We start from the raw sequence: 288,358 nt of genomic DNA on the forward strand, positions 1-288,358 counted from the left end.
GAACATAGGGGGAAACCAAGCCAGTGTGGCTTTCTTTAGAAAGATTCCATTCCCAAATTGCCACGTCCACATGAGGTCCCTAAGGTATCTGATGAGAATATAAGCTGCCTCCTCTTTTGAACGTATGATGAAATATATTCCTTTGAGGGAAAAAAATCTAATCACTGTGTCTGCACAAAATGGGCAGTTGGGTGGAAGGCAGGAGGGGAGCAGAGAGGGGAGGGTACTGTGTAGGGTGGAGGAAGATCAGAGCAGGGGAAGAGGGTAATAAATAGAGGAAGTGAAGCTAATTCTCCCTGAAGAGGAACAGGGCAGAGTGTGTGTCGATTATTCTGCCAGGGAGAATGAGCAGTTCGTCTTAGCTCAAAAAAAAATCTCATGTCAACGTCTTGCCCCCCCCAAAAGCCTGGAGGGGTTCCCCACAAGGGAGAGGAAGCAGCTTTGAGGGTTTCACCACTGATTCTTCGGCAACTGGCTAGCAAGATTCAAAATAACAAAACAAAACAAAACAAAACTCATGTGTTACATTTACACCTCGTCCCCCTTTTAAGTTGGAGTCTTTATTACCACTGGCATTTGGGGTGGCATTTTAATACCCATGTCAAAAAAGTTGAAAGCAGTTTGCACGGGGGCTGTTCTCTAAGGATTTCCCTCTGTTTTTATCGGCCTGAAGAGCAGAAAAGTGCAAAGTTACTTCTTCCATCCCCGTCAATGCCAGTAACTAAGATGCCAAAAGTCCCGATATTAAATGAAGGCTAAATGTTTTCAGCAGGAGATCTGTCTAATGAGTCTGCTCGTTTTCAGAAACTCTGTCCCCTCCTTTGGACCATTTTTAATTCAGGCTTTCACATTTGCCAGTTAATTGATACCTAAAAGGCAGATACAAGGCAAAGAACAAACTTGGGAAAATATTTTCCACAAATATGAGTCAAAGGGCATTGCTATGGAGAACTCATACAGATAAGAAAAAACAGAGGCTTGCCACTGGGGAGATGCACAAGGCATGAATAAACAGCTCACAAAAGAAGTCCAAGCAGCTGACAAACATAGAAGAAAATGTTCATCTCACTAGTAATCAAAGACATGCAAATGGCACACCAAGGCGAGGCCGTTTTTCACCTCTCAAACTGGCAAAGTTGGCAAGAGGGTGAGGAAATGGTCCCCCCCACACCCTGCTTGTGGGAGGGTAAACTGGTTAGTTTTTTAAATATTTTAAACCTCGAAAATGCGTTTTAGATTTAAAAGTATCTCTGACACATAAACTTTCTTCTATAGAACTGAACAAAGCTGCAGTCAAATATTTATGAGCAAGAATATTCATCATAGTATTATGATAGTATAATAGTAAAAAACAAAGCAACAGCCTCAATATCTCACAACAAAGGAGTGATGACACAAATTATGTCCTTTCTGTATGATAGAATATACCCCGGTGGATTAAAATCGTATTTATGAAGAACACATAATATAGAAGATATAATTTAATATCAGGATTTTTAAACAGGATATATGAAATTAATGCTCTGATCCAGTTACATTTTTTTAAATAGAGAAATGACTAAGTAAGACTGGTTATTTCTGGTGATAGGAACTGAAGGTAACTTTTCTTCATTCACCTTCCTTTCTTCTTGAGGAAGAGTCTAGTGACACAGCTAAAAGCACAGAGTCTGCCGCCAGGGAACCCAGGACCAAACTTGGACTTGTCTACTTCTGTAACTACACAGTCCTAAGCGGGTAACTGAATCCCTCTGTCTCAGTCTCTCTAACTGTAATATGGGATTTATGACAGTACGCGCTTCACAGCCTTGTTGTGAGGATTGATACCTGTAAAGAAATGTCATTATATCTGGCCTCAGATCCAGTCCACATTCAGTGATTGGTAGCTGCTATTATATTTTATAGTTGTCGGTATTTTCTAAATTTTCAAGTTATTAATTTAAAAATTAGAATTTTCAAAGCAGTGACTAGGCAAGGCTGGCCTGCGCTGGTCCATGTCTAGAGGACAAAGATGCAGGAATCACAGCTGCCGTCAAGTTGAATTGAAGCATCCGGGTAGTACACTTATTTAAAGAGAAAGAAAGGAAAGACAAAGACAAGAGGAAGAAAAGAAGGGAGAAAGGGAGAAAGGACGGGAGGGAAGAAGGGAGGGAGGGAGGGGATTAGGGAGATGCGCTCTGGAAAGACGATGGAGCATCGACAAATAGGCTGCATCAGGTCGCTGAGTCCTTGCTGGAGCTCCATGTTCAGCATGCATGGTGCACAGCTCACACACACACCATGTCGACAAGAATCACTTGGGGAGAGCAGAAGAATTATTTTCAAAAGAAAGATTCCCAGGCCCTCTCTTGAAGCCGTTGATTTGATAAGTCAAGGCTGGAAACCAGGTATTCTCTGTTCTTAATAAGCAAGAAAGCTGGGAATCACTGACCTAGCCAGTTAGAAGCACTTCAGAGGTCGACGAGCTACTGAGCCCCACGCCAGGAAGCCAAGAGGATGTCCAGGGCAAGTCCTTCTGCCTAGATTGTTAAATAGAGACAAACCCCAGGAGGCAGGGAGCAGGACTGGGGACCTCCAGGGCTTTATAACTCCTTGACTGTTTCATGCCATTAAAAATCACTTCTCGTCCTGTCATTTAAGGGCCATCCACGGTCTGGCCCATCCTGACCCTTCCAGCTTTACATCCCCCTTGTCCTCAGGCACATTCTCTATCCCCAGGATGGCCCTACACTGTTTCTAGATCACATTTTCTTCTCTCAGCCTTTGCCTGGGCTGTGCCCCTCACCCAAATCTCTCTCTCTGCCTTAACCTCTCAGATTCTACCAGGTCCTCTAAGCCAGGGCCAAGTGTCTTCTCCAGAAACCTGAGTCCCGTCCACTCCTTAGTGACCATTTATATGGATAGCCCAGTTCAGAAGTTTGTTGTACTGACTGGTATTGTTTAATGATTCTTTCACTTGTTAAAAAGCTTCAATAATACCTAGTATAAGAATATTGCCTTATAGGGGAACCCTCCTACACTGCTGGTGGGAATGCAGTTTGGTGTAGCCACTATGGAAAACAGTGTGGAGATTCCTCAAAAGACTAGGAATAGACTTACCATATGACCCAGGAATCCCACTCCTGGGCTTGTACCCAGAAGGAAATCTACTTCAGGATGACACTTGCACCCCAATGTTCATAGCAGCACTATTTACAATAGCCAAAACATGGAAACAGCCTAAATGTCCATCAACAGGTGACTGGATAAAGAAGATGTGGTATATTTATACAATGGAATACTATTCAGCCATAAAAACCGACAACATAACGCCATTTGCAGCAACATGGATGCTCCTAGAGAATGTCATTCTAAGTGAAGTAAGCCAGAAAGAGAAAGAAAAATACCATATGAGATCACTCATATGTGGAATCTAAAAAACAAAAACAAACAAACAAACAAAAACAAAGCATAAATACAGGACAGAAATAGACTCATGGACAGAGAATACAGACTTGTGGTTACCAGGGGGGTAGAGGGTGGGAAGGGATAGACTGGGATTTCAAAATTGTAGAATAGATAAACAAGATTACACTGTATAGCACAGGGAAATATACACAAAATGTTATGATAACTCAGAGAGAAAAAAATGTGACAATGAGTGTATATATGTCCATGAATGACTGAAAAATTGTGCTGAACACTGGAATTTGACACAGCACAACACTGGAATTTGACACAACACTGTAAAATGATTATGAATCAATAAAAAATGTAAAAAAAAAAAAAAAGGAGCCTGAATTTTGACTTGAGTAAGATGGTTCTCCAAGACATTAGTCTGCCATCCTCTCGGTCTGCTGGCTTTCTGAATAAAGTCACTATTCCTTGCCCCCCCCCAAAAAAAGAATATTGCCTTATAATATGTAAAAGATTTTCATCTCTATTACATCTTTGGAGCTTCACCACAACCCCCCCATCAGAGAGTTGAGGAAACTGAAGTTTAGAGAGGCTTTTTGTGCTTGCCTACCTTACAACTACCAGTTAGTGGCAGAATTAAGAGACTGCACCAGTGGTCGAAGGAACAGGGGATCCCCAGCTGAAAATGTGAAATGTAGGGGGTTAATGAGTGGCTCTGTTTGTTGCCCAGACCTGGGGGAGGGCTGAGACATCAGGCTCTAAAGAACAGCTGCATCTCTGGGCTGAGCCTATGTCATCTGCAGGCTCAAAGGGTGGGCTCATTACTGCAGCTGTTGCTGGCTTTAGGGAGCCAGCCAGCTGTTCCCGGGAGAGGGAATCAAAGGGAACAGAGGAAATGGAATCCTGCGAAAATAACCGTGCCTGTATGTTCTCCCTCCTCGTAGCTCAAAACAGTTCTAAATATGTAATCTAATTACTCTTTGTAGGAAGACCGGGTTGGGCAAGTCCAAGTGAGGAAGCCAGGCAGAGAGAAGGTAAGTGTCTTAAAACTGGCTTTTCCTGGACATTCTTAAGAATGGAAAGCAGAGTCTTTGAGGGTTGCACAACCTTCTCAATCATTTATGATCAGCTCTACAGAAGAGTGTTCTTGGGAGAGCTGGGGAGCCCTGGGAGTGCCGGGTGGCGCTAAGGAACGGACAATGGGGCTGGAGATACAATTCCCCCCACCCCCATCCCTGACCCACAACGCAAGCTGTTGCCCTCTTACGGATCTTAACAACTTTTTCCAACACTTTGGGTACTGTGCCTGGTGATGAACCCCTGGTCTGTTTTCTCAATATTCTTATTTCCCATCTCACTTGTCATGAAGGCTCCCTGTTCCCTCCTCACCTCTCCCTTTCCTTCAGCCTGGACTTCCTCTTCTCCTTCTCCTTAGAAGACAGGCTGCTCATCCCATTGCTCTATCTTGGCCAGTATAGGTTTCCTGCCCAGGGTGAGAGGGGCCACCCCATTGCCTCTCCAAATCCTAATCGTTTTTGCTGGTCTACTCTGACTACTGGTCAACCCCGCGGTCATGGCTTCTATTGTGTTTATAGTGGGTGCTACACAGGCTAACGCAAGGTTTTCCCCCTGCGATGTGGTCCACTCCACTGGATGATAAGCTGAGGACTAAGAGGAGAGGTTGCCTTTCTTCTAATTACCCTCCACTGCCCATCACTCACTGTGTAAAGATATGTATTCAGTGCCCACTTTCTTGAAAACATCTTTACTCTTTTAAACTCATTTTGCTACTTTAAACAATCCTGTTTTCTACTGGGTTGAACTTTCAAATCATTATGAATTTTTATGGAGAACTTTCCATGCATTTTGATTAGCCCTTTAGGTAGAGACTATTAGTACCCATATTTCACAGTGAAAACTCTGTGGCTCAAAGAGGTAAAAATAACTTGCTCGAGGTCACATGCTAGTGGTCCAAGATCTTAACCATTTGTTACAGTGCTTTGCACAGAACACTGAAAAGACCTTTTGGAAGTGTACAAATAAAGAGTTCTGATATAATAGACGTTCCAAATACATGGATGGGCTGGCATTTGGAGCATGGGGCATTCCTCTCCAAAGGCTGGGCTCTTGCTACCATATCCTGAGCCTCATCTAGGAACAATATGGTCCAGTCAAGGGTTGGTCCTCTTTAGATACTTATTTGAAACTTATTACATGGCTAGTGACAACCAGCTTGGGGAAGGGGTGGCGGGAGGGGGTTCAAACTCCAGTCACTGTACCTCTGTACATTGATTATTTGACCTCAGAAGACCTAGGGAAAGGGGCTTGAACTCTGATCTCTGTTTCCTGGAAAGCTATGACCCTGTATCTGTGGGCACTGCCTTGGAGACAATTCCTTTTTGACAAAAGTGATAGCCCTTTCTCTTAACTGAACCAACAATGGGTGAATTATGAGGTAAGCCAGCGAACTTTCTTGGGAAGCCTGAGCCCAAGGCATAAACGGGCTCAACTCGTTTTTGGGAGTAATCTTTGCTGAGAACACATTCTTGCTGAAGCTCTTTTTTAGAGACTGAACTGATCATATTACACCTCAGCCAAACCCTTTGGCAGGTTGTACGCTTCAGCTCAAGGTTACCTGCACAAAGGAGATGGAACATGCAGGTCAGAGCCACCATTACCTGATGTCTGCTAGGCTGGATCCCACAGTGCAGGATGGAGAAGTTATCCTGGTAGCCCCGTGGGCTCCACTGCCTTTGTCTGCTCCCTTTAATGAATGCTCTGTGCCCCCCGGGTTTCTTCCAACACCTACTCTTCTCACATGAGCCTGCTCTGGAGGGCTTTCCCCTTCCCTAAAACTGACGTACGCCTTGTCCACCCTCATCCACAGAGATGCTGTGCCTTACAACAAACAAAAAGCCAAAGGATGTTCTCCAGGAGGAACTGGCATTTGAATTGACTCAAATACTTTCTAAGCTTCTTTTCTGGGTCCAGGGAGGGGTTCTGATTCTGAAGACCCAGAGGCAAAAGTCACAGACTTGCCCCCAAAGAACCAGGACTAGGCAACTCGATATGGCCTCAACCGCCACATGTGGCCCTTGAAATGTAGCTGAAGCTGAAATGAGCTCTAAGTGTAAACTATGTACCAGATTTCAAATACTCAGTGTGATTTTTTAAAATCTCACTGATTATTTTTATATTATTACCTGTTGAAATAACATTTTGGATATATTGAGTTAAATCAAACATGTTATTAAGATTAATTTTATCTATTTATTTCCCTTAAACAAAATGTGGCCAGTAGAAAATTAAAGATTACTGGCATTATATTTCCTTTGCACAGTTCTGGTGTACGAATGTCATAAGAGGAGGTGGATCATGCTATGAAGCATTGTAAAGACGCTGGAAATGTGCTGTGGGAGGAGAGAGAAGGGGGAAATAAATTTCAGCTGGACAACCCAGGAAGGCTTCCTGAACAAAGTGACATCAGAACTGCGTCTTGAAATAGGATTAGAGGGAAAAGGCTTGGAGGCAGCCACACCCAGATCTAAGATGGGAACTTTGGACCTTAGCTGGTTGGAGGACCAAAACAGACTTTGTGGTGCTAGGGTCCTCTGAGTGTTTCCAAATCTGTATCAGAATGTCCTGGTAGTTTTAAAAGAGCACAGGTTCCTGGGATCACCCCAAACCCTCTGAGCCAGAGTTCATGGGTGTGAGGCCCAGACATCCGTGTTTCACAAAACTCCATAGGCGGTCCTCCCACAGCTTGCCGATCCCAGTCTGGGAACCTGTGTTTGAAAGTACCTCTGAGACGCCAGCCATGGCTAGAAGCATTCTTGGCATCTCTGTTCTTTTTTACATCCTTTGAGGAGAAGCACCTGAAATACAGAGCTCGATAAAACAGCTCACATCCTGGGCCAGTCTCGCAGATTCTCCCACCATGGGAGCCCAAGGGGAGGGCTCGTGGGCTGTGCTCATCTCCTTGTTACCACCTAAGGTACCTGTTGAGTGGCTCTTGCCTGCTCAGTGACCAGCCCCTGCCAGAGCACTGATTCCAGCCAAAAAAAAAAAAAAAAAAATCCCTGCAGGCTAATATTTGATCACTCTGAACAGTGTGTTATATACTTTCAAAAGCTCTTTATGGCTGCAGTGGATTAAAACAAGGAGGTAGAAAGAGAGAGAGAGACAGAGAGAGAAAAAGGGAAGGAGGGAGAGAGAGAGAGATTCGTTATTCTGACTGTACTATGGTGAATGGATCTGTGCCCCCAAACAACATTATTTTCCTTCTCTACTTTCTTCACCCCCTACATTCCTCTCTGATGTATAGCAGTGTGTCTCTAAGTGTGACCCAAAGAGCCCCTGACTTGGAAGCTATGGCAGTGGGGGCCAACAATTTGTCTAACAGACTCTTCAGACAAGTCCTACAAAGTCTGAATTTGAGAACAGTTGGTCTAGAGGTTTGCAGTCCCCAAGGCACTCATCTGGCACCGGATCCAGCAGTTTCCCCTGTCAATGTTGGGCAGCCTCATGCGTCCTACCCTCTCTCATTTCCATTGGCTCCCTTTGAGCTGTGCACAGTCACTTAATGTCACCCTTACTGGGTTGAAAAAGCAATGGTCTCCTCCATGGGGTATCACCAAGCCAGCTTTGCTCTCACAAACTCACTTTCAGATAAGCTAATTCATTCAACTGGCAACACACATTTCCCAGGAACTGTATCTATTATGCAGCAGAAACCCCACTATGTTCTGGAGATGTACAAGGAACCAGTCGAGGTCTCCGGACCAGGGTGCTCACTCTCTAGATCAGAGGTTAGCAGTGTGACAGAGGTCAGAAGTGGGCTTCGGACATCAGATACAGCACACAGCAATCATCGCGTACATTCCCATGTAAACTTTACTGGTAACTAAAAGATTATCAAAAGTTTTAAAGGTTTTGTGTAACTGAAAAAGGGCTACCAGCTACTGGATGGATTGATAACAATGTTGAGCACTTTCTAGAAAGAGAAAACGTCATCGCTGGAGATCTAGCAAAGCGATGCCAAGGCAGGATCATTGTGCTGCTGTCACTAGCAGGTGAACTGTTTGCTCCAGGATGGGTGACATCAAGATGCAGAGAAGTTTCCTTATGTACTGAGATCCAAAGGGTCCCTTGAGGCACAATTGAGTGCCACCGATGACAGCCTGTCTTCCTGATGGTGTACCTCATTTCTGAGAATTGAGGTTAGGTCGGAGGGATGGATGGCCAGAAAGAGTGTTTTTGTAGAAATGAATTGGGAGCCATAACGTAGGAGCAACTGGGGCTGTGCAGAGAGGGCTTGCTGGGTGAGATTTAAAGCCGTTGGACCAGCATCATCTCCTACTCATGTCGTTCTGAGCACGGGGCCCCACAGCTGCACAGCTGACCAGAATCATTTAGGAGAGACCTTTCCAAGGAGCAGCACAATCGCCACCAGAATCCACCCTGGTGGTTAGAGGGGAGATTTCTGCTTCTGCAGCCATTCTTCCTGGAGAGGAAGCTTCCCCGGGGCCTCTGCTGTGAGGCTGGTATCTGGGGAGAGCAGAGAGGATGCCTGAAACTCCCCGTCTGACCCCCAGCTCAGCCACCCCAAGGCGTTTGCAGGAATGCCCCAGGGCAGAGGAAAGAGAAGCCCCTCTCTGGACTGGAGCGGGGTGGGGAGTGAAGGTGAGGAAGCTGCAGCTCAAGCTTTGAACCTGATCTCTCACCCTCAACAGGAAGACTCAGCCCCAGCAACGACTTTCTGATGACTCCCAGTTTGGCACTTCAAGGCCTCGTCTTTGAGGATGGGGATGGGATTTTCCAAGGAGGAAGGGAACTTGCCTAATCTTCTGACTTGTAAAAGCCAGTCTCAGAAAGTTTGGGGAGAGGCTGCAGGTAGGTGAGTAATCCTTGTTTCCAGGGGAGGCCTTCTTGGTCCAAATGCCAACCCAGGTGGTTGGTGAATGCCGGCTGATCTTCGAATACAGACTGGCCCTCTCAAGAAATCCACAGAAGGATTGCGTCCAGCTCTTTGTTCTGCTGGCTCTTTGCTCTTCAGCCCAGGAGCATGTTTCACAGGCCGGTCACCTCTGCCAGGAACCTGTGCCCTTCAGCGCACCCCACCACCTTCCCTGGGAAAGGATGGTTTGTGTTAGTCTCCTGAGTTCAGATCCTGGTTCCACCAGCCACTCACTGCAGAACCTTCGATCAGTTTTCCCTCTGAGCCAGGGCTCAGCTGTAACACGAGGGTAGTTATGAACTGTATCTCGCTGGGTTGTGATGAAGATTAAATAAGACAAAGCACCGAGCCCACGGAGGTGCCTGTGGGATTCGTCTCTTTCATCTTTCACGTTTAGCACAGCAAACACACAGCATGTCTTCTCATAAACCTGACACCGGCTACTTTGCATGAGTCATTCTCCGAACCTCTGTTTCCTAGATGGTTTCTAGGATCCCTTCCAGCAGCAAAAATGTAAGGGTCTGAGACTCTGAGCTTGTTTCCAACAGGCTTTCTCTGGGTCAGAAAGCAGCTCTGTTCAGCAAATCCTACAGGGCTGCAGAGGATGGGTCCAAACCAAGCCGTGCAGCTGTTGGGCCGCAGACGTCTGTGTGAAAGACGAGTAGAAAGAAAGGAAACCTCCAAGAGGAGCTGCAAAGGAAGACAGCTGCAAGTCTGTCCTGAGTAAATCAAATTGTGACGTTTATTGGGCTATTTCCAGAATAACACCAGCAAGAAAACCGCAGTGGAGGGTAATCTTGTCCAAGAAGGAGCTTAGCTAAGTAGCCTGCAACAGCCACCGGAGTCAGGCTGGCTGAATGAAAAGGCCGTAGGTTTGGAGATACACAGACTTGGGTTTTAATTCTGTCCCCATTACTTCTTAATAGTGACTTGGGGCAGGATATTGAACCTCTTTGAGCCTCATTTTTCTCCTCCCTTAACAACCACAAAAAAAGGTAAATAACAAAACTTGCAGGGAGGTTATGGGGGTGAGAAATTAACAAAAGTACTTGATATACAGTTGGTATTCAATAAATAGGAGCTATATGACTATGAGCATAGCACCCAGGGCACATAGGCTGGAAACCTCTGCACCTGGAGCCATCATTTCTCAAATCTGTACCTGGTACAGCGTAGAGAAATGGGGGGGGGCGGCGAAGGAGGAGGCAGGCAAGCCTTGGGCGGGGGAATGGGTAGAGGGGAGAAAGGAGATCAAAAGGCCTATAAATATCTGTCAAACTTTAAAATGCAAATCCCTTGTCTACAGCCCTGTTGGGACCAAATCTTCGTTTATCACCTTTCCAGGAAGAGCTTGAGAGAGGAAAAGGTTAAGCATAGTCTCTCCCTTCATGGAGCCTTTTGGTTTGGTTTGGTGTGCTTTTGTGGACAAGCTTGGATTTCATTCAGCTCAGACCTGGAAGCACCAGCAGAGGGTTAAGACACTAACTGCATAAGGTTTTCTTTGTGAATAGACGATGAGTTGGTCCAGGAAACTGTCTAACCCTTACCATAGCCCCTGCAATTTGCATGATACTTGGCTTAGAGCACCTGCCTGTTGAATGAATGAGTGGATGGACGGATGGACGGATGGATGGATGGATGGACATGAATTCTGAGCATAGTAAGTCATCTTCACCAGCTGATGACCTAGTCCTCAGGGATCTCCTTATCAACACTTCACCAGGAGCCACAGTTAGAGGTCGGGGAGTTCCTTCTGAGGGGCAGTCCTCATGAGGGGCAGCTGTGGCCCTCTAAGAAACTCTTGGATGGCCTCTGTCAGTGGCCAGGGCTCTGTGCAGCCCCTCCCTGGGCAGACATGATGCTGCAGGGCAGCTCTGCCCCTCACCTGCCCCAAAGAGGTAGCTTCATCGTATGAGTCCTGTTGGAGATTTATTTCTCAAGAAAGTATGGAATTCCAGGTTAATCCTACATAGGAGACCTTCAAGGGTAAGAGAGCCAATAATTATGTGACACTCTGTGCCGGGTCCTGGTGCATCTCCCCCCACCCAGCCACCATCATAAATAGGAAACCCAGAACCTCACTCCCTTTCCCCCTCGCCTCTTCCCTTGCTGGTCTTGCTTTCTCATGAAATCGTATTTATACATAATGGATGAGTGGGCTTATTTTTTGTTTTTTGTTTTTAAGACAAAAGGATCTAACAAATGTGCCCAGACTGGAATGCCCTAAAGCACATGTCATTTACAAGACTCTCCTGGATAAACTCACCTGACTTTGGCTTATGCAAGAAGCCGATAGTCCTTTTTCCCCATCTCTAAACTGCCTCCACCATTCAAGCCTCCTATCAAGTTCCTCACCCCTAGGGAGCCTCTGGGGATCGCCTGGGTCCTCACTGACTGACCACTCTTGTACATTCTGATGCCCTCTGCTGCCACCTTTTCACCCAGGACTTATTTGTAGTATCTGTTATTTCAAGAACAGAAGAGTCTGGTATCACAACTAAGTTATAAACATCTGAAAGAGAGGGACCAGGCATTACCCCTGTGTACTCTTCACCAAGTCTCACCAGAACTGAATCCATCTCAAGAATTCAATCAAAAATTGCGTGTTGGTGGTCAAAGCTCAGGCTTTGGCTTCAGGAAGGTTTGGGTTCAAACGTTAACTTCATCCACTCCTTCATTCAACAAGGATGTATTAAACGCCTGCTACATAGTAGGCACCGCTGCCAGCTCTGGGGAAATAACGAAAAACAAGGCAAAATTTCTTCTTTATGTTGTTACTCTAATGACATGAGACAAGCAAACAAAATCTAATAATCTATGAAGAAGATAGCGGGGTGGGAGTGAGGAGGCAGCTGCTCAGCGAGCGTGCTCACAGAAGTCCTAGCTGAAAGGTGTAAAGGAGCGTACCACCCAGAGGTCTGCCAGAAGTCCAGGCAGAGGGAGCACCAAGCTCAAGAGCCAGAATGTGGAACGAGCTCTGCTCGGGGGTTAAGGAGACAAAAGAAAGCCGGTGCCCCTGGAGCCAGGTGAGCGAGAGGGAAGAGGCGGGAGAGAAGGTTAGGCAGACAGGCAGGGGTCAGCCGCAGAGGACTTCACAGGCTCTGTCAAGGACTTTGGAATTTAGACTGAGTGAGATGGGAAGCTTTTGCAGGGGGGCTGTTTGAAAATGATTTGTGTTTTATTTGTCTGGCTGATGTGTGCCTGTCAAAGGTCATGAGTGTTTTGAAGCAAATAGATCAGTTAGAAGGCGCTTTTTGTAGTTCCTTTAAGAGATGATGGAACCTGCACTTTGGAGGTAGTAAACCAGCTGGGAGGAGGAGTATGCGCTAATGGTGTGACCACAGCCTTGTTGCTTTCCTTCCTTGGGTTGCTTTCAAGATGAATAAAAATGTACTTAACAGATTCAATTATAATGGGGCCTCTGGCCCATTGTTGGCACTGTGCAAAGGTGATTCAAGTCCGAAATGAATGCTAAAAAGGAGACACTTTTAACTAATGCTCTGCTGAGAACTTGCAACCTTGTCTTGAGGACATCTGGCCCTGGTGGTTAGAGCTTTGAAGGAAGGGGACGAATCTTCTGGGATATTTGGTATCCTGCCAGTATTTCAGGGGTGTGTTTTATTATTTTTGAATATTTTTTAATTTAAATTGAAGTATAGTCAGTTACAATGTGTCAATTTCTGGGACATTTTGCCATACACCCGAAATTAACACATTGTGGTCATTTCTTTTTTTTTTTTTAACTTTTTATTAAGTTATAGTCATTTTACAATGTTGTGTCAAATTCCAGTGCAGAGCACAATTTTCCAGTTATACATGAACATACATATATTCATTGTCACATTTTTTTGTCTCCATGAGCTACCACAAGATCTTGTATATATTTCCCTGTACTATACAGTATAATCTTGTTTATTCTACATATGCCTATCAGTATCTACAAATTTTGAACTCCCAGTCTATCCCTTCCCACCCATCCTCTCCCTTGGCAACCACAAGTTTGTATTCTATGTCTATGAGTCTGTTTCTGTTTTATATTTGTTCTTTTTTTTTAGATTCCACATATGAGTGATCTCATATGGTATTTTTCTTTCTCTTTCTGGCTTACTTCACTTAGAATGACATTCTCCAGGGACATCCACTTTGCTGCAAATGGCATTATGTTGTCAGTTTTTGTGGCTGAATAGTATTCCACTGTATAAATATACATTGTGGTCATTTCTTGAATGTTCACAATAGTGCTTTTCTGAGACTCTAAACTGCTCTGACTCAGTGGCCAGTTTCCTATAAATAAGATTAGTAGAGGTCATTGCATTTCTCTGATGAGTGGTTTCTTTAAAAGGGCCACAGACTTGGATAAATGTGGAGTATATAGAAGCCTTAATTCTTGCCAAAGGAGCCTTGGAGTCAGACTAGCTCTAGGTTCAAATCCTGGTCCTGCATCTTACTAGATGTTGAACTTGAATAAATTCCTTAGCTTCTCTTAGCCTCATGTATAAATAGAGGATAAAAGAGCCTGCCTTTCAGAGTTCTTGTGGGGCACGTATGAGGAATTTGAAGAATCAGTGAGGTGGGTGGACATAGTAGTAAACAATCGATATGTGTCATTTCTCTTCTCCCAAAATTCATTAAAGTTTTGCATAACTGTGTGAATGCAAAAGGGTATGCATTCACTCATACCCTTTAGTGCCCAGTATGCCTTGTTTTCTTCACATGTAGACTGGAGACAACTGTCTTCTCAAAAAAAATTATACAGGTTACAGTGGAATACATTTTAATGACATCATTTGTGGTTCATCAATGGATTTAGCATATCGAAATCAGTAATGCCAAATTTATACATGTACATGTCTCTCAAAAGCTGTCCTTGGCACATAAACGAGAGGAGAGAGGGGCAGAAGCGTCATTCCCACTTATGAGAAGGAAAAGCAAGCTGAAGGCGGCTTGTTCAAGGCAGCTAGTCTCCTTCAGAACTAGGACAATTACTCAGACCACTGCCTGCCTCCCAGGTTATAGAAAGTGTCCTTTGGTCTGTTTCACAGGATGTAGACCTGGTTGTACTGAGTCCTTTGACACCTCCCATTGAACTATCCCAGCTGTGAAGTCGTGGGGCCTTCACAAGGTCTGGACGAGAGACGTCTGTGTTTGGACAACCCTGTGAAATAAGCCTTCTGGCATCTGGCAGCCACAGACTCACCATTCTCAGTTTAATAAAAGTGTACATGATTTTAGCGATAATAATTTCTCTGGAGCAGTTACTGCAACCAGTGTTGGTTTAAAACAAAACAAGACAAAAAGGCAAAGGATTTGTAGTCTACCTTCCCATGGATGGTGAATAAATCACTCATTCTCATTTTCAGAGTCAAAGGACAGCCTTTTCAGACTTCACTCACAGCTAAAAGGCAGGTCTCTGTTGGGTGGTAAATGAAGAGATTTAAGTTATGATGATACAAACACTACAGAATTCTTTCATTAGGCCTTGGACCAGAGCATTCAAAACACACAGGCACCTTTTCCCATTTGGGAGGTCAACAGCTTCCTTTTCAGGTCTTGGCACAGAAAAATGCTGCGGAAGCCCAGACACTTAATCCTTATTAAAGAAAAGTTCTACTTTGGTGCTTACGGAAAGATTTCTTCTAAATATTAGCAAAATAGTCAAAGTCATTCTGCCCACAGAAGGGTCAGCCGACTTTGCTGATGGCTCCCCCTCCATTGCCAAACAGGCAGTTTATTGAATTTATCTGGCCTGGGGCTCAATAAGCTATCTATTCTGACAGTCATCAGAAACGTTTCCACATTTTTTGACTATTATTGGGGCTGACTCAACGGCATCTCAGTTTAAAGGCAATGTGGCAAGTCCTTGCAAGAGGCTAATGCAAGCTGTTAGATGAGCCCGATAAAAGCTTTTCCTGGCTCAGAAGGTGATAAACATTGCCACGTTAATCTGCAGATGAAAGGAGGCTGACTTCAGTAATATTATTTAAGCTGTTTTACCCTAAGTGCTACCAGCACCACAGGAACAGTCAGCATGTGATTTAGCCCCTTTCCCCTCAGAAAGCAAGGCATAGCACCATGGCACCTTAAAATGACTTAAAGGGGACTAGCGATCAGGCTGACGGAAGGAACCATCCAACTGGATTTGATCTTTCTCCCCAGAGGATGGAAGAACTAAGCTCCTGACTTCATCAGCAGGCCATCAGCACCCATTCACTGAATGCTTTCCGTGCCAGCCCCTCTGCTATGTCCTACAGATTCAGAAATGCAAGATGCTCACAGCCTGGTACCTGAGACAAACATGTGAATCAGTCGACACAAAACTACTTATAGGTGGTATCTAAGAAATCTATAGGAATTTGTAGCAACCCATTAGAAGCTACATAAACCTTTTTTAGAGAAGACCATGTTCACCCTGAGTCTTGATCAGGAAATAAGAGTTGGTGAATTAGAGAATCAAACTGTGCAACATTCTGGCAGGGTACAAAATACTGCAAAACAGTCCTTACAGATTTGTTGAGAGGATTAAAAAGGCTAGTGAAGAGCCTTAGTTCACACAGAGTAGGCAATCAGGAAATGCTAGTTTTCCCCCTTGCCCGGTAATTTAAAAAATTTCTTCTCTTCTCTTCTCTGGCCAGGTAGGGTGCACCTTTTGTACTTAATATGTGTGAATTGATGAACCCACATATAAAGCTTTATATGTGGTTCATATGCTCAGAATCCTTTAGCATCCTGGTCAGTTTCTTTGCCACAGTTCTTTTCCCTTTGTCCTAAGATACCCTAGCTTGCTTTCTGCTCCTGATTCCTTATTACTTCTCCTCAATCCCTGGAGATTCCTTCACCTGCATAGCAGTTTGTTCTCTGGAGAGACTAGAGAGCCAAGTAAGCCTCCACAATTGAAGCAGACTGTTCACCATTGCCAAAGCATGCCAACTCTCATTCTTTATTCTATGTCGAGGTTACTTCAAACTCGTCATTCAGCCATTGAAATGTCCCCTGCATGTAGTGCTCCCATTCTGCTAATCATATCGCTGCCTAGACTTCAAAGCATTGTCAAATTCTTTTGGTTTGCTGAAAGAATCTTCCCTCCTCTGAAAGACTCGTGTAGTGTTGATTGCCTATTCCATTCATTTAACAATTCTGTGCTAGCTAATCCAATTCATTCTTGGATGTAAATATGCCACATTGCCCTACCTTGCTCCAGATTGTCATTTCATGAAAGTAAAAATTGGGTTTTACCCCACTTTGTCTTTCCAGGAAGCCCTTAGCATTTGACATGCATAATGCTTATTCAGTTGACCCTGAATACATGTGTCTGGCTTGAATGAATGTGCACTATCCAAACGACTTCACTTGGAACCAGGAACCAGTTCCAGCAAGGCTCGGAACTGCATCCAGAGTTAGAAGTGTCAGACACCTCGGGGTCTCTACCATCTCTATCACCATACTCATTCCCAGTGATGTCAGAAATTGTTTAAGTAAGCAGATCTATAGATGAGGAGAGAAGCTTTGGCTAAAGAACCACATCTGAGTCTTAAGCACAAAAGCAGCTGAAGTCTTGAGAGTAGAAAATATCTAGAGTGAACAGAGAAAGAGAACTGAAGGAACACAAGTATTTAATGAGAGTGAATATTTAAGCCTTTGAGAAGTTTAAAACAAAAGGCAAGGAGTTAGGAGATAAAGCAAGAGGAAGTGTTGACATGAAAAGACAACAGAAGTTTCCAAGAAAGAGGGAATTTCAGTAGTCCTAAATTCTGCATAAAAGTAAATTTAAGACTGTAAATTGTTTATTAGCTTTAGTAACATGTAGGTCAATTGGTGACCTGGCAAGAAAATAGAGGCAATGAACAAAAATAAACTACTTGATTTCCAGACTTACTATAACTACTACAGTGATCAAGACAGGGTGGTACTGGAGTGATGATAGACAGACAGATCGGTGAAAAGAACAGTGCAGCAACAGACCCACACTTACAAAGTCCATCAATTTTCAACAAAGGAGCCAAGGAAATTCAATGAGGAAAAAGATTCGTCTTTTCAACAAATCGTGATGGCATAACTGGATTTCTGTATGGGAAAAAAATGTTCCTTAATCCTGATCTTACACTGTACACAAAAATTAACTTGAAACGAATTGCCAATCCAAATATAAGAGGTAAAGACCGTTCAACTTGTAGAAGAAAACATAGAAAAAATAGTTGGGACACAAAGATATCTTAAATAAGCCACTGGAAACAAAAATTAATTATAAAGTAGATATTACAATTTTAAATATTCTGTTCTTTGAAAGAAATACTTAAAATGAAAAAATAAGCCAGACTCAGGGATGTAATATTTGCAAAATATACCTAACAAAAAGCTTGTATCCATGAAAAAAAAAAAAGGAACACTTATAATTTGATAACAAGACAAACTGCCCAATTTAAAAATTGGCAAAAAAAAAATAGAATTTCACAAAAGATATATGAATGGCCAATATGTACATAATACTTAATCCACCAGTTATCAGAAAAATGCAAAGAAAATCACACTGGGATGCCCTATACATCGATTAGAATGATTAAAATGAAAAAGATTGATAACATTAGGTTTTGGTGATGATGTAGCATAATTGAAACCCCCATATATTGCTGGTGGGAACACAAAACAGTTCTATCCCTTTGGAAAAGAGTGTAGTAGTGTCTTAAAAAATTAAACATATGCTGATCATATCAACCAACAATCTCACTTAGATATTTATCCAAAAGAAATGAAAATGTGTGTCTACTTAAAGACCTATATTTGAATATTCATGGCTACACTATCCATAATAACCAAAATGTGAAAATAACCTTATTTTCCATCAACTGGTGAATAAATAAAAAATTATTAATAATAAAAATACTGTCATATCACTCTACAATGAAAAGGAACAAGATACTAATACACACAACATAGATAATTCTTAAAAACATGCTAAGTAGAAAGTCAAATACAAAGATTATAAACTGCATGATCCCATTTACAGAAATTCTAGAAAAGGCAAACATAGTGAGGAAAGCATATCAGTTGTTGTCTGGGATCAAGGTTTAGGAGAGAGAATTAACTGCAAAGGAGCATATGGAAACTTCAGGGCGATGGAACTTTTCCTTACCTCAATTGTGGTGGAAGTTATACAACTATATACGATTACCAAAATTCATCAGACTTTACACTTAAAATGAGTCTATTTAATTGCATGTAAATTATACCTCAATAAAGAAAAAAGCCAGTGAAAAAGGAATCAAGTCTTTAGATATTTTTCTGAGAACATAAATCAAGACTGAGTGTGGGATCAGGTGAGCAGTTCAAAACAAAATTAATTACTTCAAAGCAAAACTTCATCCCTTTCAATATATAATACTGGGTTTTTGTGCACCTCTAACCTCAGAATTTAGAAAGAGCTGTACACATATCTATGCAGTAATGTACAACTAATGTCAAAACAATAATTCCTCGAAAAAATAAAATTTACATTACACAGACATTTAGAATTGAGATTTCTAAAAATATGTGGCACTAGTTCAAAACTGGACAAACTTTTCAAAAATGTGGTGATTTTAACAAGGAAATAACACTCTGGGTAGCCATACTGTCACCTTTTCCTATGTCAGGTCTTCAAGGTAAACCTACTAATTTCACAGGTAAATTCATGTCATTTATAATTATTCTAAGCTATTTAAGGGCATTTGGGAAATTTTTAAAAGAAGCAGCTCACAGAAAAGTCCAAGTAAGAGTGTTAAGAGGCATTCAAATGATTTAGTTCACACATCTGACTTTCAACTTTCAGATTACTTGGCTTTAGAGAATCAAAAATGCTCCAATTGTACATTTATCAACAGTTACAAATCAAGCATGACATTCACATCTACTATGTATCTCTAGACTTCTGCTCAAAGATACACATGTAGAGACACTGATGCCATTAAATAGTGAGACATCATAGTTATTGGTATGGAACGTTTCTAAGATACATTAACATGTTGGTACAGAATACTTCTGGAAGGATCAAGAAATTAGAAGCCATGTTTGCCTCTAGTTAAAAGAACTGGAGTCTGGTCATTAAGGACAGAAAGGAGATTGACTTTTTCACTCTATTTTTTTTTGTTCCGTTTCACCTTTTTAATTAACCACATTAAAGTATTACCTTAAAAAGTATATACAGTTGACCCTTGAACAACACAGGTTTGAACTGCATGGGTCCACTTTTATGCAGATTTTTTTAATAAATAAGTACTACAGTAGCACATGGTCTGCAGTTGGTTGAATCTGAGGATGTGGACCTGTAATTACAGAGGGATCGACTATAAAGTTTTATGAGGATTTTCAACTGTGCTGGGAGGAAGGAGGGGTCTGTACTCCTAAACACCCTTGAACTGTTCAAAGGTCACCTGTAATACTTATGCAAATAATCACTGATTTAAAAAATACATCAGTTCAATTAGGAAAGGTGGGTTTCTCGAGAGCAGCGACTGACTGCCTAAATTTAGTACTCTCCTCGTCCAGGAGATTTTATGTATATTAAGTGCTTCGTAAAAACAGCACTTTTCTATAACAACATTAAACTCGACTCAGAGCATCTTCTATATTTTAGTGGAATTTTCAATAAACCAAAATCATAACTTCAGAGAAAGCACAAAAATTCAACAGTACTCCAAATTTGAACCTAATTTTTACAATGTGGCATAATGTAATAAATACTAAACAAAACTTCCATCCCTGGTCTCGGGAAAATAAATCTCTTCACTTCTCTGGACTTATTTTCAAGTCTAGAAAGTAATGATGGCTGTGCATATATGAGTGAGGTTAGACTATATACATTTTGGATATTAAAGTCTGAATGAGTAAAATTCTCTTTGCTTTTAAAACAGCTTTACTGTGATATAATTCACACACTATAGAATCTATCTATTTAAATTGCACAATTCAATGGTTTTAGTATATTCAAACTTTTGCAATAATCGTCACAATCAATTATAGAACATCTTCATCATCCACCCACTCCTCCCAAAACCCATCTTACTAGCAGTCTTTTCCCTTCTCCGTCCTCAACACTCCCTTCCTGCCAGGCCTTGGCAACCATGAATCTTACCTTCTGTTTCTTCTATATATTCTAGATTTGCCTATTTGGAACATTTTGTATGAATTTAATCATATATGGTCTTTTGTTACTGGCCTTTTTCATGTAGCATGTTTTCAAAATTCATCATACTACAGTATTTATCAGTTACTTTTTTTTTTATTGCCAGTATTTCGTTGTATGGAAGCACCACATTTGGTTTATCCACTCATCACTTGATGGGCATTTGGGTTGTTTCCACTTTCAGGCTGTTGTGAATAACGCCATTACAGACATTTGTATACAAGCTTTTGTGTGGAAGTTGTCTTCATTTCTCTTGGGTATACACCCCAAAAAGATTTGCCGTGTTTCATGGTAACTATATTTAGCCATCCGAGGAACCACCAGCCTTTTTGGAAAAATTTTACACTCCTACCAGCAGGATATGAAGGTTCCATTTTCTCCATATCCTCAGACTTGTTTTCATCTTTTTAAATTCTAGCCATCCTATTAGGTGTGAAGTGGTATCTCTTTGTGGTTGATTGGCAACTTTCTGATGACTAATGAAGTTGAGAATTTTTTCATCTGCTTATTGGCTATTTGGATATCTTATTTGAAGAAATGTCTATTCAGATATTTTACCTACTTTTAAGTTCTCTTTTAAAAAAACCCTTAGTTAACTAATTTAAAAAATTTTGTTGGAGGGGGAGGTAATTAGGTTTATTTGTTTATTTTTTAATGGAGGTACTGGGGACTGAACCCAGAACCTTGTGCATGCTAGGCATGTACTCTGCTGAGCTACACTCTCCTTAAGTTCTTTTTATTGAGTTGTGTTCTTTATACAAGTCCCTCTAGATACAAGCCTCTTTATTACTTTTATGATTCCCAAATATTTTCTCCCATTGTAATGTGTCTTCTTTTTCTTAACGATGTCCTCTAAAACACGAAAGGTTTTAGTTCTGATGAAGTCCGATTTATTTTTTCTTGTCTGAGCTTTGATGTCATACCTAAGAAACCCTTGTCTAATTCAAAGTTACAAAGATTAATGTCTATGTTTTCTTCTAAGAATTTTATAGTTTTAGCTCTTACCTTTAAGTCTCTAATCCATTTTTTGTGTTAATTTTTATATATTGTATGAGGTCGAGACCAAACTTTATTTTGCATGTGGATAGCCAGTTGTTAACAGTGGCGTTTGCTCGGACTACTGTTTCCCCATTAAATTGTCTTGGCAGTCTGGTTGAAAATCAACTGAGCATAAATGGGAGGACGTATTTCTGGATCTTCAGCACTATCCCACTGACCTCCATGTCTACCTTTATGCCACTCAATACTTTCTCATTACTATAGCTTTGTGGTCATCAAGTTTTGAAATCAGAATCAGGAAAGGCAAGTCCTCTCCTACCTTTTGTTTTTGTTTTTTTTTTAAGATTTTTTTCGCCTATTCTGTGTCCCTTAAATTTCCATATATATTTTAGAATTAGCTTATCAATTTCTAGAAAGAAATCAGCTGGGATTGATGGGGATTGCACTGAATCTGTTGGAGGATATTGCCATCTTAATATCAAGTTTTCTGATCCATGAACATGAACATGGGATTTTTTTTATTTATTTAGGTTTTCTTTAATTACTTTCAATGATTTTTGTACTTTTCAGAGTATAAATTTTGTATTTCTATTAAATTTATTCCGAAGTATTTTATTCTTTTTGATATTGCTGCAAAAAGAATTTTCTTAACTTCATTTAGTATTATTCATCGTGGGGGCACAGATATACAATTGATGCTTATGTACTGACCTTGTATCCTGCAACATTGTTGAACTCATTTATCAATTCAAATAGTTTTTAATGGATTCTTTAGAATTTTGTAAATACATGATTTTGTCATCTGCAAGTAGCAACCGTTTTATTTTTTCCTTTCCAATCTGGCTCCTTCTAGACTTTTTTGAGTGCTAAATAGATTAATGTACAACTTAATATTTGGAAGTACTGAAGTCAATATTGTATAGATTCATCTTAAAACAAAAAGGAAAGAAAAAAGTGCTATAAAAGAAAAAGAACACAGGAAAAACCAATGAATTGAGAGGCAAGAAATCTGGATTCCCCACCACTATTTAATTAGCTGTGTGATCCTGAGCAAGTTTCTAACCCTCTCTGGTTATACAATCTATTTTCCAAATCTTCTTCCACTTGGCAGACCTGTGAACTTGGGATATTTAAGAAGTAGCTTTCCTCAGTTTATTCTGCTACAATAACCATAATTTTTACTACATATAGTGATCATCTTCCACTTTTTCCTTTTTTTTTTTTTTTTTGTCCCTCACAAAAGAGAATAAGATTACTGAAGCTGGGAAGGCAACTGGAAGTATCTTCACATTGAGAGAAAATGTCACTCTCAGGAAGGTATAATAGAAGACAATCTGAGAATGTAGGCAATTATGAAGAGCTATCCTCTTGGGAACAAGCTGGAATGTCAAAAAATGCTTTAGAGGCCTGTGGAAGCAATGAGCGAAAAAGAGGAAATGGAGGGAGCATTTATTCTGTCTAGTACTGCACTAACTTTTTAAGAATATAACAAAGGAATAATAAAGATTATTTTTTAAAATGGCAAAAGTATGTTATAAAAATATACATCACCTGAAGTTTTCACTACAGAGGACTGTTTTTTAAAATCAAAGTTTTAGGTAACAATTTTTCTTATCACAGTTTTGATTGCAAGGGACTCACAACATATAAAACCACATTAAATTTTTCTGCTATAAACTAGATACCTTCCCTCTGCTTCTGCTAATGCCACTAGAATGCTGATTTATATCTGAATATTCGAAATTTCATTTCAAGTGTTTTGAAACCTTAGTTTTAATCTCTGACTTAAAGGAAGAGGACTATCCAAGTAAGTGCCAGAGTCGTCTTTTTCTTTGTGACACTGCAGAAAACTCAGAGAAACTTTTGGTGCATCTGGGAAGGAGTTTTCCTCATTTCCAGCTGTTTTAGAAACCTGGACACACTGTTCAGTTTCTCTACTACGTGCCTTAGGGTTATTCAATTTGTTGCCATCATTTTTCTTGAATCGAGCTGGGCTATACTGCTGAGAACTCTGTTTCATTTTTCGAGTTGTGGACTTAGGTTTCCCAAACTCTGGGACACTTTCTTCCTCAGAGGAAGGTCTATCAAGGCAAACACTCTTCTTCATTACAATTTTCTCAGTGATTTGTGCATCCACTTTTCTGCTACGATGGAAAGCAGTATTTGATGGTTCAGTTCTAACATTGGAGGTCCCTGCTACTGGGTTATTGAGAGAATAAGGTACAGAAGTATTCACTTTATAGTTTTCTTGAAACAGCTGGTCTCCTTTTAGAACTTTACAGTTTCTAGATTCATTTGGCAAATGAATTCCTAGAAGGTCCTTTGAAAGATGTGATAGGCCATCGGAACTACTGTTAGCAACACAGCGCTCTTTTACAGTAAGGAGTGACAAAGTTTTTAGGCCAACATCTGGTCGCACATTATTCTGAGGGTATGATGATTTTATACGTATTCGTTCCTTTAAAGGCAAATCCTGAAGATGCAAACCAGTAATGCCAGAAAGCAGGGGCTCTTCTGGAGCAGTCTTTTGAAGATTCCAATTCAACAATTTATCAGTGCTTGTGGTGTACCATTCTGATTCACGTGACAACTGCTCTGGGATATTTTTAAAGCTATCAGGGATAGCCATCTCAAGCTCTGATTTTGGACCATGAGAGAAAGTATTCTTTGGGATCGCTGGAGAATCACTAAAAGAAGTACCTTCCCAGTCAATGGTGCTCAAGTGCAGATCAGCAATTGTGGATATACTACGGGATGAGGTACTGGGTTGACTAGATTCTGCAGTTACAGCTTTAATTTGCTGTGTAGCTGAAGGTCTCAGAGAAGATACGAACTGTTCCTGTCTATCCAGACAGGGAGCCTCTTCAGGTAAAAGCAAGGTATCCAATGACGCAGAAATAGATTCCTGGGGTAACGTAGAATCGGGGGAAATTCCCAAATTTAACTTGGAACTCCGTTTAGAGAAGATTTCACATGTGGGCTTGAAAGTTGTGTGTGACTGAAAACCCATCATAGTATCTGATTCTGGCAAACTGCTTCCTTTGGACTTAATTTTCATGCCTGAAAAGAAAAAAAAAAGTATAACATAATTAAAATCTATTTTATTTTCCTTAATGTGGGTAAATAAACTAGAGCTGAGGTCAGAAATCTATATAAGCAATTTTTGCCTTCTTCGTCTTAGCCCATTCCTGAAAACTGCTGTATATAATTATTATAAAAGTATTAATAATATTATAATTGAGTGTTATACTATAAAATAATGTTCTAATTTCCTGAGTTCTCAAAAATAAAGAAAATGTATTTATAATCCAAAATATGTTACACATACTAGTTGCTCAATAAAAGGTTAGTATAATTACTATTATTAACAGTTGGTTAAGTTAGCAGACACCAAGTAGAATGGTTTATTCTTAGATTATTTTAGATTTTAATGCCAAGTTTGTCAAGACAGAGAAACAGGACAGCATAGATTCAAACAGGACAGGTAGCTCTTCTGTAAAATTTGTGAGTGGCATAAACAGTTGTCAAATGTGACACTTACCTTTTTGTTTCTTCCCTTTAATTTCTGACTTTTGTTTTTGATAAATAGCAACAATCTCAGGATAAGCTGCTTCAAACAATGATTCTTCTTCTATCGTTTGCAGAACCAGTTCTCCATGTTCATCTTCCATAGCATAATGTTCTAAGGGAGTAAAAATACAATAAAAATAACTTAATTACAGGTTTGAAATATTCCATTTTTCCAGGTAACTCAGTTTACCAAGTAAACTAGGTCATTTGCAAATGAATAATTCATTGTAACTCTTGCTTTACAACATCTCTATTCTAATAATCTGTTGATGCTAGTACAGAAGTGATTTTCTTCCACCCGGGAAGAGCTGGAAGGAGGTTCCTTTTAAATTAGAACTTGAAACTTCTCTTGCTTCAGAGATTGTAGGAGCAGTTTAGAGAACATAGAGCTTTGTTTAGGTAAGATTCGTTGGTTTTAATTTAGTATGTTAAGTGTAAAATTCCAGATAAAGAATGGAAATAAACAATTTCCTAAAACTTCAACATTGCCTTTCTGTAGCGGTAACTTCTGAAAAGAACAGAATTGAAATGGTCATCAAGATCTTCATTCCAGGTGAAATAAGCCAGAAAGAGAAAGAAAAATACCCTATGATACCACTCATATGTGGATTCCAGAAAAAAAGAGGACACTAATGAACTCATCTACAAAACAGTAACAGACTTGCAGACTTAGTAAACAACCTTATGGTTACCAGGAGAAAGGAGCTGGAAAGGGATAAATTTGGGAGTTTGAGATTTGCAAATGTTAGCCACTATGTAATAAAAATAGATTAAAAAAACAAGTTTCTTCTGCCTAGCACAGGGAACTATATTCAGTATCTTGTAATAACTTTTAATGAAAAAGAATATGAAAACGAATATATGTATGTATATGCATGACTGCGACATTGTGCTGTACACCAGAAATTGACACACTGTGTAACTGACTGTACTTCAACTTAAAAAGATACAGATATATATTACTGTCTTCCAGATTATTGTTTCAAAGGTTATCAATCTCTTGAGGATATACCCAGGCTTACTGGACTCACAAGCACCTCATAAATGAAAATGAGAATGCTTATATGTAAATCTACAGTAAGATATGTAAACAGCAGACTAGATTCTTGTGTTTATCCTATATGAGGGTGAAGTTGCATAAGAAGCCAAACTATAACAAAACTATTCGTTGATGAGTTTAAAGTAGAAACAATGGCAATAGGTGAACTTACGGTTTTTCTTGGTTAAACTAGCCTGGGGCACATTTTCTCCTTTAAGGAGTAACTCTCACAAGGATAAGAGAAAGGAGGAACCTAATCCTCAGTTCTAGACAGAGGAGATGCGCTGCCAGCCTGGGTTAATGGCACTGTCTTTCCTGAAAATCTACTATGGTTGGTGGAACTGTTCCTAAACAGTTTTCAAAATTCTTCAGCTTGCTATTTTCCTATTATTGCTTAGAATGGCTGAGCTAATTCTTATCATTTAATTCTTCAAAGTTACCTACAACTTAAACTTTCACTGACAAAGCTGTTCTCTCATTCATTCACATATAATTACACAATCTAATTTCAAAGCCAAGTAGAAATGAATTTGGGATTATTTTTCATTTTAAATGATTTGTGCTTTCCTTGCCCTCAGACCTGGAGCTAATTTACAGTTCACTGTATTTCTATCTGTAGAAAATAAGAGTAATTTCACTACTAAATATTCCCATGAAAACTAGACAGAGTAAAGAAAGACGAGGAAAAGTACCTTAAATACTATTCAGCAAACTTGATTTCTTTAGGCCCAGCTGTACAATGAAATCAATGACCAGACCATTTGTAGCAGCATTTTCTTGAGAAATATAAATTAAAACCATTGCCATATTGTTTTTATAAACATTAATTACAAAAGAAATATCAATTTAAGGCACTAAAAAATGGTTAAAGTTTTTCATATTTACTATCAGCTCAGGCTATTTACATAGTAAGGCAAACTATGAAATTAATCCTTGGTGTATGCCATACATTTCTTTTTCATTTTTTTATATACATACATAATTTTCACATATATATATGATATTTGCTAAACATACATGGTCAAATGTTATAAATTTTCCTAAAGTGCATACATACCAGGCTTTTCCCATTCTATTTCAAAGCAATGAACTCCATTTCTAATTCGAGTTTTAATGATTCTGAAAAAAAAAAAAACTTAATGAAGTCCCATTGCTATAGTTATTCAGAAATTTTCAATATGTAAATTGAAGACTCAGTTTCCATTAATTTTTATTCTGTTTTTACAATATTCTAAAATATTATAAGGAATTATTGTATAGTTATTCCTTTGACTAGTTTATTTAAAAGATAAAGTTTATAACTGTTAGATCTTATCAGTAGATTTTTCCTTTCATTATTATTCAGTATTCCTCTTTTCCATAATAATGATTTTTACTTTAAAGTCTATTTTGCTTCTGTTAATTTTGCTACATCACTTTGGTAAATATTTGCCTCGTAAATCTTTTAAATCTTTTTATTTTCAAACTTAGCATAATTTTATTCTGCACATGCCCTGTAAGCAGTATATTGCTGAATTTTGTTTACTAATTCAGTATAATGTTTTTTAATAGATGAGTTTAATCCACCTACATTTATTGTGATTACTGCTATCGCTGGACTCAGTCCTTTATCTTATTTTGTTTTCGGGTACCAAGCTTTTTCTCTGCTATTTCCCCCTGTAACCTTCCTGCCTTCAGTTTGATAGTTTCACTTTCCTATTTTATGTATTGGTTTTAAACCTAGAGACTGTATTTCTAATTGTTTTAATGGTTACCCTTAAATGTTTACATGCATACTTCGGGAGTTTTAGTTTATTATCATCATCATATACTGACTATCAAGCGTTATGAAGATATTTATATACTTATTTTTTCCAGTTTATTAAATTAGCTAAATATGTTTTATCAATTTCCATGCCAACCACTGTTTGTTGGAATCCACATCTTCCCTGAGTTCATTTTTTTTCTTGCTGAAATCTTCTTTTAATAGTGCTTTTAATGAGGGTTTGTGAGTGGCAGACTCTTGGTCTTCATACGTCTGAAAATGCCTTACTAACCAGCAAATAATTTTAATAATGTCTATCTATGCTGCCCATTTTTTTTACTCAAAGCTTTGAAATATTACTCCATCATCTTCTCAAATCTACCACGGTCATAAAAAATGTACGTTATCAGATTGTCATTCCTTTGTAGCTTAATTTTTCTCTTTAATGTTTCTTCCCACCAAATTTTTATTCTGAAAGTTTTCAAACCTTAAGAAAAGTTGCAAGAATACTACAATGAATAATCACATACCCTTCACTGAGAGTCACCAATTTGCAGTTTCAATTCCTCCATTCATTTTACATTTTTGTTCCCTTTCTGGTCCATTGAAATAATTATCTAGTTAAGCCTGGCTATAGCTTTTTATATTTATTTCTTTTAATACTCTATAATTATTATGTGTTTAAAGCAAAAAGGTGTGTCAAAGCATGAACTTACTATGTTATCCTGAATGTAAGCCCTGAATAGGTTTTTAATATTCCAGTAGACCTTTCCTTCATCTTTATAAAACAAGGAGATATATATCCCACTATTAAAGATACTAATAAGAATATTTTAGATCGTAAGATATTCCAATGAAAATACAGGGACTCATTCATACAATTCTTTATGTTACCGGATTGGCCGTAGTTGGTTAGAGTTCCTTCTCCCAAGCTTCCTTTCTATCATGTCATAGTGGGTTAACAGCACCAACAATTTCTCACATGCATAGTGATTGGGCCATTCCATTTTTTCAAGCGTAAATCTCTGTAAATATAAAAATATGACAAGATTTTGTGACCTCTTGGAGGCAAACAGCAGTCTCCAGTGATATTATCTTTTCCTTCAGAGTTAACGTTAGTTAAAGTCCTATCAACAAACATATTCCCAGAAAGAACAGTGAGCTTCTGAAGGAGGCAATATTGCATAATGATTAAGTGTGGGGGTCTGGGTTGGAGTGGCAGTGGATCTCCCAGATGTTGGGTAAATTACTTCATCTCTTTCAACTTACGTTTTCTCTCTGTAAAATAAATCCAGCACACAAATTCTGAAGTTAAGTGAGATTACATGTAATGTGTTATATATAATAGCAAATTTTAAATGTTCAATAAATGTTGGTTGCCATTATTATCACTGCTGTTGGTAGGGACAAGCAACAAGTTAGTGAGCCACTCTGTTTCTCTAGCTACTATACCAGGGGTTAATATAAATAATCTCATTTAAACCTCATGGTGATTTCATGAGATAGGAAAACATATAACCAGGGTCACACGGTGACGGACTGTCCAAATTTAAATTTAGGTCACTGATTTCAAATCCCAGGGCCCTTGTAAACTGTACTGTCTTCCGTAACAATATACTTGATCTTTACATTCTCTGGTTATTAGCCTCTCTCTCCCAGTAGATTCCAGAATACAATATATCAGTACATGGTATTTAAGGTGTTTAGTAAAGAACAGCATAATTGTGATTCGTCTTATGGTCTGCAAAGTATAGTTACTGTGTGGCAAAGGAGTGAAAATTAGAAAGAAAAATATATGTGCATTCAACTAGCTAGCTATTTCAACCTTTCAGACCAATCAAAGTGATTATCCCTTCTCATCTTCCTCCTATCCAACTTTACACTGTAAAGAAGGAATTTATTTTCAGATACCTGAAACAATAATAAATCAGGTCTTTGGTACCTGATTTCCTTCACCAATTTATCCTGATTCAAAAGGAATTCTTGAATAACCTAGCAAGAGAACAGAAAATAGCAATTGAGACTTTAAACTTCTTAAAAGCTTCTGAGATTAAACACATAGTTGAATTATCATTCATTACCTCTTGGAATGGGAATCCCTCACAACTGCAAGCTTTCCTGAAAATAAATTATACACATATTATTAATACAATTGGGCAATTTTAGACAGACTCTAAATTCATCTCATCTAACCTCTAATTTCATGAAAAATGTCCTTGTATAGTGCCCCAGTCATCAAACTTCTCATTGAAATATTATGAAATTACTATCTTCTAAGGTAGCCTAATTTTTGAACAGAATTAAGAAAAGGATTTTGTGGAACATTACTAACCTACACGAGGGAAAGTTAAGTGGAAACAATGACCACAGGTGTACAAATAGGTCACGTCAGAAAACAATCAGTACAAAAAACAAACAAACTTACTTCTTAATACTGCTCTCTACTGCGTTTAGTTGCCTATCATGTTCTGCAAGGTGCCACTCACAAGGACAACGGTATTCATAATCATGTGGTTCACAATACCGATTAGTTTTACATAATTTGCATCCATTATGTTCATGATCCTTAGGTGAACCTTTATGGAGACATAAAAAGTATGATTCTCACTGCTTTTAAGAATTAGCCTCTGCATACATTTTTTTTAACCCTTATGCAACCAAATTCAAAAACAAATACTGCCTAGCACAACGCCTAGCATATAGAAGGGTTGTGATACATTTAGGTTGAATAGAGTAATGAACACAATAGTAATTCTTAGGATAAAGTAGGTGTCAAGCTATTACTACCACATGACACTTTTTTTTTTGTAAATGACTCTTCTATCTGAAAGTGTTAATTTATAATATGATATTATGCATTTATAATAATCAACAATGGAAAATTTTGTGGTATTTGTGTAGTTACAGACAAGAAAAGTAGGATATTGTTAGCATAACAAAAGATTAGTTAGTAGAATAATTCATGAAATGGTTTCTTTAATAAGAATTTTAAAATAATACAGCAGTTAATTACTTCTGCTTGTGATGAGCTCTCAGTTACTTATGTAGCTATTTTCAAATTATACTTGGAATATGAATAAGTTATGATTGTGGTCTGGGTGTGGGGCCCTGGTGCCCATTAAAAGGAAAGCGTGAGTACCTTCAACACTGTTTTCAAAATACAGAAGAGTCTAAAATCATCATTTATAATGTATACAAAAACTTGAATGGCATTTTATCCATAAAAGCATTTTTTCTCCTATGATGTCACCTATAATCCTAAAATGTTAATGAAACATATTAAGACAGATAGATACAGCAGAATTTCTTTTAAAAGATGAGCTAACATGATCTCCTAACCTCTTCTGGGAGCAAAAGGCCTTTCTGACTCAGTACATGTCAGAGACCTCATTTTTTTTAATCAAGACTAATGAAGAGGATCCAAGCCATTTTCGGTAACAGCGAACATGTATGAGAAATTAGTTTAAGTTATTATTTTCACATACAACAAAAATATACTGTAGGACAATTAAGAATTCTTTAAAGATACAAATGTAAATCACTGATATAAAAACAGATGGTTTCACTTCCATTTTTCCCTAAGATTTACCAGTACAGTATTTTTCTTCTTAAAATGAATATCTATATTGAAAATGTAATTTTAAGATTAAAGCAATTTGATAACATAGTTTAAAACTGTACTTATATTTAACATTTACATCACATCATTTCACTTAATAAATGTATATCAAGTGCCCACTGTGTGTATGTGACACAACTTCTGACTCTGAGGAGTCCCAGCCTGGTGAGGAAGGTAGGGATGTAAAAGGTAGTATAAAAACAGAGATGAAATCATAGGTATCAGACACTAATATTCTAGAGATATCATGCCCTACATCTGCTTACCTGGATGGGAACACACAGAGCAATGAGCGAGTTTGTTAACAACTGGTGGTTGTGAATTAGAGTAACAAGATTTTTCATTCCACTGATTAAACCTTTAAAAGAAAATGGTTTTAAAAAGAGAAAAATAATAATAAGGTCACCAAGATACCATGTTCTCAAATGTCAGGCTATTCTGTCCCCTTCCACCTGCCTACTTATTCTCCTTTAGCAGTAACATTGCTGGCCCAGACTGAGAACATAAAAACATGAAAAAATAAAAAATAACTAGGGTGAAGGTTAGTCTAAATTAATAAAAATTAGAATGACAGATAATTACAACAAAGTGTAATTTCATTATTTTCAAGTGTGAAGACAAACATTTTATAAAATGTTGCCAAAAATATACATTTGCTGTAACTGTTTCAGTAAGAATTATTTATAGTTAGCCATTATTGTTTGCTTTTCCTTTTTTATTTTATTCTTTACAATTCCTAAATGACTCCTTAACTCACCCCCATGCCAAAGTATACCTTTTCCTTCCTGCTTTGGAAAACACTAATTGCTGATATTAATAATGAATAAAGTCTTAGATCTTTCAACAGCTATACAGCTGAAAGAGAAGCATTATAGGAAAGAACACGGCCATGTGAAATCTTTTTTGTGGTCATCGCTTCTTCAGTTCTACCACTTAATATTTCCTTTCACGCACTCACCATCTCATACCTACTGAAGGCCGAGGCTGTTTTAAGTCTCCCAGTGTCTCAGTTCCTTTCCTTCTTATTCATTCTATACTTTATCATCAGTAATATTAATTTTTATAAAACACTGCTCTCATCAAATACATATAATTGACATGCTTTTAAAACTAAACAGCATAGTTTGTAAACTTTAGTATACTTTGTACCTTAATTGTCTTGAATCCTCAAACTGTATTAATCTGTCACTAAATTTGTGGCTATACAACTAAAAACAGTCAAGTAAAATTTTTGGTCAAGTGTTACTTATCAAATATTTGCAACATCTCAGGTATTTCATTTATAGAAAAAATATAATATCAAAGTACATATCAAAAATAATTTAAAACATAAAATTAATTTAATGTTAGTTTATCTTTACTTGTCGGTAAATAGCCTAAAATAGTCTGTGCCAAATATTCATGGTTATAAATATACGCATTTGACATCTTATAACTTGTGTACGTAGTGAGCTGATGATGAAAAAACAAAGTATGGCTTAGGACATATACTCCCATGCTTCTTTTAGGAAACTTAAGAATAAATAAAAATAAGTGATTTTAAATGAATATATAGATCAGCTTAAAAACAAAAAAAAAAAACCTTTTTGGAAAGCATAATACTTTTTGTAATATTCACTATCAAGTTCAACAAGAATAAAAAAATGGTATCACAAGAGAACATAATTTTTAGTTACCTCTGAAGTAAACTTTGCCCATTCAAAATCTTTATAAGTTTTAGTGCTTGTTCTTTTCCAACTCCAGGGACACCCTTTCAGAAAGTGGAAAAAGAAATTTAAATGTTAATCACTAGGGAACAGATATATGAAGTAAGATATGTCCATTCAATGTAATATTGTGCAGCTCAAAAAGAATGAGATATCACAATGCGACAGGAAAACATGTGCAAGATATATTATTATATAAAATGAAAATTGCAGAATAGCATACAGTATGATTTAGATTTGTAAGTTAAATAACAATTACATTATTAACTTATGCAAAGAAAAGTCAGAGGGTTACATACCAAGCCACTGACTGTTTTTTTAGGAGAGGGAAGAACAGAATTTTAGAGGGTTTCATTTGCTATGTTACTTATTTTGATAATATTTTAATTTGACCCAACTTTATGTTATACTTGTAATCAAGCAAAAGCATGTTCATGTGGTCATACAAACATTTACTATTTAAAGACACCAAAAGTAACGAAGGAGAATTCCAAGCTAGCTCTTGAAATTAATAACTTAAGAAAATTAAAACAAGCAGTAAGTTTCTAATACACAAAAATATATAAATAAATGTCTATTTACAAGACAATTTACAGTTTAAATTGAGTCTTCCAGTTCCTCTAAAAGGTTATTAATATATCTCTGTAAGCAAGGCTGCTCTTTAGCTGATATGCACCTGGACAGACATACTAGTGTTAAAACACTTCCAAACTGGTTAGCAAATAGACATTGCCCAAATATCCTGAGTGCCTGTTCGCAAAGGGGTCTCCCTCCTAACCTGAATTCCCTTCCCAACCCACCTACACCCAGGATTCAGCTACTAAGAGGGTAGCACATGGCACAACCAAAGGTATCCGGAAGAGTGTTCCATCTCTGCAGCCTATGTCTTGTAGCATACCAGCCGCTAGGTATTTTGTATGTCATTCTTCTTATATTAGCATTTGGTTACATATTAAAATTTTTGAAGGCAAGTCATGCTAGTACAGTCTTAAACAGTTTTAAATAGAATAATATAGATAGTTTTGGTTGCAAGGGAACACAAAGGTCAAAATGGCTAAGGTTAGTGGATAATGTAATACCACAGCAGCTAAACTGGGTTTCTGTGAATTCAAGTTGGCAAATTTTTTCTTACATTCAACATTGGGCTGTTTTTAGACTTTAATTACAATAAAATTACATAAAGGAAGTAGGAATCTTCTATTTCAGAATGAGAATTATAGTAATTTTTTTGTGTGTTATTTAACAGTTTTTTTCCTCCTGTTTTCTTTACTAGTTTAAAAAAAATTGTCAATTTCTCTCTTTGGTCACTGGTGACATAGATTACAAGTTAGACTTAATAATTTTACGACCCTGCTATTTTTCCGTCTTGTAAGCTCTGCTGAAAAAGAATTATATATCATCCTCTTTAGACTTCTCTTAGGGATAGAGTCTATAGCCTGAGGGATTTAGAAAGGATACAGAGATGACCAGCAGGGATATAATAATGGGACTATATAAAAATAGCAGGAGCTACAATACAAGTCATTTTATATTTTTAAATGTCATATTTAAGAATCGGGTTATCCTTGTAATTCTTAATTCATGCCTCACCTGCTGTACCTATTTGTTACAGAGTGCTATATTGTGTATCTTAAGATATAAAAGGTTTTCATGAACAAAACTCAGTGTAATGCTAAGAGGCATGGAAGGATGAATGGCTAAACCCAATAATCATGTTGCCTAGCAACAGTAACAATAACACTGAGCATGTGCACAATTAGAAAGCCACAATGGAGGTTGAAAACCAGAACACAGAAAAACAGTGACAGAAATTAATATTGGCATGATACAAGGAAAGAGTAATTCCGACATTTCTTTAAAAGGGTAGTCAAACTTGAATGTGAATCTCTTAGAATTACAGTTTACCGAGACTCAAGCTGTAGTACTAGTTATGATTCTATTCTCGTTTATAACATTCAGTGTCACAATGAGCCAGGTTTTTAATGCCACTTGAAATGCTGATTATTTCAGTTATTGAACAGGTTATTACATTTATATTCTAAATTAGGTTCTTAATTATATAACCATATAATATTCATATTTATGCAGCATGTAAGGTATTAAAAAAAGCCACTATGAATAGTAAATAAATAAACACAACAATTTCAGTGCACCTTTGGAAGATAATCACAGCCAAGTAGTACTGCCAGCCCAACCAGAGCATCTCTATCCAAACCTAGTTTACTCTTGATAGATGACATCGTATAGCAGTCAACATGTGGGTCCTGGAAGAAAGTATAGACTTAGTTGCATCTTCAAAAAGTAAACATTTGTATATTAAACAACATTACAGAGAATAATTTGTCAAAGTTGTCTCTAAATGTTTATTTCTAAAAGTTTAAACAGGAAAATTATCCTGATCACCAGAATCCTCACAGAATTTATCACTTCAATACAGGAAATAAAGTCATAGCTTAAAAATGACTTTAAAAATTATAGTAGTCACTTTTTCCCTCTTTATCATTTCTTGGTGTCTACAAAAGTAAGTTTTTGTCTTACAAAATTAAACATTGTAAAATGTATATTATAGAAAGTAAACATTCCCTGTAATTGCATCATCTGCAGTTAACTATTAACAGCATTATGTATATTCTTCTAAAAAACATTTCCTTTGATGTATATAAATATTTATTATTACTATATTGTTAAGTAAAAATAAGATTATATAAAAATACTACTTTGCAATGTTTTTCCCCCCTAATATCTGGGTATCTTTAATGTCAATAATACAGACCTTTTTAATACTGCTTACTATTACATCAGAAGGCAGTGTTTATCAATAGGGACACTTAGCATTTTCAGAGACATGACAGAATTTTCTGGCAAGAGGTTTAGTTTTCCTGGCTCTAATACACTCAATGTCTATAGTCTCCCTTGCCCAAGCTTAAATGATTACAAACTAAATGTCCCCTGGTAGTAATATCTCTCTTTGCATATTTGGAGGTGTTTTTGAGGCTTACTAAAAGTGGAAATTCTAAGTCAAAGCGACACATATCATATGCAATTTTATAATATATATTTGAAACCAATCTAGACTTAAACCTTGTGAAACAAGTCAAGCCCCTGGAAGAGAAATACACATTTCAAAAAGAATGAACAAGCGGTAGTGATATTTTTAATAAGAGTAAACATTTTATTTAGCAATTGCTATGTGCCAAGCACTATGGTAAGCATTTTACACATTTTAGTTCATTTAATCATGTAATAATCCTTTTTTAAAAAAGGGTAGTTTGCAAAACAAACGCTGAAAAAGAGAACCAAAAAAATACCTTGGTGTTCATAGTGAAATTCCTATAGACAGTCTGGGCCCCATAAAGAAAAGCATCTCCATCATTGGTGAGGCAGCCATCTGTGTAACCACTGGCATTGAGGTAAGCACACATGGCTTCAGCTTCCCCAGCAGCCTGGACCCAGGGAATTCCTAAGCATTCCAGCATATCAAGACACTGAAGAGAAAAAGTACATGCAACGAATCTAAGACCATTTTTATTGCTGTTTTTATCCCCCCAGTGTTTAACTTACTTCTATATTACAAATATTAATAGCAGATATTTAGGTGTTTTGCAAATTATGATATTTAAGAAACGGTAATTTGAACGCTGACTACTTTATGGCATTAAAGAATGATTGCTAAACTTTTAGCTGCAATAATAAAAATTATATTGTGGTCACGTTTTTATTTTTTAAGAGCCCCTATCTTTTAGACAAAGGTACTGAAATATTGAAAGTAAAACAATATCATGTCTGGGATTTGCTTCAAAATATTGTTAGACTAGGGGGATGGGTGCGTGAGATAGGTGAAACAAAATTGGTCAAGGGTTGATAATTGTTAAAGACTGGTGATGGGTTACTTTTATATTGATTTAAAATTCTCTAATGAAAGTTACAAATTTTAATGTCATTAAAAAGTAGTCCATATTCAATAAAACAATTAAAACATTACTTTTAAAATAATGAATATACAATTTTTATTGTTCTATTCAATGTTATTATCTAAAGCATCTGGAAATATCTTTAAATAATTGTTATTTAAATAATTAATCACATTAACATTTACATCTGTAAAACTACGACAATTCTTCTTACATGCTGGTCACACCAATATAAGCTCTTTCAAAGATTTTTTTACACAGTTTTGGCTTGAGGTCTTAAAGTTCACTTCCTATCACCTTCTCCTGTACAATGAACCTCCCATATTGAAAGCAGTATGACCCTCTGACCCTTTCCTGTTTGCCCATTTCTGTTCCCTCTAACCTTGAAAGAACTTTATAGGAATGAGATCACTAGGCAATTTAAACTAACTCCTTAATTGTACTCTCCTGAATGCACACCATGCCTTCCCTAACCCGTTGATTCTTTTCCTGGATTAAAAGAGGTAAGAATGAAGAATTAAGTAATTAAAGAATGACTAGCTCCCTACCCCCAATACCCCCTTGGCAATCCTGCAGGGAGATCACATGGGCAAGGACTCATTTGAAGAGTCAGCCAGCCTGCACACAATGGAGAGTGATGCAGAACCCAACCTCCTGCCTCAGTGACTCACTGAGACTCTTCCCCACTTTTTCCTTTAAAAACTGTCATGGCTGAGCAGAATCTTTGGAGTTGGTCTCAGGACATGCGTCCACCTTCTCCCCAGATTGCTGGCTTTTCTGATTAAAACACCTTTCCTTTCTATTGACACTTGCCTCTTGATTATTGGCTTTTGAGCACAAGCAGCCGAACCTGAGTTCGGGAACAATGTTGTGGGAAATCACACAGGGATCAGTTGTTGGAGTGCTTCTCAGAAGTCAAATGTCTGTGCAGGATGTTTATATCAATTTGCATGTACAAATACTCTGCTACGATTTTCTTTGAGTTATGAATTTAACACAGCTGAGCAGCTTATAGTTTAGCTTTTAGTGCATTCTATCATTGGGGGTACATTGGGTATGGTGAGGAAAAGAGGCTATTTACCTGTAGTTTCTAGAGACTGAGAGAATAAATATCATCTCTTTTGCTTTAATTGATTGTTTGTATGCTATATTACATAATAAAAACCTCTGCCAGATGTTGCCCAAGCTGGACAAAGTTCAGAAAGACAAAGTACTATGTTGAAAAAAGGGATACTTTTCAGGACTCTGGCTGGGTGGCTTTACAGAGACAGTTTTGTTATAGGTATTGCTTCAGTGCAACACCATAGTTGTTTCTATCTTACCCTTAGATGAAAAGCATCCTTTTTTCAGATTCTTGAGCCACGTCCTTCCAACTGTTTTCAAAAACCAGCACAGAATTTGTGACAAGGCTGGCTGTAATTTCCCCTCCCCTACCTCTCTATCATGTGGGGTGGAGGCTGTGTTAGAGGCTCACTTGTGCTTCTCCTGCTTATAACTAGAAGATAGCAGTGGATTTGGAGGACATAAGGTCTAGTAACTGCGGGGACAGAAATATAAAGATGAGTAGCAGGTGGGCAACACTGAATCAACGTTAAATGCCTAAGAACACCACAATTAGTGAAATAAATAAGAATAGAGTAATTTTCTCAAAACGACATGCACTTCTTTTGGCTTTATACTGGGTAGTTAATGCCTTAAGTATGTGAACCACACTTCTAGGAACTGATCATACAAAAAATAATTAGAATCTAGTACAGACATTTTCTTCAGTTACTGACACTCATTAAAGTGGAATAGTCACTAATCAAAATTTGCTTTTTTAAAAAGTCACATAAAAATTTAAAAAACACAAAATTTCTGGAGAAAAATGATTATTAATTTATGTAATGCCTTTTAAAAGAAATTAAATTTTTAATCAAAATTAAGAAGAAAAACAGGGATATGAATTCAAAGCAAATATGACAAAAGGTCTATATCCTTTATAAAGAACTTGAACAAAAGAAAAATTAAAATCAAGAGGTAAGTGAGAAAAGGATTATCCACAGAAGAACTAAAACTAAGCTAAATTTTAATCTCACCATTAAAAAACCAACACATATTAAATATGTATTATATTTATTTATATGTAGTGTATAAACAAAGAAATAACTTTGTTTTTTACAACTTACATAACACAAAGATAAACCTAATATCCAGTGATCTTGTGGGTGCACTGAAATTGCTTATCTCATATCTGAACTGGTAGAAAGCAACTGGCAAAGTTGTAAAATCATTCCTAAACTTTGCTCTATCAATCCCACTTCGGGAAATTTTATCTTAAAATCACATGAAAAAGCTATGTACATAAAAAACGTTCATCACAATTTCATGTATAACAGAGAAGAACTGAAAAGCAAACAACACACAACAATACACAATCATGGGGAATGATTTCACGCCTCCACACATGTTGTACAACCATTACAAATTGTGATTTTGAATAAAATATGGCAATGGAGAAATATGAGTATGCTACATTACATGAAAAGTCCAAGATAAAAATTATTTGTGCACTGTTACAGCAATTAAAAATACATTTGTAAAAAGACTAGTAATAGCTTCCTATTGTTTTACTTCTATATTTTACTATTGATTTCTTTTCTCTTAACTTTTATAAAAATATATATTTCATAACATAAAAATATATTAAAATATAACAGTAAGTACTTTTTAAAATTACAAAGCCCTAAGGGAAAGCAAATATGTATTCCATCTATGAATTGGCATTAATCCTGAATGACTGAAGTATGAATTAAGGAGAACTCTATTCTGCGAATTCAAGTGCTGAAGACGTCATAAAATATCACATGTATCAAGAACTGACTATGTACCCATTACTTAGAGATACTATTCTCTAATTTTCACCACATGCCTGTGAAGTATTACTATCCCCATTTCAGAGTAGGAAACAAGGCAAAGATATGTCAAAAATCTTGCCCATTGCCTTTTCTAGATGCCGGAGTTAGAACTTGGACTTGGGTCAGTTACGCTTCAAAACATAAACTCTCTTCTCTGTTCACACTGGTCTTCTATTTACAGTAAGGTTAATACGTACTAAAAATACTGAACAACAAACTTTATCAGAGTAAAATACACTTTCTAATTCAAATCAGAATTATTGAATTAAATCTGAATGCTCACCTCCTTTAAAACTGATTTAAAATGTGACCTCCCTGTTTTCTGAGAGCATGTTTTTCCAGAAGGCCCATACCGAATCTGATTCCTCTTGCTCATGACATCAGCTTTCAGCTTTGGGGGTTTCCCTTCCATAACGAACACCAGTTTTACATCCATCAGCGTTAAATATGAAATACGAAAAAATAAATTCCTAAAACATAAAATTAAAAATACATCAATCATCATATATTGAAAGCAAAAATCAATATAGTATAGCATAATGGCAAGAACATTAGTATCAAAAATGTCATACACAACAGTATTTTATTTATTATTGAGATTTAAGTGTGCAGTCACTGTGGAAAACAGTATGGAGATTCCTCAAAAGACTAGGAATAGACTTACCATATGACCCAGTAATCCCGCTCCTGAGCACATATCCAGAAGGAACCCTACTTCAAAAAGACACCTGCACCCCAATGTTCATAGTAGCACTATTTACAATAGCCAAGACATGGAAACAGCCTAAATGTCCATCAACAGATGACTGGATAAAGAAGATGTGGTATATTTATACAATGGAATACTATTCAGCCATAAAAATGACAACATAACACCATTTGCAGCAACATGGATGTCCCTGGAGAATGTCATTCTAAGTGAAGTAAGCCAGAAAGAGAAAGAAAAATACCATATGAGATCACTCATAGTGGAATCTAAAAAAGAAAAAAAAAAAAGAACATAAATACAAAACAGAAACAGACTCATAGACACAGAATACAAACTTGTGGTCAAGTTGCCAAGGGGGAGTGGGGTGGGAAGGGACAGACTAGGAGTGTGAAATTTGTAGTTACTGACAGGCATATGTGGAATAGATAAGCAAGATTATACTGTATAGCACAGGGAAATATATACAAGATCTTATGGTAGCTCACAGCGAAAAAAAAGCGACAATGAATATACGTATGTTCATGTATAACTGAAAAATTGTGCTCTACACTGGAAATTGACCCAACATTGTAAAATGACTATAACTCAATAAAAAATGTTAAAAAACAATTTAAGTGCACTGAGAAATCATTGCATGTTTTTACCAAAGGAGATTCATGATTATTCTAATCACTATGTGGAAAGTGGTTTGCAGCAGGAGAAGGCCAGGAGAAGACAGGGAAAGATCTCATCTCAGCAAGGCAGATAAGAGATGTTGGCATACACTGAGGTAGTGCCTCTGGACATCAAGAGGTTTGTGAAGGTAGAATATATTTTGCAAGTAGAACCGGCAAGACTTCCCGATGGATTGGATGTGGAGAGGGATGAAAAAAGGGGAGAATGGCTCCCAAATATCTGGCTTGTAGTCACTGAAGCATCCTAGAGGGTACGTTAAGTAGGCAACTAGGTATGTGAGTCTGGAACTCAAAGAGTAAGAGGTACAAATTGTGAGTCACCAATATAGAGATGGCAGATCTAGACATGTCAACATATTTTTAAATGTCAAAATGTCAAACAGCAACAACAAAAGAAATAAAGTGGAAGCAAAACCAAGACATCCACTGCTTATACAATCATCTATTTATATTCTAAGAACTTGTACTCTACCTGAGGTGGGGCTTCATGACGGTTCCAATCATTTTTTTGACTGTCTGTGCTTCACATACCCAGAGACTCAGATCAACTGCAATGGTTTTCCCACTGAGACTGTGCAAGAGGACGTGCTCTTTAACAGGCTCCAGGATCTGCCACAAGTCATTCACTCCCATTTTGGTGATTATCTGTTATTATTTGAAACGCACTTTTCAAAAGATTGTTAAAAGACATAGAAGCTCAGAACAGAAATTCAAACAATGTATTTTGAGCTAATTTGGGGTGATTCATAAATATACTATTCTCTTAATTCTTTCATTAGTCAACTTCTCAGAAGAATTGAGAACACAGAAACATTAAAAAGGTGGTAATATACTTAGTGGCTTCAAAAACACTAATGCAACTAACAGATTAAAAGTCATTAGATTAGAGCATGCTAAATTTGTCCTTAAAATACACTCTTGTCACCAAATATAGGTTTCTCTGTAGAACTGAAAAAGTTATTTTTTAATTTAATGTAACTCAAATGTCAATGGTACCCTTGTCTCTCTTCATTCTTTCCTCTTCTTTTCTACGTCACCTTTAGTAGTGGCTAAGAATAAAATTTTCTGCATGGTTACATTAATATTGTGTCAATATTGCATGAAATTTGGAGGTGATAATTTTGGATAAATTTGGAAAGTGATAATTAGCTGTGTTCCAGCTAATAATAAGAGCTAACAAACCAGAGATGGGTAGAAAATCCAGGGATGTAGTAAAACAAATTTGCCTTGAGAATTCATTCCTTGATTTACATACCTAAAGAGAGAATAGTATTAATCCCCTATCATAATCAGGAAAAACAGAAAGGCAAAAGCAAGGAAGCATGCAAACACACAAACACAACACAAGCAAAAAAACCAAAGGTTAATGAAGGAAAAGTGGGGGGAGGCAGAAAATGAAGAGTTGAAGGAATATGTAATTATACTTTTAAAAAGAGCATTGGCTTTTTAAATTGCAAGGTCATACATGTTCATTGTGGAAAAATAAAAAATCTTTTAAAAAAATGTTAAATGTTAATGTTAAACTCTTTTCTATGTGCACGATATTTTAAAAACAAAATTGGCTTAAACCCTGCTATTGTACCTCTTTGGTATTTTCTATAGGCCAGTTTTTCCTTATTAAACATCTATATCTGGTTTTCTTTTCCTTTGTTATTATTTGACGAAAAATAGTACGTAGTATTTGCAATGAAGATTCAGTCTGACTATATAACAGATAATCATCCTCTAAACAATGACCTTAATTTATTCCAAAAACACAAGGTGGGATACAAAAACATATGAAGTCAAAAGGCTATTACCATAATGCAGAGCCATTCGAAATAAAATGTACTGTATTGTCCATTCCGTTAACAGAGTCCCTACTGAAAGCAAATGTTCTCAAATTGTATGTGGCTGCAAAGAAAATTAATGCTGGAACTGTGGCTGTCATTTTCTCTGAGCTTTTCTGAATCTTAATTTTAAATGTGGCCAATGTTACCATAATTACTATTTTGTGCACTCATTTTTATGAAGAGCTGCACAAATATTTGCTAGTGTGTCACTTTAGAAGGAAAAGATACACGGATTTAAATGTAGAGAAGAAAGCATTAGGTAGTTAATGGTGGCTCCAGTGCTCAGATTGTCTATTTCACACCAAGAAGGCCCACTGATTGAATGTGGGTGGCATTGTGGCAAAGATTCAGAGTCAAGGTTTTATCTCTTTGTTAATGTAAAAAGTTGTAGTTAATTCTGGAAAAAGAGTGGGGAACGCATATATTTTTCTAAGGCATTATTATAAAGGGAAACAAGCTTTTTAAAGTGTTAACCATCAGAACATGTAAAATTCAGAAACAGAAAGTTTGAGGGGGAAGTTCTTATTGATAATTGTGCTTTCCTTTATTTGTGACTCACGCTGGATACTGGCATGGATTGCTATTGAGGGAAATTAAACAATTCCTCTCTGGAGGAACATTATCATAGCTGATCTTATTTCATTTAAATCTGACCCTGACTCAAGCTGTCAACATTTTAAATGCAGGTATTTCCTGATTTAGCAATAGCTCTCCTAGGAATTTACTTTAATAAGATATGTTCTTAGGTGTATATAGATTTATATACAAGGATATTCATTGTAGCACTCTTTGTAACAGTAAGACACTGGGAAGAACCAAATACTCACAATAAAGGATACAACTTTAAGTAAATTATGGTATGTTCAAACAATGGAGAAGGTGATGCAGCAAATAAAAATGGTATAGATCTATATGTATTAATAAATAAAAAAAAAGACTCCAGGTTTCAAAATGAAAACAGGTTGAAAATAGGTTACTTAGTAAGAATGACTGAAGTTGAGGGATGTGAAGAATTACTCTTCAAAGTATATTTCTTTACGTTTATTTTTAAAAATAACCATAGGCTTGTATTACTTTTCAAATTAAAAAAAAAAGCTTAAAAAATGTGGTTTTATTTGTAAAGGGTTAGGAAAAGAAACTAGAAATCTTCAGATGGTTCATTTCCTGCCTAAATACTAAGTTACAAAATATGTACATAGTTCACGGGTCAATTAAAAAGCAATGTTCTGCAACTTTAGGAGTACCTGAATTTCAAATACAGCTTCAGTATGGCTTTTTAGGTATGAGAGATCACATTTTCTGGTTTCCATCAGAATACCTTGGAACTAGTTGTGTGGTCTTAGGCAAGGTATGTCTTTTCTCTGGCCTTTCCAGCCCTACGTTCAATCCTTTCTACCATGTTTCTAATGCTTCATTACATAAACTGACTACACGTATATAACAATAGTAATGAATGAAGACTTTCATGTGGTGCAGCGTTATCATGACACATACAAACACATTTATGTATACGACTGTGATGTAAACTGCATTCCTTCTGAGAGAGGTAGAAAAAAATTGAGAAACTGACCAGGTAGACTCTTAAGTTTACAAAGTTTACGAACTGTAGTCCTTTAAATATTTCAAGCACATTAGGATCATTCTGTAAAGGATCATTCTGTACAGACTTCAGTGGAATATATTATTCACTGGGGCAGCCATGTGTGGAAAAAAAATAAGCCCAGAGCTGACTTTCTATTAGTATTTTAAGATTCCCACAGATTGGACCCCTTTAGCAAGATAAAAGAGGGCTTTTAACTAAACCCATGAGTAATATCTTTAATATGATCATTACACTTAAAACTTAATTACCCATGTTATTTTAATTTCTTTTGTCAGTTATGTCACAGAACAACTATTACCGGTAGTTGAACAGATATCATTAATGAGTACCTAGGACATCTATTTTGGCTTTTCCTTTATTATATGAGCAAAGACTACAAAGTTGTAACAATGCCTACTTAAACACAACTAGTATGAACAATGCAGGCAAAATGAAAAGTCCGTAAAAAAATTATCTGTTAGTTACCATAAAGTTAAATTTGAGTTACTGTTTCTGAGCTAAGGTGTTCTCCACTTTTCCCCAGTTACGTGACATTTTCTAGAAAGAAATGTCTCTTTCCTAGCCAGTTTTTCTGGTCACATTTTTTTCTTCCAGTTTTAAGGAGATATAACTAACATACAGCACTGTGCATGTTTCAGGTGTACAACATAATGATTTAACTTACATACATCATGAAACAGTTACTACGTAAGTATAGTGAATATCTATCATCTCATACAGATACAAATTAAAAGAAAAAGAAAAAAAACTTTTTCCATGTGATGATAACTTTTAAAATTTACTCTCTTGACAACTTTCACATATAATGTACAGTAGCGTTAATTTTATTAATCATCCCTAGTACTTACTTATTTTATAAATGGAAATTTGTAACTTTTGACCACCTTCATCCAATTTCTTTTTAAACAACTTTGGTACCTGAACCTCGAGGCCCGTGTATCTACAGAAATGGATTTGAAAAAGGTTAGACTCTCTCTCATGCTCCCCAGGCATACTTCTATAAAGCAGTAATGGTCTGCTATGTTTCGTTCATAACCATGAAAGAATTGCTACCATGAAATACGCTTTTTTCCCTCACTTTTTTCTTGGAATCATAGGAATCAAGGACACCTTTTTAGGAGCAAGCCTCTCTCTCTGACATGCCCTAACAAATCTGTTTGTTTTTTTTTTTCTCTTGTAACTTACCATTAGTTAATTTCCATTAAGCCTTGAATAACTGGAAGGCTTTATATAGTCTTCATTTCTTTTAACTAAAAAATGATAGATTAGAACTATGCCAAGTAACAATATTTAAAAGACTGGGGTAGGCATAAGAATTGGAAAGTTAGCAGACAGACTTACAGGAAGAGTAATATTTTTAGAGTCAGTTAGAGGCAGACTACACTGGAAAGGACATCATTGCTGGGTCCCCTTTGAAGACTCTTATTATGATGGAACTCTTCTTCCCTCCCCCTCTCTAACATTTATCCCTTATCATCTGACAACTCCTCCGAGTTCTTGATAAGAATATCTAATCCCCTATTTTATCTTTATATGGATGAGTAATATGCATCTAATTCTTGATTCCATCACTTCTTAAAACTGTTCTAGCCCTAGTCATTCTCAAACATCCAGTTGCTTAGGCCAAAAACCTAGTAGTCATTTTTGACAGTTCTCTTGAATTTGCTCTCTAACAGCAACTTGATCAGCAAGTTTCCTGTCTCCAAAATACATCCTAAACCCCCATTTCTAATGATCCTCCCCTGGTGCTGCCTGTAGTCTCCTAACTGGTCTCCTTGCTTCCACTTTTTCCTTACCCTCCACCCCTACACAATCATTCTGCTCAGGGAAGCCAGAATGGTCTTGTTTAAAAATCTAAAACATATTAAAATCATCATCTCTTAGGTAATGGACAGTGAATTTCCTTAAAGGTGACATAACTTCTGCTTGTCACCAGTTAATTTACTTCATTTATGGTGCTATCTTATAGCCAGTTGTAAAATGCAGAAGATATTAAACTAAAATTACAGTGTTCTAAATGTTAACACATTCTTTTAAAATAGGATTATCTTCAGTAGATCTACAACCCAAGGTCTTTAAGTTCATTCATGTTCCTTTGAAAATCATTTGTAAAAGGAGAATATTAAAAGAATACTTCAGTAGTTCTAAAGGGTAAATTACGTGAAATATCTATTTTATGAAAAATAACACCATAACATGTTTTAAGAATGTAGTTAATCCAAAATGTCTATTTCCCTGAGACATCATTTTCTATTCCTTGTCATTTTGTTTTTTGCACCAGCCCTTCCTCTGCAGTGATATTAAGTAGCAATAGAAAGACGGTAAAGTTATTTAAAGTTCCAAAAAGGGACAGAATGCAACAACTCTTAAGATATTCAAGTACAACTACACTCAAAGACAGAACAGATGGTTCTTGCATGAGGTCATGATCAACCTGATAAGGTTACTTGAAAATAGCTCAGCATTAAGTAAAATTTAAAAATACTACACATAGCAAACTCACCCAAAACTATGGATAATTTTATCTTGCATTTTATTTTAATAGGGTGAAAACTGAAATAACTTCATAGCCTATTAGTGGCTTCAATTTATTTACTTTAGTGAAAGAGCACTGGACTTGGGATAGAAAAGCTAGAATTTCAGTCTTGGATATGCACGGACTAGCTGTATGACCTTGAGAAGACATTTAACTGATCTACGAAATGATACATATTAAACTAGATGAATTATAAGATTCTGATATCCTTTGAATCTCATCACCAATTTTGATAGCTTGGTATTAAAAAAAAATCACTATTTCAGATATTATTGCTTGGTAGAAAGACCGTGAATTTCTAGTTTAAAGAAAGAGTTTTAAGAATCCCCTTCAGGTTAAAAAAAACCAGATCCCTTTGATGTAACCATATGGTGCCCCATAAATCAATTTATGTTTCTAAAACTTCCTTAAAAGCGAGTAAGTTTTTATTGGTTAATTATAAAACTGAATGAGGTGAGAAAAGCACAGAACCTTGCTAATTCCACTAATGAATCAAATTTAAAGAACATAAAAAGAAGTCAGCGGTTTGATTTATGCAAAAATATACATTTTATTAAACTAGCAGTTTTCCAGTTTTATTTCAGTTTTAAGCAAAAACACTACAATTTTTTTAACAGTAAAGCAGGAAATATTTTAAATTTCCCAATTTCCATTCAGAATGACTCTGTATTTTCATATAAAGACTGGTAAATTGTACAGTTTATTTCAGCACAGGATTGTATTGTATAGGATTTACCACAGGATTCCACTAATTAATACCGTTTTTTTTTACTTCTTCAGCTTTATTTTTATATGAATTTCACTTAAACTTTAAATCATAATATAACCCAGGCTTAACTTACTTGTTACTAATAAATATGTATTAAATGCCTACTATGCACCAGAACTCTTCTTGGTGGTGCAGATACAGTAATTAAAGATTAAGCCCTGCATTTAAGGAACTTGGCAGAGTGTGATTAGAGATAAAGAGAATTATAACAACGGGACAAGTACAGGCACAGAAGTAGGCTAGAGAACTACAGGAGTATATAGATCTAAAGATACCTTATCTAGTCTAGGGCATCAAGGAAGGCTTCCTACAGGAAGTGACATCTAAGCGGAGACCTTCCAACTGTGTTTCCCATCTTTTACCAACAAGGACCCCTTAGGCCAGATGTTGTAGTGTTTTCATCTATTTTGACTATGACATATGTGTATCATGGCAAGGGCCAAAACAGGACCATATATTTGATTATCTTTAGAAATAAAAGTGTCTTATGGAAGGAATTTCATTACAGGAGACCGGAAGTTTGATATCAGTTTCTTCGGGGGTGTTTTGGGGTAACGGTAAACACCACTTTTTTTCCATCTAAAAAGCAAGATTTTGGAGTAGAGAAAGTAGATTATTTAGTTGGTTCAGCGTATCACGAGGAGAGGTGTGTAAAGACAGAAGCGGTAGGTTAAGCCGGGTTGACAGGAGCGCTAAAAGCTAATCCAAGGAATTTAAATTTCGTTGGTTCCCATATTTATTGTGGGGTTCTACAACATAGGTTCGCACGGGGGAAAAAAGATTGTAAATAAACAACCACAATGCCTTAAGGTAATCGCTATAATGGAAGTATTTTCAAAACACAAAGTTCACACTGAAAAAGAGGAACACTCAAGTGTGCCGAGGGGGATCCGGGAAGGCTGACCCAAGAAGGCCTTGGACGAGGCGAGGGAATTTGCCCCACAGCGCGCGGGGGGAAGGACATTGGGGACCCCGTGGCCTTGGCACCGCCCCGGAGTGGGGGGCGGCGACACTCCAGGCGCGTAAAGTATTGCCGGATCGCGGCCAGAGGCTCTGGCCGCCGTCCTGCTGGGCTCAAAGGGAGCCGCTGACCGTGTTTTTGGAGGCGGGCGAACGCGACAGGGACGCCAAGGCAGAGCGTGCCCCCAACCCAGCCTGCAAAGGAGCCAGCGGAAGGGCCCGGGCGGAGTCGCCTCTCCACCACTCTGGGGACTTACCGGGACAACCCCTTCTCCTTGGCTTTGAAAGACGCCCTTCCGTCATTTACCAGTTTGGCCTGAATCCTAACTATCGCTGCCTCCAAGCTTCTAGATTTTCTCTTCGCAAAAACAAAAACAAAAACGAAAGAAAAAGAAACAAAAGAAAGAGAAAAGGAAAAACTTGCTCTTTCCATTCCCGATTGAAGACTAGCCTTTGGGGCTTAGCATCTTGACCCGGAAAGCTCCCTGCAAACACTTCGAATTCAGCGCGTTCTCCCACACGGCCCCGCCTCTTCCGGGAAGTGACTGTCCCCCTTCCCGCGACCGAGGCCGCACACTGCTTTCCCGGCTCCTAGCCGGTCTGTTGTACGCATGCGTGAAGCTGTCGTATGGGGCTCCGAGCTTTTTCCCTTTCACTTAGGCAAATCACCCGCCTCCCACCTCCGCGTCCTGCAGTCGCCAAGCACGGAGCTCTTGCCCGCTTCCCCCATCCGCCCAGGGGCACTTCCGGCCCCTCCTCTCAGACGCCAGTGGCGCGAAAACTCCAAACGGCGCACGCGCGGGCGGAGTCCCGGCGGGAGGGGGGGGCGGGGCGCAGGCGCGGAGCGTCCCGCGGTGGGCGCCGGAGCGATCGGGCTCCTGTCTTCTCCCGCGGCCGGCGCACGGTTCCCGGCGGGCCAACGGCGGCCGGCCGAGGCCGAGGCGCCCCTACGGTGGCTTTAACGTCTGGTTGCACCGCGACAGCCCCGCGGATCGGGTTCCTCGGGGAGACTTCGACTTGTTCGAGGTAGGGTGAGGGCGCGCGCTGTCGCTCTCCCTTGCTCCTGGTTCATCCCCCTGTCGCTGCCCCCTTGGCCGGCACCCCGCAGCCCCCTTGGAGGCGGCCGGGTCAGCGGTGCTGCGGTGGTGTCCAGGCTGCCCCTGCGGCCCGGGCAGGCCAGCCGGGATCTTCGCGCCCTCTCCGCAGGCGGCACAGGTCCCCTCAGCCGCCAGAAACTTGCCCGTGTCCGCTGGGCCCCTCCCTCGGGCGGCTCTGGCCGCGAGGCTTGCAAATCCCAGCTCGGGCTGCGGGACCCGGCGCCCGGCCCCAGACGGCCCTTTGGCTGTGGCGAGTGGCTCTAAGGGGGATAAGGGAAAAAGGTGGAGGTTGCGTTCGGATCACCGATCTGGTGCTACTACACAAGGAGCAACTTAAGTATGTTTAAGAGATATATGTAAATATCACTTAAATTGGATTTGTTGTTAAATCCTAATTTCATGAAAATGCAAACTGCATTATCTAGAAAAATTAAATTGTGGTGTTTGGAGGTTTTATGATGGCATTTCTTTTCCCTCATTTTCCTGTGGAAACGAACTGGAAAAGAATCACTATTGGAAATTGCGGAACCACAGGACTCCGGGTAGAGAAAGAGCTGGAGGACCAATAGGGCTGGAGGTGGTACTGTGGTAATTCCTAGAAGGAGCAACAATTTAGTGTTTATATCCTGAAGACAGAATTTATGTGAGCGACTACTACGCTGTATATTTCATGAGTTGGAGAGTAAAAGAAAGTGTTTTAAAGAGAAGCTATTCCGGAAGGTATATTCAAAAGAGAAAAAGTCCACATTCCCTGGCTTAGACGGCTGCTGTATAATCTTTTAAAATATTGGGTAGCTTATGCACTGGCCTGTGTGGGTGGGGAGGGAGCATATTAGAACTTAGATTTGCTCTATCTCATTCTATTACTGTGTAAAATATGCAGGGTAATAATTTCCTGTGGGGATGTGTATTTACAGGCTTTTTTTTTTCCTTGAAGGTTATAAGTAGAAAAAAGTTTGGAGATTACTAGAATATTGCCTAAAAACATGTTTTTGTGTAAGACAGAACCAGTGTTGTGTGACTATGGGCAAGTTTACGGTAACACCTCTATAGAGTTCAGTTCCTGTTCTGTGATTGGAGAAAATAACATAGTACCTAACGCACAGGATTCTTAAATGTGTTGGGGCAGGGGTCCGGGTAGAGAGAGAGAATTTCAGTTTTATGTATGTGTCCATCTGTAATTAGTATAAAGTATTAGAATTGAGTCTGGCAGAAAGTCAGCACAAATGGCATGTTAAAGTGGTTACAGTGAAAAACAAGTTTTATTCCCGAAAGTTTATTTTACTGAATATATTTTACTGAGTGCCTGGATGTAGAATTTTGTATAGATACAATTTTGACTATCATTTTTAGACCTAAGTTAGGAAAATTAATCAAAGCTGCACTTAGCTTACTTTCAGGAATTAATAAATAACTCAAACTTTTACCGTAATGGTATGCTTTGTATGTAAGACATAATTAAACCTCAGAGTTACACGCACACCCACACACACATTCACGCACTCGTAAGTCAAGAAAACTGAGGGTCAAGGGTAGACACTTACATTAATGTTAGTGTTTTTGATTCACTAGTTAATAAGATACATCCTTCTCACTCAACATACTTTCCCTGGTAAACAAATTCAGAATAGTTTCTGTGGCTTTCTTAGCTCCACTCCCAAATCCACCTCTACTGCAGAGTATATTTTACTGCCCACCAGCCTGTCTTAGTATCCTAGGAACACTTCAAGCCCAGTGTTTTCAAGCAAAATGTGTTATTTATCCTCTCTCCTTGCCAAACCTGCTCAGTCTACGGATAATGGCATTTAGCATTTAAGAATGAAGGCTGTTTCTGAAAATTAAACACAAAATGAAATTTTATAAAGTAAGCCCAAAGTTTTAATTAGAGGGACACGTTACATAAGAATTCTTTTTGTAGTTGTATATATTAACAAAGGGTAGACAAGAAGATGAGCAGATTAATGGCCAGTTTCACTGCCTATACATAGTCAAACTTGGCTAAACTCAGTTTATGCCGGGAGGAACTTGGGCATTAAAGAGCAGTGACTTTGGGCTTTGACAAACCTGAGTTTGGATCTAGGCTCTGTTAAAAGTCATAGCTACATAAGTCCGGATATCTGTTAGTTGAGTCTCAATATCCCCTTTTGTAAAATAAGGACAATATTTATCTCCTAAGGGTGTTGAGGATTAAAGAAAAGGTTTGTACTTCTTAATCCCTTTCACTTATTTCACCCTTCCCCCTCCTCTCCTCTCTGGCAGCTATCCATTTGTTCTTTGTATCTATGAGTTTGTTTTCATGTGTTTTGTTTCTTTTGTAGATTCCACATATAAGTGAGGTCATATGGGTATTTGCCTTGTCATATGGGTATTTGCCTTTCTCTGACTTATTTCCGTTAGCATAATACCCTCTAGATTCATCCATGTTGTTGCAAATGGCGAGATTTCATTTTTAACAGCTACATAATATTTGTGTGTGTATGTGTGACATCTTCTTTACCCATTATCTGCTGATGGACACTTAGGTTGCTTCCACATCATGGCTATTGTAAATAACGCTGCAGTGAACATTGGTATGCCTGCCACTGCTTTTGTTCAGCACCCCTTATCCTTTAGAGACAGGTCTCTTTTGCCCTGGTTCTCACTCACTCTGCCTCATCTGTCTTCTGTATTGAGACCACAGGGATTTTTTAAAAACACAAAATGCATGTTCAAATTTTATCTGAAGTGCTATGCTTAGTACTTTCCAGTTTTGCTCATCTGGAATTGTTTAATTGCATAGACTAATGAATTTTTCACTTATTTATATTACTATCTATTGCATCTCATATGATTTCATGATATATTTCAAGCAGTGTGCTTAATTAATTCAGTGTGTTAAAAATTAGGCTGTTTAGTGTAGAATGAATATGTCCGTGGTGGTAGGAGGAGTGGAACTAGGAATGATGTAAACAGCCCATGGCATATACACAAGCAGCAGCAATTTGCCTTTTTTAACTACTATTTTCTGTTGGTAATTGCGGTTCTCTTATGTCTGTTCTCACTGCTGGTAGCCCCTACATTGATATTAATGGGAAGTGTGAATTATTAGGTACTCAGAGTAAAATTTACAATTTAGAAATTTATAATCCTGTTAAAATTCTTTTGGTTGCTATCAAATTTCCTATGTATATATTTGCTGTAATTAACCCTTGGTTATTGGTTTTTCTTCTTGAACTTATTTTTATTGATAATTTGCATATTTGTTACTGTTCCTGCTCTAATGGAGTTTGCTTTCTGTGAGAGAGAAATATGTTCCTTAATTTTGATTTTTTATTGTAAATAAACAAATATTAAAGACTATAGGGAGCTTTATGGATGTATTGAAAATTCCAGAGGAGCTTCTTCCCCCCCCCCTTTTTTTATGTAATACAGAATATTTAAAAGAATTTTTCTTTGCATCTATTTATATGTCTCTTTAGCTTATTGGAAGCAATTTTACTGTTTTAACCTGTGTTTAACTCTCAGGACAGTCATATGTGTTTTTAAAAATCCATTATCAGTAAATTACAGAGTGATTCCCTTTTTAAAAGGTAGGATCCTTCTGTGTCTGTTAGATGCAGGTTACTATGGCAACCTAACAGCAAACTGCAAACCCCAGGCCAAGCACAGCAAATAAAAAACATCGTCGTCATGTAGCACTGTCTTCTGTGTGGTATAGAATCTCACATTCATTGTGAAAAGCTAATCAGCTAATCACATATACCTTCGTGCCTCTTCTTCCCCCCAATTTTATTTGAAAAAGTACCATTTTCTAATGGGAAAATACTAAAATCAATCAGCTGATGTTTGAGTGTCTGCTCACTGCAAGATCATCTATTAAGCATTAATAAAAGCAGTGTCTAAAAGGTTATTTAATGTTGGGAAAACCAAGAAGTAATGCTTTATCTTTGCTCTTCTATAATAAATAAATGTCTGTAATTGAGAAAAGAACAGCGGTAAGAGTGGGAAAGAAGGAGGTGTGGGGAAAATAATGGCCTGGTGGTATTCTAGGGAATTGAAATTAGCAACAAGCTGAAACCAATATACATTAATTCTTGCTGCTATTAAATAATTTGAGAATTATGTTTGATTTTCAAGTTCTAAAGTAAGAGATTCAAAATAAGCATTAAGTTATTTGTTAAAAAAAATACTGAATGTTATGTATTTGTGACTATAACGCTAATACTGTCTCAAAAAAGCATTTGTTTAGGTTAAATGTCCTTTGGACGTTAACTAATAAACTCTTTAAATGGTGTTTGATTTATCATGATAAATTAGGTTCCTTGTTGCCTTCAGAATAGGATAAAGTCGAAGTTTTTTAATGTTGTTTACAACAATTCTTATTAGACTTTAATGTGCTTGTGAGTCACCCGAGACCTTGTTAAAATGAAGATTCAGATTCACTTGGTTTAAATTGAGGCCTGAAATTCTGGATGTCTAACAGGTTCCTAGGAGATGTGACTGCTACTTGCTAGTCCTTGGACCACACTCTGTATATCACGTCTACCAGTCATTCTGTGGCTGGCCTCTTTGCTGCCCTACCTTTATTATTTGCTACCTCTACCTTATAATTTATAACACAGTATCATGGACATGCTTATAGTATTTCCTACAGTAGCAGTTTGCCAAGTGGTATCCAGGGGTCCATGAGACTCTTTCAAAGCATCTACAAGATCAAAATTGTTTTCATAAAAATATTGAAATGTTATTTGCGTTTTTCATATTCATTCACTTATGACTGTACAGTGGAGTTTGCCAGAGGTTACAAGACGTGTGATGATACCATTGCTATGACAGCTGATGGTATGTGTACTTGTATGTTGCTTGTTTTAATGTTTTTCAGTCTTATTTACAATATGGTAAAATTTAAAAACAAACGCTCTTTGAGGTCTTTTGTACTTTTTAAGACAACCACATCCTTTGGGAACTGCTGCTCTAGAGTTTTTTAGTCCTTATGCACAGAGACTCACATCTGGAACTTTACCAGAGCTCTTTCTGTAGCTCACGAGGACAGTTGGGCTGGGGTGGGAGTTTCAGCTCCCCATGTGGACACTGCAGTGGGGTGGCCTCCACACCTCTCCGGGCAGTGGTACAAGGCCTCTTCTGACACCATCCAAGGGGAAGTGGGAGTAAGTAGCATCCTGTTACCCCCTGTTGGGGGTGGGCATCTAAGTTCTCTCAGTGGTCTCCAACTGATGCCATAATCATGGCTCCCTACTTGGCCTACACAGCCTTCTCTGACACTAGCCCACTTGGGATGTTGATATTCCTCCTCCTAGCATCTCCAGGGTGGAGGTCCAGGCTACCACTTGGCCTTTGCTGACACTGGGTAGAAAGAGGAAGGACTGCAGTTTTTTCAGTGGTATTTGACTAGAGGAGAGTGATTCTTATCTAGTTTTCTGTCTTGTTCGGCTCCCCTTTTCCTGTTGTTTGTCTAGAGAGAGCAAACTTTTTTAGGCCTTCTTGTTTTTCCCCTGCGCTTGTTGGTGTTTCCCCAGTTGCTGGCTTCTCCAAGTCTGGGATAGTTGAAGCAAAACAAAACTCAGGGAACCACCATGGTGTCATTCCTGGGTTTGTGAAGTCCCTAGCCAATCTACTTCCTTCTCTTTCAGAGTCATCTTTATGCTTGTTTTACAGTATGTATGATTTTCATGGTTTTTAGTTTTAATAAGCAGGAGGAATAAGGAAAAGTACATCTATTCTATCTTCTTAGAAATCTTTGTGTGCTTTTTTAGCTTGCACTTTGGGTAAAGAATTATAGACTGAACTCTGGCCCCACTGCTTATCTCTTATATTTGGTTGTATAAAAATATATGAGTAAGCATTAAAATATTCTCATTAAAGAAAAACTAGATTTGATAAACTCAAATAATTACTTTGGGGAGGAAAAATTTAAATTTAAATAGAGTTCACATGAAAGGAGTCATGACGATAGACGAGGATTTTACAAAATAAGGTAATATCGTGTAGTAAGTTTGAGACTTTAAATTGTCGATGTTTTGGAAAATAAAATTACATCAAAAATGTTCTAGGAAGGTACAGTGAACCAGTAAAAACCAGTATACAAGAAAGAAATTGAGATGATTTTGTAAAATTAAAATAGTCTCTGTTATCTAATAGCTTTAAGCTTTGTTCTTTCTCACTTTAAAAAATCATTTAAATGTCATTCATGCCGTGGTAGTCATTTCACAGCATTAAAAAGATGGGGAAACTACCCAGTTTACTTAGTGAAGCATGCATTGTCATAATAAAACCTGACAAAGGTAGTTGCCCAAAACAGTTCCAACAAAATATGTATAGATTTTTTTATATTTCTTTAAAATTGGTCCTGTCAGTATAAGTTTGGAAAGCAGTGGATAAAACTTAAACACCATATGAAGTCTCTTTCTCCCTGCCCTCCTTCTCTCTTGCATTCCTTCTCTAGAGTCCCTGTTTTCCTGTTTGCATACATCTGCTTCCTACTGGCTTTGTAACACTACTCCACTAGCCTCTCAGCGCACACGGACACTTAAGACTGGCTTTCTTGCCCTGCATGTACAGCGTCAAATGGAGCTATCATCTCTTCTAGTGAGGCCTGACTAGAGTCTTTCAGTCCAAGTTCATGAGAGAGAAAATCTCATTGAATCCACTGCTGCCCAGGTGTCTGGTACAAACAGGGCTGCTATGGTGTAATACTAGGGGCACCTAAATGGGTTGAGACTAAAATTATTTTTTCATATTCTTGTATCTTAGAAATTTTTGATTACCTGTGCCATGGATTTTTCTTTCCAGTTATTCAACAAGCAATTATTAGGTACCTACCATTTTAGATCTTTAATTGTATTTCAAAGAGAAAAGGCAACATTTGGAGTAGTCATAGCATTCAGTTTCAATCAGAGACCATCAGCTTTGACTTGGGATGCAACATTCATATGTTCAGAAAATCTTGCATGATTTTAAATACTGATTTTCCAGGTATAAATTTTCTAGTATATTGGTTAAAAAAAATAGACAATCAGCGTGGACTATTTCTTTGACGAACAGTTAAGGGACACTGCTGGTACTAGGCAACACTGCTTCAAATATACTTCTTTGGGAAAATAATTAACAGAAGTTTTATGTGATTCCCTGTTACTTTATAATTTGTAAAAATTGGATGATTGCTCTGGAACAATTTCAGAAGGCATTATGCCATCTCTATTAACAAATCTAGGATCCTAGAAACCACAGTTTCACAAATAAAATCTGTCACCTTTTGAGAGCTTAGGAGTTAAAATACTTACGTAGGCCCATATCAATAAAATCTTGGCTGTGAATCACTCTGAAGTAAAATCAACTAGTGTGGCATATACAGATGATTTCTGTTTTTAACAGCACAAATTTATAATCTTATACTTCTGTAGGGTAGAAATCTGGCATGTCTGTCTAGGCTAAAATCAAGGTAGCAGTAGGGCTGTGTTCCTTTCTGAAAGTGCGAGTATCGATGTCCATGACTTTCCAGGCTTTGGTGACCACCTGCGTTCTTTGTCTCATGGCCCCCTTCCTCCATACAGATTATATTTTTACTTTTTTTTAAAGTAAAAATGAATGGACGTAATACTAAAACTAAAGCTCCGTCTGATTTATGTTATTAAGTTTAATGTATGTGGAGCAATTAGACTGATGCTGTACTCGATTTACTTCAGTGTCACTCTAATATTGATCTAGACCTGATGGCCAAAAGAAAGGAAGAAAATTTCTTCTCTCCTGAAAATGCCAAAAGACCAAGACAAGAAGAGTTGGATGATTTCGATAAAGACGGTGATGAAGATGAATGTACAGTTTCTTTCACTAATGGTACCTCTACTTTGGTGAGTACAAAGCTACAAAATTATGTCTTTTCATTGGCATGTTTCTTGTATCTAATTTATATGTCATATTCTTAATAATTCAGTATTAGAAACCAGGTCTCTGGCTGCAGAGGAAAAGTAATGTGATTTTTTAAAAGCTGAGGTAAAATAACTTGACTAATTTTGAAGTTTATGTTAATTGTTGGAAAAATTATTGGAGAAAACAGTGAAACAAATAGCTGATTCTTTGGGAAAATATCAACAAAATTGACAGACCTCTAGAAAGATTGGCAGAGAGGAAAAAAGAGGGAAGACACACATTACCAGTATCAGGAATGAAACAGTGGGTATGACCACAGACCCGGCAAACATCAGAGAGGTAATAGGGGAATACTGTTATCAACTCTACACACACAGATTTGACAACTTAGATGGAGTGGACCAATTCCTGAAAGGCACAAACTACACAGTTCATTGAATATGAAATAGATCATTTGAATCACTCTGTAACTATTAAGGAAATTTAATTCATCATTTAAATCACCCTCCTGCCAAAAGATATCTTTGGTCCCCATTAGTTTGACTGGTCAGGTTAGGTTTCTGCAAAGAATTCTTAGACTTGACACCAAACATACAAACCATAACATGAAAAATTGATAAATTGGACCTCATCAAAATTAAAATCAAAAACTTTGTTCTGCAAAAGACCCTGTTATGAGGATAGAAAATCAAGCTATAGACTAGGAGAAAATATTTGCATATCACATAGCCAACAAAGTACTAGTATCTTGTTTATATAAAGAACTCTCAAAATGCAACTTTTGAATTCAGTCAAAAGCAAATAATCCAATTTGAAAATGGGCAGAAGACAATAAAGAGACATATCAGTGAAGTGGAGGATATACAGATGGCAAATAGCACATGACATAATATTCAATATCATTTGTCATCAGAGAAATGCAAATTAAGACCGTAATACGGTGTCACTACACATCCATCAGAATGACTAAAATAAAAAACAAAAACAAGAAACAGTAACAACACCAAGTGCTGGCAAGGATGCAGAAAAACTGGATCATTCATATATTGGTGGTGGGATTGTAAAGTGTTACAGCCACTCTGGGAAATAGTTTGGCAGTTTCTTTTAAGAAATTTGGCATGTAACTCCCTATCATATAACCCAGCGTCTGTCCCAAAGAAAAGATTTATCTTCACACAAAAATCTATGCCTGAATGTTCATAGCAGCTTTATTTGTAATAGTCAAGAACTGAAACAAGCCAGATGTCATTCAGTGAGTCAGTGGTTAAGCATGCTGTGGTACATCTATACCCGGAAGCACTACTTAGCGATACAAAGCCGTGAACTACTGACACAGGCAACGTGGACAGTTATCCTGAGTGGGGAAAAAAAAGCCAGTCTCAGAAGGTTACATTCCTTATGATTCCATTTATGTAACATTCTTGAAATGACAGTGTTTTAGGAATGGAGAACAGATTAGTGAGCCGGGGTTAAGCAGGGGGTGGATTGGGTGGGATGTGGATGTGGCTATAAAGGGGACAACCTGAGGGATACTTTTGGTGATGGAAATCTTCTCTGTCTTCACTGAATCGATATGAGTATTCTGGTTGTGATATTGTGCTCTAGTTTTCAAGATGTTACCATGGGGAGAAACTGGGTAAAGGATTCGCAGGATCTCTCTGTACTATTTCTTACAACTGCATCTGAGTCTTCAATTAAATCAAAAGGTGCTTTTAAAAAGTTTTCAACCCTGATTTACAGTATTCTTTTCATACAAGAATATAAATGTTTTGTTCTTTTTAGTAAGTTGGTGTCTAGTGAAAGGGAGCCAGGGACTTTTTAAAATAAACTATTAAGAAAGCTGGAGACATTAAGTGTTCTTCAGAAAAATTTGGAAACTTTGGTAAAATATGGTTGGTTTATTTTCGTATTTCTAACTACAAAGTGTGACCACTGTGTGCCAAACTCTTGGTTAAAACATTTATAAAACTTCTCTAATCACTATGCATTTGCAATGTGGAAATTATATCCCCTTCCCCCAGGAGATACATTTAGCAATGTTTGGATATATTTTTGGTTGTCACAACTAGGGCAGGGGAAGGGTGGGTGTGCTGCTGTCATCTGGTAGGTAGAGGCTAGGGATGCTGTTAAACATCCTGCAATGCACAAGAGAGCCTCTCTAACAAAAAATGATTTGACTCAAAATGTTAGTATTGTCCTTATTAGGAAACCTTGTGATGCATGTATTCGATCCTTGAAGGACTTTAGATTGAGTGATTACTCATATAAAGTCTCCAGTTAATTTCATTTACTCTCTGATTGAAATTAACATTTAAAGTTATATTTTCTGTAACTTTTTTCATTGATAGCACTGCTCATTTTTCTCCTGCCAGCCAGTGATTGGGTGATTTTAGTGCATGAATTAGATTAATTGTTTTTTCTCATTGTTTTTTATTAATAGACTGCAGCAGAAGTTGGAATAATTGAGAGTATTCAGCTAAGAAACTTCATGTGTCATTCAATGCTTGGACCCTTTAAATTTGGTTCTAATGTCAACTTTGTTGTTGGCAATAATGGAAGTAAGTGCTTTTGCCCTCTTCCTTACTTGACTTTGAGGAGTACATTGGGACGATAATGCATTAATGTTTAAAAATAGGCGGCCATTAGTGCTGATAAATCTAAGTTTTAGACCTCTGACTTGTGATCATGAATTATTTCAGTATTTGCTGCCAGTCTATGCTTTAAGAAAATAATGAGGTAACTCTAGGTTTATTATGCTATAGACGTAAACATTTCTTGCTTATTCTTTTGAATCTATGTACCTTAGAATTCATACCATAGAAGAGAGGGCAAGCGATCCTCGTTGCAAGTGAAACAATAGTGTGTCTTATTTCTGTTAAGTGTTGTAACAGAGCATGAATAAAGTGCCATGGGGATCAGACGTGAAGGAAACTAATTCTCAATTATTGTGGCCAATGAAAACTTTAAGAGGAGTGGGTATTTGTGGTGGTACTTGAATGAAATTAAAGATTCTTTAGATCTTATTGGGGAAGAAGAAGCTGAGATGTTCCAGGTTAAGATTGTGCATCAGCAAAGGTTGGGAGACGCAGAAGCAGATGTGTATGGAGAGAGGGGAACAAGCTTAGATGGTTTTATCGTATCATACATGGTAGGGATGGGCAGAGGCTGACACGGGAGAATCATATTGTAGGTGGTATTGTTGAGGATTTTGAATGCCGTGATAAATATTTTGAGGTTTCGTTCAGAAGTCAGTGGGGAACCAGTTAAAATTTCAGCGTATAGAGATGACATGGTCAAGATTTGTGAAACAAACTGACCACATTGTAGAGAGTGGGTTAGAAGAGGGAAGACATAGGAGTTGGACCAGTTAGGCAGCTTTGTGATAGACCCGCCAGATGTGAGGTGTTGATGCTTGACTGAGCCAGTACAGAAGGAGAAGTGGCCTGCCGGAGCCCACGGCTGGTGACAGTTCCACAACGTGGAACTGGTGTGTGGAGCTCCACGGTCAGCTTAGTTGTTGTTCTTTCTTTTCCCTACTCTGTTGAGTCAAGAGGAGTGTTTTCAGGAGAGAACGGACAAAGGGACCACTGCTATGGGGTCAAAGGAGACAAGAAGTAAAGACATACTGGTGGGTTCTGCAGTTAGATCTTTTTTCTTTTTTAACTTTTGAAACAGTGATTTATTAATATAATGCAAGTAGTGGAGGCAGTGAATTTAAAAATGAAGAAAAAGGAGAGAGTTAGGATAGGGCTTGAAAGGCATTCCAGGAACTAAGTTGGGTTAACCAGTGTCTACTTCGGTTAATTTGGGGTATATTGTGGAAGATGATGGGCTGATAAGAGTTGATTGAATTGGTTGATCATACTGTTGAGAAAATTGTTACCATATTCTGGGTAATTGTTACAGATTTTGGAATTTTATTTGTGATGTTTTATGTCTGTTAGGGTGGGGAAAAAAGTATACTTTTCAAAGAGCTAGCAAATGAATGATGTTCACATTAGGAATAATTGTCAAAATAGTACATAAAACACCTGTCTATGTTACTGATTATTTTTTCATATTTAAGTTCATTCATTCAGCAGATATGCAGGTGCCTATTATGGGCTGATATTGGAGATAAAGCATGAAACAGACAACAGTCCTGACCCTATGGAGCTTGCATTCAAGGGTTCAAAATAGTTTCTGACTTCTGAGAATTTATGGAGAAAGTAAATTTTAATTGAATTAGAATGTAATAAAAAAATTAGATGAGTTAACTATATCTGGGTAATTAGGAAGATAAGCTCATGCAATGGGCTGAAGGGCCAGGATGGTACAATGAGAGCTTTAGGTTGGAAGGGCATCAACCATGTTTTGCATTTCCTTATTAGTGGCAAAAATTTGCTTGCTGAAATGTACTGATTTTTTTCTAATAGCAGCTAAATATTTCAGCTTTTTGTTTGTTTTTAAGTTTGCTGCTTTGGCACTGGAAGAAAATTATAATTGAAGTGTAATTATAGTATAACACTTTATTTCAGGGTTAGACTGGTTCACATTTTCATTCAGAAATTGTTTTACATCAAATTGTAGGAGTTAGCCTTTTTTCCCCCTCTCTTTAATGAATGTGAATTCTTTAACACCTGTTTCTGTAGGTGGGAAGAGTGCAGTACTCACAGCTCTCATAGTTGGTCTTGGTGGAAAAGCCATTGCTACTAATCGAGGATCTTCTTTAAAAGGTTTTGTGAAAGATGGACAGAAGTAAGTGTTTGCTTTCTACATGTATTCTCAGTCCTTTCGTAAGAAGCAGCTTCCTTAGATCCCAGTTCGTGTAGACATTATGGGAAATGAATTGACTTCCCAGAACTGGAGCAGAGGAGTCCTGTCTTTTCCCCGGTTGTCAGCACAGCCCGCTGTCGCCCATGCATCTCTCCTTATGGAATGCTTGTCAGTTACTGCCATGTGCCTGCCCATTGACATTCCTGTTTCTGTCACCTTTCTGGAAGAACAAGCCATAATAAGTATTTATGTACTTCTGTTTAAAGGAATATTTATAAACATTGGACTTTCCTGGCTCTTGACCCAAACCCAGCTTCAGCAAGTCCACATTGATACGATGCAGGCTAAAGCAGAGTTGGTTACCACCCAAGGTGGTAACCCTAAACAGAATTTTTGCCTCCAGCTCCCTAAGAGTTCCAAAAAAGTATTCGACGCTGTCTCTGATTGTGTATCGTTCACTCAGGCGATTCACCAGTGAGTCTGAGGACCACAAGCATAAGCCTCTTTGTGGTCCACCTTGACCCGTGGTGAATGATCATATGACATGTGACTTTATGTGTGTATTTCCTTGTTACAGCTTTGCCTTCACCTAACTATATGTTGATTGCCTGGTTTGCATCATCATAGACTTGTGGCCTTGTTCACGCTGATCCCCGTAGTTTTTTCAGTTCTGCGTCAGATAACTTTGTTTCTTCTGATAACTGGGTGTCCCAGACTCTGCTCTGCCAGTTCCCAGAGTGCAGCTCCTCCCCTGCTCACTCCTCTCTCACACGCCCAGTGCCCAGAACTTCTGGAACTTGGATAATTAACAGTGTTTTCTTTTTTTTCCTTTTTTTCCATGTAACAGGCTTTCCTTCTGTTCAGTGCTGTATCCATCTAACTTCCCCTATTTTCCATTTTTTTCTAAAAAGTAGAACAGGGACAGGATAGATATGAGTCACGTTTGTAGGTTTCTTCTACATCTCAGAAACCTTCGGAATCTTAACCCTAAGCCAGGGTTCCAAGTTGGCTCAGGAGAAGCGAAGAAAAGATACACAGAAAATCATTTCCCATGCTCTGGCCTTGGAAAAGAAGTATTTGGTAACAATTCTCCAGCATATTTGCTATCTGTTCTTACCTTATTTGGGCCCTAGCCCAGCGAGGTCATCTCTTCCACAATCTCCAAACCAAATGATGTCTGAAGTCAAAAATTAGTTATTTTTTTAAACACTTTTAAGTTAATGGTCCCAACCCTGTTTCAATTCATTATTAACTATACATTTCTTAGTTGTCCAAACAGTTACTTAGTTTACCTAGCTAGATAATGCATTGAACTTTCAAATACAAGCTTCAAGAAGTAATTGTTTTTTTTCTGTATCATTAAATAGTGTATGTCTCAATTAAAGATTTTTAATTTGTTTTCTATTTGGGAAGTACCTGGACCAGAGCAGAAACTTCTTTCTGAGCTGTATCCTTGGAATACCATTAAGAAAGGAAGAGAAAGGCTAGCTGGCACAAATCACCAACTTTGAAGGACACAGCTGCCTGTAGATAGAAATATTAAAATATTTTAAGCAGTTAATAACAGTTAGGAGATTTAACCTGAGCTCAGTCTCCTTTTTACTGACCTTGTGTGAAAAAGTAGCTAAAAACAGCTTTTCCAAACCCATTACTGTTCCTTTAGTCCTCCCTTTCCTCTCTTAAAACATTTGGTATCTATAAAATTTTGCTTATTTTATAGTCTCTGATTCTGTCTTTTTTACACTTTTTTACAGAATCAGCTCATTGAGCTTTTTTCAGTTCTATTTTGCATCTAAAAAAATGGACTGTCCCGTTTTTCCTGGGAAATGTCTGTCAGTCTGACACCGCTTTGAGGTGGTCCTAAGGACTCTCTCCCTTCCCCCGCCTGAAACATTACACTCTCCATCTGAGACAGTCAAGCTCTGGGCTACCTTTGTTGAGGGTTTCAACTCTCCATAGAGATGCCTGCCTAGTATGATTAGAAGCCAGAGAGCTGTGCCTTGAGGCTCTTTACCTGGGGCTCCGCCCTCTGATATCCCCGAGGGCTTTGCAGTGGTACAGGGACAGTGAGAGGGGGTTCTCTGAATATGTCTCCTCCTCTCTCAGGACCAATGTCTCATGCCCCTAACTATTGAGGTTCTTCGACAGATTCAGTTCACTGTTCCCTCTCTTGGCCTTCCTAGTTCTAGTCCTGGTGACATTGGGACCTTTGCACTGGCCTGTTTTTGACATCGGCTGTGGCACTGGGAGTGGATTATGGAGGGATGAAAACCCATTCCCCTGCTGTACATTCCTTATTTATTTAGTCGAGGTTACAGAGCTTATTGCAGATGAGCTGGCTACCCAGAGAAGGAACAGATGAGTCATATTTTTACCTGGCTTTTCCCTTGCTCTTTGTTCTCATGCCCATCAGTGTGTGATGCTACCAGTCACCTCTGTGCAGATATTTTCTTCCAGAGTTGAGAGAGAAGCCACATCCTCACTGTGGTGCTGCTTGTGTTGTCATTCTGCAGGAACTCTCAGTGGTAGTCTCTCTTCTCACTCAGGGGTCTCCTGTATTTACCAACATTGAGCTCTATGGCTCTTGACCCAAATTCAGTACCAGCGACATTACTGTAGTGGGGAGACAGCAGGTAGTCCCAGCTCAGTCATCCCTGGCTCCTTCTACAGGTTTTTGAGCATTTATTGTGAGGTTTTTGTGGTTTTTTTTTTGTAAGCCTTAAATTTTTTTAAATAACTTACTTTTCTTATATTTATTAAACTCATATGGCAATAGGATACCAGTACCTCCAAAGTTCTCACAATACTAAAGATAGCTTTCAAGTGCAAGGAGTAGCTAGGAAGGAAAATAACAAAGTAGGTGTTGACTAATCAAGGGAGAGATCACTTTATTTTTAAAATGTTTTCATTAGGTACATTCCCTTAATATTAGGTAATCATAGTAGTTAGTGAAATAAAATATTTTTTGCTCCACATTATAGGCCAGCTACCCTTCCCTTATCATATACTTTAGTTAATAGTTTTCAGCTTTGACTGTTCATTAGAATCAACCCAGGGAAAAATCTCATTAATTACAACTTCTCAGGAGCATATCTGTCTTAATTAGATATTTCTGATTAAACACACCCACACACCTCCTCCCACCCAGCCACTCCGGGTAGCTTCAGAAGAGGAGATTTCTCATAAAGATTCAGGGATATATATCTTGGAATCTGCAGGGAGGAAGCATAATTGGATCTCAGCTGACCAGAACTGAGAGAGAACTCAAAACCCAGGATCTTTGGTCTCTGGGTCTTTCTTTTTTGTGTCTCTGGCTTTCTTTGTGTCTTTGTGTCTGGGCCTCTTCTCCCTCTCCCTTCCTTAGGTCCGGTCTGTGCTGCAGCCTCCCTGGGTAGGCTGCACTTCTGTGCCGTCTCTCCTCCCTCCCCTGTGACAGGCGTGCAGGTGTATGATGTGTTTCCCCCTCATTGTCTCCAGTACATGTGCTCTTTTTTATTCTTTAAGTCTTTGTTACTCTGTGTCTTTGTGTTTAATAAGGCATTTATGTCTTAGTGTCTTAGTCTGTGGGGCTGCATGTGTAAGGAAGTGCTCTTGTGTTCTCCATGTCGCTGACTCACGGCCAGTACCTGTGATGGTGTGTCTGTCAGTCTGTCCAGGTGGTCTCCCAAGAGCTTATCTGTTTTACGCTCCTGCTTCTCTGCAGTGTCTGCAGGCTTGGTGCCTGCTCGTCAGAGTATCATGCCCCAAACTGGTTTCTCTAGTCCCAGAGGCCTCAGAACTTCATAGCTCCAAAGAATCACCATCTTTCCACTTGACTGTGTCTTAATTTGACTTTGTTTTAGAAGCTTGTGATTTTGAAATAATGTTAGACTTACAAAAGTATTGCAAAGGTAGTATAGTTTCCCTTAATGTTGACATCTTCAGTAACTAAGTTGCTTTTATCCAAAGCTGTGTGCTTAACATTGGTACAATATTAGCTAAACTACAGACCTTATTTGGATTTTACTAGTTTCTCTGAATTTGAGTTTTTAAAGAAGGGAATCAGGCTCAGTTAGTGTCCGCTTTCTGTATTTAGCTCAATCCCTTGAGGGAGGGATGGCGGCTGCTGATCTGGCTGCTAAGCCCTCCTTCTGTGAGGGCACTTGCTGGCATAGAAGAGAGGACGGAGCAAGAGCTGAGCATCCTTCAGGGTGTCTACTGGGATATCAGTTTATGGTGAAGTTCATCTTGAGTATTTTTCCTTACGTTTCCTGCAAATGGGAACAATTTTGAAGTATGATTACAAATTCATGAAACAAGTTTGTTAAATATATCATTTAAGTACCAGTGCATTAGAGAGCTTTAGCATTTTTGCAGGTAGTCATGTTAATAGAGAAAATATTGTCTGCATTTATGTTTAAGGAAATTATAAGTTTGTATTTATTAATGCCCTCCATTAACTTTTTAAAAAATTTTCTACTGAGTCTAATTTTAACAGAAGTTGGAGTAGAATTATAAAGATTGATTTTTTCCCCCTCATAATATGTTAAAATATACATGGCTATAAAATTTTAAGATTTAGTTTACATTTCTTGATATTAAATACTTTGGCTTTTTTATTGCCAAGTAATTGAAAAATTTAAGTTGTTTCCCTTAATTCTAATCTTCTTAGAAAATGTTATTACTTCTTGTTAATTCTTACTTCATCATTCTTAAAGCATCAGGATGATGCTTAATTGTATAATTAAAAGTAGTTAGTATAATACTGATGACACATTGCTAATAGGAAAATGTGTAACTTCTCTACATGATTTAAAACAACCAAAACTTAAATGGATTTTGTGCAAATGTAGTATTTCTGTTATGGATAGAATAGTCAATTGTTTTTTATAAAGTTTCTCTTATTCTCAACTTTACTTGTTGGAGAGGCATGATGTCTTTACATTATTCTGTAGTAGCCTGTCAGCCATCAACTGCTGGTATAAAGCTACTTTTCAAATGAATTAGCCAGGTTACTTGGAAGTTTTGAAAATTGTAGTAGCCTGATGTTGTAATTGTCCTGTACCTTCATGTGACTTAGCTTAACCTTACTGCTTTAGCTCAGCAGATATCTCTATAACGTTAAGGAACAGAGGAGATGATGCCTACAGAGCAAATGTGTATGGTGACTCTATAATTGTGCAACAGCACATCAGCATGGATGGAAGTCGATCTTACAAATTGAAAAGTGAAACAGGTTTGTTATGAATTTCTCATTTCATACAAATATTGGTAAATATCCAGTTAGAAAGAGTTAAGTGATCGCTTCTCGGCCTTTTGGCTAAGATCAAGTGTAGAAAGAGTTAAGTGATTGTGCTGGTACCATTGAAAGAACACATCTCATCTTTTGAAGCTGCTTTCTTATAAGAGGGTGGTTCGGCTGCATGTATGTATATACTTACATATAGTACACATAGTTATTTTACCACAGGCCATTCTACATCAGAACCATGATCAGCAGAATTTGGGTCTGTTTGAAACAGCTAGGATACACTATTTTGATCTCACCTGCAGACCTCCTTTCACCCCTAGAGCTTCTATCACATGTGGAAAGAGAAGGTTAGCCAAAGGTAGAAAAGGGCATAAAGGAGGAGGGGGTGGGTATAAAGAGTTACTGAAGAGATAGATGAGGAGGGAGAGAAGGTGTTCGGCTGTGGGAAGAAGAGAAACACTGTCACTGCACCTGTGTGCTTCTTTCTCTTCTGTACTTGTGTCATGACTAGTGTGTCATCCCGGTTCATTCAGATGTGTGTATATTCAGTGGTACTTTCCTTGATGACGCTGGGAAAGTGAATTAATATTTATATATAAATAATTGCTCATTTAAAAAAAATGTATTATTGCCCTAGAAACAGTCTGGACATTTTATGTTTTCATAACTAGGCGCCGTGGTTTCTACTAGGAAAGAAGAATTGATTGGAATTCTTGATCATTTTAACATACAGGTAATTGCTAAATTATGTTTCAGATGAATAAATACAACTGGCTACTTTTTTGTGTGATTTCATTTGTGGTGTAGAAAGAATTTAAATGGCCTCATATGAGTAAATTGACCACATGGTTGATATATATACTATATTGTTAGTAAAGTTCCTTAAAATTTCCTAATCCAGCAGGAGCCTTTAATACATAACATAACATCTTTAATTTGACAGAACACTCAAGAATGTCTGGTCTATACTAAATGTGTACAAATGTTAGTTTGTGCTAAAGTTTATATTAATAAAATGTATGTTATAAAGTTTCTTTGCTTTCTGCTATCCCAGTCAGAATAGCATCTACGTTTCCTAAACTCAGTTGCTAAATTTTTGTAGAAATTCATTCTAGAAAGATAAAGAAAGCATTTCTTTATGTATCTTGGAGTTATTCATCATACCTATAGGAGACAAGGATGGAGTCTGTTCTGCTAAGATACTTTGACTGAATAATTGGACATGGGGCACATATAGTCCTGTAACATTAGCACTGGAATTGTTTTTGGAGGTCATCTAATCCAGACCCTTTATTTTGTAAGTGAGAAACTGGGAGCCAGAAAAAGTACATTTGCACTTAGAGTTGTCCAGGCGTGGTTACTGGTAGAGCTTGTACTGGGATGCAGGCATCCCTGTTCTGTTCCGATGCTCTGCCCATTGTATCACTCTGCCTTATTCCAGGATTAAGAACACCAAGAGCAGTCACCAAGGAAAAAGAACAATTATGAGTCTGGGTCTCTTTCCCAGTTTGGTTTAGAACAAGTTGTCCAGAAAAACTTTCTGTAATGGTAGAAATATGCTGTATTATGGTATCTAGCTACATACGGCTCTTGAGTACCTGAAATGTGTGACTGAGAAATCAAATGTTTTATTGTATTTTATTTAATTTAAGTGTAAAATACTGCATGTAGCTAGTAGTTAGCATATTGGGCAACAGAGATTTAGAAAAATAATTAGTAAAATCTGGAGAGAAGCAGATCCAGCAAATAAATTTGAGACTAGAATGCAGGACAATTTGTTAAGCAAAATCAGGAAAACCAAAAGGTAGGGTTTATGAATCATAGTTGTTGGGAGAATCTTGAAGGACATCCAGTGTAGTTATCACACCCGACACTTACCCTGTGTAGAATCTCCACCAGGTATTCCTTCAGCAGGTACTTGAATGGATAGTGGTGAGAGAGTGACCTGTACCTAGGCTTCTGATTCCTTCTGTAGATAACTGTATTTACTAAAAAGATTTTATTAATGGGAAAAGTTGAATAAAGTTTCCTTCAACATGTTTATTTTTTGGGGGGGATATTTGAAGATTGTTATCATAACTCCTTTAGTCCTCTTGTATGATTCAGTAAACTAAAGGTTCAAGTTCATTGATCAAAATACAGAGGTCTAGAGCTACATTTACTAGTACAGTAACCACTAACCACATGGGGGTAGATATTGAGCACTCAAAATGTGGGTAGTCCAAATGGAGATGAGCTCTAGTGTGAAATACGCACTGGGTATTGAGGCTTAATGCAAAGAAATAACTCAATTTTCACATTGATTACATATGTTAAACTGATAATATTTTAGATATATTAGGTTAAAATATGTTATTAAAATTAATTTTACCTATTTCTACATTTTTAATGTAGCTACTAGAAAATTTAATTATACGTGTGGTTTGCATTATATTTTTGTTGGACAGTGCTGGTTCAGAGTAACCAGCTGGAAGGAGAGAATTTAATGTCTTTAAGGACCTGATGGTAGTTGTTCCCCATGCCTCTCCTTACCTTTTCTCTGAAGTTTACCTGTTTGTGCTTGCCTTTTGCTTGCTCCTGGGTCTCAACAGGTAAAGCTGCCAGGTTTTTAAATAATCTCAAGAGTAGTATTGGAATTAGAATCTCCATTTCAAGAGGATGTAGAAAAAGTAATCTGAACTTGGGTGAAGCTATTAATCCAAAGTTGGTAATAAACTGTCTGTCATTAAAGCTAGGGCATTGGGTCTTACTTTTAAGAAGTCAGATGCAGTGTGAAATGAAGATAGAACACAGTCCTTATAAAAAAAATTATGTGGCAGTCAGAGTCTGGTCTACCTATATAATAAGAAAAATATGATATGTAGCAAGTTCTTTGTAACTGCATGTTTTTTATTACCTTAGAAGAGAAGACCCAAAATCTTACTTAAAAGAAAGGTTTAAACCAGTAGTATACTGAATAAAGTATGATCAGTGTTTTACAGATGGTGAAATGAAGGAGTTAAACATTTTATTTCCATTTACACTGGTTCTACATATTCTATACCTTACAAACAAGATTATTTTCTAACATGTAAATGACCCTGTTATTAACACTAAAGATATAAACAAGTGATCCTGAATCTTTTTGAAACAAGTTGAAAAAAAAAAAAACCTTTTCAGCTGTACTTTGGACTATTTTACAATGCAGTTACTTTAACTGTAATTTGTTAGCCAAAGGTAGTTTAATTTAAGCAATGGCTTGTTTAGAATGACTCCTCCTCCAAAAGATAGAAATGACTCCAGTGTTTCCATTTGTTTTATAATATCCTCATGAAGAAATAATAGGAAATAGGAAATCTGAAGAACTGCCATATGAAAAATAAACAATACTTGCCATTGTAGTTCTGATTAGAAGTAACTGAGTTGGATTTTTTGTATTTAGTTGGAGGAAGTAACTAACTTGCCTGAGGCCACGTAGGCGATTCAGACAGAGACAGATAAGAGCCCAGGTCAGCGGACTCTCATGCTAGAGCTTTGCCAGCTCTGTTGTCTGATGGTTACCCAGTAGCAGAGGAGTGATATTCTGTACAACAGGTGAAAGAAATGAAAACTTTCTAATAAAAACACTTCTTCAGAGAGTTCTTGTCTTTGTGCCCTCGTGTAATGACAGAGTACTTAATTTTGACTATAGTGTTTATTTTAGTATCATGGAATTTTGAAATGTTTTCTCCGTATTAAAATTTTCTTAGATTTTCCTCTTTGTATATTTATTCTCATGCACTAACCCTTGGCTAGTACTTAGCCTTCCTTATGGCACCATAGGTCACTTGCAATGTATATTTCAGTTCATTTTTCTTTCAGGCATCAAAATGAAATATTTAAAGATAATATTTGTTTGTTTGTTTGTTTCAGGTAGATAATCCAGTTTCTGTTTTAACACAAGAGATGAGCAAGCAGTTCTTACAGTCTAAAAACGAAGGAGACAAATACAAAGTAAGAAGCACTAAATTAAATGTAAACTTAACCAAAAAGAATACATGTATAGATTAAACATACATACCAAACATTACTCTTGATCACAAAATAAATATTGCGTATTTTTTTAAGCTACTATTTAAAGTAATATCGTAGGACTAATTTAGGAAATGGTTCAAGTAAGACGGAAGCATAGTTTTCTTGGTAAATCCCTGCTTTAACTTTCTGCCTTTTAATTCTGAGAGAGAATGAATTATTCTGAGGGAAATACAAGGGAATGATTGGCCATACTTACGTAGTAATTTTTAAATGTTAAATTGTTTAAAACTTTTTAAAAAGCCAACAAAATATTTGATACCACTGCAGCTTACAGTGTAACTTTCGAATGGGTTTTGGTATTTCCTGTGCTAAAAATTTACGGTAGGTTAATACCAAGGACACAGATGTTTTCTCTGTTTTCATATTTGCTTAAAGAATGGACTGACAGTGAAAATGAGCTTTCAGAATGGTATTCCATTACACCAAAAGTATTTTCTTTCACAGAGTTATAAGAACTTTTGCAATGTATATATGAGCATAGTGTGTTAAGTAAATTTTGGGTTTGAAAGAAGACACGTTCTTTTGTGTTTGTGTTTACTTAAGCGTGTTTTTAATGCCTTTGTACATAATTGGTCTGAAAGTTTTTAGAGAACAAATCCTTTTTTTCAGAGTCCCGTGGACGTTCACAGAGTCCTAACTGTGCTTTTCTTGTTGATGTAGTTCTTTATGAAAGCAACCCAACTTGAACAAATGAAAGAAGATTATTCATACATTATGGAAACCAAAGAAAGAACAAAGGAGCAGATAAATCAAGGAGAAGAGGTGTGTAAACACATAATGCAATTATTTTTTGAGATCAAATTCTTACAGTACTAACATCAGATAGATGGTATTGTAAAATTATGTACCTGTATATCTCTATAAAACTAGTAGCATTTTCATAACACTCCATGAAGTATAGGCAGTGTGGTTTTTACATTTAGGCTATCTGTGAGTCTACTTTTTCTTTTATAGTAATGGGTGTGTCCATGTCATTATAGTTCTGATTAGTTCTTTAATTACTTTACTAGTGCTCACCACACAATTATGTACCATCGGTTTCCTACCGAATAGTCAGGTGAATGACCCCAAGAATCCTAATATGTATTTACCATTAAACTATTTACTATAAACTAGAAGACAGGGCAGTATCTAACATGCTTATCTCTTGATGTATGGCTGATCGACACCACAGTAAGATATTACTAATTCTCCCTTAGAAGTAGTTCAAAAATGTAATATTTCTTTTGATGGGAAAATAAGCGCAAGCCTCACGCTGATACTGAACATAGGATGCGTCTATAATTACATGTGGTAGATAACTTTTTTATTACACTGGTAAAGCGTTAACATTTTAAGCACTGATAGCTTGGTAGCAGCTGTTGCATTGGTACTCACCAACTTGGCAGTGGTGCAAATTTGAAATCACCCAGGCCAGTGTGGCTTCCTAACATTTGTTTTCACATCTGCTCTATTTTGTTCTTACGCTTTCCTCTTCAGAGTCCTGAAGAACCCACCTTCTCTCTGATACTCGAAGACCTAAGAGTTATAAGGCTTATGTTTCAGCTGTTCCTCCAGAATATTAAGTCCCCCCAATTTTTATGTGATTCTGTATGTTGTTCTTTTGTCATTTAGTCAAGTTTTATCCTATCAGTTGCTTTCAGCAACTTCTTAGCATGTTTTTTTTTTGCTAAGATAGAATTGTATTAATGATTGACTCAAGTCAGATTTTTTAGATGTTACACTGACCTTTTTAATTCTTTGAGGGATACATACTTAAATTTGGGTTTATAGTTGTATGGGTCATTAAGTGAAAACTGAGAAAGCAAAGATGAGGTTGTTTATTTTTATTCCCCATATTACTTCTTCAAACCTGGAGTATTTGATAGTATACAAGGAAGTACTATAAACTGTAGAATTAATGTAGCACTTTATTGGACTGTCAGTGTTATTACTGAGGAAAGGAAATATTTGCAACAAACAAATGTACATAGTGTATGTTACATTTATTATTTTAAAAACAGTAAATCAGGACTCTGATTTACTCAGCTTGATGTTTAAACACCCGTTTTATAGTGTACTTTGTCATCAACGATTGAAGATACTTTGGTTATGAAGTTTAAGAAGTGTTTCTCTGTATCATGTAACAGAGCTTCTTATGGTGTAATATGCACTTAATAAGAACTTTTTTCTAGTTAATTAAATGTACCATATTCTCAAAATAAACTCTGGGTTTGAATAGTTTAGTCTTTAGGAAATAGAATGTGAAGATTAGAAGCTGGAAGTCGTTCAGCCATCAAATAGTGAGTTCTGCCACGTGCCTGTTAGCATTGTGCTTTGGCCATGACCATTTAATGGTAAATACATATCAGGATTCTTGGGGTCATTCACCTGACTATTCAGTAGGAAACCGATGGTACATAATTGAGTGTGGTGAGCACTAGTAATTAAAGATTAGTTTATGCAGAAGCACTTAATAAGGTGCTAGCAAAGGGGGTTAGGGACAAGGCAGGGGCAGTGGGAGGGGTATCGTTGTTAAGTAAGCGATGTTGAAGGTAAGAATGGAAGGATGCATAATACCAGGCAAAGGATGGTGAGAGTGAGGAACTGTGTTCCAAGAAATAAGCATGGTTTGGGGTCTTGGGCAAGAGAGCACATGGTGTTTTTAAAAAGCTGAAAGAATTCCACACTGGCTAGAGTGGAGAACACAAGAATGAGAGTTAAGAGGCCAGATTGAGGAGGACCTTCTAAAAGCTAAGGGCAGTAAAACACATGGAAGTAGATGAATTGATGGAATGTATGTTTTCAGTAGATCACTCTGCTGAAGAAGAGAGTGAATTTCTGAAAGGAAGGAACAAATGTAGAGAGATCGGTAAGGAGGGTAGTATCATTGCCCAGAGAGATGATGATGCCATTGTGAGTTAGGGCAGTGTCAGTGTTGATGGAGAGAAGAACTTTGAAATGATTTGGGCTGATGTTATGTGGGACATGGAAGGTGATGATGAAAATGGAAGCCAGATTTGTGGAGCTGAAAATGTGAAGAAATGGAAGAGCTAGAGATAATTTCCGTGAAACTTGGATGGAAAGGGGAAGACGACTTTCCGAGGGGGAGGTGGTGCCCAGGGATGGATGGTGGTGATTTTGTTTATAAGTAGGAAAGATAAGTTGGTAAAGATTTAAATGGGATAATGGAAAGGAGTCAATGAAGAGGGTGAAGTAGAAAAAAAAAAAGGAAAGAGGATGAATAGGATGAAAAATCAAATAATTTAGACTTCCTGAGAAGGCAGAAGGGGGAGGGTAGGATCCAAATATAGGTAGGAGATACGGACTGGACTTCAGTATAATGAAGCCAACCTCTTTTATAGCAGGAGGAAGAGAAGACTGCTTTAAGCTTATATACAAGCTTATTGAAAGTTGGAGAGGGTTTCTTCTGGATAGCTTCTAGATTCTGTGAAGTAGGGGGCAGGGAGGATGAGTGAGCGGTTAGGATGGCGGGGTATATGTGATTTGAAGAGAGTGATGATAAACTGAAATAACCCTGAAGAATGGGAAAGTGACTTGTATCGGGTAACACATTAAGGGCCACAGTGTAAGGCCCTAGTTGAACGTGGTAACCATGAACAAAGAAGAGAGGCTGTCTACCCAGGTGGGCAGCTTTAGAAGCTGTTTATGTGTCACTAGAGTTAATTTTTGCTTAATGATTTTATTGATAATTTATTAAGAGAAAACTTAGGTAAGAAAAAATTTAACATTTGATTTTTGGAAATAAATTCCTTCTGAGCCTTCCATGATCTTTGGAATGGTTCTGGGTTTCCTTTGCCCAGAGTGGTCCAGTATATCAGATAGGGAATTGAGAGAAGATGGGAAACTGAGTTTTCTCTGCACATGTGTGGTCTTTAACCTTTTATTCCTTTTCTCTCCTTCATCTGAAGAGTGACACAATTAACAAGATTATTGCACTTGGTAAAAGCATACCAAAGAACCAAAACTATTTTTCTTATTGCTTTAATTAAAGAAGTCATTTCCTAGCAAATCTTCTTCACTACTTGTTTAGACAGCATATTCAAAAGAAATACATTTACAGAAAGTCTTGTGTTTTAAGTGTTGGTAAGAAATATATTCTTTTTTCTTATTTTAAGCGACTTACTGAACTGAAGCGTCAGTGTTTGGAGAAAGAAGAACGCTTTCAAAGTATTGCTGGATTGAGTACGATGAAAACCAATCTAGAATACTTGAAACATGAAATGGCTTGGGCAGTGGTAATGTTCACTTAATTACTTATTCACATATGCTTGTAATATACAGAATATATTTGATTATAGTTAGTCTTTTATATGATTTGCTGTATAATTTCTTTTTTAGGTCAATGAAATTGAAAAGCAATTGAATGCTATCAGAGATAATATCAAAATTGGAGAAGATCGTGCTGCTAGACTTGAGAGGAAAACAGAAGAACAGCAGGTAATTATACTCTTTTATACAGATTTAGTAACTAGAATCTTAGAGAATGCTGATATTAGACTATTTATAATGTACAAAAGAAGTGGTTTCAACCTGTATTTTTATCTGTAGCTGAATTTATTACTTAAGTGAAGCTGACTTAAACTCTTGTGCAAAGACCGTTATGGCAACTCTCTTTAAGAAAGAGTACTGTGTTTGGGTGTGCTCAGCCTGTCTGAGACTAGGGATGTAGAACTGAAATCCATGCATGTGAACAATGGTACTTTGTTACAGACTAGAGATACTAAAGTATGAGGCTTTTACTCGTGGGTTCATTAAGGAGTAGAAACATAAAACAGCCTGAAGAATGAAGGGGTACTAGGATGATAGTCAATTAGAATAACGTTAAACCTGAGTATCATGAAGTATTCAAATTCAGAACTGAACACAGCACCCAAAGATTGATAGTGGAGCTTTCAGGGAACTGAGTGTTAGGGTCCAGAATCAAGATTGCCCATCAGAGGATTTCGTGTTGGTGGAGCACATACGGGACAAGTTGTTGGGTCTATTAAGGTTCATTTCAACCTGAGATCTAAGAGCTCGGGTAAAAACTGCTATTTATCTAAAATTCAGGGAACCCCTAAGAGTCTCCTACTTGGGCCTAGAGGTAGAAGTTGGTTGAGTGGTAAATAAAGGCAGTAATTTTCTGTCTGGCGTTTCCACGTGGACCTTTTACCATAGAGCCACTCTTTATGTTCTCCTTTTCATTCTCTTTTTAACAGCTTTATTGATATATAGTTCAAATACCATACAATTCACCATTTAAAATGTACAATTCAGTGTGGTTTTTTTTTTTTCTAATATATTCACAAGGATTCCTCTGCTGTTGTGCCAGAAGTAAAACGTGTAGCCTTTTCTTTCTTTAGGGAGCCGCCATGTACTCAGTGTGGCTGACTTACATCTTAATATTTTGTTCTACTTAGCTTGGGAGTTTCTGGCTCCCAGGCTTGGTTGTAGTGCAGGGTGCAATCTTCCCTACCTTGCTTTTTCTTGTCTACCCCTGAGATAAGCATATAAGTCTTTTTCCTTTGAGGGTTGTATCATTAATCCATGAAAGATAATTGATAAATATATAAAAGTAACAAAAATGGTGAAGATTTAGTGATCTCTTTAGTTTCTTACTCCTTTTTCTGATAGTAAATGGAAATTCAACCCCACCAACCTCTCACCTCAGATTTTCATTTTTTTGAGAATATTCTGAATTTTGCTCAATTCCTCTCAGCTTCGTTTCTTAGCTTGTCATAAGGCAAGATCTTAAGTTACTTTCCTTCTTAATTATTCCTCAGTCTAAAAGTGGGATCCAGTCTGATTAATAAATGCTCATTTTTTTTTCCAAACGGAAAAAGGAGACTCTTGAGGCTGGGTGATGCTTAGTTCTGTGCTCTACTTAAGTGTATGGGCACGCTGTGTAGTAAATGGTCAGTTTCTGGAGGGTAAGGACTATCTTATTATCTCGATCCTTCCCACCATGTCTTACATAAAACCTTTCGCATAGTATATACTTGTTTATTGATTATAGAATAATTATTGAATGGATAGTTTCTGAAGAAATAGTGTCTGAAGCAGACTTTAAGCTTATATTAGCCTAATTTAAAACTGAAAATAGATAACTTATGTTTAGTTTGTGTAACACCTGTACCAACTTCAATTTTTATTAAAAAAAAAATACAGATGACACCATTGATGTTTCAATAACAAAACTACAGTACCATCCTATGAAATGCTTCCTAAGTATCCTACATACTGACAATTCTCTGATCTGTATCTCCTATTCAAACTTTTTTCCTGAGCGCTTGATTCAGTATCTGTCTTCACATCCTTGCCTACGTGTTCCGCACGTTCAGACTTGGCATTTCTAGTTGCGTAACTGTGACAGGGACTTTACAGCCCACAAAACCTGAAGTGTACACTACCAGGCTCTTTCCAGAAAAGATTTGCTGATCCCTGATCTAAGCTGTTCTTGTATTTGTCACTCCTAATCTGTTCCTATTATCAGTGTCACATTTTGGTCCCTAATTATTTTTGCCCTAGAATATTACATTAACTGCTTACTGAAATCCTTCCCTTTAATTTTTTCCCTTCACCTCGCCTCCTGTGTGCTCCAAGTGACTGAATGTGCACATTTATGTATGGACTTGGTCGTATCTTGTTTCCCTGTTGTCTAGTGTAAGCTGATCATTACGGAGTTCAAGGCCCTTCCACCGCTCCACCTCATCTGCCACCACTACCTCTCAGTTTAAGCTCCATATACATTTTTACTTCCTAAAATAGGTTTAATGCCTGTCTACATGCTTTTCCATCTGGCTGTAAACATTTCCCCAACTTTTTTCCTGGTACATTTTGATTACTCTCTCAAGTCGCAGCTCAAATGCTGCTTTGAAGGCATCCCTAACTTTTTCTGACAGATCTGTAGGTTCTTCCTCTGTGTTTTCACAATTATAAATATACATACCCTAATTAAGCATTACTGCATCCAGACTGTATGATCAATTTGCATGTTTGTTTCTCCACAAAATTGTGTCTATCTCCTTTTAATTGTGTTACTTGAAGACAGTTGTTATTATGTCTTTGTATCCCCAGAAGATAGCACATTTGTTGCATAACTAAATTATATTTTAGTATCTTATATAATTATGTTTGTTTACCTAATTAATGTCTTCAGTTTAGTTGGAGTAAAATTAAGTTTATTATGAGATGTGAACTATATATAGTTATTTTTAGAGAAAATGTACTCCAACAATGTTTTTTTTTAAAGGTCAGACTTAATGAAGCAGAAAAAAAATACAAGGATATTCAAGATAAACTAGAAAAGATTAGTCAAGAGACACATGCACGAGCACCAGAATGTATGGCATTGAAGGCAGATGTTACTTCTAAGAAAAAGGCTTATAATGAAGCTGAGGTGAGAGAAATTTTCCACTATTAAAAATTGCATATCAAATATAAATACTGTTCATTTATTTTTTTTTAAAGTAGAGGTTTTAGAATTGAGTAGAAACCTGTGTTGCTTTCAGAGTTTAAAAAAAACGTAATGATTCCATGTGGCCCTATATATATACTTTGTTTTAAAAATACGTGTCTGCACATATTCAGCCTCTGATTTGAAGACTTGGCACAGAAGTAGACTTGAATGGGGTATTTGTTTTTTCATTTTACTAAAGTGTGTCTAATTTTTTCAGGTTTTATTTAAACGTTCCCTAAATGAGTATAAAGCATTAAAGAAAGATGATGAGCAGCTTTGCAAAAGAATTGAAGAACTGAGAAAAAGGTACGATAGTTACTTTGCAGTTTTCTTGGTTACGTCATTTGATAATAAAGTAATTCAGGTGAAATGCAATATTTTGTTTTCTGTATTGCTAAAGGAATTTTATCACATTGCTTTATGTTTTTAAAATGTTAGATTTTTTCATTTAACGTTTTTCACTTTGGATTATTTATCATTAGTGCCGATCAATCTTTGGAACCTGAGCGGTTGGAAAGGCAAAAAAAAATATGTTGGTTAAAAGAGAGAGTGAAGGCCTTATACGATCAAGAAAGTTCAGTCAATCAAGAGATTGAACAGTTTCAACAAGCCATAGAAAAGGACAAAGAAGAACATACCAGAATTAAGTAAGTGTCAACATTCTTAGATTTTTTTCCAGTTACTTGAAAATCATATAGTTTTCCTCTTTATGTTAAAAGAGAACACATTTTTTTGGTTGTTCTTCCTCATAATAAGAGGTTTTTTTTTTTTTTTTTTTTTTTTTGGTGAGGGATCTTTTAAAATCACTTTTCTAGTAAGACTTTTCTTAAACTTGTGGAGTTGGACAGTTTCTGGCATTTCTAGTCCTTATCACTATTGTATTTTTTTTTTCATGCAAAGCTTTGAGATCTTCTGACAATTTTCTCTGGTAATACAATTGTTTTCAAATAAATCTGCTTTTAGTTTTTAGGGTAGCTGTGTCATTCATTGGTATGCACGTGTTAGGGGATAAGACAATATTTCTCTACAGCTGCATCACATATCTGTTCTGTTTTTTCCACTTGTGTTTTTTAGGGAAGAAGAATTAGATATGAAGCATACACTGAACTATAATCAGAAGCAACTGAAAGAACTGAAAGATAGTAAAACTGATCGACTCAAAAGATTTGGCCCCCACGTTCCAGCTCTTCTTGAAGCGATAGATGATGCTTACGGGCAGGGACATTTTACCTATAAACCCATAGGCCCTTTAGGTATTTGTCACCATTGGTCACGATATAATAAAAATTAGAAATACACTTTTATTTTCAGGAAGAGGTCTGTTGAATCTAGTTTTAAAACTCTGTTATTAAAGAACTATGCAGTTGCATGTAGACTTTTTACGTATTTTAAGAAGTAATGATAAAATCATTTTAAGCTTTGTAACTTTCCTTTTGTGTCTTTAAAGCCTAAAATATCCAACAGAAGGAGAACTTAGGAAAAGGAAAATCAGTTATCGGGTTGAATAATGTAGTTCTGATTTTTTTCCTGAATGAATAAATCAGTGAACTAATTTGCATGTAGTTGATTACTAGGAAAATGCAGTGGTATCAAAATACAGTTAGAAGACCAATACCACCTGAGTTTTGTGTAACCTTCATGGAATTACTTATCTTTTTAATTTCTGTTTAGTTAGACAACATTATTTTTAAATCCTCTTCCAACTATAAATCTGGGGTTATTTAGTTATCCTCGTAGATGCATGAGAAGAAAAAATCGAGTTCTGAGGAGTTATCACTTAATTCTGTACATCATTAGATGAAAATGATGCTGCAAATGTAAAAATATGTTTTTGGTGAAGTACTGTGTAAGTACAGTATTACGTACTATATTAAGTATTTTAGTAATGTCTCTTCATTTAAATGAGAAAAGCACCTCTATACCAGGATCTGTTTCAATCGATGAGGCATTTTTTTTCCCCTCTCTGAATCTAAAATCCCAGTATTAACCAGTTTTACAGAAAATAATAAAGAATCTATAAACCTTTTGGCTTGATTTTCAAAACACCGTTCAAAAGCTGGAACAGTATATACATACATCAGAAAAACACTGTTGACTTACATTGGAGTGGGACGGTTTTTCACAGGATCTGGTGGGTATTCCCAGTGTATCCAGTGAAATGGGGGTACTTCCCACTTGGTTAAAATAAGGTCTGTAGTATCATTTAAATTGCTTCAGATGAAAATATTTTGAAGTCACTTATGAACTGTCATTAAAAAAATAGTTTAACTACTATTTTAAGGTAAGTTTTTGTGGTCTTTTATAATTTTCTCTCGTTTTTAGGAGCTTGTATTCATCTTCGGGACCCTGAGCTTGCTTTGGCTATTGAATCCTGCTTGAAAGGACTTCTGCAAGCCTACTGTTGCCATAATCACGCTGATGAAAGAGTGCTTCAGGCACTGATGAAAAAATTTTATCTACCAGGGACCTCACGGCCGCAGATAATAGTTTCTGAGTTTCGGAATGAGGTGTATGATGTAAGACACAGGTAAGGCATCAGTAACTAAAAACTGTTTCTGGTTTTGCTTAGTCATGGGCAGACTCAGAAAGAATGAAGACATTTTTAATGTTAACCGTATCTACACTGATTTGTAAAATTCCATCCAGCTACGTCTTTAATTTGAATCTAGGCATTGGAGATACACAGATAAATGAGAGATACTCCCTTACACAGGGTCTGTTGTGAGGCACATACAGTTGGGAAATGGCTACTGTGTAGCTTAGAAATTATATACCGATGTAGGAAATGGTGCAGACCTAGCCACGTTAAGAGGAAGGGTCGGAGGAAGAACTCTGGCACTCGTTTACAGCTCAGCACTAGCTTGTCCACAGAGTCCATGAAGAGCTGTGACTGTTTTCTTTGATGACCCTAATAGACCATCTCAAGGGTATCATACCCACACTGGCCTCTTTGCTAGCTGCTGGCTAACCAATCACTTTACTTTTAAAAAGTTACGTGTATATATATTCCTATTCCCAGACAACGTTTTTAATTTTATTTTCTCTCTCACCTCCATTTTTTCTGATAAATCTTATTTTTGCTTTTTTCAATTAAGTCTAGTGATGTGTGCCGTGTATTTGAATAAATTTGTGTGCAGACACTAAACCGTCACTAATTTATTCTCTGTCAGCTTTGATAAAATTCCATCACAAGATGCAGAAGTCGTTCAGATGAGGGAGCAATTAAATGTTAGTAGATAGGTTAGAAAAGAAATCAAAGAAGAGAGAATAAGTGATCAGTCTTCTAATTGATGGGTTTGTTAAGTGGTGGAAAGGGTTAATTGCCTTCTAGGCAAATACTCTATGTGAAATGTGTATGGAGATATGGTGTCATAAGTTAATTCTGCAAAAAATAGCATTTGCATTATTGATAGGAAGGAAAATATTAAAAGATGTTTAGGACAAAATCAATAAAACCTGTTACTTGAATGTAAAAGAAGGAAGAACTGAGATCGAGAGCTAGATTTCTGGCTGGAGTGACTAATAGATGTGCCATCAATTAATTTAGGAGACGTGTAAGAAGAAAAGTGGGTCTGTCAAAGGTAGATAAGTCTTGTTTTGGAATTACTGATTTTGAGCTTTTAGGCTAGAAATAAGTATTTGGGGATTAGAAGTGTAGTGTTTTCTCTCACTGCATGAGAATTCGAACTTATGTTAATTTCTAGTTTTGATCCCAGGTTTCTGAAAATGTGATAAAACTGGAATTTCTATTGTGCTACCAGACAACATCGCTTATGGTATAAACGACCCCTGACATATTAGTTGCACCTGGACTAGGAGAATTCTAAACACCTGGTGGGATTGCCAGTATGATGACATGTCATTGGGCATTTCCCTATGGGGACCTTGAAAATTGTGAGGTGGTTATGAAAGATACTGACATCTGTGTAGAGTGTATCCTCCTGCCCGTGGGCCCTTGGGGGCCCAGAACAGTAGTTCCAGACAGCTACATACATTGTCTGCTCTACATGAACTGCTGCATGGTTGCCCATGAGTCCTGGCACTGCCCTGCTGGCACGTTGTTTCCCAGCCATTGTATCCATCTCTTAGCAGGATACTGAGTGTGACTTATGGTATCCTGTGAGGGGTGCAAAGGTGACCTAACTTTGTACAGTGTAATGTCACTTTTCTTGGAAGTAGGCGGATGTATGTGTTGAGAACGAGGTCCTCAAGGAGTAGGGTAAGAGGTTTGGGAGAATGAGAGAGGAAGCTAACCCAAAGTCCCTTAAGATTCAAATACCTCGTGGCTGCTGGAGTTTTCACTAATAATGTTGGGTTTTTCAAATAAATTTGAGTGGAGAATGTATACTGTCGAATTAATACTGCATTAAAATTTTTTAGAGAGGGTGAGTATCACAGAAGTAGAAGAGGAGGGAAGCAATTGAGGAAGTGCTATTGGGAAAGTGGCAGTTGGCCATGCGTTTTAGGCTAGGTGAGGAAGAAGGTGAGGACTGGGAGAAAATCTGTAGTTCGACGTTGGTCAGTTAGAGAGTGGATTTACCAGGCATGATAAGGCTGGAAGGGTGCCAGGTTGTGGTGGAGCAGAAGTTAGGATGTACTGGCAGCAGGTCTGGGGGATGACAAAGTCCACGTCATTTGGCTGTAAGAGGAGGTTGAAGTGAAAGTTGGTAGAGTAGTGAGGAAGTTGGATGCTAATCCTTTTGACTATTGACAGGATATTGACAAGTCTTGGGTCAACTTTTGCAACATTTTAAAGGAGTGATTTTTTTTGTGAAGAATTTTATCAGTATAAATTGTTTCAGCTGCTAAATTTAAAAATTTGGGCATTTTATTTTAATGTAGAAAAAGAAAAGTGAAACACTAGTAGACTTACGATCAATCAGATACATTAGACTTAAGGGGATAACCTCAACCAAGGTACATAGGAAAGTGCCTCAGTTTCTGGGAGACAGTGGGGAAATGTAGTTTTCCTTCCTATCAAGATGGCCTTGTTTCCTGACTTCGTAGGAAGCAGAGGCCGCTGAACTCCTCAGCCTACTGTTGCCCGCCAGTCACCGTGTCTGCATTTGTACTTTTTGCTGCATCTCAACACAAGAGATACTCTTTCTCACTAAGGCTATTCTACTTTTGCTCTGAATTGCATACTTTCTTGCCTGATTAATGAACCATTTCTTTAATTATTTTGACTCAACTCTCTAAACTTTCCTACTCCATTGACTTCTTACCCCTTTTAACATCCTAGGTCACTGATCTGTCTCTCCCATCTTAAAATCAAACTCCTCCTCCCAGGAGTAACTGTGCATTCACTTCTTGACCCACTGCTCTCTGGCCCTGAAATATTCATTATGTTCTCCAGTTATTTCCTTGTTGCCAAATACGATAGATACACGTGTATATTTTTGTTTATTTGTTTACCCTCTCTTAGGTATTAGATACTGTTAAACACACCTTCCTCGAGACCTTGTGCTCCTTGGTTACCGTGACGCTACTTTCCTGGTTCTCCTGCTTCTCAGATGTTCTCAGCCTGTTCTGTAGGCCTCGCTCTGTCTCCCGCTCCTTTCATTCTGGTTCTCACAGCTCTATTGTTGGTTTGTTGTCACTTCTTAAAAACGCCCGAAATCTTAAACATGTTTTTCTCTGTATTTAATATGATTGTGGTATTTTTTCCCTTTTACTTGGCTTTAGAAATTACATTTTTATTAAAGATTTCTTTGAAGCTTAATGAGGACCATCGAATCAGTTTGTCCTGTGATACCTCTTACCAGTGAGGCTCAGCGTGCTTGCCTGGAATTTGACACTGCAGTTTTCCTGTGTCCCTCCCTTCCGCTTTAGGCTTTCTGCTTTATGTTGTTTGGTGAGCCTGTTTCATACGGTCCTTTCCTCGTCTCACTACTGGTATGTCATTGCTTCTATCCTTTTCTACTTTTAGTTCCCCTAGACTGATCTTACAGCACCTCTCAGCATGCAACTAATTGTAATATAAACCAATATGAAGTACATCCCAGGGAAGTAGAGCAAGAGAAGGGGTGGCTGATGTGGTGCTTTGGAGCAGGCTCATCTAGCAGGTGCCTGCTCGGGAATAGGTGCTCCTTCCCAGCACGGAAACCTGCCCTTTCCGTGGACTGGCCACAGAGGCTGCGTTTCACCACAGTCTCCTGCCACATCCCCTCCCTCTTAGACTCTCGTTCCCTCTCCCCTCGCCCCTCACTCCCTACTTTGTTTCACTGACACCGCTTGACATTTCTAGAGCACCCACCCCCTCTTCTTTCCTATCTTTGTTTTTACTTCCACTTGGACTCTTTCCTAAGGTAACTATCCTATTTCTCTGCCTCCTTTTACAGGAAAAACTCCTCAGAAGAATTTTCTGTGTCTCTCATTTCTCTCTTCCCCTTCTTTCTTGAACCTCCTTCACCACATACCAAAGCAGCTCTTGTCAGGGCACCAGCGAGCCTCGCTGGACTTGGTCCTGCCGTCTTCCTTCCTAACTGCTCGCTCATTTGACCCTGTTGATCATTTCGTTCTTCCCCTAACACTTTTTCACTTGATCCTTGGGACCTCCCTCTTCTGGTCTTCCCAGATCTCGAGATGTTCTTTTTTTAATGTCTGGCTTATTCCTTCTCACTTGGGGACCTCTCATGTCAATGTTCCAAACCTCTTCTCATGTGCACCTGCTCCCAGCACTGAGCCCCCGGGTGAGCTCATCCAGTTTCATGGCTTTAAGAGTGGTCCATACACTGATGATGACCAGACTGTATTTCTAGTGGGGCTCTTTCCTCTGAGCTTCTGAATCATACATTCAGTTTGTATTTCCCACTTTGATGTCCAATAGACATTTCAGATTTAGCATATCTAAAAGCCAAATTTCTGATATCCACCCTGAAACCTGCTCTTCCTGTGGTCTTCTTCATCTCCATTTTTCAGTTGCTCAAGCCAAAACCTCAGCCATCCTTGCCTTCTTTCAGCCATTCCACATCCTATTGGCTGTACTTTAGAATATGGATCCAGGATCTAAACCCTTCTGCAGTGACCACCCTGCTTCAAGCCATTCGCATGCCTCAAGCAAGTATTGCAAAGGCTGATCTTCCTGCTTGTGGTTCCCTTCCGCCCACACTCTCAGTGTCCCAGCCAGAGTGAGGTCAGATCATGTCATTCCTCTGCTCAAAGCACCCTGTACGTTCCCATCCTCTTTAGGCCTTGCTGCGACCTCTCGAGCCCATGTGACTTGTCTTTGTCTCCAGACATGCCCCCTGCACTGCTCATCCACCACAGCAACTGGCCTCCTGGCTTCTCCAGCAACCCTTTCCAGGGCCTTTCCAAGTGCTGTTCCCTGGGCTTTTCAGGATGTAGATGTGACTGTCCCATTTCCTCAGATGTCTGCTAATTGTCACCTTAGTAAGGCTTTTCCTGACCTTTTTTTCTGTGAAAAAAGCACTGTTTGCCCCCTTTTCTTGATTTTCTGTCTCCCTTCAATAGAATGTAAGCTCCATGGGGAGAAAGATATTATCTGTTTGTTCCCTGCTGTCTCCTCATCCTCTAGAGAGTATCTGGCACATAGCAGGTGCTCAGTCAGTACATGCTGAATTAATGAATGAATAGATGTAAAACATATATATACAAAGATACTTCTCTTTGTTTTGGAATTCTAGAACTAAGAAAGCACTAAGATTGCCTTTGCCATTTCCCCTTTAGCCAGTCATTGCTTCTGCACCTACTGTTTTTGGTATGTGCATACTTCAGTGCTATGTATTATAGCTCAGATGCTAAAATTATTTAGTTGAAAGATCATCTCTTTAGGGAGCCCAAATTACAATTCATAAGAATATCTTTTCTCATATTTCTTCTATGTTGATAACAAACTTAGTTTTCCTTATCTCAGTGAGAAAATTGTTTAGCTATTTAAAAATGTGTTTTAATTAGTTGCCTTTTATGTTTGTGTATGATAGCAGTATAAGATTTGAAGAAATTATAATTATTAATTATAATGAGCAATAAGACTTAATGATTAAGAATCTGGGTTCTAGAGCTGAGCTGCCTGGTTTAAGTCCTAGCCTGACCACTTAGCTAGCTTTATGACATTGGGGAACTTATTAAACTCTCTGAAGCTTCCTCATCTAAAAAAAAAATGAAGAGAATAATATTATTTATCTCATATAGTATTATGAGGATTAAATGAGCTAATATAGTATCAACAGGGGTTTGATTCCAGGACCCTCTGTGGATGCTCAAGTCCCGTGGTCGGCCCTCTGTAGCCACAGTTCCACACGTCCTGATTCAAATGGCCGTGGATACTGCACTGCACACCGTATTCATTGAAAAAGAATCTGTGTATAAGTGAATCCATGCAGTTTACACCCGCGTTGTTCAAGACTCAACTATATTTATATGTTTAGAGCAGTGCCTAGTGCGTGTAGTATTAAATAAACGTTTGCTAATAAAATGAAATACCCTATTACAGATGTTTTCAAGTGTTATCACTTATTTCCCATGTTTTGTTATTGTCTATCATCTCCTCACCCATTTAAAAAAACATATAATTTAAGTTTGGTAAGTTAACCCGCATGTATTTTTGTCTCCTAGAGCTGCTTATCATCCAGAGTTCCCCACGGTTCTGACAGCTTTAGAAATAGATAATGCAGTTGTGGCAAATAGCCTGATTGACATGAGAGGCATAGAGACAGTACTGCTGATCAAAGTAAGACCAGATGCTTGCTGTATTTTGTTTTTAATTTTCCTAAACTGTGGTTGGTTATACAAATTCCTATTCTGCTTCTGTATCATAGCGTTGTTGATGGTTCACTGTAGAACTTTCACCTCATAGGAAAACCTGTAGACTAATACAGAGCTGGCTGGTTTGTGCATTTACTGCCCCAGGGAACTTTATAACTTTTGGCTATTCTTCATGAAATAATGACACAATATATGTTCTTCTTTTGGTGCATGATGATCAAATTTTTTTTGTTCGTTCTTTGACTACCAAATCCAGTTTTTATTTCCCCTTACAGATACCATGCATTGTTACATTCTGATTTTTAAACAAGTACTTTACTTGATATTTTATGAATTATTTTTCTTAAAACTTCGAGCTCTGTAAAAATAAGTCAGTGTTTATTCTTCATCAGCATATGTATTTCTGTGTACTTGTTGGATGTGATCACCAATATTGTGTTTCATCTGTTGGCATAAATTTGCTAAGAAAGGACAAGGAAATTCAAAGCCAATGTGTAATTAATGTAAACAGAGTCTGCTTCTCTCATGACTAGGAACTGAGAGGCTTGTGCACATATATATTGCAGGTTCGTGTTGTAATTATCTGTGAACGTGGCCCTCTGTGTTTTAGACAGATACCTGAAAGAAAATAGTGACGTCCTTTTGTGAAGGTCTGTCCTAAAGGAGGTTGGTTAGACCTCAGTTAAGCCTGATCCCCTTTTTACTCCCTTTTGGAAGTAAAACGTTAAATATTTCCAGGCTTTCCCTACATAATTCAGTACACTAATCTTACTGAAATCAGCTGTTCACTCACATCTTTTCTAGGGTGTAAAAGTCATTTAGAAAAAAATACAATTTCATTTTTCTACGAAAAATAAGATTTCTAAAGTAAATATTTCCATGTGAAAATGTACTTAAAATAATTTTTAATTTTAAATATACAGCAATATTAGAATTTAAAAATAAAATATATCAGTTTGTCACAAAACATTGTTTCCTATTTTAAAGACTCTTAATAGTTTAGTCCTTTAAATCTTGAAAGTTGTTTTTTAAGTTTTTAAATTTATCTTCATGAAAATTATTTCATTTGAATGTTTAAATAAAACTACTTGAATCTTAAAGTAGTGATAGGTAACATTTTGAAATTGTATACAGCAGAAATGCTTTGACATAATTTAAACATCTATTTTCCCCTCTCTTCTTTCAGAATAATTCTGTAGCTCGTGCAGTAATGCAATCCCAAAAGCCACCCAGGAATTGCAAAGAAGCTTTTACTGCTGATGGTGATCAAGTGTTCGAACGGCGTTATTATTCCTCTGAATATACAAGACCTAAGTTTCTAAGCAAAGATGTGGATTCTGAAATTAGGTTGGTGTTCAGTGTAGCTTTACTGTATCATTCCCACTCCTTCTTTGGGGTTCATTTCCTTTCATATTACTCTATTAACAGTTGTGTCAGTGAGTAATAGGGAGTAATCTGTTTGGGCTTAATTGGTCATTTAGCTGGATGTAGAATTCTAGATTGACACTTACTTTCCATCATCACTTTGACAGCAGTATTCTGGGCTTGAGCAGCTGGTCTGCACATTGCTTATTGCCAGTCTGCAAGGAGGGCAGGAGCTTAACTCAGAATGTGAATCAGCTGCATCACTGTACCGTTGTTCACCTTTGCTGGATTTTCTCAGCAAGAGTGCAAGTGTGCTGCTTTATACTCCGGCTCAAAGTCCTTGTTATGTCTCTGACTGGTGCTTTGAGTTGTTCTGTTCTAGAAGGAAAAGCAGTTGGTACCATTAGAACACATGCCTATGCAAATAGAGCTGCTGGAGGAGACAGTGAAGAAGCTGAACGAAAGACTGAGTGTACTGAATGAGATTCCAAAGCATGCAGAAATAATTTTTGGTACCAAAAAGACGTGATTTTTCCAACTGAGCATGTCAGTTGAGGAATTGCTGGAATGGATGGAGCTAAATTAATGATCTAGAAGACCTCAATTAGAAGACCTTAGAACTTAAGTAAAAGAACTAAGAAAACTGAGTAAAAGTGAAAGTGTTCTAAATGGCTTGTATATGTTGGGGGAAATGAATTTTGTTGAAGGAGATATCTGGCTTTTAAATTATATTAGTTATTTTTGTGTTACTATGAGAGTAGCATAAAGGAAAATTGACATAATGTTTATTGGAAAGTGTAGTAAGTGTTTTTTTTTAGCAACAGAAAACTGTTGAATGACCAGCAGCTTGCTGTTAAGGCTCTCAGCACACATTTTAAATTGACACTGAGTCTTTGTAATAGAATGAATGAAAGTCCATAAACATTTGAATGCACTTGTATAAAAGAGACCTGTAAAGTGATAAATTTTGTCCACTGTGCCGTAACACTTAAATCAGCCCTTTGGGTAAGACTAAATTATATAGTACTCAAGCAAACATGAATGCAGATTTATAGCATTATCATGGTGGTGTTATTCTGTGCAGTTCACACTTTTTCTTTCAACAGAACATGCCTTGTGCATCTGTGTCCCAAATCTTTAGGAAAATAGGACACATTCTTAGAAGAGGTTGTAAGTGTATCAGCAGCAAAGCGGGATCCCTGATTTCTAGCATTTTAGTAGTAAGGGTTTAATACTTACTTTTGAAGTTGATAATTGGCTTTATTTTTAGCTAAAAATATTTGCGTCAATGTGTAGTGGACAGAGCTTTGTTTTAAAAGTCAGGTGAACATTGTTTTTTTAAAAAAATTGCCTCCAACATTGATAAACTTTATTGATTGAAAATATACTAAGTTCTGATGTTATTTAAATGATAGTTTGAAAATCAGTTTTGACTTGAACCAGTATGATAGTTGTCTGATATTTGGAAGTTTAAAAGAATTTATTGGCATTTTTTAAATACAGGAAAATATAAATTAGAAAACAAAAGTAGCTCATAATCTTATTTCTCCACAGTCCCTATTGACATTTTAAAAATAATTAAAAGCAATATATGCATATAGTGAAAAAATTCAAACAGTACAGAAAGGTATGCAATGAAAAGTGATACCCTTTGCTCCCATCCCTCTTTCAAAAGTAAGGTAATAGTTCAACAGTTCTTATATCTATTTCCAGAACAGTATATAGACGTGTACCATATATATATGATTTTTTAAAATTGAGATATAACTCAAATACCATAAAATATACTCTGTTTTAAAGTGTACAATTTAGAGATTTTTGTGCAACCATAACTGTTAATCTAATTCCACCACATTTTTGTCACACCAGAAGGAAAACGCATCCCCATTAGTTGTTACTCTCTCATTCCTGCCCGCCTCCAACCCCTGGCAGCTGCTTATCTACTTTTGGGTTAGTCTTTATGGATTAGTCTATTCTGGATATTTTCATATAAATGGAATCATATAATATGCAACCTTCTCTGTCCAGCTTCTTCCACTTAGTATGTTGTCAAGGTTCATCCATAGTTGTGTTGTGTATAAGTATCCACATGGTATCTTTGTCTTGCTTTTTTGTCTCAGTATTATATCTTGGAGATCGTTCCACATCAGCACATTCACAGCTGCCTAAACCATAATTTACCTGACCCTGTTAATGGATGTAGGTGTTGTCTGCTGTTTTCTCCTGTTACAGCAGAGCTGCAGTGAGAACACGTGTATATCCTGGCATACTTTTCAAAGGATGTACGTAGCTTAAATTTTAAATGGTAAAAATGCTGAGTCAAAGGATATGTGAATTTTAAAATCATTTAATAGCTGTTGCCAAGTGACTCATTATTTTATTAACATACAATTTATGGCCCAGTTTTAAATACTTAATAAAATTAAATAATTGTTAATATTTTTAATATTTACTATTACATGAGCCTTAATATTTATTAAATAAGTTAATATTTAAATTTTATTTTATTATATAAGTTGATCATTTTCACAGTTTCATGGGAAAGAGTGGCTTCTTCATAGGCAAAGGGTCTCAAGTCTTAGTCACAGGTGCCGACTCGATTTTGTCATCCAGTGTGGCTTCCCACTGTGAAATTGCACATAGGATTGAAACAATGTGTGAGCTCTGGGAATGATTGTCAGTGCAATTACTATTTGTTCCTTCAAACAACAAGTATCAGTGAGTACCTCCTGTGCCAGGCACTGATCTAGGCACAGTATACAGCAGGAAACAATGTATACAAACTCCTCTGTCTTGGAGCTGATACTAACAAGGTGGAGGTGGACTGTAAACCAGTACTAACTAGGTCAAGCGCTGCGGGGGCGCACAGCACAGTGAGGGCTACAGAGTGAGGGGTGAACTGTTCAGACGGGCTTTTCGGAGAACGTGTATCCATCCCACACAGACAGCTCACACCTACTGAGCTCAGTTTTAATACATACTTCCTGAAGTAGTGAATGTTCTTTCTCCACGTAAAATTTAATTAAATACTAAGGAGGAAACCTATATGAAAATGTGTAACAGTGCAGTCTACCCAGCAAAAAGGGAGCTGTAAACTTTAGCCATTTTGTTCATGTAAGTTATGTTGATTGCTTAAATGTATTCTAAATATTAGAAAATAATCTGATAACAGCATATTGTTTGTACTCATTTTCGTCTTTATTTTCAATTTAGGCTCTAGATTTCAAAGTTTGTTTGCCTGGTTAAATTTTTTTTGTTGAGCAAAATTGCTGTTTGTCAATAAAGATATCGATTTATATATCATAAAATGAATGTTTCTTATTAAATCCCAAGGAGCCATCCTAAGTTTTTGCATCTGGCCCCATTTTTACCAGAAATACCACAATTACTCTCTTCTTTTTCTCATTTTATCATTTGTTTCTCATTCATTCAGCTAACATTTATTGCTTTTTAAAAAAATTTTGGAAATTCTACAAGGTAAGCACAGTTATAGTAGTTCATCAAATTTAAGGTGCACTATTTTATATACTAGTAAAAAAGAAAAAATGCTGCTAGTTGAAGCATGAACTGGAAGATGACTTCAGAATTCAGACATGTTAAAATGTGGAAAAATACACATCTTAGTAGAAACTCTGGCATACTCTCTTCATCAGAGAAGACTCGTTCCTAACTGCACAGATGGTTCTCTTCCACCAGGCACGCAGTTTCGGAGACAGTTGTGTGTGGGTCAGTGCGGCAGGAAGAGGTCACTGCTCAAGACGGGTGCCTCTGCGGGCTTGCAGACCCTTTATGGCTCTGTACCTGCTGACCTTACCCGCCACCTCTTTTCTTTGTCTCTCTTTCACTCCCCACACACTCAGCGTTTATTCATCACAGTAAATGTTGAGCTGTTCAGTTTTGTTTGTTTCACTACTCTATGCCTTCATGTATTTCTTCCCATTTTTCCCTCTCACTGGTCCAGCTGGTAAAAACTTTGGAGAACACAAGTCACTTGTCACTCCCAGACTCACTTTTATGTTGCCATAGTACTGTGGACACGTAGTACAGTGTCTTGTTTACATTTTAATGTTGCAGTTTATTTCCTTTTTGTCTGATGCCTTTATGTCTTAATTCTTTTGCTTCCTCTCTCTATCACTGTGCACAATGCCTGCCACACATAGATCATACCGTAAGTACTTATTAATGAAATAAGTAAAATTTGATTCCAGTTTAGAAGATGTTTTTTGAAATCTATATTTTCAGGTTATGAATTACTTGGTAGGAATAGAGAACTAGTTTAACTGAATAGGGTTTTGTATATGAGCTATTATAAAAGGCCTTTCTTTGTAAACATCTAAATATTTGTAATATTCAGTAGATTTAAAGTACTTTTTAATCCTGTGTTTTCTACTAAGTGACTTGGAAAATGAGGTTGAAAATAAGAAAGCCCAGATATTAAATCTTCAGCATCATTTGTCTGCCCTTGAAAAGGATATGAAACGCAATGAAGAATTTCTTAGAAGGTGCGAACTGCATTATAAAGAATTAAAGGTAAAAAAACATCATTTTGTTTTCTTAACTATCACTTCCAAGTTATTTCTAAGGTCTTCCCATTCATTTAGTTAGACGAGTAGTTCTCAGATTTCTGGGCCTCAATCACCTTTATAGTCTTAAAAGAGCTTTCATTTATGTGGGTTTTAGCTATCTATCAATATTTACGTTGTTAAAGATTAAAGCAAAATTTAAGACTATTAATTCATTTGAAAATAGTAACAAATATGTGTTAACATAAGTAATACTTTTATGAAAAATAATTAATTTTCTAAAACCAAAAGTATTTATTAAAAAAGATTGACATTTTAATATTTTTGTAAATCCCTAATATCTAGTTTAGTAAAATTCAACTGAACTGTCATAGCAGCTTCTACAATCAGTCCATTGCTGTATTACACATCATAGCTATAAAGCTCCTGTACACTTGTAAAAAATTGATAGTAAAAATTGTTTAAAAAAATAATGTCTTAGTGTTTTTATGAAAATAATTTTGACCTTATGAACCCTCTGAACGAGTCTCAGAGACACCCAGGAGATACTGGGATTAGACTTTAAGAACCACTGGAGTAATCTTTCCGTAAGTTGAGGCTGGATGCTTCGGGAAAATATTTTCCCTATTAACTCAATGTTGTCCTCATTTTAAATGCTAAGATGGAGTACTTACATCTGTTTTGCATGGGAATGGATTAGCAATAAAGGTGATCAAAGCAGACTTTACAGAACTTCGTTTCGTTCATTTAATACTTACGTGTTTCTTTCATTAACTATGGAATCCTTCTGTAACATAAAATAGTAGAACTTTGTCAGTTAATACTTTCTTTCCAGGGTTTTTGTTATTGATTTATTTTTATGTTACTAAAATCTAAATACTTTTTTTTCCCCAAAAGATGAAAATAAGAAAAAGTATTTCTGAAATCCGGGAACTTGAGAATATAGAAGAACACCAGTCTGTAGATATCGCAACCTTGGTAAGATTTTTCTCAATTTAAATGCAGTATTAAAGGACAAAACCATCACTTAGGTTAAGAGTATGTACTCTCAACTTTTTTAGAAAACCCTTTTACTTGGGGCTACTTTTTATGATTACTGTCTCCATTACAAATAAAATAGAAATTGCCTGGTTTATGGCCTTCAAGTTCCTTAATATTTTGTACATAGAACTTGCACTCATAATAATTGGTTTTGTCTTCAACTTCATGAAATAGAACTATCAAAGCTGAATTTGTGTGTCTCAACAGTGCCCTTTCAAAACAAACTACCTAGCATAGTATTTTTCAGAATTACTATCAATGTAAGTGATGTCTTTCACTCAGTTGTAGTCGATCTCTGCATTGTTTTCCTTTTTCAAAGTTAATGGTTTTAATTTGCCACATATTTGTTACTCTGTTTTAATTTCCTCTAGGCATCTTTTTATGACATTCAGCTTAGCTTCCTGAGTTATGATAAGTAATGAATTAGATAGATTGCAGAGTCTTGTTAGAATGAATAAATATTTACCAGTTGTCTGCTGTGTACCAGGCCCCATGTTAAATGCTGGGGATATAATAGTGAACAAAACAGACCGAGTCCCTGCGGCGATGGGCTTTACTCCAGTGAGAATTTGTGTTCATTTTTTTTCTTAGTAATCTGGTTTTCCACTTGGTGTTTTTTGGTTTTAATTCCTTTTATTGATAGACTAAATTTCTTAAAGGTATGGACTGTGTCTTGTTTATTTTTGTCTACTCAGCATCTAACACATTGTCTGGCACAAGACACATATTTATACACTATATTTTGAAAGAAAACGTGAGTAGATAGAATAAAAGTTACCCTTTTGATGATGACCTCAAGCACAATATGGTTTGTCTTCTAAATGTAGTCCTTCCTTATTTTTGAACCTGTTTTCTTCTACTTCCTAATTAACCATTAAGAGTTTGAAAATATCCTGATGTTCTTTGTATTTGTCTTTATCTGATTTGCTTGTAGCCTGTAGTTTCTCCTCTTCCAGAATTGTTTGTCCTGTTTTTCTATTTGGTAACTTAAGTATTTTAATGGATTCTTTATGCTCTGTAAATGTTACCAGGAAGATGAAGCTCAGGAAAATAAGATCAAAATGAAAATGGTTGAGAAAAGTATGGAACAACAAAAAGAAAACATGGAACATCTTGAAAGTCTGAAAATAGAAGCGGAAAACAAGTATGATGCAATTAAACAGAAAATTAATCAGCTATCAGAGCTGGCAGACCCACTTAAGGTATATATTGTTACTCTGCTATATATATTTTTTCTGTTTTAGTTTGATATCTGCAGTATACTTGCTAGATATTACCCAACAGAATTTATGGTTAAATGTAAATACAATTATATAAAAACTAGGATGTAAAGCCATTTTCATCATTAGATCAATTAGACTTAAACAGTTCTGCTCACTCCTTTACGGAGAATAAATTTCCAAATTTCTGTCCCCACAGAAGATTACAGCTTTTGTTCCCTTTTTATTTTGTGGGATTTTTTCTTCTTTTAGAACCAGGGGCAGAGATACCTTGTCTGTCTATACGGTTTCTTTGCTTCCCTGTTCTGTTGTCCTGCCCACCTTTCCTCAGTAGCTTAAGGAGTAGTTGATATAAAAACCAATTTGAAATGAAGGGCTACCCAGTTTCTGTTTATTAACATATTTCCGTTATATTCCAGTCTGAATTCAGTTGGCTTTTTTTTTAAGCATATGCTTTTTAAAACCAAATCTAAGGAAATAAATTATTTAATAATTAAATTCTATAAATTTTACCATTTGGAATAGCTTTGTTATCAGTAGCTTATTATCATTTTCATTTTGTGAGTAGTTCAGTTATTCTCAAAACTTCAAATTTTGTTTATAAGACACTGAGAAGAGTCAATAGTATGTTTTAAGAGGAGAGAGTTTATGTTGACGATATAACCCCCGTTTTCGGCAGGAAAATTACCCCCTTTGAATCAAAATGTGTTTAGGTATTTTAGAAGTTTAAAAGAATTTGTGTGTATATGAACTTTACTGTAATTGTCTCCACTGATGATTTTAGAAAACATAATTTGTCAAAGGAAGTTAGAAGAGGAGCTGCATAGAAGCAACTTTTCCCTGTTTGTGGTGGCCTCTCTGTAGTTGCTTTACATAGAGCTGTGATTCCTGCCTGCTGTTGTAACGCAGGGTGGTTTAGTTTTTTCCATTTGAGGTAAGAATAAAAAATGGGAAGATAGACTGATAAATTAACTGTTTAAGAGGGATATAAAACTTTAATAATAAAGTTGTGAGGAAGGAAAAAGTATTAAAGCTAGTGTTGAAAAAGACAAGAAAGTCATTAATACAGGAATTAGAATTAAAAAGACAAAAGTCCAAGATAAAAAAGAGGTCAAAATTAGTTTTTAAAAGAAAATAGAATAAGAAAGAATAAAATAAATATGAAAATCGTCCAGAATAGGAAAGGTAGAATTCAAAATGCAGGAATTTTTTAAACAAAGGTAAGATAAAAGAAGTGTTTAAATGGGTGAAGGATTGATTAGGGCAACTTAAAATCAAAATGATGAAGTATGCTAAAACAATATAGAAAAAGAAATAATTGGTACCGAAATTATCCCAGATAACTTAAAATTAATAAGAAAAAATGAAAAATGAAAAATAAGCTATGTTCTGTTCTTTAGGGACCTCTAGGCTAAAGCAACTCCTTGAATTTTGGGAGTCCATAAATAAGTTCAAGAGGAAAAGATATGGGCAGAAAAGGCAGTAGGAATTCTTGATCTCTCTTTGCCTTGGTTACAAATAAGTGAAAGCTAGGAGGCGAGTCCTTCAGTAAACCTGCGTGCAGTCAGCCCATAGCCACGGGGTTTTCCTTTGCAATATCACATCCCACTAGCCATCAGTAACAACAGGACCAAGAAGATTTGGCTGACAAAATAATTTAATCCCTCAGAAACTGTCATCATGATGTATTATCAGCTTCTAGGTATAATCTGTTTGCTGTCAGGACATTTGTTCATTTGTGTCAGAGGGGTAGTGAAGAGTAGAGGACTCTGTTCAAATATGCAGTCCCTGAAATCTTGGCGTAGGGAATATTTTTCTCACTTTGAATGGTTTATTTTGATTTACACTGCAAACTTAATGCTTTAGTTGCAAGTTAAATTTTCTGTACAGAGAGCGTGGCCTACATCAAGTCTACGGTGATACCTGGTCAGCATTATTGGAATAGGAGGGCCTCTGTTTCTGATAGAGGTTATGAGTGTTTATTTGGATTGAGGCTGACTGTACTCTTGCAAATTCCAAGATCTAATGATTTACAGTTTTTTAAAACCTCATAATTGATGTAGGACTGTATGAAGCAAGTAGCTATAATACATATTGTAGCAATTTATTCAGTGTTGTTGAGTAAACTAAAATTGGTTATTTAGTCATCAAAGAGAATAAAAATTTTGAATGATTCTGTCTCTTCTAGCATCTCAGCCTATTTTTTTTAAAGGCTGTAGTTTCTTAAGGGTTAGAAACTACAGATTTAGGGTTACATCAGAGTTTAGTTTTATATCTTACATGTTCTAGTCCTCACCCCAAAACCAGGATGAATGTCACTAAGTGGCTTTTAATTTCTCTAGGTCTCTGTTCCACAATCAACAAAGTGAAATTAAAGGAAATACTCTCTTGGTTCCTTTTTAGTTTTAAATTTGATGGTACCTAGTACATAAATGTATTAAATATATAAGGACAAATCAAAAGCCATGATAAATGTGGAGAAAAGGACATTAACACCTAGAGTTCTTTTCATCCAATTTTATATCAAGTCTTTCCCTTTCTAAAGTTGCTAGGAGAAAAGATTAACCAGTATAAATGTGTCCTGATATAATTGACCCTTTAGCTCCACGAAGCTGATTTGATTCCCTAAAGCAAACTTGGGCATATTTATTTTGAAGGTTTCTACCAAAAATGATTAGAAAATTTAGTGTTCAACCATTCTGTTTTCATAAGTTATTCCAATTTCTAACCATAGTATCTCCTACTACATGAATTGCACCCATTTTCTTTTATTCTGTTCAAAGTAAAGGAGCAGCTTATCTCCATCCTCCATATAACAATGTTTTTATTTTTAATAGAAGTGTTACAAAAGCTGTATATTATCAATCGTCTACCACGGATATAGTTGTTTTTGGCAGTACGAGCAAGATGCAGTAATTTGTATTCTTAGGTCAGGAAATAGCCTAAATCTTCTCTGTTATATGAGGTAAATACTAGCAAGTTCTAGATACTTCACATGTTCTTTCTCTTCTCTTGGGATCTCTTCAAATCTTCTTTCTTGATGCTGCTGTTTTGGTTTGTGTTGGGTTTTGTTTTTAACTGTGACTGGCTTCTTCCGTTGAGCATGGTGTTTTCAGGATTCGTCCATGTTCTAATATGTATCTGTAGTTCATTCCTTGTATTGCCACACGTCATTCATCGGTTGATGGCCATTTGGGTACTGCTGCCATGAAAATTGGTGTACAAGTTTTTGAGCAGAGACGTGTTCATTTCTCTTGGGTAGAAACCTCGGAGCGGAATTGCTGCGCTACACGCTTACGTTTTGAACTGTTTTCCAAAGTGACTGCACCATTTTACATTCCAATAGTGTTTGAGTGTCCCAGTTTCTCCACATCTTGCCAACACTTATTATTGTATGCCTTTCTTCTTTTAACCGTCCTGTTGTGTGTGAAGTCGTATCTCATCGTGGTTTTAATTTGCATTTTTCTTATGTCTAATACTGTTGAGCAGATTTTCATGCTTTTATTGGTCATTTGTTTATCTTTGGAGAAATGTCTATTAAGATCTTTGCCCTTTTTTTCACTACATGTCTTTATCATTGACTTTTGAGTTCTTTATATATTCTGGACATGTATTTATTAATGTTTTTGATGCTATTATAAACATTACAGATTTTTGATTCATTTTTTCAATTATTCCTAGTATATAGAAATATTACTGATTTTTGTATTGGCCTCGTAGCCAGTGACCTTTCTAAACTCACATTAATTTAAAAGCTTTTTCTCTGGAATTTATTTATACACAGTCATCGCTCCTTTAAATACGGTTTTACAAAACTTCCTGTCCAATCTTTATACTTTTTATGTCCTTTTACTTATTTTAATTGAACTATCCAGGACCTCCAATAAATGTTAAACAGAAGCAATGGGACTATACATCCTTGCTTTGTACCTAACAAGAAAGCATTTGATATTTCATTTTGAAAGTACTGGTTAATGGTTAGCTGCTGTTTTTTCTTGTTTATATTTCCTCTCTTCATTTCTTTCTTTTGGGATTAGACAAGTAATTTTTAGTGTTCCTTTTTTAAATCTCCTCTACTGGTTTGTTTAGCTACAACTCTTGTTTTGTTTTCCAGGGGTTGCCGTGTGTTACAATACGCATCTTTTCCTTATAGTCTACTACTGTTTATTTTTAAAGTGATCTTGAAATAGCTTCATTACAATTATATTTTGTGCTCAAAATTGTAAAGTTAAACCTCCAGAAATGATGACCAAATAAGGCAGTGTTAAATTTCTTTGCAACCTTTCTTTCTCCATCCTGACTCACCTTTTTTTAAAACCAAGTTTCCTCTGTTGGGTACCTCTATTGTAGCTAGTACTTGGCGGGAGGGTATAGCTCACTGGTAGAGTGTGTGCTTAGCATGCACGAGGTCCTGAGTTCAATCCCTAGCCAGTACCTCCATTCAAACAAACAACCCTAATTACCTTCCCCCCTCAAAAAAAAAAACCAAAAACCCGGTATAATATCCAACACTTGGATTGTTTTAAGTCTTTTCAGGCTAACATGGCTTCCCGTGAAACCACCTTGTTTACCAAAATAAAGGTGAAAGCACCATAACATATGAGACTTCATGTTAGAACCGGAACATGAATGATAATGTGATGTCTTATTTTGGGGAACTCCTCGCTTCTGTTCAGACACACGTGAATGTGAGCTCCAACTCTTGCCTCTTCAGGCAGCATAATCCTGTCTCCTTTATTGAGTGGTCAGTTAGTTTATATCTGTGCTGATAATTTTTTAAAGCAGTCTTTTCTGTATAGATTATTTTGCTTTTATTTAAACAGGATGAATTAAACCTTGCTGATTCTGAAGTGGATAACCAAAAACGAGGGAAGCGGCATTATGAAGACAAGCAAAAGGAACACCTGGATACTTTAAATAAAAAGAAACGAGAACTAGATATGAAAGAAAAAGAACTAGAGGTTACCCATCACTTTCTTTAATGTTTTGTTTACAGCCTTAGTCATGCTGATTAAAGTGTGTTTTCCTTCACGTCCTGTTTCCAAACATAAGCAAGTTGTCTGATGAGTATCTGTTCTGTATGGAATAACACCCGTCTTGGGGAATCAACAGAGGAAAAGGCTGAGGGACTCTCTGAGTATGGGGACTTCATAGACTGACAGGAGGGGGACTTTAGGCCAGACTGCAGCAGTCCTGCCTCTGAGTGGTTTGGAACATGGCACTTACTCCTTCCTCTAAAATAGCTCCTTAAATGCCCAGCTTGGCAAGTGCATAGCAGCTTTATGTCAGAAAAAGGCACCCCTGCCTCTGAGTGACTTGAGTGTGAGCTGGGCTGGAATTCAGCTGCTACTTACTGGATAACCCTTGTTGACAACTGTTAAGTAGCAGCTCTGTTTCTAGAGGAGAGTAAATTGAAAGCAACCTTGGCCTAACCTAGAAGAGATGGATTCCAGCTTTGTTTTTACATGTCTTAGGAAAATTATTTAAACTCTGTAATCTATTGCCTTACTAGCTTAAGACTTATTTTATAAAAATTGTGAATATAAGTACTATGTGTAGAAGTGCTTTGAGGTTTTTAATATTTTACAAACATGAGGGTCTTTTTGTTTGTGTTTTCAGTACTATGTGGTGTTTAGAATCCATCCTAAAACACACAGAAAGCTATGCCTGACCTCAGCACTCTGGGTGCCAAACTTTTCATAACTGCTCCTTGAAATTTGTTTCACTAGGAAGTTATGGAGCTCTTACAAATTATTAAAGTTATGTGTACTAATGCAATTTTCTCTTGAAGATTTATGACAACTCTGGACTGTATTCTCATATAAAGCTTAGAGAAATAACATTGACATTAAATTGAATTAAAATACATTTCTTAAACATAAGTTCAGAATTTTACTTTGCATATTTTGGCACAAATAGTACATACAGTGAATTGTTACATCAAAGAAGAGTTTAAAGTTAAGCATCTGTTATCTTAGGAGAAAATGTCACAAGCAAGACAGATCTGCCCAGAGCGGATAGAAGTGAAAAAATCTGCATCAATTCTGGACAAAGAAATTAATAGATTAAGGCAAAAGATACAGGCAGAACATGCTAGTCACGGAGATCGTGAGGAAATAATGAGGTAAGTGATTGCTAGCTTTTCTCTTTATGATATTACCCTTGAATATTATTGAGACAAAAAATGTTTTATAAACTCAAATTTGAGTAAAGTGTTGCTATGGCCTATAGTTATATTTAAACTAGTCTTCCATAAGTGTGTTATTAATAATAAACTTTTCCTTTGAAATTATTACATAACTTATTATGGAATGACATTTTAACATAAATACCAATTTTATACCTGTAAGATTCATATAGACACAATATTCAGCTTCACAAGTAATCAAAGAAATGCAAATCAAAACAATTAGAAGCTGTTTTCATATGCATCAAGATGAGAAAAATACATGCTTCATGTCAATGAGATTTCAATGAAATGGATTATGTTTATATTACTCATGAAAATGGAAGTCCTAGTTTAGTTAGAACATGATTATGAAGCAAAAATACCTTGGTTTGAATTGCAATTTTATTACCTACTAAAGTAATTCTGAAAAGTTATCTAACCTCTGAACCTTAAATTTCTCATCTATAAAATAGGTGTAATTACAGTACTTACCTCATAGAGTTGTTACGAAGATTACATGACGTAACCCATATAAACAGAATATATTGGATACATAACATGTTAGATATTATTAGTCTTTCTGAAAAGCTTTAAGGCAGTTTATGTTAAACACCTTTACAAATTTTAATTTGGCCAAGTAATTTTGTTGTTATAATCCAAAATGAGAAAAACAGTTTGTACTTGGGTATGTTTATTGCAGTGTGTTTTTAAATTGACCCAGTAGTTGATTTACAATATTACATTAGTTTCAAATGTACAACATAGTGATTCAAAATTGTTATAGATTATACTGTATGGTTATAGAACATTGGCTGTATGCCCTGTGCTGTACAGTACATCCTTGTAGCTTTAGTTTATGCATAATAGTTTGTATCACTGAAAAATTAGAAATTGTATACAGCTGGAACATAATGATTGAATTGTAGTAGAAAATTATAGCTATTGAATTTTATGAAGATTTTTTTCATATTAAAAAAGGCAGGGAACAGGAATGATTTCAATTCTAATTTCAAAAAGATTTGGGGGAAAGGGTAAGAAAAATAATAGCAGAAGATTTTCTTTAAAATAGATCATGTTTTAAAAATACAGTGTAAAATGGCAGTGTGCGAATATCTTAGATTCTTTTCGCTGATATATTTATTTCCTTTAAAAAACAGAATATACTTCAGTGTAATATTATTTTGCATTTCACTTATATTGAATGCAGTTAACGTCTTTCCATGTCTTAGGGACCGTTTATTTATATTTCTTTTAATGTGAATACTTTTGATGTGAGGAATGTGTTTTGTCTTTTTCCAAATGACTACTTAGCCATTTGAAAGGTTATTTGTCCTCTGATTGTTTCCGTAAGAATGGCCATATGATAATTTTTTTTGTATTTTTGCAAGTTCAAAATTATTTGTCTCTAGCTTTTGAGTTGGAAAGGTAGTCTAGCCTCCTACAAAATCCTTTTCCTCCTGAATATCTATTTATGATGATACTAGTCTGTCAAGTTCTGTAACTTATCCAGAATGTCAAATTCTATGATCCTTTCATTGCATGCACAGTGCTTTTTAATAGATATGTAGATTTGAGTCTTACTTCTTGAAAGTTTTCTTTTGTTTTACTTTTAAGTATGTTCTGTCCTGTTGTTAGTTTTCTTTCCTGAGGTCTTTGGTTATACGTATGTTGCATATCCCTTGTCTTCTGTAGTTTGTCCAACCATTTTATCTGTTTTGTTTTTTTCTTGTTTTGTTTGCTTTTCTCATTTCTAATCTCTGTGTCTGTTGATGTTTTCTGTGTTTGCCCATGCGTCCTCTTGTTTTGTCTTCATATCTTTGTTTTTTGGGGTTTTGTTTTGGTTTTTGTCTACACTTCCCTGCCGCTGTCTTGGGTTCTGCAGGTTCTTGCTTTTCCTCCTCTTGTCTGGTTGTCACTTTCTGTTGTTTACCTGTCTGTTAGCTTTGATTTCTTTCATTTATCTATTCTTTCAGTTCTTTCATGTCTGCTTGAGATAATCCTTTGTGGTAGCACTTGTCTCGTGTTTTGTTTTAATTTAAGGTGTTCAACTGCGGTTTTAATCTGCTTTGTGACAATGTTGTTCCAATAAGTTTTCTTTCTAGGGAGAGTTTATCTGCTCTTTTCAATTCTTTTTTTCCCATAAATATCTCTGTATGGACGCTTTGTGCCTTTTTTGTTACTCGTTTTTTTTAATTGGTTGGATTTTCCTGGACTGGACATTTGAAGGAGGATGGGACGTGTAACAGAGCCTTGGCTGGAGTTTGCTCTTCACGTGTTGTCAGGATCTTTCTCTCCATTGCTACAGCAAGGAGCTGTCACCCTCCATGGTAGCACTTCTGAGTAGCCATGTCTCCCCTGCCTCTGTGACCTCGTTATGTTTAGACTAGGGCTGGAGTGGCGCTAATGCTCACCCTGTGTTCTTCTGGTCCCGCCTTGGCATCTTTCACTAAGGGGAACATGCCTTCCACTCTGATCCCGTCCTTTTTAGAAGGTCTGTGTGTGCTGAAATTCTCTTAAGATCTGCCACTCTGGGCCCCACTTGGGCACATTCTTCATCACCTTTCTAGGCTTGGACTTTGCTTCTGCCCAACCCTGCTAACAGCTCTCCCAGGCAGGGCAGCACACACTCAGTGTATTTTGTCTGGAGATTTCTGAAATCTGCTATTGCCAGGCCCCCTCAGCACTTCCTGTTCGTCCCTATTAAATATAGTTGAGACTTTACATGATGTTTCATTGAATGGCATTTATTTACTTAATATTTTGTTTATAAAATAGGCAGTATCAAGAAGCAAGAGAAACCTATCTTGATCTGGATAACAAAGTAAGGACTTTAAAAAGGTTTATTAAATTACTGGAAGAAATAATGACTCATAGATTTAAAACGTATCAACAGTTTAGAAGGTAAGTGCATTAAAAAATACTATCATGTGTATTTTTGGTTTTTCTTTGCTTTCACATTCTCCCTTATAAATAATAAAATTAAATTAAAAGAACTTTCCAGATTCAATTAGAAAAGATGGTTGGTGAGATCCTGAAACTGAATGAGAATTCTGGATTTGCAGGGACTTTTATAGTGAGCTTATCTAATTTTATCACACTCCCACTAGCACGAGTGGAATATAAATTAGTTGAATGATTGATACATTCACATGGACTGGCTGTAACATAGTAGCTTTTATTTTATGTGGGATGACATCTTTATTCATTTTATAAATGTTTATTCACTGTAAAAGGAAATGAAGTGGTAAAAATGTAAAGTCGTGGGCAAAAATCACCAAAAATTTCACCTGTTAACTGTGCACCATTGTTAGCATCTTGGCATATTTTCGTCTGGTCTTACGTGCTGATTTAGAGATGCTAAATGTACAATTCTGTATCCCTGTATTCTTTCTAATGGGCCCAATTTCTTTTTTCAAGGTGTTTGACTTTACGATGCAAATTGTACTTTGACAACTTATTATCTCAGCGGGCCTATTGTGGAAAAATGAATTTTGACCACAAGAATGAGACTCTTAGTATATCAGTAAGTATCTTAACTCTCTGCATGTGATCCTGAGGAGAGTTAGCTGCTGCATTTCTCTGCGTGATACGCTGATAAGCTTTAACCTGTTGTCATTGGACAACAAAAGATCTTATTTTCAAGTTAAAGATGGCCCTTGTTAAAGTTTTGAATATTAAATTGGTTTTACTAACTAAAGCTGCGATTTTAGCTGATTTTTTTCCCCAGACAACCACAGTATTTTCTTATGATAATAATTAGAAATTTTATTTTCAGTGACCAATGTTTACTTTTTCTTTTTACTCCACTGGTCCTTTTTTAAAATCCGTACAGCATTTTAAATTATGTGGCACATTATGTAAAGACCATATTCTCCTTCTCACTATAGGAAGCCAAGAAAGAATTTCTTAAAAGAATGTTTGACCCCACGTAATTATCTTTGTACTATTAGTTTTGGAAGGCGTCTCTAGATAGCCTCTTTCCGATTGACAAAGCCACCGCTTTCAACTTTGTGGAGTCTGTGTGTGTGGACTCTTTCATAGTCACGTGCATTCAAGGACGGGGTGTGGGATACAGTGTTAAAATTTTTAGTCAGGAGGTCAAGAGCAACTACCCACTCTAAATAATTGGGGCAAACTTTTCAAATATTGGCTTATTACTACTCTTAGTTGCCATAAGTTTTATTGTTTCATTTTAATACTTAAAGTAGTAATTTGCAATACATACATACAACAAAGGACTCGTCTAAAAATTTTTAATAATAATAATAATTAAGAAAAAGAATGGCAATGCCTTTAAAAATGGTTAAGTCAGGAACTCCATTAATTCAAGTGATAAACAGGCACAAGAAAAAGCGCTCAGTACCACTAGTCATCAAAGAAACACAGATTTATACCATAGTGAATTACTGTCACACTCCTGTTAGTGTGACCAAAATAAACAAGACTGATGCTACCTATGTGGTGAAGGGTGGACTTGGAACTCACACCTTTTAGTGGGCGTATAATTTGGTAGAACTAATTTAGAAACCTGTTTTTTCAGGGTCTATTAAAGCAATTCCACTTTTCAGAACTCTTCAAAAACTAGTAAAATTCATCTACTATGATTAAAGTTGGAATAGTGGTTCCCCTCTAGGGGCTGGTGGTGGCGGGAGAGGACGCAGGGACTCCGCTGCGATGCTGGACGTGTTCTGTCTTGACCTGAGTCCAGTTACCAGGCTGTGTGTGTGCATGTGTGTGTATATGTCAGAATTACTGAGCTGAACCTTAAGCTTTGTGTTCTTTACTGTGATAAATTACACTCTAATAAAAATGAAAAAAAGCAGAAAGTATTAGTTGTTTGGATGATACATTCCCAAAGCTATAATTGTACAGGACAACTGAAACTAGGCTTTCTAACATTATCCTCCCTGTTATTCAAAAGACTATTATTTCTTTAAGAATCTTTCAGTTATCTAGTCTTCATTTTACAAATAAGAAAACTGAGACTGAAGCCCCATGATAAGTTTACTAATAGACCAGGGATAAAAGTTAGATCTCCATAATTTATCTGGGGCTTCATTCATTAGAATGATACAAAACGTGGTTTGGGAGCAAGACTGCATCCTATTAGTTTTCACTTTCATGTAGGATTTTTTGTGTGTGTTTAGTTGGTTTTCTTTAGCTTTTTACTGCTTATGTGTTAATGTTGCTTTTTCATTTGGATTTCCATAGAGGATTTAGACTTCAGAAGATAAGCCTAAAATTCCAATGTATGTTTAAATTCAGAATGTTTTATAACCCTTAGAAGATAAGAAAATAAGTGAATGCTCACTCGAGAACCACATAATTTTTCATATAGTGTTCTGGAAAATATGTGAAGCTATGTGTCTGTTCAAACACATGATAAAACTGGTTGGTGCCCTGTTTTTTCACCTTGAGTGCATATATGTGTATCTACAATTCTGTCAACATGAAATAGAACTCCTTCTAATGTTACTTGTAATGTCTTCTCAGGAAATTATATGAAAGCATTATCTAACTAATTTTATTTTTGTTCCCATGAGCACTTGTTTAGTAAAGAGAAATTGTTAACAGAGAATTTATGTATTTAAGTTCATTGCTGCTGCTGTTCTTTGGCCAGCGGGGGCCTCTTTAAGTTGGTCCTGTGTCCTTTTTACATTCAGTAATTACTTTTAAAGTAGTTTAACCACTAGATGTCACTGTAATTCAAGTAGCAAGATTATCTTAGCACTTATGAATGTTTGACAAAAAGAAATGAAGAAAACAGTCCTATTTACAGTAGCACCAAAAAACAATAAAATACTTAAGAATAAATTTAACACTGGAAACTTAAGACATTGATGAAAGAAACTGAAGAAGACACAAATAAATGAAAAGGTAACCCTTGTCCGTAGATTAGAAGAATTAATATTGTTAAAATGTCCGTGCTGTCCAAAGCTACCTATAAATTCAGTACAATCCCTCTGTAGATTCCAAAGGCATTGTTCACAGAAAGAAAACCAAATCCTAAAGTTTGTATGGAATTTTAAAGATCTCTAATAGGTAAAGCAGTCTTGAGGAAAAAACAACAAGTTTGAGGCATTATATTTCCTGATTTTAAGCTATGTTACAAAGCCCTAGTAATCAAAACAGTATGCTGTTGGCATAAAAATAGACACATAGACCAATGGAGGAGAATGGAAGGAGCCCTGAAATAAACCGATGCATATATGGCAAACTAATACTTGAATAAGGAGCCAAGAATATACTATGGGGAAAGGATTGTTTCTTTGATAAATTGTGTTGGGAAAACTGGATATCCATGTACAAAGGAATGAAACTGGACCCCCTATCTTACACCTCTCCAAAAAACTCAAAACAGATTAAAACCTTAAATAGGCTTCTTGAAATCATAAAACTGCTAGAGGAAAACATAAAGAAGGAGCTCCTTGACATTGGTCTTGGCACTGATTTTTTTGGATTTGACACCAAAAGCACAAGCAACTAAAGCGAAAATGAGTAAGTGTAACTATATTAAACTAAAAAGCTTTTGCACAGCAAAAGAAACTGTAAAATAAACAGCCTACAGAATGGGAGAAAATATTTGCAAATCACGTGTCTGATAAGGAGTTAATATCCGAACTACATAAGGAACTCATACAACTCAATAGTCAGAACTGAACAGTCCAATTAGAAAATTGGCAAAGAACCTGAAAAGACATTTTTCCAAAGACAAATGGCCAACAGGTGCATGGAAAGGGGCTCGACATCACTAGTTATCAGCAAAACCACAACGAGGTATCACCTTACACCTGTTAGCATGGCTGTTATCCAAAGGAGAAGAGAAAACAAAAGCTGGCAAGGATGTGGAGAAAAGGGAATGTTCGTGCACCGTCCCTGTACCAAACTGGTAAAGCCACCTGGAAAACAGTACCTCAGTTCCTCAACAGATTAAAAATAGAACTACCATATGATTCAGTAGTTCCACTTCTGGATATACATCCAGAGGGTACGAAGTTACTGTCTCAAAGAGATATCTGCACCCCCACGTTCATGCAGCATTATTTACAATAGCCAAGACAAAGAAACAGCCTAGATGTCTGACGAATGGATAAAGAAAATGTGGTGTGTGTTTATACATACATGTGTGCATATATACGGATACCCACACGTACATAAAATAGAATCTTATTCAGCCATAAGAAAAAGGAAATCCTGCCATATGTAACAATGTGAATAAACCATGATAGTATTATGCTAAGTGAAATAAGTCAGACAGAGAAAGACAAATACTGCATGATCTCACTTACATGTGGAATCTAAAAAAGCCAAACTCATGAGAGCAGGAGAATGGTTGCCGGGATGAAGGAGTAGGGGAACGAGTGAAGGCTGACACAGGATACAGGGTATTTAAGATGAACAGATCCTTTCCTATGTTTACTTCTAGGAGTTTCATGCTTTCAAGCCTTCTGTTAAGTCTTTAATCCATTTCAAGTTAATTTTTGTGAGTGGGGCCCAGTTTCATTCCAGTTTTCCCAACTTAGTTTATTGAAGAGACTAACCTTTCCTAATTACATATTCTTGGCTCCTTTGTCAGATATTAGTTGGATTTATCTGCATGTGTTTGTGTGTTGTCTGTCCGTTCCATTGGTCTGTGTATCTTTTTATGCCAGTACAAATACTGTATTGTATACTTGAAAGTTGCTCAGAGAGTAGATTTCAAATATTCTCACCACCAAAAACAAAAAAACAAAAAAAAACTGTGAGTTGTTGGATATGCTAACCTTATTGTGGTAATCATTTCGCAGTATATACATGTATCAAATCAACATGTTGTATACCTTAAAATTGTACAATGTTAAAAGTCAATTTTATCTCAGTAAACCTAGGGAGAGACAAAAAAACTGTAACAGCTTTAGGAAGACTAATGTAGTTTGAATTATTTTGATCGCTAACATTTGCCTAACATTGGTACTTTTATTATAAACCTTCAGAATTTTGGTATGTTAGATCTGGTTATGGTGAGAAAATGTTTTCCATTTGGTTCTCTCAAAATAAAACAGAAACCACCATTATACAGCTCACTGCTGTACTGTAAAATATTTTAAATGGAATAGATATTTCCACACCACTAAATGATTTTGTTATCTTTTTTTTTTAAACTATGAATCCATTTTTTCTAATGCTAGCCAACCTTTTTTGTAAAGAATTTAATGTTTCTTTTCTATACTTTGTTTTTATTACCTCATTCAAGGTTCAGCCTGGAGAGGGAAATAAAGCCGCTTTCAACGACATGAGGGCCTTATCTGGCGGTGAACGTTCTTTTTCCACGGTTTGCTTCATTCTTTCTCTGTGGTCCATTGCTGAATCTCCTTTCAGATGCCTGGATGAGTTTGATGTCTACATGGTAGTGTTAACATTTAAATTCTCTAATTTTTTTTTTTTTAGTTAAATGTGTATTTTAAAAGGAAGCAACTGATTGTCTAGTTTTATCCCTAACAAAAAAGAGCCTTTAGCCTGTGACAAGTAGAAGAGAACTAAAGACACCCTGTTCTCTCCCTTGCTGACATGCCACACCGGTGGGGACCCTGTCCTGGGTTTCAGCCTGTTCTCTGGTTTATTTCCATCTTCCGTTTTAACACAGAATTCGGAGCAGTTCACCGCCCTGGCCTTGACTTACTCTCGCCACCATTTCTTCTCTCCCTTCCTTCACAGCCACGTTTTTCAAAAGAGCAGTATATATGACACAAGGGAGCAAGAACATTTGACTTTAAAGTTTAAAAACTTAAGATTGAGACCTGTCTCTGTGACTTGGACAAAGTGCCTGTCCTCTGGGGCTCAGTGTCTGCCTCTGTGAAGTCAGATGGCCAACCTCCCCGCCTCGCAGGGTCATAGTGAGGCCGCACGAGGTCTTGTGTGTCACGTACTCACTGTGGCGCGGACACACAGTAAGTCTCCCCAAATCAGCCGTCAGGCATTCTCTTTACCTCTCCGTGCTTCATTCTTTACTAACTCCACTGTAATCTGGGTTCAGACTACAATACTGCAGCAAAACTTGGTTAGGAAATATCATAAATGAGCTTTGATTCTTTGAAGTATTTTGCACCACAGAGTGACGTTCCATCTCCTAAACTGTGTCTTCTTACTGCCTCTTCGTTCTCGACCTGCCAATCCACCTGCCCTAATTTGGGTGCCCTTAAACATTTGAGGCCTTTGTTTTTTATACTGTTGTTAATTTTCCTGGGTACCGTATCCTACCTCCTGCACACCTCCTGCACACCTCCTCCCCCCCACACCCTCCCACAGTCCACAGTCTCCTACTGACATTTGGATACCTACCAGCTCTAAGTATCTCACTCCGACGTCTCTCTTGCCCTGTAGGCCCATCTGCCCAGCCTCCTGTTAGACACCATCTAGTGAACAACCCACTTCTTGAACTCAGCATGTCTGAGACTGAGTTTGTTTTCCACTCAAAGCCTTTCTTTTCCTAAGTTCCTGTCCTTGGTTAGTGGCAAATTCCCATCACCAACCCAGCACCTACTGCTCAACCGGTGATTCATCTGTGATTCTTTCCTTGTTATTCACACAGTAAGTCCGACCTCTGTTCCTCTTTTAAAATATCTCCCTGGTCTCTCCCATCTGCTCCTTCCTGTCACGTCTCCTGTCTTCACCTCTTGCTTATTGTAATCGTTTCCTGTCCAGACTCCCAGACTTCAGTCCTGTTCCTTCTTCTTTCTCCTTCACCATCTTGCCAGGTTTATCTTTCTAAAATAAACCTGATTGTGGTCACTGACTTGTTCAAAAGTCTCTGGTGGTCAGTTATTCTGTGTTTGATAAATGTTTGCTTCTGTAGGTCATGAGCTCCTTCACGGTACATCGTATCCACCTACTTTTTCAGTGGGATAAAGCTATTTGTAGTTTTCCAAACACTGCACCTCTGCCCTTTGTGTGTCACATCCATGTCACACTCCGACTCACCTTTTAAGACTCAGTTCAGATGTCACCTTCATGACCACCACCCTGCCAGGCAGGATTAGGGACTTTTTAGAGCTTCCTCAGCCCTACTTTACATCAACTCATACAATTATATTATTTTTATACTTTATAGTATAAAGTATTACATATATACACATTATTATATATATTATATATATTTCATTCTGTTGCAGTCCCCTATTTTCATGTCTGAATCACCCACCAAATTGTAAACTTTTTGAAATTATCAACTATTTCTTAATATATTTCTGCCTCCTAATGCCTAGCCCATAAATGGCATTTAGAAAATGCTAATTTGTGAATCAGGATTCGTACTTTTCAGTGCTGTATAATCCTTCAGTGTTTTTTTTCCCTATGGTATCATAGCTGAAGATTAGTTAGAAATTCCTCTGAGAATTGGCTTCAAAGCTAATTCACAAATCATAGAAGATCATTGTTCTTTCCATGCAGCATTTTTGTTCAGAATGACATTATGCAGTCTTATCACCGATTTTATTTGCCACATTTAATTCTGAACAACTTCTTTCTCTTTCAGAAACTTAGAGGTTCTTAATCAAAATGGCATTTTGCCTCATTGAAATTATTCAGAGAAGTGTACCCAACTTTGAAGAACAATCCAAAGGAAATGAATAAATTTTTTTGCTGCATTGGCAGCTCTGTTACTATTCAGTGACAGATAGGCTTTCCTAGGGCAGTGTTTTGAAAGGACAGTGTTCAGTTGGGGCAAGCTCTGGTGACTTTTGTTAATTTTAAGTTAGGTTGCTTTACAGATATGCCTGATGGAAGAATTTATAGAATGAGAGCCACTGAGCGGTATAGCCAGGATGCAGGTCCCCTGTCTGCCTCGGGAGCCTGAGTTCTAAGCCGCCGTGCTGTAGTGTCACACGTGCTTTCATTTGTCTGTGTTTTCGAATTTCAGGAGTTTTCAGGGGGTGGGTACTTTGATGTTTAGCTTTTTCTGTTTTTTAACTCAGATTAATGTATTTAGCTTCAAAACCTGTTATTACCAAGCATTTTTTCTTACACACTGATGTGCTGTTTAACTTACTTTAGAGATTCAGTCAAGAGATTAGTGTGTAAATTTAAATTGGCTCACATTGTACAAGTTGTAGAAGATGACGAGGAAGGAGTTTTTAAAACAGCTTAAAATCATTGAGGGAAAATTTGACAGAGTAAATTTGAAACTAGTCACTTTTGATACCTTTCTCCTGAGTAATTATACTATTATTTTATATATTAGATTCATTCCATAACATCTAGTTGTATCTTCTGACTATTTTCTGATTATTTTAATTGTTGAGTATATTTGAGGCAGGGAGCTATACTTACAAATACTTTCGACTATAGAAATTACATGGAAGATACCTATGTTTTCGGGTTTTTTCCCCTAAAAATTTTAGATATCTTCCCCTGTGCGTATGAATTGCTTGGCCGCATAGATAAGATATGGATGATCTCTAGATAAAAATCCAGGAGTTTGCAACAGCCAGCAGGACGCTGCTTTCCCAGGGACGTGATTGACATGGCAGCACTCTGACTTCTGCCTTGTTCCCCAGGACATGGTCAACCGGAGAATCGCGATGGACATGATCCTCAAGATGGCAGATTCCCAGCGCTTCAGACAGTTTATCTTGCTTACCCCTCAAAGCATGAGGTAATGAGGTAACTTTTTAAAACTCTCTGTGAATACGCACACACACACACACACATATATATATATGTGTATATATATATATGTATGTGAATACACACACACATATATATGTGTGTGTGTGTGTGTGTGTATATATGTATGTAAGTATATAAAAGGGGACAAGAAAGCTTTTATATTCTTTATTTTAAAAGTGCAGATGCATAAATGACCAGTAAAAAGAAAAATTAGCCTCTAAACTAGTTCTACAGATTTAAGGTAGTTTTTCCTTATTAGATATTTAAATTTTTATTTGGGTTATCTCCCTTCCATAACAGGGGCAATTTTATTTGAATATGATTGTTGACTTGTTAATATTTCTACTTTGAATCTGCTCTTCTGTGGTTGTCATGACCAACTAATATAAGTTAATTTTGTAATTCTACTTAGACTAAAGAAACAGTTTATGATTTCCCTAGTCTCGACTCTTTTCCTGGTGACTTACAGGTACAAGTCTTTCTAAATAAAGAACTCTACTCTGCTGTCAGTCAGCACTTAATGGGTACCTCCGAGGTGTCAGGCTCTGTGTCACTTAAAGTTGCTGTTCTGTCTCTAACGTGGTCACTTGATCATATGGGGGTTTACATTTGTGACTGAAAATGCTCAGGTGACTCCTTCCTGGCTAGACAAGAGGAGTAAGAGGTAGAAATAGCTGAAACATAAATCCCCTTCATTTCTTCTTCCTTTAAACTGAAAAGCCATGGTATGTAGCAGGAAGTCAGTTTTCCAAAATGAAAACAACTTCCTTATGGCAAATGATACTTCTCCTAGAATTTCAGATGCTAACATATTCCCCCTATTAGCAGATCACAGCCATTTAGACATACTTTCATGACGTAGTATTAGAATTTTTTCTGATGTAGAAAATTTTTCTTGGAAGTTGGAGTAATTAATTTTGCTTCCTCTAGTTCACTTCCATCAAGTAAACTGATTAGAATCCTTCGAATGTCTGACCCTGAGAGAGGACAAACTACGTTGCCTTTCCGACCTGTGTCTCAAGAGGAAGAAGAAGACCGGAGTTGATCTGTGACCTAATGTGCCATGTCCTCGTGTTGAAAGATCTGTAAAGGGAAAAACATTCAGGACGCTTTGAGGAAATAAAATGAAATTGAAGATATTCTAAAATAAACTCCTTTATGTATCTGACCACAACAAAACATGTAAATAAGCCCAGGAGACCAACCACAACCAGCAGTTTTAAATTACTGTTGCTTTACTTTGAAAAAATCAATTTCATAGTACCGGTTTTAAATCTTTTTAAGTTTGTTTGTTTTTTATTTAACCATCTACTTTTATAGATTCTTTTTCAGAAGTAAAATTTTGTACATATTTACATGTACATACCTGTTTAGTTTGGGTTCATTTCTATAGTATTTTGTAAGAATGAAAATAAAAGTTTGAGCACCTGGTTATATTTAGTTTTGCTTTCCCAGAATATTACTTTATTCTCATTGCAGGGGGTGGAGCAGCGCACAGGCGGGCTGTGGACAGGGACCAGCTTACAGTGGATTTATTGTCTGCTTTTTGCTTATTAATGAGGAGGGACCTACCCAGGACTGAAAAAAACTTTGGTCAGAATCTCTGCACAGGTAATTTTTAACCCTAGAGATACAACTACAGATTTGGACTGTAGTTTTAATCACTGTGTTCTGTCACATTTAAGATGCTCTCTGTTTATGAGGCACTTTCTCAGAGTACTAAACCACTGCCAGCTCTGACACAGTGCCTTTCAACCCCTGAGCCATCGTCCACCCAACTAAACGCTGGAACTGGATTATGGCATGTGTGCACCCTGACCTGAAGCGTGCCTGCCTGCTTTCTCGTCCCTCAGTTTGCAGTCCAAGGCCTCTCAAGTTCTAGCTCTGCTGGGAGGCCAGAGGGACTGTGCAGCGCAGGCTGAGGAGAAGGGGGAAAGCTGGGGTGGAGGGCGGCTCCCCCTGGAGCAGAGAAGTAGCTGGGAGCCAAAGGCCCAGCTGCTGGTGGGGAGCTGATGTCAGTTACAGGACACATCCTGATTAGCGCTGTTAAAAAGTCTGCTTCTTAGAGTGATAAATATAGCCTGTCGTAAGCATTGGTGTTAAAGAACTTTTTCTTTTAAGAAAACATGGATAAACTACTGCCTATGTTTGACACTAAGATTATTGCTAACCTTTTTAAAAAGATGTGGATGTCCAACAAGAAAAATTCCCTATATTGTTAGCAATAAATATGTATGAAATTGAAAAGGAAGTATGTTAAGAAAATGGCAGTATTTTAAAAGCAGCGGCATTGTTACTGAGAAAAACTGGGGTTTGTGTTTGCTTTTGGTGAGGGGAGGGACTCTAATTTAGTCTTAAGTTGAGATAAATTGGCAAAGGAAAAGTCCAAAAACTTTTGCGTTTCTATTCTAAGAATTTACAGAAAGAGGAAACATGTGCCGGATGTTTTAAACACCCCCCCACTAACCATACAAAGTCTGATTTTTTTAAAGTTACATTTATAACTCATTTGTATCAAAGCTATTTTAACATACATGTGCTTTTTCAAATAAAAAAATGAAGTAGAATATACCAAATGCATAAACTTTTATTAGTTAAATAATTTCAGTGTCTGAATTTGTGTGATAGTTTTTGAGCGTTACGGTTCTTAATACAGAATGGGAAATAGAATCCTCAGGTATCCAAGCAGTTTGTTGAGTTGAAGATTATTCATTGCTTTGGGCTCACAGTTTTGGTTTCAACTATTATAAGTGAAAATATCTTCAGTTATTATTCTAATTGATACTAATATTAATTAGAATAAAAAATTGTCTTTTTGAAATACGTGTAACTTTTAAAAATAAAACTTTAAGTTTACATGTACTTAGGGTCATGCTTTTGTAAATTGGGGAAGGTAGTATTAATTGACAAAACCAAACCTCTTCAGGAGTAGTAACTTGAATGCCTCATACAGAGAGGACTTTTCGCCACCGGTTCGTCGTCGGGGCAGCTATGCCTGGACTGAGCCATGAAGTCCAGGGAAGCAAGGAAGAAATGCTTCCTTGGATTCTTAAATCCTACCTTCTCGGATCTTTTGGGGGTGGACATGATTAAAAATTATTCTCAAAATGACGTATGTGATTAGTGCTAGTAAACCGGATGTAAAGGCATTGCATTCTTAAATATTTTCCATATTTTCCCTTCCCTTCCTCCCATCCCCTGGTTCTTTTTTGCATGTCTTCAAAATGTCTGGGCTGTTTATTTATGGAGACCAAAATGCTTCAATTCTGTGTAAGAAACTGTTGGCTGGGACTCACGCTGGATCAGAATTGTTGCCAACTGTGATTGAAAACCAAGGAATCCAGAACGTCTGATTGAGTTTTCCTGAGTACACATTAGATGTCGTACAATTGAGCATGTCCTCAGTCAGTCACTTTCTGCTTAGATTTGTTTCCTCATCTACATAGTGCCTGCACTTTGCCTAATGCAGATTTTTCAGAAGAATTGGTTTGAAACTTCAAGTTCTGAAAGTTTAAACAGTTACTGATATTTCATGACTTGAACTAAATGCCTGTGGACTTGAAGATACATCAAAATATTCTGTAATAGGAACACAGTTTGTTCTTTAAGAGTGGATATAAATTTGCTATTTCTTTGAGTCAGCAAATGAAATTTTCTTAATTATATATAATATTGATACCTAGCCTGTTGCATTTTGGCTAGGGCAGCGGATAAAGTCCATAGAAACTAAAGCGGCCTGAGAATATCATTAAGCTTAAGGGGGCTTTTGTTGCCTAATTTCTTCTCCGTTTAAGGATGGAGAGATTAATTAAGTAACATGGTTACGTTTCTGCCATGTGCTAGGAACTGTTTTAAGCACTGGGAATCCTACTGTAATACAAAATCTGCCTTTGTGGAGCTTAAAGTCTGGTTAAGAGTAGCATCATACCATGTATTATTTCAGATTATGGTCATTGTTACAGAAAATAAGAAAGCAGGGTAAGGAGTTGAGAGCAGAGGGGAGAGTATATTGGATGTGGTGTTAAGGAAAGACTTTGCAGAAGGTCACGTTTAAGCAGAGGCCTGAAGCAAGTGAGAGAAGAGCTAAGGAGAGATACCTAGGGTTGATGGTTCCGGGTAGAGCGCAGAGACCTAAGGGTGAGAATGAACTTCACGTCCAAGACTCTTACGGCCAGTGTTGATGAGCGTGGTGAGCACAAGGTGAGGTTCAGAGGCAGACAGAAAAGTGAGATTGTTCGAGGTGTCAGGCAGGTGTTCACACCTGGTCTGGGAAGTATTTTCACAGCACCCCTGTGGCAGCTGTGCGAACAGGTTAGGATTAGAGTGGGACAGACATGGAAAGGATAGGCGGTCTGGAGGCTTCTGTGGCGATCCGGGTAAGAGCATGGTGACTTGGACTAGAGAGGTGGAGAGAGAAGCGTTAAGATTTGAAATCCAGAGGCGGTGGGACTTGCTGATAAGAATACAGTTGACCCGTGAACAACATGGGGGTCAGGAGCAACAACCCTCCGAGCAGAAATCCACATGGGATTTATCGTTGGCCCTCCATCCGTATCCGCTCTTCCTCAGGGTCTGCCCTTGTGCGCACGTGGATCCGGTAGCACTGTAGTCTCTACTACTGAAAAAAACCCGCCTGACCTGTGCCGTTCAGGTCCGTGTTCGAGGGTCAGCTGTTCTGTGGAGTTGTGAGAGGGGTCGAGGATGACTGGCCTGGGCCTGCAGCCTCAAACACGGGGGTGAGTGATGGTGTCCATCGCAGAGCAAGGGGAGGCGCGGGGGTGCGGCAGAGCAGTGCGCGGCTCGGGGAGCAGCAGAGCAGCTGGTGCCAGCAGGTGCCACCTGAGATAGCTAGTTGGTTAATCAGGTATTTGATGGGTTACTTTGTGTTGGTAAATGTAAGAACTTGAAAAACAGTAACATAAGGTATGAGTCTAGAGAGCTATATTTTGCCTACAAAATGCTGGGAAAAACCCAAATCATGTGCCCAAAGTGGGAAACTTAATTGCTTATACAAAAGGACCTAAGGGAACAGTGTCATTTTATTTAGAAGCTCTCATTGACTATCATTTTCTCAGTAAACCCCTACACATCCTGTGCCGTGAGGCTCTCTGCAGACGTCTGTTTAAGCGTGTGTTTTACTTCCTGACATGGTTTCCAGCGGCGTGGAGGAAATAAGCATCTGGCCTCTTGAAGAAAGTGGTTCATATTATTCATCTAGAGACTGATCCTGAGTGAAGGAATTGCAGGGAAATGAAGCCTGAAAACAAAACGATTCCCTTTTAAAGGCAGTTTAGAGTTATTTAAGAAATGAGAGGAAATACGAAAACTTAGGACTTCTAAATGCAGGAGGAGTTCAGACTAGAATAAAAGTAAGACATCTGGGGGCATTTTCCTTTCAGAACAGCAGCAGGTGTTAAAGAGCCAATTAACATGGTAATTAAAATAGCTGAGTGTAAGCTAGAACCAGCAGAACCCAGGCGCACGTGAATGATTAGAGGATGCCCGTCGCTGGTCCTTTCTGAAGGAAGCGCTGAGGCTGGGAGGGATACTGAGGATCCCCGTTGCTGAGGGATGAACCCTTTAAACCCTTTATAGGATTAATACACCCTTCAGATCATGGCTCATCTTCATCACTGGCCCGTGCAGTGCGTATTTATTTCCTTTTACCTTCCTTCTCCACTCCCTATGGCAGATGGTATTTTCTGAAGATGACCACAACAGATCTCTTCCATGTTCTTCCAAAACCTTGCCTTGCAGAGTCCGATTCCCTTCCTAAACAGATTTGTATCTCACTTACAACCAATAGAGTGCAATAGAAATGACCCAGTAACTTCTGAGGCTAAGTCAGAAAAAGCAATGAAAAGAAAAGTTCTCTAGAACATTCACACTGCATCACTGTCCTGTTTTGGAAGCAGCCAGATTTCCCTGAGGCCGCTACACAGTGAGGAAGCCTAAACTAAACTAGCCTGTGTGGGGAAACCATGTAGAGAAGCTTGGGGACCACATGAAGAGAGATGCCCAGCCACCCCCAGCTGCTCCCACCACCCCCGAAGTGCCCTCATCTCACTACAACCGCATGAGACCTCCCCAGCCAGGGGGACCTCCCACTGCCCAGTGGAGTCCCTCCTGAAATTGGCCCAAACAACCATGAGAGATAATACAGTAAACTGTCATTTCAAGCCATTGAGTTTTGGGATGATCTGCCACATAGCATTAGTAACAATCAGATTTTGGTATCTGAAAGGAGTACCCAATTAAAAAATAAATCTAAGCCACATGGCGCTGGCTGGAAGGAACTTGAGGGCTAGGTTCACAAACACGTGCATCCAAAGGGCCTTGAAGATGCTAGTGGAAGCCTACAGGGCCTTGCAGAGAGCGTGAGCAGACACTTACAGGGTCTCAAGGATGCTTGATATGGTGACGACTAAAAGAAAGTAAGGAAAATGCTATTGCAAAGAAGAAAGAGCACAGAGGACCCTTGTTATGTAGTGGTGGAAAGTTGGCCCTGCTGATGCCGTGGTAACCTGGAAAGCAGGAAATGCACCTAATAAACTGGTGATCTAGCTGAAGAGATGTCTGGGTAGAACGTGACAAGTGCCCCATGGCTTCTTGCTGCCTGTGACAAAATGTGAGGGGAGAGAGGAACTGGTTACGTATAAAGGAGCCAGGGCTGTTTGTTTATTCCCACGCTGTTTCAGATGACAACTGGTTTTTAAAGTAGGGAGTGGCTTCAGTGCAAATTTAAATCCAGGGTAGAACCACAAGGATCCTTAGTTAGGACCTCAGAGAGCTCTGAAGCAGTGCTTTTCGACCTTTTCAGGCCCTTTTCCAGGGGCCTGACTTTCTGGTCCTCTCCATTGAACAACAGGCTTCCAAGACTTCGGAGTGTGTTCCTTAGCAGTCACACAAGGAGCCCTGTCTAATTGAGTGGATTTTATAAATTGATACATTAAAAACCCATAAGATTTTTTCAAGACTTGTATCAACTTAGACTGAAAGAGATTGTACAAAATGAAAAGGCTTTGTACTTCTAGACTTTCATGGGCCGCAGTAGGCAGAGAAAACTACTCGAGTACAAACACAGACTACATTTTTTATGGAAAAGGAAGGCCAGCTCAGAGGGTAGAAGCAAGAACACAAAAGGCAGAGCCACAAGCCATGGAGAACAGCCCGCACAGGGCAGGCCTGGGCCCTGACTAACCCAGAAACGCAAGACGTCCCGGGTGGTTTCAGACTTGCTGTGGGCCAGACGGCCGTGCGCTTTCCATGGCACCGTTTTTGAAAGCGTCCCTACTGCAGTCGTGCTTTGCCTGTTCCAACACTCCGCGTTGCGTACGGGCCGGGGAGAGGGCCAGTAATTAGCCACTGGATTCACGGGCCTTTGGATCAAAAAGAATGGTCCTCGATGGGCTAACGAACCACATCTGAGGAGCCTTTCGATGATAAGGGTTGGGGCCTCGAGCCTGACCCCAAAGTCACAGTGTTATGAGAACTTTGTGGTTGCCTGGGGGGGGGTGGACACGTTCTGTATGTGGAAGAGATGAGAATTGTGGCTACAAGGTGAACTGTGACTGACTGTTTTCCAAAGATGGTGGCAACCACATCTCCCCTGTCACATGTTGCCCTTCCTATCAAGACAGAGTCTAATTCCCTTCTTGACTGTGGATAGGTTTGTGCAAGTGCTACTTCATGACCTGGGGCTAGGTCAGAAAGCACTATGAAACTTCCAGCCTCTTTGCAGGAGTACTTGTGCTGGAGGCCTGAACCCCCACGTGAGCAGCATGCCTGCTCCGAAGCCGCCGTGCTGGGAGGAGCGCAAACCAGCCCAAGTGAAGAAGCCCTGAGGCTGGAAGGAGAGCGATGCCCTGTCAGCTCCCAGCTGCTCCCGGGACCTGTTCAGCTCAGCGACCACACGACTGCAGCTGTCTGAGAGACCCCAGGCCAGAATCATCCAGGTGAACCCTCCTCAAGTCCCTGACCCACAGAAGCCAGGGGAAAGCCACTGCATTTAGGGATGGGACGTCGTGGTGCAGTAGTAACTCAAGCAGTGCCACTGCCACTCACCCCCGGGCCGCAATTCTCTTGTAATATTTCCTTTTATGTGCTTTTGGTGTTCTCCTGTGAGAGAATGTATTGTTCATTTATATATGTTATAGATTGTGCAGTAAATTTTCTTTTTCCCCCCTTTCAGCATTTTAAAAACACATGCATGTTGCTGCGTGTACACTGGTCTGTTGCTCCCAGTGGACGCGCGTTCTGCCTTAGGATGCGTCCACCACCTCTTACCTACCTGGTCCTCTAGTAATGGACCACTAGGTGGCCTCCAGTTGCCACACCAGAAACAGAGTTGTCATGGACATCCTGGGACAGGTCCCCTTCAGCCCTCTGAGAGCTTCCTGGGTAACACACCCCGGAGTCAGAGGGCAGCTGTGCACTATTCTCACCAGCACTGCTGGACTGCTCTCGGGGCCTGCCCCGGGCTACACCAGCAAGCAGTGAGGACCAAAACAAGCAAACAACAAGATGTTCACTTGTGTCCCACTTCTCCGTTGTATGTACTTATTTACCAGTGAGTCTGCTGGAGGGTTTGTTTCTCAGAAGGGCCCCAAATACGCACGTGGCTCACTCCCTTCCCTCAGGTCTTACATCAGTGTCTCCCAACCAGCCCGGAGCAAGTAGCCCCTGCTGCGCCCCATCCCTCTCCACCCCTCTTCACTTGCTGTGCTTTGCTTCATGGTTCTCACATTTGTGTGTGTGTGTGTTCAGCTATTGTCCGTCTCCCCACTGGGAATGGTGCTGGGTGCACAGTAGGTAGGTGATCAGTGAGGATCATGCACTGCCCATGGCTGGACTTAACTGAGTGCCTTTTTAAGGAGGCTCCCCAGCTCCTCCCCTCACCCCACCCTCACTTCGTCAGAGGAGAGAGTTATCAGAGGCACTGAACGTCCCGTCTCTCCCTGCCTCCACCTCGGACTCACCAAGCACAGGGATTAAGGGCACTTGAGACCGTTCTCTCTGTGGGCAAAGTCTGCTAGGGAGGGTTTCAGGTACCGTCTGTGTCCTGAGTGCTCGTGGGGAGCTTTGCTTGCTCCCGGTTTCCTGTTGAATGGGTGAATGGAGTCATCAGCCCTGGTCTCTGGTCCCATGTAATGATCCTAAGACAGAAAAAGGAAGAGCATTTAGGAAAAAAAAAAAAAAAAAAGGTGCTCCATGAAAAGCGAGTAACTTAGCAATGAACTGTCTGATACTGTAGCTGCCTTCTACATATGGCAAATTAAATTTAAATTAACTAAAATAAAATGAAAAATGCAGTTGTCAGTCGCACCAGCTAAGCCTGAGGCGCTCAACAGCCTCACGTAGCCAGTGCAGGCACAGACGTTTCCAACATCACGGAAAGCTGTGCTGGACAGAGCTGCAGAAAGCAGCCGGCTCCTCCGGACTCGTTCTGAAAATGCAGACCCCCCTCCAGGGTTCTTGATGGAACCTCTCTGCCTTCCTTCGTCAAGCTTGAAAGGCTCAGAATTCTGTTCCATTGTTAAAACAACTTTTGATCAGGAGAAACGGGGGTCTGCTTTCCTCCCGGCTCCTTTTGAGAATGCATCTCAGCCTGTGTCCTCCACGTGGTCGTGCAGGACGAAACGTGTGCTTAGCACCACGGTCACACTGAGATAACATTTATTGCCATACGGTGAGTGTGTTTTGAGAACGAGCACGTTTTATGTTTCGTTTAACTTCTACATGCTGCATTAATTGTCTGTCTTCTGAAGGCCAGGAGGAAGCATCGGGAAGTCGTTTTTGCCCTTTGGTTGTCATCAGTTCTTCGAAGTCCCACGCTGCGTGTTTAAAGGCAGATTTAGTAAGTTGTTGCTCCTGACCCTTGATGATTCTGAACACCTATTTCAAATTTAAAATTAGGAAATAACTGAGGGAAAAAGTCAAATGTTATCAATTTATTTGGGACATCGATTGCCACCTCTTTGGAAGTCTTTGAAAATTCAAGCAGAAATCAATACACATCCATCTTTTTTTTTTTACTTTCAATAAATAATATCTTTGTGTATATGTATATATAGATAGATATACTTAATTAATGAGTCATTTAGCAGGGGTTTTAAGTTTTATGCTGCATTAATTCCAACATAGCTCTTTCCAGATCGGTAGGATGCAAATGAGGTAAGAATTAAGGCAAACCTAAAAGGCATGCAAATGTCGTACATTTATATTCACTGATAACACAAGCTCTTGTGTGTGTGGACCGCACAGAGAGGCCAAGGGCCCCTCCGCGTGTCTGTCCAGTACTATTTTACAGGAGAATGGTGACACAGCTTATAATTAGGTTACATTACCGTGGGGGTCTCAGTACTACTAACATTATGTAATCAAGGAGACGCGAGCATTAGCAGAACATGAACAAGAAATCATATAACTCTTTGCAGCACATTTCTGCCCAGGCTTTGGAGGAGGAGAACTCTTTTTTCTTTTCTTTTTTTTTTAATGAAATGATATTACACATATCACATTGTGGCAGGTTGTTTGTTTTGTAATATATGCTTTTAAAATTCATTAGCAAATGACATTCTCATGCACACAAGTGTTTCAAACACAAGAAGCAAGTCCATTTATAGGTAGTCCAAGCAATATTTGTGTGTGTGTGTGTGTGTGTGTGTGTGTTTGTGTGTGTGTGTGTAATAGCTGCAGACTGAATGGAACATTGGGATTTCTGTGCAGTCCGTCGTGATGACCTCCGCTCATTTCTGAATGTCGCACTGCAGAAGTAATACGATGGAAGGGTCGCTCTTCGCAGCTTCTTTGAATTCATCCAGTGTAATCTGGTCATCTTTGTTCTTATCCATCTTGCTGAAAATCTTGTCTACTCGCTGCTCGGGCGTGAGGCCATCCTCATTCATTTTCATCATGATCACCGTGCCCACCATTTTGTAGATTGCCTTAGGAAAACAAGAAACAGGCCATAAAGTCCTCCCACAATAGGTCACAGAATTTAAATTTCCTTCAAAGGACTCCTTAAATGGTTTTAAATAAGAGAGTGATGTCACCAAATCCATGTGAATCTCATGACCAATGGGATAGAGAAGAATTTTGTGTGACTCCCAGGTTCCTGGCTGGGGAAAGTGAGTAGAAAGAATAGTGGTGAGATTGAGAAAAATGAAATAGGAGCAGGTGCAGGGAGGAAAATGATGAGTTCAGCTCAAACCTTCTGAGTTTGAGGTGCAGACGATGGTCAGTAAGCATAACTCCTTAGAGATTTAGGGAGGATGAACTGTGGGCCCCACTCAAGGAATCTACAATCTGTTAAGAAAGCAAACAAGGTGGACCAGTAAAGTTTAGCCCTGAAAGAGGGCAGCGTAGGGAGGGCTGTGAATCAAGGACTCTGTTCATAAGCTAAAGAACAGAGTTGGAAGATTCCATTGTCCAGTTCAATTAAGTGTGCACAATTAGTTCTCAATATGGGAATGAAAGGTAGAAACAAGTCTCTTTCTTAGGAAAATGCCTTAAAAAATTAAATGCCCATCTAAGCAAAGACTTACAGGTGAACATTATTACATACCTTACATAGCAGCATTATTAATAATAGCCAAAAAGTGGTAATAGCACAATTGCCTAGCAACTGGTAAACAGATAAAATATGACATTTCTGTACAACTGAATATGATTTTAGCAGCAAAAAGGAATGATAAGTGCTACAACACAGCTAAACCCTACCCCCAAAAGCCAGATATAAAAGGCTGTACATACACAGTGTATGATTCCATTTACATGAAATGTCCAGAAAGACAAATCCATAGAGGCAAAGTAGAAGGGAAGGTACCTGTGTCTGGGGGTACAAATGGGCATGAGGGATCTTACTGGGAGAATTAAACTGTTCCAGAATAAGATTATGATGATGGTTGCAAACTTTGGCAAGTTTATAAAAATCTTTGAATTGCATAGCTAAAATACGTGAATTTATGGTCTGTTAATTATAACTCAATAAAGTTTTGAAGAATGCCAATTAGAGAGGATACACCACTAACAAGTGTTTCCTTTAACAAGTAAAATGTCTACTGAGATAAAATATTTTTTGTTTGCTCACTTTTGTAAATAGATTGTGTTGATTCAGAGTGAAAAAGAAAATCTTTGACATCTGACTTTAAAAGAAGCAAACTGTTGACATTTCATTTGATGGACAGTTGGTAGAAGGGGTCTGGATTAGCCTAGAATCCTGAGCAGTGTATGAGGGAAAAGAAGAGATGCCTGGACTTTAAAAACAAGACAGACGGGTCAGCCGCAAGTAAGCTGCCACTTTCACTCCATCCTTTGAAGGGTGAAATGAAAAGGGCTTAAAGGAGGCGATAGGTAGGAAGGCCGCCAGCAAGACAAATGCACTGTTGATGGTCATGGCAAAAAGAAAAGCAAACACAGAGAGTCCACCCTGGACCTCATCTAATAGCTCTGAACACGGCTGGGAATCCTTAACCGCATCTGAAACGCAGCCCTGCAATCTGCACCATAAACATGACAACCAAGAAAGGACGTTCCAGATGCAGACTCTTCCATCGAACATCAGCGCAGGTCAGGAGCACGTCAGACTCAGGACTAAATATGAACCTGCTCCCTGACGGATCTTAAAGAAACCCTGTCGGCCCCTGGCGTGCATCACAATGTTTATCACTGTCTTCTCTGAAGATGGGATATGTCTCGCGTGTGCTTTCCTAGGAAGAAATGACTATCTCAGGTATTCTCGTTATTCAACCAAAAACTAAGGACCCATTAGGCCTGTGTACAACACTGCGGGACAGATGCCCTGTGCTTCCCTGGGGCGCGTGGCCCCTGGTGTCCCCTCCAGCCACTGGCCCTCCCTCATCAAGGCACCTGCCTTGCTCTGCTGTCACTGCCTGTTCTCTCGTGTGGACACAGGCCCTCGGGTCAGCCAGCTCCTCCAGGGTGGGCACATGTGTCTTTTCGCATCTGTCTCCACCGCTTTGCCGGGAGGCTGGCACCAACAGAGAGGCTGACTGCAGGCTACAGGAGCCCAGAGGGTGGAGGGTGGTGGAGAACCCTGCGGTGAAGCAGGCCAAGACGGCTTCTTGGACGCGGTGAGATAACCTAGACCTCGAAGGGGAAAAAAGGACTCGGATGGGCCTAGAGCCCTGAAAGACATCCAGGTGAAAAGCATGGTGGGAGCAAAAGTGGCCAGAAGTGCATGTGCAAGGGTGAGGGGCCTGGGATGGACGGTGAGGCTGGAGCAGAGGAGACACACAAGCAAACGGGTGTCGGCTGGACCAGCTGTCAGAGAGCTGTGTGCCTGTGCACGGAGGAACTGCTCTGCAGACTTTGGATCACGTGAACGAGCAGCTCCTGAAGCACAGGGATGCTGTGAAGACTGCATCAGTCATTGACCTGCTGGTCCTGAAAAGGTGGCTCAGCAAAGCGGAACCTGGAGGCAGGAAAGTGTGCCAGGGCCCAGGTGCCAAGGGCCAGGAGCTGGTGAAATCACTGGAGGTGGACATGGGGAGCCACACGCAGAGGGAGCAGGATGGGGGACGCGGCTGGAGAGAAGGAAAGAAGCTGGGAGCTGAGGTGGATGATAGTTCCAAGGGAGGCAGAGCCTGAGAGATAACTGCCATTTACTGAGCGTTTCCTACGTGACAGGAAGTGTGCCGGGTGCTCTGCAGACCATCTCACTTAACCCTGACCACGGGCTTGGAGGATAGGTTTTATTTGCTTTATTTTTTCACAAAGACATTGAGGCTTTGGTGCACAAACCCCCACAGCCAGGAAGCAGCACACCGTGTCTGACTCTTAAAGCTCCCCTTGCTGCTGTTGCGTCTCCCAGTTTACTTAGGAAGGCAAGTGGGTACCAGATGGAGAGAAGGAACTAAAGATACTGAGAGATGATGGGCAGGCAGGGCTCCAGAGGCGCAGCACGGAGCCGGGAGCTGCCCCAGGGGAGGAGAGTGAGCGTAGCTTGAGGGGCACCTGGGGGACTGGGCCACTTGGGTTTTGGCTCCTGTTTCTTGCCATCAGCCCCTAGTTGTCATCTGGGGATCCACCCTCCCTGCGTCTCAGCCTTGTGGTCTGGATGGGGCCTCACCCCAGCTCAGGATGGAATGCTTGGCTCTTGCGTGTGGCAAGTGGTGCATTTCCCTCTGGGGTCACACTGGTTGGTGCAGAGGTGGGCACACAGGCTGAGACAGTCAGCCAGTGAAAAGGCATCGATTCACTCATCAGCAGTTGAGTGCGTGCCAGTTTCCAGGTCTCTTCTAGGTGCTAGGGAAATGGCAGTGAGCGAACAGAGTCCTCTCCCCACAGAGCTTGTGTTATATAAGGTTATCTGGGGCCGTGATAAATGCTGTGACAAAAAAAACACATGTTGGTTAGGGGTTAGACTGCACCGGTGGGTACTGTGTTGGGAGGGCAGTGCAGGAAGGCTGGCCTGCTGGGAGGTGAGATGAGAACACAGCCCAGAGTGAAGTGAGGGAGGCCGGGAAGGGGTTCTGGGCAGAGAGAGAGGACGTCGAGGCCCTGAAGCAAAGCTGCGTGTTCCAGGAAAACCAAGAAGGCCCAGGTGTCTTGAGCACAGTGTGCAGGGAGGATGTGGAAGATTAAGGTCAGAGCAGTGGGCAGAGGAAGCCTGGGACGTTTGCACAGGCACCTGAAAAGATGACTGTTCACGTGGAGTGATGGGGACCTGGGAGCCACGGGCAGCATCTTGTGCCCACGGGGGCAGCTGGTTTGAGGAAGAAGGCAGCATCCACAGAGCAGAGCTAAGGCAATTGCCAGAGAAACTGAGTCCTGATACCACCCTCTGCACCCAGGAGGCTCTCGCCTATGGAAGATCTCCCAGCGCGAGCATGGCTGGTTGAAACGCTGATTGACAGTCAGGGCCGAGCAGCTCGGACCTGTGACGTTTCCCAGAGCCCAGCTGGAGCCAGGGAACAGGGACGGAGACTTCAAGGCCTGGCAGGACTCCTGGCAGGGCAGAAAGAGCTGCCACAGGCTTATCCCCAGGGAGCTCTTTCCCGGGGCTCTGCCTCCAGTGCCCGCAGCCCAGGTCCTGAGCACACGGAGCGCCCGCTGCCTGGGGTGGGGGTTGGGTGGGACTGGGGCCCCCTCACCTCAATGATCTCCAGCATCTCCACCCGGGTGATCTTGCCATCCCCGTCCAGGTCGTACATGTTGAAGGCCCAGTTCAGCTTCTGCTCAAAGCTGCCCCTGGAGGTGATGGACAGGGCGCAGATGAACTCTCGGAAGTCGATGGTGCCATCCCCGTTCTTGTCAAAGGTCCGGAAGGCGTGCTGGGCAAACTTGGAGGCGTCCCCATACGGGAAGAACTACAAAGCAGAACACAGAGGTTCAGGTGTCGGGAGAGGGGGAATCACAGGACTTCCTGCTCCCGGGCTGCCCGGGGTGGAGGAGGGCAGGCTTGCGGGCCTGGACGAAGGTCTGGCCCAACGTTCAAGGTCAAGGGCTGGCGCAGGGAGTCCGTCTCCCCGTGTGTCCTCACTCACAGGCCCCTCGCTGTCTCCCGTGTGTGAGGCTGGTGACACTGGGCTTTTGGGTCTGTGGGGCCTGGAATGGGGGAGCAGCTAGGATTCCTCATCTGCGGCTCCAGTCGCTCTCCCTCAAGGACGAGGATGAAGGAGCCCTGACTCCTCTCCTGCTCAGGGTGGTGGGTGCTGCGTGAACTTCCACTCCTCCGGGTGGGACAGTCTAGGTTCACCGCCCACCCGCGGGGCCCGAGCGAGTTCGCCCCGACCTCCTGCCAGCGGCTCCCCAGCCCCAGCCCACAGCCCTCTCCTGGGGTGAGGTTCCAGAGTCCAGACTTCTTTTTACAGGAACTCTCCTTCTGCAGACCATTTAAAACCCACTAAAAATAGAACATGACCGCTTATTTTTGAGAGCCATGAAGAGATGTCTTCTCATTGCCGCCGGGGTGCTGTGGGAGACAGAGACTGGACCCGCGAGGAGGAGGTAGGGAGGCTCAGACCCGCCCGGAGGTAAGAGTGCGGAGAAGGAGGCAGGGCCTGGCCCTGGACACGCATCCAGGACAGCCACCCACAGCGGGGCGTTCTGACTCCTGACTCTCTAGAGGACAGTCTCCAAGTGGAGCACGGTTAACAATCAGGTAATCCTCACCCCCGCCCCTGCCTCAAACAAAACAAACCATGCGCCGTTTTAAAGCAGGGACGGTACGTATGTGTTTCTGGATGAAGAGATCCAGCAAATACAAAATGCAAAGCAGATTCCAGAGGAGGCACTGGTGTTCCTGTTCCTGTGGACATTCTGCCTCTTGCTAAGCAGGCGGGTGGGCCCCACCCAGACCGCCGGCGCCCTGCCTCCTCCCCGCTGCGTCCTCTTTCTCCCTGTACGTCCTGCCTTTCTAAATAGCTTGATCCTCATGTGCCCTGAACTGCTTTTTTTTTTTTTTTAACTCACAACACTTAACGGCATCAAATGTGGGGCGGGGGTTGGTCTTGGTTTGTCTTTTTCTGCCACAACAACCAGTTCTCCAACTTGCTGGACACCAACTGGGTGTCCCACAATTCAGTCCCATTCTGATGCTAACTGTGCCAGAGGGTGAGGGCTCAGTCCCACGAGACCGCCCCACCTTGGATGCCATTCACAAGTCCCAGGTGGCCACCCTGGACCTCTGAGAGACCTGCTGTAAAGTTGGAGGGTTCCCACAACCCCCTCCTCAGTGTCGAGAATTTGCTAGGATGACTGTCAAAACTTAGAAGGCACTTTTTAAAAAACTATTACCAGTGGTTATAAAGGATACACCTGCAACAGGGGAGAAGCACACGGCAAGGTATGGGGGGTGGGAGTGCACGGAGCTTCCACGCCCTCTCCAGGTGCACACCCTCCCAGCCCCTCGAGGTGTTCACCAGCCCGGAAGCTCCCCGAACCCCGTAGCTTAAGGGTTTTTATGGCAGCTTCATCATGTAGGCACAGTTGATTAAATCACTGGCCACTGGCGATTGGACTCAATCTCCAGACCCTCACCCCTCCCTGGGGGTTGGGGCTGAAAGTTCCAACTCTCTAATCTTCCTTGGTCTTTCTAGGATCAGCACCCCTGCTCCGCCCTCCACCTAAATCCTGAAGCTCTCTTGGGGTCCCCAGCCACCAGTTATCTCATTAACATACAAAAGATACTGTTATCACTCCAGAGATTCCAAGGGTCTTAGAAGCTTTTGTGTCAGGAATAGGGGATCCAGACCAAATATATATTTCTTCTTCTATCACAGTGTCATGTGCCCTGTGCATCAGTGGTCTTCATCTTTCTCTCGGCAGGTGCTGTTTGCTGATGCACCATCTGCCTGTGGTCAGGGGTCTTGCTGGACAAAGCTGGTACCTGTGACGGACCCTAAGAACAGAGCGGAGTGAGCTCCTTGATGGAGATGGATTCCCAAGCCTCAGGGCTGTCCCACCAGCCTTTCTAAGGGCAGTGACACGAGGTCTCCGCGTATTATTTTTCTCCATCCGTGTAGGTTTCTGGCAGTGCAAAGCTTTACCTACTTTATGCCTCACAGCATACTTTTAAGTTAAGGGCTATCTGATAGTCTTATCTAAAAATAGCTGGGCACCTCAGGTCAGTATATTAAAAATTCATTTAGATCTGGAATCAATTGTAAATTTGAAGCTATAAAAGTTACATGTGCCTTGCAGAATGTCTATTTACTGACTTTTATAGCCAACACGTTTACTTTGGAAGAACCAAGCGTGTGGTCAAGAGCCCCCAGGTATCTGGAGGGGCTGTTTCCTGTAGAAAATTCATCCTATTGTGCTCTAAGCACTTCACGTTTTCCTCTTCAGGGGAATGCTCCTTCTTTTGATGAAATCATTCAACTTTGGACAGATCATCACAGAAAAATGAAGCCATACTCCCTTCAATCTCTTTAGGAAGAAATTAGGGTCATGAACTCATCTTCGCTTCTCTTGGAGGAAAATAGTGCTTGAGATGTACAAGTATTTTGGCGTATTGTTGCTTGACGGGCGTTTATTTTTTAAAATTCAATGTATTTTGCTCCAATTCCTGCATGAAATAATTTTTGGCGGCATTAATAATCTAAACCTTTAAATATAATAAAAAAAACTGAAGTTGAAATTTTATATATGTATAATTATATATATTTCATTTACGTCTTTTAGTTCAGGCTGCTATAACAAACTATCACAGACTGGGTAGCTAACAAGCAATAGAAATGTATTTCTCATAGCTTTGGAGGCCAGAAGTCCAAGATCAGGATGCCAGCATGGTCAAGTACTGGCGAGGGCCCTTTTCTGGGTTGCAAACTACCGGATTCTCACTTTGTCCTCACGTGGTGGAAGGGGCAAGGGGACTCTGCGGGGTCTCTTTTTTTTATAAGGGCACTAATTCCATTCATGAGGGCCCCACCCTTCTGACCTAAGCACCTCCCTAAGGCCCTACCTCCTAATACCATCATTTTGGGTATTAGGTATCAACATATGACTTTTGGGGACACACAAGCATTCAGCCCATTGTGACTTGTTTGAAAGAAAATAAATTTAGTTATGAAAAATTTTAGAAACTGTATTAGATGATTTAATATTGCTAATTTTCAGTAAGTTTCCAGCCTCTCTTTTATGCCTATGTACACACACACACACACACACACATATAGTTTTTCTACTTTTGTTCAACATTTTAAAATCAAGTGTATCCTGTATTTCCATTAAAAAGAAAAAAAAAAACAAAAACTCATCTGGAAGCAGCTGCGATTGGTGGATTAATGCCTGCTGACAGGAATCCAGGCCCCCAGCCAGGAGCCCTTCTGACCCTGGAAGCTGTGTGGTGCGGCTCCTGGAAGCCTTTGCTGGGGTTTGGCACCAGTGGGGCAGCCTGCCCTCCTCAGGGCGCCTGAGAGAAGCTTCTCTTTGAAGAGCAGGGTGTGGGGGTGGAGCAGGGTCTGCTCCGGGTTCTGGCCAGCAGAGCCCTAGGCTCAGTTCTGGGGATGACGGTGACCCGGCCGGTCCCCTGGGCTCCGGGCTGGCTGGGGGTGATGGTGGCCGGGAGCCAGTCCTCCCAGGCGCTGCAGCCTGCATTCTCAGGCCCTGTCCTCGCCCCTGCGCAGGGCACAGCGCTTCTGCTCCAACACGCGGGGGCTCAGAGCCTCACAGCAGAAGGTTGGCAGGAGTGGGGGCAGAAGTAGCCTGCGGTCCCTGAACACTTCTGGCCCTTCTGATGATACCCCTACTCAGGGCCACACAGCGGTCTATCCTCGTCCTACCACAGGGACAGTCCTGTGCTCTGGTTATGCTCTGAGGAAAGGGGCTTTAGAGGCTGCTGACCTCGGGTGAGACCAGGACCCAGATGCCAAGTGAAGCGTGATGTCTGCAGGAAACCGTCCCCCTGGTGCTGAAAAGCAACTTACAGGTGAACTTAAGGGCCTGCTCTGTTTCTAGCTTGGGGTGGGATCCCCTATCTGTGGAAGCCAGATGGAATTACTCATGGATCCTTAAGTGCCCTGTGGTTTCCAGCCTCGGTCTTGGCCCACACAGCTCCCTCTGTCTGTCGGACCCTCACCTACTGCTCAGTTCTGCCTCTTCCCATCACCTGAAGCTGCCACCTCCCCCAGGCCCTTCCTCTGCAAACAGCCTGATGTCGACCCCTCTCTCCTTGCAGCCCAGTGATCTTCGCGCACGCGGCGTTCCTCTGCTGGACCACACGTCACTTGCTCCACTCAGCCGTGCTCCCAGTCTTTGTTAACCAAGTGAGGGAGCCTTGGCTTGCAGGGAACAGGCCAAGCCTGCGGTGGGAGGTTCCGCTGAGGATGAGCACCTCGGAAATGAGGACAAGGGAGTTGAGAAAAGGCCAGCCCCGTGAGGCCTCCTGCTTCTGCTGTGCTCAGGTCCGCATTTGGGCCAAGGTTAGTAGAGAGCAAGATCACACAGCCTTCCCCGCTCTGTCCCAAAAGTGGAAACAGGGCCAGGAATGGGGGTCCTCAGCAGACTTTCCAGGGGAGGTTCTGTGTGGCAGAGAACTGGTGTGGATGCCTGCTCTCTGCTGCTGACTGACAAGCAGAAGGGGGCATTTGTCCCACAGCATCCCCCGGACTGATTTCTAGACATTTCTGAGTTAATTCCTCTGGGACGCACATCTCTCTTTCCTGCGGACTCCCCCTCCCCAGGATGCCTGGAAATGCCGTTTGTACCTGCCAGCAGTTGTGGGCACCTGCCTCCTCTTCCTGGAAGACCTTCCAGGAGCCCCCCAGTCAGATTCTCAGCAGAGTCCAGTCAGCTGGGCACAGCATGGGCCGTCTGTTTCCTGAGCTGGGTCACAGGGAGCTCCCTGAGCCCACCCGGCACTGCCGAGGAGAAGGGCTCAGAGTCCCCTCGGACACCTCCTTCGTCTCCTCACTCTGTGGGTCTCCTCCAGCGAGGGCCTGGCGGGGCAAGATGTCCTTGGCTTCTCTCCACACCCCATTTCCCCATCTCCCCCGTCCACTTGCCACTGCAAGTATCCACAGAGGGTGCCCCTGCTCTCCCTTCTGCCTCGGCCAGGGCCCCATGGCCTCGCGTTGATCCTGACCAAAATCTCCCAGCTCCTCCTGCCTCTGGCCGCCTCCAGGTCCGACACCCAGGCCACACCGACCTCTCTGAAATGTGGCTCCAATGATGTAATTTCTCTTCACAGAAACGCTCTGTGGAATCAAATCCGAGCTCCTTCGCTTGCCGTTCAAGGGCTCCCGTACCTGACCCACTATGCGCCTTAAACACTGTGTGTCCTGCTCCTCTCTGCTCTCAGCTCAGCCCTCAGGCCGCCCTGGCACCGCTGAATCCCGGCTTCTCGCCTGCTCTGTGTGGCCCTTCGTGACCGCCCCAATGCACAGGCATCTCTCTCATTGCTCTGCTTCATGCCTCTGAGCCGCAGTGTCTTCTTAGGTGTCACCAAACCTGCCCGTGGCCTTCACAGTTCATAGGCCTTCCCTGTCTGCGTGTCCGGCTCAAAGGCTCTACCTCCAGGCCCCCCTCACGGCTGGACAGAATCTCTCCCTCTGCTTGGTTTGTGCTTCACTTATTTCTAGATGAATCTTTTCAAACCCTCTGCTCTCGACCGCAGAAACTTCTAGTCCTGTCTGTGTCCCTCGCCACCTGTGAGTTCTGTGCAGGCAGAGACAGCTTGTTCATCTCTGCTCCCCCCCAGCTCCTTGCTCGGGGCCCCCAAGGAGAAGCTCCGTAAGTTCCCGGGGATCATGGGGTCCGCGGTCTCGCCCATCTTTGTATCTGTCACTGTGTCACTTCTGTTAGCAGCTCACTGTCATCTGTGAAACAGGACTGCTGCATCAGCTGACCACATCCACGCCCCCGTGAGGGAAGAGGAGGGTTTTCACTACAACTGAACCGTCATGAAAAATATTTTAAAAGTCCTCATTACAGTGTCAACTCCCCCATTCCCAGAATTCTACATCTTCCTTCACTGCTTTATTTTTCTCCAAAAAGCTGACTACCATACAACATATTTTAATGATTTATTCATTGTCTTTCTTCCTCCATGAAAAATGCAAATTCCATGAGAAAAGCGTCTCATGCTCTGTTGTTGCCTAACTGACACATAGTAAGTGCTCAATAATCAGTGAACGAAAGCGTGAACTAATTCCTTTTTGATGCTGTCCTTCCTAATAACTGTACTGTACAGTCAGGATCAGTAAAAACTTCAGCATCTCCTAGACTCCTCAAGGCAGCCCAAATGGTTTGGTTCGTAACCTTTACTTGGTAGCAGAGAGGCAGGTTTTTAGGGCAGAGGTTTAGCACCACCTGTCGTTCCTACTCACTTAGGGGATTACTTATTTAATATCTATTATTGAACTGTGAATCCCCAGAGCACAAACCTATTTGATCGCCATTGTGTTCACAGCACATAGGACAAGTCCTGCAGATGGTACCTGCTGATTACCACCTTGTCCAATGGCCAAGTGAAAGGAGTGTTTATGGTGTCAGCCTGAAGGTAACCGGGTGACCAAACGCTGCTGCTGAAAACAGCTACCACCGGCTGGACATTTGTTATAATCTAGGCAGCTCTGTCCCATAGAACTTCTTGGGATGATGGCAATATTCTATAAACCACACTGCCCAAAACGACAACCACTAGCCAGATGTGTCAACCACTGTATTAGGTGATGGGAATAAAATAGAAAAAAAAAGAGCAAAGGACAGTGGACTGAAGTGTTACTGGAGTGACTGCAGAACAGGACATTTTCATATTAATTTCGATAACCATATATGGCCAGTGGCTTCTCTACTGACCAGTATGATTTACGCGATGTCATTAATTCTCACACTATCCCTGCCAAGCCGTTACCCTCAGCTCCATTTCATGGTCAAGGAAACATGGACTGAGAAAGGTCCAGCAAACCCTCAAGTTCTCCTCCCACTGTGTCAATCTGTTGCCACGTTTTGCAGAGGAGCAGTGAGAACTGTTCACACCCTCTGGAGAAGAGGGAACACCTTTGGTCCTGGGTGTCCATATCCCTGAATTCAACCGACTGTGGAGCCAGATTTGAAATGTGACCCGTGGTTGGCTGAATCCGTGAGTGTGTGACCCCTGCTACGGAGGGCCAACTATACTAGGCCAGTTTATATGAGGGACTTGAGCATCCATGGAGTTCATATTGTGGGGGTCCTGGAACCAATCCCCCACGGTTACTGAGGGACCCCTGGATACAAAACAGAAGGTAGAAAGTTAGGGGAAGATTTCCATCTGCCTCCACGTTTATTGTAACACTATCATGATTTTCACATAGAAATGGGCCCACTTCTAATACTACGTAGTGTGTTATTCCATTTAATCCTTATAACAAAACCTGCTATCGTAAACTCCTTGCTGTGGGTGAGGAACAAGCTTGAAACGTCCACGCATTTGCCTAAGGCGCCTGGCTGGCTGTGGGAGAGGCAGGATTTGAAAGCGGATTTGTCTGGTCATTTCTGCTCCATCCTGTTTCTCTTAATCAAGTATTAGATGAGGAAATAAACTTAAACCCACATGGAAGGATGAAACAAACCAATTTGTTGCATTACGTAATTCTTAGCTTCCATCATCTCTAAATCCTTGGCGGTGTGTATTTATCGCCACCTCCTGGCAGGATGTATGTACTACATGAAAATACTAAAATGCCTCTTGAGAGATATTTTTTGTGATTCATTCATTCTTTAACTCAACAAACATTTATTGAGCAATTACTATGTGTCAAGCACTATGTTAGGTGCTGAATAAAGTAGAAAAAATACATAGCATATTAAGGATAGTGGGGGAAATAGGTATTAATCAAACAACTACGTTAAGTATAAAATTACACTATGATACAAGTGTATAAGCCACAAATGAGAATAATGGAGATGGTCTTATGAGTTTGAAACGTAACAGAAATTTAGTGTGCAGGCCCCTTCCCCCACCCCAATATGCAGGTGGCTGACAATTCGCTACTCTTCATCATAGTTTAGGAAAGGTCTCAGAGTCTAAAATGTTCCTGGATCACACAAGCCTAGACTCTGTCTGTATTCCACACCCTTACTTAGGACCGACCAATGGGCAGGAGAAGAAATCCGCAGCAAATGCTGGAGGCCTTGTCTCCCCCCCAGGGAGACAACAGGAAACTTTGCATGAATTAACCAGCTTGCTCCTAAGCCACAGCAGAGGTTTTCCTTACAGATAGTAGTCCAAAGCCCCACATTTCCATCTTATCATAATCTATCCAGTTGTGACTACTGAAAATGTGAAAGAAAATACTGCCATGTGAGTGAAAATACTGCAACCATATTAGTAAACAAAGAATGCTGAAACCAAGTCATCAGCGGCTGCCGCCACCCCCCAGTGGGGACAGGCCTGCAGCCCGGCCTCTGCAGCCACTCACAATGGTGCACTCTGAGCGGACTCAGAATAAGAAAGGACAGGATACTGGCCCTAGATAGCTAGGTGCTTGTCAAAGGAATGAATTCAGTGAGCCCAAATGTTTGCTTCCTCCCATACATAGAAAAGCACTAAATTCTTTAACTTGAGGTGCCTGGTTTTCTTTCGGTAACAAGTCATCTTTTATTGTTCCAACTACCTGGTCTTTGTTGTAAAGCTCCTATATATCCCGGCTCCTCCCCTACCTCTTCGGAGCAGTCCCTCAGAGCGATCTGGGAGGCTGTCATCCCGGCTCGAGTCCTCCCTCCAAATCAAACATAACTCTTAACTTTAAGGCTGCGCGTTTATTTCAGTCGACAAAAGGTTTGTTTCCTTAAGAGATGCTGCATGGCCCCAGACACTTCATGCTTAATATGTGTCCGTACCCCTGGCCCCGCCACCCCAAGTGCGGCACAGGTGGCTGCATTACGAAATGGCCTCAAAACGCTGTGCTTCCCTCCCCGCCTCCAGCTCTCTGCACCATCTTGCTGCCGTCCGTATAGCTCTTCCTTCTAGAAGTTGTACTAAGTTCTGAGAAGACACTGTAACATTCCCCACGAGAATCCTTCCCCTCTCCCAGTGTCCCTGGGGCCTGCCTCAACTGGATGGAGGAGGAAGGTCCCCCAGCGGTTCTCCGTCTGACCTTCAGGTGGCCGGGGAGGTTTTCACAAGCACGGCCTTGGGCACTGAGAAAGCTGATGTGCTGTGTCAGGAGGGAGTGGCAGCGAGACCACTGAGGAGGACCGGTCTCTCTCCAGCCCCCTGCTGATGCTGGGCAGCCCTCGGACCTCGGAATAGATTTCTGCCCATTAGTCTGCCTGAAATAGAGCTCACGTTGGGATCAAAGAACAGAAGAGTATTCTTGGACCACTCTGCTCTCACCGTCATGGAGAGGTCTGCCATCCAAACCTTCACAAGACACAGTCCCTTTTAAAATATCCTCACTCGGGTCAATTCTGTTTCCCTTTGTTCTCAAATGTCCGAAGCCTAAGGTGTCTGGCTTACGAGCCCACCAACAGCATCCCTCCCCAAGGGTGGAGTTGTCATAGGAACGATCCATATGGGATCTGTTTCTTTTTCTTTAACCTTTGTATTCTATTACTTTTGCTACAAGTTAATCACTAAAGGCATGTTGCCTACAGCTTAAAGTATACATAATGGCCCCTGCCTGAGTGTTAAACTAAAATGCCTTTGTTTAGATCACAGGAAACATCCTGCTCAGGCCCACCTGTGAATGGCTGCAGGGAAGAAGAAATTAACACATTCCCTCCCGAGTCTTTGCAAGAATTTACCGCCTTTCTTACTTTACTTCCTCACCTCCCCCTCTTTGTTCTATAAAAGAAACTAGCATCCAAACTGGGCAAGATGGTTCTTGGGACACTAGCTCACCATCTTCTCAGTCTGCTGGCTTTCTGAATAAAGTTGCTGTTCCTTGCCCCAACAGCTTCTCTCTCGACTTACTGGCCTGTCATGTGGCATCAGCATGAGCTTGGACGACTTGGTAACAAAGTCTTCTCTGTCGCACACTTGAAATATGACTACTCTGCCCCTGAGATCATCTCCTCACCTCTGCTGGACTCAGCCAGGGGCTTCCTCTGGGTGACCTGGTTCAACACCTGCCTCTCCAGGCCCTTTGTCTGGAACGCTCCTCTTCTGCCCTGGCTCAGTTAATGCCTGTTTATTCTTTAGACCTTGATTCAGTATTCATTTTCTCAGGAAAGCTTTCTCTGAGCCGAGGTCAGAAGCCCCCATTACACACGTGCATATCACTGAGTCTGCTCTAACATTGATCCAAATCGTGAAGAAATGTTCATGGGATTGTTTGATTAAGGCCTTCCTCCCCTAGTGGACTATAAACTAAACGGCAGCAGGAAATGGCCTGGTTTTGCCCACCCCTCAGAGCCTAGCACAGGGCCAGGCACACAGGAGGTGATCAGTAACTATTGGCCAGATGAATGAATGACTCAGCACAGCAGGTCATTTTCGAGCCCGAGGAGACAGCACAGCAGAAAATCCACCCAGTGACCAGTAAAAGGGTTGAAATGTGTTCTGAAGGTTGTCTTCAGTCAACTCTGCGCAAGAAGGCTCTCCATTTGGCCTGAAAACTGTCATCCCCATTACTGCTTTAGCCGATGATTCGTGAGGTTATGAATCATTCCCAGAGCTGTACATGCACTTGGTCAGGTGGACGGGAAAAAGTAGAGAGAGAGTCTCCCCTTAATTAGAAATGGTGCGTCCAAAAACTGTCTTCTGCCTCAGTGTTCATTCAACAGATACTCCCAGAAGCCTAGTGGGTGACACGCTCTATCTGTGCTGAGCTCTGCGTGGGCAGGGAGGGTGAGGAGGGGCAACGGAGCGTAAGCACAAAATGTAAGACCTGGTCCCTTGCCCTCCAGCAGATGTAAAGAATCGAAGGTAGATGCAGCCCAGAATGTGAGCTGCCTTCCACATATGGGCTCTCTGGAAGGCGGGCAAAGCCACAGCCACCCTACCCGCCCCGACAGGGGTCACCCAGATCCCGAGGTCACTTCTCAGAGCTGCCCCTCCTGTTGTCCTCTGGATGACAGTACCCATTCTCTACAGTCATGGACCCCTTAGGACTCCAGTCTTTATTACAAGAGAACCACTATCAGCTCTTGGTTCTTACGTAACTGCATCAATTTGAGAAGAAGATTAACCCTGAACTAAGTTTCTAGAGAAGGGATTTTGCCCCTTGGGTCAGGGGAAGCAATTTCCATCCATGTCCTAGACCAGGTCCCTGGATATGCATATTGACCCAAAGAAGTCATGAACTCCCAGAGAAGTTCTGTTACTTTCTCATAGAAAACAAGATACCGGCAGCAAAAATCCAGACCCCTCACTGATTTTTCAGGTCTCCCTCACTTGAGAAATCTCACTATGAGAAAAGGCCAAATCACCTCTTCTTCAAGGGAAATACTACATTTTGCTCTTTATTATATAGAAACTACACCTCACTGGTTTTAGATTAGGACCTGTTCTGCTGTAGACGCTTTACATGGGCTCAGGGCGGATAAAGGAAGCAATTCGTTGCAGAGGAGCAGATGCTGGGTTGTGACAGGGTGTCCAGGTGTGACTAAAGTCAAGCCCCTTTGCCTCTGAGGACTTCCATTTCCCCGGATATAAAATGAGGGGATAAATCAGATAAGCTTCAAAATTCCTTTTCGCTGTAATGTTTTATTTATTTTTCAGATTCTCAAAGTAAAATCCTAAAAGAAGAAGAAGGAGGAGGAGGAAGGAGGAGGAGGAGGGAGGGGAGGAGGAGGAAGGGGAGGAGGAGGAAGGGGAGGAGGAGGAAGGGGAGGAGGAAGAAAATAATGAATTTGGCAAGTGGGTGTTCGTCTTATAATTTTGGATTTGTTGTTAACCAAAGGACCGACTGCCTCCTGGTGTCGGTCTGTCCTAATTACAGGCTCAAACTTCGAAGGACGACTCTATCTACAAGTGTATCTGTATCTAAATCTACAACCGTATCTGCATTGACATCCATCTACGTACCTTTATCTCTATATGTAGGTTATATCTCTAGTTCTATAACATGTTTCTATTTCTATCTATATAGCTCTCTCTCTATCTCTTTATCATATCTCCATCTGTATCACCACCTCTCATCCTCCGGGCACAGACTCAGAGACAGAGGCGAGCCAGCCTTGGACATACTTCCCTGGGGAGGAGGCTGCCTCTGCTGTCTATCTTCCCAGACTCCCTGATTTTCCCCTTCCTGGGGAGTAACTCCAGTAAATGTGATCTGATTCTTGACTCAGTGATCGAGAAGAACCAACTGAGAGATTAGATCTCAGGAGAGTTTGCCAGGAGGACCGTAGCTGGAATCCTCCCACCCTAACATGGACAAAGGGCCGAAGCCACACGAGGGTGAGGCTCCGGTGCCCGACCTGCTGCCGCTCTGCCCTTTAACCGTGTCCTGCAGGGCATTACCCCGGAGCAGATAAGGGTCAGCGACCAAGTACCAATCCTGCCGCTTACTGGCTGTTTAGTGTTGGAAGAGGGTCTGAACAACCTGGTCCTGCTTCCTTTTGTGTAGAACAAGGGAGCTGGATCTCCATGAGCCCGAGAGGGCCGATCAATGCCTGTAATTCTAAACTGTAAATCTGCACAACTGACCAAATCATACTTGACAAAAGATGCTGATTTAATTGCAACACTTTTATAGCCCTTCCTGCGTGCCTGGCCTGTTTAAGCACACTGCCAACATTCTCCCAAGCAATCGTCTAACAACCCTCTGACATAGGTACCACTGCGAGCCCACTACAGAGGCGGGTAAACAGAGGCACAGGCATATTATGTTAATTTGTCCCAGATCGCATACCTAGTTAGCGGTGGAGTTGAACCGTTTCACTCTAGAAGGTATACTCTCAGCCTTTAAGCTATACACCTCTGATCTAATACAGGAACACAGGCACTAAAAAGGGCAAAATCCCAATTCTGCCCTTAACTCTCACCATGTACCACCATAGACCATCTGCATCCATGCTAATCAGACAGATGCAGCTGAGAAGCTGGGTGGGTGAGGTCAGCAGATCTTCAGAAGCTCCCAATGGGCCAAACTGGCCAGAGATCGCCTGGGGGTTGTGGGCTTTGGCCAGAGCCCAGGGGTTTTGACTTAACTACTCAGGGCACAGGGCGTTGATGTGGGATGGCGCCTGGGAATGTGCTGTATCACTTCGAATGATCCCCCAGAGCGCGTTCTTTCTGCGCTTAGAGCCTGGCAGCGGGCACCGTGATGACCTGACACAGGGTCCTGCTCTCACCGCTGTGGACAGAACACCAGCTTCTGCGAACACCAGTCTCCTGAGGGTCTTGTTAAAATGCGGATTCTGATTCAGCAGTTTGGGAGGGGGCTGCAGTGGCTGAACATCAAACACTCTCATGATGCAGAGGCTGCTGGTCCACAGACCACACTTTAGGAAGCAAGAATGTAGACTCTGTGCATCCAGGACCTGAAGGAGCCTGGAGAGGTCGGGAGAGGCAGGCTGGAGGAGGGGGGCCTGAGCGGGCTCCGGAGGTAGCAGGAGGTGAGCAGGCATGTGTGCGTTTGTGGGTTGTTGGGGGGCGGCCTGTGGGAGGTGCTGTGGGAAACGGAAACCAAGGGCCAGTGGGGGGAGACGCCCAGTGAGTCGCTGAGTGCCTGGGTGACCTTGCCGCCAAGGGGACAGAGGCTGCAGGGGGCGCTGAGCTGGGGCTGAGGGGCCCCAGGGAGCCTCCTCCTCCAGCCCCAGTTGTCTGTGCATTAGATGAGACTGCGGTCCTGACTCCTGACAGGGAAGCTCTCCTCTCACATTTCCATATTTATCTCTCTGCAGGGAAAGCAGAAAGCAGCCTTCCGACAGGCTCCCCTGCCCCCACCTCCGCCAGGCTCATGAATAAAGATGCAGAGCTCCCCAAGGGGAGCCCTCCAGGCCTTCCCTGGAGGGGAGGGGAGGCCCGGCAGGGGGGGAGGCGCTGGAAAAGAACGGCCAGCAGCCCTAGGTGGAGGCCTGGGCCTGGGCCCCAGGGTCAGGGTGGACCGCCTACATGTAACACCCAGAGCCCCAGAATCATTTCTCCTCTTAGGGCCTCAGTTTCTCTGCCTGTAAATCAGGAGACTGAACAAAATGTTTGAAGATCGTCCTTCCAGGCCTGACTCTCTGTGCTTCTATCCTAAAGAAAGGTAGATGTTTTATGACAGCTAAACACCCTCCAGATGCAGGACCGACTGTGAATACCTCTGAGAGGAGCCCTGTTGGGGATGGAAAGATGCTGTGAGCCACAAACGTGAGCCACGTAGGTCACCTGAAGTTTTCTAATAACCATATTTTAAAAAAACAGGTGAAATTAATTCTAATAAAATTTTATTTAATCCAGTATATTATATCATTTTAACATGTAATTGGTAGTAGAGTTTTAACGAAATATTTGACATTTGGGAGGACTGTCTTTGAAATCGGTGTGTATGCCTCACTTAGGGTCCGTCTCCATCCCACTGACCTCGGTCTGAGTGCTTGTGGCTCCTGGCTGCCAGGTGGAACCTTGCAGCTCTGGACACTGCATACGATGAAAAAGCATCTGTTTTAATTACCTAAATTCTAGAAATATAGGCAATTGCTTCAAATGAACTTTGGGGCTATGTACATATCACAGCATAAGCAGACACAGCAGACTGAGTGTTAACCAGCAGAGCTGTGAGCCTTGGGAAAAGGCTGTGACCTCTCAGGCCCTTTTACCAGTTTTGACTCCTGCCCTTGGACACCCCCGGCTTCTTGGCCAGCGAGTGGCCAGCTGGCCTGGGCCTCCTGCTGATGTGTGGAGCTTTATTCCAGATCCAGCGCCTAATGCCTCCAGACCTTGGTCACATCTCCCATCTCCCCAAAACCCTGGCTTGTATTTGCCCATCCCGGGTACGTGCACAGGAGTGGCATGGTGCTAAGGCCCTGGTTTTGCACAAAGTTTCTGAAATGTCACTCTGGGGAACAGCTCTCTCCAGCAATTCCTGACCGTCTGAGAGAGATCAATACTGTTTTTCCTTCTCTGAGCAGCAGTAGGAGAGACAGCTTGGCTTAGAGGAACGAGTGGAGATCTGAAGCTAGAGTGACTCGTCAGATCCCGGCTCCACTTCTGAAGTGGCCATGTGGCCTTGAGGAAGGCACTTTGCTTCTGAGCCTCAGTTGCAGGTGTGCAAAGACCATTCCCAGTGGTGGACGATGCACTAGCTTATGTAAAGCATTTTGTACAGTGCCAGGTACACGGAAAACACTAAAAAAAAACCAAAGTAGCTTCTTTTCCTCCTGCCCTCAGGATCAAGGACGCCGATTTTTCAGAGTCTAAATGACACTTTGTGCCATCTTTGATAATAAAGTGCCTTTACCCCAGAGAGGTGTAACTGACCACACACTGATTCACACCCGTGAACTAGACATTGATTTAAGCCCTTTTATCTGTTTCAACTTAATTCTCTCAACTATCCTATGAGGTAATGCCCATAGATGAGGACTCTGAGGCACAGAGGGGTTAAGTAACTTTCTCAAGGTCACACAGTAAATGGCAGAATGGACGCATGAACCTGGGAAGTCTACCTGCAGAGCCTTGGGGCTGATTCGTTTTTTCTGGCTCTTATACCAGAGCAGGACTGCTAGGGAAGGAGACTTTCGACCTTAAGCTCCATAGGCAAGAACCACAAACCAGGGTGGAAGCTTTCAGGGCGGCCAGAATGATGACCTGAACCAGGATCATCCTGCCAAGGCAAATCCCATCAGCAGATATTTATGAATTTTTCCATTTTGCCTGCTGCCTGTTATCAGCCAGCAGCTTCCTCGCCGCCCACGGCTTCTGTTCGGATTCTATTTTCTGGAGCATCAGTCCCAGTAGGTCCCTGAGATTCCTGGCCCAGCACCAGCGCCCTGACTGTATTGTCTCTGGGGTGTCCTTCTGGTGGCTGCACACCCCTGCCCTCAGCTCAAGTCCCTCCAGAGGACCCTTCCCCTCCCGCAGGGCACCTGTGGTTGCAGCAGCCAGGGAGGAATTTAATTCCCGGCTCTGCCCAACAGCCTGTTGCTAAGCAGCTGGTGCACGCTGAGATGTGTGGAAGGAAACCCTCATGGTGACAAAAACAAGCCCTCATGTGCCCAGAGCCACATGCGTGCATGCACGTGTGTGTGTGTGTGTGTGTGTGTGTGTGTGTGTGTGAGAGAGAGAGAGAGAGAGAGAGAGAGAGAGAGAGAGAGAGAGAGAGAGAGCGCGCGCGTGTTTAAAGGAGCAGGGATGGGGGGTAGGGGGTTGAGCTTCCCTCCCACTCAGGCCCAGCTGCCAGCCAGCGCTCGCTTTGGGGCAGAACCAAGCTGAAGCATCGAAGCATGGATTCCCTGCAGCAGGACCCCCGCAGACACGGGAGGGAGCCGCAGGGAAGCCAGGCGGGGCGGCCGGGCGGAGGGTGGAGCTAAACTGGAAAGCAGGGTGCTAACCATCATCTCTTTTTTGGTAGTTGTGCTCCCAGAACAGAAAAAAATACACAGAACACCTGTCTTCCTCCTCTCCCAGCTCCTACTCGAGAACCTCATTCTTGCTAGGCTGAGCCTGGTTCCCACACAGAGGCGAAATGAGGGTGCAGGGACAGGAGAAGGGGGCCGCAGGGAGTCTGCGCCTTGGACTCACTTTTCTCACTGCTGCTTCGCAGGGCGTCTTCCCCGCCCAGGCAAGGCCCCATGTCGCCCGTGTCATTTGTTGCTCTCGCCCTGCACAACGTGCTGAGAGGCTCTTAAATACGGAGGCTGAGAGAGGGCGGGACAGAAGCCTGGACTGCCCTCCCTCCTGGTCAACTGCAGCACAAAGCTGGCTTCCAGTCTTGTCAGGAGCTCTTACATAATTTGTGGGGCCCAGAACAGAATGAAAATGTGGGCCTCTTGCTCAACAATGATTAAGAATTTCAAGATGGCAAGAGCAGAGAGAGCATTAAACCAAAAGCAGGCCCTTCTGAGCACAGGGCCCTGAGCGGTGGTGCGGGGCACACACCCCTGAAGCCAGCCCTGAGTTTTGCCTCTGCGCTCCTGTTAGAATGAGCTAGTACGTAAACAAGGCTAACCCTTTCACTCGCTACTGAAAGCTCTCTGATGTCCTCACCACCACAGTCTCCTATAGCCCTAGGGAGAAAGCTACCCTGCTTAGCCCAGTCCTACAGACCCTTCTGGCTCCGAGTCCTGCAAAGCTCTCCAGCCTCATTTCCCAGCCCACCCCTTGGACACTCCATGCCTGTGTGAGCCACTGGAATTCCTCCCAAACTGTTCTGTCAAATTTTTCTCTCTGTCTGCCAGGAATATTACTTTTCTCTCTCATTCTTTGCTACTTCCCATTCGACCTTTGTCACTCATCTCAAATGTCACCTCCTCCGAGCTGTCTTCCCAGATTGCACTTCCTTTCAATCCCAGAGTTCACACTCACCCCACCAACACTTCCCCTCTGAGGGATGACGGAGCCCTGCTTGTATCATTGTGTTCAGGACACTCCCCACTCATCTTTGTCATGATCTGTTTATACACCTGCCTCCCACTCTGCTAGGAGGTCCTCGGGAGGAGGGTCATGCCTGACTCATCTATGTATCCCCAGGGCCAGGAATACAGTGGACATTCAATCAATAGCTCTTGACCAACTTAATGGGTTGACCCACCAGATCAGTCCTCCACCAGATCTGTCATATATAGTTCTGTTGTTACTTTATATTAAATTACACAAGAGTTTTTTGTTTTGCATGCTGATTTCTACATTTCTTTTATAACTCTTCTCCATAGAGTGATCTGCTGAAGGAGATTCATTGTGGATATTTTTAAAAGTACTTTTATTTTCATTTAATGAAAATAGCATTTTTTTCTGACTATAAATATAACACATTTATAAAGAAAAAACTTTTAAACACAGCAATTAAGGAATAATTATCTAAAACCTTGCCACTCAGAGAGAGCTGCTATTAACAGTTCATTCATTTTTTTCACCAAGTTTTTCTTGAACACTGACTATGTTTCATGCATTGGAGACAACAGCAGTGAATCATATGCACAAAAAGCCTTATCTCCATTCTAGTCATTGTTTATGTAAACAGAACAGAGTGTCACTCAATCTCAGTTATTCAAAGGGTTAAGTTTGCACAATTCTGCACACACCACATATGCACACACACACAAGCATGTATATTAGTAATTTCTAATGAAGTTTATTTATTTAGTGATATGCCATGAAAATCTTTTCATGCCACTGGCTTTAAACATATGTCCCTCTTTTTCATAGTTAATATATTTTGTAATTTCTTTAGCCAAATCTTAACTCTTAGGCAACTGTTTAAAACGTCACTGTCATCAAAACTTCCGTGAAATTTCTTTTTTTTTTTTTTTCCATAAAATTGATCTGGTTACCTCCTAAAATAGATGGCTGGTTTAAGAGTACACAAATTTTAACTCTGATGTGTATTGCCAAATGGCATTCCGATAGATAACCAGAGTGCTAACTTGTCCTGTATCTTTGACAACATGGGGTCTGAGAATTCGGCCTCATCTCTGCTCTTCTGGTAGAAGAAAAATGATATCACATTATTAACTAAGCACTTCTCTGATTCCTAGTGAGATGAAATAGATCTTTTCTGTTTCCTTTGGGAAAACTCGTAAGTAAGCTTGGTTATAATGTTTTCTTTTTTAACCTATATAGAAGTTGACATTTTTAGAGAGTCCAACCCATCAGTATTTTTCTAAATGGCTTCTGGCTTGGAGGTCACACTTTGAAAGGTCTTCTCTACACTGAGATTCAACATACTCCTTTATATTTCCTTCTACTTCTCTCTCTCATTTACCCTTGAATATCCACATTTACTTTGTGAATATCATGAGGAGACAACTGTTACATGATTTAATGAAGAGCCCATTTTTCCCCGGACTGTTTGAGATGCCACATTTCCTCCATTTACTCAGGCCTGTTTGCACCTTCTTTAGCTGCCAGGCAGTCTATTCCTCTGTCAATAGCATTCTGCCTGAATTATTGCAAGTGTACGATACATTTTAATTTGTGGCCAGCATTCCCCTTCCTCTTTTGATTATTTTGAAAATACATTCTTCCAGAGGCACTTCAAAATAATTAGGTCAAGCTGCAAAACAACCAAAGCGAAACCCGAGGAGATTCTGGCTGAGACTACTTTGAGCTGCTACATTCATTTAGGGAGGGCTGGCATCTCTGCAGGACTGAGCCTTCCTATCCAAGAACTAGGAGCGGCCATTTGCTTGTTTATGTCCGCCCAACAGATCAGGCCCCTGGAGTGTGCGAACAGACAGCTCCCTTTCTCACAGAGCTCCAGGCCTTGAAGCTTGGAGTAGAGGCACTGAGCGCTTGGAATGACCCAGGAGGGACTCTGGGTTAGAATCCCGGGGGTCACTGTAGCCCACGGCCTCATAAGTCAGTTCTGCTGGACTCAGAGCAGCATACACAGGGAAGGGACTTAGACAATCTGGCCCCAGGAATAAATGTATCTTTCTCTGGAGAAATTGCCCCAGCCTAGATCTCAGTAGGGTTGACCCAAAAGGCCCTTCCTGAGCGAAGGGAAGGGCTTCTAATTTGGGCCTACCCCCCAGGGTAGGTGCTTTATGTAAGCATCTCCTTGCATCTCCCTGACCCTGGAGGTGGGTGACGTTGCTTCACCTAACAGGGAACGAGCCGGTTCGGTGACTCGTCCAAGACCTGGGAGCTAAAGCTCTGGGATTGGATCCTAGACCTGTCTGCCCCTAAGCCTTCCACTAAATCACCCTGAGCATCAAGGGACCTAATAACAGCCTGAAAACCCAGCCTGGGAGTGGGTGGGGATGGAGGGGAGGAGACAGCCCTGGAGCCTCAGGCTGGGTGCCCGGAAATAGGGCCAAGTCGGGTGGATACCTAAGGGATGTGCAGGGACAGGGGAAGGCCCTGGCTCTGAGCCCTGCAAGGAAGGTAGGCATTCTCTTTGCCTACCAGGGGCCTGGAGTTTTGAAATTCAGACGAGAAAGAGCTGAAGCTCTGTGATGGTGGGAGATGCAGGATCAAAACAGGTGGGGCAGAGGAGAGAATGAGGCCGTGGAGCGCAGGGCTGTGTCCTCCAGCGCCTGGAGCAGGTGGCAGGGCCGGCCCCTGAGCCCTGGCGCCTCAAAGACACGGCGGGGCTGCAGACCAGGCAGGAGGCCGAGCTCCGTGTCCGGCTCAGGGCACAGCCTGCCTGGGTCCAGTGCCTTCCCTGAGCCTTCTAACTCAGGAACCTTGGATGTTATGGAGTAAAACCTCCCTCGTACCCAGAGGTGGCTAGCTTGTTCAAGGGCTGTGGGACTTTGAATTTCTCATTCAACATTGTGAACAAAATAGAACAAAGAGTGTCACTCATCATCAGTTATACAAAGGGGTAAGTCACAAGCCAGGGACAGTGAGCCCCGAGGGGAATTCAGGATGGGAAAAACAGGATGGGGCTCTCTGTGCTTTGGAAAAAGGCCCCATAGATAGTTAGATGTGTATCTCAGAAAGAGCTTCAGTGAGCCCAGATTCTTGCATCTTTCTACTCGTAGAAAAGCACTAAAATCGTTTAGATGTCCGTTCTTTGTGATCAGCAGTCACCTTTTACCAAGACGTATGCCTGCCTACCTAACCTCCAAACTCATATGTACCGGCTCCTCCCCTACCTCTTCAGAGCAGTTTCTCAGGGGACTGAGAGGCTGTCTCCTGGACTATGGTTCTCTGTCAGACCCTGAATTAAACACAACACGCAACTCTTACCTTGTGTGTGGTTTTTTTTTTCTTTCAGTCAACAACACTGTCTAAAAGGAGGTGTTCCAACAAACTAAAACCCACATCTGAACACTCAGATTGCTGCAGCTCGCACAGACCTCTTCTCTCCTTGGAACAAAACTACTTCCCCAGGTCCCCAGCCTTGCATCACCATCCAAGGGCGGTGTTGCCTAAAACACACACTTCACACCGTCGCAGATCTCCTTAACATCTCCCCTGCCCCTTCCTGCCCAGAGGAAACAGCCAGTGTGGGCTCCCAAGCGTGGCCTTCCAGGGCTTTCCAAATGTGGTACTGGTCTCTCATCACACCCTCCCTCCCCTCTACACTATACCCCGGATGTACTGAATTAGTTGCTTTTATTCAAATTCTCCATGTGCCCCCAATTCTAGGTTAAGGTAACTCGTATTAGATTCACAGCATGTGTCAGACACGGCGCTAGACCCAGAAGAATACAGAGCGAGAGAGAAGGTGCATTGCTGCCCTCAGCTCACACTCTTAGCCTTTGCTTACTCGGGCCAGAGTCCCCAGCCTGGATGTGTGCTTTCTTAACCTTTAATGTAGGGCACCCACCTTACTGTGTCTTACTTTACAGCTGTGTGTCTGTGTCTGCCCTGCTACACTGGGGTGGACTACCATAGGGAAAAGGCCATTTCTTGTCTGTCTTTGTAACCCTCAAAGCCAAGGGCAGGGCATAAGACAGGTGCCCCCTGGGAAGAATGAGTAAGGACTAGAAGCAATTTTACAGGTTTGTCTGCATGTAAATACATATGAGTGTCTGAGGTGCAATCCTCTAATCTCCTCCTGTAACCCCGACACAGCCCCACAGCTATGTGGTAGGAGGTGCCCAAGTCCGGAGTCATGTGGGCCTGGGTTTGCATCCCGGCCATGAAGTTGTTTGGATGCAGTGTTGTTGAAATGAGGGCGGAGCTGCTGGAATGGGCTAGGAACAGCTGGCCTTGGACCAAAAGAAGCCCTTTATTGCTTTCCTTGCTGCTCGGGGCTTACTCACTCCTGAGTCTCTGTGGCAGGGGTGCTGGACCCCGCAGGCCGTGGCAATGGTCAGACCTGGAGGAGGTGGGGCTGGCTTAGAAGTGCTGTAGCTCCTTATCATGAGAATAAATTAATGAATCTTCCCAGCGCCTCTTCTGAGAATCCAGTGAAGCTTCCAGCCAGTGACAGTTTTTTCCTGGCGTCCTGGAATCATGGCTAATGCTCTGGAATTATGGCTAATGCCTCAAACTAGGAATCAAAGGCTCAAAGCACTCCTCATTCAAACTTCAGAGAGCTGCAGGCAGTTGGGGGTCAGTCACATGCTGGTGGGGGTTTATTAGAAGGTGCTAATCCAGGAACCAGTCCTGTATCCGAGGATGGTGTCCCAGGTCAGCTGAGAGAGCCTGTCCCCTTTCCTCCCACGTAGGGCGGGGACGGGGTGGGCGGGGGTGAGTGAGTGCTTCCTCTGCTCACAGTCAAAGCGGGCGACTCCAAGGGGATTTCTCTAACGGAACGGCTGTTCCTGTGTAAAGGAGAGGCTGGTGTCTTGTTCCCTGGATGGGTGTGTGGGTGGTTCCCTAATGGCCCCTGTGCTTCTGGCTGGGGAGCACTGGAGAAACATGATGTGCCAGAGAATGTATAAGCCGGATGCTCCTCATTCTGGTCCCTCTTCCCAGTTCCTAGTTCCTAAGGGGGCTGGACAGTGGCTCCTGCATCTGGCCACCAACCTAAGAGCTGGCCTCGAGTCTTCACAAGAAAGCAGCAGGAAATCCACGACTCCCAAGGGGCAGCCAGTGCTTAGGGGCCCCGCATAGTCACAAGCTTTGCTCTCGTTGGGGAAGCCTATTGGAGTCACGGCCATCCTTCAGGGAGTCTGAGACAACGGGCTAGGTTAGAAGATGGGCCCGGGAGAGGACTGGAACCTGCCTAGTTCGGTAAGAGGGGGACTCCCCTTCCTCTCTGTTTTCCCCGCCCCAAAGCCCTGAAGGGGCGGAGGAGCTAGTTAGTCATAGAGGACACAGGGCTGCTGTGTCAAGAGCTGATCATTGAAACTCCCACCCCCACCCCTAGAAGCTGCCGCCAGAGACGTCAGCCTGCACTGGGGGAGGGACGGAGAGGCGGACTTGAGATGGAGCTTTTTTAAATGAATAAGACTGAGTCCTAAATACCTGAAATGAGTCTGTTCTAATAACCAAAAGTGACTGCAAACTTCAGGAATCTGGCCCAGATGCTGTCAAAGCAAGTGCTACACGGGACGGAGTAGCATGATCGCCACGTGGATTATGAGGAGAAAAACCACTTCACATCTATAAGTCACGGAGTCGAGATTCTTCAGGAAACCCGGTGACCAGTACTGAGTTGCATTACAGCTGCTACTGTTACGGTAACCAGGGTACTTTGAGCCCCTGGGTGCCGACCACCATAGTAGCATTTCACAGAGGTGCTTTCATTTAAAATATCTTAGTTATACATTTGAATATTATTTGTTGCATTAGTTTCCTGTTGGTGTTGTAATAAATGCCTCAAGCTTGTTGGCGTAAAACAATACAAATGTGTTATCTTAACACTTCCGGAGGTCAAAAGTCTGACATGGGTCTCCCTGGGCTAACATCCAGGTGTTGGCAGGGCTGTGTTCCCTTCTGAAGCTCTAGGAGAGCATCCATCCCCTCGCCTTGTTTTCATTCTGCAGACTGCCCACCTTCCTTGGCTTGTGGCCCCTTCCTTCATCTTTAAAGCTAGCAATGCGTGGTGGAATCCTCACATCACATGTCTGTGATCTCCTCTTCCACTTCTGAGGATCCCCTGTGATTACACTGGGTCCAGGTGGATGATTCAGGATTATCCCCCCTACTTTAAGGTCAGCTGATTAGACACCTAAGTTCCATCTACTATGTTCATTCTCCTTTGCCACGTAACGTAGCATATTCATACTAGGGATCAGGATGTGGGCATCTTTGGGGAAGCATTACTCTGACTACTGCACTTGTCATTTTTCACATTTTATACAGGAGGCAAAAGGCACAGAGAGGGAGAGTGACTAATCCAAGTTTACCCAGTTAGGAAGCTGCAGACCAATTGATAACCACACCTTGGAGGCAGCTGTCCACATACAGGCTTGGCTCCCCAGAAGCACTGGTCTGACATTTATCAGCTAAATCACCCTGACCTTAATGCAGAAACCAGTCTGGGAGACTTAAAGGCTTCCTTTCTCAAGTGTTGCTGTGCAGAAATCAATGTTTCTGATCAGCTCCTTTAGTCCGTATCGTACTTATTAAGGTCATCATAAGGTGTTTCTACAGCAGAATTACAGCTGGTTCTTGGCCTTTAATTTGGCTTGTGGTGTTTTAGAACTTAAAATATCTTTAATTCATACATAGTTGAACTATGAATCTCATAGACAATTTCCATTACTTTTCTCCTAGAAATAGTCCTTCATCCAGACAGTCAATTAACAGCCACTTCTATTTCCTTAGTTTCCTAATTATTTAACTTAAACAATAACTCTGTAATTTATCTGGAATTTATTTAGTGTCTAAATTTCTTTCTCACTCTCTACCCACAAAAAAACCAATCAATGTCCCAGTAGTCATTAGTCTGATGGCATCTAATTACATGCTACGTTCCTACGTATGTGAAGGGTTGTTTCTGCCCTAATTGTGCCATTTTTCGGGGGGGGAGGCACCAGTACCATACATACTATTTTAATTACTGAAGTCATCAAACATGCTTTCATATCTGACAGAACTAGTATCCCACTTACTTAAAAGCCAGCTGGTCTCAGCTGTTTATTCTTCCAAGTGAACCTCAGAATCATCTAAAATTGACATTTAATTGCACCTAAAATTAATTACAGAATAAGTGATACCTTTATAATACATAATTCTGTTTTCCGGGAACACTGTGTTTCTCTCCATTTACTTAAGTCCTCTTCTGTGCCCCTCTTCATAAAGCCCCACACTTTTTTTTTCCTAAAAGTTGCTTCTAGGTATTTTATTTCATTGCTCTCATAAGGGTTAGCCTTTTCTAATATATTTTCTGATTAATTATTGACAGAATATAGGAAAGGGAATGACTTACATTTTTAACTTCGATCTACCCATTTAAAATTAAACATTTTAATGTAATTTTTATGTTGATTCCCCTAGATTTTTCAGGGGGTACGTAGTCCCTCAATAATGATAAATATACCTCTTAATTTCTGATAATAGTGCTGATCTCGTGTCATACCAGGAGGAGATGAATTTCCATAACAAAAATGAATAACAGAGGTGAAATATCATGGGTGTCCCTTTGTCAGTCTTGACTACTAGATGCCTATTATTAAAGATGCTAATGCCAATGTAGGTTTAAGATAGCAACACTTCCTCAAATTAAAGAATGTCCCTCAGTCATTAAAGTGTTTTTTCTTTTAGATGATATTGTTTTTAAATGCATCTAGCCAAATGATTATATGTTTTAAAAAATATTGATATAATTATATTACAAAGTGTTTATAGTCTTTCTAACACTAAACTATCCTTAAACTCCTGGGATGGTTGAGGGGTAAACTTACTTGATTGTAGTCAATGATTGTTCTAATGTGAATTAATATGAATTACTAAGATTCATGGAAGATTTTTCTATCTATGTTTAGAGGTAAGCCTGGTGCTGGATTAAGAGACAGGCTGGAAGAGGTTGCTGGTTTGGGATGCCTCTGGGTTTGATATCTGTCATGGTTGGGGGGAGGGGGAGGCAAGAAAGGGTCCCAGAAGATGGGAGGAGAATGAAGGAGGAGATGAGGCCCCTGTTCAGGTGACCCTCTCGCATTTTGACTTTCATGATCTCCCTAGCTATCCGGAAGAATGCAACCGAAGAATCGGTAGCCTCCCCAGAACCGCTGATTTTCACAGGGCAGCCTGTTAAGTGAGATTCCCTGTTAAGTGAGGCTCTGGAAGCTGTTTAAGAAAGCTCTTCTTCATCAGTTTCATTCTTGTCCATGAAAATGACCGGACTGCTCATGACTCACCATTACGTAAACAAAAGTCTATTGTGTTTTCATATTAACTTGCCTTATTTTACTCCTTAGCATCTGATTACACAAATATTCTCTTACAGTTTTCTTGCACTTGGCTGTGAGAGGATTAAAACTGCATTCCTTAGGAATCGTGTAAAATTCAAGTGAGCCTTCCCCAGAGCATTTAAATTGAGAGGTTTCACTCTACTTTTTTCCTGAATTTATCAGGAGTTACTCTGTGTGTGTGTGTGGTTTTTTTTTTTTTCTTTTTTTAACACAAGCAAGGGAAGATTGTGTGATCTTTGCTATTTTTTACTATACAGCCTTTTTGATTTCTGAGGCTTGGAATCTATTTGTAATGTCATTGGATAAAAGACAACGGTGGGTGTAAAAATCTTTTTCTCAGAAGATATTATCGTGACTAGCACATTGCTCACCTACCACCCACCTTCCCAGGCGAGCAGAGATGACTACATTCTTCTGATGGTCCCTTGGTTTTAATTATAGGCCTTATCTGTGGGTGAGGGATCCCAGGCCAAAGCCAGCAACAGTCCTCCATCCTGAAAAGCTACGTACCTATGCAGAGCGGTCCCCTGGGAGCTCAGCTATCGTCCCCCAGGGAGGAGGCCCCGCCCACCTCCACCTGGGTCACCTGGTGGGTGTCTCCTGGCCTTGTTACCTCTAGCCTGTCCCTTTCTGCCACTGCTGCCAAACCAACCACTTAAAAAGGGGCCTATTCCTACTGTATAGCACAGGGAACTATCTTTAATTTCTTGTAATAAGCTATAATGGAAAAAAATCTGAAACAAAATATGTATGTGTATGTATAACTGAATCTCTTTGCTGTACACCTGAAACTGACACTGTAAATCAACTCCACTTCTATAAAGTATAAAATTTTAAAAAGGGGGCCTATTCACCTCTCCAGGCCTTATCCCATTCAGTGGTGCCCTCCCTGCCTGATCAACACTTTCTGCTCTAGCAAAATATACGTGTGTACATCCTAGTGTATCCCATTATGTTTGACCTGTAGCTTCTCGCCTCTGTGACTTGGAAAGCTTCCACTGTGAAGCCTTCCTATCCTCTTGCACTTTCCTACACACCTCAGCTCATACAGGAAGCCTGACCTCAAAGCTGGGCTGAATGCCCCTCTTCCATGCCCTCTTCACACCCTGAACAGGTCTCCAGCATGGTACGAACCACGTCCTAGAATAATCCTGTAACATCCCTGGATCTCTTAAGAGTAGGGAAGTGCACCAGCTTTTTGATTTTTGTTAAGACTGACACTAACTCATCTTTGAATCCCTGGTGTCTAGTACAGTTCCTGCTCACAGTAGACACCCAATAAATCTTCACTCAGTGAATGAATGAGCCCCTTCATCTTTCCAATGGGGAGATGCCGCTGGTACAATCAAAGGAGCACCAGTGGGAGTTGGGACAGGACATTCTAATATTGTTTGTGAACTGGTTACTTGATTTCCCTGCCCAGGGGGGGCCTTTTTCTAAAAAGGCGAATATGAGAAAACCTACCTGATTGAGCATCCCGAGGTCCACTGCTCAAATTTCCCACCAGTGTACACTTAAGAGTGGAGAGCATCTGTGGCCTCGGCAGACTAGGGGGCGGCTGAGTTTGAAGTTTCACATTTTATTTAACATTTATGTGAAATTTGTATTATATTCCCAAAAGTGTCTCCTTTTAAAAATTGAAACATGCATCCCAAATTGTCATTGGCCAATGAATGAATGAAGATAATGTGATATATACACACAATGAAATATTATTCAGCCTTTAAAAAGGATAGAAATCCTTTCATATGCAGCAACAGGGATGGATGTGGAAAACGTTATGCTAAATCAGTCGTAAGAGGACAAGTACTGAATGATTTCACTGATATGAGGTATCTAAAACCACCAAACTTACAGATACAGAAAATAGAATGTTGGTTGCCAGAGAATGGGGGAGGGAGCAATGGGGAGTTATTTAATGAGCATAAAGTTGCAGTTATACAAGACGACTCAGTTCTAAAGATGTGCTTACACATAGTGTCCATAGTTAGCGATACGGTGTTGTGCACTTAAACACTTGTTAAGGTGGGCAGATCTCATGCTAAGTGTTCTAACCACACACACATACAGCAAAGGGACATAAGGAGAATTTTGGAGGTGAAGGATATGTTTATTACCTGATCGTAGTGATGGTATCATGGGTGTATGTACTGGCCCCACTCATCAAATTGTACACATACTGAATACAACGTACGTTAAATACATACACTTTTGTGTATCTGCTGCAACTCAGTAAAGCTGAAAAAATGGAAACATGTTTATAATACCTACAGTTAGTTAACTTACTCAACCACCCTTCAGTCTTCAAGTAAAATTAGCATTCTGAGAAGACAGACCCTCTTACTCAGTGCTATGCCCAGATCACTACCATGTGGGTGACCAGTTAGAGATGATGAAAGACAAGGAAAGGGCACTGGTCCTGCATTCAGGGAAGCCTGGATCCAGTTTCAATTCTATTACTTCATGGCTCTGTTACTTTGAGCAAGTTGCTTAACCTTTTTTGGGCTTGGTTGTCGACTCTGTAAAACTGGAGTGATGGCAACACCCAGGGGCTCATGAGGAGTCAGCAGGAGAGCGCCCAGGACCATCAGTCACACAGTGGGTGCTCACTGTTAGTTCTCTTCCTTCACCACTGACCGTCAGGTTCTCTTCACAGACCTCTCCCACCCGCCCCCAGCTTGAGCTCATTTAGCCATCGGAGAATGATGACAAACAGTAGTGGGTCTGAAGTGCTGGGAGAATTTGGGGTTGCTGTAATGCAAAGCATTTCACAGACACCTGGGGCCACGCCTTCCTCTGCCTCCCTACCTTTAACTCACCGCTCCGATTCACTAAGCATCTTACCTCCCATTTCCCCATGTGTAAATTAGGATAATTATACCATCCTTGTGGAGCTTTACTGAGGATTAAATGAGCTAATATGCGTAAAAGTTTAGCAGCATGCTTATTCCAAATTAGGTACTCGACATGTGGGAAATATCACTCTTACAACAATGTCTTATTGAGAATCCCCATTCACAGAACCTGGATGTAGCAAGCAGAATAACACTGCCCCCAAAGACGTCTATATTCAAAATCCTGAAATTTGTGAATGTGTTACTTTACATGGCAAAAGGACATGATTAACTGAAGGACCTTGAGATGGGAAGATTACTTCTGGATTACCCAGATGAACCTAATATAATCAAAGGGTCCTTAAAAGAGTCAGAGAAGGAGATGTGAGAATATATAAGCAAAAGCAGACAAATTTGAAGATGCTACACTTCTGGATTTGAAGACAGAGGAGGGGCCATGAGCCAAGGAATGCAGACAGCCCCTAGAAGGTAGAAGAACCAAGGAAGAGGATTCTCCTCCAGAACTTAGTGAAACCCATATCAGACTTCTGACCTCCAGAACTGTAAGATTATAAATCTGTGTTGTTTTCAGGCACTCAGTTTGTAGACTGATACACTAGGTGATGACCTTGAACACCGACAACAATGAGCAAACTTTGACCCCTAGATACCATGACAATAGCTGTTCCCCCTCACACATCCCTCATTCTCCCCTCCCCTCCCTACAACCCTCCCCCCTGGAACTGATGCAGTCTGGGGCTGGGAAGGTGCTGCCATGCCTGAAATGTGCTCCTGGGAACCACGTTTCTCCTTCTCTGGACAAAAGTAGAGGAAAGAGGTGCAGGGGTGTGTATGCACATGCGTACGTGTGCATGTAGGTGTAGACAAAGGCATTTTCAAAACTGAAAAGAATATTACACGACAGGGCAATAAGGCATTAATTCAGCCCTGCTCAACTCCAGAATGCCCAACCTGGCAAGCTGAGGATGAAAGGCAGTTGCCATGGAAACAGCATCCCTTGGCTTCTGCTCGCTGCCTCCTTAGCACAGCTCTGCTGCTGTGCAATCCAGTGACCACCCAGTGCTCGGCAGTTCCTCATCACGACAGGGCCCATCTTACTGCGAAGCTGGAGCCCTTCTGCCATTTTACCTCTTTCTAAATTAATAGCATGGATTCTAGAAGCCAGGACATTGGCTTGAGAACAGGGATGAGAAGCTGCAAGGTACAGTGGGCAGAGCCCTGGATTCAAGATCTCCTCATTAAGTCCTTTCCCCCTAAGCCCCATTTTCCTCTTTGGTATGATGAACAGGGGATTGCCCAGAAGGGCCCCGGAGAGCTATTCTAACAACTGAGAGATCAAGTTCACAAGGAGACAACAAATGTAATCCGGGACTGGAGTGGAACTGAAGAACAGTCAGGCTCATTTCTTAGTGTTGCTGAAAACCAGCCTCCCCAGTGGGGCTGGGGAAGCCCTAAGTGACAGCTGAGTGCCAAAGGATGCCTCTCCTTGTGTTATTCCAAGTCCCCATCTGTCTCAGGGGAGTGTCCCACTCCGCGGAAAATCAGACAGGAGAATGGGGGATGAATCCCCGGACGTCTGTCCATCAGGTGACCCCCAGCTGTTGAGTTCCGAGGGCCTTGCTTCCTGTACTATTTATTCCTCAGGGAACATGTCACACTTTGAAGCCCTGTGCCTAGCCAGGATGGACTCTGGGGCCCCGGTGACACAAAGCAGGAGAGGCTCCTCCAACCAACCTGATTAGCTTTTCTAAGGACGCTCAGCCAGCTCCTGACTTCAGGGAGCTGTAGTAAAACCGGGCAGTTGAGACATACATACAAGTAACTGTAATCCAGGATCTACGTGGAGCTCACCCTGGCCAAGTTTGCAATTAGAAAGCAAACTCACTCGGCTCCATCAGCTCGTGCCACCTACCCCTGCACCACCCATCAGCAACGGGGCGTTTGGAGATGTCACTCTGTCCTTCCCTTCTGTGGGGCTTGTCACAATGTTGCAGAGAGGGTCCAGGGAGTGAGCAGTGTTGATGGGGCAAGGAGACACTATGCCACTTCCTAACACTTCCTAATAAATACACTGGAGTTCATCAATTAACCATGAGAGGCCAACGGGAGCCACGGAGCTGGCTGCAGGGCCGCCCGGAGTCAAGAATCAGCGTGTGGCTGCTGGCTTCACTCCGTGATGATGTTCGCAGGATGTGAGCGCCTTGTTCCTTTCACCACGACCTCCCAAGGGAGCATGTCACAGGCCAAGAGAACAGCTTGAGTGCAACGCTGAAGATTGTTTGGTGACTGTAAGCTGCCTGTGGTAGCTAGCACATGGACAAATGCAGAGAGAAAGGAGGTTATCCGGCTCTTCCACAGAGTCTAAGCCACCTCCAACCAGCCCTTCCCTGGATTTTTGTTGGCTTTTGTTCAAAGCCTCAGTGTTCCCAGCCTGAGCCAAGGCAATGGATGCTTATTGGACTAAAGCTAATCACAATGATCCTGTTCCTTGCTTTATTATTATTATTATTATTATTATTATTATTATTATTATTATTATTATTATTATTACTGTTATTATCACCATGTGATATAGTTTAGGCCAAAGAGAAGAGTAAGTCTGCTGAAGGTGGGTGGGTAGGAGGCACTTTTTGGAAAACTTGTGATTTCCTGATGAAAGGAGACTGAACCAGCTGGCACCTTTCCCTCTCTCTGGTAGACCTGAATAATGATGTGATGCCCGGAACTACAGCAGTCAGTTTGTATCCATGAGTGCAAGGTCAAGAGAATCCCAGAGATATTCAGAAGTCATGATCCAGTACTAAACGAATATTCATCTCCAAACTCTTTTATGTGAGAAAAATAAAATCCTGTCTGTTTAAGCCTCTATCTGTTGGAGTTTTGGTTACTCACAGTCAAGCAACTGAGACACAAGTCTAGTGAAAGGAAATGGAATTTGTAGTTTTTCTAGTGGGCAAAAGGACCCATAAGAGGGCTTATGTTGTTGCTGTTTAAAATTAGTTTAAAATGAAAAGAAATATATGTATGTTGTGAAAACCTTCAGGCCACAAAGAAGTATAGAGTTTTAGAAGTGAAGGGCCCACTCTCACCAACCCCACTTCTTGAAGGTAAACATCATGAAGAAGGAGGGATGTGGAGAGAGATGTGTGTGTATTTTGTGAAAATAGGACCATGCTATACATCTCTCTGTATAGTGCTTTGCGGATGGCTGTTTTTATTTAATGATACGACATGGACCCTGGAGGCTTTTGAGGAAAGATAGGATATTGTGGGATATACGCTTAAGGAAGATGAAGTTGGTACGTATTCAGTAATCTATAAATTTGGCACAAACAAAATTAGACAACACCTCCAGAAATTGACACAACATTGTAAACTGACTATAACTCAAAATAAGAAAAGTTAAAACACCTCTCCTCTCTCTGAAAAGAAAAAAAGGAGAAACTGAGCTGTACTGGTAACTTCCTAGATGCAGGTGCTATGCTAGACATTTTTATTTAATCCCAACTCCTCTGTGAGATTATTCTCGTTTCACAAATGAGGAGACAGGCTCCGTCAGAATTGGAACCCAGTTCTATCTGACCCCAAAGCGCCCAGTTCCTCTGTTTCACCAACAAGCAGTTTCGTACTTTTCCATGGGATGGTCCGTCGTAACTGCCCACGTTTCATGCTGCCAGATGCCAATATTTGAATGGCCTTGATGGGGAGTCATAATGCAAAGTGAGCACCCAGAGATCCGTCCTGGTGGGTCCTGCTAGGAAGGCAAAATGCTCTGGACCTGATCCTGAGAGCCAGTGCCCCCTTGGGTGCTGGCCAAAGCCGAGTAAGTGAGGCCGGGCCAAGCTGGCATGGGTTTGGGGGAAAAGAGGGACAGGACGAGAAAGCCAAAGGAAGTGCCGTGGGGAGCCCATCAGGCTGGCTTCCCTGCCGACTGTTAAGCAATGCTCTTGGGAAAATGACAGCTGGCAGAACTCAGAGTGAGGGGTAATGATGCTGTCGGAGGCACTCTCTGGTGCTCAGGGCTGGCAGGATCTGCCAACAGGATTCATTGTGAATATGTAATTTGCTGAACGTTGTTAAGCCAATGTTTCCCCCAGCTGGGAAGTCTAACAACAGGAAGTGCGATTTCAGTGCCCCCTCCTCTGCTGCCACAAAAGCCAAGGTGGTGAGAGAGCCACTCAGTCTTCTGCCGCCCTCAGCTACACCCCAGGGGGCGCTGCTCCTGTAGAGGGACTGCCTGGTGAAATGTCCTCCCCACCACAGCCCGGGGAGGGGGACTTCGACCCCAGTTCAGAGCCCAGCTCTAGTGGGACCTCTTCCACGAAGTATCCTCTGACGACCCCTCCCCGTCATGCTTCCCAGCTCCCCGCCTCTCCGCTTTCCTAACCTTTGTGACCCCCCTGTTGAAGCACATTTTGCCTTATAGAGTTAACAGTTCATCCCTCAACCCGCAGGACTGGGAGCTCTTTTGGGGCAGGATCTTGTCTGATTGATTTGTTGTCTCCATTACCCTACAGAGAGCCATTTCAGTGACAGGTGATACTTATGTGTCTGTGGAATGAATGAATGAATTAATAACTGGAGGGGGAAAGATGTATCCTTGGCCTCCGGGCAACTGGAGGGAAAGTGAGAAGGTGAGTCAGGGAGCTATGGACCAGTAGCTCTGTCCAGCTCTGGGTGGGGAGGGCGGTGGAGGACAGAATTGAGCAGCTTCCTGTATGGGGCCCCGCCTTCTGTGTGTGTCGGGGGGGCACCTGGGCATCACCGGGAGTGAAGAGTGTCGACACAAAGGAATCACTGGGACGCCTGTCCCAGGAAGAAGAGCCCTTAGAGGTAATTTGGTCTTGGCACCTTTCATGATAAGGCCCAGAGATGAGGCGCATCTGGTCTGCAGTCAAAGGGGTCAGTGGTAGGGCTGGAACTATTTAATGTCTGTTAATGTCCAGCCCAGAGCTCACGCGGCTGCCCAGGCTGCTTCTGTTTGCCAACCCATGGCCATTGTCTGAATTTGGCCATAACGATCTGAGGAATATAGAGACATGTGTAACTCATCAAACGCTTTCCAAGAATTTCACTCCACTTTTCTATCCATTTCTTTGTTTTTTTCACAATTCCTATCTTCTACCTCAGTCAGTATTTTCTGTGCACTCATTAAATAACCTGTTGAAGATTCGAGAGGTCACTCTTGCCACAGGTACCATCCATGGCCATGCTCTTTCTTGTCCCACTTTCTTGGCCCCTTCCTGGCCACTGGTGGACTGTGACAGATCATGGGCCGAGCAAGCTGCAGGGCACAGCCCAAGCTCCCAGAAGTGAGAGAAGAGAGGGGAAGATGGAAACAGTGAGGGTGGTGGATTTCGGGATGAGGACAAAGAATCGGGATGACCTGGGGAGGGAAGGGATGGAAGGGGAGGAGGTGAGGTTCTGAGAGGCGAGGGGAAGAGATGGCATCTGTGGTCACCTGAGCTACCTGAGACAGGACTGAGTGTCTTAGTCATCTGTGCGTCACCAGCAGTGAGGACTGAGCCGGGGCCTGGTTTAGAGAAGGGCTTAGGGAACTCTGCTCAGTGGGTGAATGAACAGCAGCATGGGCACGCCCACTTTCTGTCAGCCAGAGTCATCTGTCTTCAATTAGCATCATATTAAAGCCGATGGTAACTTGGGGTGCATTTTGGAGTCATCTTGGAACTTTTTCAAAATACAGATGTTGACCTCGCCTCCTTTATACTGAATCAGAAGAGGGTGGGGCAGACCCATCAGGCAGACAGAAGGGAAGAATGCACACCTCTGAGGTAGGGGCCAGAGTTGAGATCCAGAAGGTTCTGAAGGAAAAGGACCAGCTTACTGCAGTCTTGCACTCCCTGGAGAAGTCTTTTTCTGATCTTTTCGAGCGATTTGAGAAACAGAAGGAGGTGATCGAAGGCTACCGTGCGAACGAAGAGTCCCTGAAGCAATGTGTGGAGGGCTACATAGGGAGGATCGAGAAGGAGAGCCAGAGGTACCAGGCGCTGAAGGCCCACACGGAGGAGAAGCTCCAGCTGGCCAACGAGGAGATAGCGCAGGTCCGCAGCAAGGCCCAGGCGGAGGCTCTGGCGCTGCAGGCGGTCCTGAGGAAGGAGCAGATGCGGGTCCACTCCCTGGAGAAGGTCGTGGAGCAGAAGACTAAGGAAAACGATGAACTGACCAGGATCTGTGACGACCTCATTTCCAAGATGGAGAAAATCTGATGGGGAGGTCCTGACCTGTGCCCGGCTCTCCTGTCTGTGTGTGTGTCTGTCTGACTCTTTTTTCTTTTCTATTAACCTCAACTCGTTTTTAAACTAGGTTGCTTTAGGAAGAAGACTAAATAAAGTTTCCCTTAAGTCAAAAAAAAAAAAAAAAAGCCCTTTAGGTTCTTCCAGCTTCCCTGGCTTCTTTGGAGATGGCCTGGCAGTGGCTGTCGAGTCATCTCTTTGGCAAATCTGGGGGGATCCATGCAGTAAGGTTTGGTGGGGCTGAATGTCTGCTTGGATTTTCCCAACCACAGAAACTCTTACTGAGGGTCCTACATTTACACCCAGCTTTCCCCCAGGGTCCCCTGATGAAGGAGTGATGGGACGTTTGTGGAGGGAGAAGGGGGAATTTATACTTGGGACACCTTGAGAGGGGGAGATCCTTGCTGGGCAGTCCCCCACACAAGCCACAGGGATCACACAGGGGTCAAGCACCCTCTGTGGCCACCCTCTGCTGCCCTCCTCAGGGTTGAGAGATTCAGCCCCAGCAAAGGGTCACGTTGCAAAGAGATTTTTTTTCCCAAAGGAGGCCAAAGTCAAAGAAGGCAAAAACTCTCAAAACACCCATCCTTTCCCCAGTCCTTACACATGTATACACACATACACACACACACACACACACACACACATACACACACACCCCCCAGGGGGAAGGACAAGGCTTGGCAAATTCCCACCCCTGGTGACTGACAGCATCTTGCCTCACATTTGCTCACCTGTGTGATGTGATGTGAATTTCAGCACATAAAGTTCCCTTCTACAGACCTTGAAATGTCACCATTATTACTTTGACTTTCCTGATAAACTATAAATCTCTTAGCATGGTGCAGACCGTAAGTCTAATCGGTCATTGACAGGTTAGTATAAAGAAACTGATTAGAAACATTTGGGGAGCAGGTTTGGGTGAGGGAATGGCAAGAATGGAGTAGAAGGCATGGCGCAGGGACTCTGCAGAGAGAAGAAGGCAAGGAGAAGTGGGAAGGGGGCGATGCTGGCTCATTTCATAGTTGGAGTCACCACTGTCCTCTTCAGAATAATCCTCCAAACTTCATCCTAGCCTGAAAAAAGTCTACTTCTTGGCCCAGTTCAAGCCCCACTTCCTGGATAAAGCCAGCCCCAGAGCAGCTGTACAGGAGTGTCCACTGCGTATTTCTTACAGGCACGTTCACCCTCCATTTTCTCTCTATACAAGCTTGGTCTCCCAGCCTAGTGACTGAACACAACAATGTGTGTGGCGCATTGCTACCTCCACCACTGAGATAAAGAAACTGAGGCTCAGAGAGTTTGTGTAATTTGTCCCAGGTCACACAGCAAAGGCCAGAGCTGGGAGTTAAAGGCTGTACACAACTCAGCCGTTCATTGGTGGTGTGACCTTAGACAGGTTACTGCTCTGTTCATGCTCGGTTGCCTCATCTGCCAAATGGAGACAGAAATGGTACCGGGTACAAAAGGCTGTGGTATGAATTAAATGAATTAGTACACAGAACACACATGGAGTAATGCCTGGCATACAGTAGGTGCTCCATAAGTGTTTGCTACTATCATTCTTGTGCTTGTCCTTGTTCTTGTTACTAATCTCCTGGACACGCAGTAGAAACTCAGCAACTATTAGCTCCCTTTCCTTTATCTCTCTGAAAACTGCCATCAGGACCAGAAAAGTGTCACAACCGCTTGTTTAACGGAACAAAGGTTTTCGTGCTCCTCGGGAAAAAGAGCCAACACAGACATGACTGGATCAAAGCAAGCAGCGTCCGGGACTGTGGCCCTTGTCTGGCTAGAGTTCAGAGAAGACTCCTTGGAAACGCACAGTGGGGACAGAGAGCCAAGGCCCTGTCACCCGGATGCTTCCCGTCCCACATCACTGACACGTTGCGATCCAGCGTCATGTTCTCGGTCCTCGACAGGGCTGTTCTGATAAAGGGCTGACTAATGGGCAGGAAGGGGAACCTTTTGCCAACGTGCTTGCTTCCATTAGATTATGGATGTATTTTTAGTGTGGCGGAGAGATATCTAGGATCTTGCCTTGCAAGATGATTTTGAGACCTAGGACTAGGAAGAAATAAATCTTAGAGCCCCTCCCCTCCCCAAATCGCAAATGCTTGCTGCTGTCAGTAGTTCCTTCTTTCTGTTGCCAGCTGGCTCAGTATGTTACGATGTGGCTCAAGTATTATTTCTTCTGAGAAGCCCCCTGGAGCCTCTTCCCAGCACTACCCATTTTTCACCCCTTCAAGCACGTTTACCTCATTGCATCATCATCGTCAGTTTACTTGACAGTCTTCCCCACTGACTAAGCTCACTGAAGATAAGAGCCATGGCTATTGGTTCATTTCAACATCTCCAGCTCTTAATTTGGGACTTGTGCAGAGAGAGGCTCAATAATGTTTTAATGAATAAATGTGTGGATAGGTAAATGGTTGGATGGATGGATGGATGGATGAATAAACGAATGGATGGATGGATAAACGGGTGGACTGATGAATAAATGGTGGATGGGTGTATAAATGGGTGGACTGGTAGAAAAATGGATGGGTGGGTGGATGGATAGATGGAAGGAATACAAAGACCGAACAGTCATTCTGCAACAGTAAATCTTACGAGTGTGACTACAGGTACTGTATTTCAGTATCTCTCACCCATTGTTAGGTGTTTGTCCCTCATGTGATGCTGTGTTCGCCTTATGCCGCCGCAGGCCTGCTGTTCATGTGGTATTCAAGTCACACAGGCACATAAGTACCTCTGCTGCCAAACGGACACAGGAGAGAAATATGAGCAACAAACACTAAACATGATCCACTAGTCCAGCGGCACACTCTGCAGAGGCTCCCCAGTGGGGATACAGATTCAGGGAGCAGGCACAGGAAAAGGGCAGAGGTGACAGGTGCTTCTTCTGTTAGCAAATTATGAACGACAGGTTCTTGTGTTTAAAAAATAAACCTCACTGCCTGCAGCATATGGAGGGACCAATCGTTGGTACCTATATGGCCACATTTAACTCTCTATTTGGATGAAGTTTCCATCAGGCCCTGGTGCATCAGACAAAGCAAAGCCCTGGGGAGGTAGTCAGGCCCAGCCCAGGCAGCAGAACAGGGCATCTTGGCACCACACACTTTTGGTAAAACAGAAGCACACAGAGTGAGTCCATTTCTGCTTGTCATGGCCTCAAATCTCAACTACAGAGAAGCTCAAATAGCTGCACATCTTGTACCTGACCTTAGACAAGAGGCGGATGACAGGAAGGAGCCCTTCAAAAATGTATCCTCTGGGCAGAGATTGCTAGCTAACCCCCATTATATAGCCTTCTCTCTCTCCAGGGTGATTGACTTTTTGGCTGGGCATATGGCCATCCAAAATTAAGACTACTCTTCCAGTGTCCCCTGTGGCGAGGTGTCGTCATGAGACTGAGCTCTGGATATGGCTGAGGTGATGTATGCAATTTCTGGGTCTTGCCCTGAAAGGGAAGGGTATATTCTCCCATGTCTTTTGACTTCTCCCACTAGCTGGAACGTGACGCTGTGGTGAGCCACCTGGGGTCATGTGACTCGCAGCAAGGCCCTTGGAAGAGGCACCAGGAGAAAAGGAGACAGAGTTCCTAATGGCTCACAGAGCAGAGCTGCCAGGCCAGCCTGGACTTTCCACAAGGGAAAAAAACAATCTTCAGTTGTGCTGAAAACAGGTGAGTCTCTGTCACACTCAGCTGAACTTTTATCTTAACCAAGGCACGCACATAAACCAACTGAATATATGTATGTGTGTGTGTGTATAAAATCTCCCTCTCACACATACACACTCAGCAGGATGTCAGTGTCTCCTCCAAGGATAGTTACAAATTCAACAGCGTTTTGGTCCTTCAAGGGAGTCATTCATCCATTTGAAAAACAAACACCAATTAACATGTGTCCCTAACATGAAATAACAGGGCAGCTTCTTCAATATCTTCGAAATCTTAAAAGCAGACGGTGAGACTGGTTCTTAGGAAAGTGGTCATCCTTGCTTTTTATATTTTATGTTAATTCTCTGTCAACTGGAATCCTCTGTTAAGAGAGCATTCTTCATTAGTCTGGACACTAAGATTTTTCTCTTTGGGTGGCTGATCCAGGTGTCTAACGCTACTCAGTCCCAAATGTTCCCACCTCGTCTATGTCCTCATCCTGAAAACCGAAGGGACAATAGCCCCAGCGCTTTCCTCCGCGGACTCCAGGACATCCCTTAACTCTTCCCACTGGGGCTTATCTTATGTAATATCTCCCAAAGCCAGCTAGATCCTCATCCAGTGAGTTACCCTGGCAACCCAGCTGTGTCATCTTGAAAGATGTCTCCAGGCACCAGCTTCTGAGTCTGCCAGAGATTTTACTGGGGCCAAGCTGTGAAGTCACAACATATTAGCTTTAACACGATGTCATCATTTATTGTGCTCTTGGTAGACATGTCACATTTTTTTAAACGAACATGGATAAAAATAAGTCCTACCTTGACTATGCAGTGAGTTTTACTTAGAAATCAGACACAGCCTTCTGTTTTCAGAGACCATCTATGTCTTTTATGATCTCCCTCACATTTCTTCTCAAAGAAAATTCTTTCAGTTCCCACATTTCTCTTGGACAATCTCATTACAAACTCAAACGTAAGCAGCCTGATTTTCCAGTCGTCACACAGCTTGTTCATATTAGACATCTCAAGTTTTCTATTTTAGACTTTTATTTCATTTCCTCTTTGGGAAAAATAGTGTTTAGGGAAGTTCATTGATGACTCTCTTTTTCTGGCAAGTGCCTCACGTATTCACAAGAAAATTAGCGACTTGACTCTGAGAATGGGGATGTTATGTTATCCTGTTCTGTGATGTCGCACCCTGTTTACTTAAACATTCTATACCAAAATGATTCATTATGAATCTCTATAGGTTTATTATTCTGGATAACACACTATAAAATGTTTCATTTCTTTCATTTATTCTTCAAACTGAATCTCAGGTAATCTATAAGACAGAGTCCTTTATTCATTTTTTAATTTGTTCTATCAACCGATTAGTTTTTCTTATGGGGTGCTGGGGATATAGAGATGAGTAAGACACAGTTCCTGTCCCTGTGGGTGGCTGGGCAGAAAAACTGCTATGATGCTCAAGAGACATGTGGTTCAGGGACATTCATGTCTAGCAGTGATCTAGTGACAGCTCCACTTGGCTTCTAGAATCTCGGCGTTGGAAGAGAACTTAAGAGGTCGTATGGTTCTCCCCACCATTTTACAGAGGCAGAGACTAAGCCCAGGTCCACTTCTGCCTCTCACCTTCCACCTTCGGCCCCTCGTCTCCTCTGCTCAGCCATACTGAAGTCCTTTCTTCTGTCCATGAAACATGGCGTTCACTCCCATATCTGCCCTTTTTTATTTGTTTTATCCATTTGCTTTATTTCATTTATTCATTCATTTTAATCCATACCATATTTTATTAATTTACGTATCTCCAGAACAAAGTAGGAGGTGGAGCTAAAAAATGTTTCATGTGGTCTCACAAGTGTTCTGAGAAGGTGGCAGGGCAGGGATTCCTAGCCTCTTCAATAAATTGAGACCCTGTGACTTGGAGAGGTTTGCAACTGGCCCAGGATCACACAATGTATTAGCAGCAGAGTCCTGACCAGGGCCAGGGGCTCCTGGCTCTCAGCCTCATTCTCCTTTGTATTAAGTAGGATGCTTTCTCCTACAAGGAACCAAAGATCAACCAAAGGTGGCTTAAACCACAGAGAGTTAATTATCCCACACAACACATGGTCCAGATACTGTCTCAGGATTAATTTGGCAGCTCAGGGATATTACCAAGGGCCCAGGTCCTCTCTGTCTCTCCACTCTGCCATGTTCAGCCTGGACTCAGCATCTCCCTTCCCCATTGACAGTTAGCTATAGCAATTCCACGAATCACAGTGGACACTACAAACACCGGTATGCTAGTCTCTCTACAAGTGAAGACATCCTTTCCAGAACCCTCTCCAGTTTCCAGCAGAGCTTTTCTCAGAGCCCTTTTGACCAGGATTGGGGTAACATGCCCGCATCCCAGATGCAAGATGGACCTGGGTTTTTAGCCTCTGTAGGGGGAAGCAGGCCATGGCCAGAGAGGGAAGGGTGAGGAGAGAATGATGGCCATTGGGAATATAATCAACAGTGTCTGGCAAACTATACAAACTATCCTTCCTAGTAGGGATCGATCCCCAGTACCGCCATTAAAATAAATAAATGAAGACTTCCATCAGGGATCGTCCATCTAGGGTCCACCTAACTTAGCAAATAGCCCTGGCACTGGAGCTCAACAGCCTGGGCTTGAATGCCATGCGACACTGGGGAACTTATTGACCATTTCGTGCCTCAGTCTCCTCATTTTTTCCTCTCATTTGTTTTTGGGGGGAAATTGGGTTTATCTATCTATCTATCTATCTATCTATCTACCTACCTACCTACCTACGTGCCTATTTATTTATGTTAATGGAGGGACTGGGGATTAAACCCAGGGCCTCGTGCATGCTAGGCACATGCTCTACCACTGAGCTATACCCGCCCTCAGTTTCCTCATTTGTAAAATTGGAGAGGAATAATAATGTCTACCTCATACACCCTTGTGAGGATCAAATGAGTTAATATATGCAAAATGCAGTGCTTGGAACCTGCCACTCAATAAGCATTTCATTAACGTTGACTATTATCTATCCATTATTCATCTATGCCTTTAGTCACACTTTGACTTGTTCTAGACAGAACCAAAGGTGCCTGGTGTCTACAATGTTGTTGGTTGTAAAGACAACCTGCTCCCTCCCTCCCCACGCCCAGGGTATGACAGTCCCCGGTGCAGACAGCACACTTACAGATTGCATAGGGATAACAGAAACCTTCCGCACCGCCCACCTCAATATCCAGCATTAGGGTGCTTTGTCTCAAATGGGACCCTGCTTCTCCAGTTCAGCCCTCCGGGTGCCCTGTCAAGGGGAAATCATCTTCTCCCGGAGCTTTTCTCTGAAGTGTGACCCCTTCGAGGCCGTCACTGTCTGCAGTAGAGGAGCACGGGGAGTGGAAGAATGTCCTCTGCTGGCTTACCTCCCCGACTGCTGCGCGGATTCCCGCTGCACCTGCACCTGGGACTGCCTCTTCTCGTCCTCCTTTTCCCCTCTTTCCTCGCAGGAGCGGGGTGGCCGGCCAGCCGGGAGGGAGCGCTGGCAAAGCCTGGTTCACACGACTGAAAGCCAAGCCAGCTCTCCTGTGAGGGAGGGACAGTGCCCTGGAGCAACCGGTAACTGCAGGAAAGCCAGCAGACCCAGAAGGATCTGTCCTGCACGGTGAGGCCAGCTTCCTCACCCCTGCATTCTTGTCATCAGTCCTGCGGACCCCAGTGATAATGAATGTGACCTTGAGCATTAATTGAGCACCTTGAGTGGCAAGCACTTGCAAGGTAAAGATGAAGAATCATTTAACAGCTGTGGAAGCTGCAGACAAGGGACGTGGAGGACCCTGTCCGAGAACTCGCAGCTCTTAGGGGAAGAACCCGGATTCAAACTGGGGTGTCTGGCTCCAGGGCTGTTCTTTCCACAAAAATAGCTGCCTTTTCAGCTCTTACTTAACACATATTCTAAGCTCTTTCTGTGTCTCTGATAGAGACATCTAAGCCTCAGACGATAATATACAGAACTTCAGCTCATATCTTTGTGCCATTTAGTTAAACACACACACACACACACATGAAACACAGGACATCCACCTTGCGCTTTTCCCTGAGCACATTCTGAACTACGCTGATAAAACAACCCATTTGTCTTTCAAATCAGAACACGCCGAGCTCGCTTCTTCACTTCAGAGACAAGGGATTTCATCTGCAGAAAACGTGAGCGTGGGATGTGACTGCACAGACGCTGCCTGTGACTGCCAGGCCCAGCTGGTCTTTCTGGAACATCCAGTGTCACTGTTTTTACGTTTTGATGAATACACCTCTTTCTCAGCAAGTCTCCACCCCACTCTTCTCTGTGGAAAGCAGTAGAAACAAAGGCCCAGGACAGACCTGCTCCTGGAGCAAGCAGAAGGCTCGGGGCAGGCAGCTCTGGCTGGGAACTGGACCAGGATATCAGGATAGGACCTGCCTTGTGGGCTGGGGTCGCCTCCAACACTAAAGGGAGGAGGCGGAGAGGATGCCTGGGCAGAGAGGTTACATGAAGGAAAATTCCAAATGCCCCTGCGTGTTCTGGGAAGTGCCAACCATTCCAAGATCAGGGCCTTGCCCACCTCCTGCTCACCACCTACTCTGTGGAGGCAATATGTTTTTACCCTCTCTGTCTGTCTGTCTTTCCTGGCACCTCAGCCCCCAGCTCCTGCTGGAAGCCTCACCAGACCCTCCCCAGCTCTATTTCCCTCCCTTCCCGTCCCCTGAGCTCCCAAAGCTCCGAATGACCCATAACCTCACTTAGCTCTTGGGCTGTCACTGCACTTGTCTGCTTGGACGGCTCCATCTCCCTAGATGGCCTGGCACCTGCATGGGAGCCCCACCTGCTGCTCCCCTCAGTGCTCTGTGCAGCACAGACAAGGTACAGCCGGCAAACGCTTGACGAACAACTTGGTCACCTTTGACGTAAGTCATCCGCTCGAGGGCACACTGTGAGCTCCTGCAGCTTCACCCACAGAGTCACTGGGACCACTTACAAGGGGATGAAAAATAACTCCTCTTTCCTCATACCGTCCATACGCTGTTTTAAGAGGAATACAACACCAGGTCATCAGAATTTCCATGGTCACGGAACACATCCTGGCAGGAAACCACCTGTCAGCCTTGTCCCCCACATTCAGGACTTCAGAGCCTCCTGGCGGTCTGTGCCCTCTGTACTTGGGCCCCACCTACAACTCCACCCTCGCTGTTCCCCGATACCTCTTTGGTGTTCTGACATTTTAGCCAACATAGAGGCCTGCTCTTCCCCACAGCATCCTCCCGTCCCCCAGCCCTGGACCCTGGCTCAGGTTGTCCCTCCTCTTAAGACTGTCGTCCCTGCAGCTGCAAACCCTACCTATAGTTCAAGGTATCGTGAAATCTTCAGTGTGATATTTGTAGAGAAATTCACTATGTTAGACCATCTGCACAGGCCTTGGGACAGATGTTCCTTTCTCTATTATCCTGTAGCATCTACAAGAATCTTTCTATTAGGCTGCAAGGTCTTTCAAGAGTGAGGGCATTTGGCTCAAACTCTGCATCCTCCATAGCGCTTGGCTACAGACTTTTTATAGACACCACTCGGTCCTGTTTGTTGAAGGTGGATGGCTGCAAGAGGCCACTGTGGATGGTTGTCTGCATAAGGATTCCCCCAAGATAGCTCAGGAGGCCCCTGGACATGTCACAGACGGATTTAGGCCTATTCTGCAGCTGACCTCCCCCGTCTCTCCCCAGTGGTGAGAGGACCACGTTGCATGTGTGAGGGGAGAAGCTGTCTCAGAGTTCGGCATAGGACACGATGCACAGCAACTCAGCACAGTCACAAGGAGGGGACCCTAAGCTCCATAACAACGCTAAGGGAGAAACAGAGGAGGGTCCGAGAACCAGTGCAGGTGGAGACACCAGAGTGCACAATCAGTGAGACAGAGCGCTTTCTGCCGGCAGGTGCTGAATAGTTCACGGGAGGGGAGGGACTGATTTCCACCAAGATGGGTCAATGATCCCAGATCCAAGTCCCTATGACCCTTTCAAAGGGTCAGAAAAATCCAATACTGTAAAACAGCTTGAGAGATCCAGACATGATTTTGTATCTTCAAGTCCAACCCTATAATAGAAATGGGCTGTTTCTTCCTTTTCAACTTTCCAATTAGAAATGGACAGTCCTTTAACAATTAACTAAAGAGAGTAGGTCCTTCGGGCTTTTAAGCTTTTATAATCCCATGGGAGTTGAGACACATTCTTTTGGATGTTAATTAGAGCAATTAGGAAATAGTTCCTAGGATAGCCCTCCCCCTCTCCAGAGCTTCTGTTTCCTCTTTTGTAAAATGGGGGCAAGGTAGACTGAGAGTCTCCTAAAGGGCTCTTTCCAACCCTATCATGGGGGCAGAGAAGTTGAGGTGTCACCTAAGAGCATTCCTTTGAAAGGCATGGCTGCCATGACCATCAGTATCTCTCTAACTGACACCTGCCCTATCATGGGAAGGCCAAATCCCAAGGTGTGGAAGCCATTCAAAATGATTTCACACCCTCTGAGACAGGAGAAGGTTATCATGCCACCCCTCCGGGACGAATGCTGTCTCTAAATGCTCTAAGACATGCCTGCCGTAGCTGGCTATTCCCTGAGACAATCTCGCTGTAATAAAATGTCTTTGGAGCCTCACACGGGACCTTGTTTTCCCAGAACTGTAACTTTACATTGTCATCTCTTTTTTTTGAGATTTCAGACCCCAGCTCTTGTTTTTCACATTCATTCAAGTTGAAGTGCAGCCTGGATCATGTTGGCAAACATTCCAAATGGAAATGAATTCCCAGGTTCTCACTAAAAATTGCAGTGTCCTCACCCGCCCAATCTGGACAACATTTTGTGTCTTATGTAATGTCTGTTTCCCAAAGGAATTGAAATGCTTCTGTATATAACTCCGCCCAACAAATTTTCAATAAGGCCTCCTCCACATGACTGCTTATGAACAAGCAGAATCTAAATCCCTGAAAACCAATCACCCTCAAATCTTTTCTTGAGCCAAGAGTATAATTTTCAAAATTGATTTGAATCAGATGCTGAGAAGCAATAATGGGCATCTCTGTCACATTTGCTTTTGATAAAATATCTGTCTGGGGAGCCAGCTCTGGATGCCACAGCCCAAGAGACTGGGCTATTTGGCATCTGGGAGCCTTCCCAGGCCCGGGTACCTAAGATCAAGCCACTGAACAGTCTCACCCGAGCAAGAATATTCACTGTTTACAAAGTGCTTTGGTTGGCTCTCACGTGATTAAATGGGCCTCAGAGTATTCTCCCCATTTGACAGATGAGGAATCTGAGGGCCAGAGTGGTTTGTTGATTTATTTATTTAACAACCTTTAAGCATAAGACTTTCTTAAGTTCACACGACTAATGTATGGTCCACATCCAGCCTTCTGGTGAAACCACACTGCCAGACACCGAGAGCAGCATTCTGGGAAAACACTGACAGCAGTGTAGTCACTGCTTTGGGGGATGGAGAGGGGCTCTAACTAGTGACCAAGTGAGAAAAGCTCACAGAATTGTGTTGCGAAACCATGATGTCCTTGTTAAGGGACGTGGGGGAGGGGAAACCAAAGTCATAGGAAGTCAGAGGAGAAAGAGCCTCTTCTGGCTTTGAGAACAGGGAGATCAAAGAGGTTCTTCTTCTACAGAGAAGCTTCTGAGCTATTCCCGGTAGGATGGCTGGGATGGAACAAGAGAGCTTCTGATGCAGCTGCTTCACTACAGAGCAGACAAGAGAAACTTCCAGGCACTTGCTCTGGAATGTGACTCAGAGGGCACAGGAAGCAGAGCAAGGAGGGGAGGGTGCTGCTTGCAAGGTGGCCCTGGTGTTCGACCCTGCTGGCCCCAGTCCTGGTCAAGTCTCCTGACTTTCCCATCCCTACAGCTTGAAGTGAGGGAATGCTACCTCCAAGGTCTGGTTCCTCGGCGACAGTGAACATCAAGTGAGCTAATGGTCAGATGGAAGCACTTTAGAATGATCACGGAGGAAGGGAAGAAAGGGAAGGAGGAGGTCTATGGGAGGAGCCCTAGCAGGTACGAGCTTTTATCTTCAGCGGTGGTTTTCCAGATGATCTCAGCAGGTCTGCCAAGAGGTTTTGGTTTGTTTGTTTTGTTTTGTTTCATTGTACTTTTGTTTCAACCTAATGTACTCAATCTGGTGGGCCTCCTGCCAACACTATGCAAAGGGGCTCTTAAACATAATAGTTGTTCTTTATTCCAGCTTCTGTGATTCTAATTAGTGAGATTTTTGAGTTTCCAGACAGACTGATAGCTCCTCATGTCCAAATCACCCTTCCTTGGCTTCCTTTGAAGCTCAGCTTCTAAGTCACCTTCCTCACCAGCCCTCCTGGGCTTCCAGGTCCTTCCTCATGTTTCATGGTCCTGATCACAATTGTCCCTGTATTATTGATGTGTTTTTTCATATTATAAAACATGTACACCATACACTTGACCTATAGGCTTCTGGATGGCACTGGACCACAGCTATGTGAAGGCAGGATCTGTGATGTTCTCTGCAGGCCCAAGGCCTACCCAGCACCTGGCACATAAGTGCTTAGGAGAGCGAATGGCAAACAGAGATGCACTGCATCCCAACGAGACCCTCCCACCCTTATTTCCATGGGGCTCTGGACAAAACACAGCTTCATTAATGGGCCCTGAATGAATCAGAAAAACATCCCCTACAGACTGAAAACAAATTTCACAAAGTGCGGACTAGACACTTTTGTTCTTGTTTTCTGCCAGTAAAGTTTATTTGAAAGTAGAAGGGAAATTTTCTCCATTTGTCTCGCTGTCAGTGGAGACCCAGTAACTCTGCTGCCACGGAAATTAGAATGGTAGGCCTGCCAATGATTACAAGTTTCTTTAGTGATTCTGAACATTTTGGGGGTTTGCAAAGAACCTTTTATAAATCTGAGGAGAGTTATCCCAAGAGAGCATAGACACAAAATTTTACAAAGAATTTCAGTGTGTGCAGAACTCCTGAAGCTCCCAGGATACTCCTAGGTTAATTCCCAGGTTAAGGTCTAGGCCAGTGTTTCTCAAAATGGATTTTCTCTGCCAGGACTATCTGTGAGGTCTTATTAAGAATTCAGACACTGGGGCTCTGCCCTAGGCTGAGTTAAATAGCAGCTCTCTGAGGAAGGGGCCCAGAAATCTGCCAATTGAGCAGTTGGCCCAAGTGATTTTGATACACATTCAAGTTTGAGAGCCACTGATAGAGATCAGTTTTTTCATTTGCACAGATGATGAAGCTGAGAATCAGAGAGACAAAGTCACTTGTCCAAAGTCTTACAGTCAACAGGGCAAAACTAGATGCACATGTTTTATTTTATATTCTATAAAACCAAGATTATGTACCTAAAATCCTACATTTCTTATATTTTTATATAGCTTTCAGGAGTTTCCAGAAGCATTTCTTTTCCTCCTAACAGTAGGTTTTTAAACAAAAGAATACAATTTGAGAGTAAAATTCTAAAACCATACAGAGAAAGAGAATTTGGTAATAATACTTTATTAACTAGAAAATCTTTCTTATTCTATCAAAATGTCTTTATCATCAAGATATCATTTAGGTGCTCCTGATTCTATGATATCATTTATTCTTATTTTGTTTTAATACATGTCTCTGAGTAGTTATATCAATGGACTTTTGGTGAATAGATTTATATTTTCTAGCTGTAGGCCTAGAAAATTTCTCATTGAATGGAACTCCACCAATATATTTTGTTGTCACTAAACATGATTTTGTGAAGGGAAAAGCAATATACAAAAAAATAAGATGACATTCCAGCTCTACCAGACTCTGAGCTTACCGAGGGCAAGGCCCGGGACAGTGTCTGTCCTACCGAAAGCACCAAAGAAACGGGTCTTGAGTGAATGAACGAATAAACATGATCTTTGGTGGATAAGCTGCAAGTGCATTTTCTAATGACCAAATTACAGAAGCTCTTCAGGAAATGAGGGACACCAAGTGGTTGGTAGGACTGAATAAAGAAGGTTTTGAATGCTTCATCCTGTCGGGTAGCACAGAACACGGAGTAGGGAGTGGCCTTTGTGTTGGAGAGGACACAGAGCTCAGGATCTAAGAACCTATGAAAGAAATAGGGCTGGCATAGCCTCGTGGTGAGCCCTGCTTCCCTGAAAAGCATGGCAGACAACACTGTTTGATTCAGGCACTTTTTCCTTTTGAACCTCCACTGAGTCTCCCTTCATCCTCTGAAGACCATTCTATGCTGCCGTTGGCTTTGACACGTGAAGCAAAACCTATTTACCACCTTGGCTCTCTGAGAGTCAGTGAGGAGGCCACCAACTGTGATGGCAAAAACGCCTTGTTACAGGTTGCAAGTCATTTCCACGTCCCTTCTTTCCTCTGGGATTCCACCACTGAGGTGCCAGGACAGGGTTTATTATTTCCATCATGCAGACAAGGAAGCAGATTCAGAGAGGCCGAGATCTGGCAAACACAGCACAGCAAGGACCGAACCTCAAGGCTGTCAGACTCAGAATCCTATAATCTTTTTAAACGAACCCCCTTTTCCACTCCACGTGAACCCACCTGAATGGTCCTGATGCAAACAATCCTGAAAGTCAGATTCCAAACAAATATCAAAACCCACTAAGTGCTTCGCAGGATTCTGCCAGGTTTGTTACTTGATTTCTTTGGCTTTGATGTCATAGGCACTAAATGACACGGGAGTGGTATCACCCGTCCAAGAAGAGGACCTGGGACAGGGACACCTCCTCCCTCCTGCAGTTGCTTGCTTTTCCCCGGGGTTGGTTTTCTTTTAAAATTACATTTAAAATTCTCTAAAAGTACAGTTCAGACTGCAAACTCTCAACCTTAGTTTGTGATCTTCACTTAGCAGTCGCTCTGATGGTTGGAAACAGGAAGTTCTCATGGGGGAGATGTCAGGTTCTTGGTTCTTGGTGACAGAATGCAAAATCTCTCTCCTCAGCCTCTCAGCAGCAGTGCTGTGGTCTGGATGGTGAGACATCTGCAGGGGTGCGGACACCCCTGTGTGTGCCAGATGGGGCAGAGCACCCCTGACAGAAGGCGTCCTTGCATCAGATACAGAAGGCGCTGCGTGTGCACGCGAGAAGTTCAGAGCAGAGAAGGAACGGGCACTGTTCTAATTTGTTAGGGCTGCCATAGCAAGGGCCACAGACTGGGTGGCTTAAACAATAAACGTGTATTTCCTCACAGGTCTGGAGGGGGGAAGTCCAAGATCAAGGTGTTGCTAAGACTCTTTCTTCTGAAAAGCACTCTTTGGTTTGTAGATGACCACCACTGCCCTGTATCTTCATGTGATCTTTCTTCTGTTCACATCTGAATCCTAACTGCCTCTTTTTATAGGACACCTGTCATACTGGACTAGTGCCTGCCCTAATGACCTCATTTTAACTTAATTACCTCTTTAAAGTCCCTCTCTACAGATACAGTCACATACTGACATACTGGAGATGAAAACATCCACCTGTGAATTTTGCGGGGACACAGTTCAGCCTATCACAGGTACCAAGCTTGTGAAATGTAAAACTTATCTATTCAGAGACATTTTATCTTCTGAAAGGCTAGGAGAAAAATCCTCCTCCTTTCATCACTGCGTTAATTAACTCATTATTTTATATCCCATTTTGAAATTAACCTCTCCTTTCCACTCTTGCCCCACCAGCAAGCATTTAGGTCATTCTGCCTTGTGCTGTGGTTAACTGTGTCTTTCCGATCAGCCTGTGAGATTCTGGAGAGCTGGCAGGACCGGAGAAGGAGACACACAGCTGGCATTTAATACAATTCACTCACCAAACACTGGTGCTTGCTCTGTGGCAGGCCCTCCACTCACCACTGGGTCCCACCCTGATTGTAAGGAGGTGACTGCTGTCTATCTGACCAAGAATGAAACCTGTGAACTGGGGCCCCACAGGGTTAACGGAAGCCGGCCTCTTAACAGAAATCCTTTACTTACAGAACAGCAGATAAGGAAACAGCTTGTTAAAAACCCCTCTGCTTGTAACCTGCCTTTACTGATTAAGCTTCTTTTAGCTATTTTTTCCCCTTCTTTAATTGCATATCCCTCAAGCTTCACATAGCTAGGTAATACATCACAAGACTTCTTAGCCAACCCTATAGATAACGCCTGTGACGTATGGGTCACCATAGCAACGGGCACTTAAGTTGTTTTCCAGAAACTTGGAGTCAGCTCCTCTCCAGTTCAAGCTGGCTAACGCTGGTTGGGACCAATGACCCTAAAACTGGATCAGCAGTTGTCTAATAAATAACCTTTTGATGTCAGAGGGCCAAAACTTCCACCCTCAGATCATGCTAAATATCTCCATTTTTGAACGTGCATCTCACGAAGCAGCATGTAACCCAGACGCGTCTGTGCAGAACAGTGATGCCCTCACCTTTTCCCTGCCGCCAATCACCTTTCCCCATGCCCAGGATCACCTTGCTTCTTTAGCCCATAAATGTCTCAAGCCCCTTGCCTGCGGGAGGCGGGTCTGAGGCTCGTCCTCCTCACTTGGCTGCCGTGTGAATAAGCTCTTTCTCTACTACAAACCTTGGCACCTTGGCATTTGGCTTGCTGAGTGTTGGGCAAATGAGCCTGGCTGGGTAACACCTGCATCAAACTAGCAAAAACCATGTCCAGACCCGTGTTATCCAAATCCCACTCCAGCAACTGCATGAAGGAGGGGCTGCGGACAGGGCGGATGAGGAGCTGCCACGGGAATCCAGTCGCGAGGCAGGGCTGTGTGCTGCAGGGCAGGTCAGCATCCCCATCTCTCACGTCCATCCTGCCTCCACTCTTTTTGTGACAACATGGGCGAACTGACTCATTTTTCTGAACCTCGGTTTTAGACGGCGTTAAAACATAGACCTAATGGAATTCCTTTAGATTCTGGATACAAAGGCTCCTGGCCTTGCAGGAGGGCCTCGCCCATTCTCCTCCCCTCTTCACACCCTCATCAGCATTGACTCCACAGCAGTGAGGTGACGCTCCTGGAGGCTAAAATGTGTCAGATCTGTGACAGCCGATGCGTGGACATGCCAGCAGACCACACAGATAGGAGGGCAGAGGCCCCCAATGGCTTTGCTCACTCAGCTGGATTCCAGGAGGTCTCAATGTCCACACTGAGATAGAAGGAACTAGAAAAGTGCCTATTCACCAACATAAAGACTGTCTTGCTGAATACTTGTACTTTTAAACAGCATTAAAGGACTTTTTTTCTTCTCAGCCCTTCTCTTGGGCCTTATTACATAATTCACGTCTTTCTCTGCTATTCTCCCTTCCAGCCCATCAGACCTGTGTTTTTTTTTTCCTTGTGTATGTGGCATATTTCATCTGTGACTCTCCTTTATATTATGTCCTTGGACAACTCTGGAAGGAGAAGACGACTTTGCTTGCTTGCTATTTGATACAAGAACAGAGGCTGAGTCTGAATATGGCTTTAAGAGGCTGCCAAGAATCTAAACTCCACCTACAAAGTCATATATCCGCTTCCTGGAAAAGAATTCACTCTGGGCTGGAGTAGGTAGGGTAGAAGTTGGGAGTGATATTGGTACCTGAAGATGACTTGCACTATAAAATACCGAGGGGTGTTTAATGTTTATGTACCCTCTCCTCCCTCTTGAGGTGGATTTTTTTTTTTCAGGGCTGAGTACTTCCAGCATGTAAATAAACGACTTCATTTCCTGCATTTCAACTATTCCTTCAAAGGCAACACCACTCTCACTTTAAGCAAATAGTGAGAAACATGGCACACAGAGCTCTCTTAAACACAGAGTGACAGCTTGCGTGACCTTTACTGATACGGAAGTGGCTTTGACAAATCTCATTTGTCTGTACTTTCCTTGGGGCTGAGAGGGAAGACAGTTCTGAGACACAGGCTAACTCCTGGGTGATAAAATGGTAGAAGATGTGACTTTGAAAACTACGGAGAGTAGTACAATAACCTAGGAAAACGCACCCCATCCCACTTCTCTGCAAAAGCAACTTATGTCAATTGAATAATAAATGCACTTCTCAGTGCTTCCATATAGAAGATCTCCATATACTAAAAACGAAATACTCAGATCTTAGAAATGTCACAGTGATCTTATAAGATGCACACATGCCACTACACGTGTACATATCTACACAGACTGAAAAGAGAGAATTTTGAGAACACCTTGAGTGTTCAGGTGGTCAGAATTGGATTAATGATAAACACATGTCCCTGACACCCATTTGTGGTCCATGCTGGGTTAGTGAACTTTTATTAATGCAATAAGCACTTGCGAACCCACTGCCCGAAGCTATGGCTATGAGTTTGACACAATCTGTATCTAGCCATGTGGCCGCCCTCCTATCCCATCCCTTGCCTCTTACACACTAGATGTAACCATCATTTTGAATCCTGTGTTCATCACTGTCTTGCTTTCTTTTTTATATGATTTATATTGCATTTGTTTGTAGTCTTATAAAACCTATTTTTATCTTATTTGAATTTAGAGTATTCTGAGACTACTTTTTGCACTTAATATTTCAGCGTTGCTGCAGTTCAACTGTTTTGGCTGCTGTGTGAGTCTATCACCATTTATTTTCCACGCTCCCTTTGATGGGCATCTGGGTTGTTTCCCAGTTTTGCTATTGTGAACAGTGCAGCTATGAGCCTTACACATGTCCCTTCTTGTATATTTGCAAGGATTAGAATTGCTGGAGCAAAGGCTATGTGAAATGTTCAACTTCAGGAGAGAATGGCAATGTTTAATATTTTACACAATCACCCCATACACATGTATGCAAGTGGATGGTTCATCTGGCTCAAACTGACATTAGCTGCACTTAAATGATAACAGCACGATTTTATATTTGGCATTTTAGTCAGAAAAAGTTAAAACAACGCCTTTCTTTCACAAGCCTCACGTTATAGACACACGAACAAAATGGAATGTCTTAGATCATGCCAAATCCAGAAACAGTACAACAGATAAACTCAGACAAACTGAAACAATACCACTGCAGTGCAAATTATACCTTCCCCGGAACAGTTCTATCTAACGTCCAAGGGAATATTAATACCGAAACAGTACAAAATGCTGAGTTAACAGCCCACATTTTAGACCTTGATAAAATGCTAGAAGACCATCCTGGTATACCTGGATGTGTATCAGAGCTCTGTACTTCCCTCTAAATGCAAAGCTGTGGGGATCTGTATCTTTTTCTGATTTGCAAATAATGGGACCTTTCTTGGTGAAAAAGCACCCCCCACCCCATGAACTTTCTTTTTAACTGAGAGAGGTCCAGATCCCTTTAACAAGCCAAACAATGGAGGCAATTAGCAGTTTGTCAACAGTCATCAGCAAACACTATTATCTGAGATTTTTCCTGTTCTTTACCAGGTGCTGTCATCCTCTGAACTCTATTTAGTGTTTTGATTAGACAATTACTCTTCTTGTTCAGAAACTGCTTGACTTATCTGTGGAACAAAACACATCCCTTTGCATTTTTCACAATGATCGTTTTTCTTTTTGGATGGAAAACCACCAGAGTTGAAACCAATTGGCTATTTCAAGTTATAACTATGTGAAGCTACATTTGATGAAGACAACATTTTCCAGCCTGAAGGAAAAAAAAAAAAAAGAGGTTGAAAAACAACTTACCTTCACGTAGAGTTGCTGAAATTCCTCGAGATTCAGCCTCCCACTTGGACAGTCCTTGAGAAAGCCTTTGTACCACTGCTTGAGTTCATGCTCATTAAATTCTGTGCTCTTCACCAGGTCCTCCATCACTTCAGGGGCCAGTTTGCTATTCTGCTTCCCCATTCTGCCTGAAGAAAAGCAAATTAATGCAATTAGCGCTGTGGCTGTGATCATTTCAAGCTTGATTAGAAGCCAAGCTAGAGTTCCGGGCACTCTCTTGGTTGGAAGTCCCTCCAGTGTGTCTGATCAAAGTCTCCCCAAGTCTGATTCCTTCTGTTTGGTATTCTAGAAAAGTGATGAGTGAAAAAGACTCTTCTCCCAGTTCAAAAGGCTGTAGAGGTCATTCTCCCTTTATCAAGTGTCATCTTTTACATGGCATTGACTCCCAAATGGAAAGGCAACCATCCCTTTTTATACCATTCATGTAAAGTATATGGAAACTGTTTATACCCTCCTTTTATGAACTACAACTTATTAGCACTTACTGTGCAAGTGCCTAATTCTACATTTAGTTTGCAGGAATATTAAGTGTGATTATTGGCAAGAACAGTAGAAGGGCTTTAGGGGTAAATGATCAAAAAGTGGCTTCGAAAATCTGATTAGCAATGCGTAGGGAATCTCAGTTGTTCTAAAGTTTCTGCTCTTTTTTTTTCTTTTTCAAAAGGAAACAGCTCATTTTTATCAGTCACATTAATTCTCTATTTCTCTTCTCACCTTCAGAGACTTCCTATGACATTGCCTTGAGTGTTGACGAACTCTGGGTGGCTTTTTTGAAAGACTGGTTAGTGATATAATTCAGTTGACATAATTCCATTTTTTTATTATCACTGCTCCTAAGTAAAAATAATAGTGCATAAAATAATGTTTCCCGTATAGATTATGTGTCAGCTTGTGTGGCCAGCATCACAGCTGAGTGTAGGTGGACCCAGCATAGGTTTAGTTATCCCTGCTTTTCACTCCTGATTTGGCCATTTACTATATATGTTACTTAGGGTAATATTAATTAACTGCTTTATCTTTAATTTCTTGCTCAATAAAGCTCACATAATAATAAAACTCTTTCAGATTTATTGTGATGACTAGTTAAGAAGTAAGTAGGTAAACAAAGACCAAAAAATACTCCAAAATTAAAATCGTTGTTGTCAGTGCAGGAAAATCAAGGATGATTTTTAAAAATGTCCCTTGAATGTTGTTGTTTTGTAACAAAAAAGAAACGAAAAAGAAAGGAAAAATTAACCACAGAGTGATTTTAAAAAGTCAAGTTAGACTTGAAAATCTGGGGGATCAACAGAATAAGAAGAAACGTCCCAAGATCTTCATAGTCCTGTTAGAGGAGACTGAGTTGTGTTTTGCAGAATTTACCCAAGTGGATATAATCCTTCAATGTGCTTGAAACAAATTCTCTACCAGGCTCTTGGCAGGTGTATACTTGAAAAAGCCCGGAGGGGTAATCTTACCACATACCTCGTTGTCATAATACTTTTTTATCTTCTTCTAAAACAGATTCCACACCCACTGTCAGTAACCTGCCCTAACACTGAACAATTCTTTCCCTGTAATGAAACCAAACCACTCAAACTGCTTCCAGAGAAAGCGTCTTCCTTGGAAACACAGAACACAACGAGAAGATGCTGTTAAGAGGGCCATTTGTCTCCAAACTCTTCTGTCTGAGGAAAGGACCCGAAGATCAACAACTGTGCCCCTTCCCATGAAGCTTCTCTACTTATTTTTTGCTCTTAATTTCAAGTTCCAAGTCTCTTATTAGCAACTGTCTCTTAATTATAAGTTACTGTGGGATTCCACAGTTGGATGTGGAAATCAAGTGGGTACTCAGGTGTCAGGTTTAATTAATCTGGGCAGGAAAACTATAATTCATGGTTATTCTGATATTCAAAAGGTGTGTTACCAAACCTTTCAGTACTTCTCTTTATTCTTTTCAGTAGAGAATTACAAGTTTTCATTATTGAGCTAGAACCTCACTTAACAATACTATCTACTGAACCCTGAGAGTGGCTGTGGGGTGGTACTATGCTGGGCACATCACAAACTCGATCTGCAACCCTGTGACAAACTCAGCAGCTCTCCTGTGCTGGATCATACAGCTAACAAGTGGCAGAGCTAGACTTTGAATCTGGATCTGCAAGGTGCTGGTGCAAAATTACAGACAGACAGGTGACTGGAAGGCACTTCAGGAGAAAGAACATGAGGAGCAAACCCTGGAAGGCTTGAGAGGCTAAAAGGGATGACAGAGGGATCACTTTGTCAGGCTGTTGTTTGGAAAAGACTGTTAGATTTACCAAAACCACAAGCTCAGAAGTGAGTTTGTATGAGTGATGGGAAAATGGATTAAGGGTTATTAAAAACCACTTCCTCCAAGTGCCTTTGAAGGTCAACAATCTGTCAGCTTCTCTTTTAAGCAAGGAAGCTTGGATTCTCCTTGGGTCATTGTAATGCCTTAAACCGTTCAGGTAACCGGGGAAACGACGGTCTCTTACGCACAATGGGAAATGTTGTCAGGACCATGAATCACAGTTTTGGAGACGCAAATGCATAAGTTCATGCTTTTTGGCTACAGGTCATGGTCAGCACCATCACTCAGGTATGCCTGGAAATGAATGAATCATGTAGAAAATCAAGTTCTGGCCTGGCTCAGATTGGCACTGCCACTGCCCTCATCAGGTTTTGCCTGGATTAATAACCTTCATTGGGCTCTCCGACTCTAACCCACTTCCTGCATGGTGCTTAAATGGATTTCTGAAATTCACCATCTCACCACCTGATCCTCTCCCTAAAACCCTCAAGAGCTCTCCACTGTCTACAGGATGTAGCCCCATCTCCCTAGCATGGCACCGCCCTGCCTACTCATGCCCTCATTCTCTGCCAATCTGTCTTTTCACTTCACACGCCAGCAACAATCAACTGCTACAGGTCCCAGGGCTTGCATGCTTCTACACATTCATGCTTTGCACGTGCTGTTTCTGGAATGTCATCCCCTTTGTCTGCTCAGCAGACATCTTCTCCTTCTTCAAGTAGTCTCAGCTCACATGCCCTCTGCTCTGTGAAATTGTTGCAGACTTTCCAAGGCTGACGTCCTAGGCATCTATCTCCCTTCCCTTACAAAGCCTTCTATGATCATTATGTGTTCTTCTCTGGAACTGTTAGTTGCTTGAGATGACTGCTTCTATTTTTTTTTTTTGTATCCTGGTACCTCATCCTGGATGCGCAACAAATATTGCTCGAGGGAATGAATGAATGAGGGGAACTGAGCCACTATGCAGTAGGTACTCACTGGTTTTCATCAAGTTATGGGATGTGGTGTGTTTCTTTCCGGGAAAATCACTCTCTTAATAATCCACATATGGAGAGAGTCAGTGCAGTCGTAAGTATGAAGTGCAGACAGCAGACGGGAGGAATGGTTCGTGTAACTGTATGGAAAACAGCCTGCCCTCCTAGAGATTGTCTCCTTGTCTGTCTTCATCACTAAATTCTGAACAGCGAGAAGGCTAGGCCGTGTCTTTGTCTCAGCATCCCAGGACTTGGCACGGAGGTGGCACTTTGTTATGTTTGATAAGTGAACTGGTGCCCTCCCCACCTCCGCTCCTTCTGTTTTGGGGTTGGGGTGAAATGGGCCATGTAGTACCTTCATTATAAGACTGGGTAATGAAAGAAAGGACACAAATTTAACATGTTTCCTGAAAGATTCCATGACATAACTGAGGAGGGGGGAGATTTATTCCTGCTCTGTTTCTAGTTAAATCCATAACCTCAGGCAAGATCCTTTCCTTCCATGTTGCTCAGTCTCCCCAGTTGAAAAGTGAGTGAGCTGGAGCAGATGATCTTTAAGGTCCTTCCAACCCCACCAGTCAGTGATTTGCAACCAAGTTTTGTAAATATGAAAACATGCGTCACAGACTTCAAACTGGTTTGTCTCAAAACAGTTGGCGCATGTTGGCTCTGTGGATTCTTTACCCAAAACCTGGTTGGTACTTAAGCATTTGTTACCTAAGAAGGGAGGGGACAGGTATTGGAGTGTATTATTTTTAAGCTAGGGTTCCAGGCTATAAGATAAAAACCAGCCCAGCCTCAAATCACATAATTTCTCACGGTTTGAGAGAGAGACTGAGTGTGCTGCACAAAACGGGACTGATGGAAGGGTTCTGATGAGCAAGGCAAACGCCACCGGGAACAGGTCTGGGGACAAGGCACCAAACTGCAAATGATCACCACAAGAGACCACATTTTTGCACACTATAGTTTATAAAAGGCTTTTATGCCACAATATTTACTCATGTAACAATGCTGTAAGAGATAATTATCATCTCTGTTTAATCGGTGAGGGGTTTGCCGCTCAGAAAGACTGAGTAGTTTACCCGAGCTCAACCAGCTCATAAAAAGCTTAGGACAGAGTGAACGAGTTCTCTCAAATCCCACTGGTTCCCTAATACAGGCTGCCATCTCCTGTTGCCTGGGTTCTGCAACCACCTCCTAACTGGTCTTCCTGCTCTGGGTTTGGCCACTCCTCATCCATTTCCTAACCTGCCTTGATAGCAGGATTTCAGAGCAGAAGAGGCAAAACATGCAAGAGTACTTTAAGGAGAGAACCGGGACACTTCCTGCAAGGGGGAAAAGGCCCACCAGAAGGGCTGAGAAACACCCATGAGCATCTTTCCTCCACAGACCCTTTTGGTCTTAAAGCGGATTCAGATAAAATATATGTGTGTGTGTGTGTGTGTGTGTTGCCCTGAGCCTGTCTTTTGCCCATTCTGGTATCCAAGTCCACTTTCTCAGGAGACATCAAGGCTTGATGCCTGCAGTGAGGTACACAGAACAGCACGCCCAGCGTCTCCCAGGTAACCTGGCCTTCAGCCTGGCTGAATCTTGGTGAGATTCATGTAAAGATCGGCAGGGGCAAGGGTGGTGCTGAGATGCATGGTGCCACCACGCATGCAGACGCACAGCAGGATGAGCAAATTGGAGGAGAAACAGTCCTGGAAATAGGGCTCAGAGTAGAGGATGAAAGAGCTTTAGGGGCTCAGGCGGGAGGCCTGTGGAACACATGACGGTGCCAGGTGTGGAAGGAGTCTTGAATGGGAGTTGAGCTGGTTCTTGTGTCAGGTTACCTGGGCCAGCCTAGAATAAACAGGTCTTCTCTCTGGGCCCTGGGATCCTCATCTGAACATGGAAATAACTGGAAGAGTCTGCTCCTGCCTGGATCCTCCTTTCTTTTCCTTTCTACCACTTGCCCGAACCGTACTCCTCCTCCAAGGCTCGGTTCCCAGGCTGTCTTCTCTGTGACACGTCTCTACACACTCTCACTACTCCCCTCTCCTCCTTGTCCTTAAAGGCATGAATTTGTACCAATAATGGCTGATGGCCTGGTTAACTGAGGAGAAAAAACTCTCTGGGCAACTCAGTTCAGTGGACATTTATAGGCATCGTCTATGAGAAAGGCCTGTGCTGGGCACAGTGGGATATAAAGAGAAGACATGGTTCCAGTCTTGAAGGGCTCAGAACCGGACACAGAAGACATTCACCTCTTGGAATACGGAGCCTGGTGAGATGGATGCTCTCAGCCGAGAGCTTGGGAGTATAAGGAACAGAGAGACAAACTCGCGCCCCATCAGGCAACTTCACCTGTGACTGGTCCCAGGTGAAAACTCTTAAGCAGTGTGTCCCAAACTTGCCTAATGTCAAGAATCACCCTTGGTTATTTTGTTTAAAATACAGCTTGAGACCCGTCTCTTAGAGAGATGTCTGTACGTTTAACAAGCAACTCAGGTGAGTATGATTCTTGGTCAATTTGGGAATCACCAATGGAAAACAGGAAGAAGAATCAAAGTAACTGGTCTAAGGGGAAAACACCAAAGCAGCACAGATTTAACCCAAGTAGCCTCTGATTCCTCACTCCTTCCCTCTGGCATCCTTGATATGGTTTCAAGATCCTTTACTGGGGAGTCACATTAAGAAATAAAAAGTTACACAACTAGGGAAGACCAAAGCTGGTGAAGATTTGACTCAGGGTCTTCTGTTTTAAGCCCCTTGGCTTTAGGTCAGAGAGTCTGAGGTCCTCCAGGATCACTCAGGGAAACTGGTGGCAGAGTGAGGGTGAGACCCCGGTCTCCAGACCTGGCTGGGCGCCCCACCCTCCCACCCCAGCAGCGCGCAGTCCCCATGCCAAACACTCACAGCCCATAAGCCAGGAGGCATGTTTATCTGCGTGCCAGGATGTTGAAACAATCTCCATCACCACCCCTCCTGGATCCTATAAACAAATGACATGAGGCTGCTAGTTTCCAGAGACTGTTAAAACCGCCCTGAAAACTAAGCCTCAGAGTTTCCCAGCACATTGTGTGGGGTTTTCGTTTCTAATAAAGGCAAATATCGGGCACTCTGGCTCTTCTCATCTTCATCCTCCCGAAGCCGAGTACTCACCAGCCCCCAGCAGCAGTTCCCAGCGGCAGGGAGAGTGCTGATCACCAGCTGGCCTTTTATGCCGCCTCTGGGGACCACAGCAGCTTCAGAAAAGGGGAGACGAGCTTTCTCATGGCAGTCTCGGCTGACTTTACCTCCAGTTGGGAACCTTCTGGGATTACAGCAGAGGTCCTAGCCCACAAGCACGAAACAGGCAGGGGGCACAGACTGCATCCTTGGGGATGCAAGATAAGGCAAAGAGTCCTTATTTGACTTGTCATAAATGAGGGAAAACATTTTGATGGCAGTGGCCGTGGCACTGTTAGGGCAAGCCACAAGGGTTCTGTTCCAGAAAGAATAAAAAATAAGTACACGAAGGTGAACACAGAAGCGGGCCCCATCCCATCCCTGATACAATCCCTTCGTTTTATTTTTTTTTAATTATTTATTATTTTTTTTATTGTTACTTTTTTTTTAAGTTGAAGTACAGTCAGTTACAGAGTGTCAATTTCTGGTGTACAGCACAATGCCCCAGTCTTGCATATACATATATTCCTTTTCATATTCTTTTTCATTAAAGATTATTATACGATATTGAATATAGTTGCCTGTGCTATATTATACAGAAGAACTTTTTAAAATCTATTTTTGTATATAGTGGCCAATATTTGCAAATCTCAAACTCTGAACTTTATCCCTTCCCACCCCCTTTCCCCCAGTAACCATAAGATTGTTTACTATGTCTGCAAGTCTGTTTCTGTTTCGTAGATGAGTTCATTAGTGTCCTTCTTTTTTCTTTATTTTAGATTCCACATATGAGTGATATCATATGGTATTTTTCTTTCTCATTCTGTTTTATTTCACTTAGAATGACAATCTCTAGGTCCATCCATGTTACTTTTTAAGGCTGAGTAGTATTCCATTGTATAAATATACCATTACTTCTTTATCCAGCCATCTGTCGATGGACATTTAGGTTGCTTCCATGTCTTGGCTATTGTAAATAGTGCTGCTGTGAACATTGGGGTGCATGTGTCTTTTAGAATTAGAGTCCCCTCTGCAGTCCCTTCATTTTCTAGAGGTGGCCTGGAGCCAGGGGACTTCTGTCAGGGAACATAGCAAGTTAGTAACAGGGTCTAGCAGGGCCCTGGCTGCCGCACCTCGGCTATTCCACTCGGAGCTGTTGCAACGCCCAGACCTGTGATCCTTGAGCACTGAGATGGGCCAAGGGTCCTGGGACCTGCAGGACTGGGAAGAACCAATCCAGTCCCTGTGACTAGGGAGTGAAGAGTGGCCTCCCTCCCTAGGCCTTTTCCAGTTGCTTCCAGCCAAGTTCCCACCTGAGCTGTCCTACAGCCGCGACCCCAGGATGGGAGCTGCCAGTGGACACTAGCCCTTGGGTCTGACTAGGTGGTTCCAAACTAAGCCCACCTGGCAACCAGGCGGCCAGGGGCTCGGGGACTCTAATCCACAAGGGGTCAAGTGGCGCGATAAGCCCTTGGGGGGCAGACTCAACTGCCATCTTCTTCCTCCTTTCCTGGGCACAGAGAACGTTTCCTGAGCACCCGGGAAACACCACTGAGACCAAAGCCACACTCGATGCCCAGGTGCTGGGCTACATCTTTAGGAAAGCTTCTATTCAGACTCAGTTTCCCTTGGACCCCATTTTGTGGGTTCCCTGCTCTTCCTCTCAGGACACGTCTCTTTTACCTTTCACTTGGACTTAGTTTGGGGAGGGGGGAAACGTGTGCTGGAGTCAGACCTGGGGTCAAATGATGCTCCCAGGGCATACAGAGTATATGACTTTCGATAAGTTCCTTGCCCGTCAGAGCCTCGGTTTCCTCATTTGTCAAATGGAAATGATCACATTTGCTCACTGGGTTGTTTTGAGGATGAAATGAGATAACATAGTGAATTCCTTCTAACAGGGCCTTCCACATAGCAGGTGTTCAAGAAACAGCAGTGATTATTATCCTCATCATGGGACCCAGCAAACTGGGCTGCTCCAGAAGACAGAGAGCCCAACACTTCAGGATTCAGGCCTAGACATCTCGGCATCACGCTAACCTACACCAGGCCTGGTTTGCATAAACAGAAGGACACAAATGGTGAAATACGGGGACTCTTACTGTGGTCCTATTTGCTCTCCTTCCTGTAAGTAACAGTGCTTCATATCCAACCCGACAGAGGAAAGTCATCTGAGGACCCCACAGCCCTGACGAAGCGTCAACTGTCGAGTCAAGTTTCCATCCAACTCCTCGTTCACCCACTGAACAGAAGTGTGAGCTGATGAATAGCTGGTAACCTTTCACCTGGGAGTGTTTCAAGCAGCCGCCCAACTCCTTTTCTGCATCTTATTTTTACTTCCCTGTGCGTCTTGACTCTGACCATTCTATGTGTTTCTGAGCATCAATTTCTATGAAAGGAAATGGGCCGTCTTTGGCTGTGTCAGAATCTCACTTAGCACTGTGAGGTCACAGAGGAAATGCTTTCATTAATAATCACCACCTTCTGTCCAACAGATTGTGTTCCAGGTTGTGCTGCCAAGTCCCAGTGGGGAGGAAGCCTGGCCCTATCTCAAAGCAGCAGGGAGCTGTGAGAGAGGAGTGCAGACGTCACCTGGACACCCCATCACAGGGCCAGGAGCAGCCCTGAGTGTCAGTGGTGCGAGCCCTCTCCTCGCCCTCAGAGTAAGGACTTGGATACCTCAAGGGGCGAGTAATACATCCAAGTACCTACCAGTAAGAAGACTCAAGTTTTCTGACTCTTAGGCTGGTGGTCTTCCCCTCTGAGAGCCATTTGCTCTTGCCATGTTCCCCAATTATTATCTCTACGGTAATTCTAAAAGGTACTTTAACTCATGTTGGTGGGCCTTAAGTACAGAGAACTTTGAATTTCTCAGATAAAGGTAACTTTATAGAAGTAAAATGTTCTATTTGAAGGAAGTATGATGCTAAATTATGACTTATTCACTTATTTAATAAACTTTTGCTCAATATTATCATATGTTGCAAAGATAAATATGGTTCCCAAATTCCTCTCTAGTGTAAGCTCTTCCTGAATATAGAGAATACATCCATCTACCTGCTAGACATTTCTACCTCCATATCCTACAACCGTATCAAACTCAACGTATATTCCTGTGCTCCTCTCTGGGGAAATGGCCCCACCACCAGCCCCGGCTCCCACATAGAGCCTGGGGGTTATCCAGGACTCTGTCCTCTTCTTCATAATCTTGTATCTAATCAGTCACAGAGTTAACTAGATTCTACTTCCAACTCGCTCTCAAATTCCATCTACTTCTTTCTGTTGCCACTACTTTAGTTCAGATATGATCATCTCTCACTTTGATTATTACAATAGCTTCCTAACGTGCTTCCCCCTCTACGATGTTGCCCCCCCCGAAATCCATCTTCCACACCATAACCAAAATGACCTTTCTAAAACACAAAACTCAATCACATCACTGCCCTGCCCAATCCCTCGATGGCCTCCCATGACCCTTACTCTGAAGCCAATCCTCAGCATGGCTTTCAATACTCACTTACCTGGACCTACTCTGTCCCCCACCTGGGAACCTTGTCTCACACTTCCCCACGCTCCCACCCTATGCCCCAGCTTCCTGTATCATCCCAAACCTCCCTGGTTGTTTAATAGCTATTCCTTTTCCTTCGAGGGCAGTTCCCATTTGGTCCACTTTGGTCTTCCAGTAACTCTAATCCACATCCCAGACACAGATGGGGATCATTTTCAGTAACTTTGTTGTCTGGCTTTGTCTTTCTCACCCCAACTCTCGTACAGACTGCTGTCACCATGATACCTGCCATAGCGTGGTCACCATAAGGCATGTCTGCCATCTCACCAGACCTAGGCTTCCTCAAGGGGAAAGTGACTGTCGTGTTCACCTTGGCACCCAGTTCAGAGCTTACCACTGAACAGATGCCCAGAAAAAGTTGTTGAATCAATTAATTACCCTATGATCTCTGTCAACAATGAGCTAGAGCTTATCAGCTGAGGGGTAAGAAAGAACCTATAAAACAGAGATCAAAAATGATGGTCCTAAGTGCCATTAGGAAGAGCCCAGCAAAGTGTCGAGAGAAAGAGAGAGACAGCAGGACAGAGAGAGAGAGAAAGAGGGTGGGGGGGAACTTCAGGGAACCACTAACAAAACTACTTTAGGAGTTGAAAATGAAAAATTGGGTGGATAATTTTTCACAAAGTGGTCATTCAAAATTATCTTAAGGAAATAATCACAAATCTGCAGAGCCATATATACAAGAATGTTTACCCAACGTTGTTTAAACCAATTTTAAAAAACCACCTTTCAAAAAAATAACCTAAATGTCCATTTTAGGAAACTAGTTAAATAGATTTTGGTAGAACTACACAATGAAAATGATGAAGCCATTAGATGGCATGAATTACTACTGAGTCAATGTCATTTGTTTAAATTAAAACACACAAATACACAAAACAACTGTATTTTCAAGGATAAACATTTACCTGAGAACATATTATTAAATATAATAGAATGGAGGAGGAGAATGGAAATGAGTGCAGAAAATAAAAATATATATAATTAAACACCAGAGGGGCTTTATATAGACAATGATAATAGTGTGCCATGAATGGAGGAATGTGATTAACAGAATTCTGCTCTTGAGGTCCAAAAAAAGGAGAGAAGACATTGTCATAAACTGTTAAGTTAAAAAACCAAGTCACAAAACAGTGTATGTACAATACCTCGCTTTGCTTTATATGTACACAAGCTCACGTTTATGCACACAGAAAGTTCGGGCAGTACGTTAATTACATCAAAATCTTAAGAGTGGTTACAATTGCTGGCAGTGTAACAGTAATATTTCACTCCTCAATATCTTTCTGAACTTTTTAAAACGTGCACATATAACATTTATAATCAGAAAAAATGTACATAAATAATTTCAACAAACAAAATAATTTTGTTCACAAAATAATCAGTCTCAGGAATCTTGGAAAGAGAACTTCGGTGGTGCTTTCTAGTAAAGTCATTCCCTTTTCAAACAATTAATTCACAGCAAATTTTCAGGGTTCACTTGCAGGTCAAAGAGTTTTAGTTCTGAAGCCCATCCTGGTTAGCTCTGGGTGAAGCGATGGTGACAGAGGAGAAGCTCCGGAGAATCTGGAGTCTGTCACCTCCTCACCCCCCTAGAGAAGCAGTGACAGGTTGACACAGTGTTTGGAGGGGAACCCTGTGTGTCAAAGTCCCTGACTCCCAGGCTGATTATTTTTAACAAACAGCAGACATAGGAGAATCTCCAAAAACTGAGTAGAAGTTACCGTTCTGAAACAGACATCTCTATTTATGAAGGCAATCTCCATTTGTAAGGGTGTCTCCCTCTCTGTACAGAAGGCAACTGACGAATCTGCATAACAATCATGCCCTTGTTTAATGTGCTTTGCCCGACAGCCTCCCTTAACTGACTTTCCTGGTCACCAACATCTTTTATCTTTAGCTTGACATGGTATTTAGGGTGGTGGCATAAATCTCAGAAGTTACCCAGTTTTCTTGGTTATTTCCCTTGTATAAGGAGATATACATGCTATTAAACTTGTTTGTTTTTCTCCAGTTAATCTGTCTTTTATTACAGGAGGTTCTTAACCAGGAACCTAGAGAACAGAGGGAAAATTATTCTTCTTTCCTTACAAAGGCTTTGGAAACAGCAAAATCTCCAGAAATGTTTGGGATCAAGCTTTCCTGCCATCTTTCCAGGAAATACAGAAATGGTGATTTTCCTGAAGGTAAGAACCACCATCCTGGGTTCTCAACCTGGAACTTCTGACCATGAAACCACTGACATCCTCAGGAAACATTTCCCAAGGCCCTCCCAAATGGCCTGTGTGGGTTTTCTGTGCTTTGATAGGATAACATGACCATGCCTTTTCCTAAAACACCAGATCTAGGTTTCAGTCCCAACTCTACCAAAGTTTTCCTTTGTGACCATAGCAAAAGTTAGCTTCCTCTTTGAGCTTCCATCTTCTCATCTCCAAAAGTTCTATGAAAGCTTCCGCCTCACCGAATTCACTGAGTCATTGTAAGGGACAAACCACAGAGGCAGTATGTAAATTGTAAAATTGTTTCTAGCTCTTAAGCTAGTGCACTTTCTAGGAAACTTCTGGAAAGATAACAAGACGCAGATATACAGAAAGAAGTCAGCTGTGTTAGGCAGGAATGAGGGGAGGGAGTAAACTGCACATCCCAGGAATGATGGAGCAAAGACACCTGTTGAGCAGCCAACAGAAGCTTCCCAAGCAGCTAGAGGAAGAGGAGACAACCGCATGCCCCTTCTTGGAGCTTTGGGAGGTGGATGGAAAGAGCACATTTACCAAAAACTGCTGGAGGAGAGCTGACCCTCTCCATTGAGGTTCCTGTCTTTGATGTGTCTCCAGCTCTGAATTATGCTCACTCCGACCTTGTTGGGTCTTTGTGAGGTATCCAGTAAGGCTGGAACAAAGCGTTTTGTTGTGGTGCATGAAAAATGTCTTGGCTAAAAGGGACAATGCCAAGGCTGAGAGGGCTAAAATTAGACCTTCCGTTCTGTTTGACTTGGCAGTTGTGTGCACAGGCTGCTAACATGGCATCCTCTACCCACCTCCCTCCCGGCCGTGGGCCTTCTGAGAGCACAGGTACCATGTGCTAAAGGAGAGGAAGTGCTGCTTCCTCTGGCACCCTGTGGGGATGACAAATGCTTCTGGGCCTATGTCCCTGCCACTTGGAGCAGTAGGTTGAGTTTGAAGGGATATGTTTCTCCATCAGCTAATTTGTAGATTAAGATAAAACTGTATCTCTCCTTCCCATTAATCTAACGCCCTTCCATGTTGAAATCAAAAGGAAATCTCAATACAATTATATATTTGAACCTTACATTTACCTTTACTTAAGAATTTACAGCTTCACTTAGGTAACTACTGAAGAACCCAAAGAACCAGTTACTTACATCATGCTGTGCAGTAGGGTCACCTACAGGAAAGAGCAAGGGCTTCGGAGTTAGATGAGTTGAGATCCCCAACTCCAGTGCTTGTATTAGCTGGTGCCTTTAGGAAAGTTACTGGACCTTTCTTATCCTATTCATTCAACTTTAAATTGCCTTATGTTAATCACTACCTCAAAATGTCAAATGAAATAATAAACCTATAGAGGGATAGTTTAGCAGTAATAATCACGGCTTATCAAGTACTTACCATGTGTTCATGGATTTTCTTTACAATAACTTAATGAAGTAGATACCACGTATGTCTTCATTTTATAGTCAAGGAAAATAAAGCTTAGAGAATTTAAGAAACTTGCCCAAGGCCACACAGTAAGAAAATGGTGCAGTTGGGATTTGAACCCTGGAAGGCTCTTACCCACTATTAGCTATTCTGCCTTATTAAAGGAGATGAGAAACAAGAAAGTGCTTTCTAGGGTAAAAACTGTTATTTCAAAGTAGGGGTACATCATTCTCCTTCCTTGCCCGGGTGCTGCCCTGATCTATGCATTTCTTTACCCAGGTGGGGCAACTTAAGGGTCCTTTGAGTCTTGGTCAGTTATCACCCAGTTGTTGGCTTCTGGCCCCCAGAGGGTTGGGGAGGGGGCTGGTTGCTAAATACAAAAGCAGCAATCGAAAGACCTGGGAAAGTTTAAGCTGAAGACAAGCAAAGATTCAAGAGAGGAAATGTGAGCTCTCCTCAAATAAGTGAAGGATTTACTGGCACAAAAATAGACTTATAGATCAGCATAACAGAATGGAGAGTCTAGAAATAGATTTAGCTATACATAATTACTTAATGTATGATCAAGGAAGCTTTTCAGAACAAGAGGGAAGGGAATGTAATTTTGTAAGTGATGCCATCATCACCACTTGATAGCAATTTGGTGAAAAAGGTAAGTCAGAACCACACCATAAATATCTTTTAAAAAATCATTAACATTTGGAATAAACAGTTAATATAAAATTAAGTCAAAGAAAACTATTAGAAACTGAAAATATGCCAGACAAAAAGTTAATCACTATTATATGATACATAGAGCTTTACGTATAAAGCAAATTCCAAAAATCGAGGAAATCATTACCATCAGATGAGAGGAGTGATTAGAATGTGAACAGATAATTCATGCCAGAGTAAACACAAATAGTAAATAAACCCAGAGAAAACATATTTAACCTACATAAGAAGGTTAAATTAGAGTTTCTAAATATAAAAGCAGTGTCAAAAACTAAAAGATAAGATTGATGGATTTAACTAAATAAACTCAAAGTTTAGGGAGTCTAAAAACACCAGGAAAAAAGGGCAAATATCAAAATGGGAAAAATATGCTACATAAATGTCTTTTACAGATTAAAGGTGCTGGAAAATAAATGGGAAGAGAATATGATAGAAAGTTGGGTAACAAACATGAACTGAACATGAACAAGAGATGAAATATCAATGGCCAATTTCAATCTTTCAAATAATCATGGTAAAATTACATGTTGGTACAACCCATTGGAAAATATCAGAAATCAGGAAGCATTAATATCAACAGTTTTGATCCTGAAAAAACGAAGTCAGTTGTTTTCCTATCTTCCTCCTTATTAATAAAATGTGCAGACAAAAGGATGGGAAACAATGAGGAAAAAATTTTAAAAATAGAGAATATTCCAGTAAAACCAACATATTACTAATATGGGTATCAGAAAGAGTGAGAAGAGAAAACATTGAGGGGGATTATCAAAGAAATTATCAAAAGTAATTTGTTTATTATTGATTTATAAAGCGTTAGAGTTGATTAAAAAATACAGACTATGATGCAGAAACCTTGCTATGTATCAGGATATGGAGATGAATAAGAAGCTGCCTGCTTCCTACAGAAACTGATGACCCAACGGGAGAGACAAGTAATATGTGAAAAATTTAATTACAATTTATAATATGGAGTGATAAGCACATTTCTATAATGTACCAGATTCTATGGTAGTGCATTAATATCAGTGGTGAGAGATTTCCTATACATTACCATTTTAACTGACATTAAAATATGAGAGCTTGAAAAGCTTTGTAAAGTCTAATTAATCTTCCCATTTATAAAGCTGAGGAGGCTGCAATCCCGAAGGAGTAAATAAATAGATTCTAGTTTAGATAATGGTTTTCTTTTCCAGGTGAGAAACTGAGGCCTAGAGAAGACACAAGCTTTTTCTAAGAGTGTAGAGAATATCTATGGAAGATGTAATTCCAGAGCCTAATCCCCTGATTACAAATCTAATGTTCTCTTCAAATGCAATTTTCACTCAGAATCCAACAACAAAAACACCAAGCAGGTGACAGAAGAAATGAGTTACTTATCTTCCAGAGAAGCATAAGGCAATGGAGGACAGAGTGGGCAGGACTTCATCTCTGTCTCAACAATTCAGGGAAACGCCATGAGTCTGCAAGCCCAAGTAAGACACTGAGACGCCTGCATTATGCTTCACCATTCCTTCTGCCCTATCGAGTTCCCATTAGTCTGAAATTCTGTCAAAAGTATATTCAATAAAATTGTTAGGATAATGTAGTCTAAAGGACAAAAATAAAATTACATCCCAACCACACACCAATCACAAAATTGTATTTCAGATGGATTAAAACCCAAGCTAAGCAAAATACGCACAAATCATGGTTAAAGATTGATAAATATGACTATCTCAAAGTGAGTAACTATTTTTAACAACCACGAATAAAGTTAAGTAAGTGACAGGCAAGGAGAAGATATTTGCAATGTGCAGTCAAATGCTATACCACTGAGCTACACCCCGTGCAATGTATATAACCCAGGAGTTGTATTCAGATTATATAAAGAATTCCAAATAATGAATGAGAAAAAGATAAAACAATCCTATTGAAAACAGGTAAAGCATATGAATAGATAATTTACAGAGAAGAAACATACATGGCCAATAAACAGTAAGAAAATGGAAAATTACAAAGGACCGTTTTTTATAATAAGTTTGATAAAAATATTTTTTTAATATGTTGATATCAAGTGTTTTTAAGGATGTAGAAAAACTATGAACTCTTTCTAACGTATTGCTGGTGGGACTATTAACTGGTACATCTTCTTTGGAGAACAATTTGACAATATCTAATACAGCAGAAGATATATAGAGAACATGACCCAGCAATTCCATTTTGACATGTATATCCTAGAGAAACTCACACAGATACACAAGAAGACATGCGAACAAGATGTATACTACAAATTTTTAATAGCAAATTAAAACAAAAAGGGACAACAACCTAAATGTTCATCAAACAGGAAATGAGTAATTAATTTGAAGTATAGTCACATGATGAAATACTATACAGTAGTAAAAATGAACGAATAAAAAGAGTGATCTAAAAACATTTTTGAAAGAAGTGAGCTGGAGAATGACACATATAGTACGATGTCATCTGCTTAAATATCAAAGAGCCAAAATGATACTACAGAGATATACATACTTAGTTAAAAGAAGAAATATATTCATGAAGAAAACGCATTCCAAGTTCAACAGAATTATTTTTCTGAGCAAGAAGAGAGGTGAGTGGGATTGAGAAGAAAAGTGATGATAATTTCAAAATATGGAAGGCATTAATATTTGCAAATTCTAGGTAGTAGGTCAATGAATGTTTATTATTACTATTCCCTGAACTTTTCTATATATTTGAAATTTTTACAATAACAAATTAATAAATTTTCTCTTAAAGCATTTTGTAACTCAGATTTCTCTCTAATCCCAACTGTCTTTTTCCTAGGTACTTTCCATTGCTGAAGATTAACTAATCAAGTAGCTTGGGTGCCATTATAATTTTGGATAATAATGTTTTCTTCCAGCCCTTATACAGAGTAATCATGTTCACTTCAAAGAAAACATGTGGTGGCATACTACTGAGGAGACAATTGTGCCAGACGCTAAGAATTTTCCTGAATAATTTAAAGCATGTCCATTTTACGTTTAGGAAAAAATACATTTCTCTTATTCTCTGTTGGTAATTCTCAAGTGATTTCATTTTTGTGATATACAAATTTGGTATCATGAAGTAAAGTGGAATTTTCAAGCTCGTTTTCATGGTCTTAATGACTGCTTTGTTGGTGCAAAATTGCATCTGCAGTTAACACTTTCAAGGTTGTTTTTGAGGACTGCAATTACTTGTTTACTTGCCTGACTCTACTAGACTCACGGAACACTTTGGAGATGGGGACCCTGTATTGCTCATCAACATCTTTACTACACGGACATTCAGTGAGTGTTCTTAAAGTGATCTTATAAAATTTCAGTTTTCATCTGTGAATGGAGATATTAGACACAATAATTAAACAAAATCTTTGCAAGGCATCTTGAGAGATTCTGATTTTGAGTTCTGAATCAATAAAGTTGGTATGACAGTAACTCTTTGAGTCATCCGGTTTCCTGCCACTGTACTGAGAACATAAAATGAGTATGTAGTTGCTTGTGGTTACTGTTGTTTTTCCAGAACTGTAAGCATGAGAATTGGGATAATCTTGTGAAGGTCAGTCTGAACAGCCTCATGGAATGGTGTAATGAAGTCCACTTAGTGCTAAATATGCTTTTCATTGCCAGAATGAAGCACATTCCTTGGCCAACAATCTAGATATATTTTCTTTCAGCTTATAGGCTCTGGAAGCAAATTTTGAGTCAGAATGACTCAAGGATGGTACAGAGGAGGTTGCCAGGCCATATAAAAAACTATTTAACAACCAGCAGTGTGAGATAGAACAAATCAGAAGAAAGTTTTTGCTTTCCTTTGTTAAAATCTCTCTTTTTAAATTCATTTTTTTCTGTTTTATTTTATTGTACTTGATGCATTTCCTAAACCTAACTGAAATCCTTTCTGAAGCATGAAGAAGACTAGATAAAAGAAAACAGAAGAGTATGACTCCAGAAAAACACGTGATATAGTTAAAAGAATTGGTTTCTAAAAGGAATACTTAGAAGAGGGTAAATTTTATCTACATCACAACTAGGTAAAAAAGTAGGCATATAGAAAACAGACCAGAAAGAAATATGTCAAGTAATCACAATAATTAACTTTGAATATTTGGATGATGACAAATTTCTTTCTACTGTAGTATTTTTCAGATTCTTTTTCATTGTCAAATATTACCTTCATAATGAAACTGTACCTTATTTTTAAAGGACTCAGACGTTTAGATAGTACACAGGCAATTCTCAAATGTTTAGCAATTATTTATTTAACATCTTAAGAGCTGTCTTACCTGATCTAAACTTAACCAAGTTGACTGATGAACCAATGTTCTCCCCAGAACGAAGCTTATAGTACGGACTGATGCCAGGCACAGCTAAACACTCCTGGCTTGAATGAGTCTGCAAATAGCTCAAGTTCTGAAGTAAAACAGGCTGGATCCGCTGGATGACCAAGCACATTGTTTACTCCCTCAAAGCCCCACTGTCTTCTTCTGTTAAACAGAGAAATATTATAAACCTGCTGGTCTTGCTCTGAAGATAATTTATTGTGTTATTGATGTATGTGAAGTGCCTGAATTCCCTTTGTCATGTCGTTCCCTTCCCCTTCATCTCACCTTCCTGGTTATTCCCTACCAGATCTACTGGACACATCAGTTATTAATACGTACCATCCCTTCTTTTAGCTGAGATGGTCTTGTCCATACTTCACGTTCAGGGAAGTATTGTTAAGCTGTTATTAGGTAGAAATGACCTAAAAATCCAATAAAAGTTGGCACGGCACAGGCCAGCCAATGAGGTTAGATGGTGGGAAGGGCTCTGCAAATAGAGATAAAAGTAATCAGACTTGCCCTTTCAGGGATCTGGAATGGAAGGCAGATGGTACTGGATCCTTCATCAATACTGACTGCAAAGCTAACTGCAGAAAGAGAAGCTGAGATGCTATGTATAGAGAGAGGAACATCTTGGATTCCACAAGACCAAGAAAAGAAAGCAGCAGCAAATCCCAAGAGTTGTGCTGGTTCCTGATGTCTCCTTAGGTCTAGTTCTGATGTTTATCCTTAAAATAAGTCTTCCTCATATAATCAGTCATGTTCAGAGGCAGATAAAACTGCCTTAATGCAAGGTGTGCCCTTCTGGGGAAAGACTAGGTTCTAAACCTCAGGCCCAGTTTATTCTGGAGCAGAGCAAATACCTGCCTACATAATCCCATGGCCCTGTCTAAATGCCATCATGAGGGAGCAAAAATGTATTCTTTGATTTCTAAAGAATGTGCAGTTCTTAAAGAGATCATGTACACAGTAGCTTCGCTTCTTATTTGAAACAAAAACATTTATGATTATCTGAAAGATAAAATTTTGCCTGTGCATTGCTGGGTGAAGTCTTCAACTGGGAAAATCCACTCAATTATTGCCAGGGGTCTATGAATACATTTGAACACTAAACGGAATAGTGTATCTTCCACATATCAATGCATTATTTTTCAAATATATGTCAGTGTTACTGCCACTGATAATAAATGCATTTGAAGCACTGCTGAATTTATTGTAGCTATTTGTCACTCTGTGCCCTTTCAATCAACTGATAGTGAAATCACAATTACTTATCTTGGGAGTGTGGAAAAGTGTTGGTATAAAGAAGTCCTAGAAGTATAAAGTAGTGCTGGAAAAGATTTAGAACACCTGACACAAACTGTAGCCCTGAGGAAACCTCAATAGATTTGAACTGAACCTCAACAGAATGGAGTATTAGGGGGAAGGTATAATTCAAGTGGTAGAGTGCATGTTTAGCCTGCACGGGGTCCTGGTTTCAATCCCCAGTACCTCCTCTAAAAATAGTAAGTAAACCTAATTACCTCCCCCCGAACAACAACAACAACAAAAACCCTAAAAATAAAATAAAATTTTTAAAAAAACTAATAATAATAAAAAAAATGGAATATTAGTTCAAAGGCTAGGAGTACTGAAGACCCTCATCGCTGGGTTAGTGTTTGGTGTGAGTCACATTTTTTATACTATACATATTTAGAACAATATAAAGGGAGTCATCTTCTCTGTTAACTTCTGGGCTGTATTATTAAGAGTCACACAAAGAGTAGATACTTGACATTGGTTTTCTGTCTGAAGAATTATATCACCCAACCCAGTGGTCCACAAACCCAGTATCCTTCTCTCTCTCTCCCACTCTTTTCACAAATACAGTTATGCTCCTGTATGATCTGCCTCCTAAATATCTCCCAAATATGTACAAGTCTCTGAATCCGTGCTGCACCATTCTAGCCCAAGACAATATCACGTCTCATATGGATGATTACAGCTGCCTCCAATCTTCTCTGTTTCCATCTAACTCCTCCTAATTTGTTGTCCAGAAGGATCTTTTGAAAATGCAAGTCTGATCAAGTCACTTCCTTTTAAAAACTTCCCATAGCTTCCTGTTGCTTTTAGGATCCAGTAAAATAAAACAAAACAAAAAATCCTTAACACTCCTTGTAAGATTCATCACAATGTAAAGCCTGGCTGCTTGCTACCTAACTCTTCAGCCTCATCTGATGCCACTCTTTCAAGACCCTTTTTAAGCTCCAGTTTCTCACCAGATTCACTATCACATCCGGCTCTTTGTACATGCTATTACCTGTGTTGGGAGCATTCTTTCTGTGCCTCTCTTCACCTGGCCGACTCCCACTCCTACTGCAGATCTCAGCATAAATCTCACTTTGTCTCTGTCCTGAATTTCTCAGATTGCTAGATCCCTTGTTATACATGCCCACAGGAGCATAATCTTCCCCTTTATTCAAGCTGATCAATCTTTAATAATCTGTTTTGTTTTCCCTACCATAAGTTCCATGAAAGAGACCATCTTCTTTTTGCTCCTAAAATTCTCCATTACAGGCTTGGCACATAATAAGCACTCAATTAGTCTGTTAAACTGGATTAACAAACTGTCTGTTGAACTGCAGTTAACCATCATACTTTCTTCTTCTTTTGAGGCCCAAAGAGGCAATTTAAGAAATCTATTGAAAAAAAATCTGCTCTTTCACATCCAGACTTTCTTAGTATACAGTCTACCTCCTTGTAGGGTTTCTAATCCCATTCTACCTTGAATGTTGGTTGTAATTTGACTCTCAACCATGAATCAGGTATTAAGGTCCAAATAGTAAAGAAACTTGTCTTCTAAAGTTTAATAAAACATACTGAGTTTTTATGTTAAGAACATCTTTTAACATAATAGGAGCTTACATTTTTTATGTAATCAAATGACTACTCTTTTATAGTTTCTTGATAGTTTATTTCCTAGTACATCCAGGTTATAGCTCCTAGATTTTTTCCAAGACTTAAAAATTTGAAGTCTTCAATAAATCTGGAATACATTTTATATAGTGTGAGATAGGGATCCAAATTTGTTTACCTCTAAATGGACAATCAGTTGTACCAGTGCTATTTATTAAATGAACTACACTATTCTCACTAAATTAAAAATGCAACCTTTGGTAATTAAATTGGTAATTAAAATTAAATTAATTGGTAATTAAAATCTCATGAAAAAATGAGATATTTTTGTGGATTCTCTATTTTGTTCCACTGGTCTATTTGCTTATTCCTATACCATATTAATTTCATTATGATGCTAGTATGTTCTGACACCTGGTCAGAGTGTTCTTTTTGATGTCTTTCTTGGCTAGTTAGTCTTGAAAATGTAGTCTTCCATAGCTTTAAAACTTTAAAATCAGGCTAAACAACTTAATGTCTAAAACAAAAAATTTTTGTGGCATTATAATTGTTATAATAATATTTATATTTGTAAATATATATTTTATGCTGTTTTTTATTTGTTGTTATATTTTCTGTTCTTCAATAAGACTTTATAGCTGTCATCCATAAGGCACTTTGCTGCCTTTCCTAAATATTTTAATCCTAAATATTTTACCATCATGGTTGCTATTGTACACAGAATATTTTTCCAATTTTCATTTCTGAAGGCTTTTTTGATAGACTAAAAGAAAAGACTATTTGTTTTTATAATTTATCTTATATCCAGTCTCCTTTTTAAATATTTATTAATTTTTGTTTATACTTGAAACTTTGGATTTTTCCCTAAATATACTCAGCAAAAAAATGATCGCTTAAGCTCTTTCCCAATGTTTAGTCTGCTTATTTTATTTTCTAATCTGTCGCTTTTGCACAAATAAAGAACAATAGAAATCTTTCATTTTTTTCTGAGAGAAGGCAAGGTATAAATATACAGATATAAATCTGTATCTATTCCTGAGAAAAGTGGCTCACTGCAAGATTTTTGCCCTATAACACACTTATACTACTTTAAAATTCTATGAAATCTACCTATGACATTCAGTAATAGTAGGTAGAGCTGAAAGGATCTTAGAGACATCTGAGTTTAACCTTACTCATTCTACATATGATAAAACTGAGGCCCAGCAAGAGAAAGTGATGCAACCAAGATGAAAAGCCAGAAGCAGAGCCCAGGCAAGAACACCCAAGATGTTATGACCCCTGGAACAATGCTCTTTATAAAAGACATTGTTGATTAGATCTTTAGGTGTGAATTTAAAACACTGGGGTTTTTTGTGGTGATTTTTTATATTACATTAAAAAAAACAACTTGATAATCTAAATTAAAATATTTATTATAACTTGAAAATTGTATTATTACTAGTCAGCAGAAGCTTTCCGTTTCCTTGAAAATCCTTTTTTTTTCCTTCCTTAATAATAAAACCCCTAATTTATAGCAGGAGTTTTGCTAAATGTAACTAAATTCTGGCCAATGGCATGTATGCCAATTATCACGTCTAACTTAGGGAAGGGTCCTTAAAAGGGAAGGAAGCATCTTCATCCCCCCTTCCTACTTTACTGACAGCATATGTGATGGCTGCAACCACACTGGATCATGAGACAAGTTAAGGATGGGGGAGGTATAAAGGGAAGAAGGAATCTGGAGTCCCTGAGAACTTTGTGAAGTTCCCCTACCAGCCTTGGGCTGACCATCTCTGGATTTCTTTATATAAGTGAGAAATAATCTCTTTTATTTAAGCCACTGTTATTTGGTATTTTCTATCATTTTAAGCTGAATCTAATTCTAACCAATTTGTCAGCAAAGTATAAGGCTGCGAGATCTTGCTCAAAAAAAAAAAAGCATAGTAGATATTTAATAGAATTCTGGTTATAGTCTTGAGAGCTTTAAATTGAAAATAATGATCATAATAATGATAATGATAATAACAGCTATGTATTGACTACCGTCGGCAGACTGTGGAGAGCAGTTAAGAAATGGACTTTAAAGTCAGACTTTCTGGTGTTGCCATTTATTGGCTCTGTGACTGTGGGCATGTCACTTACTGCTTCTAAGTCCCTATTTTCTGTTTTTTATAGTCAGAACAATAAAAATTCTTCATGTGAGTTGTGAGCATTAGAAAAATAAATGCATGTAATGAAGTCAATATAAATTAACCACATGTAGTGTTATTGATCTTTTCATTAAAGCCATCATTACTACCACCTCTAAATTCCAGGTATCAAATGATACTTACGTGGCAATGTTTATTGCCACATGATAATACTGTCACATACGTATCATTATCTAAATTCTATGATAAAATAATTCATATAATTCAGAATATTTAGTGACAGAGCCTGATTACAAAATCCACATTTCTTTCCAATATACCGTTCTCGTATCATTTGCTAAATATTCTATAACCCTTTAACACACTGTCAAGACACATGTATTTGAAAGTATTTTCTTGCCATTATTGTATACTTTGCTTTGGCTCCTACTCCCCTTCCCCATTGTCTAGCTAATTCCTAGTCGTGGTCCCTGAAGTTACCCCACCTCCAGCCCTCACCCAATGGAGGCTTGGGTTTGTGTGCCCCAGAAGTCTCTCATGATTGTTCTTATTAGACTGTCTCCATCACTTTTACTGAGCTCTGAGAGGGCACAAACAAGGTCTCATATCCTCAGAGTACACAGTAAGTGCTTAATAAATATTTGTTAAATCAATGAAAACCACTTTTAACTTCAGGAACTGTAGAGGCACTTGGGCAAGTTTAAAGACCCAGCTGTCTACATCACATGGAAACAATCAAGGGGGGTTGGGAGGAGTACTTGGACACACAGGTGCTTGTAGATTTCTTCATCTGGAGACTGTTCTAGTGACCTGTGCGTCAGAGTGTGGTTTTCTTGGAGATACACTGATATCAAAAGCCCTCTTGTCCTCGTTATTGGGGGTCTTGTGAATAATGGATGAAGTGGGAGACGCTAAAACCTGGGAGCGGGGCCCATTCCCCTCTTCTCAAAGAGAAATACAACAGTCATCCTTCTCAAGGGCCAGCCATTGTAAACATGACTGAGTAGCAATCCCAGGAGGCTGAGTTGGAAATCTAGACCTCGGTGGATTTCCCTGGAATCTGCTACTTCAAGCAGCTCAAAATAGGCCTCCCTGTTGCATGTCCTTACAGCATTGTGTATTTTTCTTCCATGCTACTTAATCTTATTTGTAATTGTATGCTATTTTGTGATTATTTGTTTAATTTCTGTTTCCCTAACTGGATTCTGATCTCCATGAGGACAGGGATTGTGGCTGTTTTAGTTCACGTTCTATATCTAGTACTAGGCAAAGGATAGGTGTTCAACAGGTATTTGTTGAAAGAATGAGGGAATTGATGAAACAGAGAGATGGCACTTCAATGTAAAAGCAACAGTGAATATAAAAGCAGCAAGGTGAAGGAAGTGAGAAGGGCACAGATTGGCCTCAGAGTGTAGAGCGATCACTTACAAACTGCAGGACTTCAGGCAAATTATTTCATCCTTGTGTCAATTTCTTCACCTAAAGTAGAGCTAGTATTATCTCATTGAATTGTTGTGAAAATGAGTGAGATAATATGTGTGCAAAGTACCTGTGCAGTTATTGGCACAGAGAGACGGTAAGTGGCATGAGTGTTTACAAACACTGCACATCTCAGCAGGCAGTCATCTTCTTTTTCCCTTCTTTGGGGAGTTTTGGAACATTTGAATGTCATCAGGTGTAAAACTCTGTGAACCCAGATGAGTGAACTCTGGCAGATGTAAGGGTCTTTTGCCCCTGGAATATCTTCCCCATACAGCCAGAACTTCCCACCTCTCTATTTCAACTCTTAGACAAGTATTTGGGACCCCTAGGTATCTACTGATTCATTCAATGTGTATTTATTGAGCATCTGTGGTATATTTACCAGTGAACTTGGTTCTGAGAATACAATGGTGAAATAGAAGTTGAGTCTAAGGGCTTTGTTCTGTAAATAAGACCTATGAGCCTTAATTATTCACATATCACTGTAAACAATAACGATAATTATCTGATATTGCACATTCTCTCTATCCCCAGCTCTGCCTGAGGTATGCCGCAAGCATAATCTGATTTAATCTTTATGATGACTATACAAAGTAGACTTTCCATTTTTAGGCAAGGAAACAGAAGCCATGGCAACTAGCGTGTGATAATGTTGGGGTTTGAATTCACGTCTGTGTGATGCTACAGCCATGATTTTCCTTCTACCACGATGTTTGGAAGTCAATCACTTTTAGTGGTCTAATTGATTTAAGAAGTAATGAATTGGCATTATTTTATAATTTACTTTCTTTTATTAGGCTGTTCACTTTAATAAATACGGTTCTTATAACTGATGTAAAATATAAGTCCGTAAATGCTGGGTTTTCACACTGCCTGCATTTGGTACAGGAATCATTTAAAAATAACCTTAAAATAGGAGCAAAAGTCAGGATCAAGGAGTTTTGCTTTGAGACCAGGAGTGCCAAATTCATGGACCTTGAACACTGTAAGACCATGCATGTGCTTATATTGGCCAATTTGCTCCATGCTATGTTTAAAAACGCAACCATAGTAGACAGGTCTTCTGATTGGTCAAAATGCCATCATTTTAACACGCATTTGACACCTGCCCTACTTTGTTTAGCTTCTGCTTTAGACCATGAGCTTCTTGAAGGCAGACATTTGTCTTAAGGATCTCTGAATCCCTGGAATCAAACTCAGTCTCTGGCATATGGTAGAAGTAGAGGGGTGTTTGCCATATGAGTAAGCGAAATTCTGTTGAGAGCCTCCTAGCCTCCTGGGAGTGCCAAAGTGGGGCACAGGGCTGGCCTGGGACAGAACAAACTCTGAAATGTAGAAAACTTGTCATTCACCACCTCCTGGGAGCCAAACAGTCTTATATTTAGTCCCTTCTAACAAAATTTGCTTTCAAGAAAAAAAGCCAGACATTTATTTAATCTAAAACATATATGAGTGAATTCTGTTTTAAAGCACCCAACTATGTTCCGTGATGCCGCTTAGATGTATGGACCTAAGAGAGATCCAAAGATTAATAAGGCCCTGTGTCAGCTTTCTGGGAATTCACAGAGGAGTGGGAAGAGTACACTAGAAATGACAGTGAAGAAGAGGATGATAGTGGTGGCAGTAGTAATACTACTAAAGGCAAAGCATGCTATTAAAAACTGTAGAAAACAACGTTCTGAGATCTCAGCCTCGATAAGGCCCTCTTTCCTATTTCCTGCTCCAAAACAAGGTGAGAGAAGTGATGAAATTTCAGGCAGCTGTAGGTAGGTTTTGCTCAGAAGAAGCCTTTCAGAGCTTCTGAAAGGAATGCAGCCACCTGCTCATAAAGTGGGCCCTGAAAACTACTACCTATTTTAGATAAAGTTTCCACAAAGGACTAAACGTTATGACTCCTCAGGCCTAGTATTTCTCTAGGATCCCATTCTCCGTCAGTAATCAGCAAAGCCTAGGTTCCAAGAAATTACTCATTCTGCTAGAGGTGCCCAGAAATCTACACCAAGGACATTGTCCAGGACATCCTTAAAACGGCAGTGAACTTTGTGCACAAAGATGTTCCCTTCAGTGGTATTTAAAAAGTTAAAATGTGTAACAGTAGGAGAATGGTGAAGTTAAACCTCACTCATACATATGATGGTGTGTAATGTCTTAAAATTACCTTTGTGAAGAGTTTTAATCGCAAGGGTGGTGTCAAGGGGGAAAAAAAGTAGAACACAAATTTTAAAGTAATAAGTAGTCTTAATTAGAAAACAGGAGAAAAAAACAACCTATAAATAACAGACTGTAGGTGATTTTCATTCTTTTCCTGATTTTTCTTTTGTTTTGCTTTCTAAATTCTCTACAATGAGTAAGTATTTTTCTACCTACTTAGAAAAAGTACTCAAAAAGAGCAAATCCTTGGCTTTCAGTGAAATTCATTTAAGAGCTGTCACATAAGAATAGAGACTTGAAGTACCAAATATTTGTTCAATGAATTATCTGGAATGCCAGCAGCAGCCCTCTTTAGTTCTAGTTTTTAGTTTTGTCAAATGAGTATTTTTTAACTAGATTTTTAAAAAAGCTTTTTGAAAGAAAAAACTAATCTTTGTCTCCTTCACTTAATTAAAAAAGAAAAATTTTGCACCCATATCTAATTCAAGACAACCACAAAATTGGAATAGTCTCACTGTTATAATGAGGCAAACTCAATTACCATGATAACAATGAGTGAGTCCAAGTTAGTTTCAAATTCAGAGAAATAGTGTGATTCTTGGCTATCTACCACAGGAACCATTAAGCACAATTCAGAGAAGCTAGCTGGAATGCTGTATGAATTTTTGGCCTGCCTTCTATTATATCATCTCCCAGTGAATTCCAATTCACAGATAATATAACCTTACAGACCTATGACAAAAATCTAAGTACTCCTTACCAGCAACCTCTGGTTGGCATTTTAGGAAATGGCTCCAACATAACATAGAAGAAAACTGCTGACTTTCACATTTTCTAAATAAGCAGGTATAAGCTCTACAAGAACATTACGTTACTGTCATTGGGCTATGAGCCTTTATAAATACAATGTTCTGAACCCTAACATCCATATTCTACATAAAGTACCCATTAACTTCACAAATGGCTTTAGATGTACCCAGTTCGAGAGACAGCCTGTCAGCTATACTCAGTTCTATACTTCTTCATTATGAATTCATTGAATTTCTCAATTTAAATTAAAGGCTCTGAGAACAGCAAATACTACCTCATTATTAAAAAAAACTGAGTATCAATTAAATATAGGTTTCTGCTAGGCATTTAATATGTATTGTTTCTGGTTTTTACAACAATTTTGTGAGACAGGTTATAATTTAAAATTGGCAAATGAGAAGACTGAGGCTCAGAGACATTAAATTATTTGCCTAAGGCCACACAGCCATTAAACGGAGTCAGAATTCAAATTTGGCTCTGATTTATTGTCCAATATTATTTCCATTTTCCCATGTTGCCAAGTCTGATCTTTAGGTTATTTAGATAATCTTATTCAGAAATTCTATTTCATACCCTAAGAAAACCGGGACCTCGAGGAATAAAGTGACTTGCCCAAGTTCATAGGAACAAAAAACCCCTCAAATCTGAATCACATTAATTGCCTCTTTGTGTTTTTAAAATTATACTACCTCTGTAAAGTTATATTAACCTCTGCTAACGTGATATCACATTTTAATTTTTTCTATTATTTTTAATTGACATGAAGTTAAAAATATCTTACAATATTGTCATTTTTCTGAATTTGAGATCATTTTAACGTCACAAATTTCTTTCCTTTTCATGTGGGAAACCATACAGAACATGTCAGTGGGGAGGACTCAGAGCCATTAATCACTAGCCACTTTGGCACAACGGTGGTCAAATTTCCAATCCAGAAACAAAATGAGAGTGATCTCAAGAGATCAGTAGCCAAAGCACGCCAAGAAGGTTCCTCAAGCTTCTTGGCCTAGTGCTCCATTTTTTTCTTTTAATTTTTTTTTTTTTTTTTTTTTTTTTTAGGAAAAGAAACTAATATTCACTGGAGACCTTGTACCAGAGACTGTTCTAAGTACTTTTATAGACCTTATGTTATTAATCCTTGCAGTCAATCTCAGGAATATACTTTTCATTTTCCAAAAGTTAGGTAACTTGTTCAGAGCATCTAGAATTATCTTTGAAGCCATGTACATTTTATCCATACCATACTTCCCTCTAGTGAAAAGCATGTCTTACATAAAACAGGCGTGATCTGCTAGCCTACTGGGATGCCTAGACCTTATTTGGATCCTGATTCAGATAGACTATAGCAGTACTTACGAGTTTGGAACATTGACTAGGTATTTGATGATGGTAAGTAATTTTTTGAGTGTATAATAATATTGTGAACATGTTTTAAAGAGTCCTTATAGATACGTATTTAAATATTTATAGACGCAATGATATTATGTCTTAATTTAAGTCATTGGAGGGGAAGGATGGCTACGGAAGTGAAGCAAAGTAGCTTTAATAATGGTTAAAGCTGGGTGATGGGTACATGGGTGTTCATTATATGATTCTCTTCAAATTTGTATGATTTCTATAACAAAAAGTTTTTTGAAAAAAGGAAAAAAAAAAGCCTGTGTAGATATGCAGAGAGAGTCCTGGATTTAAGTAACTCCTTTATCACTTAGTAGCTGTGTGATCTTGAACAAATTACCTTCTGAGACACACAGTTTCTTAGTCATAAAATGAAGCTGACTCTGCAGACACTTACCTTGCAGAGCTGTAATGTGGATTCAATGAAGTAACACGTGTCACTGTGCAACGCAGTGCCCTACTCACCCTAAATTCTTTACACCATTACTATTTAATGTTATCACCACGCATAAATTATCTCTGCTTTCATTTCTTGCTCTCCTGATTTAACCTAAAGATAACTTCCAACATTCGCATAAATCTGATAGTGGTTAAGAGCCAAAGATAAATAAGATAAGCCCTCGGTGTCCATGGTCATCTATAGAGCACTTCTTTGGAAGAATATCATTCTTTTCCAGGTTCTCCTGTACCATTAGTGACCTGGATCCAGACCACCTTCCTGTGCCACTCCAGTTTACACCAGTTTCTTCTTCCTAATACCTTATACCAGCAATTCTGGCCTATATCTCTTGTTTTATGAATGAATCATAGGCCATATTGTATTGTTCCTTTTATAACCGGTATCGAATGGGTTGGCTAGATTTTATTTTCTCATCACTGCCTCAAATATGCTCTCCTGTGTCTCCCTTTCCCATTCTGGGATGATATATTGGGCCGATCTATATCTTTTCAGGTCACTTTCAGGGATCAGAAAAGTGGTTGGTTCTAGGTATTAACAAATTCAGTCTAATTTAAATGTAAATTTCCACTATATATCCAACCCAATCTCTCCTTTCTCAGCTCACTTTTGAACTAAGCAGTGGAGAAGAGGTTGTAATCTGGTTTTTCATCCTGCTTGCATCCCTCCTCCATTGTCTGCTCTGCTGCTTCTAGGGAGGGGGCAAGAACAGGAGGGTACGCAGGAAATGGGAAAGTCTTACTTCACTAATACTAGTGTGACCTGGCCATCGACACCCTTTGTGAGTCTGATGTCCAAGTGCTGCTTCTCATAATTCTGGGTATCTGTGAGGTCTTTAATAGCTGGAGATTTGCAAACTCTACAATTTATTGATGGGGCCATGCGCAGTTGACTTGCTCCTACTCCTATTCAGCTGTCCTCCAGGGGGCCACCTCTCTAAAGGGGACCTCAAAATTTATCAGACATATCTCCTTTCAAGGGACTTCCAGTTTCATAGGTAACCTGGCACAAACACAAGTGACTGTGAGTCAGATGTGATAAGAGGCCTGAGAGGTAACTGTCAGCTAGAATGAGTAGGGAACAACTCCCAGGGAAGAATCAGACTTTGATAATCAGGGCCGCGGAAGCTCACGAGAAATAATTGCCATTGTCCCTGAGGAGATGCCATTGTCCCTGTCGGCCTGCACTGAGAGGCACAGAGCTTGTCCAAAGTGGATTCCCTTTGGACACATGCACATGTGGGTCTCTTCTTTTTCCCCAATCGGTTTTCACTGTCCTTATGTTGTTCAGATCTATATACACATGATGAATCCAGGAATGAAGGCCCAGCTGCCCTCATAGACCTACCCCATCAGGATAAAAATCTCATTTCCAAAGCTTCCCTGCTGGAACAAACACACGGGCATGACCATGGTTGCCTTTCTTCCCACTAGCGTCTCTCTGAAAACTGAGACATCTTTACGCCACTGAGAAAGGCTGTGGACCCAGCTACAGCACAAGAAATCCTGAGACAAATAGAGAAGATATCTCTCAAATATTAAGTAATTTAGGTTTTCTTTCCAGAATTTTTTTTTCAAAATAATTTTTTCAGTTTAACTGTGTGAAGACCTGGTTACAGTTGCCATATATTTGTCATTCTATCCTAGGACCTGAGACAGGGGAGGCTAGGGGACAGGGGGCTTATTTTAGCAGATATAACCTCAATGCAATGATCTGCACAAGATCAATACTTTGATTCTTAAATTATACACATTTTAAATCAAAGCTGGGGGGAGAGTATAGCAGTGGTAGAGTGTGTACTTAGCATGCACAAGGTCCTGGGTTCAATCCCCCGTGCCTCCTTTAAATAAACAAACAAACAAATGCACCTAATTACCTCCCCCCAAATTAATTAATTAATTAATTAAAAATTTTTAAAGATAAACTAAAATTCTGAAGTTGAATGACAATCACAAATTTCTTACGATTACGTGGCACTATACGGTGTACAGAGTATGTTCAAAGTCATCTCAATCTCACAATAATTCCTAACTAGGGAGGGTAGGCAGTCCCATGTTTATTTTCACAGGACAAAACTAAAACTCAGAAAAGTAAAGCAACTTTTCCAGGGTTTCACACTTATAATAACTAACGCATAGTTGTGATGCCTCAAACGCACAATTAAGGACTCCTAGTCTTAGTGTACTTTCCATTACATACAGTTTAGTTTTCGTCCCTCTTTTCCAACTAGGGTCTTCAGAACGACAGTGAGATGGTAATTAACATATTTTAACATAAGTTCTCTGTGCAAACAGGTTTGGAAACAAGATTAAACAAAGCTGAACGGATACTAGGGTCTTTACAACAGGACCACTCAGGCTTATTAATATGAAAATGTGCACTGAAAATATTTAAGAATGGGATGTAGGAAGCACTACTTGCCTCAAAAAAGGTTTCCACAGAACTCCTTGAGGGGAAGTAACTATGAGAGTCTTGGAAATAATTCCTTAAAGAAACAATGTCTAAAATGTCCTTAGCACCAAATTTAAACCTTCCTTTTCAACTCTGCCATTTCACGTAGAATGAGAAAACTTTCAAAAGGCCTTCCTTTTAATGTCATCTCACAAGCACTGATTTACAGTAAAGCTGTTTGCTCTTGAGTATTTTGCTTACAAATGTAAAATAATCTATGACAATACATTGAACTGACTGTGTACGTATCATGTATGTGTTTGAGTGTGTGTGTGTGTGTCTGGATGTGCACCACTCCCTCACTCCCACTTTGAGAGCCATTCTCCGCTCTTAGCCAACGGGCATTAGTGTCCGCTTCGACAAACAGACAAATGCTCTGAGAGGCTAACCCTGACTCAAATATGCTCTGCAGCAGGCACTGTGTGCTCCACTAAGCAGTCCCTTGCTGCCATTTATTTGATGTTACTTGATGGACATTTGATGGACAAAAAATCTGTAAGTGACAATGCTAGACCTGACACAAAGAAGTGAAGTAAGGATGTCATCAGAATGTTTCAAATGCACTCAAGTCACCTCGGAGGAAAAGGTAAAGGAAGGATAAAGTGGAAGACAATTAAAGGCTGGCAGATCTGCTCTGACATAATTTATGAAGAGCCCTGTAAATCACTGGATGGGGGAGGATTGCTCATCGGTTGCACATTTAGTCATTAGGAGCTCTGGGAACTTCAGTAGGAGGCATGTCTTAAATGAATGGAAGACTTTCCCAAACAGATTCAGGAACACAGGTCTACACTAGGGTGTTGATTCAGTTAGTATACCTTCTCCAGGACCACACTCACCATGCTACCTGGAATATGTGTATTCTCTATTATTTAACCATCAGCAAGTTAGGACAAATATACTTGGAAAGAGCAGAACACTTAGAACGTGAGACCAGGAGAAATGGTGAAACGCGGGAGGGAAGGTAGAGGTCTGGAGGGGAAAGAAGAATTATTTATTATGCACTAAAGCTCTTTTAGGTGGTATATAAATATATATACGGTGTCCTCAATTTTCCTGTAAGGTAAATATACTATCCTGTTTTCCCATTTCCCAAGTGAGAAAAAAAGAAAGTTAATTATCAAATTAATTAAAACTAAAAGTCCTGCCTATTTCTGTGAATCATCCAAGACTCCAACTACACAAAAGAACCTCAGAATTTGTGTGCAACTTTTGTTGACTTCAAAGAGAGAAAAGGATGCTCCTTGTTATCTACAGATAAGAAATATACTTGAAATTCCCCTAGTAAACGGAGCAGGAAATGGGAGGAGGGAGGAAAAAGCTAGGGAGAAGTGAAAAGGCTCTTAGAAAAGCTAAAGACAATAAGGCCATTTTGGATTTGTGTGCACGTACGTGTAGAGGGGCTAGAAACAAGTTTTTGGTTCAGTAGGAAAGAGGAGTTGGTCGGTAAATTTTCCTCATTATAAAAGCCCTGCGAGGAAAGAATGAAAGAATAGATCATATGAGTCCTCCCACAGATACACACTGAAAGGTTAGTCATGAAATTAGTTGGAGTAATAAGGGAGGTGAATGGAGACTATCAGAAAGAAATTCCTGTTTCGGAAAGTTTATTAAAGGATAGAAGTATCATCGCATAATATTTAAACAAAGGCAGGGCTCTTGAAATGTTTTCACTGAGTTTCAGTGACCCCCTGGAAGCTTGGGTGGGAGACAAGGGCCACATTATTTAGCCACATTGGAAAATAATTAATAGAGAATCTTAAAATGTATCCAATAAAGAGACAAGCTTAAAAATGTGCTCTCAGTTCCGTATTCTGTTGTGTCCAAACATATGCTGGTATTATATGGTAGGGAGATGATGGCAAAGGAAAGGAAGAATGGAAAGAGGATGCACTTAAACAACGAATAAGAGAAATGGGAAGTTTGAGGTCTCAGTGTAGGCGTTTCTTCTAGAAATTCTCTCTTCTCTGCATCTACATCACCTTTTTATTTCATTTGACTTTACTGAATTGCACTTATCTTTCTCATTAGGCATAAATTCCTTGAAGGCTGAGATTGTATCTTATTTACTGTTGATCCCGCAGTGACTACACAGTGCTTGGCATATTTACTTAATAGACATTTGTTTTACAAGGTAGGTTAAGCACTGTTAACTGTTCACTGGTCATAGCTCAATTCCTTGTTCAGAGGTTCCATTATGAGGGGGATTACTACAACCCAGAGATGGAAGTGCTTCATGAACTATTGATTTCCGATGAAAGGGGGATGATAATGATGATAATTATAACTATCATTTACTACACATTTTCAATAATGAGGCATTATATTATATTCTTTACATATATAGTCTTCTATTTTCTGTTCACAAATTCTGTGAATTGCTATTTTAAATGAAACCTGAGGTTGAGAGGTCAAACAACTTATTCAAGGTCATAGAACTAATAGACTATGGAATTGGGGATTTTTATCTAAGTGTATCTAGCTTGAAAACTACTGCTTACATTTCCTCTCATAATTTCTTTTGAGCCAATTGAAACCTTGGTGAGAGCTGAGAAATTTCACTATTCACAAACTAAAGATGGGAGAAAACTGAATGGATGGTTTTCATCCCACTGTGAGGAATAAAGACTCATAAACATTTAAAAGAAAAACTAACAATTTTGCTTAGAGTTTAAACTTATTTCACAATTTCTTTTTTATTTCTCATGAAATTTCCCACATGAGCAGGAAAGCAAACACCAAGCACCTTACGTATAAATTTCAGAAACACTTGAACTTCTGGAATAAACAAAATGGATAGTCCTTCATTAACTTGTAACATCAAATGCCAAAGAATTCCAACAAACAGAAATTGTTAACTGAAAGCCAGACTTACATAGCACTATTTCATACATTAAAAATAAGATATTGTATTAATAAGTGTATCAACTTTATTGATAATGCTTAATGGATCTCCAAAGGGAAATTTTTATTTAAGATTGGGTTTCAGCAAATCAGAAGTAATCACACTAGTCACAAATAAATAAAACCAAGCCAAAATATAAAACACCAGAAACTCCAGTAGTACCAGAATCTACTATTCTAAGAAGTCTTCAACTGCAATAAACATTCTAAAGCCTGAAACAACAGAAATATTAGGATCTACTTGTTGGCGTTGGAAAAAATTCACCCAGGCTGCAAAGCACATTTAACATGTTAATAATTTGCAAAAAATCTATTTACATTCAGCTCTTCAAAAGTTCATAGTCTTTCAGAGCCTAAGAGATAATAAACAAGATCCAAAGAAAGGAGAAAAAATGCATTTAAAGTGACAGATTCCTGTTTTCAGAAAAGTCCCTATATGAGCAAGAATAAAGAGAAACTGGATTCATTCTATAGCTCTACAACAATTGCAAGTAAATTTAACTAATTTGTTAGCACTTTGCCTTTATGAGTAAAAGTTCATAAAAATGAAATCTTTTTAAATTAAGAGAGCCCCTACTTTAAAAAGTTCAGCAATTATTGTATTAGATATATTAAGCTTGAAAGCCACTTGAATGAGAGTACACCAAGTTTATATTGCAATTTTGAACAGAAAGAAATAGATTGTTCACCTGAAAAGAATCCAATAAATGGTTAGAAATGCAGCACATTGTCTTTAAAAAAACGAAAAACAACAACAACAACAACAACAACAACAAAAACAAAAACACAGCAAGTCATCTGTGTTAGCACTGCAGTGAAGTAAGGCAACGGAGAAATCCAGAGAAAACATAAGGATCACGACAAGTCGCCTGACTTGCATGCTTTAAGTCAGCTGATAAGGGTATATAGAACATCTCTTTAACGTATTCACAGGCACCTTATTATTAAAGTGTCAAACCGCTTTGAGGATTCTTCAGTAATGTGCTATTCCATTTCTGTTTCATTCATTAAGCAGCTTCTAAAGCACCCCCAAGATCCCATGTGTGGAGTTCTCAATGAATGAAGCTGGAAGCAACTCAAACTATTTTGATTCACTTAAGAGAGCATAAGCTATCTTTAGAAACAAACTGTAAATGAGAAATCCAGTGTTATGGTCCCTTCACCGTGTGCACACGGTCAAATAATTCCATAGTTCAAGAGACCCATGATCTAAATAAATGGTGTACGTATCTACCATAATCTAGGTTTACATTCCCTCTTTGACATATGGATATCAATTCTCATAAATATACAAAAATAATTTATATTTTTACCCAAGAGATAAAATGGAGTATACTCTGTAAGTGGATTAAAAAGCATGCTGAAAGGTATTAATATAGTGCTTTTATATCTTTACTGAAAATAAACTGTAAGATAAACTTTAGTCCTTTTTCTTTTAGTAATGTAAAGATATTTAAAGCAGTGTTAACTGTGCACATGCTTTTAGTAGAAATTATTTAATTTCTTAACATAATTAACAAGGTACATATAACTAATTCTTATTAGAACAAATCTCTGAGAAATATTAGAGTATCTAATATAAAATATAAAAGACATTGTAGTGGTACTGTGGAAATATGAAAAAGATCATTAAAATTTCTGCCTTTGTGAAATGTGCTTTTACGTCGTAGGTATGTCCTTAAGATAAAAATGTTCCTTACTACACTTTGTTTTTTATGTACTGAAGGGATGAATTAGGTAATTTATATGGATCCCATTCAGTACATATACTCTATTATGTGAATAAACCACTAGGATAGCAGAAATATCAATTGTTTATTAATTTATCTCAAAAATAAAACAAAATACAATAAAATAATAAAATAAAAAAGTTGTCTCTATGCCATTTGATACGTTAGAAAATTAATTTATTTCTGTCTACTAAATGTAACTGAGATACACACTGTCAATTTCAATCTTAGATTAAATGAATTTGACCCCTTCTGTAAGAAGAAACTCCCTGTCTTCCTAAATAATCACTAATCATAGGAGTATAAAAATCACTCATACAAAGAAAAAGACCTTTAGAACGACATTAAACATATTTTGCTCTTGTGAATTAGGAAACCACACATTTGGTATTGATACTATACCGTCATTCTATGAAAAGTCCCCAGGGAACTCCTCAGCAATGTTTGGGAATGCATACCTATACACAACCCAAACAGAAAACCTACAGCTTGCCCAGGACAACAATTCTAATCATGCTATCTTATTACAGAATGAGATTCAAAGCACAGCAAATCAAGGCAGGATATTTAGCAGCTACCAGTCTCTGATGTCTGCAGAAGCTATGTGGTGTTCAGAACAGCTTGGACATGCCTGTTTTCAGAATGGGGTAGCAAGACCAAGTGTCATCTGACCCAAGAGCATTTGTTAGGGACAAACTCTGTCCAAGACAGAGCTCATCCCAACTCGGTAAAGGTTTACCATGAGGGGAGTGGTTAAATAATTGTTAATTGGGAAATGTGTTGAGAAGCTCACCACCTTGCTTCCTTGGCTTCCTTAAGAATTTCCAAGGGCATTTAGCTAATCTTTCAAATGAGGAAGAAACTCAGATCCTGTCTTTCTCAAGCTCCCCCCAAGGCCTCAGCTTTTTCAGGTTAGAATTCCTGGCATTTCCCCCAAAGGGACCCTGGTGGTGGTCTGGTCTCTTTTTGAGTGCCTAGGAGATTATACTTTTGAGGAAGAAAACAGGAATGCCTGCATTATCTTTAAAAGGCCTAGAGCTTTATTGCATAGACATTCAGGAAATTTTTATGGGTGAAAGGGAGAAAATGAGGGAGAAATAGAGAAAGCAAATGAATGGAAAAGAGAAAAACAAAAAAAAGGAAAGAAAGAGAAGGGCGAATTAGGACGGTATTTTTGCCTGTTTTGTTGTCCCTGTCCAGCAAGATGGAGCTTTGAAAGAGCCAAAGATTTTAAAAAGCAGCTGCTCTGCTCTCTTCTTTAGTGCCTGCTTCTAAAGAAGCAGGTTGAATCAATCAAGCATCTTCTTTCAGTCTTCCTGCCCAACCCTCAATCCCCTTCTCTGCAGGTGGCTTCATCTGGAGGATTTCCATCAAGACTGGAGACAGTTGAGCACCTTGGATTTGGGTTCTGCCTTCTAGGAGCCAGAGGAGAGCTGGCAGAGCCCACTGTGTGTTTACACTGCAGCTTCCTCACTGCACCCCGTCCCAGCGCCTGCAGCTGCAGCAGTTCTGGAGGAGATGAGACAGGTAGAAAAGAGGGGAAGATGCCTGCAGTGTCTCAGAAGGCTGGATTCCCTGGAGGATTCTGGGGAATAAAGCAGAGAGCGGACGGAGATGGGCAGGGACAGTTTTCAAACAGGATCTGAAGATTCAGACTGGCTTGCCAGTTCTCCCCAAAAACTCCAAGGATTGCAAAGAAATTGACTGAGGTGTCAGAAGGGCCAGGCTAAACATCTAAATGAGGTGGGTATATCAGATGTGAGGGGCGACAGAAAGAGACCTCACAAAAAAAAAAAAAAAAAAAGAAAGAGAGAAAGACAGAGACAGAGACAGAGACAGAGAAGAGATACGGGATGGTGTGAAAAGGACCCCTTGGGACTCTCTGAAAAGATGTGCTAGGGAACAGGCAATTATTTTGAAGACTTCAGCAATGTTACTGAGGATGCTAAAAGTGCAGAGGAGGGGAACATTTCTACTCAACATTATTTTTTAATTCTTTATTTCATAGACTTGAAGTTGATTGACTTTCTCGTAGCTCCATGGCTCCAGGCCTCAATTTCCTCATCTGGGAAACAAGGGGTTTGGGTTAGACGCTTTGGAATGGGACCGTCTATAACTGTCAGCCTATAAACCAGGGTATCTAAGAGCAAACGTCTATGAGCTTTCATACCAGGTTTCCCCTTCTTGCTCCACCACCTATTTATCAATGCAGTGCAACACCTGCACCTTTCAGGGAGCTGATTCCAACTCTCAGTGATGACACGGAGTATGGCTCAGTTATGACAAATGATTGGTGCCCCTGCCCTGGAGTAAAGAGGGGAGGAAAAGGGAAATGGTATGATTTACACTTTGGGTTTCCAAGGACAATATATTCTCGAATTTTCTATGTCACATTTCATCCACTTAAATAAATTAAAAATTCCTTCAGAGGGTTCCATACAGTTGGACTGACTAAAGGGCCAAAAAAGTCCTGTAATGATCTGTCCTATTTGGGGTAAAATTTATTTCATTTCATGCCAGAAACTGGATCTGCTTTTTTCCATGGAAACCCAGCACACACTGGCCACGCTCCTCTCTTGTCCGCCTGTCTCATGCCATTCTGCCAGTCGGCTTCAGTGCAGCGTTTTTCTGGGGTTATTAGCACCCAAGCTTAATGAGAGTGTACTCATGAGTGAGGTGTTCAATGATGCAGGACCCCCTCCTCCCCCCTCCAACGACAACAAACGCACGTAGGCAGTTTAAATGGTAGTGAGGGTAAAATGGGTTTTTCCAAGAGTTTCATTTTTTATTTGTCTCAATGTGAAATTCCTTTAAATTAAAAAAAAATTAATATGTAGAAATACAACTCCCTTGCTCCTCTTGTCTTCAAGTGGGATGTAATACACAGACAGTATACATATGTTCTTTCTACACCCACTAGCATTTCCATTTCAATTCAGTCTCCAAAATATGGACAGGAGGGTAACTCTAGAAAAATGGATTCCCACTCTGGCATCTCACAGGGCACCGATCGATCGGGCAGTGCTGAGCACTCACACGGAGCATCACCGTTTCCTGCCCCCTCCCCCAATTCACCAGCGCCCCTGATTTCCACAAGGGGTTTGACCTTGCAAAGACCCTGCTTCCCTTTCTTAACTCAAAACACAAAAAGACCTTTTCTCCTTTCAAGAAACACTACCAAAGGTAAAACATCTAGGTTTACATTTTTCAACCCTGCATTCAAGAATTCGAATACGGGATGAAAAAGCAGGTAACTAGTTTGGGTCTGACGGTCTCCATTCGGCGGCTCTGAATCTCAGACTGTTCAAAATAGACGGCTGACCGGGCGGTTGAACATCTTTCCTTTTTCTGCCCACTCACCATCGTGACGAAAAATTAAAGCCGAAAAATTATCTACCCATTCTAAATACTAACGGAGAAATGTACTTATTTTGCGCCTAGCTCTGTGGTTCTAGACACTGGCATCCCACTTGGAAACCAACCCTGGTTTCCACACCATCTCGTCCACTCAGTTTTACTTAGCAAACACGTTCGCTGCTCTTCCACGGTGAGAAAAATGGTGCACCAGCCCCACGGATGACAGGTTGGTACTTGACTGCGACTTTCAATAGTTTTATCAGCAACCAGAAAACTTCCCAATCGGTCAATTAGCGACTTAAATCTGTGTAAGGAAATCTTCCTATTTATAGACAAACTTTAAAAAGCACCTCTGTTTCACCTACCTTAAATCTAGCCTGAGACAATCCCCCAAACACGCCGCATATTAACACTCCCCTTCCCCCATGATTCCAAAAGGTCCCCCATGGACTAACAGCACGTTCAGATCACCAGCATTAACCAAAGCAATAGGCAGCATGCATTTAGATGTATCTATGCAAAGCGAAGTATGTGACAATAGTCAAAGCATCTCCCAGACAACTGGCTGCACTACATATGCAGAAATGCAACGAAGATTGTATTTTCCACTTACAGTTATAGCGCTGCGCCCGGTCACTTAACGAAAACGATAAAACTCAATAGTTCTTTATAAGTAAATATATGTATGTATATATTCAATTCAGATAAACTGTTAAGCCGTCTCTCTGTGTGGTCCTCTCGCGTTTTTTTTTCCCTCTGGAGCTCTAGGCTGCTTAAATCTCTCTTGGATAGCGCCTTGCAAGCCCAGCAGCCGCCGCTACACGCTCCGGTAAGTCTCTGCTGCAGATTGGGAATCCCATAGAAAATCTAGGGTCCCTGGAGCTGGATGCGCAGGCGCGCGAGCCGCCGCCTCTCCAGGCACCCCCTCCCCTTCCCCTTCCTCCCTCCTCCTCCCGCTCCGCAGCCCCAGCTTGGAGAGCTCGGGAGCGGGTGACCAAAAGCAGCCAGGCATTGACGCATGCTCAGTTGGAGGGGCTCGGAGTTTCCGCAGGTGGATTCCATGTCTCCAGATTTTAGCAGAAACTCAAAAGGAAAGTAGATTTGAAAAGGGAGCCTGGCCAAAGGAGCAACCTGCACCTGGACAGGCAGAGCGAGTTGGTCTCACCACGCCCCGCGGTTGCCCAGCGTGGTGGTGAAGGCTGAGGTCAGAGATGGGACACGTGGAACCTGCTTTTCCCGCTGCCCTCAGCCCTAGAGGCCCCCGCCCATCCTTTGTCAGGCTATAAGGTGAAGGATAAAACTGTAGAAATCCCTTTCTCCGAAGGAAGCGTTCCCAGCTAGCTGTCAGCGCGTCTCCCCGGCTCCCTGCGATGATATCCTTACGGTGGGCACTCTGCGTGGGCCGTTTCTTCTGAGGATCTTATACTAGGAGTACTGGGAGCCAGGCCTTGTAGTACTCCAGTACTCAGGAGGGTCCTGGTCCACACGCATTGGAGAAATGTGCGTTGAAGGGAGCTGGTCTGAAGCTTCTTGCCCTGGGTGACCTTGGACGAATCGCGCTAACCATCAATAAACGTTTAATAAGCGCCTTCTTTATGCACTTAATAAAGGTTTATTGAATATGCTGGGGGGGGGGCAGTGAAGGAGAGGGAATGAACCAACCTTGGAATCCTGGGTAGAGGTCTTGGACCAAGCCATCTTATAAAGCCCCCTTTTGTGTCCTTGAAGTGCGCATACGTTTGCCAGCCCTCCCCCGATTCCAACTGTACTTGCCAAAGCCTAGAAGACTTGGCAAGGAATAGTGCCCAGCCAATGTTTGGGCGCCTCCCTACTAGGAAAGCAATGAGAATTCCCACATGTTCCCAACATGATCAATTTCCTCAAGTGTGTTGTTTGTATATTCATTTAACAGTTATTCATTGACCGTCTGCCCATTGACTTTAGACACTTTAAATGCTTTGAGGATAAAGGCAGTGAACAAAATCCCTCTTGAGATTTATATTCAGGTGGAATTTTATTTTCAAGAGAGGGAAATTCAGAAGGCGCAGTGGAGACGGAAGTTCTCTTTAAGCAGAGCTTTACAATTTGCCAAGTGCCTTCAAACACCTCATTACGTCCAGGAAAAACAGTTAACCCTTAGGTTCTGAGGACACCAAGAGTATCTCCCTGGGCAAAAGGGCTCCATCTCCGCTGCTAGGAGACAGCTTACCCCTGGCTGTTGGGGTGGGGGTGGAGGGAGTTGTCCAGCTTGGAAGAAGCTGAGACTACGTATGCCATGACCGAAAAAAGCTCCGCCCGAGGAGTCTCTGGCTTTGGAAGGCTTATACTAGGTGAGGGCCTCTGGCAGTGACGCCTAAGCCGCTGCCTCACGGTCTGAGCCATCCTGGCCGGCCCACAGCCCAGGAATGCGCTTCCTTGGGCCAGACGCCTCGGGCAGGTGGCGCTGAGCTGAAGAGCGCTCTCGGGACTCCCGGGACAGAGCTCGCCCGGGTGCCCTCCCGGCGGGGCTCTTCTGCGCGGTGCTGGTGACCGCGGAAACCCGGAGCGTGGAGTGGCGCGGAGCAGGGCACGCGGCCCCGGCGCGCTGCCGCAACTCAGCAGGTTCCGAATCTGGCGGGCGCCGGCCCTGCGCTCCCCGCCCGCAGTGCGCACTGCGCAGCCGGGCTCGCTCGGCCCAGTCGCTGTTTCTCTGGATAGGGTGGGGGCAAAAGTCAGTCAGTTCTAGATAAGTCGCTTTGGTTGGCCATGGAGACAGTCTCCTAGCTTTCAAAGTAATTTCCCGTCTTTGTCCACTCCCCCTACTGAAGCATTTTGCGCCGGCTCTCTGCTTTTTCTTTAGAACAGCCTCCGCACTGCAATCTGCATCAACCGAAGGGGTCACGGTGCCATTTTTCCGCTTCGAAGATATGTTCCTATTTATTGCGCCCCAGAGGCCACCTTCGTGGCAGTATTAGGTGTTAGATAACTTACTGACAACTTGTGTTTAGGAAAAAGGAACACTGATACTTTAAGCCGCGTTCTGCTGTAGGGGAGATTTGATTCCGTTGCGTGCTTTTTTGTGAAGCAGCTTTGTCTAATTGGGCAAGCAGATTGTTGTTTGTCGTTTCCACTGAAGCTTTGTTTGGCGTCCTTACTGCGATAATTTATGTTTTTAATCTCTAGTTATTGTTCAGCCTTATCTTTTTGAGCGCTAGTATTTGTTGTTAATTTTTGTGCGTGTGTAGATGCCTTTTATACATGCAGCATGAAGTCACAGTAGGGAAGCCGACCCTAAAAACACCGAAGGGATATTATCATTTCAATTACAGAAGGCAGTTCCCCTCTATAAGATGGTGGAGTGAACTTTAAAAGAGCGCGGTAGGGACGCTAAAAATGAGAGAGCCCTGTGTTTCTTTCCCTTTTCAGTCATTTGCAGATGTCCCTGGTGATCACAGGAGAGCAGAGGTGGGCTGCCTTGGGGTAGAGGGACTGGCATAGCGCACCGTGTTCAGCGAAGAGCGCCATCACCTGTAGCAATGGTCCCATTAAAGCCACGGCTCCAACGCTGCAGCCCACCCGCAGTGCCCTCTTTCAAACCCTGGAGATTTGGGAGCGGAGGGTGGGGGAGAGGGGGTAAGTCCGGGCCTGGGAAGGGGAGGAGAAGAAGGCGCTGTAGGGAGAGGGTGGCTGGTTTTTTCTGGAGTACCTGGTAGAATCCTCAATTGCCCAGAAACAACTGAGAAGCCATTTTCCTTTCCTCAGCTGCAAATTATATTCTTCTCTGAAGTAGCCTTACGTCCACCTTACTCCTTCCTGGATTCAAACAAACAAAACCAGGAACAACTTTTCAGATATACACAGCTTCAGGTAATTTTCCATCCACTTTACTTGTGGCATAGACAAGTTCAAAACTGAAAATGATAGTTAAAAGTGCAAAATGCCAGCGCTGTAATAGGCCTAAGCTTGTGGCCTTGTGAGCTCATGTTAATATTGTTTATTGGACATGCTGTGTATAAAGTATACAAGCCAAGAAGGGTGGAACTTAAGGCATGGGGGCATTTAGGAAATTGGAAGAAAAATTAAGTGCTGGAAAAACACCATTAGAAGATGAAAAGAGACAGGAATTGGGAAAATGGGTTTATACTCATTTGAATTCATAAAGAGTAGTGATAGCAATTTTCTTGTATGGGTAAAGTGCTTTTGTTTCAAAAAGCTAAGGATATTAATCCTTACAGAGGAGAGGCATTATATAAGATAATTATGTTTATCCTAATTTTTATTCCTGTTTTAAAAAATATATATGGAAGAGCAACAAAATAAAATAATGTCCCTAAAGACAAACAGGAGGTTATCACCTAGAATAGGACTGTACAGCAGTTATTCTGACATAGTGTTCCTTTGAATATGTTTGTTCTCCTTCTAAATGTTTTTTTTTCTAGAATAAGTGGAAAATGCAAGACTATGAAGGAGTGATTCTCATACTCTTAGAGGGAGCGTTCCATGCCTCTTTATACAGAAGAGGGCTTAAAAGTCCTAGTTTTAATGAACTCGGTTGATCATTTCACCCAGTCCACTCCTGACTTATCTCTGTAATCCGTGATTGAATCCGAAGTCAGTTTGAAAGATCATTCTTTGCTGTGTCACCAATTTCCCTTAAAATCTGAATGATCCATGTTAAAAGTTTGTCCCTGCTGCATAAATGATTGTCAAAGTTTTGACTTTCCAGAAGTTTCTTGGGGTCTCAGAAATAATCATAGCAAATGCAGGTGGTCTACAGCCTTAAGAATAGAAAACGCTTTATTCAATCCTCTGCTCTACATTTGGGCCTAACCTATAGATTCACAGCAATGCTCTAAAATGGGAAATTTTCACCACGATTGTTAGTGGCAACACAAAAGAAATGATTATAAAATTGGACTATATATAATCCCTATTTTTTTTGATGACTTTTTAGGTAGTCCTTTTTGCTAGACTGTACTCTTTTCTGTTGTGTGACTAGCCACTGCAAATATAATCTATAATCATGGATTCATATTGTGGAACTTCTGGATTTTGGAGACCCTCTGATCCTGAAGGGTCTTCAAAAGCCCTTCTTGCCTAAAGCAGATCTTAATGACTTGTTTCTCCCTTCAATCTCTACTTTTCTTACTGTAGTTCCTTTGAATTTTTACGTGAACTGAATGAAGAATCTTAGCATAAAATTAAGGGGAAAAATGAAAATAATGAATTCTGTACCCCCTCTGAGACAACCAACACAAACAAACCCATATCCTTTCCCAAAAGATTTTTACAATGGGGCTTACATTTTTATCTACTGCTTGAAGAGGGAAAGAAACAGTTGACTCCCTCAGTTTTTAGTGTTCTCATCACGTTCCTCCTTTAAAGTTCATGTTACCTTTCTACGGAGGTTCGAGAAGAGTGATCATTGATGATCTTTGCTTTTTTCCAGAATGTAGGTTTGGTACCTGTACCATAATCTCTTTGAGGGTGGATTGTACTGAATTTTTAAAAAAGAAAATGCTTGAGTAATCAATGGTGGTGTATACTAGTGGATGTAGATGGAATTTCTTTTGATCTCATTCATTATTCATTTATCAGGCACCTACTGAGTACCTACTTTGTGTCAGGCAGTGTACTGAGCACTTTATATTGCAGCATTCTATTTAATAACAACCCTATTTACACAAGAGATAGATTATAACTCATTTTACAGATGAGGAAGAAACGGAAGCACCTCGTATATTAGTAATAGCTCCAGGTACTTTCTTCAGTTGGCCTCCTTCTTCACCCCATTCCAATTAATATGATTCTCTCTCTATAAATTACTTTTTAAAATCCACTTAATATACTTATGCAAGATAAATGTTGTAAATACCGTGATTATCTTATTTTTCTTCATTAGTCTCCCATTTCCTCCAGAGAAAACTTCAGACCCTAAGGTTTGTATTCAAAATCTCTTAATACATTTTGTATGTTTCTTTTTTAACTTTTTTTTTAATTGAAGTACAGTCAGTTTACAATGTTGTGTCAATTTCTGTTGTACAGCATAGTTCAGTCATATTTATTTGTTTTCATATTCTTTTTCAATATAGGTTACTGCAAAATATTGAATATAGTTCCCTGTGCTATACAGTATAAACCTGTTGTTTATCTGTTTTATATATAGTAGTTAGTATCTGTAAATCTCAGATTCCCAATTTATCCCTTCCCCACTGGTAACCATAAGTTTGTTTTCTACGTCTGTGGGTCTGTTTCTGTTTTATAAATAAGTTCATTTGTCTTTTTTTTAGATTCCACATATAAGTGACATCATATGGTATCATTTTGTATGTTTTTTCAGCTTTAGCACTTCTGCCTTTAGTTCTAGAGGCCACTTCTTCCATCTTTTCTGAAGATGCAAAATAACTATCTTCTAAAATTTTCTTCAGTTTGTTATTTTTTAGAAATAAATTTTTCCCATGAGTTTTGGAGCAGTGCCCTCTTTCCTGGCTTTGCATTTTCAATGCATAGGTACAATATTGTTTTGCTGTTTATCCCTACTTGGAGAGCCCTATTTGGTCCATAATTTTCCAACAGTATTTAGTTTGTATTTTCTTTATATCCTCTCATTGCTTACTTGGGTACTGGTAACTTCTCTCAGACCCAGCTTTAAAGAGCAGGTAGATATGCCTAGCCATTAGTTCAGTTGACTATAGACTGTGACAATAACTAGTTGTATAACTATAAAACTATAACTAGTACATCGTATCTAACATGATGAACTCTGAATCCACAGGACATGCATGTCAGTATTGCGAAATTCATTAGATTTGAGAGGATAGTAATGACTTCAAATTGAAAATCCTTTTTAATAATACATAAAATGTTGAAATGTTTTTTTTAATCTATAAGACAAAGAAAGGTAAGTTAACTCAGGATAGAAAAAAAAAAGATTTCTTAACTATCTCCCATTACCATTTAGGTAAGAAGATGTACTAGGTTAAACAGTATCCCCTCAAAATTCACATCCATCCAGAATCTCAGATTGTGACCTTATTTGGAAATAGGTTCTTTGTAGGTAAAGATGAGGTTATAATAGATTAGAGTGAGTCCTAAATTGAAAATAACTAGTGTCTTTATAAGAAGAGCAAAGACACAGAGACAGAGAGACACAGCGAGAATACCAGGTGACTGTGGGGACAGAGATTGTAGTTATGCGCAAGCCAAAACATGGCATGGATTTTCAGCAACCACTGGAAGGTAGAAGACAAGCCTGGAGCGGATTCTTCCTCAGAGCCTCCAGAAGGAACCAAGCCTAGTGACACCTTGATTTCAGACTTCTGTCTCCAAAACTGTGGAAGAATAAGTTTTTGTTGTTTTAAGCTACCCATTCTGTGGTGTCTTGTTACAGCAGCACGAGACAATTAATAGAGAGGATAACTGTGTTTAAATCCAGCATTTGGCTATTAAGTTTACAGTTAAGAATATGCTGGCATTGAGGTAATAGAAAGATAAAATTTTCTTTGCTACGAATAGATATCTCCTTTTTTTTTTTTTCTTGTGAAAATCACTGGACTTTGAATTAAGAGATACTGGTTCAAGAATCAACTTTCCTACTTATTAGATGTGCTTTTGGAAAAATCACTTAAGTTCTCTTCATGACTTGATTTCCTCATTTATAATTTGAGAAAGATTAAATTTCTACCTAAAAGCAGGGCTCTGTAGTTCAAAATGCAAGATATTGGGCATCCACAAATTCTAGATACTAAGTTAATAGTGCTAATTTGCATCTCAGATAATATTGAAGTCAGTTTCTTCCAATGGAAAACCAAATTAAATTCATGGTTTTGGATCTGAGTTCATTTAAAATAATTTCCTTAGAGACCTTTCATATTGTTGCTCATAAAAATCAAATTAGGGACGCTGATCACAATATCACTGCTAGATGTAATATAAGATTGGTTTAAGATTTCTCAGGCTAGTTTATAGATGTTCTAATAACATTGAGTATTAACACTGTAGTGTTAAACAATATTTTGAAATTAGACTTATATAACACTTTGCCAATACAATGGTTTTTTTTAAACAGACTTTATTTTTTAGAGCAATTTTAAGTTCACATCACGTATAATGTTTTTAGAAACATTCACTGATCATAGTTCTTATTGGTTCTGATTGTGAAGCTTGTAACAGTATTAGAAGTTTCAAACGTGTTGTTTTTGGATTAGATAAGAAGTAAGATTAAATAACAGATTAATTGTATTGCTTCTTTAATATACCATAGACCTTTGACATTCCAGGGATATGTCCTAAGACCTTCCAGACTCCCCAGTATATAAATATTGATCTCCAGGATAAAATTGCTTTGTTGTTAAACTAGGCCATTATTGCCTGCTTATAGAGCATTAAGGGAGACACTGAAGAAGAAAAACAAAGCTGCATTGAGGTGTAGACACTAGGTCATCATTTGACTAGATTTACTGACTAATTTAGTTATCAATTAAAAACACTAGCTTCATAGTGGTGTAAGATTCATGTTTGTGCTTTGGCAAATGACACATTACTGTCATTATAATCTTCAGGGTCATTCACAAATAGATGCAGCTCAAAGATTAAATCTATAAAGGCCATATTCTTTAAAAATCCTGCTACCTGGAAGCATTAAAATGTTCATACATCATTTTACTACTTGAAAAATAAGTGATTGAAACTTGAGATCATGGCCCTTTTGAAAGCAATTTGAATCCAAAGGATCAAGGACAGTTTTGAAAAAACTGAGTTACTCTTTGGTCTTTATGGAGTCACATGCATTTTTAAAAACAGATCTTTCTAAATACTTCTAAATAGATTGAAGCTCTTTCTCCTTAGGAACGAATAAATCTATTAATCTAAAAGAATGGACCGCTAATGGTATTATTTATTCTCATACCCTTTCTCCTAAAACCTTTGTGAACAATTTGCCACATAAGTCAGGAGGAAAGAATACAGTAACCCAACTCTATTTATGTCTTTAGAAACTGCCAGTGCTCATCTAAGGAGCCTGTATCTCTCCAGCAGCTGTTAAAATAACTTGTAGGATCATCCTAAAACTAATTAAGAAAGCCTTATTTAGGAACATTAAGGCAGTTAAGACGGAAGTCCCTTCTGCTGTTAGGTGAGTATGCTTTCTATTTACTTCTCTGAATATTTTTTTCCTACTCCTACTCCTCCAGTAGGAAGGATCACATTGTTTCTTGGTGGTGCATTTTATTCAAAAATAGTATAAATGAGTGGAAAGATGACAAATATGAATCTCCTCAGATTTAAGACAAAATCTTTCTCCATCAGAGAAAGGAAAATTGTATTCTTTGGTGGTTACGGGGATGCTCTGATTCTGTGGGGTGAACTGGAGCTGGGGTAAGTACCAGCTCCACTGGTAGTAATTTCTGACCAGATCCTAGGTCTAAAATTAGCATAGAATATAGTCATCCTTTGATATCCACAGGGGACTGGTTCCAGGACCCTTGTGGGTATTGAAATCCTTGGATGCTCAAGTCCCTAATATAAAATGGCATGATATTTGCATATAACTGATACACATCCTCCCATATAGTCTAAATCATCTCTAGATTACTTTTAATACTGAATACAATGTAAATGCCGTGTAAGTAGTTGTAAATATAATCTAAATGTTATAGAAATAGCTACCTGCATGTGACAAATTAAAGTTTTGCTTTTTGGAACTTTCTGTAAATTTCCCCCCAATATTTTTGATCTTTGATTGATTGAAGCCATAAATGTAGAACCCGCAGACATTAAGGGCCAAATGTAGAAGTTTTTAAATGAGTCTGAGCAGGACAAAATCTTTTTCAAACAAAGATCTCCTGACTCACCAATTTGCACCACCAAATGAGGTATTTTAAAATGGATTGGCAGATTTCCACCAACGAGTCAGATGACAAGGCATTACTGAATTTGGATAGCTGTAACATTTTCTACTTATTCTTCAAGGTCTTGTTCAAATACCATAAAGACTTCCTTGATTATCTATTCCAGAATGATAGTTCCTTTTTTTTTCAATTTCCATTAGACTTAAGATGAATGGAATAATCAATGAAATATCACTGAGACACATAATTTTCCTTTTAGATTTTAATATTCAACTACATTGTCAAGTTACTTAGTGCAGAAGCTGTGTCTTGTACTTCTGCTTTGTATAGTTCCAAGTGCCAAGTTCCTGACTCATACTAGAGCGTGGCAATTATTTGGTGGATTAATTTTCTCTTTCTCTTTAGTGTTCATTCTCAATGGACTATTTTTCTATTATTTTACTATATAAAAGAGTTAGAATTTGTTTAGAAATTCTGTTAATTGGAAAGATTATTTTTATAACTCAATAATGATCCTGTTTTATAATTGGTGTAGTTGTTGTGATATATAGTCTCCTGTTTACAGAACCCCAAACAATGAAAAACAGTTGTTCTTACACTGATTTTAAAGAGAAAGTTTGACATCTCCCAGCAGGTGATTATATTTCTTATTATTTGGTGTAGGTTTGTATCAGATGTAGTGGAATACATTAAAAAAGAATTTAAACAAGAAGTGACTTAGTGTTTGAATTAATTCCATGAACAGCATGTAATTAGATTTATGAAAGAAAGAGGACATTAGCTTTGACAAAAGGGAATTTATAGCTTTATTTGACTGGGCAGTAGTTTTACAGTTGGCATTAGATACTGGAACCTAACCATCTTGGGCAACCAGTGTAATCATTGCAATCAAGCAAGCTAAGAAAATGTTTGTATTCTTCCTTATGTAGTTGTCTTCTCCTCCTCCTTCTTCAGTACTGACAAATGAAGGTTGTGCTAGACTTTATTTTTTTCTGTAGCTGTTCATTTGGTAGCTTCCTTAGACATGATCACAGCTTTCCAAGGCCTTTATGAAAGTTTGGATGGTTTGCCTTTTTATACTTTCTAAGGGAAATGTCATATATTATAGTATTTTGAAAGCGATTGTCTACATGTAGGTAACACTGTGTTGACCTGAAACAAATAGATTGCCAGTTATTTCTCCAGCAAAGATGGGTTTATTTAGGATCAGCAGAGAATTATAATTGGAATCTGAAACCAGGACAAGCCATATGCAAGTGCCTCCATGGGCAAGGGAGGGAGAACTCTTTTATGGAGGGGAAAAGTTAAGAGGGCTGTAAGAAACAGAGTCCATGACTTTTCATTGGCTGAGTTGTTCCCAGGAAAGAAGAGGAGTCTTTCTTCTTCCTGTTGGGCACTGCATATGTCTTATTGTATGAGAGTTCTGGTCTCCTGGTCTGGTCTCCTGACTCAAATTTAGGTTTCTGTTTTAATAAACACTTTTTTTTTTCACATTTTCCCCTTTTGATCAGGATCTCTCTCTAAAATCATCACTGATCAAGAGGCAGGTTTTACAGTTTCAGTGGCCTTTTCCCCCTCAATTCCAGGAAAGGCCTTTTCTGAGTGTACTGTCTCATGTCAGAGGGAAAATGTACAGATGGGAAACATATTGAAGTCACATTTGAGTAACAGGGAGGTGTAGGAGGGAGAACCTCTCAAGCACTTATTTTAATCTAAAGTCCATATGTTATCAAGATCAGAGGCACTGGATATCATCTGAAATGTTATGTTGTCATCAAAGGTTTGGTGACAAACAGGCGTGGTTCCGATATCTTGGGAAAATTGTCTCATCGGATGTTGTCTGCTTTAATTCTGGAAAATCTCTACTTTCAGTCACCAGATGATATGCAGATCCAGCAATGTTTCAGCACTTTCTTTAGATGTGTCATGTGAATCCAAGAATCTATTCCTTGGAGTTTGGCAGCACAAGGGATGGTTAGTGGTACCTGATATGATCCTTCCTAGCAAGGTTGAATAGAATTCTTCTGGAGGTGTCTTCTCCAATAAATGAAATTCCCAGTAGGTTACAATATCAGTTGTGGGTCAAAAGAAACAGGAACCAAGTGCATAGGGCATCCTTTGACCATCTCAAAGAGTGAGAGCTTATGAGTTTCAAAAGAGGTGGATGAGAGATTTAGAAGAACCAATGGCAATGCTTTTGGTCAAGGAATTAGGAGAACCTCTACAAATTTTGCCAGTGCATTCAACTAAGAGGATTTAAGGTGTTAAGTGTAGAAAAATATTGTAAAACTGGCCAAATAGTGCAGATTTGTCAAAGTATGTGACCAGGAAAATTGGTTCCTCAATCATTATAAAGTTCAAGAGGAGTTGCCCAAGTAGGAATAATCTTTTCCAAAAGAATTTTAGCCATAGAAGGGGCAGTAGCCTGTCTTCAAGGGAAGATTTCAGTTCAAGGTGAAAACATGCAGATCATGATTAAAATATATTTATATATATGTGATGGAGAAAGTTATCTGAAATTTATTTGCCAGACCTCTAATGGTCTGTTACATAGTTTAAAATGTCCAGAAAGTTCTCTGGAATTACAGCCAGGACACCAGATCACTAACTTATATGATCAGGTTTGGGCAATTGCTAGTGATGACAAATTGAAATTATAATGAAGTAATCCTACTTCAGGCATACACAAATGGAGTCAGGTGGTCACTGAGCACCTGGTTTCAGACATGTCCCTGCACCACTAAGAACTTGAACTTTCTGTGAACTATCCTAACCCAAGGTTTTTTAAAACATCTGCTAGCTGCAACCTTGTATCTCAAGGTTGTTCCCTCTTCGAGCTCTGCAACCATTTTGGACTCCAACTAATCCTTGCTTAGCAAGCACCCTTTCTTCTTGCCAGCTCCAATTATAATTCTTGGTGAATAATTTGTATAACTAACTCTACCCTTGTGGTTTTTGCTTTATAAGCCTCCCGCATTTTGTAGTTTGTCAAAATACAATTCAAGTGCTTCTTGAATCTGTTTCCCAGGCTGCAGTCCTAACAAACCCCACAGAAGCACCTTCATTTCAATCAGGTCTCTGTTTCTCAAATTTTGGTTAGTGTTAGGTGACTTTATGGGGCAATTCCCAGGGCTTTCTTAATACCTGTTAATTGGAACAAAATTCAGGCTTATACACAAAATATCTGATGAACCTTTTCATGACTGTTACAGTCAAGTTCAGATTTTTTAAAAGAAAGTTCTGGTCTTCCTTCAGATACTGATTCCACTTGGCTAGCTTTTATTTTTTTAATTAATTAATTCCTTTTATTGAAGTATAGCCAGTTTACAGTGTTGTATCAATTTCTGGTGTACAGAATGCTTCAGTCATACATATACATACATAGATCAATTTTCATTATAGGTTACTAAAAGAATATAGTTCCTTGTGCTATACAGACGAAACTTGTTTATTTTATATATAGTAGTTAGTATCTGCAAATCTCAAACTCCCAATTTATCCCTTCCCACCCTCTTTCCCCTATGATAGCCATAAGTTTGTTTTCTATGTCTGTGAGTCTTTCTGTTTTTTAAATATGTTCATTTGTGTCTTTTTTTTTTTTAAGATTCCACCTATGAGTGATATCATATGGTGTTTTTCTTTCTCTTTCTGGCTTACTTAACTTAGAACGATGATCTCCAGTTCCATCCATGCTGCTGCAGATGGCATTATATTTTTATGGCTGAGTAGTATTCCATTGTGCAAGTATACCAAAACTTCTTTATCCAGTCATCTGTTGATGGACATTTAGGTTGCTTCCATGACTTGGCTATTGTAAATAGTGCTGTTATGAACATTAGGGTGCATGCATCTTTTCAAATTAGAATTCCCTCTGGATATATGCCCAGGAGTGGGATTGCTGGATCATATGGTAAGTCTATTTTTAGTCTTTTGAGGACTCTCCATACTGTTTTCCATAATGGCTGCACTGAAGTACATTCTCACCAACAGTGTAGGAGGATTATCTTTTTTCATTTAGGTAACTTTTAATTCTATGTTTATTAGTGGACTGAGTCAGGACATTTCCCTTCTAGTAAAAAGGACCAGGATGGAGTAGGAAACATGTCCACTCCAGATTGAGTCAATCTAGCAAACCAGCTCTATCACAGTCTAGATGAGTCACCAAAAGGAAAGCTGCCAAAAATTTTAATCTTCAACTCCATCAATTAAAGACCTCTAGATGAAACCAAAACCTTCCTAGTTTCTGCTCTTTCCTGCCAATGAGCTCCATTTCTTTTTCCAACTAGAAATCTAGTGCAATAAAAGTTTAGCAGTTTCTTCAATGAAATATACCTAAATCCAAACTCTTGACCTTTATCCTTGTGATATACTCTTGAGCAAGTACAACCTCTCCATTCTTCTATTCTGTTAATGGTGTCTCTATTTTCCTAATCTACTAGGCTTAAAACCTTGGAATCATTGCTGATTCCTTACCTCCACAATAACAATTGCCTAACCTAACACAACAGTAATTAAAGTCTAATAAAATTTTTTTTAAATATTCCAATTTTTTTCCCTTCTCACTCCTATGGTTGATGCTCAATACAGATCTTTAACATTTCTGGATGTATGGCAATAGCCTCTTAACTAATTTCTGCTTGGGATGGCATTCTCTCCCACTTGTTTCCAATTCATCCTAAATACAGCCACGAGGTGAAGTTTTCTAAAATACTGTTTTAAATACCTCATTCTCCTAAAGCATAAAGTTTGAATTTTTTTTTAAGGCTGGAATTCAAGGTTTTGAACATTCTGACCTCAAGTCTCTTTCTTGCCTATCTTCTTTTACTCTCTTATAAAAACATTCTCTCAAACACACTTGTTTTTTTTCTCCTTTTTTATCTTTAAAATTTTTAAATTGAAGTATAATCAGTTTACAGTGTTGTCAAGCACACTTGTGTACTCACTATTGCCCCAATATATCTCACTCTTTGGTTTATACCTTTGTTATTCTCTTGTTTTTATCAGGAATACATTTTACTATTCTGCTCATATCCAAATCATAAATATTTTCTATGATGCCTTTACACCTATTCCAATCCTTAATAACTCAATTCTTTAGAACCACAAGTTTATATTATTTATACAATCTATTTAAAATTATATTCAAGGTTTTTAAAATTGTTATGTTGTTATTAAAATTTTTTTATTGTTAATGGCTTGTCTCTGTGTCATAACTTCTTTGTATGACACCTGGCACAGTATTCAATATATAATAGATGCTTAGTACTTAATGAGTGTTTTATTGAATAAAAACTGGTTCCCAGAGTAAATGCCTTCGAGTTCCTAGTAATTAAGGCTCTTGTTTGGCTATATTTAGGAAAGCCACTAAAAAAAGTGATAACAACTGATGCAGAAAAAAATTAGTATATACAGTCACAGAAATGCTAATCATTCTTAAATGAGGATTAATAAATAAATATGTATAACAGACACTTTAAAAAGTAGACTTAATAGTGTATTTGAAAAGCAGAGTGATAGCTCTATACAGCAGTGAAAATATTTAAGATATTTGGAAATACTCAATGGTATATATTTTAGTCGCTTTTCCTTTCATGTTAAATTGAGAGCGAAAAATGATAATCATTTCCCATGGGGCTCTCTATAAAACAAAAGGGAAAAATGAGCAATTTGACAAATCAATGGAAAGCCTAGAAGAAGTTTAGAACTCTTCAATGATTTTTTTAAAGGACAACTAAGGATTCTTATTCTAGAATGGTTAAAGTATTGAATGGTTTACTATTAATAACTATTAGTACTTACATAGAGCTTGTCATGTGTAAGGTACTGTTCTACAAGTTTGACATATAGAATGTCAGATTATATACATAGAGAATCATAAAATCCTATAAGCACCACATGAGGCAAGTACTATTATTAGCATGCTCATTTTAAAGTTTGAAGAAATTGAGGCATAGAGAATTCAGGAGTTTACCTAAAAGCACACAGATATTAAGTTATGGAACCAGGATTCAAACCCAGACAGTTTAGTTCCAGAATAAACACTTTTTTTGTTTCTTTTTTAAAAAAATAGAAATCAGACATACATACAGAAAAGAGATACCATTCATAAAATGTACAGCACAATGAGTTATCACAAAATAAACACACCACCCAGTAAAGAAGTAGAGGACTGAAGCACGAGAAGGACTTCTGGAGGACAGAGTCCACAATCTTAGGTTCTTAACTACTCTATATTTCATCTCAATAGATTTCTGGACATTACTCTTCATCTTAAAGTTCTTACTATGATTTCAGTTTAAGTTGATTTAAATTTATAGTGATCATTCCTAAAAGGCAATAGAAAAAAAAAGTAACAGAAAAGCATAAATTTTGAGGCTGTTTTCATACCAGAGTGCAAATACTTTTTTTTTTTAATTAAGAAAGACAAAAATTATTTTGAAATTCTACTGAATCTCTGGCAAATTCAGTTAAGGCACAGTTCCAAGCAATGTAATTAATGAAGTTTTGAGTATATTGCAAACCCTAATGCTCTTGTATATTGTACAAAAGGTCTGTACTGAAGAACAAGGGCTGCAGAAAGGGATAATGGTGAATGAGGCCACAATTCAGTTTCTAGTCTTTGATTTGTCAGCCCCCAGTACCGAAATATCCTGCAAACACTTGAGCTATTCTTTTTGGAGTTTAAACTGACATTTTGTTTCTATATTGAAGTTCTTGACATATATCAGTACTCAAGGATGGGTACTCAATTATAGTTTGAGACAATTTAGTTCATAAATCAACCCAATGTATGAGGTCTTTTCTCCAATGGTATGTAGAAGTTTAAATACTGTCTTTAAAAGAAATTTTTTTTTTTTTTACTGGAGAGGAACTGGAGCATAAACGTGAAAAAGACGGTGCTGCTGTTACATTACTATGCAAGCAGAAGGCTATTGAACAGGGAGACATACATATTTAAGTATTCATGACTACAAGCCTATATTTTCAGGAGAGAATGGCACCCAATTCAGTGTTGAGCACATATTCTGTACTAAATATTGTTTGAATTGGAATAAGTTTGCATGTGTGTGTGTTTGTTTTGTTTGCTTACTTCCATCAGAGATTTTATAAGGGAAGAAAAAGAAGAAAATCTCTCTGCCTTTTTCTGCTTTATTATTAAAGTATTAACTATTGCAAAACTTGAATGGTCATAGAGCATATCAAACTAAAATTATATTTGTAATCCTTTGATTCATTGTATTGTTTTTATATTGGAGAACACACATACTTATTTTTCCTTTATATTCTAATTAGCAGAGCGTGGACGTGTGCAGCCACAGTGCTTCTGCTTCTGCTTCTCTTCACCTTTTAGTTTTTCACATATGAGAAAAAAGATCTTCATCCCAACCATAATTACTGTTTCTACCCTATTTAGCTACGTATTACATTCCAAGCCCAGCCTCTGCCTTCTGTCAATATTTTCTCAAAGAAGGCATTGTAACTCTAACCAGTAGCCCGTATTCTGTATCTATGTTTTTCTGAGTTATTGTTCAGGGTCCGGACTAGATAACTTTTAAAGAAGTCACCCCTGGAGTCCCTCTGGGTGGCCTCCAGAGATCATGGCTTTAGCTTTAGGTAGCTGATATGTAGCTGTATTAAGTGGGTGATTAGCATGACTGGCCTCAGGCAAAGTTGTAAAACAAGTGAAATTTTGCAACTTTTCTTTCTATTCATGATTAAGTACTATATTAAACAATAGATATTATGTATATAATGAATATGTGTCAGATCACACTAGAAAACTAAATGTCTATGCTCGTCCTACTATTTTTCTCATAGGGCATAGTTATCTGCAAGAAACTTAAAAATTAGGGAAAAGATTGCTCTTTAATGGAATTGTGTGATAGCACACAGCAATGGACAAATTACTGCCTCTTTCCCTGTCCCAAAGTTACATTCCCTCCCACTTACTGTGATTCTTGGCTCCTTAAAAGGAGAGCAAGTCTCCTTCAGAAACCTTCTCAAGGGAGTCATGGCCTTGGTCACATTTTTCTATCATAAACTGTCTTCTTATAAGATCCACTAGTAGAGAACATGCTAAATTCAATTATGAAGAATGTACCCAACTCATTCATGACCATTAGAGAAATTCTCGGACATATGTTACATTCACCATAGGTAAGTTACTCTAGTGTAGTCTCTATTTAGATTTAGTTTTTAAAAATATCACTTAGTTTCTTCCAGAACCTAGTTCTTTCTCATCCTGACTAGATAACTCTCCCTGTAGCCAGATCCACCAGGTCAGTGGTCTACCTGATTAGTTCATCTTTATCTCCACCCCTCAGTCCTACGTGAGAGCTATTTTTACACTTCTCTTATCTCTGAGAAAGCAGAGCTCTCTTTTTCTGGACCTCAGGTCATTTTTTTTTGTTTTGTTTTCTAGTTGAAACTACTCCCCTGAGGCTGCCTAGAACCTGTTTTTCAAGACCCAGTTCAAACCTCTCCTCTGTGAAGCCTTCTTGCCAACCCTGTCTAGAACTTATTTTGTTCTCCTCTGAATTCCTTATAGTATCTATTTCTTAATAGTACTTATTTTATTTATGACTTACTTGGTATATGTTCAACCTAACAATTAGAAAAAAGTACTGTCTATTGTACTATAGGCCCATGCTATACATTGGAATATAAAGGTCAACAAGGTAACTGCTTCAAGAATCAAGGAACTAATAATTTAGTCGAGAAGATAGTATATACATATAACTATTATATAATTTTGTAAGTATTACAAAAGTATGTCTGAAATGATGGGAACATGGGTAAAAAATTGATTAGTATGGAGAGGAAAGGGAGTCTTATAAAAACTTACAGGCTCATAGGAATGGAATGAGTGAATGTATCCTTCAAGAATCAGTTTTTGGACACCATTTCTTCTGAGCATCTACCCTAAGCTTCCAGACAAGGTTTGGTTCCCCCTCTTCAGAACTTAGATATTCCTCTACTGTAGCATTCATCCTGTTATATTATAATAAACTCTATATATCTGTCTCCCCTACTATATTGCAAATTCCTTGAAAAAAACAGAAGACTTAATTTTGATACCTAATACCTACCACAGTGCCTAATGCCTAACACAGTGCATAATAGATACTTATATGTCTTATGAACTGAACAATAACAATAAGAAAACATGAGTGTTTGGGGACCTGTAAGCAGTTGTGAAGGAAAAGCCCAGCTGGGCTAACGAGCTAAGTCACAAATCTAAGTGTGATAAGTGTCGGTTTACTGATATAAGTTCTGCCGGGCTAACTCGTAAATCTGAAGTTTAGTGTCAGTTTACTGGGCTAACAGGCTAACTCGTAAATCCAAGCTCAACAAGTGTCAGTAACGTGATCTGTTCCAAATTGATAAACTTCAGTGTACTGATTCCTTGCTTTTTGTTGTTTGAGCCTTATTGGCTAATAGCCCCATACTTGTAATTAAAACCTATAAAACCTCATGTGCACGTCTTGGGGGTGCTCAGAGCTTCGGAGCAGAAGCCCCTCTGAGCCTGCCGGCGTAATAAATCTGAGTACTCCACCCCTCCGAGTGGTGCTTGTTTCTTGGCTGGCCTGTCATTTCCGTAACACAGTTTCATGTGGCAGGGTATGAGAGGCATAGGGCAGGGGGATGAAGTGGCTGGAGATCAGGCTAGAAAATAGTCGAGGACAAAGTTGTAAATGGCCTGGTTAACCAGGCTCTATAATGGGTCATGTATTGTTAGCTGTCCTTTCATATGTATATTTCTGTCTAGAACATATTCTTTAGAGACAATGATTACATTTTATATGTCATTGTATTTACTTCAGTATGAGGCATAGCTCCTTACATATAATAGATACTCATTCAGCAAATCAAAGGATAGTTAAATCAAATCATCAGATAGGAGCATCCACTTAAAGTACTTTGAAAACTATGTTATTATTTAGTTGTCAATGATTATTGATAGTGATGACTACACTCTGCCCTAAATGATAATACAAGAAGCATTCTTTTGATCCATTATTTTCATCTGAACTGAACCTATTACCATTCTGAAATCATAGAACTATAAGCAAACTTAAAATATTAAAATAATTACTTTTTTGTATGTGGCAAATTTTGGATTCTTCGCTCATTTAAAACAAATATCAAATGAGATGAAAACAAACATAGTTTTGTTTTTTTTTAAATGACATTTTCACAATATATCCTAGCACCAGTATAGAGTCTGTTGAATTGCCTCTTTTTGACCTTAGCCAGACAAGGCAGAAAAAACTGCCTGGCTTGCTACAGTTACAGTTCTGTAGTAGGAACTGATTTACATAGTAATGAATCTGAAGTATTGTAAGGTAGAGTTTGATTCAGTACTATGCTGGTAACTGTTTAACAACTGGCTTTTTTTTTTTCCCCCTAACAACAGGCTTTCTAGAAAGCAAAAAAAAAAAAAAAAGAATCCTGATTTGTACTGTTTGCTAATTTTAGTGATTTAAATATAAATACTTCCATCATGCCCTAATTGTGCAATTGTAAGTCAGGAAACAAGTAACAAAGTGATTAATATTTTAAGAAGAAAATCCTTAAGGTAGTGTTTGTTGGGTAGAAGTTGAGGGGAGACTAGTAAAACTATCTTTTTTTTTTACTATTCTTAGCAAGAGATGATGAGAGCCTGAAATAAAGCTGACACATTATGGATAAAAAAATAGATGATTAATTCCAGGATCATATTTGATATAGAATCAATAAAACTTGATGAGTTTCTACACAGGGGTTGGGTGATGGCAAAAGACTAAAAGAGAGAAAAAGTTAAAGATACCATTAAAAGTTTCTAGTTTAGAAGACTGGGTAAATAATGATGTTACTAATGAAAATTGACTATAAGGAGGTGATTTAAAGCTTAAAATATTTGCATATACATTATCTCATTTAAGACTATTTTGTAAGTTACTGTTGTTGCTCTGCTGAAAGGTTAATTGTATATGTGGATATACAGAGCATCATGGCTTTCTGAAATATTTTTCCAACTAGAGCTTTTTAGTGATTTGATAAAAAGTGCTTTTTGTGTTATTTATAGCCATATTTATTTAAAATATTTTTAGTAAGTAATGATATTTTCCTCTCTAACCCACATATTCGGTTTAAATATTTTTGTTAGTTGTTCTTATTAAGTGTTTAAATTATATTTGATTTTTTGTCAGTCTGAAATAAAGCTTTAGGTTGAGCATATTTATTCATTATTAATATTCCTTATTAAAACACAAAAAAGTAAATGGCTGTGTTAAGTATCTGGCCTTACCACAAAACTTAAATGATTTTTAAAGTCAACTTCTGGCTTTATGGTGGTATGGTCTCAAGCAAGTTTCCATTTTAATGTATAAAATCAAAACCAAAACAAGAAACTTAAAACACACTCAAAATACCACTAAACCCATTTGGATTAGTAAAGATATAGTAATAGTAATATCATTCCATTTGTTCTCATTAGCTGAGGTACTTAGTGTGAGGCACTGGGGATGTAAAAAAGAATATATCTTGGCCGTAATTAACACAGTCTAGTGGAGGGGGTGTAAATAGCTCTATACAATGTTTTAAGTGCTATAATACAGGTGAAAACGAAGTTTTATAGGAACAAAGTAAGGATACAAGTAACTGTGCCTGGGGTTTGGATACAGCAGGGAGGAGGCAGAGAAGCTTTCACAGTGGAGGTAACTTTTGGGTAGGACCCTTTTAGGCTGAATAGGAAATTGTCAGCTGGAGAAAGAGAAAGGCATTGAGAACATGCATGGAAAGACAGGAGAATAACAGTCTGGTATATGTTCAAGGGGCAAATTGTTAAAAATGATGAAGCCAAAATAGTTATGGCAGGATCTATTCGTGAAGATCTGTTACACTGTGCTAAGGACATTGGACTTGAGGCATCCTATGGTACTAAGTGAATTTCTGACTTATCTAACAGGACCTTGAGTGTTATATTTTCAGTATGGGGTTTAATCTCATGAATTCATTCATTCTTTCATTCCTTCAGAGCTGAACTATAATAGGACACCAAACTGAAAGGAATGACAGATGCTGGCTTTCAGGCTCAGTTTACTGTTATTAAGCGTTTTCAAAAGGCAGGTAAAGTGATACAGAAAAATATGTCATTTGAATGGGGCTTTGAAGAATAGGTAAGATTTGAACGAGACTCATTTATATATTGAATCAGATGAGTTGAAGATACAATTTTTTGCACTTCTCACTTATAACTGGTCTGTTTTCAAGGCAACATTTAAAAATAAAGCAAAAAAATACACATAGTAGTTCCAATAGGCATTGATTGAAATGACAGTGGTTATTAATGTAATGTTTAAATAAACACATGCAAGAAAAGACTTCTTTTTCTGTCTTTATTGCTATAAGTTTCTTTAGGGTAGAAAAGAAAAACCCTGTATATTTCTGTATACTTAATAGCACCTCAGACATAGTTTTCAAACTATAATTGAATTAAATTGAAAAATTCTGGGCTTTATTTGAATTCTAGTCCTTAAACAATGCATAGTTTTAAATAATGGTGTGATGGAAATCTAAAAAAGCATGTTCCTGGGAAAATTAGCAAGATGAGGAAACAATCAAACACTAAGTTACAAATCAAGGTAGAATCACAAAACTATGGTATTTACTATACAGATAGAAAGCTTATTTCTAATAGCATGTTAGTGTACCAGTTACATCCACATTGGCTATGCAAGTCAGTCTATATGGGCTGAACAAAGTATAGAACAGATTGCCTTGGAATGGAATGTAGAACTGTGGAAAACAAGGGATAAAAAAGCAACAGAACTTAAGATCTACAGAAGCAGTGCTTTAAGATCTCACTGATGTATAATCTGAACCACTGCCACATTCTTATTCATAGTGCTGATGAAGTGTTTATAACTACAAGGCTTTCTACAAATTTAAGTAAACATTTCTCTGTAGGAATTCACAAGCTAACGTAATAAAAAATACCTAGAATTGGAATCACAATTTAGATGTAAGAGTATTTATAAGACAGGAGGCTGATAAACAGTTTATTACTTAAAGTAGTATGCCAGTCATACCTTGTCATTTATACTTCAATCGGTTCTGAAATTAGGTTTCCTGCTGCAAGTTATTGTAATTCTTACAATTTTTTTTTCAACCAGGGAACATAAAACTTATCAACTTTGAAACAATCATCAAGAGGATTGAAGTTTTTGAGAACTGCTCTTAATAAACATATATAATAATAAATATAACAATAATAAACATTTTGTAAGTCATTTTCTTCAGAATTATGACGTCCACAAAAATCAGAACTGACTGAAAATCAATTATTCTCAAAGCAGAGGAAAAAGAATAACATTTACAAAATTTATCATGTGTGAGTCAGAACTGTATGATTATTTTTACTTACAATAAATAGAATAGTTAAAATGTATAATTTTTATTTTTAAGTAATTGTATTCTCAATATGGGGGGAAAAAACCCCACAGAGCACCTGAAAGCTTTTTTTTCCTGCATTCTTAAAGTGAAGATTAATAATCACCTGGATAATAATTTCCACACACTTTTTCCTGAAATATTCAGATTATTAAGTACCAATGCCGCCTTCTCCCCAAATGCACTTCATGAGAGAAGAGGAAATTTTAAACGTCACTGGGATAATTAATAGCATTTAAAAAAGTTTTTCCAGACACAAGAGAGATTTGGTTTAGTGTTTACAGAACTATATGAGACGCTCAAGAGGAACTGTGGAGAAGTCGCTTGTGAAGAAAACACAGAATTTTAGAATTCAAAAAATAAAGTTGTTCCCGTTCACAAATTTTAAAAAGATTCTGACTTTTCTGTTGAATTCTACCAGAGGGTATAAAAAGTATAGACAAACTACAGTCGTGGCAATTGTAAAGGGCGCTAAAAATAGACAACGTAACGGCCCCAGGCTCTCGGTGCTCTGAGGAAGACGACCCGGGCTTACCACAGCGGGTAGGATGGGGCGTGGCCTATGCCTGAGCAGTAGGGGCGTGACTGGGGCGTGGCCGCTGTCGGTTGACCCTGAGATTGGGGCCGAGGCCAGACCTCAGGGGGCGTGTCAGGGGCGTGACCGAGGCAGGCTTGCGGGGTGGGTGGGGCGGAGCCGCCTCGCGCCGGTTTAAGAGACTGGAGCCAGCCGGATTCTCCGACAGATTCGCTCGGTTTGCAGTCATGTCGCTCACGCACGGCGCTCGGTGGCTTGCCGAGCTCAGGGAGCTTTCCTCCGCTTTACCTCCTCCTGACGACACTGATTCTCCACTTCCCAGTAAGCGGCTCCGTCTTGAGGAGCCCGGCGGTGTCCCTGAGGCGGGGTGGAGGCTGCCTTTGGTGCCTCACTTGTCTGAGGTGGAAAAATTCTGGGAGTTGTCGCCCAGACCCTTCAAGGCGCTCCTTGTTCCGTATGAGGAGATTTTTGAAAACTCCACAGACTCGTGTGTGGAGAAATCAGTCAATGGGAAGAAAACATGTAATCTGGGATGCCAAAATAAGAAGTTTGAGACGAATAGTTATTTGCGGTCTCTCCCCTCACAAAATTTTGATTCTGGTTTGAGGGCTTCCAGAAGGTCTTGTGAGCCAGGACTGTGTGACAGAGAGGTTTTCGGTGTGCATTGCAGCGGTAGACCTGAAGCAGAGGCTGGTCAGCTGCCCAACGCCTTCTTACACGATGTACATGGAGTTAAAGGCGAGGACGGAAAAGAATATTTAGTCCGGGGGAGAGACAATGGTCAGAAAGACAATGATCACATAAAACAGACAAAAAATCAATTTTTAGATGTTACCTGTTACAAGGAAACCAAATCAACATTTCATGATATTAAGAACAGAGGTGAAGCTGACAGTGGTATGCCATCAGATGAAAAAGAAAATAGCATTTCAGCATCTACACCAAAAATGTCAAAATCTCAAAACCAGCCCAGCATGGAAATTGCTAAACCCAGCTATTTTAGAGATAGCTGCACAATGAGTATCCCTGAGTTTCCAGCTGGTTTAAACAGCAAAATGTCCCCTGTCTATTTAAAGGAAATAGCAAAGAACAAGAATGACAAAAATAAGGCATATGTTAGGGATTTCACAAACATTTACTGGTCCCAAAACAGACCTGATGTAAAGAAGCAAAAGTTACAGGATGATACTATTGTGGATGCAGAAAATATTTTTTCTGAATGTTGTGAAAAACACCAGTCACTCAGCAACCGAAGTATTTGTGTGAGAAAAAAAGACTTGATCAGTTTACACCACTATAACCACTGTAGTGTCAAGTCTGATGTAAGAGTCACTGCAAAGAATTTCACTATAAAACTAGAACATGCAAATTGGGAAGAAGCTGAAACATGCTTGGACAGTTACATATGTACCAAACTGGAAAAACCACAAAGCAGAGACTGTAATATTCTACATATTTTGAGAAAAAGTGGGGAAAATTGTTGGATTATGGGTAATTATGAAACTGAATGTGAAAATATGAAAAAATCTGAAGAAAAATTGAATTTGCAACAATTATTAGAAATAGGTCTTTTAAGCAAAGAAGATCGCAATATGAAAGCCATGAATGCACATGAAGGGCAATCAAAGCTTCTCATGGTGGGAACACTGGGTAGTCAGAAAGCTTCAATAAAATTTTTTTGGTTAAAAGGTAAAGGAGAAAATGGTAATATGCTAGAGTTGAGCTATTATACTACACAAAACAACTTTCATTTTAGCAATACTTTTGAAAGTTTCATCACAGAAATTTTTTATTTCTATAAAAGTATTTCAGGAAATCAAAAAGATAATAGAATTTTAACCTGGTATGAAACTTTGAAGTGTAAAAAGCAAATTGATATTCAAAATCTAATAACTGAGAATATGACTGTCAATAGAAAAAATGATATTTTAAGCATAAATTTACAAACCAGTGTTTCAGACCCTCAAAATATTATTTTGAAAACTAGCATAGCTTTACTTCTTAATCACTTTGACTGTTTAACCCGAATTGAAAATGATTCTAAATTAGAAGAGGAATGCATTTCCAAGTGGATAATATATTTGAATTATCCAAAAAATGTTACAGTGGAAAATCATACTGTATATCCAGTCAGAATTTTAACTTTTTCAAGACTATTAGAAGATAATATAGAACCTATGTTAGAGAAAAGAAGACTATTTAAAACTGAAAAAGTTTTTGAAGAGTCTGAGGAAAAACTTATCAATTCCTTTAGTATGACAACTAAAAATACACATTTTCCAATTTTTGAAACATATGAAAAAATTCCTCTTTTAATGGACTTTGATGACATGGATGAAATGTTTTTGACAAAAGAAATTAGTTACAAGAATAAGAGTTGTCCTGAACAACTCATGAATGTGGAAAATTGGGTTCACTGTAGTCCTAAAACTGTTAAAACACATGTTAAGTCTGGTTCTCAACTCATACAGAACAACCAGAAATGTATTAATAAAAACATTTATGGAATGAATGCACAGAACCAAGATTTAGATACTACAGGAAAACAAAAGCATAGTAAGATCAGTAGATACCATTTTAAATGCGTACTTGAAGATTTTTTCAATATTAGGCAACAGGCTACACTGGCAAGCCAAGACACAAAATATAGTGAACAAACCAATCCCACAACTATAACTCAGGTGCTAAGTTTTGGGAACTTGATAAGTGAAACTGAAGGAAAAAAACATGACTTAATTTTGAAGGAGGAAGTAAAAGTCACAGCACAAAGTTTAACAGACAGTTGCCGAGTGCATGAAGATATTAAGATAGAAAAGGAAGAGAAGAATAGTTTTTATTCAATGGATGGCATGTTTGCTGTGCTACCAGTTTCAATAATGAGTAAGAAAGTTGATGTGGAAGAAACTAAATATGTTAATCAAAATAATGTAGCTGACAGAAATGAATATGAGAGTATTTTGCAAAAAAGTGAGTTAGTTAATTCAAAGCATTTTCATCCAAAGAATGATGCTACAGAATGTGTTAATCATCTATTTGAAACTCATTTGAGTGTAGGGAACAATGAATGTTTTCAGGACTTAACTGCCAAGTGTTTGTCAACAGAAACTCCGACAATAGCAAACAATTTTGAGATGAAGAGTAAATTTGATTTAGTACTTAAAGAACTTCATATGTTCCATGAAATTAGTAAGGAAAATGAAATTCTAAGCCCTGTGGAAACCAACAGTGGCCAAGAAAATTACTTTGGAGAAAATAATGATGTTGAGAAGATAAAAATGGAGATTAAAAAAGATTTGAAAATGGGTACAGAAAACAAAATAAGTTCATCTCCTTTGCTCTGTGATACTATAGCAGGTCCTAATATGCATAAAAAACACCAAAGTTTATTTAAATGGAAAACGGTACTCAAAAATGGAGAACAGGAAGTTCCTAATAAATTCTGGTGTCAAAGAGCATCAGAAGAATTACTCTCTTCTACTTCCAAGGAAGGTATGAAATTCGTTTTAATATTTTTTTTTGAGATTAAAAAAAATGCTGCTTTTTTTCCTCTGTAGGCCAAATATATAATTTTGGGAAACAAAAAGATAAAATGTTAAGGTAATGCTTACTGATGCATAATATTTTTCTATAAAGGGCTGTTAAAACATTAAATAATATACTGAAGTTGAAGGTAACAAGTGCTGAAATTTTTAAAAAGAGCTTTGAAAAGTCCTGCTTTATTTATCTAAATATTAGGAGCCAATGGGAGGAAATATTTCTGAAAAAGCAATTTGTTTAGAGTATTAACATTTTATATAAAAGTTACTTTTTGCTATAACATATTGATCTTTATTTTCAGATTGTGAAAAATGTTCATCTAAAAGACCGGCTTTTTTCTCTGATGAATTTAAGGAGGAAGAATTTAATTACTTACTGAAGCGAGGTAAGATTGTTTTTTGGTTATTTTCCGTAATACTTTCTAAGGTTATTATTGCATTCTTATATTTTTAACATAAGGAAAATATACTCAGCTTGTTAAAAATAAATAGAAAAACTGAATACGTTTGAAAACATTAATAATTTACTGATGCAAATTACAATAGTTAAAAATTGGCCAAAAATTAAAATGCCATTTAGAATGTTACTGGGAAATATATTCTATAAAACTGTTGAAATATTTGTGGTGATGCATTGCAATAACTATGTGATAAGATAGCTGTTATATATGTCCTATATACATCTACTGTATGTAACATTAATTGACAAAAACAGAAAAAGCACTTATTTAAGTTGGATTTACATCGATGAGATGTTACTCCCAATTATAAATTTTCTTACCAGTGTTTTCTATCCTTTAAATGCTATGGGGCTCTTTATATGGACATTTTATGTAGTAATTTTGAAAAAAATTAGCATCATTTAGATATAACATGGTTTAAGACTTCCGCATTTAAACTTTTCATTACTATAAAAAATCAAACTAAAGAAAAGTTAAACAACTAACCTTATATTTTGCCTAAGGGGACTATGACATCAGAATAAAACACTAAGTCTAACACCTAGTGTAACTTGCGGTACCAATGAGGGTCAGATGGGGGTGGGATTGAATTTAGGGAACTATTTTCTAAATGACTACTTTTTTGTTTGGTCAGAAATTGCTGGTATTACACAATAAGACTGAATCTAGAAAGAATAATGATGTAGGTGAAATATATTTACCAAAATACCTTCAGTCATGCATCCTTTCTCAAAGCCTTTCTCCTGGCTCCTTATCAGTAGAATGCTGTCCCTGGTACTTTTATTCAGTCACTTCAGAACTGCATAATTTCCTCTTTTCTTAGCTTACAATGAAATTTGTGAACAATTAATCCAAGTCCTTGGAAGATAAAAGGCGCATGGGTAATTTCTTTTCCCCTGAATAAAGGGAATAATTGAAGGAACAATACTCTATGAGACAATAAGCAGGGTGGTAGAATGAGCTGAAAAAGAATAAGGGTTGTTTCTTCTAGGACAGGAAGAAAGGAAGAAACTGGGTTTAGGAACATATTTTGTGATAGAATAGAGGAAGGTTAAGGAGCACAAACCCATATTGTTATCATGATGATAATTGTGATAATGAAATGGATATTTGAGGCAGATTAAAGTGTGTGCCCAAACTGGAAAAGAAATGTTACATTTGTTGGAAATATCTGAACCCATAAAACTCTATTGTGCTTTCACAAGGAAAAGTGCCTCCTCTGCATGAACTATGAAAAATAGTATGTTAGGTCAGCCAGAATTATTTAATACTATGTTAGGAGAGTAGTCTTGAATTCAATTTCAAAGTGCATAAAAATGGAATGATCTTCCTGAGGCTTGTTAAAATCCATGTGAAGGAAAAGTTGGGAGATGCTGGAAAGTGGGGATAAGAATGGACTAACTCTGCCGAGACAGAGTGGGTGCCTGCTTATGCGGTGTGATTTTTTAAAGGTATTGGAAAACTCCTGATTGTGTTGAAATGTTTATGATACCTACCCACTTGTCATCATGATGCCTCCAATAGTGTCTCCTACAAATATCTCCAGTGCAGCCTATCTCCCTCTCTCTCTCCCTTCTCTGATGTGGAGAAGGCAAGAACATAGTTTGAAATTATTTTGAGTGTGCTGTATGCCAGCCAGCTAGTGTGCCAGGAGCGTTATATATCACTTAGCACAAATACTTGTCTAACTTTAATGTATGTATGTGCCAGCCAAAGAATGTCGCTAATAATCTGACTCTACAAGGACTGAGTTGCTAGCCACTGACTTTCTGACATTTAACATACCCTGAAAAGCATTCAGTGCAGAGATCAGCATTCTGTGCTCTGGGAAAACTGGCAGAACAGGCCTTTAGATGGCTAGATATTTTCAGGAGAAAAATTGTATGAACCCAATTTCTTGCATCTCCCCACATTTTGAAAACACTAAAATAATTAACTAAGATACCTGTTCTTCCTGACTAGCAGTAACCTTCTATTGAGATGTGTGTTTGACTGCATGTTCTCCTCCAAAATCACATATATGCTGACCTTCTTCCGTACCTCTTCAGAGCAGTTCCTCAGAGCTATCTGAGAGGCTGTATCTTGGGCTATGGTTCTCAGTAAGTCCTCAAATAAAACTTACAGCCTTCACACTGTGCATTTTTATTTCAGTTGATATACAGATCATCTGGGTGTCTTGTGAAATGATTCTGATTTCGTTGTGCAGTAGGCTCTAAGATTCTGCATTCATAACAAATTTCTAGCAAATGGAGATGCTGCTTGTCTTTGAATTGAGCTGCAACTTTGAGTTGCAAGGATTTAGAAAATATTTGAATTAGTATTATTTCTAAAAGACCACTGATAAACTTTATGACTTTTTTTCTTTACATTGATTTCTAAAATGAACAATTTCTGGTATTATGCTTGAATGTGTAGAATTATTAACCAATACAAAGCAGTAAATTAATATAGCAATAATAAAAGGGATCATAATTTATTTAATGAAAAGATGGAAAATCCAAGGAGACAAAGAAGCATATCCTTAAAACCACAATTTAATGACTGTTTAAGGTCAAGTGCCTTGCAAAAGGCCTGCTGTTAATACAAAGTGGTTCAGTGATTTCCCACCCTTTGCAAAATTATCAGAAGTATCTGTCATATTAGAATATGAAAGAGGAAAGCCATACTTTGAAAAAGTAATCAAATAGACTAATCATGGCTTTGTTCTGAAATAATAACTTCATGGTGAAGAAGTATACTTAGCATAAACTGCTGAAATTATCTAATTTATAGCCAATTCTCTAATTATCAAATTTATTAGTATATGATTCAACAATTTTAGTTTAGTTAGACAATCCCTTTTTATGTAAAAAAATTAAAAAATCTAGCAAGATATTTTTCCTCTTATTTTTATAATTAAATTTATAATTTTAATGTTGAATAAAGTATCATAAACTGACTTGTAGCTATTTTTGTGTTTTTCCCCTATTTACATGTAGCTAAATTTTGTATTTTATTGCATTATTTTTTATAGAGATATACAGACTCAGTTTGATTCAAGTTAGTAGAAATCATGCTGTTTACCTTTTATTGTATTTAATGTTATGTTGATTACACTGATTTTAGTATAACATGCTATTTTATTAAGGTCTTACTAATTTATTAAAGCTTGATACATTTTTAGCTTTACATATATACCCTACCTACTGTTTTTTTTGAAGTACTTACTTAGGGGTTTTGTGTTATGTCATCAGGAGTAGTTGATCCTAGCTGTTTGATTAGTTAACAGGTATACCTCCAGGAAATGTTTTGAACTTTTTAGAAAATGTTAATGTGATGTTAGATAGAAACTTCAAACTCAAAGCCCTCCATTGATAGATAACAGATCAAATACATTTGTGCTCTATTAGTGATAATAATCTATTAGAAGCCAATGCAGTCATTAACAATACAGCTTAGTAACGTCTAATAGAAACAAAAACATAATCTTTATAGTCACTACATCAAGTTAACTTTAAAACCTGTGTAGTTTTTGCTATTGTTGTTGTTGTTATTAAGTCAGACTGCCTGACTGGAATGCTAATTTTATTTAGCTGCTATTTAATGTTGAGCAAGTTGCTTAACCTTTTTGTGCTGAGTTTTCCACATTTCAAAAATAGAGATAGGATTAAGTAAACTAATGCAGTCAAAGCACTTAGCTCAATGACTCAGTAAATGTTGCTAGGATCATGATTAGGAGTTAGTAAAAAATTTTAAGCATAGAAACTATGAGTGATTTTTATTTCCTTATATACTTTTATCATCTTATATTTTTAGGTAGTAATTTTTCATACGGAATTTCAAGAGTACTACCTCTTAAGACATGCAGTCGACCAATCAGAATTGGTTTGTCAAGAAAAGCTAAGCTTAAACAACTTCATCCCTATCTGAAATAAATATGTTACGAGAACTTAAAAGAAGATACTGGACTTTAATATTTCAAAACGTTTTAATCTGTAAATTTTTTGTTTCTTTCTTTGGATAAATGCTTTCTTCCAGCTTGAGAGTTTTGGGCTTTCTTTATTATAAAATATGGGGAGGGTTTTGTGTGTGTGTGTGTATGTATGTGTAAATTATTTAATTACCTTTAAATGTTATGAAATATTTCATTAGTATTTTCATATCATATTAACAGTGTACACATTAAAGTCTTTTCATAATCTTATAAAACATGTCAAGTTATTATTTTTCATGATATATGTATATAAAGCTTTTATGGAGAATGTTGATAGTGTTTATAGTTTTCTCTAAAGGATCTGTGACTCATAAGAAGGTGATGAACCACTGTTTCATACACTCTCCCTATTTTTCAAGTGAAAAAAATAGTATAGGTAAATTTCTCAAGATCATTTATTATCAGGATTAGGATAGAGGCACTGTCCTCTGTAGCAGTTTTTTTTTTTTTCATTTTTCTTTGCATTCACTTTCTAATTTTTGTTTCCCTCTCTAGAGTCTATCTTTGGCCCCAGAGCAGAATTGTGATCATGTAGTTAATACCTACTATTAATTTATTCACTCTTAAAAATATTTTGACATTTCTGTTACTGTGTTAGGCTCAATAATAGAATACATAAGAAGACATGTATGAGGCCTTGCTGTGTGGAGCTTACTTTCCATGCTTGAGGTTGGTAGAGAAATATAAGATACACATAATTTAAAGGTAACCATCAGTAGAGAAATACATTTCAAAATACTTGGCAGAGAAATAACAATAAAGTGGGCTACTTAGCAAAAAAGTAAGGAAAGAAGGAAGCATTAAGAAAACATGAATGTGAGATGTGAGAAAGCATACAATGACAGAAGGAAGACTAATATATCAATTCACAAAATAAATGTGACTTGATTAAATTATCCCATTACAAGCCAGGGTTCTCAGACACGCTAAAAACCATTTCAGATTCAACTCTATTAATTTCCTTCCCCTACCGTGTACTTTCCAACTTCCATATCCTGCTCCAATTTCTTGTTTTCCCCTACAGAACTCATCACCTTTTCACACCCTATTTAATTTTTACCTTGTTAGAATGCAAGACTCTTGAAGGCAGGTTTCTTTCTCCTCCCCCCACTAATATATCCCCAGTGCCTAGAATAGTACCTACCCCTTGTAAGTACCCATACATACAATTTTATTAGAGTGTATGAGTGAATAAATTTCTACACCTGCTCATAATAGCTATTTCTTTTTGAATTCTTTATAGCTTTATGACCTTGGGCAAATCCTCATTTCTAAAAAGAGGATAATATTATCTGCAGCATCACTATGATGATTAAATGAGCTAATACATGTGATGTATTTATAATAGCTCTGATAGAAACTAATCAATAATGAATAACAGTTTACTGATACATAGTAACTATTCAATAATTAATAAGTATTTAGAATGTTTGACTTTTCCTGGAGTTTTTTTCTGTATTCCGAATTAGATTATCTTCCAAGAGTATGTCTAGTCCTTTGAGTCTCATGAAGATACTCCCTCAGCTTTTTTCTGCAAGGGTCCTCATCTTCCTCTTCCTTCTTTTTATTATTATTGTAAGTCTCATGTTGCATTTTTTTATATCTTCATACAAAGTAGACCTCATCACAATCAAGGTTTGCCTTCACAAACCTTGATCTTTTTCCCTATTTTTCTGTTGCTATGTATCAATATTAAATTCTGTTCTCATATCATTTTCTCTAGAGCAAATTCTTGTGCTTCCAATCTTATTCCTAATTTTAGGAGGCTTTTATATATGCCTTTAATCTTTCTCTAATAAATGATATATAAACTTAAAACCACTACTGGTTCTTTCACACTCTTAACTGACTATGGGATAAGTTTAAACTCCTGGCACATAGTATACTGCTATAGTGGTTTTCCATACTATTGCCCCGTTACTACTTTGATCTGCAGAGCTTTTCTCATAAAAAATATTTGATGAGATTACAGATCCCCAAATGGGAAACTTGCTTGTACTAGTGTCATTATTCAAGCACCCTTCCCCTCCAGTACCTCCTACTAAAACACATATATGCACACAAAAACAGACATCACCTTCCCCCTTCTGCCTAGTTCTATGAGTTTTTGTCTCTGGAACTAGAAGGTTGGAGGATAGGAGGAATGTTACATTTTGGCTCTTTTGTTTTTGTCTTCATAGCCGGATTCAGAGAATCTGCATTGGGAGTGATGGTAGAAGACATTTTAAATTGAAATCCACCCTCCCTCCACCTTGTTTTTGTTTTTTTGTTTTTTTTTTAAATCTTTGTTCTTAAGATGTAAAAGTTGAATGCTTTCAGATCAGAAGAAAAATGTTCAAAGGATGAAAAGCCACGTCAAAAATACTTGCTTTTTTTCGACCTTAGAATACATCTGTGTTATTTTAAAGTAACAAGCTTTTAGATGCATTAACAGTGAGCATGAGAAGAGAAACAGAGCCTTCCATTTAATCAACTTGAAAAACTGATGTTAATAGTCAGTACCTTAAGTATACAAACTTCTGAGTTAGTATTATCCTTTTAACTTTATTTAGTTAAGCGAAACAAAAAACAAAATATGTGATAAAGTTGATCTTTAGTTCTATCTAAATGGCTACATAGAAGTATTTATAGAGTCAGCCACCAGTTTGGGAAACTTTTCTAATTACGCACACATTACGTATATTTGCATAGACATACAATAGTTTGTGAAGGAATTTATACCACTAAAAATTATCTTTTGGGCTAAGGGGACTAGGATATAAAGGTATCAGAATGATTTCAAATTATATTTTTTCCACTTAGTTGTAAAATATATTATTTGAAACTATCCTTCAGACATTCCTATTTCATGTTTTTGTTGTTGTTTTTGTTTTTTTAAGCACAGGCTCATGCTATAACAGCAAATTCAGAGGAAGTAGCCATTGAACTATTTGACCTATCCAGGCTATGGGAAAAAGAATAAATTTATGATCTAAAAGTCTCTGTAATTATAATGGTTTCTGTAATTTAATAAATTTTGTAATTTGGAGTACATATAATTAAAAAAAGAAAAAAAGAAGTCTTGAGATCTCTTCCCTGAATTTGACTCATAGCACATCACAACTCTGCTCAAAACTTTCTAAAGACTTCCAGTTTCACTCAGATAAAAAGCTGAAATTCTTACTTCGATGTATAAAGGTATATGATGATTTGACCCTCTCAATTACCTAAACTCTTCTCTACTTCTTGCTCCTTGTTCATTCTATTGAAATCCCACTGGCCTTGTTTGTTGGATACATTAGGAATATTCCTTGCTCAGGGTTTTTTCATTTGCTTTCCTTTCCTGCAATGCTAATTCCCAAAATATCTGCCCTGCACTCCTTTCCATAGACCTGTATACTCAGATGTCACTTTCTCAGTGTGGCTTTTTCTCTCTGTTAGTGTTCAGATGCCCCTTCCATGCTTTTATCTTTTCCTCATTAATACTTTGCTGTCAACATACTATACATTTTACTTAGTTATCTTGTTTATTGTCTGCCCTTCCCACTAGATTTTAAACTCTCGGAGGAGGAGTGGCAAAAGTTTTTCCTGTTTTATTTATTACTCTCTTCCAAATGCACAGGAATGGTGCTTGACATAATAAGTATTCAATAAATATTAGCTGAATGCAAGAATCAACAGTATGAACAAGAGTAGATATGTCTTAAATGTATCATGTTGATTAAACTTTTCCTTTGGAGGCAGATAGTTCTGTGCCTCCTGGAATTTAAAGGTCTCTTCCCTTTTCTTTGCTATTCTTTGTTGCATTTTCTCCTTGAGCCAAAGATGTCAAAACAAAGCTTGAATCTTGATCACTTATTATGGATCTTTCTTCAGAAATTCAGTTGTTTAACTTGTTAGGATTTTAAATGTCTTTCTCTCTTTTTATGAAAAGAAAAATAAGGTAAAACAAAGTAAAAGCATGTATGATTTTTAAATAATTTCAAAAACTAAATGATAAAAATAATTCTCAAAATTTAATGTCCTATCTCATATCCCATTTAAAAATCCTTATAAAGTCAGTAAATAAATTAAAATTTTTGATTACTTATTTCCTTTTTGTTAGTCAAAAAACAGCTATTAGAGTAAATTTTTATTTATTTTTGCCTTTTTACTTATATGTTTACCTTTAAATAATCTTTAAAATTTTATTTAGTTATTTAGTTTTGAAAAGTTAATATCCAGACATGGCACCGAATGCAAAGGGTAAAGAAAAAAAAGAAAGAGTGAATGTAAGTCCCTCTCTTCCTTTTTAACATTCATCTATCCAATTTTCCTTGATGGAGGAAACAACTGTTAACAGTTCTTTGCCCCTATATATTTCTATAAAACAATATTTTATTATTAACAAGCATATAAAGTATTCTCAGTTGTTGCCTATTTTATAGCTATTCTTTTTAATAGAATGTTTAATAAAGTCAATAATTTATATATTTCAACATGTTAAAAATTTGAGATTAAAAGGAGAAAAAATATTAGTGCTAAAGAAACTGAAACTTGAAGTTAAATAGGTTTAGTGAATCTGAAATTTTGACTACAACTACATTAACTTTTAAAGCAACTTTAGAAATTCTGATTTTATCTTTCAAAAATATTCTTAATACCACTTTAGCATAATATTAATTATTTTAATAAGTATTATTTTATTGACATACTTAGTTACATAATCCATGTTTCCTTCTTCTTAAAAGATCTTTGTGATTGATTCTGCTGCCTGACAAATTGTCACTTCAATTTCTTTCCTTTATTTCACTGCCCTACATCCAGTAGCTCTAATTCCTACTCTTTTATTTTGTAAATCTTCCATCTATATATACACATATTCCTTCTCTTCTCTCCTCAGAGTCTTTATTATTTCTTTTTGTCTTCCCCTGCCTCCTTTTACTAGAAAGAACACTGTTAAGAGTCACTGAAGGCTTTGGCCGTTTTTCAGTTTGCATACTCTTTTATTTCTTTGCATTGCTTAGCTGCCTTGCATCTTGGAAACCATCACTTTGTGATAATACAGGACCTCTTATTTTTCTGACTATACTGTTTGTTTTGCTTTCTGATCTTAGATATAAAGCAAACTCCAAAGTTTAGTCCATGGACTTCTGCTCTTTGTTTCTGTATTGATTCCTTAGAAATCTCACCAATTTGATGGGGTCATCTATCATACCAAATCTGTGGTTTTGGCATCAAATTATGTGTTTCTTAAATTCTAATGTCAATTGTTTAACAGTAATAAAAAATTAATATTCATTAAATGCATACTATGAGCTATTCTAAGATCTTTACATATATTAAATACTTTAATCTTTAAATAACCTCATAGTCAGATGCTATTTCTATCTCTATTTTACACTGTGAGTTTAAATAACTTCTCTAAGGTCACAAAGTATTTATTGGCAGAATTAGAATTCAAACCCAGGCAGTCTGCCTCAGGGCCCAAACTCCTACCTGCTATCTTATACTGCTCTAATTTCCACATTGCTGCAGGTCAATAACTTCAATTCATTATACCTAAAATCCTGCCAGTCATCATTCACTCTTCTACCTGACATTTATTCCTTACTATCAGATCTGTTGCTTCCTTCTTCTAAGGAGTTCGCTGAGCTATTCATCATTTTCCATTCTTTTTATAATGTAACTTGACCTAATATAACTTTCCAGGTGATCACCCCACAATTTCCCGACAGTTAAAAGATTCTGTTAATGCTTCACTTTCTTCAACTAATATTTTCCCATTTTACTCATAATCTTTCCTCTCATAAGGTCTTCTCCTCTCTTGCCTATTTAAATCATATCTATCCTTATGCCATAACCTCTATAATGCTTTTGCCAACTACTTGAACATTTTATGATTACTATGTCCCATGAATAACAATAGTGCTTTCTTAAACAACAATTTAGTATAGCACAGGGAATTATATTCAATATCTTATAATAACTTATAATGGAAAATAATTTTAAAAAGAACGTATACATGTATATATAATAAAATCACTTTGCTGTACACCTGAAACTAACACAGTATCAACTATACTTCAATAAAAAATAGTGCTTTATTTTAAATTCACTATAGAACATTTATTACACCCGTCCATACTATTTGTCTCTTCACCTATCTAAGCTTGTGCATTCGCATAATTTTCAAAACATTTTTAGTCTCTAAAGCCCTTTATCAGTACTCAAAAATATTTATTGATTATATGCTGAATGCTAATATAACATTTATTTCATGATTTCTTATGCTTGGCTTTATATTTTTTATTGATAAATCTACTATGTTTATAGCTTTTTTCGGTTTGCAGAAGAGAATATAGCTAAATTCAGTGGGAGTTTTTGGCATTTATGTCTTTGGCTCTTTCTTGCTTACCCTGTCTCCTTCAGTATTTAGTGCAGCTTCAACACAGAGTCCAATTTTTTCCTTATAAGGCTTGCATAAGTGCTTTTTAATATGACTAATATCTGCTTAAATTGATTTACACACTAATTTTTTATTCTTGATTTTCAACAAAACTTTACAAAATCTTCTATGTACTTTCATCTATAGGCAAAAATGAATGTTTTATAAAGTTTTTTTTTCTGTGTCTTTTCAAGTTTACTTCACAATACCTTGCTAATCTACTACTATACTAAATCTGCACTTAGAAAGATTATCCTCATCATTACTGTCATCGTCATTATCAGCCATCAAGTGCCTTTATGAGTAGGACAACTTGCTATAGGACATACAGACTTAGTGTCAGTAACCAAAGTTATCTGATTATTATTACAGGCCACTTATTTGCAATGGGCAAAAACAAAGGGTTCTTTTATAGCCTGCTGAGTGGATCAGAGTCTTCCAGCTGGCACTTTATTTTCTAATCATTTTAGTAGCATGTTGCTCAAACATTTTATATATTTTCACAAAATTTGTTTACACATCTCAAATCTCTTCCTTTTTTTGAGTATGACAAACTACAAATTTATTGATAGAAAATTTTAATTTGCACATTGCAGAGTAGTATAGAAATTAGCCCAATGTGTAATTTTGTGTATATACAAATTTATATCTCTAAAATAGAAAATTCATATTTATTTTTAACCTTTTATTTAATAATTAAAACTTTTTTGACAGGAAATAAATTTCTTGAAGTATTTAGAATGTCACAAAGTTGAAGCTGATCTAGAAATATTTTTGAAGGTGCTATATATAAAGAAAGAGCAGTTTGGAGGTGATTACAGAGAAATAAAGTGTAATAGCACCCAAAATTCATAAATATACAATGTCACAAAGTTCTATAGAGCTGAAAATGTGTTTATCTGAAGAGATACAAACTCTTGTGCTAGATTAAAACTCTTGTTAAGAAATGAGAGAGCAAAGTTTTACAAACCATTAACATTTTTATAATACTAACTTTAAAAATTAATAGATCTTACTTCTTAAAATAGTCTTAGATTTACAGAAAAATTCAATTGAAAGTGCTGAGTTTCCATATACTACTATCCACTCTTCCTCCCCAGTTCCCCTATAATTAATATCTTGCATTGCTGTGGTACAAGTGTTACAATTATTGAACCAAAACGGATACACTATTATTAACTGAAGTTTATAGTTTATTTTAGAGTTCACTCTTTGTGATATACAGTCCTATGAGTTTTGTCAAATGCATAATGCCATGTATCCACCATTACAATACCATACAGAATAGTTTCACTGCCCCCCAAACCTTCTCTGCTTCACCTATTCATCCCTCGTCACTTCCTGCTACCCCCACAGCTTCTGACACCCAGTCATCTTTTCACTGTATTTATAGTTTTGTCTTTTCCATAATATCATATAGTTGGAGTCATATATTATGTATTTGCAGATTGGCTTCTTTCACTTAGCAATATGCATTTAAGGCTCTTGTAATCTTAACTTTTCTAAGCAAAGAATCTTCTAGGAGACAGCTTAAGTCTCAAATGTTTTAGGTTTTCACCATCTATTTTCTTTTAAGGAAAAGGGCAGTAATTATAGTTCATTTTAAACTGTGGCTGTGTCCACCTATCAACTTCTGAAAGTTTTTCTCATAGATTTTCTTTATGGGGAGTCTTTAAAGGAACTACTCTGTCAGCACTGGCAAAAGCTTCTCTTTGAACAGAGACGTTTCAAAGCATTTGTAAGCCATGATAAAATAATTCCAAAGGAGGTTTTATCTTCTATTTTGTTAGCAAGAGCTGCTCTTCGGAGCCAAAATTCACCAGAGACTAAATGGTCAACATTAAGATGGGGCTATAAAAGTCTATGCTAGGCTTGGAAAGTTTCTACTAAGTGGGAATCAAAAACACTGATCAATATAAGGGAATATTTTAATGTGTTACTCTTGTGCTGTCTTGTATAATGAATGACCTGTGTTGTGCTGCATGAACAATGGAATACTGTTAGTAATCCCAATTCTGTGACTCTATGACTATTAACAACCATCAAATACGTATTTAGACCCAGTAAATGTCTAGTTGTTTGCCAGTTACTGTGTGGAATATTGATGTATATATCATGGTTCCAGATTTAAAGAATATACAGATTTAGCTGACAAAATCGAAGAGGCAAAACCCATTAAATAACTAAATGAATAGTTAGATTTGAGATTTCATTCTGACTCTCTCTGCATGAACTTGAATATGTCATGTAGCCTCCTTTGGCCTTCAGATGTTTCTTCATTTGGCGTATTGTAATTACTAAAATAACTCCTGATATTCTGAGTTGTTCTGCAAATGAAACCCCCTGTGGGAAATAAAAGGAGAAATATCAAGAGGGAAAGACATTAAATGTAAATAACAAAGAATGTGTAGTATTTTTAGGTAGTTTAGCAACTTTTATTTGCTATTAAAGGATGATGGAAAGGAAAAAATAAAGATTAGGGTAGTGATTATCAATAACTTTCATGCATCTCAAATAAGAAGTATATGATCTGTTTCCTAACACATTCATTTGTTTATGCTCTCAACAAACATTTATTGAGGGCGTATCATGAGTCTAGAACTGAATAAATGACTTCATTTCTATAAATCCTCTCGTTTATAAAATTCAGATCATATTACTCATCATTCTTTCTATAAAGCAGCCATCCTTTTAAGGGAAACTACCCATGGAATGGTTTGAGCCTATTTAACTTGTAAGGTACTCTTTCTTAAATTCATTTCAGTTCTGTATCATAAGAATGATTGCTTAGATTTTTTGAAGTCTGTTATGAAGACAATACTATGGAAGTAACCTGTCTTCCACACCTGGAAAAAAAAGAGGTTTTAGCAGCTCTGATGTTTGTGATTATGGGGCTAGGGGAGTGGAGGAGGGGTTATCTGATTGATTTTCATGGATTAACAGATATAATAAACATGAAATGTTTAGCATAGCTCCTGATGCATAGTAAGCATGTAATTACTAATTGCTATTATTACTAATATTTTAGAAAGGAGTTTTCTCATTCCTTATGTTATAAATAAAAAAGATTACTAATAGGGTCTCCTGCCCTAAGGATCCCACTTTTGAAGCATAGGCTGAGGAATATTTACCTTTATGGTTTGAAGTCTGTTACATGTTTTGAATATTTACTTTTCAATACACTTTCTTTATTAAGATACAATTCAGCCACTATACATGTTTGGCCAATTTACTTTAACATGTAAAATGTTCTGTGCCAGGTTCTAATGAAGTCCTTTTACTATAAAACAATTATTTCAAAGGATATGGCAGTTTTTTTTATTGCAGTAAAATATAATAATACAAATTTACCATTTTAATTATTTTTGGGTATACATTTCAGTGGCATTAAATACATTCATATTGCTGTATATAGCACTTTTGAACTTCACTTTATTTAAAAATGTATTTTGCTTGGTTTTCCTTTTTTATCACGAGTGATAGCATAATTTCATAACAAAAGAAGGGGAAAAACACTCACTTTTGAAACTCTTTCTTGTTTTTGACTCAGACTGATTTTATGGTAGAATTCTTAGCTATGGCTAACATATTCCTATGTGTCTTTTAACTGCTTAGGAATTTGCTAGAACTTGGATATAAAGTTCCTTTGTGAAACAGCTTTTTCTTATAAAGACAGTATATTAAGGGAAAAAGTTTTAAACTGAGATAAAATTGTGAAAGTAACTGAGATTATACTTGAAATTTACAAAATACTTAATGATCTTTAGGCATAGAAAAATACTACATACTGATAAATTTGAAAGACAGCATGAAATATTTTTAGATTAAAATAGATAAAACACATTATCCAGTTGAGTAAACATTCCTTGAGGATCTGATATATACAAAGCACTTGGCAAGTACTGTGGGATTTACAAAGATATGAAGTTTTAATCTAATTGAAGGGAAAAACATATTGATAACACAGAACAGAGTGAATAATCATGCTGTGGAGGTGCGGAAATTTGAAAGATTGATTCTAGTTGGAGAGTGAGAATTTATATGAGACATAGAATTTAAGCTAAGCCTTAAGACTTTCAATAACTGTAGATTAGGGTAGGGCAGGGGAAGATTCTATTTAGAATAGCATGAAGATGAGCAATTTAGTTTAGCAGGAGATTTGTAAATTTGCCACTGATAAGGTTTTCATTTTATTATTTTTATATAAAATCATTGGGATTATGGATTAAAAAGAAAATATATAGAAGGACTTAATTCTCTTCTTATAGTGAAAAATTATTTCTTATTTTATATTTTGAAGTTTCTTTTAATTTTAAGAATTTGCCTTGTGTTCAGTACATTGGAAGATTAAAAGAGGTTTTGTGGGATAGGAAACATATAATGAAATTCTGGGATTTAGAGCAAATTAATTTTTAGTACTTTACACGTTATAGCTCCAAGTGAATATAATGAATGCTCTCATTTTCTAGTGATGCATATAGCTTTGGAGAAATTCTTTTTCTAAACAGAATTGCAGAATTGTAGCTAGTGAGTTTATTGTTACTATCCTCATATGTGTTTGTATAGTTTTTTAGAGGCCTATAGTGCTTTCTATATTTTGCATCATTAAATCCTCTTATCAATATATTATCATCCCCATTCCAGATAATGAAACTAATATTTAGTTTAAGTGGCTTTTTCAAGTAAAGAGATTGTAAAACTGTATCCTAACACAGTACCTGATGCATACATAGTAAATGCTGTCAAACTGAAATGAAGTCAGTTTTTCTATGAACTTCATAACTGCTGTCTGCTTTTATGTTGCTTTTCTTCTTTCCCTCCTCTTTTCCCCCTTTCCTTTTTTACTGAGTGCTATTGTATTCAAGACATCAGGCTAACTTCTTAATATGCAATGAATATCAAAATTGATTGCTTTTATGAGACTGACAACCTGGTTGGGGAGCTATAGAAGTCATACATAAAAAGTTAAATACAAATAAAGTCAATTCTCCTATTTCTTATATCTTACAGACAAGAAGTAGAAAGGAAGAAATAAAAAAAATAGAGTTATGTATCTAATCATAGTGCATAGTATCTTAACCTTTTAAATGTTAAAAAACATTTCTTCATATTCACAATCTATTTATGAAACTGTATTTTGAATTTTCATAACTTAGAGCGTTGGCTTAAAAAATATTTTAATGGAAAAGTTAAATTTAATTTCCTCAATTAAAAATATTTATTTTTTGATTAAACATTAGAGGCATGGCATGACACTGAGTTATATTAAGATTTATGGGCTCTTTATGAACAAAACAAACAATGGAAAAGAGGGAAAAAAAGTTCAGATCTTAAGACAGCACAAGTAATTCTAGCCACAGGAGGACCTTGTGGGTGAACTTTAACAGTTGTGGTACAATTGGTTAGGTCATTTTTCCTATGTAGCTTCTCTCTTCTGAGCATTTCCTATTTTTCAGTGCCATGTAAGATTTCTCAGGGCACATAATGGACTCACTATAGTAGTTTATTGCCCCTTGCTTAATTTCTTATGACCTTTAAAGTTAATCTTTCTCCCACTTATCAGCTTTCCTCTTGAACCCTAGAACTGTAACATTGACCTTTATATCTTATGCTGCAGTTTTTGGGATTTAAATTTGATCAAGTCACTTCCCAAACCCCAACCCCATCCCTTCTTCTCATCTTCAGTTTAAACTGCTTCAGTGCTGTCTCATTTTTCCCAAGGACTGAAGTCTTAAACATGGTCTTAAATGTATATTCTCATCTTTATTTACTTCTCTGGCCTTCATTTTGCTCTCCTACTGTTTTCTTCCTCTCAGCAGAGATTGCACAGTCTCCTCCTTTTGCTTGGGACTCTGCCCTCTCCACCTTCCCTTCTTTACTTATTTAATTCCTACTCATCTCTTCCATGCTCATCATGTCTTGGGCAAATGTTCCCTGACTTCTGAACGAGTAAAATCTTCCTATTTTAATTCTTATGTTACCAAGTATACTTCCTTCCTAAAAGTATAATTTTATATTTATTTTTGTGATTATTTTACTCGTGTCCATCAGCCCACCTATCTCACCTATGAAATGATGAGGGTTTATGTGCAGCAAAAATTAAGTAACACTATAAACAGAGTGAAACTAAATAGGTGGTAGTTATAAATATTACTATTAAATAATATTAGAACTGGAAGGTTTTTGAGAGCATGTTGGCCACTGTTTCAAATGCACTTGGCTTTGCTTTTACTCTGGTCACGCGCGGGTGACCACTTCTGTGCAGAATTTGACATCCTTGCCATCAGTGTAACCTGAGAGCCCTTCATTTCAGGCTTCTCTTCACACCTCTCTCTTCGTGACCAGGGCTTCTTTGACAGCTCTGTGCAGACACGTGGGACCCTGCTTCACACTCATGCAAGTGTAAACCCAAAATGTGAGGCCTTTAGCACCCTCAGGGCCACCCGTGACTGATGAGGCACTGAGCTGATGAATAAATGTTTCCTTCCCCTTTTTGTTCTCTGTGTGGACTGCTCTGGGACTCCTCATTTCATGAGGCTTCCCCAAGATTCTGAGCACCAGTCACCCAAAGCAGTGACCAGTTAGACACCATCCAGCTCCTTCCAGGCTTTTTCTCCTCTGTTTCACTCCTTTTGCTCTCTGAGATCATTTCCCAAATTGCTTTCATATGGGCTTTTTTTCTAGACTCTGTTTTCAGGAAACCATACTGGTGACACTTCTCATCTAAGAGATGGGGAAATGGAGGCCCAGAAATGTGAGGTAACTTGCCAAAATTTGTACAGTTAGTGCTAAAGTCAACATTAGAAACAATACACCTTGATACTTTTACAGTGTTCTTGCCACTGTGCCATAATGTCTCTCCACATTATAGTTTGGCTCAGCTTATCAATGCTATTTATATGCTAACTGTTTTGGTTATTATTAGGGACTGTTAAAATATGACGGGGAGGCATATGCTAATAAAATGCGTGGGTTTCTAGAATGCCAGCAAAAAACTGTTTATACCATGGTTTGAAAAATTATTTAAAGATTTTTAGGTGTTCAACCATCTGGAATGTCTACAAAAATATAAAACTATATCTCAATTTTACATTATACTTAAATATACTTATACCTATAATTGTACTTCTATAAGGTTTGAATAACAAGAAGTATTATTAAAAACTTTCACCAAATTTCTATGTAATTATATATTTCACAAAAGCTGTGGATCATTTTAAGACATGAAAAAACCATTGACTTTGGCAAAAATGAAATCACACAACAGTGCTCAAAGCTGTTGATTAAATGTGTTATTTAAAAAAGGATTTAGAGATAGTTCTTGAAGAATCTATAATAAATCTGACAAGTTAAGAGAAGGCAAAAATATATTGTTACTTTATGTGGTATTTACCTTGGCCTGTCTGTAGCATTACATTTTCCAGAAGTTGGAAAGAGCATGGTGTTCTTCTTCGCAGACAGATCTTCTGTCATAACCTAATTCGCAGTTGCTCTTAACGAAGTGTAAACTTATGCCAAGTGAGAGTTGATGCATTGATCCATGTTAATATTTGTAAAAATGCATGTGAATGCAGTGAGTGAGTGAGTCATCCTCGAGTTTGGATTACCGTGCTTGAAAACAAAAATATCAGCAGGGTTTCTGCCTTTGTGAGCTCAGAAAAGCATTAAGCTTCAGCTTCCCTACCTCAGGAAGCACTGGATTAATACCAGTCATGCTGGATCAGGGCTTATTTTCTGTCAAAGTGGTGGTTCTGTTCTTAGGAGAGAAGAGAAGTGGAGATGGTACTGGAGACAGACGTTAGGATAACCAGTTCTGAGGCATAGAGACTGGACTGCTGTGCTAGAAAGCATTTACATTTTCCACCCAGATAACCCAAGTAGAAGCAATTAATTGTATAGTTTTTGTTTGTTTGTTTGTTTGTTTTACTTTTACAGACGCAGGACTTAGGAAGTTAAGTGATGTTAGGTTGAAAACTTGCCTCAGAATGGAGATTTTCCTGGTGGTGCTGGCCCATCCATTATCTCCAGGCTATTTACCTTGTCCTGAAGGCCCACTTAATATGTGACAAGAGCTTGTCTGTCATCCTAAGTAACCGGGACTTTATCTTAAGAATACTGGCTAGACAGTGGCAGTTTTAAAGCAGGGGAATGACTTCAGATATTTATATTACCAGTGGTCAGGAGTTTCCAGGTGCTGGAAAGACAGTTTTGATGCTATTGCTATAATATAACTAAGAAATGATAAAAAATTTTACTTACAAAGTGAATTCTTTTCAGCATTGTTGGCTTTTCCTCAGAGAGTTATTGTTCTTTTAACTTTTATTGGCATTTATTCATTCATTCACTCATTCATATATTTATGGAGCATCAAACATATGCTACATTATTACATGGCAAGAGGAAAGAAAAATAAAGATCACACAAAGACTGACCTGAATATAGTGACTTGATTCCTGCCTAAAGGAAGATATAATCTACTGGAGGGAGTCTAAACTTTCTTTTATATTTATAGTTTCATACCAGAAAATAAGCACTATAAATAAAGAGCTAAGAGATGTGAATTCTACTTTTGCCACTAAATTTCTGAATCACCTTAGATAAATCACTTCTCTGGTTGTCAGTCTCCTAATTTGTAAAAATAAAGCCCTTGAAACTTCAAAATGCTAGGAGCTGCTCAACATCATTAATTACTAGAGAAATGAATGCAAATCCAAACCACAAAGAAATGTTATTTTACACCCACTAGAATGGTTATAATAAATAAGACAAGCAATAACAAATGTTAGTGAAGATGTGGAAAATGTGAATCCTCATACCTTGCTGGTGGCAATGTAAAATGGCGCAGTCACATGGAAAATAGTTTGGCAGCTTCTTGAAAAGTTAAATATAAAATTATCATATGATCCAGCAATTGCACTCTAGATACTCACCCAAGAGAAACAAAAACACATGTCCACACAAAGACTTGTGAGTGAATGTCCATCACGTGAATGGGTAGACAAAATGTGATAGGTCTATATAAGAGAATGCTATTCAGAAGTAAAAAGCAATGAATTACTGGCATGTGAATGAACCTCAAAAACATTATTCAAAGTGAAAGCATCCAGACATAAGTTTCTACATATTATATGTTTCCATTTATATGACATGTCCAGAAAAGGCACATTTATAGAGACAGAAGGTGGATTAGCAGTTACTTGGGCCTATGGGTAGGATGTGAGTTTAAATGGGCATGAAGGATCTCACTGGAGGGTGAAAATGGTCTAAAACGGACTTAATGACCATTCAGTAAACTTATTAAGAATCATTGAATTGTAAACTCAAAATGGATGAATTTTACGATTTGTAAAATATCCCTCAGTAAAGTGGTGTGAAATATGTTAAGAGCAACAGGAAATGGCCTCTGATTTCTTTGATAGTCATGCAGACAAGAGACAAGGCATAGCCAGAGTCAGCATATTTTCTGAATGTGATTTCTATATTCTTTCATAGAACCATTACTGGAATTTTTACAATAATTTCGGTACTTCTCGTAATGTGATTTTATCTGCTTTGCCTCAGACTTTAATATTCCATATCCATCAAGTCTTTGCCCAGGGGCACCATGTCTTCTTTCATTTTCCCAGAAGGATGAAGGAGATTTGGAATATAAGAGTTGGCCTGGTGTATTTTATGGAGATGGCTCTTCCTTGAGCATGAGCATCACTCCATTTAACCAAAGCTTGAATAGCTAAGCAAATGTATACATAGAGATCTAGTACCTGCAAAGCCACCCAGGAATTGGTGCAAATTGTTTTTATATGTTATTCTCTGTAAACTGATTAATAAGTTTTATAGATATGCTTTCATTTGATTCTGCTTCCCAGCCATTTTTTTTTCTCTTATACTGCCTTTCAGAGTAGATGAGATTCTGCACACGGTGCATACATAGTAAGTGTACAGTAGATACTTGAAGAAAAAAAACTAAAACACCACCATACCAAATAATGAAGAGTGGACCTACAGGAAGTACACTATTACAAACTGGAAAGAGAAAGACAGGGAGCAATGCCTTCAAGAATCTGATGGGAAATAATGTACTACTTAGAATCCTATAATAAGCCAAGCTTTTAATCAAATATAAATTTACAATAAAAATAATTTCAGTATCAAATTTGCAGGAAATTTACCTTTCATGCATTTTTATTAGAAAGCTACTGGAGTATAGATACTAAATTTTTAAAAGGATCATAGAATAGAGAAAATCACAGGTCTATCATGGAATTTTCAAGAAGAGATCAGGATAATGGGAAAAGGAAGACCAAAGAGGATGAGTCTGTCACAGGCCTGGAGAGTAACCAGTCCAGAGCAGAGCAGGGGGGCTCTGGAGAGAGACTGTCAGGAAGAAAAGAAACTGATATCTTTTGAAGTCCTTGAACATTTGAAAATTATACAATAAGTACATGATGCATCTAAAGGGACGTTTGGATATAATGAATGAAAATACTCAGAAAATTAATCAAGAGAAGAACTGGCAATTATTAAATCCGTGTGGAAAGGGAACAAATAAAGGGATAAAATATTGGTACACTATTTAGCTTGATAACTAATAAGTATAAAATAATAGTAATTTAAGGACTGACTACTAAATTAGCCAGAATTAAGTTACAATTTTACCAGAAAGAGGGAGGGAGGGAAACAGATGCAGGAGTAGCAGTTCTAAGTATGTTAAATATTGATCTACTGTAATTGAAAATGCATAGTCAATTTCTAAACTGATAAATCAAGAAAGAGCAGTATAAGCATTTTATGCAGAAATATGGATGAAAACCTAACAAAAACAGCTGAAATAACTGGAAGTGTTTACTGCTGGAACCAGGGAGTGTTGAGGAGGAGGGAAAGGAACTTAGTCTGTCCTCACTGCTGTAACAGAATTCCGTAGACAGGGTGGTTATTGTTATTACTTGTGTCTTTCAAGGCTTTTTTTCCCTTCAGTAGTCCTCATTTGACTAATCATCCCACTTCTTCCTGTGAGAAGGAGTGAAATGGGGAAATGTACACGTAGTTGCATGCCTTGGCATGAGGATTTACATTCATCCAAGTGATAAATAACAATAACTGCCTTTGAGATTTTATTCTGTTATTCTTTATTATTCCATAAAGATTTTAGCTTTGAGGTAAAAATATTTCATGGTTTGAGAATTTGTTTTTTTTTCTTTTTCCAGAATCATCTTAACTGAGCATGTAATCTTTTAAAATTATTTGCTAAAGCAGGCTCAAGGCGGGGTAGGCACAGTTACTTAAAAATGTATTTATAAAAGGCCAGACTAGTGTTTAATCTTGTAAGATCCACAAATTGAAAACTTTGCATGAGCAAAGCCAAGGGGGGAGTATCTAGATGGTGTATCCGATAGTTAATGTAAGCACCTGTGCATTTATTTCTCAAATATTCAGAACATTTGATCAACTTTTGGAATACTTTCAATTCCAGCTTAAAAAGCATTTTAATACCTGTTCTTTAATATCTACTTTCTTCTGAGTATGCATGGAAAACATCTTTTCCAAAAAGTGCCTTTTTGTGGGAAAGTCAGTTTGATAGAGGTATTTGGTATGGTCATGTGCACAGGTTAGATAATTCAGTTATTTTGGTCTGAGAATCTTGATGGGCAGTGGGGCAGGAGTGGGCATTAGTGAGGAGACAGCTTTGGTTAGATAGGTTGAGATCGTGAAGCCTAATGTTCAATTTAGGCTCCCTATAGCTTTGCTGGCTGTGCAAAAAGGCTGAGGAAGATCACCCAGCACATTGGAGCTGACTTCTTGAATACTCAAAATTAAAAATTTAGAAAGTGTTGCTTAAAAGGTGCTAAACTGAGCATTTGTGTGAACTGATGGAAGAGTCCAATATTCATGCATTCATTTTATTTTCGTCAAGAATTTGTCTTAAAGGAACCAGAGATACTAATTTCTTATTTTGGTTTCCCATGAATGGTCAGGAGAGTAAACCAAATATGTTGTGAGCACCCTATGTGTTTAGTACTCCTCTATGCTCAGCAATAGACAAATTTAAGGTCCTTTCCTCTTTTCCTCATTTGGAAAGATAAAACATAAATATGGAAATATAGTAATAAGACAAGGCAGCAAATGATGTGCCAATTGACTGCTAGAGATAAAAACATTCAAGAGAGAGTTCAGAAACCATAGACCTGCAGAACTGCAAAGATTATAGCTAAGAAGACTGAAAATTCTAGTACTCTACTTGGACAGACACACATGTATACTCAAATCAGTAATATGAAATAGATTGTGAAAAGATAAGGTGAGATGTGAGAAAGGCTCCTGGGTAGAGAGAAAGCCGTAAATAAAACTTCAGATTGGGAAAACCTGGAGTGTGTTTAGAGAATGATGGTGGTCCAAATATAGTCATTTGCAATTGCCTTTGATGGAGAGATGGAAGGCAAAGTTGGAAAGATAGATTAGGAGCATGGGGAACACAAGTGACAAATTGTGATAAGAACTATATGTTCCCGACTCACAGTAGTTATCTTGTAAATACTTTTTGAATAAATACATTCTCTATTAGGTGGTATAAAATGGACTTAGTGCCTACATCGATCTGAGTTTTTCTGTTGAGAGAAGAGAGTTGTCAGGTATTTCTCAGCTCACCACTGATGCATAAGCAAGCCTGCAGGAAAGAGAATGGATGGAATTTATAATTCATCAGTGGCTGTTTTTGCCAAGGACAGTAAAAACTGGGGACCTTTCAAAGTGGTACATATTAACTCCTTTGGTAAATTTTTTTCTTAAATTTTGAAATTTTTATATTATATTACATTATAAATCAGGAAATGAGGTAATTTGGAAATGGAGGAAAAAAATCAGTGAATATTGAAATTAAAAACATCTGGGGAAATAGAAGAAGAGAGAGAGAGGTTTTGGTCAAAAGTTAGCTGGAATAAATTGAAAGTGAAGAATTAAGAGTGAAATGGGAATTAGTGAGTTATTGGTTGAGCAAGAAAGTGCATATCACCTGTATAGAAAAAGAAAATACTTTTGAGTAAGACAGACTTTGGATTTTGAATCTTGGTCATCCAATGATTTAGGCAAGACACTTAACCTTACTGCACTTCAGTTATATTTAGGTCATAAGGATGTTGGGTATAATGAGACATTGAATATATCTGGCACTGTGCCTATTACGTTGTAGCTCTCAATAAATAATGGTAACCTTTCAGCATTTTCCCGCTTTCTCTGTCCCTTCCCCATAACAGCATAACTGCTTAGCTTCCGCATTAATATTCAGTTAGTAAAATGCAGAAAATTTCTATTCACAAAGTCAGACAGAATTTACTTGCTAGATATCTACCCTGGTGCCTGGATGTCTTTTCATATTTGATCTGAGTAAAGACCAAATTCCATCTGGAGTTTATAAAACATCTTTCATTTATAATTTTCAAACAGATTTTTCTGCATGTGTCTGCTGGACGGTTTGAAAGCTGTAAGGAGGAATAAAATGGTGTAAAAGAATTCTGGGGTGGTATGTAGATTTCCCCATTGCAACAAATAGCTTTTTTCTAATTATTGAAATCACCAAAGTTTATAATCAAAGTTACCAAATGGACTTTCCCTAAAGAAGGAATAGTATGATTTTTATTAATATACTTAGTTTTCCTACTGTTACTAGCAGAATAAACCCCAAAGTCTTAGTGCAACAATTATGCCCCTCCCACTGATTGGGACTTCTGTTTCATCCTTATCGTATATATTTTTCCAAGTTTATTATTTATAAACTGTTTTTCATATTTTCATCTAAATCTCACAAATGGGCATTACCCAACTATTAAGTAATGTGAGGAGTGATTCAAACTTTGTTTCTGTAATTCAAAATTCTTGCTCTCTTTCTACAACAGAATGCTCTTTACTAGATGTACTTTTTCTTATATATACTATGTATCTCCCTGTATCTATGCTTTTATTCACAATATCCCCTTTGCCTCAAGCACCTTTTATTTGCCTGTTATTCTTTTCATATTTAATGACTCAAATGATACCTTTTATATGAAGCCTTCCCTGATGCTTGCAGTTGGAATTTTAGCTCCTTTCCCTGTCCTTCCAAAGTATGATGGACCTTTATTAAAGCACAATATCTCTGTTCCATTGGAGTTAATTATATGGCAGAGATAGTAATTCATTCCTCTAAATACCTATTTTCTTTCATTCATTTCTCTAAATATCCATTTTCTTTAATAATATATAGAACTCCCAATTTTTAGCTGGGTACATGACTGCCTAAAATAAAGTAATATTCTCAGCCTCTCTTATCGATAGAGATGCTCACATGACTAAATTGTGGTTATTGGGATACCGGTGGGAGTGTCATGTCAGGTGCACTAGAGGGGTCTTTGAAGGGATGTGCTTGTCCTTTTTCATCTCTTCCTTCTGGCTGCAAATGCACTTGTTCCCTGTGGAACTTAGATAGCCCTAGTGGGCCATGAATTAGGAGCTGTATGCTGAGAAATAAAGAGGAACAAGAGAGAAGCTCAGGTGCATAATGACTTTGAATCTTACCAGTTCTAGACTACTACTAGATTTCTTTTATGTATGAGAGAAACTTTACTTATTTAATCCCCTGTGATTTTAGGGTTTCTATTATTTAAAGCTGAATATGATTTTCCTTGCTGTAATTGTTATTGTTCCTACACGGCCTCCCTTCTGTACCCCAATCTGCCTTCTCTTCCTCTTATCACGATCAAGAACTGCTTGAGGTTAGAAACTATATTTCACTCATTTTTCACATTTGAATAAACGTATGTCAGAGGGTTAGACATTCATTCATTCAGCAAATACATTATTATATGTCAGGTACTGTGTTTGGTAGGAACAATTCAAACATAGCTCTTGTCCTGATAGAGCTCAAAATCTAACAGGGAAGACAGGATCTGAATAGCAATGTTAACAGTGAATCTCAACATTTGACTTACATTATATTTACTTGGGAGATTTTAAAAACTGCTGAGATTCATATCTTCCCTATCCCCTAACTATTAAACCAGAATCTCAGGGGGTGGGATCTAGGCATGCATGTTTTAGGAGCTTCCCAGGTGATTTAAATGTGCATTGAAGATTGAGAGTCATTGAATTAAACCAACAGGAAGGCATAGCAATGACTTTAACCTAGTTATTAATAACTACCATGTGAGAACTATAATAGTTTCCCATCACTACTATGACAAATTACCACAACAGGGTGCCTTGAAACAGAAAAAAAATTCACTTATAGTTCTAGAAGCCAAACTTCTGATATAAATGTGTAGGGAGGGCTACACCCCCTCTGGAGGTTCTAGGGTAAAACCCTTTTTTGCTGCTTCTAGCTCTAGTGGCCTAAGGAATTCCTTGGTATCCTTGGTTTGTGGCAACTCCAATTTCTGCCTCCATCTTCACATCTGTTTATCAATGTCCTCTTTCTCTTATAAGGACACTTGCCGTTGGACTTAGAAAGCCACTTAGATACGTAGTTTTAAAATCCAATTGAACTGACCTCTTCATCTCAAGATTCTTAACATAAATCTGCAAAGACCTTTTTTCCAAATAAGGTAACCTTCACAGATTACAGAAATTAGGGCATGGATGTGTCTTTTTTGGGGACCGCCATTCAACCCACTGCAAGAACCTACTATGTATCAGGCACCAAAATAGCTTTCTTGTATTTATTCTTATTTAATCTTAATGCTAGATCCATGAGGTAACATCCAAATTTTACAGATGTCAAAATACAGACTATGTAACTATGTCCTTTTGATAGAAGACAACTATTTTGATATTGCTCTTGGGTCTAACTTTTGGCTTTAAAAATTATATCTCCTATTAAAAAATCAGTAGTGTTATTCATGGAAGTGTAATGTAACCTGCTGAGCAAAGATAAGCCTAAAAAACTTTTTGTTGGCATAGTGATACTACCACACAAAGTGGAAAGTCTTGATGCATTTTTCTTTGGTGGAGGGGGGTCATTGGCAATGTTGCAGATGGTTATGCAATTAATTTGCTTTTACTTACAGACATATCCTAGGTATTCCTCTTTTGATTAAACAGAGAAATATGTTTCTTTTCAACTTATGACTATTTTTACTGCTGAAAAAGCAAATGAAAAGATGATCACTGCTTAGTGTTTCCCATTACTGAGAGAATAAAAGAATGTTCCTGTAGTTTTACAATGCCTGGTCCCTTCAATATTTAAAATAGGCTGAAAAACATCTGTTTTCATGGTTCAATTAGTCTCATTATGATTTCTTACCAGCAACAAAAACTGTTTACTTCACATTATATTCACCCAAACGTGTGCATACTTGTAGATGTGGTATGTTCTCATTTTACATTCTAAATTTTAACTTCTAATGATAATAGTCGATATTTCAGAAAGGACATGAGTTTTTGAATCAGGCAGGTTTTATGTATAGTTTAATACCAGTCCAAGTAGTGTCTAAAGTGGGGAAGGTAATATCTACCTTGTAGGAATGGCATGAGAAGCAAGTGGGACAATATGCTCTCAAGAAACTCCACTCGGTATTATTCAAAAAAAAAAAAAAACACTAGTTCCTAAGCATTCATAATAATGGCAAAGATCTATGAAACTTTAACCCAAGCATCACAGGTAAAACACCTAGAAGTGCTATTTTATTAAGTTCACAAATTCAATTCCTTTGAAAATCTTTATCTCTTAGAAAATTGCACATATTTATCTGTACACAGTAGATGATGGGGATTATTATTTCAGAGAAAGATCAGAATGGGTGGAAACTAATTAAGAAAGAGTCAGGTCTTTAACATAAACAGCTGTGCATACTCAACAGCATACAAAAGAATGAAAATAAAAGCTCAGTACCTAATTAGAACTCATGCTATCTAATTATGCTTTGAACAGAGCATAATTAAAACACGCATACATATACTAAGCTTTTTTCTTAAAGTGAAATGTTTTTCAAATAGAAAGTAAATAAAAACTTCTTGGGCTGTTTTATAAAAGAGACTGTACCAAGTCTAAAACTTTGAAGTAATTAAGGTACAATTCAATTGGATTTTAAAACTACATATTAAAAGATATACAAGATATGTCTTTTTTATTTAAAAAGACCATGTGAAGCTAAGACCTTCCTCTGGATCCGTTTATAAGAACATACACTTTGGCTGTATGTTTTACAGTGAATCCTCCACTGATTTGGTGACAATGCCTCCTGGAGACCGGAGGCCTCTTTCTGTCTACAGTTGGGTTTCTGACTGTATTTGCTTCAGTGAAAATTTACCTAGGTGACCCATAATGTCCTAGGAGAGGACTGGTTTTAATGAGAATGTGAAATACCTTTTAAGTTCTTATTTCGCGATCTCCTTTGTTTATGCCCTCTGAGCACGCTTTTCTTTTCCTCAAGTACTTGGTACTCTGCTGCCATTCCAGCCCTTCTGGTCACTATGAGATGGTTTACTAAGCCAGAGGGTTTTAACTGAGTTCCTCTGATTGCTTCAGGTGTCCCTTCGAGGGACAAGGAAGTTGCTGACAGGGATGCACTCCTAGTTCATCAACCTGCTCCAGTGAGAACAGCTCAGTCATTGTCTGCTTTACTTCCTGTGCCTCCCTGTAAGATTTTCTCTGAAAAATGTTTTAGTTTTTAGTTGTTAAAGAGAAAGTTTGTAAGGTATATTAATAAGACTTTGACTTCCATTGTAAAAATTTTTCGACACAGAAAAGTTGAAAGAATAATACAGTGAACACCTACATGCCTTCCTTCAAGGTTCAACAGTTAACATTTTAGCCTCTTTGCAGAATCATTTCAGAGAAAGTTGCTAAACAGTTTAGCATATGTCTTATAAAAAAAGAGACATCCTCTCACACAGGCAAAATAATATTATTGCACGTAGACAATTCACAATTCTCATATATTATCTGATGCTTAGTACATACTTAAAATCTTTCCAGCTATTCACGAATGGCTATAATAACTGGCCTTTTTGAACCTGGAATCTATCAAATGTCACGTCAAATTTTGAATTATGACCCCTTAGTATGAAATACCAGCACCCTCCCAATTTTATTTTTTGTGACATCGAATTATTGAAGAGACCAGATCAGTTGCCTAGTTGAATGACTTTATTTTGGGTTTGTCTGTTTTCATGATGTCCTTTAATTTTTTGGTCCATCACCTGAATTTTCTTTAACAGTAGATTAGGTCTAAAAGCTTAATTAGATTCAGTTGATTAATTTTGGCAAAGAGTTCTTCACAGTATATTGTATCACATCAGGACCTATCAAATGACACTATGTATCATGCTAAGTTTGATTGCTTGGTCGAGGCAGTAATCATAAGATCTTTCTATTTTAAAAGAACATTTTCCATTTTGCAGTTAGCAGATAATCTGAAGGGAGAAACTTCAGTACAATGTGAATATCTTGCTCCCCCTCTACCTTCTATCTATATGGTTTTAGTATCCATTGGTAATCCTTGACTGAGCTATTTCTTTTAATGGTATTTTAAAACTATCATTCCTTCTAGATTTATTATACATTATTCTTCTGTAAAAAAGAGTTTCATTCATCAACTGGCAGTGAACTGTAGTTCATCTTTAAAAAGCAGGGTAAATACTTCCCCTCCAGTCACCAGTTTTGAGAGTAAGGAGTTGGAATAATAGTTACCTCCAGTGGAAGCAAGTGAGTTTCTTTCTATCCACTTTCCCTCCCTGCCTACCTGTGTTCTTTCCTTCTTTCCTCTCCTCTCTTTCTTACTTTCTTTTTGAGTATCATACCGCTCTCATGAATTTTTATTTATTCAATGTATTGTAACAACTACAGTTACTGATTTTGATGCCCAAGTTATCCTAAATGTGGGGAATGGGAGCACGTTGACACCGGCTCTTATGCCCATTTGTTACATTTCTTTTAGTCTTTGAGTACTTTCTTGCTTTCTGGCACTAGGTGGCCCATGTTCAACTTGTACTTTCCCTGGCCCAGACCTGGAGTCAGCCATTTCTCCAGGGAGAACTGAACCCCTCCTAGCTTTTAGAAACTATCTATAGATGGTGTTATACAGTTGTATTTTTATGTATCTGGAGCAGGACAGGCTTCATGGGTATGTGGTCAATGTAGTACATAAGAGCCATGTTCAGAAGAGCCCTGTGCTTCTGTGGTTGCTATCTTGAAATTCTTAATAATTCTGTCTTTAAATTTGTGGTTTGTAAGTGAAGTCTGATGGGACAACTGAGTATGCACTGAGGTTTGGAGCCTTGATTCATGCTGGGTCTCACTTTCTGCTGCCTCTCAAATAAGTGCTTAAGTGCCCACTCCAGTGCCCCTGTTGTTTTGGCCATAGAGCCTCCCTTTCAGTGCCCTTTTATTAGACCTGTGGTGCCCTCTGAACACAGCAGGGGCCTTGGTGTGCTTGTCCTTTAGCCTCTTGCGACAGGGCATAGTGAGTGTTCTCTCTGCCCTGGCTGGGAGCACCATGATGCATCTGTTAAGCTGCCAGCTTGAAGCCTTATCTTCGTAGGGACAAGCCTATCACTCACCCCTAATCCAGACATCTAGCATGTCCTGGTGTAAAGGATGAAAGACCCTTAGGGGTTTACTGGAAGCCAAAGGCTTGAGCTGGATCGATTGCTCCCCTCCCTCTTCCCATATATTCCTGATAGCACTTATTCTGGGTAACTTCTATAATCTTTGGCTTCTGACATATAATTTACATACTTATTAAGTTTATGCTTTAATGTCTGTCTTCTGCTGACCCCACGAGAATATAAACTCCATGAGAGCAGGAATTTTCATCTGTCATTTCACCGATGTATCCCCAGTGCCTAAAGCTGTGACTGATACATAGTGAGGGCTTAATGAACATTTATTGAATGAATAAACCAATGAATGAACAAGTGGGGAAAATAGTTTCCTAGATTAAAAAATTTATTTATGTTTGAAAGTAATGAGAGACAAGCGAAGTAGAAGAGATAAAATCTCAAATTAGGAGAGCCTTAAATGCTAAAGAAAAGAATTTGAAGCTTGTGGGTGCCATGAAGACAAAAGTTTGTTATCAGCTCCATGAACACAATGGGTTTACATTTATCATATTATTGTCTGCTTATTTTATTAAAGTGAATACTTTTCTGAGACTCCAGGTGATGTGGATTTTTTTTTAAATCATAAGATACACTGAAAATACTATTTTGCTATACTGGACTGTTGGAATAGTAGAAAACTCTCTAGAAAAGAAGTTTTATTTTGATTCTGTAGATGTATGTACACCCATTTATAAATGGGTAGTATGCATTTTGAAGTAACAAATACTTAAAGCCAAAATACTAAGTCCTGTCATCATTTAGAATGTATTCTGCTTTCAGCAAATGTTGTTTTCATGTCCCAGTAGGCCTCTTTCAATTCTGATTTGGCAAGTAGAAATTGCCAAAATGTTTCAATAAAACTTTGCCACATGTAGCAATTTATATTTTTATATTTTTTCTCAGTGAAGATTGTTTTCTATCGTATTTGCTTGCAGAAGGCTGTTAGTTTTATTGTGTGATAAAAACCAGTCAACAAGCAAATGCAAATACACGGGAACATTTGGAGAATTATAATTATTTGTCTTTAAGCCCACAAAACTCTTTTTTTCCATCTGGGAAACTGTTAATATCCTTCTTTTAATTTAGCCATATCTAGAGGATCATCCACATCAGTAAATTACAAAGATTTTTTTGGCTGATTTTACATAGAACACAGATGTCAGAGTCATGCATGTTTTAAAATAACCAATTCTGATATTTTATGAGATTTCTAAAGGGATTATAACCAGAATGAATAAAGAAGAAAGACCCATTTAAAATACCAGCGATTGATTCATATTTCAAGTTCAAGATGGCATACTGAGCACACATGTTTTTTTCCTCTAAGGCCCTGTTTTGCAAAATCTCACAAAAAGCATAAAACCAACATAATATGAACAGAACACTGGCTCCTTGACTTAGTCACGATGCTGGTCCTGTTCAGATCTCTCCTAAGACCTACCACCCTTCTAAGATTCTTTAGTCCTCTTGAAATTGTGTGTATGTGTTTGAGGGTATGTGTGTTCTACAATACTATTGAAAATCAAGAAAGCATTCCATATCCATATGGATATCTGCATCTCATATTCCAGATATTTTGCATAATTTTTGATTTATAGAAAGCAGGTGGGATCGGACTGACAAAGGCAATTATATAACCCAAAACAGACATAGACATGGATAGAAGAAACCAGTTGCAAAGGTGAGAATGGTTTTTAACCAGAGGAATCCTGAAGAAACACTTAACTTAGGATCAAGTATAAATCAAGAAGGCCCTTAAGGCAATACCAGGGCCATTGATTGAATGATTCCTTATAGAGGAGAATCATCTTTATTCAAAGCAGCCAGGGGCTAGGATTTACTCCAAGTAAAAATCTTGAGAACTTCTCTTTTAATAATGAGCAGGATAGAGGACTCTTAGTATGTTAGGGCCAAGAATAAAACAGTGGAATCTAACAATAGATCCAGTCCTATATAATTGTGTTTGTTTATTTTATATAATATGAAATCAGAATCATCTTTGAAATTGATTTTTTCAATTCTATAACTTTAGGAATAAAGTTCAGCCTATTAGTTTTATTTCTCATTGATTTTGTGTAGGAAATAGTACAAGATTATCCTTGATAAGTGTTTTCCAAAGACCTAGTTTCTTGAAATAAGTAACTTGAAAAATACATTTGGGAAACTTCTTTTGGACACCCTGGAATAGAAAACTTGTATTAATACTGATAGCCAAATAATAATGTTATGAAGACAGTTGTAGTTTTAATCCCATTAAGCTGCATGACTTCAGGTGGTTTTCCTTCTTACACTGCATTAAATGAGGCAAATAAGCATATTTTATATCAATAAATTTCATGATCTATCAATAAGATATAACAGACACAAACTTTTATTCATCAGGCAACATAAAATTGAAATATAAAACATTATTAAATGTACAATGAAAAGGAGACCCAGATAGGTCTAATATATACGGTTATAGAGCATCTGAACAAAAATTATTAAACTTGTTTAAATAAATATACACAGATGATATATATTCTTTCAGATACCTATGGAGCAGGTACAAAGTTGAACATATGTTAAGTTTCCAAAATATCTTAATATATTTCAAAAAGTAGAAATTGTTTAGGCCAAATTATTTAGTCCCAATGTAGTAAAACTGAGAAGGGCAACCAAAGAATTAGAAAGTCAAATAGATAAAAGAAAGCAAAAACAACAATGTTTTTTATAACTCTCAGTTAAAAGAAGAGGTCTAATTGAATTGACAAACTATTTAGGAATAAATTACGTTTGAGAGCAAGCTATAGAAAATGAAGCCAAAGGTGGTACGAAAGGGAAAGCTTATGTTAGAATACTATATTAAAATGATAAAGAATGACATTAATAATATTGATCAATATGATAAACCAAGTCTAATAAAGATAAGAAGAGTCTTCAAAAACAAAACAAACAAGAACTATTACTATGAAGAGACCCACTCACTTTTCTCCTCATAATAAAAAAAAAAAATTTACAAACTTCTGGCAAGTCCCACTCTCTTTTCCCTCTCTGCATTCACATGTACACAACCAAGGAAGAAACCACCTGACCTGGTTTCTATCACCATAGGTTAGTTTTGGTTATTCTAGAATATTATATAAATGTAATAATACAGCATATGCTATTTGTGCCTAGGTTTTCACTCAGCATAATACTTTGGAGAGTCATCTGTTGTGTATATCAATTATCTATTCTTTTCTGTTGCTGAGTGGCATTGCATTGTATGCATATGCCAAAGTTTGTGTATCTGTGAGCTAGATGATGGCTCTAATTAATAAAGCTACTATGAACATTTTTGTACAGGGGGGCATATCTTTCATTTTCCTTAAATGAATACCTAGAAGTCATAGAGTAGATTTATGTTTAACTTTTTGAGAAGCTTCAAAACAGTTTCCCAAAGAAGTTGTACTGTCTTACGTTCCTACCAGCAATGTTTGCCAGTTCCAGTTTTTCCACATCCTTTCCAACATTTGTTTTCCCTTTAGCCATTCTTGAAGATAAAGTGATAGCTCACTGTAGTTTTAATTTGCATTCTATGATGACTGATGATTTTCAAGCCCTTTTTCATGTGCTTGTTGGTACTTTGTAGACCTTTTTTTTGTAAAGTGCCTAAAAACGTTTTGCATTTGTAACGATGGCAGATTTGGAAGAGAAAGCAGAATGTAAATTAATTTTAAAAAGCTCACCTTAAAGAACTCTCATTAATACTGACCTTACTGTCTGTCAGGCAGTTAGGTGTTTTGTCCATATTCATTCTTTTAAATTCCCTATGAAGTAAATATTATCATTTCCATGACTAAGTAAATTGATTATAGTTATATACCTAGAAAGTTTAAAACAAACAGCTTACCTTAATAAAATTGTGTCCTACTTAAGCAAATCAAATATAAGAAATATTCACTAGCACTATATGTTTATATTTATCTAAAAGAATTTAAGCTATTTACTTTAGAGTATTTTTATTTTCTGATTTAATTTATCTAGATTACTATTAGTTGTAATATTTTCTATAATTAATACAAATCACAAGATTGTATTGTGTATAATAAATTTTTGTTTTGAAGTATTTGTTACCTATTCTGCTGCTGTAGAAACAATATTTCTGATTGAAAGTTCTATTTGAAACTTTATTACCAATTTATTACCAATAAAGTTTTAAATATTTTAATATCACCAATAATATGAAAACAATCTCTTATTATAAAAATATATACAATTTATTGTAAGAAACATAGAAATGAAGCAGAGGAAATAAAACGTTATTATTTAGGAAAAAAGGACTTTAAATGTATCAAAAGTCAGGGGCAACATTAAATACAAAGTGAACAAGAATAAATAAAAAGGAAAAAAATGGCTCTGAGTTCTTTAGAAACCTTTTAAAACCATATACTCCACACTTCCCATAAAAAAATTCTTCCATGACTAAGTCTGTCTTTACTCTTTCCAAAACTCTACCAAACCCGCAATGTTAGACATCCTTTCTAGTTGAAATATCTCATCCTGTGCAGGTTATGGGATTGAGGATTTATTTGGGAAGCAATTCATGACCCAACATTGACAGGATTATCACCCCAAGTCCGTAGTTTACATTAAGGTTTCCTCCTAGTGTTGTATGTTCTGTGGGTTCAACTAATGTACAATGATATGAATCCACCATTATTGAAACATACAGAGGAGTTTCACTGCCTTAAAAATCCCTTGTGCTCTACCTGTTTATCCTTTTCTCCTCTCCAAGTCTGGCAACCACCGATCTTTTTGCTGTTTCCATAGTTTTTCAATGTATACTTTTTGCATAGTATTCCAATTATCGCTGTATTACAAACCATTCCAAAATTTAATGACTTTTAACAAACAAGTTATTATCTCTAACTTTACTATGGGTTGACAGCTCAGCTGAGCCACTCTTGCTTGGAGTCTCACAGGGCCGCAGTGAGGTAGCAGCTGGTAATGCAGCTGTCTAAAGATACAGCGAGGCTAGTAGTTCAAGACATATTCTTCACTCACACGTCTAGTGCCTCAGCTGGGATGTTGCGAACAGCTAGGGGCTGGCCAGTCATCTCACTCTGTAAATGTGGCTTCTCCACATGGATAGCTCAGGCTTCCTCATGGCATAGTAGGAGAGTTGGACTTCTTACTTGGCAGCTGGCTTCCCCCTGATGGAGCATACGGTGAGGGAGGATGAAGAAGCTGCCATTTCTGTTAAAGGCGGGGTCCAAAACTCATGCACTGTTGTATCTGCTGTATTCTATTGGTCAAAATAGTCACAGGCTCGGTCCAGATTTGAGGGATAAGTAGACCCTCGCTCTTGGTAGGGGAGCGGCAAGGGACTTATGGCGTTGTTAATCCACCACAGATGAATAGAAAAATGGACAACATAGCATTTGAGTTATATAGAATGAGAGATCAGTAATTATGACAGACAAAAACAGGATTAGGAAGGGACATTTAAAACAGAAGAAATGGTGAAATTATACACAGGGAAGGAAAGTCCAGAATATTCTCCTGGGGTGTAGTAAGTAGAAAGTCACTTGGTGAAACATAAAATTTGACGTACAGGTTACAGCTAGTTAATGGAGGTTTCCACTTGAGTCAGCAGGCAGTAACTGTAACAGAATGCACCGCTTAACCATTCAGCTTTGTTAAATCTTGATGAGAGAAGAGCTTACCGCTTGTGCCACAATACATAGTATTGTAAGTAATTTTTCTATTAACCTATCTACCACAGCAAGGGATAATTTGGACAGGGTAGTAGAAAACACTGTCACCTTGAAGTTTTTTCTTATCCTTGCCTTGTTACCCCCAAACAAAAATAATGCCTCCCTCCTCTATGTTCCTACAGTATTTTCCTCAATTACAGCACTACTTCCAGTCACAGCACATTGTGTCATTTCTGTCTGTGTCTATTTTTTCAGCTTCCAGACACACTCCACAAGGGCCTTTCCTAATTTGTGTCTTGTCCTATGGAATGGATGATTTGACTCAATAAGGTCAAATTAACATCTGAAAACACAATTGCGTTTCTTATCAGTTGGCTGGACAATTGAGTCATTCTTCTCCCTGATTACTTGAAATATGGATTTGGTTTAGCTAATCATCTTTTTCTTTCTCATTGTAGTTAACAGAAAGAAGAAATTAAAGTAACAAGTAATCACTTTTTTATTTTTCTAAAATTTTTCTTCTAATTGAAG

At 39.4% G+C, this 288,358-nt stretch overlaps 6 protein-coding genes and 1 non-coding gene across 13 annotated transcripts; 5 read left to right on the top strand and 2 right to left on the bottom strand.

Annotated features, from left to right (window-relative positions):
- Positions 1 to 22,492: 22,492 nt before the first annotated feature.
- On the bottom strand, positions 22,493 to 49,653 carry GEN1 (GEN1 Holliday junction 5' flap endonuclease). The gene is made up of 15 exons (XM_072938169.1): positions 49,330 to 49,653; positions 45,656 to 45,747; positions 41,845 to 42,017; positions 40,273 to 40,459; positions 36,490 to 36,666; positions 35,335 to 35,445; positions 33,152 to 33,225; positions 31,742 to 31,833; positions 30,282 to 30,432; positions 29,938 to 29,974; positions 29,768 to 29,848; positions 28,751 to 28,881; positions 27,170 to 27,231; positions 25,045 to 25,185; positions 22,493 to 24,563 (listed from the first exon to the last, which is right to left on the bottom strand). The coding sequence occupies exons 3-15, from the start codon at positions 42,003 to 42,005 to the stop codon at positions 23,254 to 23,256; spliced, it is 2,715 nt and encodes a 904-aa protein (XP_072794270.1). The 5' UTR covers positions 42,006 to 42,017; positions 45,656 to 45,747; positions 49,330 to 49,653; the 3' UTR covers positions 22,493 to 23,253.
- Positions 49,654 to 49,906: 253 nt separating this feature from the next.
- Positions 49,907 to 132,313, top strand: SMC6 (structural maintenance of chromosomes 6). 5 transcript variants are annotated; one of them, XR_012059205.1, is made up of 30 exons: positions 49,907 to 50,098; positions 57,874 to 58,016; positions 60,476 to 60,593; positions 62,667 to 62,772; positions 67,869 to 68,005; positions 68,692 to 68,753; positions 71,912 to 71,992; positions 72,734 to 72,835; positions 76,192 to 76,311; positions 76,415 to 76,513; positions 79,308 to 79,454; positions 79,732 to 79,820; positions 79,997 to 80,161; positions 80,589 to 80,767; positions 81,837 to 82,041; positions 88,092 to 88,206; positions 89,428 to 89,588; positions 94,001 to 94,136; positions 95,027 to 95,107; positions 96,202 to 96,372; positions 101,214 to 101,351; positions 102,369 to 102,514; positions 105,335 to 105,460; positions 105,977 to 106,082; positions 110,793 to 110,945; positions 114,091 to 114,188; positions 115,682 to 115,813; positions 121,944 to 122,157; positions 123,970 to 124,058; positions 131,495 to 132,313. XR_012059205.1 is itself a non-coding variant. In XM_072938172.1 (28 exons), exons 2-27 carry the CDS (start codon positions 57,879 to 57,881, stop codon positions 115,782 to 115,784), a joined length of 3,282 nt encoding a protein of 1,093 aa, XP_072794273.1. In that variant the 5' UTR covers positions 49,907 to 50,098; positions 57,874 to 57,878; the 3' UTR covers positions 115,785 to 115,813; positions 131,495 to 132,313. The 5 variants fall into 5 exon arrangements, 4 of the variants coding, with proteins under 4 accessions (XP_072794273.1, XP_072794272.1, XP_072794271.1 ...); XM_072938172.1 differs by lacking the exons at positions 121,944 to 122,157; positions 123,970 to 124,058; XM_072938171.1 differs by lacking the exons at positions 121,944 to 122,157; positions 123,970 to 124,058; positions 131,495 to 132,313 and having other exon boundaries at positions 115,682 to 117,064.
- On the top strand, positions 68,070 to 68,259 carry LOC140685999 (U2 spliceosomal RNA). The gene has a single exon (XR_012059432.1). It is a non-coding gene; the product is annotated as a U2 spliceosomal RNA (small nuclear RNA).
- Positions 118,922 to 225,342, bottom strand: VSNL1 (visinin like 1). 3 transcript variants are annotated; one of them, XM_072938175.1, is made up of 5 exons: positions 225,022 to 225,342; positions 183,903 to 184,069; positions 129,319 to 129,534; positions 123,181 to 123,357; positions 118,922 to 119,459 (listed from the first exon to the last, which is right to left on the bottom strand). In XM_072938175.1, the coding sequence occupies exons 2-4, from the start codon at positions 184,062 to 184,064 to the stop codon at positions 123,193 to 123,195; spliced, it is 543 nt and encodes a 180-aa protein (XP_072794276.1). In that variant the 5' UTR covers positions 184,065 to 184,069; positions 225,022 to 225,342; the 3' UTR covers positions 118,922 to 119,459; positions 123,181 to 123,192. The 3 variants fall into 3 exon arrangements, with proteins under 3 accessions (XP_072794276.1, XP_006197188.1, XP_072794275.1); XM_006197126.4 differs by lacking the exons at positions 118,922 to 119,459; positions 123,181 to 123,357 and adding an exon at positions 124,133 to 125,148 and having other exon boundaries at positions 225,022 to 225,335; XM_072938174.1 differs by lacking the exons at positions 118,922 to 119,459; positions 123,181 to 123,357; positions 225,022 to 225,342 and adding exons at positions 124,133 to 125,148; positions 192,482 to 192,685.
- On the top strand, positions 164,079 to 164,683 carry LOC140685964 (transforming acidic coiled-coil-containing protein 3-like). The gene has a single exon (XM_072938356.1). It carries the CDS (start codon positions 164,079 to 164,081, stop codon positions 164,526 to 164,528), a length of 450 nt encoding a protein of 149 aa, XP_072794457.1. The 3' UTR covers positions 164,529 to 164,683.
- Positions 189,428 to 201,430, top strand: LOC140685815 (uncharacterized). Its single transcript, XM_072938292.1, has 6 exons — positions 189,428 to 189,495; positions 190,316 to 190,512; positions 192,512 to 192,633; positions 192,875 to 193,042; positions 195,983 to 196,133; positions 201,202 to 201,430. Exons 1-6 carry the CDS (start codon positions 189,428 to 189,430, stop codon positions 201,297 to 201,299), a joined length of 804 nt encoding a protein of 267 aa, XP_072794393.1. The 3' UTR covers positions 201,300 to 201,430.
- Positions 225,343 to 248,431: 23,089 nt separating the features above from the next.
- On the top strand, positions 248,432 to 256,383 carry RAD51AP2 (RAD51 associated protein 2). The gene is given in 3 exon segments (XM_072938293.1): positions 248,432 to 251,693; positions 252,043 to 252,126; positions 255,997 to 256,383. Coding segments are annotated over 3 exon segments (3,504 nt in total). The 3' UTR covers positions 256,155 to 256,383.
- Positions 256,384 to 288,358: the final 31,975 nt, after the last annotated feature.

The sequence above is a fragment of the Vicugna pacos genome, chromosome 15 (genome assembly GCF_048564905.1).
Source record: "Vicugna pacos chromosome 15, VicPac4, whole genome shotgun sequence".
Taxonomy (NCBI): Eukaryota; Metazoa; Chordata; class Mammalia; order Artiodactyla; family Camelidae; genus Vicugna; species Vicugna pacos.

Coding starts and splice junctions, on each gene's coding strand:
- GEN1 (XM_072938169.1), bottom strand. CDS start 42,005: ATGGGAGTGAATGACTTGTGGCAGATCCTGGAGCCTGTTAAAGAGCAC. Junction 29,975..30,281: donor GTAGAGAGCAGTATTAAGAA/GTAAGTTTGTTT, acceptor ATTTATTTTCAG/GAAAGCTTGCAGTTGTGAGG. Junction 27,232..28,750: donor AACCAACTACGGCCAATCCG/GTAACATAAAGA, acceptor TTTTTTTTTCAG/AATCATTAAAACTCGAATTA.
- SMC6 (XM_072938170.1), top strand. CDS start 57,879: ATGGCCAAAAGAAAGGAAGAAAATTTCTTCTCTCCTGAAAATGCCAAA. Junction 76,312..76,414: donor ATGAAATGGCTTGGGCAGTG/GTAATGTTCACT, acceptor TTTCTTTTTTAG/GTCAATGAAATTGAAAAGCA. Junction 80,162..80,588: donor GAAGAACATACCAGAATTAA/GTAAGTGTCAAC, acceptor TGTGTTTTTTAG/GGAAGAAGAATTAGATATGA.
- LOC140685964 (XM_072938356.1), top strand. CDS start 164,079: ATGCACACCTCTGAGGTAGGGGCCAGAGTTGAGATCCAGAAGGTTCTG.
- VSNL1 (XM_006197126.4), bottom strand. CDS start 184,064: ATGGGGAAGCAGAATAGCAAACTGGCCCCTGAAGTGATGGAGGACCTG. Junction 129,535..183,902: donor TTCAGCAACTCTACGTGAAG/GTAAGTTGTTTT, acceptor TCTGCTTTGTAG/TTCTTCCCGTATGGGGACGC. Junction 125,149..129,318: donor AGATGCTGGAGATCATTGAG/GTGAGGGGGCCC, acceptor TGTTTTCCTAAG/GCAATCTACAAAATGGTGGG.
- LOC140685815 (XM_072938292.1), top strand. CDS start 189,428: ATGGTTCCAGTCTTGAAGGGCTCAGAACCGGACACAGAAGACATTCAC. Junction 192,634..192,874: donor TTCACCCACTGAACAGAAGT/GTGAGCTGATGA, acceptor TCTGTCCAACAG/ATTGTGTTCCAGGTTGTGCT. Junction 193,043..195,982: donor GCCCTCTCCTCGCCCTCAGA/GTAAGGACTTGG, acceptor CTTTTATTACAG/GAGGTTCTTAACCAGGAACC.